The 204835-nt window shown below is 47.7% G+C and overlaps 3 protein-coding genes and 1 pseudogene across 3 annotated transcripts; 2 read left to right on the top strand and 2 right to left on the bottom strand.

Annotated features, from left to right (window-relative positions):
• Positions 1–1416: 1416 nt before the first annotated feature.
• On the bottom strand, positions 1417–45700 carry CENPJ (centromere protein J). The gene is made up of 17 exons (XM_058670997.1): positions 45534–45700; positions 34259–34761; positions 33626–33749; positions 31392–31670; positions 30363–30462; positions 29515–29617; positions 27731–29384; positions 25804–25936; positions 20161–20326; positions 16247–16486; positions 9340–9424; positions 6342–6406; positions 6025–6147; positions 5212–5349; positions 5062–5146; positions 4843–4963; positions 1417–1767 (listed from the first exon to the last, which is right to left on the bottom strand). The coding sequence occupies exons 2-17, from the start codon at positions 34697–34699 to the stop codon at positions 1575–1577; spliced, it is 4050 nt and encodes a 1349-aa protein (XP_058526980.1). The 5' UTR covers positions 34700–34761; positions 45534–45700; the 3' UTR covers positions 1417–1574.
• LOC101519168 (P2X purinoceptor 5-like) lies at positions 39828–40613 on the bottom strand (annotated as a pseudogene).
• Positions 45701–55124: 9424 nt separating the features above from the next.
• PARP4 (poly(ADP-ribose) polymerase family member 4) lies at positions 55125–125033 on the top strand. The gene is made up of 35 exons (XM_058670550.1): positions 55125–55499; positions 61023–61155; positions 63163–63364; positions 65839–65905; positions 66604–66679; positions 67794–67907; positions 72217–72366; positions 73319–73456; positions 76528–76701; positions 80884–81044; positions 82086–82223; positions 83506–83601; positions 85032–85215; positions 85427–85586; positions 87102–87226; positions 90438–90569; positions 92278–92364; positions 93656–93820; positions 94417–94463; positions 94607–94685; positions 99382–99519; positions 99906–100101; positions 102085–102152; positions 102968–103155; positions 104314–104413; positions 107816–107986; positions 108234–108314; positions 110443–110523; positions 111470–111565; positions 112106–112228; positions 117988–118151; positions 118827–119145; positions 120667–120766; positions 123193–123325; positions 124682–125033. Exons 2-35 carry the CDS (start codon positions 61024–61026, stop codon positions 124878–124880), a joined length of 4584 nt encoding a protein of 1527 aa, XP_058526533.1. The 5' UTR covers positions 55125–55499; position 61023; the 3' UTR covers positions 124881–125033.
• Positions 125034–148321: 23288 nt separating this feature from the next.
• MPHOSPH8 (M-phase phosphoprotein 8) lies at positions 148322–176507 on the top strand. The gene is made up of 14 exons (XM_058670996.1): positions 148322–148625; positions 155934–156089; positions 158501–159301; positions 161396–161495; positions 163569–163823; positions 166196–166315; positions 166398–166486; positions 167926–168066; positions 168496–168582; positions 169851–170005; positions 171362–171516; positions 175215–175342; positions 175825–175908; positions 176240–176507. The coding sequence occupies exons 1-14, from the start codon at positions 148407–148409 to the stop codon at positions 176279–176281; spliced, it is 2532 nt and encodes an 843-aa protein (XP_058526979.1). The 5' UTR covers positions 148322–148406; the 3' UTR covers positions 176282–176507.
• Positions 176508–204835: the final 28328 nt, after the last annotated feature.

The following is a 204835-nucleotide window of genomic DNA, read 5'->3' as shown; positions in this document are numbered from 1 at the left end:
GTTCCAACCACTGATTGACTCCCCAAATGGCCACCAACAGACAGAGGTAGCCAATCCAAAGCCAGCAGCCAGGAGCTTCTTCCAGGCCTCTCACATGGGCACAGGGTCCCAAGGCTTTGGGCCGTCCTCTGCTGCATCCCCAGGTCTCAAGCAGGGAGCAGCCAGGACATGAACTGGCAGCCATATCTGGTACTGACACCACAAGGCAGGGGATTAATGTGCTGTGCCGCTGTAGCAGCCCCCAAATATATTTTTTGATATAACGCTGGTATAAAAAGGTACCTCATTGCCATTAGTATGCATTTGCCAGCCTACTCCTTGTTGATTGTTTGGGTCCTTGTTTCTGTTGAGTTGTTTGCAGTTACCTACTGACTCGGGAATCCTTGAATGTAGAGGCAGTAAGACTCCAGTGCGAATGCTCTCCTAGTCTGTGGCTTGTCTTTCACCCTTTTTTAGTATCTTCTGACAAGCTTGGACTCATCAACCTTTTCCTTGTAAGTCTGTGCTTTCCTTTCTTACTTAAAGCACGTCTGTAACTATTCCGTCTGGAATGGTTATGTGGTCGTCTTTAACTCACCGTCAACACTTGGTGTCCTGCTGCTCCACATGACAGGAAGAGGTCTGCAGGCACAGAGGTGACTCAGATTCCTTCCAGAACACCTCGCAGGGACAGCCACGAGGCAGTCGTGGCCCTGACTGGCCAGTTACAGTTCATGACATCAAGCATCCCATTTTTGACAAGTCCCACAGCCAGCCAAGTTCACCTGCTCCTGGGGTGACACTGCAGACCCCCTGGGGTGCTCGTCGCAACCTGCCACCCTGTTAGAGTGAGCCGCTGTCTACACTTACCGAGCATGGTGATATTTTGCCTGCAGGGATGACAGACTGTGTACACGCCAAGGCCCTATGGCTGCTGGGCATGTGGGCATGTGGGCATGCAGGCGAGCTACGTGTGGGCCTTTACATCCATGTCCAACCCATAGAATAACCCACCTAAAGCCTTTACAGGGCCCGGCGGCGTGGCCTAGCGGCTAAAGTCCTCGCCTTGAAAGCCCCGGGATCCCATATGGGCGCCGGTTCTAATCCCGGCGGCTCCACTTCCCATCCAGCTCCCTGCTTGTGGCCTGGGAAAGCAGTCAAGGACGGCCCAAAGCTTTGGGACCCTGCACCCGCGTGGGAGACCTAGAAGAGGTTCCAGGTTCCCGGCATCGGATCGGCCCGTTGCGGCTCACTTGGGGAGTGAATCATCAGATTGAAGATCTTCCTCTCTGTCTCTCCTCCTCTGTGTATATCTGACTTTGTAATAAAATGAATAAATCTTTAAAAAAAAAAAAGCCTTTATAAATCGTAATGATGCCTCCTCTCACAGAAAGGTGCATCAGAAAACTCCCCTTATAAATTTCAAAGAGCATGAAAATGAAGAAGTTAAACTTTTATTTTAGAATTCAGTCTTCTATTTATACACACACACACACACACACCCCACACACACAAGCATGTTCTATATAAATTAATCCACACAGTACATTTTTAAATAAAATCAGCGTTACTTCATGATCTGTCACAAAAGGCCATCACAGTTCTGTGTCCAAGAGAATGTTGCCATCCTTGTCCTTAACGCGGATTCGACCGGATGTGTACTTGGTCTCCTGCCGCCCGTTCGTATACACGGTTTTAACGGTGCCGTCCGGATACTCCCGTCTCTTGAACTGGGCAGTGTGTAGTTCTCTCTGGCCATTACTGAACTGGATGATTTTGTTGCCATCACTGTGAAATTTAAAGGATTGTTTCCTTAAAAATACGAGACATATAACAAGAAAACTCCAAGTAGCCTTTGATCGTGCAGTCATTTCTTGGCCTGAGTCCTTTCACCACACAGCTGCAGCTTCCCCGCTCTGCTTTCCCACCTGCTCACAGGCCCAGTTAGACTAGAACCCTTTGTGCCAAGAAAAACTTGAATCAGTGCATACATACTCGCTACCAAATGTTGAGGTTTTCATTTTTTATGTATGTGTTCAGCCTCCAGAAATAACTGATCATTTAATATCTGGCTCTTAGAACTCTGACCCTTTTCATCAATCTGAGGACTCTAGTGGCTAAAGTCCTTAGCCGTGCACGTGCCGGGATCCCATATGGGAGCTGGTTCTAATCCCGGCAGCCCCGCTTCCCATCCAGCTCCCTGCTTGTGGCCTGGGAAAGCAGTCGAGGGCTTTGGGACCCTGCACCCACATGGGAGACCTGAAAGAAGCTCCAGGCTCCTGGCTTCAGATCGGCTCAGCTCCAGCTGTTGTGGCTTCTTTGTGAGTGAATCAATGAACAGAAGATCTTCCTCACTGTCTCCTCCCCTATGTATATCTGACTTTCCAATAAAATAAAATAAATCTTAAAAAAAAAAAATCTGAGTGTTTGCTGTGTGTCTGGAAAGGGCAGGTCAGACTTAAGGTCTGATCCGATACAATGAGATGAAAAAATGAAGAAAAGCTAAGTGCACTGGCTCATCATGACTACAGGACAGTCAGATGTTCCTGCAAACTGCTCTCAACAGTCTGGAAACAGGGCTGGAGCTAACTGGGAATCACCCTTCCAGAAACACACGTGCTGTTGTCATGTGGCTTTTTCTGTCCAAGTAACAACTGTACTTCGTGCAAGTTGAGACTCCGGTGCCAGTGGGGCAGGCAGCCTGCAAGCTGCAGCTAAACACAAGTTCACGCACACTGAACGGCCAGAACCACTGTATGCCATCAGCGCACCCACGAAGGCAAACATACAGTAACTGTAGTGTGCCTGGGCACACAGACCATGCCCTCAGCTAGCACTGGCTGAAGCCAAATGCATGGGTAAATGGAACTTTCCTTACTATTACCTCTTGTTTTAGAAGAAAAATTCAAATGTAAAAGTAAAATTACTTGGAAATATCTGAAATCTCTCAAACTGCAGCTCACAGTCTGTCCTCCAACTAGAACTCAAACCGGCTGAGCACAGGGCAGACTCAGGCCGCTCGCATGACCACAGTTGTCCTAACTTGGCTCATTCTTTCAAGATTTTTACTGGAAAGGCAGATAACACTGACAGAGAAAAGGACAGACAAAAAGATCTTCCTTCTTTTGGTTCACTCCCCAAATGGCTGCAGTGGTCACAGCTAAGTCAATCTGAAGCCAGGAACCAGGAGCTTCTTTCTGGGCTCCCACATGGGTGCAGGGTCCCAAGGCTTTTGACCATCTTTGCTTTCCCAGGCCACAAGCAGGGAGATGGATTGCCAAGTGGAACAGCTGGGACATGAACCAGTGCCCAAATGGGAGCCCAGAGCTTGCAAGGTGAGGATTTAGCCAATCAAGCCATCACACTGGGCCCACTTAATTTTTTCTTTTGCCAGATTGACATCATAGATTTCAGGTTCACTAAGTTCATGTAGACCATGTGAGCCACACTGAAGTTAACGAGTACTCAACTGCCACTAGGTGAGCAAGGTGAAAACAGGCCAGATGATGAGCAAAGTTCACCAAAGGTTCCTAAAACATGACTGAAGATTTACTTTTTATTGGAAAGTCACATTTACAGAGAGGAGATAAAGATCTTCCGTCCGCTGATTCACTCCCCAAGTGGCTACAATGGCCGGAGCTGAGCCGAGCCAAAGGCAGGAGCCAGGAGACTCTTGTGGGTCTCCCACACAGGTGCAGGGTCCCACACAGGTGCTTTGGACCATCCTCGACTGCTTTTCCAGGACACAAGCAGGGAGCTGGATGGGAAGCAGGGCTTCCGGGATTAGAACCGGCGCCCATATGGGATCCCAGTGTGTGCAAGGTGAGGACTTGAGCCACTAGGCTGCTGTGCTGAGCCCTAAAAAATGGCTTGAAAAGCTCCTTATCGTGGACTGAAGAACTCTTAACACTCAAGAAAATGAAAAGGGTGGTTGATTTTTAAGAAACTGGATCAGGAGCAGAGTAAAGCACTTGCTGGCTGGGGACAGAGGTCCAAACATTCAAAATAAGGAAGAGATGTGGTCTAATTTAACCCCTGCCACCTCTGTTGCTCATCGTTAAGAACCAGCAGGGTGGTTCTCTCTCTCCTTCTGTAACCCTCCCTTTCAAATAAATAAGTACATCTTTTGGGGCCAGCACTGTGGCTTAGCAAACTAATCCTCTGCTTGAGTAGCACCTCACATAGGCGCTGGTTCAAGTCCTAGCTGTTCCACTTCCAATCCAGCTCCCTATTTACAGCCTAGCAAAGCAGCAGGACGGATGGCTCAAATCCTTGGTCCCCTGAACCCAAATGGAAGACCTGAAAGAAGCTCCTGGCTTCAGACTGACTTAGCTGTGACCACTGCAGCCATTTGGGGAGTGAACCAGCAGGCGCAAAATCCCTGTGTCTCCTCCTCTCTCTGTAAATCTGCCTCTCAAAAAGAAATCGATTATAAATAAATTGATGCCGCTTTTACAAAACAAGAAGCCTCAAGTGGCGGTCTGCCTTCTTTCTGTCTTAACTGTTTCCAAATTTCAAACATCTCTAAAGGAACACTGGCTCGTGTCCGTCCCGGCTGCTGCGTGCGCGCCTCGGGAGCTTCCCGGTGCGGAGATCCGAGGGGCGTCAGTCTGCGGGAAACAGAACTGAGAGAACTAAGTTCCATGAACTTTTGGAAGTCCTTCGAAATCTGCAAATCTGATTCTAAACTCCAAAATGCCAACAGTTTCACTTCAAAGGTGTTTGTTCACTTCAAAACTCACTGAAATTTTGAACGAGAATAATAGGAATGCTTTCATTTTTTTGAAAACAATCCAATTGGTCATAAAGCTTGCCCCATGAAAACTGGAAAAATTCTAGAAACGAACTGAATCGGGGTTGTACCATTGAATTCTGACGATTGTACCATCAGGGAAAATGCTTTCTTCTTGTCCATCAGCAAATAAGTTTTTCACCGTCTGGTCAGGAAATGTGATTTCTTTTCTTCCATCTGGAAAATGTTTTTCTGTTTAAAAAAAAAAAAAAAAGGTGACTCTAATTATTTTTTTAGGGAAGGAAAAAAAAACGTGGTAAGGGGGGAGCGGGCGCCGAGCAGGTGCACACCTATCTGTCCACTGGAGAAGTGCAGGACCTGCAGGCCTTCCGGGTAGGTGGTGTGAGTGGTCTGGGCAGCGGCGTAGTAGTACACCTGCAAGGCACAGAGTCAGCCCCTTCCCCGCCGCGGCCCCCCGCCCGGGCCCCGGGGCCACTCACCACTCTCTCATCCGGCATGACCTGCTTCACGTCACCGTTGAAGAAAGTGACGGTGACGGTCCTGTCGGCACTGACTTCCTTCCGAGTTCCGTTGGGAAACAGGGTAACGCGGCACCCGTTCTTATAAACCTTTTCCACCTAAAGACACAAGATGCCGGATAGGTTCCGTGTCCTGAAGCCATCCAAGCAGGACATGTTCCCGTTTTACTTTCAGTCTCTGAAAGCTCACGAGGGGGCTGCAAATCCCATTTTGTAACTTTCTCATTCCTTTTCCATTTGTTAGGTAGAATTTACCTAAAAAAAAAAAGAAACTTTGCTCCGCGACCCCTGTGTGAGCCCAGGCTGCTCCCCAGGCCAGCCCTGCACGGGCGGGGGAAGTCCACCGGCTCCCTCCGGGCTGCTGCTGTCTCAGTGCTCCAAGTTAGCAGGGATCTTTGCCCCAGAATTTCAATAAAAATGCATCCATTTAGGATATTTGAAGCAAAAGAAATTTTTTTTTCCAGAAACCTAAGGAAAAGTCCTTCAGCACCTCCCAACAACATCCTGTCTCTTTTTAGTCCCTCTAGCAACAAAAGCCAACCAAATTTTCTCCTTCGCCACCTGCCCTAAGGAAGGGGAATAAAATCGCAGGCCAGGAAGAAATATAGCGACTGGCCAGGAGGGACACAGGACAGGCCACCGTGGTGAGGATGACAGGGGCTTCTTGCAAGAACTCAGCGGAAGCACACTGTGCTGCTGTGAGAGCTCAGGGCCTCCACTCCCAAGCCACCGTCAGCAGTCCTGCACATCCGCTACTCTACTGAGCTTCCTAACCTTCCCATCAGGATGACTGATGGCTGTTTCGATTTCTTCTTCATCCTCATTGTCGTCCTTGTTTTCCTTATTGTGAGACTCTGGGAAGTCCGCTGGCTCGACTTGCTCTCTGGGAGAGGCCCTCTATAAGAAAACACACAAGGGGCCGTCAAGCCATGGTCCAACGGGACAGAGTTCGACACGCAGTACAGGTGCTGGTGTCACACATGAAATGTTTACAGTGTAAGTAAGAAGCCTCCTTTACACAGGTTTAGTGGCCTGAGCTCTTCAGTCTGAGCCATCCATGTTTGCATATAGAAAAACAGAAACAGATTTACTTGTCTCTTATCTGAACTGCTTAATTCGCGAGGAAGTACAACCTTGGACTCTCGAGATGGATTTCCTGTAAGATTAAAATTGTCAGAGTTAGTTTCAATATTTAATTGGGAACGTTACGGTTACTGGTATAGCCAAACATGCCCTTAGTTCGTACCCGCCTTGCATGGCCTGCTGTCTATGAAGAAGTCTTGACCATTGCTCTGTGCTAATCTGCACACATTCAGATCTGCACAGACTGGGGGGCCTGTGACAGACACTGTCTAACCTCAGAGGGCTGGAAGTGTGCGGGAGGAGGCAAGCCTAGCAACTGCAAGGGTGTCCTACGGACGCTCACAGCACTGCAAAGGGTGTGGCACAGGGCAGCTGAAAACATGGTGCCCTCACCAAACTCCTGGCTGAATGCCCCACCTGTAGGCCGGGAGCAGCACACCAGCTCCGTGCAGCCTCAGTGAGATATTACACAGCGGGCACACACTAACTACAATGAGCTCAATCTCTGGAAGTGTACCGGATGCTGAGTTCACAGCCTGGCCTGGGGAACAGCAGAGACAAGCCGGGCCTGCAGGCTGTGACACCTGCTAGGTGGCCCAGGGGCACCAGGGACACCGAGACAGACACAGTGCTGTCCACACCACTCAGCATCCCCGGGGGACGGTCCCAAGTGCCAAGTATCGGCAGTTCCCCAGGGCACGGCACAAGCTATGAGGAATTTGGAAAATATAGCCTTCGGAAGGACCAGCACAGGGACTGCGGGGACTGCAGGCGAAAAAAGAAAGCAGCCAACAGGAACCTGGGTTTGAGTCTGAGCCCGTGGGCGGAGCACGAAAGGATTCAGTGGCCAAGGCGCTCCGTGGACAGCACGGGAGCCCACCTGCCTCCACCTCAGTGCTACGCGCAGCAGAGGAGAGAGTAACATTGCCACGCTGCAGGGAGACAACCAAGGCAGTCACGGACAGAGGCAGAACCAGAACCCAAACTCTACTGGGTTTCACATTCAGGCTGGGGATGAGCGGACAGCTGACTATCCGCCCCCTGGGCACCATCAGGGCCAGGAGTGTGGGCTGACTCCTGGGGTCGCTCACTCCCTGCAGTGCAGCAGACACACAACTAGAACAACAAACCAGCTGGGTATTTAGAGCCAGTGTTGTGGTACAGTGGGGAAAGCCGCTATCTGCAAGTTGGGGAGCCCACATGGTCATTGGTTCAAGTCCCAACTGCTCCACTTCCAATCCAGCTTCCTGCTAACACGCCTAAGAAAGCAGCGGAGGATGGCCCAAGGACTTGGCCCTTACAAGCGCATGGGAGACACTAGGCCTCTTTATTTAAGATGTATTTATTTATTGACTTGAAAGACAGAGTTACAGAGGGAGAGTTAGAGATCTTCCACCTGCTATTTCACTTCTCCAGATGGTCACAATGACCAGAGATGGGCCAGTCAGAGGTCAGGAGCCTGGGTCTCACTGGGTCTCCCACTCGGTGCAGGAGGTCAGGCACTTGGGCCATCTTCCACTGTTTGTCCAGGTGCATTAGCAAGAAGCTAGGTCAGAAGTGGAGCAGCCATGGGCCTCGTGCAGTAGCCTACTGGCTGAAGTCCTCGCCTTGCATGTTCCGGGATCCCATATGGACGCTAGTTCGTGTCCTGACTGCTCCACTTACCATCCAGCTCCCTTCCTGAGGCCTGGGAAAGCAGTCAAAGACAGCCCAAAGCCTTGGAACCCTGCAACTGCATGGGAGGCTCTCAAGAAGCTCCTGGCTCCGGGCTTTAGATTGGCTTAGCTCTGGCCATTGCGCTCACTTGGGGAGTGAAACAGCAGATGGCAGATCCTTCTCTCTGTACATGATTTTCCAATAAAAATAAAGTAAATCTTAAAAAAAAAAAAAATGGAGGAGCCAGGACTCAATACATGATGGTACCACAGTAGCAGCTTTACCCACTATGCCACAGCACCAGCCCCCAACCATCTAGTTTTTCACCTCAGTGGCGGTCACCCGACTGTTGGGCTTTGTAATCGTCAGATGGCATATGTTCACATGTTACACACATTTTTAAAAATTCATGAAACAATCTTAAAAATTTCTAAGTAGATTAAAAACATTGGCGAAAACAAAATTTCATAGAAGAAAACAATGAGATTAGGAGGAATTTCTCCACGTCATAAAAAAACCCCACATTTTCAAAAAAATCAATACATTCCATGTCAGAAAAGAAAAACCAGGAATGGGCACTAGACAAAGCAGTGAACCCACTGTGGGGGATCCCCGCAGCCCGTCCCAGGGTCCCGGGGAGCAGCAGCGGATCCCGGGGCCCAAGGGCTCTGGCCCTGGGAGGGGCAGGGGTCAGCAGCCATCCACCTGGGACGGCAGACAGAGCTTCAGGCCTGGGGGTTCAAGCCAGCCCAGCCTGCTGCCGGCATTTCAGGAGTGAGCCAGCAGATGGGGGGCTGGCTAAGTCTCGTTGCCTCTCAAATGAAACAGAAATTTAATTAGGGGGAAAAAAAAAAAACTATACTGAACCGCTATTGCACATTTAATTCACAACATATTCATATAACCAGAAGGTGCAAGAAGTGTTCTGCAGACGGTGAAAAACTATCGCCCGCACCCGGCGGAGGCAAGGGGTGGCCCCTGTATGTATAGAGAGAAGAGGGACAGACAATCCATCCAGTGGTTCACTCCCCAAGTGGTCACAGTGTCTGGAGCTGAGCCAATGTGAAGCCAGGAACCCAGAGTCTCTTCCAGGTCTCCCACTTGGGTACAGGGTCCTAAGGCTTTGGGCCATCTTCAACTGCTTTCCCAGGCCACAGGCAGGCAGTTGGATGGGAAGCTGGGCCACCAGAACATGAATCTGTACCCATATGGGATCCCGGTGCATGTAAGGTGAGGACTTCAGCCACTAGGCTACCGCACCAGGCCCACAAGGTTTCTTAAATTAAGTATAAATTTGCCATTCTTCATAATCTGAAAGGATTTACAACAAAAGATCATACAGCCTCTTACCTTGTGTTGGCAAGTAGGTTTTCTTGGGTTTCTCTACGTGGGTTCCAGGAGGAATATGACTCTTCTGAAATCGAACAGATGGGTTCTAAAGTAGAAGAGAGAATTTTAGGAGAATCAAGATGGCGGAATAGGGTAAGGACATGTTTAAACAGACTGAGAAACATTTAATCAGGATGAAGCAGAGAGGACACATTCCAGGAAACAGGAAGGGACAGAACAACAGCAGAGGGGTACCTGGAGACTGACAGACACAGGAAAGCAGCGGACACAATGGTGTGGTGTTGCAGTGACTGATACTCCAGCGGCATTCAGCAAACAGCGATCTGAACTCCACCAGCAACCAGGTGGGAAGGGACTTTCACAAGGAGCTTGGGAGGTGAACCCAGACAAAGAACTGTCTGTCCGGCAGGTCCGTTTGATTTGACCAGGAGCGGAGACAGAGCAGCAGATCCCAGATGGGCAGTGTGAGAACAGGGTGGATTTCACAGCCCAGTCAGCCCCCTAGAGCTGAATTGGGCGCCATTTTGCTTAAGGAGGCAAAGGCAAGGGAAAGGACTGAGCATGCGCTGAGCTGGGAGTGAGCTCATTTCTGACTCAGTGAACTGCATCAACGTGGCATTCTACAGGTACCACCCAAGACAGGTCTGGGTAGCCTTCAGACCTGATGGCCAGCAGATCAAGAACTCTAATAGTGATATAGCAGGCACCATTGTGTACACTGTAGCAAAAGCTTTAGGACTGCAGGGAACAACAGTGAACTGCACATGTGCTGAGCTCGCAAGAACTCACTGAGTTCCTTGGATTGCACTGGTCCCAAAGGAAAATAATACCGACTGTGGCATTGTACGGGTCCGTGTGGCACCCAGACCTAACATCCAACAGGTTCCGACAAGATCAGCACCACCAACAGCCTAGCTATATAGGACACCTGGTCTCTCCCTAATCCTGGGAACTGCTCCAACCGGAAGTGGGAGAAAGGCTGTACAGACAATGGTGCAGCCTCAGCACCGTATCACAGGAGGTGGAGAGTGGTGAGCCAGGAGCTGGGGCTACAGAGTTCTTGGTAGAAATCTAACTTAAGAACCCAGACCTGGAACTCACTGGAGGGAGTGGCACAACTGACTGCAGACAAAGAACCATGTACCAACTGCAGTAAGTAAAATCTAACTGTAGACCTGTGGGTGACACAGCTTAGAAACCTGCCCCAAGGAGAAGACTCGGCTAACCACAAGTACAGTGACCAAGAGCAAAAGAAGAGACAGAGACACAATGAATATTACTGAAAACTCCCCTGAAAAGGAACAAAACCCTATGCCAACCTCAGAGTTAACTGAGGAAAACATCGAGAAAATGGGGGACGCAGAATTCAGAAAACTAATTTTAAAGCTTTGATCAACGATGAGAAACAAATACAAGAGTTCAAAGAATTTAAGGAATATTTTACACAAACAATAGCAGCAATAAAGCAAATCAAGGCTGATATATCAGAAATTAAGAACACAGTAGAGCAAATTAAAAGTACAGTGGAGAGTCTCCAAAACAGAATGAAGCAAGCAGAAGAAAGAATCTCAGAATTGGAAAATATTTCCTTTCATCAGAGGAAAGCGAACAACAAGCTGGAAGCAGAGCTGGATAAGGGCAAAAAAAGTTTTCAAGAATTGAAAGACACTATTAAAAGGTCTAATTAAAGAGTTATGGGAGTCCCAGAAGGTTCAGAAAGAGAAACTGGGTTGTCTTCTACAAATGTATTTGATGAAATAATAAGGGAAATTTTCCCTACTCTAGAGAAAGAATTGGGAAACAAGATCCAGGAAGGGCACAGAACTCCCAACAGGCTTGACCAAAAGCGATCTTCACCACGACACATGATCATTAAGCTCTCTTCAATTGAACATAAGGAAAAGATCCTTAAATGTGCACGTGAAAAGAATCAATTGACATATAAAGGAATGCCAATTAAACTCACAGGAGATCTCTCACAGGAAACTCTACAGGCAAGAAGAGTGACATATTCCAGATTCTAAAAGAAAAAAATTGTGGGCCCAGAATAACGTACCCAGCAAAGCTTTCTTTTGTCTTTGAAAAAGAAACAAAATTCTTCAACAGCAAAGAAAAATTAAAAGAATTTGCCTCTTCTAAACCAGTCCTACAAATGATACTTCAAGATGTTCTCTTGACAGAGAAGAGGAATAGCACCTACCAAACCCAAAGGCAAATGTGAAGAACATCCCAGTAAAATGACAAGAGAGGACTAAACCAGTGAACAACCCATTCCTAAAATGCCAGGACCAAAGTACCACCCATACATATTAACCCTGAATGTAAATGGCTTAAGCTCAATCAAACGTCATAGATTAGTAGACTGGATTAAAAAATAAAACCCATCTATTTGTTGTCTAGAAGAGACACATTTCACCAACAAAAATCAGCGGAAACTATATCGCATGGGTTTTGATGTTATCAGTTTGTTTCAGCTCTTCAAAATACTTTCTTCTGATTAAATTCTTCACTGACTCATAGATCATACAGTAGCATCACTTTCTGCAAGAAGGTTCTTGATTTTCATTTCTTCAGTCATTTAGTAGCATGTTATTTAACTTCATGGTATTGTTAATTTCTTTTTTCTCCCTGATGTTCACTTTGTTTTGTGGCTTTTCATTTAAGGGGATGTATAGTAGCTGTGTGATGGAGACTGTCATATCTAGTAACATGTTATTTAACTTCATGGCGTTGTAAATTTCTATTTTTCTTTCTATTGTTGATTTTGTATTATGACTTTTCATTTAAGGGGATGTACAGTAGCTGTGAAATGGAGACTATCATATCCAGATGTGAGGATACAATGCAGTATGCATCTCTACTTCAAGACAGAGATGGACTTACAATGAAACTGTTCACTATACCTGACAATAGGATGCTGGACTCTCTGCCACTGTCCATACCCGCCATGATGGACATATGGCTGTGTATGAAGACCTGTACTATAGTAATGATATAGAGGAACTGGGGGGGCGGGAATTGGGGCAGGAATAAGGGAAATACCAGGAGCCTGTGGAACTGTATCATAAAATGATAATAATAATAAAAAAAAATCTCAAAAAAAAAGTATAAGAATTTTGAATATAAAATAAGCAACAGTCTTCTTTATATCAGAACACTAAGCGCAACGAGCAGATGTCCATTCCTGCCGCTGTCACCACAGGGACACGGAGAGCAAGGCTGTCCATTCCTGCCGCTGTCACCACAGGGACACGGAGACGGCCTGGCAGAGAGCATATCTGTGGGCACGCATGCGCACACACACACACGCTGAGATGGCCTGGCAAGGCAGCATGTCTGTGGGCACGCATGCGCACACACACACACGCTGAGATGGCCTGCAGAGAGCACGTCTGTGGGCACGCATGCGCGCGCACACACACACACACACACACACACACACACACTCCTCTAGGGGTCTTCATAGCACTCAGGGAAGATAAACGTTACCACAAACGACACGGGAATTTGAAATTTTTGCACCAAAACAAATATCGTTTCACTCTAATGTCCCCAAAACTTCCTGAAGTCCCCCCTGCACGTTCAGTTCGGCATGCTAGGACAAAGTGCGTCACCACACACACACCGCAACCTGGCCAATCTCCTCTGATTGTTCAGGATCAGCCAGAGAGAAGAGAGGCGTGGGTTCTGAGGTTCCAGTGGCTGAGGGGTCCCCTGCGCAGCGCACAGCTCCCCGGAAGGAGGCTCAGGCGCTTTCAGCGCGTCCTGGACACCAGCTCATGCCCACGGACACCGCTGCCAGCCTCGTCACACAGCTGGCCTCGGCGCCACACACGAACTCCCCAGAACGGTCATGAACAGATCCAGCATAAAACTGATCGATAACTGTGAATCTTTTTTTTTTTTTTAATTTTGAAGTATTCTTCTCGAAAATTCCCAGAATGTGATGCGTCCTACAATTCGCTGGGTCTTTTCCAAAACATCAGTGCCATGAGAGAATACAAAAGGGGACACAGCCGTAGCATAGCTGGCTAAGCCACCCTTTTAGACACCAGCATTCCAGATCAACTCCTGCCTGCTCTCCTCTCCATCCAGCTCCAGGATCATGTGTCTGGGAGGGCAGCGAAGAGCAAAGCCTGAGGCCTCAGAACCTCCCCGACCCACAGGGAAGACAAGACGGCATTTCAGTCTCCTGCCTTCTGATCAGCCCATCCCCAAATGCTGCAGCCATTTGGGGAATGAACCAATCAGTCGGCCTCTCTCCTTTTCTGCCACTCCGCTTAAAAAAAAAAAAAGATTTATTTTTATTATAAAGGCAGATTTACAAAGAGAAGACAATAGAGAAACATCTTCCACCCACTGCTTCACTTCCCAAGTGGCCGCAATGACAGGGCTGAGCTGATGTGAAGCCAGGAGCCAGGAGCCTCTTCTGGGTCTCCCACACGGGTGCAGGATCCCAAGGCTTTGGGCCGTTCTTGACTGCTTTCCCAGGCCACAAGCAGGGAGCTGGATGGGAAGCAGGGCTGCCAGGATTAGAACCAGCGCCCATATGGGATCCTTGCACTTCCAAGGTGAGCAGTTGGCCATTCAGTCATCGTGTCACACCCTCAAAGAGCTACTTAAAAAAAAGGTATTCAGGGAGAAGTACCAAGATTTCCACCATGACCTCCAAATGCTTCAGAAAACCCTACAAAACAAGGCACACATTCACAGCGTTTAAGTCAGCTGGGGCTCAGGTGCTCACCGCAGGGTTCTGTCATCTGTTCTATTCTGAGAAATCTGAGGGTGGCGAGGTAACAAGTGGGAAGCAGCTGTTTAGCTTAGTGGTTAAGACACCAACATCCAAATCAGGGTACCTGAGTTCAAATCCCAGCTCTGCTCCCAAGCTGGTTTCCTGCATGCTGATGCTGACTCAGCAGTGAGGGCTTAGTCACGGACACCCACGCAGGAGCCCTACGAGTTCCTGGCTCCTGGTTTTGGCCCACCAAGCCGGCCCAGGGTGGGCCTACCGGGGAGTGAACCAGCAGCTGAGCCTCCCAAACACGAAGATGTGGGATAAAATAGGACAAGGAAGTGTCACGCTCTGCCATATCCAATCCTTCCAGCTCATTCTCTGCAAACCCATACACCCAGACAACGCTCGGGTCACCAGGTCCTGGGCTGAACCGCCCCACGCATGTCTGCTGTAGCTCCCAAACCTGGCAGCTTCTGCCCTCAGTTTAACATTGTGTTTCACTGCAGGCTCTACAAACCGCGCCCCTCTCACGTGGGTGACCACATCTCAGTTGAAATATGTCTCCCACCCTACACCCCAAAAGCCAACGGGAACAAACATGTATGTGTACAGTTCTGTGGGTGCAAGCTCTCTACCCCAGGGAACTCCGTGCAGCCCAGGCTCACCCTCTGCCCTCCATCGGCACACATTCTCTGCTTCTTCCGACTCTCACAGGCCTCCTCCTCCACGCTCACTAGCTGAGCAGTGTGCCCAGCTTTCGGAGGAGGACAAATCCCTGGGTCCAGGCTGGGGGCAGAGGGAGGGGTGCTGGCCGCTCGCCTCCCTTCCCAGGCCCACCTGCTCACTGCCCCAGGACTTTGCTCCAGCCATCACCCCACTTCTGCGTTCTCCCCTCCACTTAATTCTGCCTATACACACACACACACACACACACACACTCACTCACTCACCTGAAGTATTTCCGGGCTCAGTTGTCGGTCCCCACCTGACATCCCAGCAGCCCCCGCGCCTCTCCTGACACTTACATGGCCATCTCTTCCGCATTTCAAAGGAGGCCTGTCCACACTTGGGCTCCCGCACCCACATTCTCAGAGCACACCCATTCTACGTTCTCTTTTCGTGGTCTCTCTCTCTTGATCATTGAGGCCAAAATACAAAACCAACAAAAAACTGGGATTGGCGACGACTCCTTTCTTGCTGTCAAACCCTTCCCCAGTCGGAACCAGATCTGGACAGCTGCTCCATGTCCTTCTAACACCACTCAGACGGGGCAGCTGCCAGGGTCTGATTTCCTGCAACAGACTCTGTTGCCAACTCTTCCCAGGCCCCTCCACCGGTTCTCAAGTCAGCGGCAGACAGAGCAAGTTCGCTGAACTTAAAGGTCAGGCCGCCCCCAAAGCCTTCCAGGGGCTCCCAAGTCACAGGACTCATGCAGGCTGAAGAAACTGCTGGCCGCAATACCCTCTGACTCTCCCCGGTGGCTTCCGGCCTTCCTACTTGCCCGCAGGCCACAGGCTGCTCTGCCAGTCCTGCCAGCCAGCCCCGGCTGTGTCCTTGCTACCTGCCGCTGGCCACTTCCTCCCATCTTGCTTCTCCTCCTAACCTCATCAATCTCACACGCCACACAGGGTATCACTCTATCGTGCTATGGCCGTCCCCAGCTGCCCTTGCAGCTCGAATCGAAGTTCCCTGAGGGCAAGGGATGCCATCTGCTTGGTTCGCTGCTGCACCTCCGGGGCGCAGACCAGCGTCGCACAGGTGAAGACCGTCACTGGATCAGAACAAATCTATGCACGTGACTGGCACACTCACTCAAGCCGCCCACACCGGGACCAACTGCCTATTGGGGGAGAGCTCCTTTAGAAGACTTACAATAACGAGCCTGAAAGTCCCTGTACAGAACAGAGCAGGGCTTTTCAACTGTGGTAGAATGCCCATGGCATCAAAGGCGTCGTCTTCACCGCTGAGATGTCGGCGCAGGGCATGACACACGTTCACACCGCGGGCAGCCCTTCCCCCACCCGCCCTGGAGCTGCCCGGCCCACAGCACCCCGGCACCATGCCGCCCCGCTGCCCGGCCGCCAGCACTTCACTCTGTCTTGATGGATCGAAGTGTCACATGTTCATCACATGTCCGACAGCCCCCCCAGAACAGACGGGAGCACCTGCCACGGCCTCGGGCTGCTTTCCGGCAGTCGCACGCACCTGGGCCTTCGGGCTGCTCTCAATGGCTTCCGCCTTCTTCCAGGCATCCAGCCGGAATCGCTCCATCACCTTGATCTCCTCCCGCAGGTCCGTGTTCTCTCTGACTAACATTTCTATCTGGCTCCGGAGACGGCCATGTGCGCTTGACCATTTTGCTTCTTTCCTTTTCAAATCTTCCTGCAAATCTGCTACTTGCTGTTTCAAAGCCTCTCAAAAAAAACACACACACGAGACAGCGTTACAGGGTCAGACAGACATGTCGGTTGCAACAGAACAGCTCTGCTCAGCAGACACAGAACTCTAAGATATCAACTCAGGGGCAAGAAGGAAACCAACTGACACCTTGGGGCCATTCAGGGAGCACCTAGGGGCACACTGGCACTCACTCACGGCAGGGAGCCAGGCCACTCTGAGAAGAGTGAGCTCAGACTGCCAGGACGTGCGGGCCACAGGCCAGCGAGGGGAAGGAAGTTCCAGGAGCGCTGAGAGCTGACAGCCAGGGGCCTGAAGCTCCCCTCTGCGGAGGAGGCGGGAGGCTGGCCAGGGAGGCTCTCGGGCCAGAGGGGACGCAGACCATGTTCGCAGGGTGAGGCGCCAGCAGCCAAGCCCAAGGCCCTCAGCTCCAAAGTGGTGACTCGAGCGTGTAGCAGAAGAGAAAGCCGAGCCCCAAGAAGAGTCGCAGGCCTCTGGCCCAAGGCAGGCGCAGCCAGTGTCTGATGCCCTCAGCTACAGGTGTGCGGCATGGCAGCCACAGACAGATCACAGCGGTGGGCGCAGGGGGAGCCGGGCCAGTGCAGGACACCAGAGGCTGGGGCCGCCTGAGCCAGGAAGTTTGCAGGACACTGTGCGCAGGAAGTCGCAGGCTGCCTCCAGGCACCCCTCGCTGAACCTGAGCCCTGCCACCATCGCCACATCGGCAGCAAGGCCAGAGGCGAAGTGGGACATGTGAGGGGCAAACCGGAGCGTGTGGGCAGACAGCACCTCCAGGGAGTTCCGCGCCTACACCTCCGGCTGTAGGACCAAGCCTACAGCTTCAAGAAGTGATGGCATGTCTATAACTGATAACCCATACGGCAGAGGACAGTAAGGGATGGCGTGCGGTGGTGGCGTGACTGTTGAATCTGGTGTGGGAGCAGAAGCCACGGTCTCCATGGCAAAGGGAGAGACTGGATGGGAGGTTGCAGGCACAGCAGGCGGGAGGCTGGGAGGGAGGCGGGTTGGGGGCATGAGGCGAGAGGCTGGCAGGGAAGCGGGGTGGGGGCATGAGGCCAGAGGCTGGCAGGGAGGCAGGGTGGGGGATCGGGGCGAGAAGAGAGGGAGAGGAAGCAGTGCCAAGATGTCAGACAGAAGCAAAGTCAATGTGAACCAGGAATGCAGTACTGATGTCAACAGGGCTTGCACATCCAGATTTCCAAAAAGTGAGAAGTCAGGAGACAGACAAATGTGGTGGGGAAAGGAGGTAGGTTGGAGGCACCCAGGGCAAGCAGCTGCAGGCTGGCCATGTGGACAGGGAGATGTGGAGACAGCACCACGTGGCTCAGTGGGCTCCGGAAACGACAGCATAGCGTTCCAAGTCATCAGGTTGGGAAAAATGGGTTGCAATAATCAGAAGCCTGGAATACCTTTTTTTTAAGATTTAATTATTTTTATTACAAAGTCAGATATACAGAAAGATCTTCTGTCTGCTGGTTCACACCCCAAGTGACCGCAACAGTCAGAGCTGAGCCAATCTGAAGCCAGGAGCCAGGAGCCTCTTCCAGGTCTCCCACGCGGGTGCAGGGTCCCAAGGCTTTGGGCCATCTTCTGCTGCTTTCCCAGGCCACAAGCAGGGAGCTGGAAGGGAAGTGGGGCTGCAGGGACATGAACCAGCGCTCATATAGGATCCTGGCACATGCAAGGCAAGGAGTTAGCCCCTAGATTACCATGCTGGGCCCCATGCAGGGCTACTTTCAAACCTTTAAGGACAAGCTATAGGACAATGGAATCCATGAACTAAAGATCCCAGTGTCCAAGCTGGGAACACTGAGTATCTAAAGGGAATCCTAAAGTAAAATGGGTTTGGGAAGGTTGTGAGTGAATAACGAATGTCTGTGCCAGGACAGCGGGCACGCTCCATCGGCACCCCGCAGGGCTGCAGCGGATTCTGAGCAAGCTGGCTGCAGCGCTGCCAAGGTGGAGAAGGCGGAACTCACACACGGATGCCTTTTAAAACAGCTTGAAGGTTCCTCAAAACACTGCAAACAGAACTATCATACGACCCAACTATGCTCCCACCAAACAGACGTTCAGAGGAAATGAAATGAGCCTGGGGCAAAGAGTGCCTGCAGCCCGATTCCCAACAGGCAAGAAACACAACTGGCCGGAATGCCCATCACGGTGGGATGACGGCGCAAAGCGTGGCGTCTGTCTACCCTGGGATGATATTCAGCCACAAACAAGGAAGAAACCTGTCATCCTGCAAGAACGTGAATGGAATTAGAGGACATTATGTTAAATAAAATAAACCAGGTACAAAAATATAGATACCAGGCCCGGTGTAGTGGCCTAGCAGCTAAAGCCCTCGCCTAGCATGCGCCAGGATCCCATATAGGAACTGGTTCATGTTCTGGCTGCCCCAGTTCCCATCCACCTCCCCGTTTGAGGCCTGGGAAGGCAATAGAGTGTAGCCCAAAGCCTTGGGACCCTGCACCCACGTGGGCGACCAGGAAGAAGCTCCTGGTTCCTGGCTTCAAATTGACTTAGTTCCAGCCATTGCAACCACTTGGGGAGTGAACCAGAGGACAGAAGATCTTTCTGTCTATCCCCCTCTCTGTAGATCTCCCACTTCAATAAAAACAAGTAAATGCTTTTTAAAAATAGGCCTGGAGTGTTAGCCTAGTGGCTAAAGTCCTCGCCTTGCACACGCCAAGATCCTATATGGGCGCCAGTTTTAATTCTGACGGCCCCACTTCCCATCCAGCTCCCTGCTTGTGGCCTGGAAAAGCAGTCAAGGACGCCCCAAAGCCTTGGGACCCTGCACCCATGTGGGAGACCCACAAGAGTCTCCTGGCTCCTGCCTTTGGCTCAGCGCAGCTCCAGTCACTGTAGCCACTTGGGGAGTGAATCATCAGACGGAAGATCTTCCTCTCTGTCTCTCCTCCTCTCTGCACATCTGACTTTGTAATAAAATAAATAAATCTTAAAAAAAAAAAAAAAAAAAAAACTGGATGAGAGTGCTCCCTCTGCCTTTTGATCTCTGTCTCGGAAAGAGTAAGTGGAAAATAAATAGGCAATTTTTCTTTTGAAAATGTGTTGAAGAATTCCAATATACCCAACTTTTTTATTGTTAGTTGTGACTTTTTAAAAAAAAAAAATCTTTGCCCATAGCAACGCTACAAATATATTCATAATTTTTTTCTTCTAGAAGGCTTACAATTTTACAAGAAACGCACTAGTTCCTTTTAATTGCTACACTCTCCAGCTCACATCCTGTTTCTAGCTGTGAATACAGCAGAACAGTAACTTGGCCTATGGGTTTTTAAGTTTTACAGTTAAACTCAATCCAGTATATTAAGGCCGTCTACTGTTATAAATGAACAGAACTAACAGTATCTGTACGCAGTAGGTCACAAAGGTTAACACAGCACTGTTGCACTGACACGCCTGGCTCACTAACTCATCCGGATCATGTCAGGGTCAAGGAAGCTTCTAGCAAATCTTTACTAATGGAAAAAAGCTGGTAATTTGTAGTCTTTGATACAAAAAAAAAAAAAGTGCTTGATGCCATGTTGCTAACACAGTATTTGCTGAATGAATAATGAACACCTGTTTTTTTCCCTGACACATCAGATAACTCCAAGAGAAACATAATTTAAATGAGTAAATGCAAAGAAGTGGCATACCTGTATTTCTTCACGTTCTTTTTTATCTGGAAAAGTTCTGGCAACTGTAGTATACTTTTCAAATACTTTACGTTCCCTTTGTAGCTTCTTTATTTCTTCCTTCTTATATTCTTCTATTCGAGCCAATTCTTTCGCTTTCTGTTGTTCAAAGTCTGCAATTTCTTTCCTAAAACAACCAATATTATCAGCTCCAGGGACCAGCTCACTCTCCTGTGTGGCATCACAGCACCACCCAGTGGGTAGCTAAGGAACTGCAGCCCTGGCGAGTCCTCTCGGGCCCACAGGGCACTGACCCTGCAAACATCCACTGGGCAGCCCACGGTGAGGCTGGCTCTCCGCTAGGTGGTAGGGAAACCAGAGTGAAGAGAATAATGAACAAGTTAAACATACAGACGTAGAAGCATCAAGGAGAAATATAAAGCAAGGAAGAGGTTAGGAAATAGGAGGGTGAGAGGCTGTGGTTTCGGTGGCGTCTTCCGTCACGCCCAGGGTGAGGCAGCGCCAAGGGTCCGATGAGGCAAAGCCAGGGGGCAAGGCCCACGGAAGGAGATGCCCCACGGTCAGACAGCATCGGGAGGAGCAGATGCCAGCCTTGGGGAGGCTGAGGACGGCAGCTGTGAGGGCTCGGCGGGCTCTGGCTGCTGTGTGCAGAGCACGGGCAGGCAGCAGGAGCAGCACACGCCACTCAGGATGCCAGGTGGAGTGACAGGTGGGTTGAGAGCAGGAGCGTGCCCTGGCCCATCAGGAGAAGACTGTGAGATGACCATGTCTGCGGGCAACAGCAGGAACTAGCTCTTCCAGAAACTATCCATTTAAGACACTTAAGAGCTCTTTGAAAAGACATCAAGTAGCCAGTGGGATATGAAGCGCAGACCAGACTCTGAGCTTCAGTGGCAGTACGAGCAATAATTAAAGGCTTGAGGTTGGCTGGACACTCCATATACATGTGTGTGTACATGTATGAATATAATATTCACACTTGATATAACTTTCATACTATATACAAAATGTAAAAATTAAAAACAGAAAATGGGACAATTGTAGCACTTTTGAGTCCTTAATAGATCTACAAATCTGCAAACAGTAAGATGAAACTCCCACTGGATAAATGAGCAAAGGTCATAAAGAAATTTACAAAACAAACATAAATACCATTAAACGTAAAACTATGCTGAACTCAATCATCTGGAAACATCAAAGGGTCAGGGTTGTAATACGGGGAGTTGAGCTGTAACATCAGCAGCTTGCATCCGAGTGCTGGCTCCAGTCCCGCCTGCTCTGCTTCTAATCCAGTTCCCTCCTAACTCTGAGAGCAGTGGGTACCTGGGTAGACCCGGAGGAAGTTCCTACATTGAGCCTGGTCCAGCCCTGACAACACAACCATCAGGGAATGAACCAGCAGATGGAAGAATCATTCTCTCTCTCTCTCTTTCTCTCTCTCTCTCTGTTGTCCAAATAAATCTTTAAAAAAAAAAAAAAAAAGGTGATGAGGTTAGCAGCACTTCACAAACTGCTAACACTCACTGCCCACGATGGAGAAACAGCAGCAAGATGGACTCTCAGATGCTGACCAGAGTGGCAGAGGTTCGTGAAACTCTTCACAAGATCTTTTTTTTTTTCCCAAAGCTACCACGTGCAGGACAATCTGACAGGGACACAGATGCCCTGACACACTCACAGGCAGTACCGACAGGGTAAGAGGTCTAGTATGTCGTTGCATTCAAAGGCAGGTTAACGGACAACAGACAACACAGTCCAGAGTTGGAGGCGGCCGTCTGGGGTGGAGCTGGAGCTGTCACTAAAGACGTGAACTTGACAGTACCTCAGTTTCCCCATCTGTAAGATGGGAAGGAAAACACACTGCCTAAATTCAAATTTTGGTTTTTGCTTGGAACAGAGCTTACCACAGTGAAATTGCTCTACGAAAAGATAGCCATGGGCAGCAGTGTGGTGAAGTGGGCAAAGCCACCCCCTACAGCACCAGCATCCCACGCAGGCGCCAGGTTCAAGACCTGGCTGCCCCACTTCCAACCCAGCTCCCCGCCAACGCACTTGGAAAAGCAGTCAAAGATGGCCCGAACGCTTGGATTCTTGCACTTACGTGGGAGACCCAGAAGAAGCTCCTGACTCCTGGCTTCAGCCCAGCCCAGTTCCAGCCATTGTAACCATTTGGGGAGTGAATCAGCAGATGGAAGATCAATCAATCGCTATGTGTGTGTGTGTAACTCATTTAAATAAAGACATAAAAATAAACACTAAAAAAGATAATCATTATTTTAGGATGTAAATGTCCTTTGTGATATATAGATATAGATATAGAGAGAGAGATTGACTAAGAGGCAGTTACAGAGAGAGAATGGAGACAGAATCCTCCATTAACTGGCTCACTCTCCCAAGTGGCCTCAACGGCAAAAGCTGGGCTGGTCAGAAGCAGGGAGCCAGGAGCTTCTTCTGGGTCTCCCACATGGGTGCAGGGGTTCAGGGACTTAAGCCACCCTCTGCTTCTTTCCCAGGCTCATTCGCAGGGAGCTGAATAAAAAATGGAACAGTCAGGACTCGAACTAGCACCCACGTGGGATGTCACCACTCCACCAAAGTATCAGCCTCAGAAATTTATATTTTAAAATAATAAAGTATAGGTGTTTAAGCATTTATCTTGGATGATGAAAGGGCTTGGGATAAGTTCTCCCTTCTAATGACCATATTACTCATAACCATGTATCTACATTTATTGGCAGAAGGGCTGGCATTTAGATGCCCACAATGCACACCATGGTACCTAGGTTCGACTCCCAGCTCCATTCCTGATTCTGGGCCCAAGGGGCCAACACCTCAACACTGGCAGCCAGCAGCTGGGTCCCTGTCACTCATAGGGAAGACCCGGATTGAGTTCCTGGCTCCTGGCTTCTGTTATGTCCAGTCCAGGCTTTTGAGGGCATTTTAGGAACGAACCATCAGATAGGAGCACTCTCTGTGTTCCTCTGACTTGAAAATTAAAGAGAATTTTCTTAAGGGGAAAAACAGTTCATGTTGGTAAGACACAGAATATCAGAACCCTTGTCAATTACCAGAGGAGGCACCAACTAGCGTGGCTTCTCAAAGTTTACATCTAGAGCGGCCATATGCCCAGTCCTTCAGCCCCCGGGTATACACACCCCCAGAATTCAGGCTGCACCCCGTTCAGGAGTGCCTCGAATCAAGTCCCACCTCCACCCAAGCTTTTGCTAATGGAAGGCAGCAAATAATGGCCCAAATGCTTGGGTTCCTGCCATCCACGTGGGAGACGAGCTGGAATTCCTGTTTCCTGCCTTCAGCCTGGCTTAGTGCCAAATGCAAGGAAGGGGTCAGTGAACAGGAGAATCCACTCATTTCCACCCTGTTACTCTGCCCCTCAGAAAAAGAAAGAAAACGCAAAAACTAGAAGAGATGTGTACACAGTGTCCACAGCAATATCCTTCACAACAGCCAAAGGTACAGCCAGGCTGGAGCTGTGCTGCCAACGAGTTAAGCTCCCACCTGTGGCACAAGTGCCCCACTTAAGCACCAGTTTGAGTCCCGGCTGCTCCACTTCCTTCTGGGAAAGCAGCAGCGGATGGCCCAAGTGCTTGAGGCCCTAGGCATATGACACCTAGATGAAGCTCCTGGCTCCTGGCTCCTGGCTCCAGCCTGGCCGAGCCCTGGCCATTGTGACCCTTTGGGTAGTGAGTCAGCAGATGGAACATGGAGCTCTCTAATTTTGCCTTTCAAACAGATATAATATTTCAAAAAAACAAAAAAACAAAAAAACAAAACAAAAAAAAGTACCCCTTGGAGCAATGGTGTTAAAGTGCCCGGATGCAAGTCCAGGTCACTCTCCCGGACAGCCTCCCACTGGCGGGCACCCTGAGCAGCAGCTAAGGGCTCTGCAGCACGGGTCTCTGCCGCCCACGTGGGGCGTCTCGATGGATGTCGGTATCCCATGTTCACCTGTGCACACTCACCCACTACCGACTCCTCATACGCAAAGGTATGTACTATGGTTCAGGTTTTGCCACACAATAAAATCAGGCCAGATCATGAGCTATGTTGGAAAATCACACTTGCCATGCTTCTCACCGTTGCTAGTGGAGCTGGGTCTTTCAAAACATAACTTGATATTCATGCCTACGACTGCAACCTTTCTGCAAACAGGATCTTCTTAGATGCAATGAAGACATAAAAAGTCAAGGTGAGGTCATTCTAGAGTAGAGTGGACTTTACTCCAACAACACGGCTGTTACAGACACACACCAGGGAGAACCCCAGTGCAGACAGGGACCACAGTCAAGGGACCACGGATACAGAAACAAGCAAAGAGACAAGAAAAACAGTGTGACCTCACTTACACCCTGACTCGGGGCTTCTCGCCTCCAGACCATGAGAAAATACATGCATGTCTATGGCATTGGGTTTTTTTTTTTTGGGGGGGGGGGTGTTTTTGTAAAGATTTATTTACTTTTAATTGCAAGGCACATGTAGAGAGAGGAAGAAGAAAGACCTTCCATCCACTGGTTCACTGCCCAGTGGCCGCAACAGCCAGAACTGAGTCAATCCGAAACCAGGAGCCTGGAGTTTCTTTTGGGTCTCCCACACAGGTGCAGGGTCCCAAGGCTTTGGGCCGTCCTCTGCTCCTTTCCCATGCCACAAGCAGGGAAGTGGATGGGAAGTGGAGCTGCCAGGACACAAACCAGTTCCCATATGGGATCCTGGCACATGCAAGGCGAGGATTTAGCTACTAAGCCATCTTGCCAAGCCCCACGTATGCCTACTGTTTTAAGCTTCCCAGTTTGTGCTACAAATGAATAAAATAGCCAAGGTACCATTTGAATTTGTGACTTCAAACTGCTTTTCCAATTTCAATTCATAATCTCACTAGTAAGCAAATTCCCCCTTCAGTACAGTGTTGACTACACTGAGCCATTTAATTCTATGCGTAACATTTCATTTCTTTTTCGTTTATAATGAAATGTTTTGGAGTGGGTTAGACTGCTACCTGGGACACCTGCAACCCATATCAGGGTGCCCTGAGTTCAGCCCCACCTCCACTTCTACTTCAGCTTTCCCTCCTACACCCCCTGGAGGCGGCAGAGGCAGGTCCTGCTTCCTGCTTCCAGCTGGGTTCAACCCCAGCTGTCAAAGACATCTGGAAAAGGAACAGGTACACAGAAAGTCTTTTAAATAAAATTAAATAGTTTTGTAATGTTTCAAACATTTTTTAAAGATTTATCTTATTTATTCTATTTCTAGTTTTGAAAGGCAGAGTTAGAGAGAGAGGGAGAGAGCCAGAGAGAGCAATATTCCATCTACTGGTTCACTCCCCAGATGGCCACAACAGCTGGAGCTCAGCCAACCCTAGAGCACCCGAGGAGCTTCCTCCAGGTCTCCCACATGGGTGCAGCACCCCAAGAACCTGAGCCATCTCCCACTGCTCTCCCAGGCTATCAGCAGGAAGCAGGAGCAGAGGCAGGGCAGCCAGAACACAGACCGGAGCCCACATGGGATGCCAGTGTCTCAGCAGGAGGATTAGCCCACCACACCACAGCACGGCTCAGGTATTTCAGAAACAGTCTCAAAGCTGTAACTCGGGAACCGGCTTTCTTCCCCAGCTTGTACATATAAACTCACCTGAGTTTTTCCAAGGCACTTTCTCGTTCAATGCGAAGGTTAGCTAAGGATGTGTTCTCAGCCTTAAATTTTTCTATCTCTGTTTCCAATTCAATGACTTTCTCTCTCAGGATCTGGGATCGAGCACTGTCATCTATAAAACAGGTCATAGATATGGAACTTCACAGAGTTAACACCAGGAATAGGGCAAACACCCACGGCATCAAAATGCACTAGGAAAAGCTTCAAGAAAGGGATCAGACTGGCTCATCTTCCAGAGGAAACCAGTCTAAATGCAACAATCAATCACGCTGTCGCAAAAGAATTGAAGACTCAACACTGCATACACCAAAACAAATTAAACCACTACGTATGCAAAGAAATCACTGAAATCAATGTTTAAAATAGCAGTAAATAGCTTAAGAGCATGAATAACTAATCCACAAAGAGATCTGAGTAGATAATTTGATATTCAAATCAACAGTTACCTTCCACTGTTAATCAAAGAAATGTAAACGAAGATCCTTAAGTATATGTACTATTTTTTTAAAGAAAAAGAAACAAAACAGTCAAGCTTACTGCCATCAATTGAAAAAGGGCTTTTATTAACTGTACCTTTGGGGAAAACAAACCTGATCCGTATCACAAGGCTAAAAGGATATGACTCTGTTAGGAAAGTTAAATCGCTGGAAGGGACCATCCCAAAACAACACAGCAGTTTGAAAGTTCTTACACGTTTGTTTCTATTCCCTTTTTATCTCAACTTCCAAGCTTTCCACAAAAGTATTCCTTTAAAAGCAGAACAGTATTTTAAATTCCTGACACCACAACTTCCATCCATGCTCCGTCCAGTACTCAAGCTATGAGGTTAGGATGCAACAGGAGGCGTTTCGAGATAAGTTTGAGAACTCCGCCACAGCAATTGGGTCCAACAGTCACTGAATCCAGAGGAGGAGGTGCCTGAGCGTGACAACCACCTCCAGCACGGATCCTGAGAGTGTGTGGTACTGCCAGGAAAGGGAGCCAGGACCAGGTCCAGGAAGGGATGGACACTTTCCGGCAGTCCCTGCTGCTCTCAAAGGTTTCACGTTCCATGGTTTCTACTGCCCAGTCAACCAGAATCTGAAAACATTATGTGGACAATTCCCAAAATCATTCACAAATGTCAACTCGCACAGCACTCTGGGTAGAATGATGAAATCTCGCTGTCCCACCCAGGACATTATCATTCCATACGCTAAGTGACACCATCAGGTCACTTAGTACTCATCTCAGTTACCAGATCAGACGCCACAGTTCTGCACTATTTGTGTTCAAGTGACACCCATGCTACTTAAGAATGACCCCCAAAGTGCAGGACGAGCGCTACAGCAATTCGGATATGCCGAAGAGAAGCCATGACAAGAGTCCTCTAAGAGAAAGGCACATAGCCCAGAAACACACAGTCAACAGAAGGGGTCTGGCATTCTCCAAGATTCCATTTGTGCAGGTGGAGCTCCAAACCACACCTCCCACAGACCCAGGGACCACTGGACTGCTGCTCTAAACCATCAGGGGCTCATCTCACAAGCTCATGTAACAAGTGCACGAAGATCAATGTCTTAACAGTCGCTAAAAGACTCACCTTCGGGAATACACACCATTATGTGGGTCCTCCCTTGCTGTGAAAGCAACTTAAATATTATTTCATTTGATCATAAACTAGTTTCAAGTCTCGGGAAGGCTAAAGCACAAGCCTGAAGAACCTGAAGGCATGATGCAGCTGAACCTCATACTAGTGACTCTTACATGCTTTAGACCAACGAAACAAATCAAGGTCCTACAAATCAATCATTAACTCCATTCGCTGAGCAACACTGACAGGATTTTAACCACCTTAAGAGCACGGTGATAAAACAAAGGTAGACTTTTTTAACACTCCAATGTGTAGTTTATAATGCTGACTCACCAGGTAGCTGGTCTGGACTCGTGTTTAACTTGGGTCCATTGTCCAAAGGCGAATCTGCTTTTGGTCTTGGTCTTGGTCTTGGCTTCAAAGACGGGAAGAATTTCATCATGAGCTCCGACGCAGGAGGAGGGCTTCGGCTCCTGCCTGCCTTGCTCGAGTCTTCTCCCCTCTTGACCGGTGCTACCTTTCTTTTTAATGTTTTGTCCAGGACAAACACATCACTTCTATTCAGGGAGTGTTTCTGGGGGGTCCCATAAACAGCTTCATCCTCAAGAACAGCGTCGTGTTGACACAAATTCTCTTCGAGGTCAGTCCAGGTTCTTTCATCATCAAAGTCAATTGTACTCATATTTGGAGATGAGGGTCTTCGGGAAGTCTCAGAGCCCAGGTTTCTCATGCTCTCTGCCATGATGCAGCCATCAGTGCTACAATCTTTAGCAGACAAATCCAGTTCCACATCTCTCTTCTCCTGTTGAGTCTGAGCGTCCTTGGAAGGCCCCATGCCATCGCAGACTTGTGGGCTCTCCTCCATGCTGCTCAAACTCCTGCCCGCCTCCTCAGGCAACGGTCTCACGGTCACATCAAGCTGCTCCTCGGAGTCCGCGCCATCATCACTGTCGGTGACATCGACCTCATCGCTTGCTTCCCATGGGGCTCGGTTTTCAGAACTGCTCAAGTCGTTTTTCTGGCAAGCTTTCCTCCGGATGTTACACGACCATTCCCTCGGGCCCTCAGGTGCGGACGCTGGGCCCCGGGGGTGGGGTGCCACGTCACACTCACTTCTGGTTTCACGGGCAGCATGGCTGGGACCCTCCCTGTGGTCACCCTGACCATCAGCGCCCCGTGGATGTGCCCTCTCTGGCTGCACAGCCTTCATGGGAGTGGAAGACAGCCGGTGACCTTGGCACGCCTGTTGATCCCTTGCTAAGATCTTCAGCACGAATGAGGAATTACTAGAAAATGATATTTCGTCAGCAGCTTGCTCCAGAAACAAAAACTCATCTAGTTCCAAATTTTCCTTTTCCTTCTCTCGTTCCCAAGTCTCCATTTTCTTCTGAAGAGAAACGTCCAGAGAAGATTCCAACGCTTTCACAGTCTCGCTCATGGGTGCTCTGGCAGCCGCAGAGGCGAGCTGCCCTGGTGAGAGGGGCCGTCTGTCTTGTCCTGGTGCCTTAGCCCGCACTCTGCAGCCAGGATCCGCAGGGTCTGCACACTCACGTACATCTTCCTTGCTGTTAGGCAGCTCCACCTTTCTGTCCAATCTGCTGTGGTCTCTCGGCTGCCCGTCCCATTTCTTCCCTGCCTGTATTTTCAATCCCGACGGAGAGAGACTTTTTCTATTATTACTCTTGGGCACGTGTAGCTTCTGACTGAGTGTGACAGCCGCACTCCTGCTTCGAACTTTACTGAGCCTTTTGACAGCAGGGCTCTCGGCACCCAGGTCTTTATTCCTAACAGCGGTTTTCCGCTGGAACTGCGGTCTCTCCATTTGAAACACGGGCTGGTCTTCCGCAGCGCTCTGGCCAGACACTGGTCTGCTTTCTTTCCCTCTCTGAACCTTAGATTTAGCATTAGAAAATCTAGCTAGACCTTCTCCTCGTTTTAAGAATGGTTGTTTGGGCTTTGCTTTGATTAGCCCTGGTCCTTCCGCTTCCTAAAAGAAAAGGACAATCAATGAAATAATTGTAGTATAGGCAAGTCCTCTCCAAGCCATTTTTACAGCAAACCATAAACAAATCTCTAAAGTCTCAGAATAATTTATTCGAAATGGTACGGTTGCTAACCCTCATCTGCTTCTGCTCCCGTTCTTGCTCTTCTAGCCGAATTTGTTCTTCCACGTAGTCTTCAAATGTCTGTTTCCTTTCGCTTAGAACAGCTTTAATAGGCCTAGTCAAAAACAAAGTTATTTAGCACACACACCCCAGTCTGTGACTATTTTAGTTAACACGCCTGATGACACAACTTCAACAACGATAGAAGTTGAAGATCCCCCCCCTTTGAGAATCCAATAAAAGCAATAATCACCACCACCCCTAACAAACACAAAGGTATTCAACCTTCTGTACATGACTGGGCCCGTGTGGATTCCATCCAGGGACTACAGATTCACTTCTGAAGTAACACATTCACCGTATAACTTTAAAACTTCTTTCAAAAACAGCCCATTGATTCGGTCTCTTTCAAAGTAAGAAAGATCATTCATGTAAACAGAGCCGCAAGTCATTTTGCCCATACCGTAATATACATGAAAATATTTCAAATATATAATAATCTATCTAAAAGATAAAATCCCCTTCACCATTTTCAGCTCTTTGATTGTACAATTATAATCTGTAAGAGACACCACATGTGAGACCCCATTAAACAGAAGTTTGCTACTTGAGAGGTCACACTTACCCAGCTGTCTGTGAAGTGCAAAAACCTTGGCTCAGTTCCTCCAGAACAATGCCAAAGCTTCTTTAACTAGTACCTCCCAACCTCCTCCTGTTACCACATGTGACAGGGTTATCTTCAACCTACACTCAAAAGCACTTCAATTGGAAACAAGAGTATAACTCTTCCAAAGAGCTCAATAACAACATGAACCATGACATTGAATTGTTCCGTCTCTTACTCCTTTCAACACTTATACCTTTCTTCGATATTCAAGACTTCGGAGGAATCATCGATTTTCTTAAAAGTCATGTCACTCTGTCCCAGAATCTGTTCCGTCATTGATAAAACACCTTCTCCTAAGATACAAATTAAGAAACAACGCAGTCCAACAAAGGCAGATGAAAGGCTTGAAGCATAGGAACTTCACAACTTACTAAGCTACAACTATAAATGTAATTAATAATCATGTATGCCAACAATTTTAGAATGCTAAAGCATTTCTTTAATACATAAAAACCATAAAACTCAATAAAGACACTTGATATTCTTCAAAAGATAACGCCATGGGGGAGAAAAGTAAAGGCTTTTCTAGAGTAAGAAAGTTTTAAAGAGTCTTTTTGGGGTTTTTTTGGCTTATATGGGGTTTCATTTTTTTAAGATGTATTTATTTTATTTGGAAGGTAGGTTTAGAGAGAGAAGGAGAGGACGGAGGGAGAGCTTTGCAGCTTGCTGGTTCACTCTCCACATGGCCACAACGGCCGGAGCAGGGCTTCTTCCGGGTCTCCCACGTGGTGCCAGGAGGGGCACGTGTAGACTACTGCTTCCCTTAAAAAGAGAAATGTTATCTATTTATTTGAAAGGTAGTGACAGAGAAAGGGAAGAAGAAAACAGAAACAGAGATCTTTAATCTGCAAGTTCACTGCTCAGCGTTTTAATACCCAGGGTTGGACTGGGCCAGCGGGAAGCCAGGAGCGAGGAAGAGCTTTGTAGTGTCCAGCACAGAAGACGTGCCATCACGGGTGCTTTAGCAGGAAGCCGTACTGCAGACAGAGCAGCCAGCAAGCAAACTGGCAACCCGGTATGAGATACGGGCATCCCAAGGCGCCTGAGCCCACGGTGTTTCTAGCAAGACAAATCCTAGCATAGCTTTGAACTCAATTCCAACTCAGCAGCGATGAGGCACGTGACATATCACGATTACAAGATGGGGGAAAAATGTCACAAAGGGCTTCTCCTATCTGAGGCCACCTGGTAACCCTGTGAGTTCAGCACCGGGACTCACCACCTGCCGCACGGTTCTGCCCTTCCTCCCCTGCGTCGCTTTTCACGAGCGCGTCTGGACCCTGCGCCTCATAGAACCAACCCGGAGAAGCGCTTCGGGAGGCGGAGGCATCCTGCTGGGTACACGAGCTGATGTGGTCATCAGGTAAAATGCTGCAAGCGTGAGCGTTGTCCTGGGCTTGGTTCGAGAAGAGGTAAGATGGTAAAAAGGGCACGGTCTTCTCTCTGGCCACTGGATGTCCTGGCGAACCGCACTTCTGGTTCTGCTCATCAGGCAGTAAAGCTTACAATTAAAGAACACCAAAAAAGTTAACATTTTACTACAACATCTGCCTAGCATTCCACCCCCATGCCCACTCCCACCCTGCACAGACTTCTCCAAGTATATTTTTCATAGTAGGAAAAGAGGCTTCACCAAATCATGAAATTTTCAGGTTCCATGGTGAACTTCACATAATTTCAAGTGAGAGCACACTTACAGGATACTTCCCACGCAACCAGAACGTGGAGGACAGAGCTGCAGCTGCCACAGCAGGCTTCACAGCAGCTGGCAACCTACAGCCCTCCACGTGGCACCAGGCACAGTTATCTCAATAGCATGTGCCTGGAAAAGTACACTCCCCTTCCAACCGCTCTTTTTTTTTAAGATTTATTTTATTTTTATTACAAAGTCAGATATACTGAGCGGAGGAGAGACAGAGAGGAAGTGGAGCTGCCAGGATTAGAACCAGCGGCCATATGGGATCAAGGCAAGGACCTTAGCCACTAGGCCACACTGCCAAGCCCCCAACCGCTCTTAAAATCTAGTTCTCACATCGCACCGCAGGTGACTTGCTCTGGCCTCTAAACATCCCGGGTTTTTTTGTTTGTTTTGTTTTTTCGTCTGATTTGTTTCCTATGTCTCTGCTTTAGAAAGAACCCAACAGAGGTCCCCTGTTCGATGTTTCTAAACTCCTTAACAGAAAGATGGCACGCTAGCCACCCCGCCTGCTGTGGCAGCCACTGAAACCCAGTTGCCAGCCCCCTCTCTCTCCAGAAATCACTAAATCTGGATGTGAAGACATATTGGGAAGTACTGTCAAAACTGCCACTGTCCCCAGCACTAGACACCTAATCTCTGGCACACAAACAAAAGTAGAAGATGAGCTAGGGCCATTCTGAGTGTCAGCCATAACCTTCCCTGCACAACAGCAGCAAGCACGCAGCCCCATTTAAACATCCTCAATAGGGGATGAAGCCAGTGCTCAGGATGCCGGCGTCCAGGGCTGGAGTCCCGCCCCACTCATCACCCCACCCTCCCGCTAACGCCCCCACATGGAAGGCAGAAGATAATGGCTCAAGACCCACACTCAACTGCTGGCTTCTTCGCACCCCTGTATCTGTCCATCCCTTTTAAACAAATAAAATTTTAAAACACAAATAGGTGGAAAACATACATCTCGCTTCAGCTTGAAGAGGTCTTTGGCAAAAAAAAAAATGTCCGAAAGCAGCTGTGCTCAAAGGTCATTCTACAAACCTATGGAGGTCTCAATGACCTTTTCCGGGCACCTACCAGGTCAAAATTACCTTTATAAAAAACGTTGCAAAAGCAAAACAGCAAACTTCTCTTTCAGCATCTTTGTGTCAAATGTTTGGAGCATTTCATTCTGGATTTTCAGATTCACACATTCTCTATATTCTCTAAGCATATATTCACCATCTGCCCTGTATTCTCAAAGCATCCAAGTTTGCTAAAACCTCCCTTCCTTCAGTTTCTCTTCACTGCTCCCCTCTGGCTCCCATCCAGCCACACTGTGCACATGTATTGACTGGTGTCATGTCTCTGCTGTGTTCTCAATGCCAAGTGCACGCTCTGGACAGAATAGGTACTTTCTTGAGCCAGTGAGCTGTGTCTGTTAAAAAAAAGCAGCGTTGGGACAGGCCTTTAGCAGAGCCGTTAAGATGCAGCTCAGCGATGCCTCCAACCCACTTGGAAACAGCCCAGGTTATGTCCCAGTTCTGCTTCCAATTCCAGCTTCCTGCGAATGCGCATCCCGCGAGACAGCAGGTGATGAGCCGAGCAGCTGGCTCCCTGTCACACACAGGAGGCTCAGACTGAGTCCCTAGCCCCTTGCTGCATACCTGCCCGCTCCCTAAAGGTTGGAGGAATGGTAGAAACAACGTGTGAAGCAATAAAAGACCAGAAGCACCTGCCACTGCGTCTCGGGGTGCTGCGGAAGGCTGTGTGTGGACACGTACCAGGCAGCGTGCGGGGCCCCGGCACCATGCTGAGCAGCTTCTCCTGCTCCTCCACCAGTCGCTGCAGCTGCTCCAGCTGCTGCTTCTTCAGCTGCTCCTGCTTCTTCTGCTGCACCTCCTTGAGCTGCTCAGCACACAATTAACTTGTTACACCAGCCATGCGTCACCTCACAGACCCCCAGCCCACACACAGCCTCCCCGTTACAGAGATCCAGAAACCAATCCTTCAGGAACTAAATCTGTCTTCAGGACTCTAAAAATCCCACTTGCTTATCCCAGAAATCAGTACCAACTAAAAAATACGTTCAAAGCCATTTGAATCTTTTGATTCCTCAAATACAACAGGTATCAAGGTATCATCACTTTTTCTTTAATAACTGATCAATTGACTCTTTAGTTCTTCCCAAATGAGGTAGCAACTTAAAGCCATGAATTCATTTTCAGTTTAGGATGCATGCCTCTCTCACACATGAAACACATTTTAATGCTTCACGTTAGATCAAAGGCAAAGACTAGTACTTGGAGAACTGCAGAGTAAACCGGAAAGACCACCAAGAGGTTGCAGAGATGATCTCCGCCTCAAACGGAAACCCCCAGTGACACAAATCCACACAAAGCCAGGTTCTACTGCACCTGTTCCAGCTTTTTCAAAAGTGGGTCTTTATAAGCCACTTCTCTGAATTCACTCCCAAGGGCTGAAATAAAGTCACTTTTGCCATCCTCCTGGGATCTGCAGACATCCTGACAAACCACCCCTTGCGGTCCCTTCTTGATTGAGGGGAAGACGGTGCGGGCTTCGGGCGTGTCTGCCTGCGGTCTGCGAGTGCCGCTCGAGTCCAGCTGCTGCTCTCCGTAAAGGGGCTCTCCTTCGCCGACAAAGCTGAAGCTGTCTGAGAGTCGCGTGGCTTTAACAGGAAAACTGGCACAGATGTCTTCACTTGTTCGCTTCTCTTCATCAGCTTCCAACACAGGAAAGCCACGGTTTAATATGACCCCAGCCCGGGAAGGATTGGTCATCCACTGGCTTAGGAAGTTCTGCCCACTGCTTAACTCGGAGGCCGGTGTCAGGAACATTTCAGTGCGGTGATGCTATTACAATAAATAATGTAAAAGCTAGAGAGGTCGATTTCCAACACCTAGAAACAAAGACAGACACAAAAACTGTTACAACTACTACATATTCTACCCAAAACTAACACAAACTTCAATCTCGTGTGAAAATTTCATCAGTATTTCATATAGAAAAGCCTTGAATCAGCAAATCAACCAAGCACTAAGCATTAAGGGTTTATTTTGACGTTCAAGATGTCCAAAGACAGCAGATCAAAAATTTTAAATTCCTTCTATGGGCCTGGCGCGGTAGCCTAGCGGCTGAAGTCCTCACCTTGCAAGCACACCGGGATCCCATATGGACCCTGATTCTAATCCTGGAGGCCCCACTCCCCATCCAGCTCCCTGCTTGTGGCCTGGGAAAACAGTTGAGGACGGCCCAAAGTCTTGGGACCCTGCACCCGCGTGGGAGACCTGGAAGAGGCTCCTGAGTCCTGGCTTCGGATTGGCGCAGCACCAGCTGTTGCGGCCAATTTGAGGGTGAATCATCGGAGAGAAGATTTTCCTCTGTCTCTCCTCCTCTCTGAATATCTGACTTTCCAATAAAAATAAATCTTTTTCAAAAAGAGAATAAATCTTGAAAAAGAAAAAAAATTCCTCCTTCAAAAATGTTTAATTCCTCCACACCTAATCATCCAACTGTATAATGATATTATGCAAGTGCTAAATCAGTTGACCTAAAACACCTTAAAAGTTGCTGAATTTTCAAAAAGCCACCACTGGCCACGAGTCACAGCACGATGAGCCCCACATGCAAGTCCAGCTTCCCACGTCGGAGTACCAGCTTGAGTACCGGCTGATCTGCTTCCAGTCCAGGATGATGCGCCTGAAGAGTGCTTGGGGCCCCGCTATCCAAGTGGAAGAGTCACATGGCTTCCCCTGGCTTAGCCCGGGCTGCTGCAAGGATTTGGGGGAGTAAACCAGTGCACAGAAGATCTCTTTGCTATTGAAATGAATAAACATTTTTCTTAAAAAAGCCACTATCAAAAAAAAAAGCCACTGAAAGTACTCACTTTCTCCCTAATTTTTTTAATTAGGCTTTCTTTCTAAAGATCTTTTTTTATTGGAAAGGCAGATTTACAGAGAGAAGGACGGACAGATCTTTCGTCCGATGATTCACTCCCCAAGCGGCCATAACAACTGGAACTGAGTCGATCCAAAGCCAGGAGCCACAAGCTTCTTCTGGGTCTCCCAGGCAGGTGCAGGGTCCCAAGGTTCTGGGCCGTCCTCCACTGCTTTCCCAGGCCACGAGCAGGGAGCTGGATGGGAAGCAGGGCCACCGGGATATGAATCAGTGTTCATATGGGATCCGGGTGTGTTGAAGGCAAGGACTTTAGCCGCTAGGTTATCGCGCCAGGCCCTCTCCCCTAGCTTTCTGTAGCAGTGTTTCCTGTTCCTTCACGCCCCATTTTTCTCCTAACTCCTCATCATCAGACAGACTCATCTATATTGCCAGAGGGCTTTGGCATCACTATTGCAGCCCTTCCCTGACTGACACGGGGTATCCTGCTCTCAAGCTCATATTCTACCGAGCCACGGAGCGTCCTGAAGATACCTGCATGTCCACCACTGCCCGGACTCACACTTGGCTGAGAGTGGGAACATTTTCCAAAATCAACTGAAAAAATAAATCACAGGCCCAGCGGCGTGTCCTAGCGGCTAAAGTCCTTGCCTTGAACGCCCCGGGATCCCATATGGACACTGGTTCCAATCCCGGCAGCTCCACTTCCCATCCAGCTCCCTGCTTGTGGCCTGGGAAAGCAGTCGAGGACGGCCCAATGCCTTGGGACCCTGCACCCGCGTGGGAGACCTGGAAGAAGTTCCAGGTTCCCGGCTTCGGATCGACACAGCACCAGCCATTGCGGCTCACTTGGGGAGTGAATCATCGGACGGAAGTTCTTCCTCTCTGTCTCTCCTCCTCTCTCTATATCTGACTTTGTAATAAAAATAAATAAATCTTAAAAAAAAAAAAAAAAGATTGGCTTGAAAACTAAATATAGCACTGTAAGAAGCTGTCTGTGTTCAGTGTTCATTCAACACTCAACAATAAAATTACACCGGCTCCTGCCACAGGACAGCTACTGTGTCTGGGTTCTCAGACTTCAAAATCTTCCGAGGAACTCCATCAAGAGGAGTGAGTGCTCTTCAGTCAGACGTCAGGGGAAGATAAGCGCCTCCCTGTACCACGTCAGATATTACTCAACAACCATCGGTGGGGTTCTTACTCCGTGCCAGATATTGTTATAGGCGCTAAAATCTAGCAATGGGGAAAACACAAAAATGATACAGTACGTAGAACAGTAACTAGCGCTCGGGGGACAACAGCAGCGTCAGGGAGGAGGGCTGCAAGCAAGACCAGGTGGACAGAAGTCCTTGCCCGTGACACTAAAGGCTGGCTGCAGGAGACGGCCTGGGCTCTGCAGCTCCCAAGGGCGGAGCAGGACCAGCTCACCTGCAGGAGAATCCCATCAGTGCCACGGTCCTCTGGGACCCAGCGTCACGACGACTCCCTACCTAGACTTCTGCAGAATTAATCCAGGTAAGTAATCCTACACCAGAAACCACAGAAGTCCCCCGCTCTTAATACTCTTAGAGTATAAAAACTCCAACATCCAATTATTTCTGTGATAGTGTACGGTTCTGATATGGTATTCTTCCACGCTGTTCCTAAAAGCAATTTTGAATCTCTTATGATCAGCCTGTAACACCAAATGTCCCTCCTCTCTCACCTCCCACACTTCATTCTCCAACATTTCCCTGCTGACCCACTGGAAAAACAGAACTGTCATTTACTGACATGAGGAAGACTGAGGGGGAAACAGGTGCGGGACAATAACACACACCAAGATGAATTCAGGAGGGCAGGCAGGTGCCTGCTGGTGAAGACACCCAGTACTTGGGCCCGGCGGCGTGGCCTAGCGGCTAAAGTCCTCACCTTAAACGCACCGGGATCCCATATGAGCGCCGGTTCTAATCCCCGCAGCTCCACTTCCCATCCAGCTCCCTGCTTGTGGCCTGGGAAAGCAGTCGAGGATGACCCAAAGCTTTGGGACCCTGCACCCGCGTGGGAGACCGGGTAGAGGTTCCTGGTTCCCGGCATCGGATTGGCGCGCACCGGCCCGTTGCAGCTCACTTGGGGAGTGAAATATCGGATGGAAGATCTTCCTCTCTGTCTCTCCTCCTCTCTGTATATCTGGCTTTCCAATAATAATGAAAAAAATCTTTAAAAAAAAAAAAAAAAAAAGACACCCAGTACTCACACACAGCGTCTGGGCTGGATTTCCTGCCCCAGCTTCCCACTGCACACTCCCAGGAGGCAGCAGGGGCGACCCCAGTAACTGTCTTCTCACCACCTACGTGGGAAACATGAATCAAGGTAGACCCTAGCCAATAGACATGTGCAAAGCACCAGCCTATGGTAGCACTCATGCTCACTCCATCTCAGCTCCAATCTCTCCATAGCTCTGTCTGAAATATTTCCTTAATGTTTTCACAAGAGTTTAATTGCAGGCAATTTAAGATACTTATTGCACACCCGAGCACAGGTATTTTAATGGCTGCAGCAGAATAGAATCCACAGAAGACATCAAAGCTGCAGAGCATCAATCCGGGCATCCCTAGCACAGGAGCAACATTTACAGCCATGTGCCTGTGGGCTGCATCCTATGACTGCTGGCTCAAGGTGATGCTCCACTTCCGATCCAGCTCCCTGCTAATGCACCTGCGACAGAAACAAAGAAAGACTCCAGTACTTGGTCCCCTGCTACTCAACCAGCAGATCCCAATGGAGCTCCAGGCTCCTGGCTTCAGTCTGGGCCCATCCTGGCTGCTACAGTCATTTGGGGAATGAATCAGCAGATCAAAAAAATTCATTCATTCATTCATTTTTTTTTAAGAGGAACATCTTTAGTTTTTCTATTTTTTGATGAAGGTTAGCTGGCACTGGGGTCTCCCTCCCTCCCCTCCAGGCTTACAATGGGTGTCTTTTGTGAATTAGCACAAGCCCATCCTGCTGCCACTGGGGTGTCTCCCAACAGTGTAGGAGATTGTCAGTCATTTTGTTGTGAGTCCATTCTTGTGGTGCATGCAAGAGGACTTATTTTTATTTGCACCTATGAACATATTAATTTCTGTTACAGTTCCATGACGCACTCCCTTGAGTACAGTTCACCATGGGAGAAGAGGAAGAAGAAGATGTTGAACCTTCACCCACATGAGCTTAATGAACATAACAGAGGTATCAGTGTGGCTTTAGGGTGATGAAAAGGAGTGTCCAGCATCTTCGCACAGGAATAAATGTCAGCCTGTGTCCCAAAGCCCTAACGAAGGTACAGTGAGGACTAGATCCTCATTATTTATGGGCAGTAACGATAACAGTGATAAGAGGGACATTAACAATCTCAGGTGATTATAAAGTCTTAATCCTCAGACAATAAGACGTTCCTCTTAAGTAGCAAAGACAGTCCGTGTTGGGCAGGTCCCAGAAGGAGTTAGCCATCTTCCCCCCTGTGAGGGCTGCACTGGCTTCAGGGCAGGCAGGCAGAGAGGTAAGGTGACGTCCCCTGGAGCAGTTTCCACAAGGGGAAGGGTGTGGTTTGGAACGGAACGGACTCCTTTCCCAGACACATGGAGACACCATTCCCGTGAGATGGTGCAGGAATGCTGGGTGCCCCCTTGTCTTTGAAGGCCACGATCCCAATGAGAAAGGAGGAGTTGGGTGGGGCAGGGAGCAGCAGGGGCCAGTCCGTCCTGTGGGGCCCTGTGATGTCACAGTGACCGCACCCAGTGTAGTCTCCCACCGGCCACAGTGCGCCCAAAGGCATTTCTCGGTCGTCAGGAAGACCCAAGGTGGGCAGGCCGAGCCGGAGCATGACGCTCTGTGCAGGGAATCCTGGAAGCTCCTCTTTCCCACTGAGCTGGAAAAAGCAGAGGGCCCCCAGAACAGTCTTGTCGCCCCTCCATCAACTGGTCCCACTTGTTGAGTGAGTACCACCTTGATCCTTGACCTCATTAGCACTTAGGTTAAAGCTGTCCAGCAGGCAGGGAGCTGGGTCGCTGAGGCCACTGTGGGGCAGAGCTTCCCCTTCCCAGTTTACAACCTGAAGTTGTACCCTGAGGATATGGACTTTGTAAAGCTGTGGTCCAGACGGCTGAAAGAGTAGTGAGGGTTGCATTCAGAGCATGGTTCCAATCAATGTGAATGCTGATCACACCGCCCTCCAGGGCTATGTCCTCACAGGTGCTCCCCGCCCAGCGGGGCACAGAGCACACATGGAAGATGGGGCACTAGAGGTTGTTGGGGCCAAAGTGACAGGATTTCAGCAGCGCCTTGTCCGTGTCCACGCTCGTCTTGGAGAAGTTGAATCTGGGGAAGCGGGTGAAGTTCTTTATATAAACAGTGAAGTCTTCAGCATCCCCCAGCAGTGGCTTCCTGGGCACGGACTTGGTCTCCACTGGACACCAGGTGAAGATCTCACAGGTGCCCTGGGTTGAATTCCCTGCTCGCAGGCAGCGGCCAGTCTTCACTCCTCAGCACAGGTGCCCTGCCGCTGGTGGGGGGTCACAATCAGGTTGGTGATGATGAAGAAGACATTTTCTCCCTGGGGCGGTATGACATAGTCCGTGGCATCCCAGAGCCGCACCCCGAGCTCCGAGGTATTGGTGTAGACCACGCCCTTGACTTTGGTGACCACAGCAGTCTGCAGCAAGGTGTCCAATCCTGGTAGCCCTTCTTGACCAGGAACACCCATATGAGCAAGTACAGCAGGACGCAGAGCTGCAGCAGCCTGTACAGCAAGCCCACCTTCCTGTTCTTGGCCACCACGTACTTCTCGGTTTTGTAGTCCAGGAGGGACAGGCAGAGCGCCCTGCAGTCCATGGAGCCGCCCCAGCCAGGCCTGCGTACCGGGGCCCTAATGTGCGGCACGGGGAGTCGCGGCCCGCCTGCCCTCCCTAGGGGAACCGGGAGCCACGGCTCCCAACTCCATTCATTTTTTAAAAGCCTCGCCACTGGCACCTCCCTCTCAGGTTGCCACTCCGACTGGTGAGCACAAGAACCAGGGCTAGGGCAGACGGGGCTAGACAGAGTGGCACCTGCCAGCAGGTATAGTGGCTGAATAGTGGGGCTGGATATTGGGGCTAGTTGGGTTAAACTAGGTTTCAAGGTCTATTCACATGTATGAGAGCTGGATGGGATATAGCTCAGACTGGACCAGTCTGCGGTACATGTTGGCAAGCATAGGAACCAGGGCAGGGGTGTGCCTGGTGGGGGTTATTGCGGGTCACTCTGACTAGGCTACAGCTCCCACTGGTTTATGTGGCCGAGTGTGTGGTGGGTAGAACTGGGCTGGGCTGGGCTGGGCTGGGCTGGGCTGCAACACTGTTAGTTTGCATAGAGGATAGGGATGGAGATGAACTGACCCAGCAACTGTAATCACCAGTGTGCATGTAAGCTGATCGGGGCAACACGTTGTGCCAGTCCCTGTACTGGTAAACACACACAAGAATCAGGTCTGGGATCGCCTCATTGAGGTTTCTTTGGGGATCCCCCAATTGAACCAGTGGACTCAGAACTTTAAACCATGCAGAAAATTGCAGGGTCCATGGCCTGATTGTGGAATGCTTGTGTCCAGAGCTGGGCTTCTTCAGTGGTTTAAATGAAACAGTGGACAGCATAGCCAATTGTACATGGAGGGTATGATGGTATATTAGAACCTGCAAAGGACACCTGGTACCAGAACAGAGGCTGGAAGACAGAATAAATGGATCAACTATCCCAGCCAAGGGTTGGCAGTGAAAATCTGGGCAACGGAGACTCTAAGATGGACTATGTCAGCCAGGGAATTCTGGAGAGATTGCATCATGCTTAGACTGGTGAGATGGGCAGCAATTCAGAAGTGTTGAACTTGAGCAGGACCCTCGGAGGGGGACCCTGGGATGGTTGGGAGGCTGGGTGTGGCTTTTTCCCCTTATCTCTCCGCAGGATACAAAAAGGGAAAAAAAAAAAAGAATGTGATAACAATGGTCTTACCCACTTTCCTCTAGCCCTTGACCCTTTGCACCCTAATCAACTATGTAAAGATTATCAACAACAACGACAACAAAAAGCCTTGCCACCAGATGTCACCACTAAGGCACTGAGCATATGCCTTGGAGACAAGAGGGTGTTTGAGGAAGAAGGAGCCACTGTTGAATGCTGAAGGATGAGAACTGAGAACAGACCTCTGAATTTAGCAAAACAAAGATCATGGTAACACCCATGGGAACAGCTCCGGGCAGCTGGGGTGGGGATGGGGCGGGGGCGGAAATGAGAGGATGCCCAGAAAGAACAAGAAACTGGAGGAAGGAAAGAAATTGGAGGAAAAGGAAAAGGTAAGGGGAAGGGGAACTGTGCTGTGTGTAGACTGGCAAGGAGGCAGAGAGCGCAGAACAATTCGAGATTTTAACCTTATTAAAGTGACAACATAAAATATACATACAACCAAAAGAAAATAAAAAACAGTGACTTAGAGGCAAACAAACATGCATGTCACTTAACTAGGTCTAAACACACACACCAAAGATTTTTTAAAAAGACACACAAATATTAATAATATGCTCACCCTCCTGGCACTGAACAGAAATTTAAACAGTAAAGACATACCCCTTTTCACACACAGGGTCGTCAGAGATTAATATCAACACCAAGGGAAGGTGTTTGGAGTGTTCAGGTCACCCCTCGGGACGCCCACACCCCAGCTCCTCCACTTCCATCCGAGATGCTGCTGCTGCGTGCCCTGCAAGGAGCCCACTGGTGGCTCAAGCCCCTGCCACGCACATGGCAGACAGGAAACCGACCTCCTGGCCAGCCCAGCCAGCTGCTGCACACATCAGAGAGTAAATCAGCAAGTGTCGGATTTCTCTTTCTCTTTCTCTCTCTCTCTCTCTCTCTCTCTCTCTCTCTCTCTCTCTCTCTCCCCCCTTCTCACCTCTGCCTTTGATACAAAAAAAAAAGTGAGAAATGAATAATAAGCACATAACATAAAAATTGATAACACCAGGCAAAACAAATAGGAATTCTTTCACCTTTGGAGGACAGTATCTGTCTGCATGTCAGTGCACAGAGGCTCGGGCCAAGTCATTTCACTTCCAGATAGTTCTGTCACAAGCAAAACATAAAATAAATCTAAATGGCTTACATGTTCACTAACAGAGAAACTGCCGGGGCCTAGCGGCTAAAGTCCTCTCCTTGAATGCGCCGGGATCCCATATTGGCGCTAGTTCTAATCCCGGCAGCTCCACTTCCCATCCAGCTCCCTGCTTGTGGCCTGGGAAAGCAGTCAAGGACGGCCCAAAGCTTTGGGACCCTGCACCCGCGTGGGAGACCTGGAAGAGGTTCCTGGTTCCCGGTTTCGGATTGGCGCGCACCGGCCCGTTGCGGCTCACTTGGGGAGCGAAAACATCGGACGGAAGATCTTCCTCTCTGTCTCTCCTCCTCTCTGTATATCCGGCTTTCCAATAACAATAAAATCCTTAAAAAAAAAAAAAAATAAGTATAACCGTCTCACTTTATACAAAAATCAATTCAAAATAAATATCTAAACCTAAGACCTGGAACTATGAAACTACTACAGCAAAACACAGGCAACACTTCAAGACATCAGTATCGGCGAAACTGCTTTGGCTAACCCCCCAAAAGCACAGCAACAAAGCAAAAACAAAACAAAACTTAGACAAACGGGTAGTGTCACAAAGATCTGCGAAACGGTAGAATCAACGGAGTGAAGAGACAACTCACAGGTACAGACAAAACAAGCACAAAGTCACCTCCAACAAAGGATTAATCTCCCCTACGTAAAAGGAATTCAAAACCTCCTGTAGGATTCCTCCTGGGAGTCGTCACCCACAGCAGAGGTCCTGGGTCCGAGTGCCCAGGCGCTCCTCCTGCTTCCAGCGCCCTGCCAATGAGCACACTGCAGGAAGTGCAGCACAAGCCGTGACCAGCTGACCCCTGGCCACCCGGGGCCAGGAGACCACGGCCGACTCCTGGGACCCCAGGCCTCCGCCTGGCCCAGCCCCACCTGTTGTGGGCATAAGGGGAGAGAAGTAGATGGAAGATCTCTCTGCCTTTCAAAATATACAAAAATGTTAAAAAAAAAGAAAAGAAAAGACAAGCCAGTTATAAAAGGGCAAAGAATCTAAACAGATGTTCAAAGAAGAGCCCTAGGGCCCAACGCTGTGGCTTAGTGGCTAAAGTCCTCGCCTTGAACGCACCGGGATCCCATATGCACGCTGGTTCTAATCCCGGCAGCTCCACTTCCCATCCAGCTCCCTGCTTGTGGCCTGGGAAAGCAGCTGAGGACAGCCCAAAGACTTGGGACCCTGCACCCGTGTGGGAGACCTGGAGGAAGCTCCTGAGTCCTGGCTTCAGATTGGCACAGCACCGGCCATTGTGCTCACTTGGGGAGTGAATCATCAGACGGAAGATCTTCCTTTCTGTCTCTCCTCCTCCCTGTATAGCTGACTTTCCAATAAAAATAAAATAAATCTTCAAAGAAGAATCCTAATTGCGGGCACTTAGCCCGGTGGTTAGGGCTGCATGGGTTCAGGGCTCTGTCTGGCTCCAGTCTTAACTCCAGCTCGTCCACCAAGACAGAACCAGGAGGCAGCAATGACCCTCAATTCATCGGTTCCCACCATCCACATGGGAGACTGGGGCTGAGTTCTTGGTGCCAAACTTGAGTCAAGTTCTAACCACTGCGGGCATGTGGGGGACAAAGCAGATGGTAGTCCTCACCCAATCTCTCTCTGAATTCTGCCTCTCAAAGAAATACTTACTGTCAACAAATACATGAAGAAATTAAGAACAGGAATCGGTGTTGTGGCTCAGAGGACTACCTGTCACTTGTAAAGCCGTGTCACAGTTCCAGGCGTGGCCACCCTGCTTCCCCTGGGAAGGCCATGGAAGATGGGCCACGCACCAGGGGCCCAGCCACCCACACAGGAGACCAACACAGAGTGCCTGAGACCTGCGCTGGGTTCCTAGCTCCTGGCTTTGATGGGTCCAGCTCCAACTATTAGACATTTAGGGAATAAACGAGAAGACGGCAGCTCTCTTGCCTCTATAATAGAGACACATAAGATACATGGCGAGACAGACTCATAAGGACGGATGCCTCTCAAAGAAACAACACTGGAATGGTTATTATGAAAATGATAAAGGGAGAAGCGCAAGTGTTGCGGTGTGGCAGGTTAAACGGCCATTTGGGACACATCACAAAGACCACTCGCATGTTCCAGACATCAAAATCTGACCGATCAAAGAATGTATGTACATGGCCAACTCACCAACCCACATGAACTAAACAGTTCCCATGTTTACAATGTTTATCAATAAAGCTGCTTATAAAACCCCGACGACAAAAAAAAATTTTTTGAGTAAAAAAATAAAAAGAAAAAAGAGGGGGAAAAAAAACCCACAGACAGCCTTTGAACCTCCCAACAGTGCTACGTAAACACTTTCTCAAGCGATGGGGGGGATCCCTTGCTGGGCCGTGCAAAGTGGACACAAACAGCACGTTCAAAGCCACCCTGGAACAGGAGCAGCACCTACTACAAAGTCAGGAAAACACGCAGAGCTTCCGACTGGAAACCCCTGCCGCAGCCCAAAGACCGAGAGCAAGCAGCGCTCCCCCCAGCTCTGCGGACCCCACCGGCCGCCTCGGAGCCCCGCGGCGCCGCCCCCGCGCCCGCCGAGCCCGCCCTTACCTGCAGGGCCCGGGAAGCCCTGCTCTGCCGGCCCCTTCGCCCACCACAGTACCGCTTCGCGAAGCCGCGGCCTCGAACCCCTCCGCGCCAGCCCTGCAGTCTCCGGCACTTACGAATGAGCCGCCACAATCGCCGCGGCAGTCGGAGCCCCGCCCCCGGGCAGGCACCGCCCTTGTCCCGAGGGCTCTTGGGAATTGTAGTTCCTCCTGCTCCCCCTTTGCGCTTTCGTCAGGGCACGCCGGGTCCACGCAAACTACAACTCCGAGCGACGCCACAAGGACGGGAGTTGCCTAGGGGATGGACTGCGCTCCGCCTTTCGCCCTAACGCGGGCGGGCCACTGTGGTAGGCGGGCGATGGGCGGGCAGCGCGGCGGGAGCGGAAACCGTCGGAAAGTCTACTTTCCCCGTGGATGGAGACCCTGGATGCCAACGTGCTCGAAAACTGAGGGGCGCCTACGACACAATAGATCCCGTGTATCCCTGAAAGCATGGAGCGCCGAATCAAAGCCAGCTTAACGACCGACGCCTTGGGAGGATTTTGTTGTGGTTTGCTATTTTGATTATTTTTAATTTTTTATTATTATTATCATTTTATGATACAGTTCGGCCCTGGGATTTCCCTTATCCCCTCCCCAAATTCCCTCCCACACCACGTTCCCCTATATTGTCACTATATTATAGTTCTTGATAAACAGCCATATATCTATCACTGCGGGCATGGACAATGGCAGAGTCCAGCATCCTATTGTCAAGATACAGTAAACAATTTCATTGAAAGTCCATCTTTGTAGGGAAGTAGAGATGCATACTGCGTTGTATCCTCACATCTGATATGATAGTCTCCATTTCAGTTACTGTACATCCCCTTAAGTGAAAAGCCACAATACAAAGTCAACAACAGGAAGAAAATGGAAATTTACAATGCCATGAAGTTCAAGAACATGCTATTGAATGACTAATGTGTCACTGAAGAAACGAAAAATGTTTTCTTTTTCTCTTTGCTTTACACCTTGGCTGGAGAAGGACAGTTTACCATACGGTGTCATAAGGTGAAATAGGGAAAGTAGAATACTTCACTCAGAATATAATTTATCTGTAGTATTTTTTTAACCTGAAAAAAAAAATATTTTATCTGTTTGCTTATTGAGAGAAGCTACAGGCATCCACAGACCCAGGTGGCGGCCTATAAACATCTGTCCTTAGGTAAAAAGAAATGTGCATCTATCTATGTTAATAAATAATAGCCGCAGGTGCACCCAGAATGCCCACCGCCAGAGACTGTAGGTGGGCACCAGGGGATTGGTGAAGCGCACAGTTTGAACCTGGAGGTCACTACGCTAAGGCGAGTGGACCTTAAAGGGGGCTAACACCTAGGGGAGTTACGATCAGGCATTCAGGGTGGCCGCTGGGTCCAGGATGGCAGGACCAGGGGTCAGTTTTGGGGGGCTCAGTTCTAGTCGCTCCTTACACATGGACAAGCAGGCATGTCAGATTGACACGAAAGAGGGTGGCGTTATAGCAGCTTGAGGCTTTGGTGAGGAGACTGCTGGAAGCCTCTTAGCTCGTTTAACTTCCTGCCCGGCCCACGTCACTACCAGCATAGGAGGCACAGAATCTGTATTGTCTTCCCGTGGTTCTAGCTTTGATTCATATCATAGACAAAAATTGTCAAGATCTCAAATTTTAAACTCTGTATAGCCAGGTGGGAGTATACTCAGAAAGTTACTGGCCATCATTCATTTTAGTTGAGCATTATGTTGGAAGTGTATGTTAGATATTACAATGACGTATGCTAAGTACTAAAAGTATAGCTTTTAAGTTTTTTTGTTGTTTGTTTTTTAATTGCCAGCATAGGATGCTGCAAAGATGCAGATACCCCAGGTATCTAGAAGGTTACAGACCTGCAGTTTAACACACTAACACATAAGCCATGTCATAGTTGAAACAAACGACACTGGTAATTTAAAATATTTAATAGCAATTTGTCCCCTCAAGATATTTTTTCGCTTTCTGCTTCAAAAACCATCTCCCCTTAGAGATGAGGAAACCAAAACCCAAGACTTCCAAGAATGACACAATTGTCTGAGAGGCTGAAAACCCAAGCTATCTTTTTCCTTCTTTATAATTCCTTGGCTTGAAAGAATACCTAAAAGTCTCATCATTTTTTTCAAAAACATGCTTTATTGGTTTGGGGTGAAGGGGGGGGAATCCCAGTACCTATGAAATTGTGTCATGTAATGCAATGTAATTAATGAATAAATGAATATTTAAAAAAAAAAAAAAACATGCTTTATTCTAGTGTGATACATAGTACTATGTTCTTTGTTGTTTTAAAAAATATAAGTCATTGACCACATGTAAGTCTTAACTGGCTGCTAAATTAAAGCTCATATGTAAGTTTTCAGCTGCAGCCCAGGTAGTTCTCGAAAAATGCCTGAAAGAGTCCTGCTCCATTAGAAGAAGGGTACAGAGAAAGCACTTCCGGCTTCTGCTCTGCCAGATAATGAAAGGTTGAACGTCACCAGCTGGCCCCGGTGGGCCTGGGAACACCCAGCAGGGCCTGGCAGAGCAGTGCAGGCCTGGGAACTCATTCATGTGCTTGGGTTCCAGGATGGCAGAGGAGGAGAAGGAAGAGCATTAGGGTCTGAGGCTGGCATGTTGGCGCGGTGTGCTGGTGGGTGGGGCTTGGGAATTCATTGACGTGCAGAAGGGTAGGGTCCCATGCCTGCACACGTTCCAGAGGAGTGTATCTGGCATCCCAGGTGGGTCCTGGGTGGGCAGGCAGGGCTTCAGGCAGCTTGCCATCCTGCTGGAAATCCAGTCTGGGAAGCACATGCGCTCACGGACATGAGGGGATGTGGATTGCTAGGGAAGTGGGTGTAGGATGTGTAGGAATCGGGAACCACTGAGGGAACACATTGCTGGTGAGGAAAGATTTCTAGGAGACTTCCATTGACAAGGGCACTGTATTTCCAGGTAAGCGAGGGGGCTGAGACAAAGAGGTTTAGGAGGAGGGAAACTGGAGGATCTTTCTGGGTTAGACCAATGCACCTGCCCAAGCGGAGACCTGAGCTGGACTAGTTAGCTTCTGACACTGTAGAAGGACATTCAGAATCTTTGGTATTGTGGGAGACAACAGCGAGTTGCATCTCCCCTGAAGGCACCAGGAGCAACTGAGAAGGGCATGAATGAGCAGGATACATCCTGGTTCACAGGTTTAGATTAAGAACCTGCTAGAGGAACAAGTTGTGTTTTGGGGAACTGTACCTTGCTGATGAGATGTAAATGGATCAAGCCCCTCCTCCCTGGATGCCTACTTGACAACCTGCCTTTAAAAGTCTAGTGCTGTTAATAAACTTCAGCTACTGACCACCAGTCAGTGGTCCACACGTGTTAGTATCAGCTCCGTGCACCAAGTCCATCGTTGCGGGACAGCAACATGACACCACTGCCCACTGCCTACCAAAACATGCTAAAGGTAAGGCTGAGTTCTACACAGCAGAGCTAGATCTCAATACCTGCAATGAGTGTCAGAAGAGGGAATGGGTCTCCTTAGGCCGGGCCATGACACTAACCAGCACGTCGGAGAACCGGGTCTGGGGACAAATTCTGTGGGAGAATATGTGAGCTCGCCCGTGTAGAACTGCGATGTTTGTTGCTTTGCTCAAGAGCTGGGGGTGGTGACAGGCCAAACTGGACAGGACCATGGAACTCACAGACACAGGTACTAGGATTGGGAGGAGGCTGGATTAGTCCAGATTACATGACTAACAAATATACCGAAGAACTGAGTGTGGAGCAGGCTGGGCCACAATACCCAACAGCATACATCAAAGCTGAGACTGGGGGATGAATTATGCAGGGAGGGAGGAGGGTAGAGCAAGAGCCCAGTAGTGGGGCTACAGGAGCTCCCCTATTGGGTCAGTGCTCACGCTGGTAAGTGTGAGAGCTGGGACTAGGGGCAGACCAGGCTGGGCAGGGATACAAAGCCTGTTGGCCTGCATGTGAGCTGGGTTAGGGAAAGAGCCAGGCTGAGCTAAGTGACCATATCCACTAATGCAGGAGCCAGAGTAAATGCAGACTGACCGGGCTTTGCCTCAGCATCAGCTGGCAAGTGCTGGGAATGGGAGCAAGTCCTGTCACTCTAGACCACAGAACCACCCGGAAAATGCAAGATCTGGGGCTGGGAGTGGGCCTAGTAAGCAAACTATGGGCACCCCTCTCAGGGGCTGTAGCTCCCACCAGTGAGCGTGAGAACCAGGACTGGGGGTAGGACTGGCTAGACAGGTGGTAGCATCCACCAGTGTGAGAGTGGGCTGAACAGTGGGGTAACTTGGGCTAAATTAGACTGCAGCAACACCCATTGGTGTCTAAAAGTCAAAAGGAAGGTGAGACAGACTGGACAAGTCTATTGCACATACTGCCATGCATAGGAACCATGGCTGGGAGCAGGCCTAGTGTGGGTTATTGGGAGTCACTCTGGGCTGTGGTTGCCACTAGTGTGTGTTAGGGCTGCGTGTATGGTGGGCAGGGTTGGGCTGGGCAGGAGCAGTCATTGGTTTGCTATGAGATAGGGCTGGAGACAGGACTGACCCATGTCAGCAACTACAACTACCAGTGTATGTGTGGGCTCATGCAGGTGACAGGCTGAGCCAAACTCCACACTGGCTGGCACACACAGGAGTCAGGTCTGATCACCTCTGGTGAGGTTTGTTTGGATACCTCCACAACTGGAACACTGGACTCAGAACTCCAACCATAGGATCTGTGCTCTGATCGTGGAGTGCATGTGTCATAACTGGGTCTCCTTGCTTGCTAAAGTCTGTGCAGCGGACGGCATGCCCAGATGCACATGAGGGTACATGACAGATCACTAAGGCCTGCAGAGCACAGCCAGTGCCATGGCAGGGGATAGAGGGCAGAACAAATTGGACAACTCTGCTGCCTCAGCTTGGATAGCAAGCATCTGGGTGAACTGAGACTCTGAGGTGTACTATGTCAGCCAGTGGAGCTTGGAAGGGTTTCCTCAACCTTGGAGCAATGAACTCAACCACACCTCAAAACTACTGGAACCACTTGATCAGACCCCTCGGAACATGCTCCACCTCGGTGACCCTGGGATGACACTGAGTGGCCATCCCACATCCCTGAATACCAATCCAGTTAGGCTGCTGGGAGCAGCCCTGTCCCCTCCTCTCCTCCCATCCTTCAGACACAGGAAGAAGGAAAAAAGAAAACGGAAACAATTGTCTCACCCACTTCTGCCTATTCTGCCGCCTTTCCCACCCTAAGCAGTAGTCCACATGAGCATGCATCCTTCTCCACTATGTAAATATAATAACAAAGAAAAAAGCTTCTCCTATCCTTGCTGCATCTTCACATTTTGCTGTAGTGAAAAATTAGACTGACAGCTTGCACACAAGAGGGTGTGAGCACAAGGCGAGCCATTCTTACACAGTCTTCTAAGCCATCATAAGAGGCAGGGGACAATCCCAGGACCTGGAGTTTGGCAAGCCAGGATCCAATCCTAACTCCACAAAAAGGTTTGTAATCTTTAGCACTCAACCTTTCTAAATCTAGTTTTACCTGCAAAATACGGGTGCTTGTAATGATGCCTACTAAATAGAATGATAAAGATTACATTAAAGTTGGAGTGTAAGCCAGTGTAGCCACTACGGATGTCAGTATGAAAGGTATGCAGACAACGGGCCTTGTGCCGTGGCCTAGTGGTTAAAGTCTTCACCTTGAATGCACTGGGATCCCACATAGGCGCCGGTTCTAATCCCGGCAGCCCTGCTTCCCATCCAGCTCCCTGCTTATGACCTGGGAAAGCAGTCAAGGACGGCCCAAAGCCTGAGGACCCTGCACCCCCATGGGAGACCAGGGAAAAGCTCCTGGCTCCTGGCTTAGGATCGGATCAGCACCTGCCATTGCAGTCACTTGGGGAGTGAATCATCAACAGAAGATATTTCTCTGTGTCTCTCCTCCTCTCTATATGTATCTAACTTTGCAATAAAAATAAATCTTTAAGAAGAAAAGTATGCAGACAACTGAAAATGGATCTCTACCACCCAGCTACTCCAATGAATATAACCAAAGAAAGTGAAATGTGCATATGACAATATGAGAAAGTGACGTGAAACCCTATATTTATAACAGTGCAATCCACAATAGTGAAGACATGGAACTAACCCAGATGTCCAACTACACAGGAATGGGCAAAGAAACTGTGGTGCAACATCTACTCCATGGAATGCCTCTCAGCCATCAAAAAGAATTAAATCCTAGGGCCCTGCATAATAGCCAAGTGGCTAAACCCTTCCCTTGCATGTGCCAGGATCCCACATGGGCCCAAATGCTTTACTTCCCCTTCAGCTCCCTGCTTGTGGCCTGGGAAAGTAGTAAAGGATGGCCCAGAGCCTTCGGATCCTGCACCTGCATGGGAGACCGAGAAGAGGTTCCTGGCTCCTGGCTTTGGATTAACTCAGCTTCAGCCATTGTGGCCACTTGGAAAGTGAACCAGCAGATGGGAGATCTTTCTCTCTGTCTCTCCTTCTCTCTGTAAATATGACTTTCAAATAAAAAATAAGTAAATCTTTTTAAAAAAAAACAATGAAATTCTATTATTTGCAGCAAAACAGACCCAACTGGAGACTGTTACACTCAGTGGAATAAGCCAATCTCAAAAAGGACAAAGATCTATGATATAAGGCACATTCCTGAAGATGGCCCTAGTGTTTGGACCCCTGCCATCCATGCAGAAGACCTGGGTGGACTTCCTGACATGTGACTCAGTCTGGGCCAGCCTTGGCCATCAGAGCCATTTCGGGAATGAACCAGTGAAAGGAAGAGCTTTCTCTCTCTCCTCTTTCTTTCTCCCTCTTCTTTTCCCTGTCTCCTTTTTTTCTCTCCCTATTAAATAAATATTTAAGCATTTTTTTTTCTTGAAAGCAAATAAAATTCTTGCTGTTTAATAGGAGATAAAGCTCCAACCACTGGTTTACTTCAGATGCCTGCAATGGTTGTAGCAGAGGCCAGAGCTGAGAACCAGGAATGCAATACAGGTCTCTACATGGGAGGTTGGGGTCCAGTAACTTCAGCTGTCACTGCACTGCTAAGAAGCTGTAGTCAGGGGCTCAGTGCAGTGGCTCAACTGCAAGCACTGGGATCCCATACGAGCACCAGTTTGTGTCCTGGCTGTTTCACCTCCCATCCAGCTCCATGCTTATTGCCTGGATAGCAGCATAGGGTGGCCCAAAGCCTTGGGACCCTGCACCCATGTGGGAGAGCTGGCAGAAGATCCTGATTCCTGACTTTGGATCAGTTCAACTCCAGCCACTGACCGCAGCCATTTGGAGAATGAACCAGCAGATGGAAGATTTTTAGTGTCTCTCGTACTGTAAATCTGACTTTCCAATCAAAATAGATAGATCTTAGGTAAGAGAAGCAGAGCAGTAGATGGAGCAGGACTACACACTTGGAAACCGAACCCAGGCATCCTGGTGTGAGACAAACACCTCGGCTGTTAGAAGTGGCTATCGCAGCCGCCTGGGAAACGAACCAGTGGGTGGGAGATTGACCTCATTCTCTCTCTACATCTGTGTGTGCATTGTTCTGCCTCTCAAATCTTAAAAAAAAAACACATGGATGCCAGTATTGTAGCCTATCGGGCTAAGCCTCTTCCTGCAAAACCAGCATCCCATATGGGTGCCAAGCACTCACGCCATCCTTCGCAGCCTCTGAGGTTGCATATCAATGCATCAATTGGAAGATGACTTGGAAGTTGAGTAGTTGGGATATGAACAAGGTACTTTGTTCTGGGGGTATGGACATTCCCAATAGGTTAATCACCTGTCCCTAAACTTGTATTTCAATTCCATTTCCATGAACTTAAAACTTTTGTTGATTTTTAGTGGAAAGGCAGATTTACAGGTAGAAGGAGAGATAGAGAGATCTTCTATCAGCTGTTTCACTCCCCAAATGACCGCACAGGCCGGAGCTGAGCTGATCCAAAGCCAGGAGCCAGGAGCTTTTCCCTGGTCTCCCATGGGGGTGCAGGGTCCCAAGGCTTTGGGCCTTCCTCAACTGCCTTCCCAGGCCACAAGCAGGGAGCTGGTTGAAAAGTGGAGCAGCTGGAACATGATCCGGCGCCCAAATCGGATCCTGGCATGTGCAAGGTGAGGGCTCCAACTGCTCGCTAGGCCACCGCACGGGGCCCCCATGAACTTTTCAAAACGCCTTCGTACAACTGGTGCTTTCGTTCTCACTTCCTGCTTTAATTGCTCTAAGCATTAAACCAGACACAAGTAAAATCAATGTCTCCACCAATGAGCATTTTGCCCTTAGCCTTGCGCGTAGCTTTCTAGATCCCTCATTTATGTATTTTTTTTTAAGGTTTTAAAATTTTTATTGGAAATGCAGGTTTACAGAAAGAAGGAGAGACAGAGAAAGCTCTTCCATTCACTGGTTCACTCACTAAATGGTTGCAATGGCCAGAGCTGAGCCGATCTGAAGCCAGGTGTTTGAAGCCTCTTCTGGATCTCCCACGCAGGTGGCAGGGTCAGGCTTTGGGCTGTCCTCTCCTGCTTTTCCAGGCTACAAGCAGGGGGTTGAATGGGAAGTGGAGCAGCTGTTGCAGGAACCGGCACCCATTTTAGGTCTCCATGCTTGCCTGGGGAGGATTAGCCGATTGAGCCATCTTGTCAGGCCCCCTAGATGCCTCTGTTTAAAGGGAACATTTAAAAAAGTTGTTTTTTCACGTGTATCTAAAAGGCAAAAAGACAAAGACAAGCAAGGATCTGCCATCCATTGATTCACTGCGCTAGTGTCTGAAATAGCCAGGACTGTGTCAGACTTAAGTCCAAGGTTGGTAACTCGATCCAGGTCTCCTGTATGGGTAACAGAATACCAAGTAGTTGGGAGCCTTGGTGGGACTTGAACTCAGGCATGCTGGTAAAATGAGCATTTCAAAACTCGTATCTCCAAAAACCTCTCTCTTGGATTTTCTCCCAAGATGTTGGCAGGGCTGAGCTTTGCTCCTGGTAGCAGAAGCACTTGTTCGTTTCCCTTTTAGTGTTTTCAAGGAACTCTCCCTGCTTTGAGAAAGTTGTGAAGTAGCAAACCCCTTGCACCAGCTCCCCCTGGTTACCCTCAGAGAGATAACTATAACAAACACCCTTGGGCAAAGTCTACTGCCTGTAGAGTGAGGTGTGCACGCCAGGAATGATTTCTGACAGGGCGAATGGAGCTAGGGTGAGTTAAAACTCCATAAAAGATCTAACTACTTGGTTTCAGTTGCCTTTCTCCTAGTTAAGCACTTCCTTGTTCGCTGTATTTTTTTTTTTTTTTTGACCTATGGGTTGTCGTAAAATTGTGCCAGGTGTTTATTGTTTCCAGAGAAGAATAGAAGAATAGATCCAAAATCCCCTACTGTTATCACTAATATCACCTAAAGGGTTCTCATGTAACCTCATAATGTAGGTCGTAAAGACGGAACCCCCAAGAAATGTCCCTGTAAAATAGGACGGAGGCAGTATTCTCTGTTCTATCCCTTCTCATTTTCTCCTGCTCCCCTGGAATCCGATTCACTCCCTGCGGTTGAATCCACACATATACGTGAATACGTACAAGGACTGTCATAAACTTCAACTCAGAAAGTCTCTGATCCCAAACCCTCGCAAATTTTGCTGCTTTTCTGCCTCTGGAAATTCTCCCTGACTTCTCAGTTAAATGGCGCTCCCCGTCTCAGCTGAATGAAAAGAAGTCCTTGGACAGCCCGGCGATGGTGAGGTCCTGGACCGGGTCCCGAGTTCTTCCGGGAACTGACCAGCGGCGGTTCCCGCTAGCAGCGCTGGTGCAGCGCGGAGCGAGGCGGGCTGCAGGGGCGCACGCTTCGCCCCGCCCGTCCCGCCGGCCGCGCCCCGGGACAGCGTCTGCAGCCCCGACGGCCCAGAATCCGGAAACGTCGGCTCGAGCAGCCAGCGCCTGACTTGGGGGACGCCGGGAGCGAATCTGGCAGGTGCGTGGGAGCCGCGGGGTGTCCCGGCCCTGGATTCCATGTAGCTTTGACCGACACTGGGCCGGTGTGGTTGCGCAGCAGTTGCTTTGGGCCCGGACTCAGCGCTGAGTGGCAGCTGCCGGATGCAGGGCGAATCTAGGGTCCCCATCGCACCTGGAGGCTGACTCGATTCCCCAGATCCCTCATGTTTCCGCGAACTGAGCGAGTCGCAGTAGGACGCGGTGTTTCTCCTTTCCTGGTGCCCAGTGTCCAGCCTGCTTTGCAAGTTAGGCTTTAGGGGGGACCTGTTGAATGCGCAGTCCCTTGATGAACTATCGGGAAATGTCGTCACCAGAAGAGCGGTGGAGAATCCGCCCAGCAGTGAAATGACGCCCCTCCCCTCAGGAGTGGGGGGTCCAGACGGCGAGCTCAGCTCAGGGAAACCAGGGGCGCTACTGTGTGCTATGGGAGTAGCTGTGGCAACAACAGCCTTAGCTTTTTTAGGGGCTTAGTGATCCTAATGGGGAGGTCTTGTGGGTAGAGTTTGAGTTGGAATGTGCAGGTGGCGTCAGAAGGCTTTTCTGTGATCCTGCGCTTTTCGCTGGTGCGCGCAGGTTTCATTAAGAAGGCCAGGCATCTTAAGTGGGCTGGATTCTAGGCCTGGACGATGAACCACTCAGCATCCCCTCGGCCCTGGTGGGAACAGCCACGACAACAAGGAGAAGTGTGGGGCGAGTCGGGGGATCTTCCTGGGCGGGGACGGCCAGGGGCTTCCCCAGAGTCCGGAAACCTGCAGACGCGGCTGCGCCCAGAGTCCGCGGGCGGGAGGAGAAGCTCGCGGGGTAGGGAGGGCCGTGCGCCGTCGCTCTGGGGTGGCGCCGGGGCAGCCCGAGCTTCTGCTCGCCGACATAACCCGCCCGGTGCCCGCGGATCCCGAGTTGGCTCTGGCCGCGTCTAGAGGAGGCATGGACCGCACGAGGAGGCTGCGCGGCCGGCTGTGGAAGGGCTGTGACTAGGGCCGGAGGCCGGGCTTGCCATGTGGAACTAAAAAGATGAAAGTCCCGACTTGAGATATTGCAAATCAAAGGGTTACCTTTCGGCCGCCTGGCAACATCAGGTGCCAGGAACTTGGCAGGGATCTGCAGGTAAGCTGGGCACCCTATGGTTTCCCGGCGGCCTGGAGGTGCTCCGTGCCTCTGAGCCACGCAGTGCTGGAGTGTGGTGGAGAGGTAGACTCTAGCGTAATGAAAGTAAAGACTGAAAAATGCAAGCTCTTTTTGGTTCAGTGATTCCATCACTTCTGGTCATTTAGAGCCATGTCTAGAAAACAATGACAGATTTGGTCAGAAATGTAGGCAAACAAACGTTATCCTCATCGAGTATCTGTAATAGTGAATGGTTTTTGTTTGCTTGAGCTTTTTTTTTTTTTTAATTGTTATTGGAAAGGCAGATTTACAGAGAGAAGGAGGGACAGAGAAAAAGATTTTCCATCTGCTGGTTCACTCCATAAGTGGCCGCACCAGCTTAGGCTGAGCCAATCCAAACCCAGGAGCAAGGAACTTACCCTGGGTCTCCCACACAGCTGCCGGGTCCCAAGACTTTGAGACATCCTCTACTGCTTTCCCAGGCCATAAGCAGGGAGCTGGATGGGAAGTGGAGCAGCTGGGACATGAACCCATACCTATATTGAACACTGGCGCTTGGAGGTGGAGAATTAACCAGTTGAGCCATTGTACCAGGCTCTGTTTGTCTGTTTGTTTGGTTTTTTTAAAATATTTATTTTTATTGGAAAGGCAGATGTACAGAGAGGAGAAGAGACAGAGGAAAATCTTCTGTCCGATGATTCACTCCTCAAGTGGCCGCATCAGCTGGAGCTGAGCCAATCCAAAACCAGGATCCAGGAGCGTCTTCCCGTCTCCCACACGGGTGCAGGATCCCAAGGCTTTGGGCCGTCCTCCACTGCTTTCCCAGGCCACAAGCAGGGAGCTGGATGGGAAGTGGAGCTGCCGGGATTAGAACCGGCGCCCATATGGGATCCCGGGTCATTCAAGGCAAGGAATTTACCCGGTACACTATCATGCCAGTACCTGCTTATCTGTTTTAAGATTTATTTATTTATGTGTTTGGAAGGCATAATGACAGAGTCAGAGAGGCAAAAAGAGAATTTCCCATTCACTGATTTACTGGTTATTGCTCACAATAACCAGGCCTAGGGCAGCCTGAGGCCAGGAAGGAAGGACACCATCTGGGCATCTCACCTGGGTGGCGGCAACCCAGGTGTTTAGCATTAGGTTTAGCAGGGCAGAAGTCATTCCACCATCTTGCCAATTCAAGCGGACACTCCCATCCAGGAATGTTTGGAATGCCAAGTCACCCTGACCTTCTCCCATGCTGCCCCCTTGGCATCTCGCATGTGTAAAAGCCCAGTGCTGTAAGGCCTGGGCAGCCATGTCTTTTTCTGGCTCTCCCACCAGGGGACAGTCCGTCGCACTTCTCCCGTTTAGCCTGAGCTACAAACCTTGCTTTCTGCCAACTGCCGCGGAACCCAAACACTTAGGTCTTCATCTGCTGCCTTCGCAAGCGCTTTAGCCGTGAGCCAGTTCAAAGTGGAGGAGCTAGGACTCGATCCCAGAACTTTTGTGTAGAATGCCGCTGTGTCTGGCTGTGGGTTAATGTGTGTACCAAGGGAACCAGGTCACTAAATACCTGGTGATGCAGTGCAGAATGAAATAAGCATAGCTTCTACAGCCCAGAGCGTTGGATGACACGGGCAAGTTCTCACTGGCAGGAAGTTGGGGCAGTGGGCTCCTGCCAGTTCCCTGGTGGGCTGCACGGTATGGGTGCTGCAGAGATCTGTGTGCAGGCCTGAGGGCTAGCCTTGAAGTCTTACCTGAAGACAAAGCTAGGATGGCCAGGACAGAGCTGGGACCCAGTGTAGGGCAGATGGATGCTGGAGACAACCTCAAACAAGAATTTAAACTCTCTTTGATGTTGTTTCAGAGAACAAGATTTTTTTGAGCTTCAGAAGCCCAGGCCAGTCAGAACTCAGTGATAGGAAAATGGGCCAATGGACACACCAACTGGAGCTGCACCTGGGGGGACATTAAGGATCGCTGAAGCAGCTTAAGAAGCCAGCAGGACAGCGCTAAGCCATGGGAATGTGGGCCTCTGGGTGACAGGGCATGGAGCTAGCCAGGGGTGGAGGTGCTGCTTACCTTGGTGGCTGGGAGGCTGGGAGCATGGAAGGGGTGCCACAGCTCTTCATGACCAAAGTAGAAAGACTAGGTGGCCTCAAAAGCAGGAGGATGCCAGTGGGCTCAGAGACAAGGGATGGAGGCAGGGAGGGGAGGAGTGGAGGTGTATCCCGGAGCCCTGTGGCTGGAGAGCTGTGTTCCCAGCCCCACGGGATCTGGCTTTGAAGCCTAGCTCTTTTGATTCTAAATTCCTGCTAGAGTCACGAGGCTCAACGTACTGGGCCTCTTGCCACCGACTTACTTACAAGTCAAATCCTGCATGTTGATGGCTTCTGGGAAGTGAACCCGTAGCAGATGGGAGATTTCTCTCTGTCTCTCAGATAAGCAAACTTCTTCTCCTCTCCTCCTCCTCTTCTTCTTCTCCTTCTCCAGCCCAGGCAGGGCTACAACACCTGTGGGCCTCATGTGCACTAGATCAGGGAAGGGCCAGGTTGGGCTGACTGTTCTGACTGGTGCAAGCAAAAATTTGAGTGGGTGAGGGTTGGTTGGGCTTTGCCACAGCATCAGCTGGCAGAGGCTGGCACTGGGGGCTTTATCTGTCAACTCAAACTCCAGAACCACCTGGAGAGTGCATAATCTAGTAGTGGGAGTGGCCTAGTAGGGAGATAGTGGGCACCTCCCTCAGGTTACCACTCCCACTGGAGAGCAGGAAAACCAGGACTAGGGCAAGGGTGGCAAAACAGAAAGGCACCCGCCAGCATGTGTGTGGGCTGGATAGTAGGGTTGGTTGGGTTGAACAAGGCTTCAATGACCATTGGCATGTAGGAGAAGTGAATGGGATGTGGGATAGACTGAACAAGTCTGCTGTATATACTGGCATGCATGGGAACCAGGGTAGGGAGCAGGCCTGGTGGGGGTTATGGGGAGTCGCTTCAACTAGGCTGCAACTCCCACTGGTTTGCATGAGGGCTGAGTATGAAGTGGGCAGGATCGAGCTGGACTACAACACCCATTGGTTAGTTGGAAGACAGGGCTGGAAACAAAACTGACCCAGCAATTGCAACGACCAGCATGTGCATAAGCTGATTGGGGTGATGGACTGTGTTCGACCCGGTACTGGCAAGCACACACAAGAATCAGGTCTGAGGGCCCAGCGGCGTGGCCTAGTGGCTAAAGTCCTCGCCTTCAACACACCGGGATCCCATATGAGCGCCGGTTCTAATCCCGGCAGCTCCACTTCCCATCCAGCTCCCTGCTTGTGGCCTGGGAAAGCAGTTGAGGACGGCCCAATGCATTGGGACCCTGCACCCGTGTGGGAGAACCGGAAGAGGTTCCAGGTTCCCGGCATCGGATCAGCGCGCACCGGCCCGTTGCGGCTCACTTGGGGAGTGAAACATCGGATGGAAGATCTTCCTCTCTGTCTCTCCTCCTCTGTGTATATCTGGCTGTAATAAAATGAATAAATCTTTAAAAAAAAAAAAAAAAAGAATCAGATCTGAGATCACCTCAGACGAAGTTTCTTTGGGGATCCCTCCAACTGAACTGCTGATCTCAGAACCCCAACCATGAAGAGACTATGACAGCCAGTGCATTCTGAAGAGATTTCATTGCACTTGGAACGGCGAGACTTGCAGCAATTCAGAACTGTCGAACTATCAAAACTGCTTGAGCAGGACCCTCGGAACATGCCTCACATTGGGGACCTGGGATGGGAGGGAGGCTGGGTAGGGCTTCTCCCTTTATTTCTCCCCTGACCCCAGATAGAGGGGGAAATGATGATATTAGTGTGGAAACAATGGTATTACCCACTTTCCTGTAGCACTTGACCCTTTGTACCCTAATCAAGTAAGATTAGTTAAAAAAAAAAAAATTAAGACTGGCTATCATCAAGATGACTGAAAGGGGCAAGAGGACATTTTGGCACAGCAGGTGATGCTGGCTTCGTGGGACACCTACTCCCTACATCAGAGTGCTTGGTGCCAAGTGCCCTAACTGCTTCCAGTCTACTTTCCTGCCAGTGTGCCTGGGAGGCACCAGATGATGGCAGTTATTTAAATTCCTGCCACCCTCGTAAAAAGATCTGGGGAGAGTTCTTGGCTCCTGGATTTATCTGGCTCCAGCCATAACTATTGTAGCCATTTGGGACGTGAATCGGCAGGTAGAAGATTCTCTCTCTGCCTCTCATCTCCTCCATCTCTTCTAGATCCCTCCTCTCTTCTCTTTGCCTTTCAGAATTAGTAAATATAATAATTTTCCCCACAGTTTGCATGTATAATAATTCTGGACTCATTGTTGCTATATTTATCTAAAAGAAATCCTTAAAAACTGAAACTTTTTTTCTTCCCTGCAGGATGACTTTGGGAATCTTTGCAAATTGCACCTTCTGTTTGAAAGTCAAGTACTTACCTCGTCAACAGAAGAGAAAGCTACAGTTTGACATCAAGGAAAACGGTGGAAAGTTTTCTCTCCTTCTAAATCCCCAGGTATTTCCAAGTCAATTAAACTACTGTATGATAAGCATGGTGCCTTGAGGCAATGAGTGTCATGGTTCAATGAATAAGCAGAGAAGAATGACAGCAGGAGAAACTGTGGCATTGCCCACTGGCTGGTTGGGCCAAGAGTGCATTAGAGATAGGAAGGCCCATCCCGGCCTCCCCTAGGCTGCAGGAGGATGTCCTTGAAGACAAATTACTAGAGCACAGCCAAAGACATAAATAGAATTTCAGACAGATTATTCTCAGAGGAGGAAAGCAACAGTGCACAACATTTGCAAAAATCCTGCTGTCATCACCTACCAATGTGTCCACCCTCGAGTGACACATGTGATGTTAACTCCGGGGAGTCAGAAAGATGAACAGACCCTGTGAACTGATCTTTGGAGTGGAGCTTGAACTCAATGTAATGTTTTGTTTTTTTTTTTAAGATTTATTTATTTTTATTACAAAGTCAGATATACAGAGAGGAGGAGAGACAGAGAGGAAGATCTCCCGTCCATTGATTCACTCCCCAAGTGAGCCGCAACGGCCAGTGCTGCACCGATCCAAAGCCAGGAACCAGGAACCTCTTCCAGGTCTCCCACGCAGGTGCAGCGTCCCAAAGCTTTGGGCCATCCTCAACTGCTTTCCCAGGCCACAAGCAGGGAGCGGGCTGGGAAGTGGAGCTGCCGGGTTTAGAACCGGCGCCCATATGGGATCCCGGGGCTTTCAAGGCGAGGACTCTAGCCGCTAGGCCACGCTGCCGGGCCCAGCAATGTAATGTTTATTTAAACACTGAAGGACGCTCCCTTCCCTCTCTTGAACTGTAAATCTGAGAATCTGGATGAAGCCTTGGAAATACTTATGGCTAATCTTAAAAAAAAAAAAGAAAAGAAAAGAAAAACACCTCATTGAAAGAAGTAGAACTTGAGATCCAAAGGTGTCAGGCCCCAGGTCTGCCTGTGCCAGACCTTTGCCCCGCTGCCTGGAAATGGGCTGACCCAGCCTGTCCCGAGACCGTTGCCCTAGGGCTTGCCTACAGTGAGCCTCACCTGTTCAGCGAATCGTGGGTCAAGCTGAGTGTCGGAAATGGAATGGCCATGTTTCTCTGCAGTAGAATTGTGTAGGCTTCCCGCACTCACTAGGTTCACCATTTCTGCGGCTGGATGAATAATGCGTATTTGCTGTGCTTGCCCAGTCTGCCTTCTGGGCAGAGACCTGCCATCGCCATCTCTTGGCTTTGCAAACTGTCACATCTTGTGCGTGCAGTCTTTTGACAGGGGTGTGTGTGTGCGCGCGCGTGTGTTTCGCAGTAGGACATAAACATTTTAAACATGCATGTTGGTTGTCATAAAGAAGAAAACAGCTTTCTGTGTGACCACGAGGCGTGAATTGCAGATAAGTTAAGTGGACAAGCCAGTTCAGGCCTGTATAGCTCACACGCTACCACGTGTGTACTTAGCTGTGAATATTGTCTGTGCATAGAAGAGTTCTGGAAGGATCCAGGAAGGACAAGTTGCAACAGGTGCCTCTGAGGAATGACACAGCAGTGGAGAATTTAAGATGCCATTATTATTGTTTCACTTTGTAGATAGTCTGCAATGGTCCTGTGCTATTTATTCAAAACTAAATTTATAGTACAAAATGAGTAAGTAATGAATAATCTTTGAACTTCCCTTTCCACACTGCGGGGAATAACTGAACAGGTTGACGGGGTGTGAGTGAGGCCATTCATCACAGAGCACTGCTTACAATAGTGACACTTTAGAAATAACTCGTAGGGATGTTCAAGCACTTAGTATTTGTGTCCAAACACTTTAAAAACCAGGGATTAAGAAAAATTTTATATAATAAGAAATTGCACTATTTCTAAAGGTTTTAGAAATCTGAAGAAAATTATTACATGAAACTATCATATCATAAGACTTGTTACTGGTGAAAAGTAGGCATAAATAATTTATTTAGATTTCCCTTTTTTTTTAATCACTGCATAAAGGATTGACTTTTTGTTTTCAGTGCACGCATATTGTCTTAGACAATGCTGATCTTCTAAGCCAGTACCAACTGGACTCTATCCGCAAGAAGCATGTCCACATTGCAAGTCCCGATTTCATCTGGGAATGCATCAAAGAAAGGAGACTCTTGGATGTCAAGAACTATGAGCCTACCCAAGCCCTGGCCGTCACGCTGCCTCCTGATCAAAACACGAGCAGTTCCGGTAGGCATCAGAAGCAGAATGTGCTCTGGCATGCTGTAGGAAACGTGGACTACCCATGTGGGAATCTGAGATGCAGTTCCTGGCCCCCAGCTTCAGCCTGGCCCACATCCTTCTCTTACAGTCATTTGGGGAGGGAAACAGCAGATGGAAAGTGTGTGTGTGTTTGTCACACTTATTTTCTCTATCCCTTTCAAATACATAAAAATAAACTTTTAGCCTTGGTGCAGTAGTCTAGTGGTTAAATCCTAGCCTTGCATCCCCTGAGATCCCATGTGGGCGCTGGTTCGTGTCCTAGCTGCTCCACCTCCTGCCCAGCTCCCTTCCTGTGGCCTGGAAAGGCAGTCGAGGATGGCCTAAAGCCTTGGGACCCTGCACCCACATGGGAGACCCAGTAGATGCTCCTGGCTCTTGATTTCAGATCGGCTTAGCTCCAGCCATTGCAGCCATTTGGGAAGTGAACCAGTGGATAGAAGATCTTTCTGTCTCTCCTCCTCTCTGTAAACCTGTCTTTCCAATAATAAAGAACTAAATAAATAATTTTTTTTAATTAAGAAGTAAATTTTTAGAAGTTATACCTAAATAATAAAGGACAAAAGGCTAATATTTTGCCAAAGAAGTTCTTTCCAAAAGGTGGTCCCCCTGAAAGAAACTTTCTTCCCTCATAATCTCAGATTCCAGCTTGGAATCTGTCAAGAAGAAAGCCTTTGGACATAGAAAAAATGTACACCTTGTGAATCAGGTACCAAAATGAGCAGATGAAGGGGGGGGGGTGGTTGGCTTAGCTGTTAAGGTTAAGACACCTGTGTTCCACGTTAGACTACCTGGGGTCCACGCCTGGCTCCCAGTCCTGACTCCAGCATAACTGGAGACGTAACTGGGACGGAACAGAACAGGGAAGGCTCAGATAGTGTGGCCAGTGCTCCCGTGGGAGCCTGGACTAAGTTCTGGCCTCTGCTTTCGTTGGGTGCTGGGGTGTGTTTTTAGGGAGTAAGCCAGTAGGCAGGAGCTCTGTTTGTCTTTATCTGTCTTTGTGTGTGTCCCTCTCTTTGTGTCACAAATCTTAAAAAAATTAAGCATTTCTGACAAATACTGACTTACAGAAACGCATGATATATGTAAGGTATCATAATACGTGTTTGATAAGGCGAAGTCTCTTTAGACAAACATTTGTCCAGAAATGCTGCTACAGACATTGAACTAGCTTGCTGTCCCAGGAAACGATAGCTAAGACAGGAAGAGGCAGGCGAGTGGGCTTCATTCACACTGAGATATGTGGTTCAGCCTTCAGAATAATCTACTCCAAGTCAGAACCACCACTAATACGCTGCTAATCTTCGAAGTCTTGATGTTATCTGTATACATTATACAGATGCTATCTGTAATACATTATAACACTATAGATCATGTTATGGTTCTTCTATAAGAAAACCATCAAACAGACACTTGCATAGGGAGCAGAATGTTAGCCCAGTGGTTAGAATCCAGGTGTTGTACTTCGTGCTTCAGAGAGCTTGGGTTTAATTGCTGGGTCCAGTTCCTGGCTCCTGTCAGTGCAGACCCTTGGAGGTCATGGGTAATGGGATCCCCTTCAGCTCATGTAGACTTAGCCTGGTCTCAGCTCTGTTGTGACTGTTGTGGGCACTTGGAGAATGAACCAGCAGGTGGGAATTTGCTGTCTTTCTTTCTCTCTGCCTCTCACATAAGTAAATTAATAAAAAAAAAATTTAAAAATCTAAAACTTCACATTACAGTTCTTCCATTTCTTTCATCCCTTCACTTGTGATGTGTGGATACCCACGGATGCATTCTGATCCTGTAGTATTAGAAATGCATTTCCTACCTATGTTTTCCATAGTCTCCAGAAGAGAAAATACAAATCAAAAATTATAGAGATGTGAATTTTAGGAATACAGATTTATGTTAGAATTCTTCTCGAATACCCATTAAAATAGAATTATTGTATGTTCTGTCTTACATTTCTTCCCTTCATTTTTGCATTTTTTAAAATGTTTATTTATTTATTTATTTATTTATTTATTTATTTTCATTTGCCTTGGAAGGCAGTGAGATGGAAAGAGGCAGATTCCAATGCCAGGAACAGCCAAGACTGGGCTGAGCAGAACCAAGGAACTGGAACCAGTCTGAGTCTCCCGTATGAGAGGCTGAGACCCAGGGACTGGAGCATCACCTGCCACGCCCAGGGTGGCCAGGAGTAGGAAGCTGCATTTGGACACAAGAATCAACACTCCTGGATGGGATGCGAGTGTCCAAATGGCATCTTCATTGCTGTGGCAAATGCCCATCCCCACTTGTGCTGTCTTTAGACTATCAATAGCTATAGCTAATTTAAGAATTGCTCTTAAATATTGCAACAAATATGATCTTTATTCAATGGCTTAATTCCATCTGTTGTGTCAACTCATTCAAATAAGCTTTTGAGCGGTAAACAAGTGTTTCATTTGTTTTCATCCTAGAAGTGAAAACGGATGACCTGTCCCTGGATGATGTCATGAGCCAAGAAGACCTTGTGGAACCCACCGAGTAATCCAGCTTCAAACCTCGGGACTCTGCAGGGTTTATGTTTCACAAATTCAAGCAGTATTATTAGTGTTACTACTAGGCTGTTGTTATGTCAGCCTATTCTGCCAATCTAAGTTTTTGCTTAATATTTTTTCCTTCAACCAGAATACTGCTGATTGCTTCTGTCATCTCAGTTTCCTGAGATGTGGCGTAATTATTAGAGAAATTGATTTTTCAAAGGAGAGAGTCACAGGTGATAAGGCGTGGGCGCTTGCTTACCTGTTACCTTAGCGGCCCAGTCTAAGAACTACGTGATGCTGCTAGGGTGTTTGTTATTGATAATGTGAAAAAGAGAACTACTCCAAAATCAAAGGTGCAGATTTAGGAGAAGGCCGAGTGTTATTTTACAGAGGCGTTCACTGTGATCCAGGCAGGGGCCGGGTCGGGCCTGCGTGTCAGAAGCCCCAGGAGCCCAGTGGACAGCACGAACGGGGCAGCTGGCGGCAGGTGCCTCTGCCCTGGAGCAGTGCTGGGCTCAGTGCTGGGACCAGGCAAGGAACCCAGCTCATCAAGAACCACCTGGAAAACACTTAGAATTCCTAAGAAGGCGTGGGAGGCTTAAAGAATTAGGAGAGGAGATCTACAAGAAAAAAAAAATTGTGAAGCTGTGTCTAACCTAAATTCTACTTCAATGTTAATATGTAACTGTCCTGTTTTAGGTTTCATGTAGAGAATGTTGAAATTCCTCATTTTCCTCAAGATTTTGAAGTTGCAAAATATAACACCTTGGAAAAAGTAAGTCTGATATTTTTTTTTTTTTTAGAAAAAGAAAACAGAATTTTTCTAAATGTTTTTCTTGTTCATTTTCTGATTGTTTTGAAAAATTGTGAATATCATATATTCTGCAATATATATATATATATATATATATATATATATATACTGATTTTGGTGGTAAAGAAAATGCTTACATTTAAGATTCAGTGCTTTTTATTCTGAATGTTCTTACTTTCATAGTACTGCATGCCGTACAAGACATTTTAAACACTACAAAATATTCATGTAGGATTAAGAAATAAAAGTGCTCCTTATTATTAGCAGCTTCTCAGACAGTTTTTAAAGACGTATATGATTTGTTTGAAAGATAATGTGACATAGATATGTAGAGAGAGAGAGAGAGAGAGATTGCCCAATTCACTCTCTGAGGGCCACAGTGGTAGAGGCTGGGCCAGGCCAGGAGCCAAGGGCATTATGCTGGCTTCCCTGAGGGGAGGAAGAGACCCACCTCCTGCCCATTCCCCACTACTTTCCCGGGCACTTTAGCAGGAAGTTGGATCCGAAGCAGAATGTTGCTGACATTGCACCATGTTATCATAATGTTAGCTGTTCAATTCCTTGGATTTATAAGTATATGTTTGATGCTAATTATTTATGCCATTTTGAATCCCCATTCTTTTGCATTAAAAATAAAATTAGCTTCTCTTTGATAAAATCACATAAATATCCACACTGATCTTCAAAATTCTGCTCCATTTGTATTTTTTAGATAGGCGATAAAATTCGAAAATAGCACCAAAAATTCGAAAATAGTATTTAATTTGAAAATAACAATTCCTTCTGTGATAAAGAAAACAGGAAAAGCACACTATAAACACAGACATAGACACATGCGAGGATTTCAAAACTTGATTTCATTGCAATAAGTGTCTTTAATTCTATTCCCCACGATCTTTTATAAGTACTCATGTATCTATAGTAAAAATACAAGAGGAAACGTATCTCTGTATGTTTTATTTTCTGCTTGTACCTCTGCATAATCGTGTCTCGCGCTGTGGTTCCAATCAGCACCTCTGGGTGCTCTGCGCGATGCGTGTTCGCTGCTTCCCCGCGTGCACACCTTGTTTTCCAGGTGGGGATCAGTGGCGACCCGGAGGTGGTGGTGGTGGAGCTGTGCTGCTCTCAGGCCCCCGAGGACCCTCCCTTCCTGATATGCGCACACTTCCTGCTGGCTGACGGCGCGCAGGTGATGTTCCTTCCTGTTCACAGCTGCTGCAGTCCATCAACTTGCTCACCGTTGTTTTGTATCTGCGGTTAGCTCAAGATGCTGCAACAGACAGACAGGCTGAGAGCACTCAGACAACAGACGTGTATTTGTCTCGCTGCTATAGGTTGCTAGTCCTAGATGACGTTGATGAGGGTTGATTTCCTGGAGGGTTCCTCACGTGGTCCTCTGTCAAAGTAAGAACATCAGTCATGTTGGATCAGTTCCTGCCTCTTGATCTTGTTTAACTTAATTACTACTTTGAAAATTTTATTAATTTGAAAAGCAGGGTTACAGAGTGAAGGATCTTGCGTCTACTGCTTCACTCCCCAAATGGTGGTAATTGCTAGGACTGGGCCAGACCACGCCAGGAACTTGAAACTCCATCCGGGGGCCCAAGAAATTGGCCTGTCTTCCACTGCTTTCCCAGGGCCATTAGCAGGAAGCTGCATCAGAAGTGGAGCAGCTAGGACTAGAAACAGCTCTCTTATGGCATAGTGGCTTCACGGGGGAGCACTCAGCAGTCAGTGGCTTAGTCTCCTGTATGCTAATGCCAGACCCACTTAATTACTTCTTTTAAAAAAAATTTTTTTAAAGATTTATTTATTTTTATTGCAAAGACAAATATACAGAGAGGAGGAGAGACAAAAAGGAAGATCTTCCACCCAGTGATTCACTCCCCAGGCAGTTGCAATGGCTGGAGCTGAGCCAATCCGCAGCCAGGAGCCAGGAGCCTCTTCTGGGTCTCCCACATGGGTGCAGGGTCCCAAAGCCTTGGGCCGTCCTTGACTGCTTTCCCAGGCCACAAGCAGGGAGCTGGATGGGAAGTAGGGCTGCTGGGATTAGAACCGGTACCCCCATGGGATCCTGACACATTCAAGGCGAAGACTTTAGCAGCTAGGCCATTACACTGGGCCCCACTTAATTACTTCTTTTTTTTAAAAAAAATATTTATTTATTTTATTACAAAGTCAGATATACAGAGAGGAGGAGAAACAGAGAGGAAGATCTTCCGTCTGATGATTCACTCCCCAAGTGAGCCGCAACGGCCGATGCTACGCCGATCCGATCCGAAGCCAGGAACCTGGAACCTCTTCCGGGTCTCCCACGTGGGTGCAGGGTCCCAATGCATTGGGCCATCCTTGACTGCTCTCCGAGGCCATAAGCAGGGAGCTGGATGGGAAGTGCAGCTGCCGGGATTAGAACCGGCGCCCATATGGGATCCCGGGGCTTTCAAGGCGAGGACTTCAGCCGCTAGCCCACGCCGCCAGGCCCACACTTAATTACTTCTTAAAGACTGTGTATATGTACAGTCCTATTCTGAAGCACTGGGGTAGGTTGGCATCATTCAGCTCCTAACACCTGATAAATAGTTCAACAGAGTAGAAATAGGTTCCCTTTGGAGTGAGGGAGGGAGGAAGGGGTAGTTGCCCAGACCAAACCAACATAGACCAGGGAGGATATTCACTGAGTGGAAGACATGGGGTTCCTGCTGTTCCTCACCACTGATGGGACATTTTCCTAATGTGTCAAACTCCGAAACAATCCCTTGACACACTTCATCAAGCACCTGCTGTGTAGTCAGAATCTGTTAGAGCTGAGACCCAAAGCTAAAACGTTGACTCCAAAAACTCACCACTTGGATGGAAGCAGCACATGTGTCCTTGCAACCTAGTGTGACAGCTCTGACATTTAAACGTGCCTAAAACTTCAGGGATTGGGGTCACAGGGTCCTGGAAATGGCATTGGAGGCTGTACAAGGGTCATGACCCTTGCCCTAGGTCAACGTTAACTCAAGAGGACGGTTTCAATGAAAAACAAGTATGAGACCAAAGGAAGTCAGTGAACGCCTACAGTTCAAATTAAACATTATGAGATCCACCAGTGGGCTTTGTAAGCAGAACACTCAGTCGCTTGTCAGTGGCATTGGAAGTGTATTGCTAGGCCGGCTCCCCAGATGTCAGCTCAGTTCAAGGCCAGGATTCCCAGGTGGAGACAGGCCCTCGTGGCTGACAGACCCCAGCTGACGGATCCCATTTCTCCCAACAGCAGCCTTGCTTGCAGATGCCTCCAAGGGAAGTGCCTGTTCCATGAGTGATCCCCAGGAGGGAGCCCGAAGCGTGGGGCTCCCCTATTCCTCCACCACCTCCCAGTGCCTGCGCAGTATAGCTGTGAGAGGCCACTGTTAGCTAAGCAATGTTGTCACATCACAGCTGACATTCTGTTGCCATCATGTGTCCCTGCAAACAGTGAGAAAGTTAACCTAATGTCAGATGCATCCGGGAAACAGGGTTTGCTAAGTTTGAACCGAAAATGTAGACCAGATTTAGTTAGGTTAAAAAAAAAAAAAAACAAACAGTAAAAATCAAGCTGAACGTCGTGATGGGGTGTGTTATGATTTTTTTTTCTCCTATCCCTCCAGGTGCCTTCTTCCCTTAGCAAGCCAGTCTAGAACTCTCTTTAGGTGAGCGTGTCCACCTCATAAGAGGGACCTTCTCATTTTTTTCTTTCTTTTTCATTTCCAGCGGCACATTGATCATTCAGTAACATGCTATTTAACTTCGTGTTACTGTAAATTTCCTATTTTTCCTTCTGTTAATTTTGTTTTATGGCTTTCCATCTAACGGGAGGTATTGTAACTGTGTAATAGGGGCCATCATATCCAGATGTGAAGATACAACGCAGTATGCATCTCTACTTCCAAATCACAGATGGACTCCCAACGAAACTGCTGAATATATCTTGACAAGAGGGTGCTAGATTCTCTGCCATTGCGCATACCTACAATCTCAGGATACACTTAAATAACACAATGACAGATTTAGGACTGTAAAGGACTATACTAGTATAATAATATGGGGGAAATCAGTGGTGGGGGAGGAGGGAGCTTGAGGAAGAGGGAAGAAGAATCCCAGACCCTATGGAACTGAACCATAAAATAATAAAAAGAAGGCCCAGCATGGTAGCCTAGTAGCTAAAGTCCTCGCCTTGTGAGCCCCGGGATCCCATATGGCCGCCCACTTTAATCCCAGCATCCCCACTTTCCATCCAGCTCCCTGCTTGTGGCCTGGGAAAGCGGTCAAGGACGACCTAAAAAACCTTGGGACCTTGCACCCACTTGGGAGACCCAGAAGAAGCTCCTGGCTCCTGCCTTTGGGTCGGCTTCGCCTCAGCCATTGCGGTCACTTGGGAAGTGAATCACTGGGTGGAAGATCTTCCTCTCCGTCTCTCCTCCTCTCTGTATATCTGCTTTCCAATTAAAATAAAATAAATCTTTTTAAAAATAATAATAAGAAAAAAAGAAGTGATCTTCTCTTAAGGTCTTCTGCAGATGCAAGTTTTCAAGCTTGCCCTTCTGAACAGAATTGTGTCGGGGCAGGCATCTGGTGTTGTGAGTGACATAGTCTTGAGGAACCCACATTCCACTTCCAAATGCCTTGGTTCAGGTCTTGCTTTCTCTTCCCAGCCCAGTGGCCCACTAAGAGCACCCTGGGTAACCCGAGCAGTTCCATTCCCCTGCGCACGCGGGAGATCCCGGCTCTTGGCTTCTTTGGCTGTTGAAGGCATTTGCAAAGTGAGCCAACACGTGGACATCTGTCAGTTTCTATCTCTCCCTTTCTCTCTGCCCGTCAAATGCATAAAAAAAAAAAAACGTTTTGATGGAAATATTTCAAAATTATGATACACTCTACCTACTTCAAAAAAATATTTTTTTGTGTTGATTTTCAGTGTATGTAAAAAGCCCAGAGGCAGGGAGAGAGAGACAAAGTGAGAGATAGAGATCTTCCATCCACTGCTTCACTCCCCAAGTGTCAAAATATCTGGGGCTGGGCTAGCCTGAAGTCAGGAGCCAGGAGCTCTATCCAGGTCTCCCATGTGGAAAGATGAGACCCAAGAACCTTGAACTATCGCCTGCTGCCTCCTGCGATGCGCATTGGCAGGTCTTTGCATTGAACACAAAGGATCTGAGACTTGAACTCTGATGCTGCAGTGTGACAGGCGATACCCTGAGCAGTGGCAATGACTGGTTCAGACTTCAGAGCCAGAATAGTAGGTAAAATGAGGGTTCGAGGGTTCTAAATGATCATCAGAGTGACTCCAAGGACTCAAAGTGTCTTTTCTGTCTGCTGGTCTTCACTGCTTCCAGGCTGTTAGGCTGTTACCCAAGACCTGAATATTGAAGTAACTCCTTCACAGCACAGATCAATGTGTCTTTCGCCACGTAGCACGTGTCCATGAAAATGGATGTGTTAATAATTTGTTGTGCTTTGCTGTGTACTGTAATTCACAGACTAGAAGACAGTTCGCTGTCAAGAAAACCTCTGCAGATGCAAGTGAATACTACGAAAATTACATTGAAGAACTGAAGAAGCAAGGATTTCTACTAAGGGAACATTTCACACCCCAAGCCACCCAATTAGCATCTGAAAAACTGCAAGCCGTAAGATTGATTTGTGCACGTTATTTTGTGCTGTTGACTTAACGTTTTGATAGGAATGTTTTCTTTCTTACACCTAAAAGACTGGGAGGACAGAAAAGCAGGATTTAGGAAAAGGAAAAGTGACCCCATAGAAAGGTATGGAAGCAGAGTGGGGAGTCAGTTCGGGAACCTGTCGGCAACGCCCGCGTCGCTGCGTACCCCGAGCCGAGCGGAGGGACTAAGGTTACAAACAGACAACACACAAGACAACACGCAGTGGGTCACTCTTGTAAACAGAATGCCAAGTTTATTTGGGGTCAGCCTGCATCTTTTATAGTCTGCCTAGTCCCTCCCAGTATTATCCCAATGCTCAAGCAACTCCTAAGCTCCCCTGGGGGCATCTTAACAAAGAGGAAGCAGGGAAGAGTAACTTGCAGTCAAGCCAGGGGCTAAAATGCATTAGGCCAAGATCGCCCATTCTGTTACCCCTTAGAAACAAGCTAAGCTGTGGAGTTAACCCTTGGGGGACCGGGGCCTGCAGGAATCAGCCATGAGATAGGCTGCATATGTGAACAAAACCCACGTTACAGTTTTAGCCATGAGCAAGAATCATCAGCCCTGATGGCCTATGCTTAATGGCAGTAACAGGCCTGCAGCTCATGAGGGGAAAGGGAAAGGCAGGCAGAAAAATTGCAGGAGAATAGAGATGATGGGGCGAGTATCAGAGATTTAGAAAAGGGGTATGGAGGAAGTGGCGGGAGGGAAGATACAGTGACCTGGCATCTTCCAAAATGTCTGAGGGCCCCAACACTACCAAGCTGGGAACCCTGGAGGGCCACAGTCCAGCTGTGTCCACACAGTCACACCAGGCCAAGGTGAACCATTCACCTCTGCTCATTGGCCCAGATCTGTTTTCATCCGCTCACACACGATGCCTGGTTGATTGTGAGTCATTCTCGTATCACCATTGCAGCTGCTTTTGGAGGAGGTCATCGGTGCCGGCCCTCTGAGCCCGGAGGTGAGCGACTTGGTGGAGTTGTTGTGGACGGAAGCTCTGGGCCACCTAGAGCACACGCTGCTCAAGCCTGTGAACAGCATCAGCCTCAATGATGTAAGTCCAGTGGGTCTTGGAAACACAACAGCATAAGCTACTTCTTGGATTCTAGCGCTTATGTGTGCATGCTGGGCAAGGAGCTCCAAGCTCCCCCAGGAAACCAGACAGCCCTGTCTGGCATTATCACCAGCAGACTGATCAAAAATCAGCCTTCAGGGCGGGCTAATTAGGAGGCCAAGAAGCTTGAACTAGGCCTGGTGGCCATGGATGATCTTGGTCCAGGTTGGAGGCCTAGGCATTAATCTGCATCATAGTCTCTTATCTTCTAAGTGGTTTTTTTTTTTATAATGTTTACATAGTTGACAAGGATGCATGCCCATGGGGACCACTGAATAAGGTGGGAAGGGTCTCAGAATAGGGAAAAATGGGTGAGACAATTGTTTCCACTTTCTTTTTCTTCTTCCTATATCTAGGGGGAGGGGTTAGAGGGCCACACCCAGCCTCCTAACCACATCCTAGCCAGCAATCTAACCTGGCAATGTGGGATGGCCACTCAGTGTCATCCCAGGGTCACCGAGGTGGAGCATGTTCCGAGGGGTCTGATCAAGTGGTTCCAGTAGTTTTGAGGTGTGGTTGAGTTCATTGCTCCAAGGTTGAGGAAACCCTTCCAAGCTCCACTGGCTGACATAGTACACCTCAGAGTCTCAGTTCACCCAGATGCTTGCTATCCAAGCTGAGGCAGCAGAGTTGTCCAATTTGTTCTGCCCTCTAACCCCTGCCATGGCACTGGCTGTGCTCTGCAGGCCTTAGTGATCTGTCATGTACCCTCATGTGCATCTGGGCATGCCGTCCGCTGCACAGACTTGAGCAAGCAAGGAGACCCAGTTATGACACATGCACTCCACGATCAGAGCACAGATCCTATGTTTGGAGTTCTGAGTCCAGTGGTCCAGCTGTGGAGGTATCCAAAGAAACCTCACCAGAGGTGACCAGACCTGACTCCTGTGTGTGCCAGCCAGTGTGGAGTTTGGCTCAGCCTGTCACCTGCATGAGCCCACACATACACTGGTGTCTGTAGTTGCTGACATGGGTCAGTCCTGTCTCCAGCCCTATCTCATAGCAAACCAATGACTGCTCCTGCCCAGCCCAACCCTGCGCACCATACATGCAGCCCTAATACACACTAGTGGCAACCACAGCCCAGAGTGACTCCCAATAACCCACACTAGGCCTGCTCCCAGCCATGGTTCCTAGCATGGCAGTATGTGCAATAGACTGGTCCAGTCTGTCTCACATTCCTTTTGACTTTTAGACACCAATGGGTGTTGCTGCAGTCTAATTTAGCCCAAGTTACCCCACTGTTCAGCCCACTCTCACACTGGTGGATGCTACCACCTGTCTAGCCAGTCCTGCCCCCAGTCCTGGTTCTCACGCTCACTGGTGGGAGCTACAGCCCCTGAGAGGGGTGCCCATAGTTTGCCTACTAAGCCCACTCCCAGCCCCAGATCTTGCATTTTCCGGGTGGTTCTGTGGTCTAGAGTGACAGGACTTACCCCCTTTCCCTGCACTTGCCAGCTGATGCTGAGGCAAAGCCCGGTCAGTCTGCATTTACTCTGGCTCCTACATTAGTAGATATGGTCACTTAGCTCAGCCTGGCTCTTTCCCTAACCCAGCTCACATGCAGGCCAACGGGCTTTGTATCCCTGCCCAGCCTAGTCTGTCCTGGGTTCTAGCTCTCACACTTACCAGCGTGAGCACTGACCCAACAGGGGAGTTCCTGTAGCCCCACTGCTGGGCTCTTCCCCTCCCCCTCCCTGCTTCAGTGTTTTACATATGCCAGTGTGTTCTGCAGTCCAGTCTGGCATGGCCCATCTCACCTCAGCATTCACCAGCAGGTGTTGCAGCCTGGCTCAGCCTGACCTGCACCTCTCATGCTGATACGTGCTTTATCTTAGGCCAGCCCAGCCAGTCCCCAGTCTCAGCACTAATGTGAATTGGCTGGTGTTGCAGCCCAACCGGCATGTCTCATATCCCATCCTGGTTCTCACATCTGCCAGTGGGTGCTGTGAACTGGCATAGCCTGGCCCACCCGCAGACCTGAGCCACATGTATGGTGGTGGGTACTGTAACCTGGCCTGATCTGGGCTGCTCCCAGCTGAGGTTCTTGCACTTACCAGCAGAGACTATATCCTGACAGAGAAGTTCCCATAGCTCCTCTGTCAGGTCGCCTCCCAGTTGAAGATCTTGCAGGTGCTGGTGGGTTCTTTTTCTAGCCTGCCTTGTCCCACCTCCTGTCCTGGCAGGTATGACAGCATTGCCCGACTGGCCCATACCCATTCTGGCTCTTACCATTGGATATTACAGCCCAGTACTGCCTGGTCCACCACCCGACTCAGCTCTTACATGGTTCAGCAGATTCCGAGACCTAGCCAAGCCTATCCTACACCCACCCTGGCTCCTTCTGAGTGTTTTGGATAAGGCTAGTGTACTTGCAGTCCTCCAAAAAGCGTGCTTCTCTCTTTAGTGTGTTCAATTGCTAGAGAAAGAGCATCTCCCGTGTGAGGCAACTGGTGCACCTGCAATGTTATATGAAGGTAGTACAATTTTCCTCTGTAGGTTTGAACTTGTTTATTTGGGAAACAAATGTTTTCTTAGGTAACAAGCATGAAGCTCTTGTGTAATAAGAAACTTGATCTGTGGATTTTGTTCTTGATTTGATATGATAGCTTTCCACAATTCCGATGGAAAAAGCCAATCTCCTACAGCTGTACCGGTTTTCCCTTCTCTGTGTGTAAATCAGTGTTCTTCAGAAGCTTCATGGGAAAACTGGGCACAGATTTTCAGTGTGTTTACTCAAACCAATTTTATTGAGTATGTTGAAGTACTCTCGTGTATGTATGTATACAGATTCACCACATACAGAAGCAGGCTGTGTATGAGCCAGTTTTGGAGGAATCATGACAAGTGAGTTGTGTCTCCGGTCCAGATGTTCTCAGCTTACCAACGGCTGATGGTGTATCGCAGAGCGGTGATGCGCCCATCAGCTGTGTTTGAGATGGTTATATACGTGCCTTCACTTACGAGGATCAAGATTGAATTTTAATAAGCACATTTAACTTCTCTTAAAGGTGAGCAAGGCAGAGGGAATTCTCCTTCTAGCAAAGTCTGCACTGAAGAATGGAGAAACAGCAGAGCAGTTGCGAAAGGTGGTTGCTGAATTCTACAGATTAATACCTCACAAAGCCCCAGGCCCCAAAGAAGTCAACCTGAAGCTCTTGGCTAAGGAGGAGGACCTATGCCAGGTAAAATTCTGAAAGAGGAATTTCAACTTAAGCTATGTTTGGGAGTAGACCAATCTTTAAAAATATTGATTTACTTATTTATTTATTTGGAAAGGCAGATATACGCAGAGAGAAGGAGAGACAGAGAGGAAGATCTTCTGTCCACTGGTTCACTCCCCAAATGGTCGCACCGGCCATAGCTGAGCCAATCCAAAGCCAGGAGCCAGTAGCTTTTTTTGTCTTCCACTTAGGTGCAGGGTGCCAAGGCTTTAGGCCATCCTCTACTGCTTTCTCGGGCCATAAGCAGGAAGCTGGATGGAAGTGGAATAACTGGGATATGAACCAGTATCCATATGGGATGCCAGCACTTGGAGGTGGATGGTTAGCCAATTGAGCCATCACTCACAGGGTCCAATGTGCTCTCAGGTATTTATTTTCTTTCTTTCTTTCTTTCTTTCTTTCTTTCTTTCTTTCTTTCTTTCTTTCTTTCTTTCTTTCTTTCTTCCTTCCTTCCTTCCTTCCTTCCTTCTTTCCTTCCTTCCTTCCTTCCTTCCTTCCTTCCTTCCTTCCTTCCTTTCTCTCTTTTAATACGACTTTACTTTTCCAAATGTACAATTCACAGGACCTGTTCATGCATCTTTACCCTTAATGTTTCTGGTGTTTCTTGAGCTCTGTGCTTTGGAACCAGTTTAATAAGTTCTTTACTCAGGAGCTCCTGCCGGGCTTCCCTGGCCAGGGACTCTCGGATCTTGAGTCTCTCCAAGATCACAGCAGGCATGATGACCTTGTAGTTGGGGGACTTCCTTGTGGAGTTTGTCCCATGTGACTTTGTCAAACAGAAACAGGTTGTTGAACTTGCCCAAAACTTTCCCTTTGGACCACTTCTTCTTGGCATTGCCCAGCCCTCCCCCCATCTGTTCACAGGGCCCTTATCCTTCTTGGCTGGCTTCCTGGCATCTTTTTTTTCTTCTTGGTGTCCTTGAATGGCATGACGAGGTGCAAGGAGCGTCGGCGACCACCTAGGTCTTGCAAGATGTTGGACCTTTGGGTTCTTGGGGTAGTTTTCTAATGTAGATTCCACACACATACAAATGCAGGAATCTATTTAGTATCTCTGCATTGTAAAAATAATTTTCCAGATCAAGAGATGAAGTAAAATTCTTTCTACAGAAGCAAACTGCAGTGGGCTTCAACCCCGAGGACTTTAGTGACAATGAGACGTGGAGTGGTTGATGGCCCAGTTCCCTGAAGCTGACTCCTCGGTTGGCTCACTGCCTTTCCCCTCCCAGCCTGCTTCCCTCACTCTCGGTGTGGAGTTAAAGATGTTTCCAGCATCCCATCTGGATTCTTTCCTTTTCTGTTTCAGAAAATCTCCTGCAACTGTGTGCTTCTCTGGTAGGAACTGAGTCACATGGGCTGCCCTGGGGACGGGAGTGGATTACCGTGCCCCTTCAGAAATAGGCCACCTGCCCTGAGCTCTTTCGGCAGAGAGGAGGCCGCTGCAGGCTGGCCTTGCGTCTCCCGAGAAGGCTGAAGTCACACTCAGGCCCCTTCTGTGTGGGAACGGCCTGGGGCAGGTTAGGAGATCCAGAACTGCAGTTCCAGAGCTTGTAGATGTGGTACGCTGCATGTTTGCAGCAAATGACGGTTTTGGATAGATGCTCGAAGGAGTCAGAAGTTCAAAACTAGCAAAAATAATCACCCAGCGAGAAGATAAGGACCCCTTCCAAAGAAAGAGAATCTCATGGTCGGGTTTGCTCAGAGGAAAACATGGTACTTAGCCAAATACGTTTTTTAAAGTTTTACGTACTTTTTATTTTGTTATTTGAAGGGTTGAGTTAAGGAGAGAAGGAGAAACAGATCTTCCACCTGCTACTTTACTCCCCAAATGGCCACAATAGCTGTAGCTGAGCTGGATTGGAAGTGGAGCCACTGAGATTTGAACCAGCACCCATGTGGTTTGCCAGCACTGCAGATAGAAGATTAGCCTACTACACCATGGTGCTGGTCTCCCAGATTACTTTTTTTTTTTTTTAAATATCTATTTACTTATTCGAAAAGCAGGGTGACACACAGAGATAAAGATGGAAAAAGATAGATCCACTGATCCCCAAATGGCTATAACAGCCAAACTGGGCCAGGCTGAAATGAGAAGCCTGTATCTCCATCCTGATCGCCACATGGGTGGCAAGGACCCAAGCCCCTGGGCCATCCTTAATTGCTTTCCGAGGCACATTAACAAGAAGCCAGGATCAAAACTGGCACGCTTATTATAGGGTATCGGCATTACATCTAACCTGCCGCACTACAATGCCAACCCTTCCAAGCACTTTTAGTTTGAAATTGTATTTTGAATAGATTAAAATATCTATATGATTCAGAAGTCAAAATGATGTTAAAAAAGATATGCTCAGAGAAATCTCTAATCCACTCTGTCCCCTGCAACCATTCTCCTTTCCATAACACGTAACCATTTTGTTATTGAGCTTTTTTTGGTTGCCTTTGCAGAGTTTATTTTTGCAAATAATTATATAAATATGTACAGGTTGAGAATCCCTTATCTATAATGCTTAGAACCAGATGTATATTTACATTTCAGATTTTTTTCAGGGTTTGCATATATGTAAATGCATACTTGTATTTGCATAAATGTAGTGAGATATGAGAATTGGATCCAAGTAAAGACAGAAAATTCATTTGTTTCCTATAAAACTTATGTGCATAGCCAGAAGATAATTTATTTCTTTGGTTTTTTTTTTTTTTTTCCTTTTGTTGGTTCTTTTTTTTTCTCTTTCCACTTCTTTTTTTCTTTATTGTTATGTACCTGCTTCTTGAGTGGGAATCATCATATGAGACCAGGTAGGGAATGTCAGTGCTTCGGTCCACTTTAGAGTTAGGATTTCCAGGTTCGAGGTGTTAGCCTGTATTCTTGTTCGCATGCTTGCACAGCCCTAGGTGACATAGGTCAGTCCCTCAGGACACACGGTTAACACAAGATGGATGAGGTCCTGCTGGCACAACGGGCAGACGTTCACAGGACACCTGAGCTTGCAGGAGTACACTCCAACATAATAACAAAAATATGGTATAATAAATAAATAAGCCAGTAACAGGCACTTACGATCATCATCCAGTGTGGTGTGCTGCTGACGTGACGTGTGCTGGCGGTGCTGAAGGCGTGTTTACACCAGCATCTCCAACACCTCGTCCTGTGACGTCACTGTAACCACAGCCTCTGGACCACAGGGAGGTCTCATGTCCTGTTGGGGTCTCATAGCTCCCCATCATGTGTGTGGTTGGCTGTGTGGCTCAGGCCCGCACACCCGGAGTGCACAACACAGCACTTTTTCCAATAAGCTGAAATAGACCAGTAGTCTGCTAATCCTGAATCCCACTTATTCACTGTCCCTCCTCACAGTCGGATCTGAAAGAACTGATTTCAATTCTCAAATTCTCACTTCTCTGTATGATAGTTCTTCGAAAAGCGGAAAATGGATTTAAAAGGTAAATTTTATTTTGGTACAAAATGGTTTCTGAAATCTGTGAATAGTTTCCCCTTCAGTGTATTTTCCATGGACTTTTTGACTGTTTTTTGAACAATGAGGATAATAAGCTACTCTGGTGTTGTGGTGAGGACAAATAGATGCCGTGGTGACTAATATCGTGGCCTACAGGAACCCCGATGGTTTTCCCAGCTTCTGCCCGGCCCGAGCAACTGAAGCAGCAGGTGGAGGACATTTCCCTATCTCTCCTTCTCTATCACTCTGCCTTTCAAACATTTAAAACTAAAATGAGGGCTCGGCGGTGTGGCCTGGTGGCTAAGGTCCTCGCCTTGATCCCATATGGCCGCTGGTTCTAATCCTGGCAGCTCCACTTCCTCTCTATCTCTCCTCCTCTCAGTATATCTGACTTTGTAATAAAAATAAAATAAATCTTTTTAAAAAAAAACTAAAATGAATAATGTACCTATATCTTGTTAACAATAATATGTTATGTTCGTGTTTATATTATTAGCATTGTACACTGTGCAATCAGATAGCGAACTTTGTTAACTTTTAATACACTACAAACAGCAAATACTGATGTAAAGCTTTGGGGAAAAAATGACTTTCCCATTCTTTTTGAGAAAATATCAATGGAATATAAATATTAATCTTTTGGTATGTATTGAGTCTGATGTCTCTGTACCATTTCCACCCACAGCTAATAAGAGACATGGTTAATGTCTGTGAAACTAATTTTTCCAAACCCGACCCACCATCTCTTGCCAAATACCGAGCTTTGAGGTGCAAAATTGAGCACGTTGAACAGCATACTGAAGAGTTTCTTAGCGTTAAAAAGGAGATACTAAAGAACAATCACGGGTAAGCCAAAAGGAAACGTCTCAGAACCTTCTTTATTTTTTTTTAAAGATTGGTTTATTTTTATCAGCCAGGCAGATTTATCAGGAAAGATGTTCCATCCGCTGGTTCACACCCCAGGTGACTGCAAGGACCAGAGCTGAGAGACAGAGAGAAGGAGGGATGGAGTTGGAGGGAGGGGGAAAGAGCCAGATCTTTCTGGTCTGCTCCCCAGGTGGCCACAGGACTGGGTGGGGCTGAAGGCAGAGCCAGGGCTTCATCCAGGCCCAAGCACTGTGCTGTCTTCGCATCTTCTACTGCTTTTCCCACACCTTTGTCAGGGAGATGGATCTGAAGTGCAAGCAGACAGGACACAAACGGGCACTTCATGGGATGCCTGCATTGCAAGTGGCACAGCTTCGCCAACCGTGCCACAATGCCAGTCTCCCATTTGGGTGTTTTTCTTTTTTTTAAGTATATATGCTGCCAAAACAAGGACTCCCCCACTTCATTCTTATATGTGAGTGGAACTGTAACACTGTATGTTATGTATTTGATAAGATTTGGGATTAATATATAAAATGTTGTACTTAATTTAAGTGTTTTCTTTTCCTGTAAGGCTCAGTAAGTTGGTGTTTTTCAAAACAGACATTTGGCCTAGCAGTTAAGATGCCTGGATGCCTGCTTCCCACACTGGGGTACCTGGGGTTCCTTCCAGCTCCGGCGCCTGATTCCAGATTCTCCATAGTGTGTAGCCCAGGGGAGAGAAGATGAACCAAGTGTCTGGGTTCTTGCCAACCCATGGAGAGACCCAGATGGAGTTCCTGGTTCCTGGTTGTAGTCCATCCTCGAGCATCCGGGCATTTAGGGCCTGGACCAGTGTTTGGGAGTTCTCTCCTTCTGTCCCTCAAATCAACACATGCAATGTTTTCAATAGGAAACCCTTTCCAGGCTATGTTGTAAGTTCAGTTTTCTGACAGCAGGCATTTATCTTGATAATCATGATTTTGTGTGTGTCTTGCTTCTAAATATGTAATCTCAAGGTTTTCCTTCTGCTTCTTACAGTAAACATCGTGTGAACATCTTGCAGATGTTTCGAGTCGGCAGAGTGAATGAAACCACAGAATTTCTAAGCCAACTGGGCAACGTGAGGCTCCTGTTACACGGATCTCCTGTCTGCAACCTCATAGGAATCCTGTCCCGGTACGAGCAGCCTCCTGGGGGTGAAACATTTCACTGTTTTCCCTAGTTTTTCTATATGGAATGGGTCTTCTCAGCCAGCCGACCTCTAGAGAAAATTAAACACCTCATCAATAAATATGTCCTTTAAATTATGTACTTGTTGCTTTTCAAAGTTGTGTTGTCTGGGTATGAATTACCCCTGGAAGACTGTATCATATGACGACAAGTGATTGTATATTGCAAGGCTCTTCATGTGTAACTAATCTGAGAACAGTCCAGTATTGAAAGAGATAGTTCTAGAAATTAGAGTACCTATATGTGAGTTTCCAAATCAAAACATAACTCTAGTTTTCTGTTGACTTAACATAATGCTAAAACTAAGCTTATGAGTGAAGGAGGGAATAAGATTAAATTTGATCCTGTAAGTACTTTAAAAGAAACATACAGGCCCGGCGTGGTGGTCTAGTGGTTAAAGTCCTCACCTTGAAAGCCTTGGGATCCCATACGGGCACTGGTTCTAATCCCGGCAGCCCCACTTCCCATCCAGCTCCCTGCTTATGGCCTGGGAAAGCAGTCAAGGACGGCCCAAAGCCTTGGGACCCTGCACCTGCATGGGAGAACCGGAAGAAGTTCCTGGCTCCTGGCTTCAGATCAGCTCGGCACCAGCCATTGCGGTCGCTTGGGGAGTGAATCATCGGATGGAAGATCTTCCTCTCTGTCTCTCCTCCTCTCTGTATATCTGACTTTCAGTAAAATAAAATGAAAAAACATACAAGATCCACCTGGAAAAAAACTTAAACTGCTGTCACTCAAGTAAGATGCTTAAACCCGTACCGGGGTGCGTGTTTGAGCCCAGCTAGCCAGCTGCCTGCTGATGGAGGCAGCGGATGACGGTTCTAGCACCTGCATTCCTACTCCCCATGGAGGAGCTGGCTTCAGCTCAGCCCAGCCTGGCCCCTGGAGGCGTCTGAGGAGCGAATCAGCAGATGAAAGATCTCTGTCTACCTCTCTCTGTGTCACTCTGTCTTTCAAATAAATAAACTTTCAAAAAAGAACAAGCAAACAAAAAATGCTGTTGATGGACTCAAAAGATGAGAAGCAGAGCCACTGGGATTAGAACTGGCACCCATATGGGGTCCGGACGCGTGCAAGGAAAGGACTTTAACCACTACGCCATCACTCCGGGCCCTGAATTGGTTTTTAAATAGCAACTGTTTCTAGTATTACAAGGCTGTAGTAAGAGGTTCCCCCCCACCACCCCGTCTTTTTCTGCTCAGGCATTGTAATACCCTTTTCTTTCTAGGGGTTTGCTTTTACCCAAAGTGGTTGAAGATCGTGGTGTGCACAGAACGGACATTGGGAATCTTGGAAGTGGAATATACTTCAGTGATTCGCTCAGGTGAGTCGGCTCCTTCCTTCGTCCCCGAGGAACCGATGCTGCGACTTGCTCTTCTTGCCTGTCTTTTCCCAATGAGGGAGTTTCTCATCCAAGCAACAAACCACTAAACGCCGCCAGTTTTCCCAGTGTCTTAAATGTTAAGGGAAATTACATTTGAAGTCCTGTTAGTGATGCATGCTCCTAAGAGCTTTCATGTGAGTTTTGTCTGAAGTTCTCTACAATAATGCTTAAGGAAAACCCTAACTTTGCTCTATTACCGGTGGGAACTCAGAGAGCCTTGCCCCAGGTTATGCAGCTCACCCAGGACTGGGGTGGGCTCAGTCTCTGCAGCCAGGGTCTTTGAGAGCCTGGGCTCTGGCACAGCCCTGGCCACGAATGCCTCTGGAGAATGTTCCAGCAGATGAAAACTCAACCCCTCTATCCCTCTTTGTAAGTCTGCCTTTCAAAAAAATAAAAATGAATCTTGAAAAAAAAAACCCAGAAATCTAAACAGAATTGGCAGGAACACTATAGTTGTTTCTCTGAGAACAAGTGTTTTGAACACAGCCTGACACAACCAAGGACCATATATATGTTTACTATCTGAACTTTAAAGTAAACAAGCTCAGAATAAAGTTCAAAGCTGAATCTTTCCAACTATCTCAATAACCATGAACTTTGGGATAACTTTCTGGGAAGGTATCTGGGAAGGTTATTTTTCAGTAATACAACCCTAAATTCATGGGGCCAGAAGTGTTTTAATTTTTAAGTTTTCACAATTTTTGAAATATTGACATATATGCAATGGGATATCTTGGGGATTAGACCAAAACCTAAACACAAAATGTTTTATGCTTCATCTACACCTTATGCACACAGCCTATAGGTCATTGTATACAATGATTAGCACACCTGTGGCTTTTTTTGTTTTGTGTTTGTTTTTAAAAGTTTATCTTACTGATTTGAAACTCAGAGTTATGGACAAAGAGAGGAAGTGAGATCTTCCATCTGCTGGCCAACTCTCCAAATGGCAGGAAAGGCCCAGGTGGGCTCAGGCCAAAACCAGGAGCTTCACCACAATCTCCCACGTGGAGGCAGGTGTCCGAGAAATTTCCCTTCTTCCAAGATTTCCCAAGCACATTAGCAGGGAGCTGGATCATAGTAGAGCTGCCAGATCTCCAACTAGCACTGACACGGAATGCTGGCATCGCAGCTAGAAACTTAACCCACTGTGTTGCAACAATGACCCCTGCACCTGTGTTGTAACTGTGACCCATCACAGGAGGCCTGGGTACCATGTTCTATCTTGGTGCCACGCAGTGCTTAATCTGTTTTGGACTTCATAACACTTCAGATTTGGGGCTTCAAGAAAAGGGTGATCAATCTGTGATAAAATGCTACTTACCTGTAGCTGTAAGTTGAAATATGTGCTTATTTCCTTCCACGTGCAGTGCAACTATTAAATACGCACATCCAGGTGAGACCGAGGGTACCAGGTTCCTGCTTGTTTGTGACGTGGCCCTCGGAGAGTGTATAGAATTTAACCAGAAGGACTTCTCTTTAACCGAAGCCCCAGAAGGCTACCACAGTGTGCACGGAGTAGCACGAACAGCCTCGCTCAACACAGATTTCGAGGTATTTTTATATGAAGCAACAGATAAAGTCCCAAATGCCCAAAGAACAGCATCAGGTTTTGCTCCTGTTATATTCAGTATAATTACATTTATGTAATTAATTGTATGTGTGTCATCTGAATTAGCAAACTTGACCTCCTGCTCTTTTGAGAACATCTGCTGACGAAGGGTTGTGATTGTAATCTTTAACTCTTACTTTCTCTTCCTGCTAGGATGACGAATTTGTGGTATATAAAACTAATCAGGTTAAAATGAAATATATTATTAAATTTTGCCTGCCTGAGGATCAAATAAAGAGCTTTAGGCCTCCTAACAATATTGAACTAGAGCAATACAGACCTCCTGTGTTCTCAGACAGCTCAAAAATTGAAGGTAAGACAGTTCTGCTACATTTTTTCATGAAACAATTTTTCAAGAAAATATATGACCTCATACACGAATATTTCATTTTATTTTTAGTTTTGGACATGGGACAGCCAGAATGTGAGAAAGGTTAAGTGATCTTAAAATTCCTTGTTACTTTGTTAGCTCACTTAAGTTGAACTTGTTCTCAGAGACAGTCAATCTTAAAGCCAATGGAGCCACTGTAAGCTGTCCAAGTGCAAAAAGTATAATAGGAGGGTGTACATTAGGCCACTTTTGGTTACTATAATGAAATTCCTGAGGTAGGCTAACTTTATAAAAAAAGGAAGCTTATCTGACTCACAGATGTAGAGCCTGAAATTTGGGTAGCTACATTGTTTTTTCTTGTTGATAGGCTAAGAGCTTCATGGTAGAAGCTTGAGCAAGAGACCACACCTCAAAACAGGAAGTCAAAGTGAGTCAGGGCTGGGTTCACTCCTTTAACACTCTGCTCTGGCGTGAGCACAGGACTGCCACAAGGGCCTCCTTGGTGCTTTCCAAGGGCAGTGCCCCAGAGATCACTCACCAGGTACCACCTTAACAGCCTGCATGACCTCCCAGCATCAGCACACCAGCAAACAAGCTCCCACACTTGACCTTCGGGGGAACACAATCAAATCACATCCAAACCAAGCAGGGAAGACAGAACAGACAGCAGACACAGCTTTAGAACCAAGAAGTTGAGGCTTGCAGATATACCCTACCACTTGGTGCCACCATGAACAAGTCACAGAAACTTTCTGAGCTTTGCTTCCCGCAGGCGAGGATTTATGTTTTGTGTAGTGAGGGGGCTGGCATTTGGCCTAGCAGTTAAGATGCCGTTGGGGACACCTGCATCTGTATCAGAGTGCTTGGGTTCAGTACCCAGCTCTGCTTCAGCCTCCAGTTAATGCAGACCCAGGAAAGCAATGGCAATAGCTCAAGTAAGCAGGTTTCTGGTACCCACTGAGTTCTTCTGGCTCCTGGATCCCACCTGACCCAGAATCAGCCATTGCAGCCATTTGGGGAATGAGCAAGTAGAATGGAGATTCTGTTTCTGGGTTTTTTTTTTAAAGATTTATTTATTTTTATTGGATAGGCAGATATACAGAAAAGAGGAGAGACAGAGAGGAAGATCTTCCGTCCAATGGTTCACTCCCCAAGTGGCCGCAACGGCTAGAGCTGAGCCAATCCGAAGCCAGGAGACAGGAACTTCTTCCTGGTCTCCCGCGCGGGTGCAGGGTCCCAAAGCTTTGGGCCATCCTCCACTGCTTTCCCAGGTCACAAGAGGGAGCTGGATGGGAGGTGGGGCTGTCAGGATTAGAACTCTCGCACCCATATGAGATCCTGGTGCATTCAAGGCGAGGACTTTAAGGGCTATGCTATTGTGCTGGGCCTGGAAGATTCTTGTCTGTCTCTTTGTCTTGCAAATAGAATGAAAATAACTAAATAAATGAACAAGCTACAGTAAAAATGCAAGCTAACACTAATGTTTCCAACCTGCAGATTACCAGTTGCCAGACGCCAAAGCCTCCAGCAGTACCCAAGCTGGGCTTCAGGACATCTCTGGGAATTTGATTCCCCTTGAGAATGTTCATGTCAAGGGGAGAATAATAGACTTTGTAGCCCAGGTAAGCCTTTTGTGGTCTTTTGATGTTTAAACTGAATAGGTATAAATCATAAGAATCCAATTGCAATTCCAGGAGTTAAACCGTATGCATTTCTAAAATCCATTTAATCAACTGTGATTCACTGGGCGGTACACAGGAGGGACTGTTTTATGAACAACACAAAAGCTGACCTCTTGAGCATAGCTTGTATAGGGGAACAGGAGACAGACATGACAAATGAGCCGAGTGTCTATCGGGTTACAAAGTCAAAAAGAAAATCAGGAAGGGAAGGGTTTGGACGGCCAAGGAAGGCCTCACGAAGAAGGTAGCCTCTGAGTGCAGACCTGGAGGAGTGGGGAACTAAACTGTGTGGCTATCCAGTGGACACTCATTCAGACAGAGGGAGTGGCATGGGCAAAGCCCCAGAGCGGTCAGCTGGCATCACGAAGGCCACTCTGGCAGGGCAGTGGCGGGAGCCAAACAAAGAGGAAATGGGTCGAAGAGGTAAGGGGCAGGCCGACGTTAGGATGTGAGACTTGCTGCCTGACTCTGAGTGGAGGCCTCTGGGAGGTGTTGGGGCTCTGGAGCCATTCCTGACTTTTCAGGGGATCCCTCTGACTGTCCTGTTGAGAACAGTCAGAAGAGAAGTAGTTAGGAGACATCTTAGGTCACGTTTCCTGGAAAAGATTCTTGGGAATGTGTTGATGGAAGCCCGTAGGGAGCAGCACCTGTAAAGGAGTGAAGGGGGTGGGGCCTGGCAGGCAGTGTCCTTGGTAATCTCTGGCAGTTCTGGCTGGGTGACCCTTCAGACAGATGCAAACTGAAGCAAGGGGTCAGCTTACATCCTCCACAGTCCCGAACACGTAGCTGTTCCTGCTGGAGCGGCAAAGCGAGATGGGTCACGCCTGGGTAGGAGAGGAACAACTTGTTTAAACAGCAGAGTTTCTGGGCAGGAGCTTGACAGGCCACAACCCTAGAAGAAGCCTTGATCCGAAGGGGACGTTTGGGGCCCAGCACTGTGATGTAGATGGTGAAGCCGTCAGCTGCAGTGCCAGCCTCCCTTCTGGTGCTGATTTGAGACCATCTGCTCCATTTCCGATTGAGCTCCCTGGAAATACTTTGGGAAGATGGCACAGTATGTCCCAAGTGCCTGGGCCTCTGCACCCATTTGGGAGACATGGGAAAAGCTCCTGGCTTCAGCCTGGATCAGTCCAGCTCCAGCCATTGCAACCACTTGCGGAGAACCAGTGGATGGAAGAGTCTCTTTTTTCTATCTTTTCCTTCTCTCTGTAACTCTAACTTTCAAACAAATAAATAAATCTTTTGTGAAAAACAAGGAGGCAGGGAACATCTGGAGCCATATTGCAGCATAGGGACTACCAAGGGGTTTGAGTGAGGGCTGATGGTGATCGGCCCGACACCTGCACAGTGGGATGCAGGATGAGGGAAGGGCTACAGGTGACCCCGGGAAGCTTGAGGATAGGAACAGAGCCTGAGAGAGCAGCTGCAGTCAGGAATGGCTCCGGGGTCTTGTTCTGAGCAACTGGAAGGGTGACATTTGTAGCCCTGAAACGAGGAAGGCCACGCAGTGACCACCAAGGGTTGTCTATGCCTGGCTCACTCAAGTTGACCCTTCTCGGGGTGAAGTCATCGTTTTAGCTGACTTATACAATGGTGTTATCTCACAGAAGAGCGTGAAGGTGTCGGGTTGTCTTCACAGTGTGTTAGTTTCTGATGAAAATGCTTTCATTATCCTTCTCTGTAACTCCCGGCATGGTCAGTGCTCAGTCACACAGTAGGATAGACCTAGGGGATGAGGCCGACTTGAGCTCAGGTTCTGAGAGCTCAGCATGCAGAGGCAGGCGTGCTGACTGGACATGGGCCAGTCACCTGCAGAACAGGATGAAGCGTTGACCTAGACTGAGTCCCGATTTGTCATGGGACAGTTCAGTAAATCCAGGTCAAGCACAGGTGTCCTTCAGGGGTTTTGTCAAAGAAAAGGCATCCGGGAGAGCTCCACCTTCCATCTCTTGTCCCAGTGGACCTGGCCTGGCAAAGAGCATCTGGGCCCCCTGCCTCACCTCCCCAATCTCTACTTAGAATGCCAACGCTTAGGATTTGTCAACCTCATGAGAGTTTGACCAGTCGAAACCATGCCTGGAATGTAACATTGAGACCTTTTTACTAGCTAGTTCTTTGCAGTTCAGTGCTGTCTTGGACACCAGAAAGTGGCAGCAGCTGCAGCTCGCACTCCCAAAGCTCGAAACTGATGCACTACTGTGCGCTGGCGGCTGAGCTCTCTACCCAGGATTCATGGGCTGCAGGGCTGGCAATCTTTTTTCTGCCAGGGGCCATTTGGAAATTCACAACATCGTTTGTGAACCATACGATAGTATCAACTTAGCAATTCACTGATTTGGGGCCAGAGCTGTAACACAGAAGGCAAAGCTACCACTTCTGATACCAGCATCCCATATGGGCACCAGTTTGTATCCTGGCTGCTCCACTTCCTATCCAACTCTCTATTAATGTCCCTGGGAAAGCAGCAGGAGATGGCCTGAGTGTTCAGGCCCCTGCACCCACGTGAGAGACCTAGATGAAACTCCTGGCTCCTCGTTCAGCCTTGCCCAGCCCTGGGGAGTGAAACAGCGGACAAAAGATTCTTATCTATCTATCTGTCTATCTGTCTGTCTATCTATCTATCTCTCTCTCTAACTCTATAACTGATTTTCAAATAAACCTCTGAGAAAAAAAAAAAAACCAAACAAGAGTTCACTTGCTCTAGATTTATTTCGCATCAAGTCCCATCTGTGGTTGATTTGGCAGAGCCAGATCAAATGATTCTGTGAGCCTTCTTCAGCCCACAGGTGGGACAGTCCCCACCCCTGGTGGTGAGACATGACCCCAGGGTAAATGGGGGACATCTTAACAGCTGCCAGGCCACCTGACACTTAGGGGAACGAGGCTCACCGCACACATGGGGCTGTGTGCAGTGTTGGTGGGAGTTCCCATGGTCTCCATCAGGTGTGCACGGAGCTCTGAATATGCAGCCAGCGCACTGGGTCACAGGGCATGGAGGCAGCCCTGCCACTGTGTCATGTGTGGCTGTTGAAGCCAGGCCCAGGAAGTTAAGGGACGTAATAAAAACTGAAGGCATTTAAAACAAATATGTATAATCATGTTTGTGTCATGCGTGTAGACTCATCCAGCATGTGGGTTTTCTCTTCGGCAGGTGGTTCTTTTCCAGACATACACAAATCAAAGTCATGTGCCCATTGAGGCAAAATACATCTTTCCTTTGGATGACAAGGCAGCTGTGTGTGGCTTTGAAGCATTCATCAATGGGAAGCACATAGTAGGAGAGGTAAGGGGGAACAAGCTCTTCAGGGCTGACCCTTGCTTCCAGTCTCCCATCCATCCAGATCTTCATTCAAGTCCTCTGGCTGTGAGGCTGGGTTGGCATGAGACAGAGCCAGGACACGGTCAGCGTGTACTGCAGCATGCCTCCCTGCTCCGCTGCTTCCCGTCCAGCCTTAGCTGTCAGGGTCATGCAAATTCTGTGCCTAGGCACTTCCGAATAAGATGATTTCCATCAGAAGTTTGAAACAGGCACATTGCAAAATTGGTAAACCCCTTATACATTTCTAGGGGAAAAAAAAATTTGTTATCGCCACTCCTTGCTATGAAAGTCAAGCTGGGTGTAGAGGGCAACATTCTGACATAGCACATTAAGCTGCCTCCTTCAGTGCCAGCACCACAGGTGACCGCCAGTTCGAGTCATGGGTGCTCCACTTGTGGTCCAGTTCCTTGCTGATGCACCTGGGAAAGCAACAGAGGATGGCCAAATACTGGGACTCCTGCCAGTCATGGGAGACAACAAAATGGAATCCTGTCTCCTGGCTTAGCCTGACAGCCCTGGCCATTGCTGCCATTTGGGGAATGACCCAGTGGATGTAATGTCTCTTTTCTCTCTGTAACTCTGCCTTTAAAAGAAACAATAAATCAATCTTAAAATTAAAAAGGTGAAACCAGGGCAGACATGTGGTACAGCTATTAAAATGTCACCTTGGGGGCCTGGCACAATAGACTAGTGGCTAAAATCCTCACCTTGCATATGCCAGGATCCCATATGGGCACCTGTTTTTATCCCAGCTGTTCCACTTCCCATCCAGCTCCCTGCTTGTGGCCTGGGAAAGCAGTTGAGGATGGCCCAATGCCTTGGGACCCTGTATCTCCATGGGAGACCTGGAAGATGCTCCTGGCTCATGGCTTCAAATCAGCTCAGCTCCGGCTGTTACGGTCACTTGGAGAGTGAACCAGTGGACAGAAGATCTTTCTCTCTGTCTCTCCTTCTCTGTGTAAATCTGTATTTCCAATAAAAATAAACAATTCCTTTAAAAAGGCCATGTAGGACTCCTCCATTCCATTTGGAGTGTGCCTTGTTCTCACTGCCCTTCCAGCTTGCTGCTGCTGTGCCCCTGGGAGGCAGCAGGTGGTGATTGATGGGTCAGACACAGCAGGTGGTGGTGGGTCCTGCCACACAGGAGAGACCGAGTGGAGTCCTCAGCTCCCAGCTTACACCTGATCTACCGTCAACCGGTCACAGGCAACTGAGGAATGAACCAGCAGACGCTAGTTCTCTCTTTCAAATAAGCAAAATTAATATAAAAAATATTAAAGAGAAACAGTCAAACTGAAATGAGAGCTCTTTTGGAAAATTTCTAACAAAAAAGCATACCAAAGGAGTTAACAGTCGATTTGTTCTTTAAGGATTAGCACACAGTCAGAAGCAATAAAAATGATGAAATTTAAAATAACCTTTAGAGACAGCCAATTGGCAGCAATTAACATAACACCTAATATGGAACACTTGTATCCCATATCAGTGCCTGATTCCGGTCCAGCTCCACTCCTGCCTGAGACAGCAATGATGGCTCAGGTAGTTGGGTCCTTCTGCCCTGAGTTCCTGGTTCCTGTATTCACCTTGGCCCACGTCCAGCAGATGGGGTACTGTTTGTCTCTGTCTCTCTGCATTTCAAATAAATAAGCAAATAATAATAAATGTCTTCCAGATAAAAGAGAAGGAAGAAGCCCAGCGTGAATACCGAGAGGCCATCAGCCAAGGCCATGGCGCTTACCTGATGGACCAGGATGCTCCGGTATGACTTCACACCCTTCCAGTAGCTAGCCTGGTCGTGAGAAAGTGGGAGAAAAGTGGGAGAAGGTTTTGAAATGTGAAGCCCATGCTAGAGACCAGATCATTGGTGCTGTTTCAGACCCCCGAGTTCCGCTTGCTCACCAGCCTCACTCTTAAGCAGGACCTGTTCTCATTGGCCATACGTGGGGCCTCCCTCCTTGGCCCCTCCCTGGGAAGTACTGTGTCAGGGAGTTTCCTGCCTGCCCTGCAGTTATTTGTTCTGATGCCTGTGCTTTGTGTAGGGCCCTGAGCGCAGGAGGGTGGTACCCCCTTCCTCTGGGGAGGTAGTTTTGGCTTCATCCTTCTCTGAAGCAGGGGAGCTGTACCTGGTTGCTATGATCATAGGGAAGGTTTTGTTCCCTATTGTGTTTCTGTTCCTTTCCCAGCAGACCTGGAAGTGACAGCTAATAGGTTTTACTTCCTAAGAGGAGAAGGTGCAGACGAGTGGCCCAGGCCCAGCAGCAGCCAGCTGCTTTCCACACATCTGTCCACCTGGCCACCTTCCACACCCCACGCTGCCAGCTGTCTGCCTCCCATACACCTGCTCTGCAGAAAGGAGCTTTCTTCCGTCTGCAGCCCCATGCCAGTCTATCTGATGGACTCCACAGCAAACGGTGGCGGACAGCCTGCAGTTATTTGTTCTAGGTTCTCTTGGATCAGGCACTCATAGTCAGCCAAGCCCAGGATCTGTAGGAATCTGTACAGTTTCTGTTGTCCCCTATGTCCTCAGAGGGCAAGTCTTTGGAATTCCGCTGTCTTGGCTGATAAGTTCCAAGCATGTTATGAATTTACAGATTATCTGGTAATATTAGAATGAGCATCATCTTGCATCTGTGTGTGTCCTACTCAGAAAAGGCAATGTAACCCACACAGTTCAGTGGTGCTCTCTGAAATGAACCCCAGGCTTTTACACTGATGCTGCTTTTTTTTAAAGATAGATTTATTTTTATTGGCAAGGTAGATTTTACAGAGAGAAGTAGAGATTCATCTCAGTAGCTAACAGGAATCTTCTCTCCCCTCACCCGTTACTGTGTCCTGAAGATGTGACGTGGCCTTCACTGTCAGTGTTGTTCTGACACCCAGGTCTTCTTTTTGGGAGAAGTTTGCCGCAATAAACGAAAATACCAGACACAGCAGGGCACTTAGGAGGTCCTTTATTCTAGCAGGGTAGGGACAGGAGGGGAGGCAAGTTGAAACTGCTGGATCTGGACTCCTGTGTGAGTTGCAAACCACTGCATCTGATTCTATTTTAGGATGTTTTTACTGTGAGTGTTGGCAACCTGCCCCCTGCAGCTAAGGTTCTTATCAAAATCACCTACATCACAGAACTGACCCTGCAGGGCCCCGTGGCTGTCTTCTTCATGCCAGCCACTGTGGCTCCCTGGCAACAGGACAAGGCCTTGAATGAAAACCTTCAGGTTGGTACGCCTAAAATTAGATTTGAGGCAGCTATATTCATGGGGAAGGAAAAACGTCTGAAGCCATCTATTTTAGCATAAAGTCAATTTTCCTGACATTTAGGTGTTTAGACATGTGTCCTGTCTGTGAAATGAATCAACATGAAGACAGATCTGTTCAATGGGCATAGTTTGATTTTACTACTCCATCACTCATGTTCAGTGTGTGCGCTTTGTCACAAAGAGTGGATGAGCATGAAGAACTCAAGTAAGCTGAAAGAAGAGAATTAAGATCATCCTGATTCTGTTACCCAGAGAAAGCTGCTGATTAATGTTGTATGAACTTACATAAGTGTGTGCATGTATTTGTGTAAATGTGTATATGAATATAGGCATGCAGAGTGATGTGTGTATTTACACAATGCAAACACATATAGTGTGTGTGTGTACATAATGGTCATATGTGATTCCTGCTGTCAGGTGCGCCTTGGAAGGGACTGTCACTCCAAGAACAATGCTCCTTGTCTCAGGCCCACCTGTGTGGTGCTGCCGTCAGTTCAGGGTTCCACTGGGAACTCTGACAGGACACTCAGACACCTGTGTTTTTCTTTAAACAGGATACAGTAGAGAAGATTTGCGTGAAGGAAATAGGAACACAACAAAGGTAAGCACCTAAAATATTAAAAACCCGTCCATTGTCTGATTTACAATTAGTTTTGTGGCTTACATTTTCATTTAAAATGATGTGAAACAACTTGGCAGAACTAAAGGTATGAGAGACTAAAGCAACGTCTTCACTTTTGGTAGCTTCTCTTTGACTATGTCTATCGAGATGCCATATGTGATCAAGTTCATTTCCAGTGACACACATGAACTAAAGCAAAAGGTCAGTGAATGTTTTCTTTCTTTTTTTAAAAAAAAAATATTTATTGTCAGGCAGTGCTACACATGGGTGTAGACATAGATTTGGACATGGACACAGAGACAGAGAGCAAGCATCCACTTACTGGTTCACTCCCCAGATCCCAAATGTCCACCACAGCCTGGGAAGGACCATGCCAAAGCAAAGAGCCAGGAACTTACCTGTGTTGCTTATGTAGATGGCAGGGGCCCAAGCACTGAGACCTCAGTGCGTTAGCAGGAAACTGGGTTAGAAACAGAAAGGAGACTCAAACCCGGGCACTATGAGATGGGCAGGTGCAGCTGCCCAAGGCATCTTCACCGCTGAGCCAAAAGCGCGTCCCTTGGATTTCCATTCAGAGCAGTGAAGTTTTAAAATTCACCACTGGGCCCGGCGGCGTGGCCTAGCGGCCAAAGTCCTCGCCTTGAAAGCCCCGGAATCTCATATGGGCGCCGGTTCTAATCCCGGCAGCTCCACTTCCCATCCAGCTCCCTGCTTGTGGCCTGGGAAAGCAGTGGAGGACGGCCCAAAGCTTTGGGACACTGCACCCGTGTGGGAGACCCGGAAGAGGTTCCTGGTTCCTGGCTGCGGATCGGCGCGCATCGGCCCGTTGCGGCTCACTTGGGGAGTGAATCATCGGACGGAAGATCTTCCTCTCTGTCTCTCCTCCTCTGTGTATATCTGGCTGTAATAAAATGAATAAATCTTTAAAAAAAATAAATAAATAAATAAAAATAAAGTTCACCACTAATTTATTTATTTGAGAGACAGAGAAAGAGCTTTTAACTTCTGGTTGGAGAGCTCAAAGCTCTGTCTCTTTGCCTCTCAAATAAAAATTTTCCAAAAGATACAAGTTTATTTGGCACATTAAAAGGAGGCAGCAAATGATGGTCCAAATATGGGGGTTCCTCCCACCCGCATGGAAGACCTGGATGGAGTTCCTGGCTCCTGGGTTTAGCTTGGCTCAGCCCTGGCTGTTGTGAGCAGGTGTGGAGTAAACCAGGAAGTGAAACATACCTCTCTTTGTGTCTTTCAAATGAGGTGAAAACAAATGACTAAAATTTTAAGTTATTGTTAATGACAATGCTTACCATTGAACCAAGAAATGTATTATGATGACATTCTTTTGTAAAAGTTGCTGTTTCCATTAGCTTGTTTCCAAGGACTATATCTGGCACGTTGAAGCTAACCTCTCTACACGCTGTTTTTCACACTGTTGGTGCCTGATGGCCCATTTCCCTGCCTTCCCCTCTTCCTCTGGCTCCTGCTATGGTCTGGTTGGATTATCACTGGGCCAACCAATCTAGGCTTCCCTGAACTAGCCTTCCTTTTGCTGTTTTGTTTGTTTGTTGGTTGGTTGGTTGGTTGGTTGGTTGGTTGATTGGTTGGTTGATTGGTTGGTTGATTGGTTGGTTGGTTGGTTGATTGGTTGGTTGGTTGGTTGGTTAGTTGGTTTTGTTTTTTTCTTCCATGCTTCTTATTTTCTTCCTCCAGGCTGGCAGGGCACAACCTCCACATACTTCCTGAGAATGCCTATGGGGAGGGTGTAGAAACACCCTCCCTTGTCCAGGCAGGTGTGGCTCCCAGGGTTACTTCTGAGAAGTGCAATTATTTGTGTTCCCTGTCCTTTGTGGTCTGTTTAGCTCTGTTTTTGAGGATTCTACAAGAATTATCCCTAGGATCCTGAAGTTTCCTAAACATGACATTAGTTCATTGTATGTAATTCATGATGCCTAGTCCTGGGAAATTCTTAGTTTTAAAAATGAGTCGCTGCTTCCTCTCCTTCCTTGCTGTAGCACCTTCCAATCAGGTGTCCCAGCTGTCTGGAGTTCCTCTCCTCCTGTCCAATCAATTGCCTTTTTGTTCTATTTCCTAGGAAAGTTTCCTGTCCAATTTTAAATTGTCCTCGCTCTACAAAATGTGTGGTTTTTTTAAAGATTTGGGTTTTTTTGTTTTTTTTTTTTGCAAAGTCAGATATACAGAAAGGAGGAGAGACAGAGAGGAAGATCTTCCATCCGATGATTGACTCCCCAAGTGACTGCAATGGCTGGAGCTGAGCCAATCCGCAGCCAGGAGCCAGGAACTTCCCACACGGGTGCAGGGTCCCAAGGCTTTGGGCCGTCCTCAACTGCTTTCCCAGGCCACAAGCAGGGAGCTGGATGGGAAGTGGAGCTGCTGGGATTAGAACCGGCGCCCATATGGAATCCCGGCGCATTCAAGGCAAGGACTTGCTCACTAAGCCATCTCGCTGGGCCCAATGTGTGGTTTTGATTCTCATGTATTTTAGTTCTCAGAGCTCTTTTCTGTCCTTTGAATATTCCTTTTTAATAGCACCTTTGTATGTTTCATGGGAGAACTGTTTTCTTTTGTTTCTTGGAAAACATTCATAATACATATTTTTTTTTCCTGTTTTCTCATTTTCAGTTCTACTTTTCTCTTCTGGACTTTTTTGTGTCTATATTCTTCATGGTAGAGGCTTTCCTTGTGTGTCTCGGTGACCCTTCCTGTTTTTGTTGTCAGAACTGAGACACAAGAACATTGATTTGAACCTTCTGGATGGTCAGAAAGTGTGACTGGGGAAGGGCACCTGTGTGGCTCACATGTTAGGATGCCAGCTCGCTTTCCTTCCCCGTGGGGAATAGCCCTATACTGTTCTGTGCCATTGTGCCAGCGTTTCCTAGTCTGGGTGCTATTGGATTGAAAATTTTTTTGAAAGATTTATTTATTTGAAAGGCAGAGTAATAAGAAAGAGAGAGAGGAAGCGAAGGAGGGACAGATGATCTTGCATATTTTGGTCCACTTCCCAAATGGCCACAGCAGCCAGGGCTAGACTGGGCTGAAGCTAAGAGCCAGGAACTCCATTGGGGTCTCATATGGGTGGCAAGGAGCCAAGCACTTGGATCATGTTCAGCTGCTTTACCAGGCAGAGAGCTGCATTGGAAGCATAGCAACCGGGAATTGAACCAGCACTCTGATATGAGACCCCAGGAGGTAGCTTAATATGCTATGCCACAGCACCCACCCCGGTTGAAATTCTCTAATTGTTGAGCCTCTATCTCCTTTAGTGAGAAAACAGGTGATACATGGCACTAGTGCTTAACAACTCCGAGTGGGGAAGAGCCTGGAACCTGAGAGCTTGGCTCGTGAGCTCTTGGCTAGGACCGTGTTTCTACAGGAACTGTGCCTCTGTCTCTGAGCCTTCCCCTTCCTCCCCCCTCTATGGGCGCTGGGGCAGTAGCTGCCTGTACTTCAGCCCTGTCTGCTTCAGCTTTCTAGCTTCTTAAACGTTGTAGATGTCTCCCATTGGCTTTGATTTTTATCCCTGTTCTGAATCTCTTGTATAAGCTAAAACTTTTTAAGGTTTCCTTTCCACTGTTTGGAAACTTAGCACTTTGCTCTACAGTACAGATAAGCGCATGTGTTTGATCCACCCTGGGTGCCAAGGCCACCACCCCAGTTAACTTTGGGCAACAAAAGTTGCCAAGGCCTGGGACTTAAAGCAGCAAGTGCCAGTTATTCTCACAATTCTGTGGATTGGCCTGGCAGCCCTGGGGCTTGGAGGAACCGGATGGTCTAACAGGGCGTCATGATACCCAGCTGCTGGCCTGGTGTCAGCGGGGGCAGCAGCTGTGTCTTCCGCCATCCAGCAGGTTGAACGAAGGCCATTCATTCAACAGAGGGGCATCAAGGGAAAACTGGTGGCATTCCACAAGTCCCTGCTTATAACACATCTGCCAGTATGCCACTGGGCAAAGCAACTCATATTGCCGCCTCCAATGGCCAATTCAAGAGCGGTGAAATAGGCACCACGTCTTTTTTTTTTTTTTTTAAAGATTTTTTCATTTTATTACAGCCAGATATACACAGAGGAGGAGAGACAGAGAGGAAGATCTTCCGTCTCATGATTCACTCCCCAAGTGAGCCGCAATGGGCTGGTGCACGCCGATCCGAAGCCGGGAACCTGGAACCTCTTCCGGGTCTCCCACGCGGGTGCAGTGTCCCAATGCATTGGGCCGTCCTCAACTGCTTTCCCAGGCCACAAGCAGGGAGCTGGATGGGAAGTGGAGCTGCCGGGATTAGAACCGGCGCCCATATGGGATCCCGGGGCTTTCAAGGCGAGGACTTTAGCCGCTAGGCCACGCCGCTGGGCCCGGGCACCACGTCTTGATGGGAGGAGCTCCAAGGTCACATTGCAAAGGGACAGGATTATAGGAGCAGAGAGACCTTGGGAGCCACCCCATGGTCATTGCTGTTTGGACACTTAAATGCATTTCAAAAGCTTCCTGACATTTATGAAGATATAATCTAGAAATAAGGCATAACTTTAAGATATCTGTGGACTGTTCTCTACTTCTGGTTTAGGTCCTGATCTATCTAGTGTGTTCTCTGCCATATGCGTTGCTGAGTACACACGTCTCTGCATGGAACCCAGGGTTGAGACCATCCTGAGACTTACCTAAACTTGACTGTGTAAATCAACCTTAGTGTTTCAAGGGGGGGGGAGGGGAATGGATGAAACTGTTCAGACACCTAAAACCTACATTTCATGCAATTGGGGTTTATTCCTACATGACTGGCTCCTCACAGTTATGTGAACCAAGCAACGGAGTTTACTTCTTGCACACTGGTGGCATGCCTGTGGCTTGTGGGTCACTGTGCTGTGGGGCTGCTTGCTTTGCAGAGCACGGACTGCAAGGCGGTCATCAGCACCATGGAAGGCAGCTCCTTGCAGAGCGACGGCTTCTCCCTTCACGTCGGTCTGTGTGATCCATACCTCCCAAGGATGTGGGTGGAGAAACATCCAGAAAAAGAAAGTGAGGTACAGTCTTCCTTACTTAGAATTAAGACCTATGATCGGAAAAGCATGTGGGAAGAAACAGGTTATTTCCATAGGAAATCACTGACCGAAAATGAATGCGTCCTAAAGAGTCTGCAAAGAACCTGCCTGAGACTTCCAGACAAGGAGCCAGAGCCCAGCTTGACCACCCACAGCTGTGTGTTGAGGGGGGCAAGGCCTTGAACTTTGGCTGTGTGCGTGCAGTAGAGACAGAGGCATCTATGCGTTTTCCAATGTTGATACCGCGTAACTTCACTGGCATTGGTTCTGGAGCTCTCAGATTTATGCCCTATACACTGTAAATGCCAGCTCTAACATCCTGCTGTTTGAAGTCCCAGTAGGCCATGCTGCCATGTCTTGTCTTTTAGGCGTGCATGCTTGTCTTTCAACCCTGCCTCACTGCCACCCTCCCAGACGTGGCCGACGGGAACGAGGTGATCATTTGTCTTGACTGTTCCAATTCCATGGAGGGGGTGACATTCACAAACGCCCGAAAGATTGCCTTGCACGCGTTGTCGCTGCTGGGCAAGAAGCAGAAAGTGAACATTGTCCAGTTCGGCACAGGTGAGCATGCCTGAGCCCCATCCCGTAAGTCTTCCTCCTTGCTGGGACCGCACCCTGTCGGAGAAGCAAGGGCCTGGCACAGAGGAAGTTGGGCCCGAGCCCAGCTCTGTCACGCTCAAGCTCCGTGTGTTGCCTTGAGCAAGTGCTTCGAGTTTGGGTGCCTGAGTGTCCTCATCTGTCGTCTGCGGCTGTCTCTACTTCCTGGTACTACCATGTGCAGTAAGCTGATTTAAACCCTGTAAAGGGTTTAAAATCGGGGCTGTTCTAGTCTAGAAGTGGTATAGCAATGGTTAGTGTTATTGCTAGCTGAGCCAAACACAAGACCCTCGGTCTGATTCACAGGGTGTCCCCAAAATAAGAATGGGTCATTTGCGATCAGCACAGTCGTAGAACACTGTGAAGCATTGTCTCGTCTCAGCATCAGGTCACTGTTGGAAGAAGGCAGTGCTGTCCTGCAGGCCAATGTCCAGACACATCTCTGCCAGCAGCAGGGGTCACTTCAGTGGAGAGGAGTCCACGGCATCTTATCCTCGTTATTTTCATCTTCCGGGCCATCCAGTAGGCGGCCTGAAGCCACTATGATGGAGCGGGACATGAGTCCAACAGACAGGGACTGCAAAGGGCATGCGTGAAGGCTGGCCCTAGGGCCCAGCGCCATGGCTCCATTGGCTAGTCTTTGACCCTGCAAGCACCAGGATCCCAAAGGAGCACCAGTTTATGATCCAGCTGCTCCACTTCCCATCCAGCTCCCTGCTTGTGGCCTGGGAAAGCAGTGGAGGATGGCCCACATTCTTGGGACCCTGCACCCACGTGGGAGACCCAGAGGAAATTCCTGGCTTCAGATCAGCTTAGCTCCGTCCCCTTTGTGTCCACTTGGTGAGTGAATCAGTCAATGGAAGATGTTTCTGTCCTCTCCATACAATCTACCTTTCCAACAAAATTAATAAAACTTGGAAGAAAATTTTAAATGCCAGCCCTTGTAGGTCCAAGCTGCTCCTGCCATTGCTACCCGCCTAGGCTCCCTTTTCTTTTTAAAGATTTATTTATTTTTAATTACAAAGGCAGATATACAGAGAGGATGAGAGACAGAGAGGAAGATCTTCCGTCGACTGATTCACTCCCCTAGTGAGCGCAAAGCTGTGCCAATCCAAAGCCAGGAGCCAGGAACCTCCTCCAGGTCTCCCACGCAGGTGCAGGGTTCCAAGAATGTGGGCCGTCCTCCACTGCTCTCCCAGGCCACAAGTAGGGAGCTGGATGGGAGGTGGAGCTGCTGGGATTAGAACCGGCGCCCATATGGGATCCTGGCATGTTCAAGGTGAGGACTTGAGCCGCTAGGCCACCACACTAGGCCCCATGGCTCACTTTGCACAAATGATCTACAGAGCAGCTGAACTGACTCAAACCGTGTAACTACATAGATCTGACCCAGAACATCATGCATAGTAAAGTACAGGATTGGAATGCTATAGAATGTATAGATATATAATGAATATTTTTAAACATTAAAATGATCAAGCATGGTTTTCTAAAAAGGAAGGTATGCCCATTAATAAAAATTTCCTTTTTTTAAAAAAATGATTTTCATTGGAAAGGCAGATTTATAGAGAGAAGGAGAAAAGACACAAAGAAATATCTTCCATCCACTGGTTCAGCCCACAATAACAGCCAGAGCTGAGCCAATCCAGGGCCAGGAGACAGGAGCTTCTTCTTTGTCTCCCACACAGGTGCAGAGTCCCAAGGTTTTGGGCCGTCCTCGACTGCTTTCTCAGGCCACAGGCAGGGAGCTGGATGGGAAGTAGGAGAGCTTAGCACAGGAAGCAGCGCCCCTATGGGATCCTGCTGCTTGGAGGTCAGGGGTTAGCCAGCTGAGCCATTGCACCAGCCCTTACATCTTCTGTATGATAGCGGCAAAGTTATCATTCTTGCGTCTTGGTGATCAATTGAATGTTTCATGGGAACATCTCATGTAATGTTATTGCTTAGGTTACAAGGAGTTATTTTCATATCCTAAGAGCATCACAAGTCAAAAAGTGCTGACGGAGTTCATTTTGGTGAGTGTCAAAGTTTTCTCCATTCTCTGAGTCTTCCCCTATCAAGAGTTAGTGGTCTGGGGGTTGGGGGAAAGGTGGGGTTTAAGTAAAAAAAAAAAAAGTTAGTGGTCCAATGGGTTAAATTAGGACCCATTCCCTCTAAGGGCAGGTTCTTTATCTCACTAATAATGGTATATGAATCTGTTACAGAAAAATTGAACATGAAAGAGTAGAAACAAATCACCAGTCTGTATGTAACTGATATGAATGATTTTAGACAGTCATTTTGCTAAAAATAATAACAGTAATAATTTGAAAGGAAGAGATGGAAATAGTTCACCTGTTAGAATTCCATCCAGGTCTCCTAGTTGGGTGCAGGGGCGCAGGCACTTGAGGCATCCTCTACTGCTCTCCCAAGTACATGAACAGGAAGCTAATCACACGTATTTGGGACTCTGATTGGCACCACCATGGAATGCCGGGGCCACAAGCAGGAGCGTCACGTGCCATGCCCCAGCTCCAGCCCCTGGAACAATTTACTTGGCTCTGTGTTTACTTTCTCTCCCAATGGAGCAGGCTAAGAACGGCCAGGCACCCACCAAGTCCAGGCTGTTGAGCCCAGGGGTGGTTTGAGGGCTGTTTCTCCCATGTATGTAACAACCGTAAGCAAGCAAGTGGCAAGTGATGAAGATACGTAATAAACAGAAAGGATATAGGTACTGCAATGATGGCACATCTCTAAGCCCTCATTAAAAGACGCACTTCAGGAAATGGTTACAGTTGATGGTGGATTCACCCAAACAGGAGTGAGTACGCTTTTGTTTTGTCTCTTCCAGTCAGCCACACCTACCATGGGGAACACAGACTTCTGGAAAACCCTACGGTACTTAAGTTTACTGTACCCTGCTCAAGGGTTACGGAACATTCTCCTGATATCTGACGGGCACCTCCAGAATGAGAGCCTGACCCTGCAGCTCGTGCAAAGGAGTGTCCGCCATACCAGGCTGTTCACCTGTGGGATTGGGTAAGTCCTGACCACCCGGAAGGATCTTCCATCTGCTTATTCACTCCCCAGATGGCCCCAACAGCTGGAGCTGAGCTGACCTGAAGCCAGGATCTCTCCTATGGGGGCAGGGGCCCAAACATCTGGGCCAGCCTCCACTGCTTTCCCAGGCTTGTTTTCAGGGAGCTGGATCGGAAGTGGAGCAGCTGGGACTCAAATTCCGTGTTCACTGTCTCAGACAGTGCCTTAACCTGCTCTGCTACTACATGAGAACCAGAAATTAGTTCTTAGTATTGTAAAATGTTATCAAAAGAAACCTAATAGGACAGATGCCTTTTACATAGCAAAAATTCTCTTTGCTTGAGTGAACATCATTTCTTTATACTTCTTGCATTTAGGTGTGTATCCAGTTTGAAGACATAAATATTATTGGGCCCAGTGAGATAGCCTACTGATTAAATCCTTGCCATGCATGTGTCAGGATCCCATATGGGCACCAGTTTGTGTCCTGTCTGCTCCACTTCCCGTCCAGCTCCCTGCTTGTGGCCTGAGAAAGCACTCAAGGACGGCCCAAAGCCTTGGGCCCTACACCCATATGGGAGAACTGGAGGAAGCTCCTGGCTCCTGGCTTCAGCTTGGATTAGCTCAGGCCCTTGCAGCCACTTGGGGAGTGAACCAGTAGACGGAAGATTTTTCTCTCTGTCTTTGCTTCCCTCTGTATATCTGCCTTCCCAATAAAAAAATAAAATCTTCAGGAAGAAAAAAAAAAAGAAATTTTATTAACTTTTTTTTTGCCAGTTTTTGGCTTTTAGTATCAGATCCAGGCAACACTGCCATTTGTTGAAACTTGGTTGGTTGACGTCTTAACCACATTCTGATGATTTTGGGGGGTTTTAGAATCATCTACACCTCCCTTCTATAACTGAAAGTCAAAAAATTTTTCTGTTTTGAGGTTGGGAAAGATCAATAGAAGTTCCCTGAAACAAGGAAGTTTTTGATATCAAAACTTGCAGGAACTAGCCAGATGTTTTCCCCTGGTCTCGGTTTCTTTCTTCCACGTCAGCTGTCTCCTGTCAGATTGTCGCCTTCCATGAGGTTTGAGCTCTGTCAATGTTGTTCACATATTCTTCAAAAATGTGTCTAGAATGTTTTGAACCTTAAAATGTGATATTTTTTCAGTGCTACTGCGAATCGTCACATCTTGAGAACTTTGTCCCAGTATGGTGCTGGAGTGTTTGAATATTTTAACTCAAACTCCAAACATAGTTGGAAGAAACAGGTACGTGGTTAACTCACAATCATTTTGTGCTTTTATGCGGAAGATGAGCGTCACACGTCTAAATGATGAGAACCAGCGTGTTTGCTGGGCTGGAAACGGGTGCTGTGGACAGACCAGACCTGCAGACACGTGGGCTCCTGCCCTTGTGCTGCTCCGCTGGCAAGAGCACCATCCCTGTGGAATCTGGCCACTTGCCCAGCTAACAGTTCAATTTCTGTTTTACGAAGTGTCGTGTGTTGATTTTTGGAGGTGAGATACGATGTGTGTTTTGCTGGGATTTTTATTGTGGTGAATGAGACACAGAATGTTCCGATGTGTAATGGCTGTGCAGTGCACAGCTCTATAGCATGGGTACGGCGTACACAGTAGCGTGCTTGTGGCCCTGGCACGCCACGGGGCTGGAGCTGGCGCATGGCAGCTGACATCCAATGATGTTGTAGTCGTGTCCTGTGCAGAACCTTTTCATCTTCCCGAACAGAAACCGCATGCCCTTTACACAGTAGCTCCCAGTCCCTCTTCTCCCTTGTGCCTTGGCACCTGTCATGTGCTTCAGGGCTCTCGCAGCCTTCCTGTTCCAGGTGCACCCTGTAAACATAAGTCCCTTGGGTGACTGATTTATTTCACTTACCATAATGTATTCAAGGCTCAGCTTGTGCGCCAGAATTTCCTTGACTTTCAGGCTGAATAATGGTCCATGCCCACGTGTTGAGCACCTGGTCATCGGAGGATGGACCCTTGGGTTGCTTCTACCCTTTGGTGGTTGTGAATGATGCTGGTGTGAAGGTTGGCATGCAGGGATCTGTCTGAACTCAGCATTCGTTTCTGGGCAGCTAAGAAGTGACACTGGTGAATCCTGAGGTAACCCCGTGGGTGGCTGAGGGCTGCCATGCTGTCTTCCTCAGCGGCTGCACCATTGCGTATTTCCACTAGCCACACATCGGCACTGTTCCTTTTTTTTTTCATTTTTGTCTCTTTAATAGCAGCCATCCTAAATGGATGTAAAGTTACATATCATCATGACTTCTGTTCACATTTCTCTATTGACTCTTGGTGCTGGCTGGCTGTTTTTGAAAGGTGCTTATTTATTTGAAAGCCAGAGTTAAATGAAGAGCAAGGAGAGCCAGGGAGATCTTCCATCTGCTAGGTCACGCCATAGATGCCTACATTGTGGCCAGGCAGGAGCCAGGAGCCAAGGGCTTTTTCAAGTTCTCCCATATGGGCTCAGATGCCCAAGTACTTGAGCCATCATTTACTTCTTCCAGCAGGAAGCTGAATCAGAAGGGGAGTCGCATGGACCTGAACTGGTTCTCCGGTGTGGGATGTGGGCATCTCAAGTACAGCACATTCTTTTTTTTTTTTTTTTTTTTAAGATGTATTTGTTGAGGGCCCGGAGTGGTAGCCTAGTGGCTGAAGTCCTCACCTTGCACATACCGGAATCCCATATGGGCACCCGTACTAATCCCAGTGGCCCACTTCCCATCCAGCTCCCTGCTTGTGGCCTGGGAAAGAAATCGAGGATGGCCCAAAGCCTTGGGACCCTGCACCCATATGGGAGATGCAGAAGAGGCTCGGGGCTCCTGGCTTCAGATTGGCACAGCACCGGCCATTACAGCCACTTGGGGAGTGAATCATCGAACAGAAGATCTTCCTCTCTGTCTCTCCTCCTCTCTGTATATCTGCAATTGCAATAAAAATAAAATACATTAAAAAACACACACATTTGGTCTATACCTTTTTTAAAAAAAAGATATGTATTTTTATTAGAAAGTCAGATATGCAGAGAGAAGGAGAGACAGAGAAAAGCCTTTCATCTTATTCATTCTCCGAGTGGCCACAACAGCCAGGGCTGAACAGATCCAAAGCTAGGAGCCTCTTCCAGGTCTCCCACGGGGATGCAGGGTCCCAAAGCTTTGGGCCGTCTTCAACTAATTTCCCAGGCTACAAGCAGGGAGCTGGATGAGAAGCAGGGCAGCCGGGACATGAATCAGCACCCATATGGAATCTGGGCACGTGCAAGGCAAGGACTTTAACCACTAGGCTACGCCACCAGGCCCAGACAACTGTTTCTTTTTTAAAAGATTTATTTTTTATTTTATTACAAAGTCAGATATACAGAGAGGAGGAGAGACAGAGAGGAAGATCTTCCATCCGATGATTCACTCCCCAAGTGAGCCGCAACAGCCGGTGCACACCAATCCGAAGCCAGGAGCCAGGAACGTCCTCCAGGTCTCCCACGCGGGTGCAGGATCCCAATGCATTGGGCCGTCCTCGACTGCTTTCCCAGGCCACAAGCAGGGAGCTGGATGGGAAGTGGAGCTGCCAGGATTAGAACCGGCGCTCATATGGGATCCCAGGGCGTTCAAGGCGAGGACTTTAGCCACTAGGCCACGACGCCGGGCCCTATAACTGTTTCTAATCTTCCTTTCTATTCTTCCTGTTTCTGGGGGACGAAGAGAGAGGAAGAGAAGGCCACAGCCAGCAGCCTAACCACAGCTGTAGCTGAGGCTGTGGGATGGCCTGGCAGTGTCGTCCTGAGGTCCCTGAGGTGGAGCGTGTTGCGAGGGTACTGCTTTGGTGGTTTCAGTAGTTCTGAGATGCTGTTGATTGCATTGTTCCACAGTTGAGGTGATCCCTCCAGACTTGCCCAGACACCTGCTGTCGAAGCTCAGCTAGGAGTGTTGTCCAACTTGTTCTGCCCTCTATGGGCAGGCTTCCACGATCTGTCATGTCTGCCGTGTGCATCTTGGCATATGATCCACTGCACAGGCTTCAGCAATCAAAGGCCTAGTTAAAAAAAATAAAATAAAAGAATTAAAAAAAAAAAGAATCTATTGGCTAATGGCATAGACCCAGGATGCTTTGTAAGTTTAAGTCATGTGATAGTGACGTTGTTTAACATTTTATCTAGCTCTTTTTGGAAAAGAGCCATTATCAGGAAGGAGGGAAAAAAAAGGAATCTGTAAAAATCCTAAAACGAATAATGTGAACATGCGTATCATGGGCCCAGCATGATGGCTCCGTGGCTAAATCTTTCCCTTTGAAAGGACCATCATCCCAGATGGCACTGGCTTGTGTCTAGCTGCTGCATTTCTCATCCAGCTCCCTGCTTGTGGCCTGGGAAAGCAGTCAAGAACGGCCCAAAGCTTTGGGACCCTGCACCCATGCTGGAGTCCCGGAAGAAGCTCCTGGTTCCTGGCTTCAGGTCGGCTCAGCTTCGGCAACTGGGGCCACTTGGGGAGTGAACCAGCAGACAGAATATCTTTCTCTCTGTCTCTCCTCTCTGTAAATCTGCCTTGCCAATAGAAATAAATAAATCCTAAAGCAATCAAATAAACAAAAGCAAAATAAAACAAAAACGTGTGTATCACCTTGAACAAGAAATAATTGCTGTTTTATTAACAGATAGAAGAGCAAATGGCCAGGCTGCATTCTCCGAGTTGCCACTCTGTCTCTGTCAAATGGCAGCAGCTCAACTTGGACGCCCCTGAGCCCCTGCAGGCCCCTGCCCAGGTGCCCTCCTTGTTTCACAACGACCGGCTGCTCGTCTATGGATTCATTCCCCATTGTACACAGGTAGGCAGGTGCACAAGTCATGCTATGGGAAGAGCAATCCATTTTGCTAAGTTTTTTTTTTTTTTCTTCCTTCCCTTCCTGGGTAGCAGATTTTCCCCCTTGTAGGGACACAGCTGGGTGTTAGCCTGGGCTCACGAGGCTTCTGGCTGCCAGTGAGAAGGAGGAGACATCGTTGAAAGAACCACTGTGGACTCAGCAGAAGTTGGAATGGAAACCTAAGGAGGAGTTCGTGTCTTTCCCATTGCAGGCAACTCTGTGTGCGCTGATTGAGGAGAAGGAATTCCAGGCCCTGGTGTCGACTACTGAGCTTCAGAAGACCACGGGAACTGTGAGATTCCATACTTAAACTTTGGGCCAAAAGTCTTGATTGTGTGTGTCCGTGTGTGGGCACAGTGTTTCGCATTCTTCCTTTGATGTACGTGATGCAGTTTGGTCATGTGTACATACAAAGATGGTACCAAGTACACAGCTGACTCACAGCCCGGGAGCCTCATGTCTGAATGACCCCATGGGCACCGGTACAAATAATCACCCTTCGAGTCAGCGTTTTGTGTGTGAAGGATCACAAAGATGCTCATGACTCAATGAAGGCTCATTGGCATGGCAATAGCCACACTATTTATAAATGTTCATCACAGCATTACTGCGTCAGGGTCAACTACATGCTATGTTGAAGATGTATTTTTCCATTTTTAAATGAAAAGTAAATTAATTATGAAATGAAAATCTCCAGGCTCCTGTGGTCTCCATATACGTGGACTTTGCCCACACTGACCAGTGCTTTGACCCCACTCTGTATACTACGTCTGAGTCTTCACTTTCCGGAGTGTGCGTGTGTCCCAGGAGGGGAGGGCTCAGCCCCCCAGGACACTTGCAGGACCTGGGTGGTGTACTGGGGCATCCCACAGCCTGTCCGGGCCCGGTCATTTGCTTTCAGGAGGGGAGGACGCAGCCCCCTAGGACACTCGTAGGCCTCATGTCATGCACTGGGGCATCCCCCAGTCTGACCAGGCCCAGTCATTTGCTCTTACAGCTCATAGAACCCAGGAATCCTCTTCCTCCCCATCTTTATGTCACCAAGCATGATATAAACACACAGAGAGACAGCCAGAGCAGGGATGGCCCAGGGCTCACTGGGTCCATTGGTCAGGTTTCCCGCAGTTGTCATCAAGCAGGAGGCTCCTGGGCTCACTGACCACTGGTGACTGACTGTGCCAGGAGGCCGAGGCTGAAAGCCCCTCCAACCACAGGCAGACCTGACCTCATCCAAGCTAACATGCACATGGGCACAATCGGAAGGGAGTAACAAACGTGGCCTTGGGAGTCCCTGAAGGAGCTTTGGGACCTACTGCACACGCTCCGGTTTGACCTTGAAAACACTGAGCTGTGTATTCCATGTATCTAATTTGCTAGTCATGGGACTACTTGCATAACCAAGCAAATCATATCCCAGTTATTACTGTGTTTCTAAGGTGAGATATACAGCTTACTTTTTGACAGTGGATCAGTATAATTGACAATATTTGCCAATGGCTTAATGCATGGAATTTAGCGAAATATCGATATTGCTTCAAAAATTGAAGCTAAGGGGTAAAGAATTGAAAGGATTTAAATTTTTTTTATCTATTTGAAAGGCAGAGTTGCAGAGAGAGGAGAGACAGAGAGAGAGAGGTTCACTCTGCTGATTTGCTCCCCAGCTGGCCACAATGGCTGGAATTGAGCTGGTCCAAAGCCAGGAGCCAGGAGCTTCTTCCAGGTCCCTGACATGGGTGCAGGGGCCCAAGGCCTTGAGCCATCCTCTGCTGCCTCCCTGGGCTGTTAGCAGGGACCTGGATCTGAAGTGGAGCAGCCAGTACTCCACACAGCAGTCATGGGATGGTGGCCGCAGGCAGAAGCTCAACTTGCTAAGCTAAAGTGCTGGACTCAGATAAAAAAATTTTTTACCTGGAAACAGATTGTTCTCCGTAAAATCACAGTCTTGAAAGTCAACCTTCCCCTGTGGAGGGATGGGATTATTGAAAACTGCTGTTGCCGTTGGAGATCAGTTCCTCACCCTAGTCTTCACCTACAGGGGCTGCAGTCCCCGTTCCTGGCTGCACACCCCAGTCCCAGCCTGGCTTCTCCTATTGTGGAACAGCGGTTTTGAATTGCCAAAGTGAATTAGAGTGGCAAATGGCCTTTGATAGAAAAAGCAAACCTCAGGCAACAGAAAACATGCAGCTGAGAAAACAGGGTTGTGTCTATAGGCTGACTGCAAGGCGCTCGAGGGAAGCTTTGAGGGTGAAGGGAGATTCTATATCTTCATTTCGGTAGTGGCCATATGGCTGAAAACTTGCATGAAAACGCATCATATTGCGTGCCGCCACATGTCAACTCCCGCTGTTTTTAAAAGAGGATTGTAAGTCTTGGATAAGAAGCCATCTGAATCTCTTTTCTCCTTTGCTGCTGAAACACAGATGATTCACAAGCTGACAGCACGGGCTCTGATCAGAGACTATGAAGACGGCATTCTCCATGAAAACGAGACACATCATGAGGTTCGGTGTTTTCCTTGTAGAAACCAGTATGCCTTGTTCTTGCTCAGTCTTAATTTGTTTACCCAAGGAAGTGGAAGGTAAGGACAGTTGCATGGAGAACAGAACCAGGGGCCAGGGAGCTTGTAGCACTGCATCTGAGACATCCGGGCAGGGAGTGTGGGTGCCCAGGGACCCCTGGTGTTTTCCCGGGAACTCTGAGATGGTTTACCCTGCAGAGAGGGGTGACATGGGGCTCAGAGACTACGCAGCAAGTGCCTGCTTGGGAGGTCATCTTGGCTCCTGTGTTGTGTTGTTGGTATTCCCAGCCTAGTAGTGTGAAGGCGAGAACAGGGCTGTGGAAGACCTGCCCGAGGCACTCAGCACTCTCTCCTCGCTATGAAGGGCCCTGGCCGAAGGTCTAGCCCAGCCATCTAGCCCAGCCTGACTGTCCAGCTGGTCACCCAGAGACTGTTCGTGTGAATGAAGTGAGCGTGTTGGTATTCCATGCAATCCCGAGATGGTGCCAGATACCAGGGATGGCCAGGGGCCCTAACAGGCATGGTAGATGCTCTCTCTAATCCCCTGAGCATCCTTGGATCACATCCTTGTGTTCTCTGATCACAGTCCTTTGATCTCTGAAGGCAACTGACCAGGTCCAGCCTAGGACCATCCTCAACAGCCAGCCAGCCCCCTCGAGTTCCTCCGTGGACCGAGGACTCTGGCCACTGGTGGACACTCTTTGTAAAGTCCAGGAACTCCTCTTCCTGTGGCAGAGCCAAGTCAGCTGACCCTGTGTTGCAGGCACCTACCTGAGATGCCTGGACAGGACCCTGGACCTGGAATTCAGATTGAAATGCTTATTATAAGTCAGGAAAACACCTGTTTATGTCATTTAATGATCCTCTGAGCGTACACAACTAATAGATACCAATAAAACAGGTCATACTTTCTTTTTTTCCTTCTGTAGATGAAGAAGCAAACTTTGAAATCTGTCATCATTAAGCTCAGCAAAGAAAACTCTCTTATAACACAGTTTACCAGCTTTGTGGCAGTTGAGAAAAGGGTATGTGTGCTTATTCATGTTTCTATGTTATGAAAGCTACTCTCGCTCTGTCTTTTAAAGGGCTGCACTGGGGGAAGGCCAGATGGCCTCAGAAGGGTCTCCCATCCATGGTGGTCTGCACCAAGATTTCTGATAACCTCCCTAAAAGTGTATATTGTTTTTAATGTTATGAATAGCTGCAGATGTAAATTTAAAATATTCTATCCTTTGGTTACATTTTTGGCACTTCCCACCTTTCGTTAATCCAACACCCTCAAAAAATAGATCAAGCCTGGTTCCCCTTCCCTTCCCAGAGGCCCTCTTCCCTTCCTTACTTCACAGAAAAATCCGTGGAAAGCACTTAGCACAGCTCTCGGCAGCACCCCTCAACCAAGGAGGCTTGTCTGTGCACCTTTGCTTGAACTCATGGCCCGGGACCCAAGACCCAAGCTTACAGAGAGACGCAATGCCAATCCAACACCCACAAGGCTGTAGAACGTGTGATAATTGCTAATTTGCGAATGTCTTTTTTGATTGTAACCTAATTTTGACGCAATGTAGGATGGTGATGAGGCAGCTTTTCCCAATATACCAAACATCTCAACACTCATTGCCGAAGAAGATGTCGACTTCCTGCCTTACATGAGCTGGCAGGAGAAGCAGCCAAGTCCCAGGGCAACACAGGTAAGCCCTTGTCACCCCATCAGGAGACATGAGCTTGCATATTCCCATCCCACGGTTACAACAGTGTGCTGTCTCCTGCACCTGCCGGTTGCTCCCCTTATAGTGGAGAATGCAGCTTTGTAAAAACGTTGCTGCATTCCTGGGCAGCCACTGCACATCAGTGTAGCTACAAAGCATGGCAATAGAGCAAATGCAGTGATGCTTTGATCGTGGAATGATATGCTGCCATACAGGTAACTAGTTAATCAGATAACAGGAGAGTATTTCCAGAAGTTTAGGGCTTGGGGTTTGGTGCAGCGGCTAAGACACCAGTCCGGATGCCCACAGCCCATTGTCAGAGGGTCTGTGTTGCAGCCTAGCTCCACTCCCAATCTCCCAGACTTCTTCCTGATGAACATCCGGACAGGTAGCAGGTGATGGCTGAGGTTCTTGGGAGAACCAGACTGAGTTCTGCATTTTGGGTTCCGACTTTGCCCAAGCTGTTGTTGCAGGCATTTGGAGAATAAGCCAGTGGGCTGGAAAAATATTTCTCTGTCTCTGCTTGTCTGTCTCCCTCCCTCTGTGTTCTCAGTCTTCCAAATGAATTAATGTATGAGTAAATAACAATTCTTTAAAGTTTATGGAAAGTGAAATTTAACGGCCTGGCACAATAGCCTAGTGGCTAAAGTCCTTGCCTTGCACCCAACCATTGTAGCCAATGGGGAGTGAACCAGCAGTAGAAGATCTTTCTCTATATATCTCCTTCTCTCTATATCTCTGCTTTTTCAATAAAAATAAACACTTTTAAATGGAATTGAAGCTTATTTCTATGCAAACCATTTTGCAATCCACACAGTGTTTCATAATGTACATTCTATAGGAACTTTTTGCAAACCTCTTCTGTACATGGATTTCAAAATCATTTGCACCAAAATAATCTTTTGATTCTGTTTTCCATAAACTTTTTTTTTTTAAAGATGACTTTTTTTTTTTAAAGATTTATTTTATTTTTATTACAAAGTCAGATATACTTAGAGGAGGAGAGATAGAGAAGAAGTGGAGCTGCCGGGATTAGAACCAGCGGCCATATGGGATCAAGGCAAGGACCTTAGCCACTAGGCCACACTGCCAAGCCCTCCATAAACTTTTTAAAGTGCCCTTGCACATTTCATGTGATTGATTGGATGCTAATTACACTTAAATTTGTCTTGACAATTTTAATGAGCTCTGGCCGTACTGCCTTGTATCAGATCATAGTGACAGACAGCAGCAACATAACAAGAGAGGCTGTCGGGGCAGGTGTCAGTGCAGTGCCCATCCCTCCGGCTGCCCATGCCTCCTACTGCAGCCTTGGCTCAACTCCTGGCCCTTCCTGCTCAAGTGCACTGTGTGAGGCAGTAGCTGATGGCACTGGGCTCAGGTCCCTGCCACCCATATAATAGATCTGGATTGGATTCTGGGTCCCTGACTTCGGCCTGTCCCAGCCCTGGCTATTGCATGCAATTGGTACATGAACCAGCATTTGAAAGATTTCTTAAATTTCTCTCTCTCTCTCTCCCCATTTAAATAAAGTGAAAATGAGTAAATAAATATTTTTAAAAGAGAGGCTGCTGCTCTGTCCTCTGTTTACCCCATTGTATAATTTGGATTTTTTTTTTTCTTGGAGGGGTTGGGGACGGGCATGTGACGTGTCAGTTATTTCACTACTAGGGATGCCTACAGGCCAGATCAGAGGCCAGAGGTTGACTCAGCTTTGCTTCCTGTCTAGCTTCCTGCTAATATGCACCTGAGAGACAACAGGCAATGACGCAAGTGCTTGGATCCTTGTGCCCCACGTGAGAGACTCACACTGAGTTCTGGGACCCCTGACTTCGGCGTGGCTCAGCCCGAGATGGGGCAGGTAGTTGGGGAGTGAACCAAGTCATGAAAGGTCTCGCTGCTTTTCAAATTAAATAAAAGATAAACGCTGAAAAGAACCTTTGTAAATTTGAGAGATAGAAGTAGAGAGTTCTCCTCTCAGCTGCCTACTAAGGTACTCATCCAGAGCCAAGAGCCAGGAGCCTGGAGCCAGGAGCCTGGAGCCAGGAGCCTGGAGCCAGGAACCTGGAGTCTGGAGTCTGGACACTGGAGCCTGGAGCCTGGAGCCTGGTCTCCCATGTGAGTGGCATAAAACACAGAATGTAATTTACATATCAACAACTAGGGGGAATTGACTTGAGACTATGAGAGTTCCCACCCCTCCACCTGAAGCATCTATGCTTGAGGTTTAGGGAATTTCAGGCCTGTGAATTCCCATATCAGCTGATCCCAGAGGTTCTCCACTAGATTGCACCTACAGCTCTACATCGGCAAAGCTTCCCGATGTCCTCTCTTGTCTTCCTACATTCCATATTGGGTTTTTTTTTAAAGATTTATTTTATTTTTATTATAAAGTCGGATATACAAAGAGGAGAGACAGAGAGGAAGATCTTCCGTCCGATGATTGACTCCCCACGTGAGCCGCAATGGTCAGTACTGCACCAATCCAAAGCTGGGAACCAGGAACCTCTTCCGGGTCTCCCACGTGGGTGCAGGGTCCCAAAGCTTTGGGCCGTCCTCAACTGCTTTCCCAGGCCACAAGCAGGGAGCTGGATGGGAAGTGGAGCTGCCGGGATTAGAACCAGCACCCATATGGGATCCTGGGGCATTCAAGGCGAGGACTTTAGCCGCTAGGCTATGCCGCCGGGCCCCATTCCATATTTGTTTTAGAAAAGTTTGACATGGAAAAATGAGTCCCTTATGAGTTATGAAAATAGTTCCCAATTTCCATGTGTATTTTAATGTTGTCTCCTCTTCTCACACAGATCTTCCTACTATTTATTTTATTTGAGGGACAGAACAACAGAGAGGAAAAAGAATCCTCCATCCACTGGTTCGCTTTCTAAAAGGTCTGGACCAGAGTAAAGTCAGGAGCCAAGGGGTCTCCCACGCAGGTGGCAGAGGCCTTTGCTTTAGGGCCATCTTTTGATGCTTTCCAAAGAACTTTAGCAGAGAGCCAGATCAGAAATAGAATGTCCAGAAGTCTACCACACACTCCTGATATGGCGTGCTGTCACAAGCTGCATTTAATCCCCCTAGCCACAGTGCTGTGCCAGTCATTGGATATGTTATGTAACTAAGACTTTATTTTGTTTTGCATTATTTTTTTTACCCTGCACCCACTGGAGGACCCAGAAAACTCTTGGCTCCTGGCTTTGCCTAGCCCAGCCCTGGTCATTACAGCCATTTGAGGAATGAATCATCAGATGAAAATTTCTCGGTTTCTCTGTAATTCTTTCAAATAAATACATTTTTTTTAAGATTTTTATTTTTGTTAGAAAGTCAAATTTCCAGGGAGAGGAGGACAGACAGAGAGAAAGATCTTCCATCTGCTGGTTCACTCCCCAAGTAGCCTCAACGGCTGGGATAAAAACTGGCATCCATATGGAATCCTGCTACATGCAAAGTGAGGACTTTAGCCACTAGGCTACCGCGCTGGGCCTACAGTGTTACATCTTTAAATGGTTAATTTTACCATGGACCAGAGAGGCCTTAATTGCCTATTATCGCACCTGACTCCTCTCTGGTAAACACTTGATCCATCTTCTGCTGCTTTCCCAGGCCATTAGCAGGGAGCAGGATTGGAAGTGCAGCAGCCAGGACCCAAACTGGTGCCCACATTGAATGCCAGTGATCCAAGGCAGAAGCTTAATCTGATATACCAGTTCACCGGCCCTGAAACTACTCCTTTGAAAAATTCATTTTTTAAATTGAGTTTGAAGAGCAGAAAGACCATCTCCCAACCTGTGGATTACAACCCAAATGAATGCAAAAGTTGGGCTGGACCAGACTAACGCCTGGTGCTCCGTTCACTAAGGACTCCCTTGGGGTGACAGGGACCCGAGTGCTGCAGGACCCATCTGTGGTTTCCCAGTGTTGTGGGGAATTCGACATGAAACACAGAGCAACCTCATTTCTTGCCTTACATGAAAGAATTTTCATGCATACAACTCTAGTATGCAGGGCAAGATTTATTTAGCGAAGGATGAAAGAGGGTGCCTGTTACCAGAAAAGCTCGGGGGGTTCTTTCCTCGGCTTAATATAGAAATAAGAAGCCAGAACTGGCTGCAGACAGAGAAGTTGGATTTGTGAAGGGACCAGGTACATGGAAAGAAGAGGGAAGAGGGAAGCACCTCCTGAGAGAGAGCCAGGAGCTAGGGTGCCATGGGCGAGGAGAGAAGGAGAGACAGACACCAGGGGCTGAGGAAGGGTCTTGGGATTTAAAGGGTTCCCTGACCCCTCCCTATTGGCCATGAATCTAGAGGTAAAAGGTTCCCCCATTGGTGGTCTCTTAACCAGTGAGGAAATGGGTGGGCAATGCTTGTGCCACCCACTTGAAGGTGTGGCCAAGATTTCAGCAGACCTGGATGGTCTCAGCTCCAAGGGAGAAAAAGACCCGAGGAAATGGTAGAAGGTAATGTCTTGTACCGTCTCGGAGAGTCACTCAAAGGAAAAAAAAAAAAAAAAAGAGCAAAGCTCATTAATACTGGGCAGCAATGTGGCACCTTGTGCTGAACCAGAGGCCATGGGAAGGGTAGGACTGGTGGCTTCCTCCTCCCACGCTGATAAAGCTTAGAAAGGGGCATTGATGTGTCCGTTCTGGCCCTTCGTTCTCTCTTCGAGGGCAGAAGGTGCCCTTGGAAGGGGAAGAAACAGGGAGCCTCACGGTTTTATTTTATTTATTTGTTAACTTTTTATTTAGAACAATTTTATTTTAAAAGCTAACTTCGCCAAGGGCCAGAGACCCTAACTGCCTCCCACCCTCCGACCCCTCACACGGCAGGAAGCTGGATTGGAAGCGGAGCAAGGGCCAAACGCAGGCTTCTCAGGGAGCATTTTAACCACTGTGCCCAGTGCTTGTCCCTACTCCTCTTCTGAAAACAGCTCTTGTAGCTAAAATTTGAGGCTAATTATTTCCACACTATCTCAGAGACCTGCTGTCAGTATCAAACTGGATTTAGCTTGGATGCTCTTTTCCCAGGAACATTGTTTTGTTTTTTTTTTAAGATTTTTTTTTTTTTTCTTGGAAAGGCAGACATATAGAGAGGAGGAGAGACAGAGAGGAAGATCTTCCGTCCGATGATTCACTCCCCAAGTGAGTGTAATGGCCAGTGCTGTCCTCGACTGCTTTCCCAGGCCACAAGCAGGGAGCTGGATGGGAAGTGGAGCTGCCGGGATTAGAACCGGCGCCCATATGGGATCCTGGGGCATTCAAGGCGAGGACTTTAGCCGCTAGGCCACGCCGTCGGGCCCCACAGAACATTCAGGCAATACGTGATTCTCATTCTCTGGTGCAAAAATCTTCATTTGCTTTCAATCTTTGGAAGTTTCCTTTGCTTTCCTTTTTTAATATTTCCAGAAAACAGTAGAAAAGACTGGCAGCATTTCTTTTGAATGACCAGCTCATTTTCAGGCTCATTTACACACCGTGATTCTATTCAGCGTCACCTCTGGGACGGGTCACCTCTGTGTCCTCACTTTCTCCCTGTGAAGTGGGGGTGCACGTGGCTCTGAGGGGAGACCATAGCCCGGTCTCTAGAGGTGATGGTTGCTGGCACTTCCTTCCAGGGCTGAGCAACCTTCCCTGCCTCGTGTTGGGTGCTTTTCTCAGTGCCCCCGTCCTCGCATGCAGGTGAGGACTCTGGGACTGAGCCCTCTCTTGGGAGCAATGTTGATCTTCATTATGTTGTTTTTATCTGCAGCATCTTCCTTCGGCATCCCCTGCAGGGGACGCAGTGCAGGTGGAACATTCTGCTCTGTTTGGTCTTGGTGCCTATGAGCTAGAGGAAGAGCTTCTCACATGTGATGAATGTGAAGACGCGGAAATGCCATTGGATTTAAGAGACAGGAGTTTCTCTCCTGAAGGGTACTGGATGAGAAACTGCTTAGGAGAAGCCACGCCACCACCAGAAGAGACTGCCAACAGCTTTCCTCTGCCTGCCGGTGCCGGAGCCGCCATCTCCCTCACCTTCCCTGCTCCACCCCCTAGTGCAGCACCCATCCCTCCTCCCGCACCACTACCTGGGGGCATTCATTCCTCTGCTTCTCCCACCTTCCCTGCTCCACTCCTTAGCGCAGCGTCCCTCCCTCCTCCCGCACCACTACCTGGGGGCATTCATTCCTCTGCTTTTCCTGCCTTCCCTGCTCCACTCCCTTGCCCAGCTTTCATGTCTCTTTCCCCATCACTACCTGAGGTCCTTAGTTCTCATGCTTCTCGCCCAACAAAATTAAGCCTTGCTAGCAACGACCAAGAGAGGGGTTCTCATCCCAGCCAGCTGCCCCAGGTCGTCACAGCAGGGCCCTCTTGGGACGGGCTTGGGGCTGTAGTCTCAGCTCTACCTGCACCCCAGCCAAGGTTGAGCTTTAGCTCTGCTGGTGTCGCTTTTCAAAAGGGTCTCTCCCTGTCTCCCCCCAGATTCTCTAACACTGGTCGCAGCATAGCCTCCCAATCCCATGATTCCATGGCTAATGAGAGCTTGAGTTCAAGCGGCTTTTTTGAAAGGCAATCTCTCAGGCATACCCTTGACAATGCTCCTGCCAGAAATGTCAGATTTGGTTCTGCCTTGCCAGTCAAACGTCATGCTGCCTTGCAAGTCAAACGTCGTCCTGCCTTGAATTTTGAGGGTGCCGTCGAAGTAGACAGTTTCCATCCAAGTGATCAGCTTCCAAACGTAATGTTAATGCAGCTGGATACAGCTGTCAAAGACAGTAAGATGTCAGTGGCTCCATACAGTGCAACCAAAGGAAGCAAAAAGAAAATTCAAGTCTTGGAGGCAGTAGGAGGAGGACAGGCCGTGGCCAGTCATCAAAGCTGGATGAGTGCTGTGACCTGCAGGAAGCTCTTCAGCCTACAAACCCAGGTACCTGTCTTCTCTGTAAATGCATGGTCTCTTTGCCCCTTGGCTGAAATGTGCCCACCGCTCACCTTAGCTGGTCATCGGAACTATCAGTACCAGTCAGTACTAACGTAAGGGACGTGTACCAGGTGCTGAGGCACAAGGCAGTCTTCCTCAAGAAAATCTTCCTCGCCACAAATACCAAAACCCAAAGCAGCTAGCTGATGGAAGCGATGTGTTTGACATGCAACCAGCACCTTGTTTTGGTGCATTTTAATATTCCTCAGTCCACAGTGGTCCTGAACAGGTCACAGGGTATAACCTTCACATCGTAGTTGCTAAAATTGATGGAACTGCAATTCGTATGCATTTTCTGGTGGGAAGTAAAACCTGCACGCTGAAAGGGTTCTCTGGGCATGTTGTCCCAAGCTGTTGGGAATAGAGCTGCTATTTCCCCGGTAATATCAGCATAGAGCTTATCATTCCATTGTCCGATTAAGAAACATCATGGGAGCCCATCTTGCCCCTGTAACTGCTCTGGTGGAACTTGGTTTAATGAAGTAGAAAGGACTGCACTGAGCCTAAGAGCGTAAGGGTGAGCCCTGGGTTCCCAGCCCCGGCACTCCATGGTGACCTGAGTCTGTTTCCTCTTCCACGTGATGGGGAGAACGGTGGCGTCTGTCTCGCAGAAGGGTTTGCAGATTGAAGCAGGAGGGTCTTAACCGCCCAGCTGTCCTGTGCGAGCCTGGGGAGGAAAGCCACAGAGTAGCTGTGCCCCTGGCAGAGAGGGCAGACCCTGCCACTAAGCTGCGGGGACCTAAGGCCTGCTTCGACCACCTGTGCTCTGTGACCAAGTCGCTCCTCCTCTCCCTGTCTGTCTGTCCTCGTCGGCAGATGTCACTCCTCCCTGTGTTCCAGCAGAGCCTAGGGTCTGTCTCCTTCAAGGTTAGGATCTGGGCCATGCCCAGACTCTGCATTCTCAGATGCCCAGCACAAAGTAGGCAAGGTGGGCACAGGGAAGTTGGAAGAGCAGCTTTAGGGTAACTCCTTAACAGTACTGCTTCATGCACTTAAAAATTCAGGCAGCGGGCTTTGTGTCCAGTGCTAAGAAACCAGGAGGAAATTTCTAGAAGTGACAGATAAGTGCACGGTATTGGTTGCAGTCATGGTGTGGTTCACAGCTATAAACATGTCGAAACACAACAGGTTTCTGTGTCAGTCATACCTCAGAAAAGAAGCCTTTAAAGGAAGAAATCATGCCATTTAGAAGTTTGAAAAACATTGTGAGAGATTTAGAATGTTTTTCCTGAATCTATGCCTGAGGCTGTCTCTAGACTTGTACATGCTGCCACTTAGTGTCTGTGACACTGAGATTCCAGATAAGACTTTAGTGCTGCTGTATGGGGTCTTTGCTACCTAGGTACTAAAACATTTACAAAGCTCGTAATGATTGAAATTAAGATAAATGGAAGCTTGCGTACCACTTCACCTCTTCTACCACAACCTTTCCGTGATGGGACTTCAATTTGTTTCTTAATTTCTTAGGATGGCTTCTGGACACTTACACCTGAGCTAGGATTTATGTTAAACGTTAATGTGAATGCTTTATGCAGCTTCCTTGAGCAAAAAGGCATTGGTTCATTAGGTAAGTCTCATTTTTTTCCATTCAGTGATTTTTTTTTAAGATTTCTTTATTTTTTTTATTATAAAGTCAGATATACAGAGAGGAGGAGAGGCAGAGAGGAAGATCTTCCGTCCATTGATTCACTCCCCAAGTGACCACAACGGCCGGTGCTGTGCCGATCCGAAGCCAGGAACCAGGAACTTCTTTCCAGGTCTCCCACGCGTGTTCAGTGTCCCAAAGCTTTGGGCCGTCCTCTCCTGCTTTCCCAGGCCACAAGCAGGGAGCTGGATGGGAAGTGGAGCTGCCGGGATTAGAACCGGCACCCGTATGGGATCCCGGTGTGTTGAAGGCGAGGACTTTAGCCACTAGACCACGCCGCTGGGCCCTCCATTCACTGATGTTAAAATAGTCGTTCTATCTTCCATTCACTCATGGGTATGTTCCTAAAAACTAGTGAATTAACAGAGCAATTAAAAATGTTGTATACGAGTGGGATTATATTAGTTAAATATCAATGGAGACAGGAGACTAGTTGCCAGTCCTATCTTCCCCACTAATTCTGGTGTCATACATGTTAGATTACTGACACTAGCAGTACTAACTGCTGTAAAAACAACACACGAGGCTTAGTAACTCCATGCCATCCAACATGACCTGCCGGATCAAATACTGGTCAGCAGGGAGGTTCCTCTCCCTGTCCTCGTGTAGAAACCCAGGCGCCTTCCACACTGTGGCTCTGCCACACACATCATGTGGCTTGCAATTTAGCCTGGCGAAAGCAAGCAAGCAAGAAGATTCCACTGACATCATCCACAGACTAGACAACAGGAAGAAAACGTGGCAGGAACCAGTCACGGAGCCCTACCAAAAAAGGAAGAAGATAAGAAATTAATTCACTTTCTCCAGTTTTGTGCCCAGGAAGAGAGAAGAGCTTTGATGAGCAAAGATCCAGCCTCTGCTGGAACAGTTCTGTGTGTCAGGACCACAGAGGGGTGGAATGCAGAAATCCCAGGCATCTTAAACCAGCCCGTGGTAGAGCTGACCTGGTGGTGTAAGAGGTTAACCCTCCACCTGCAACACTGGACTTCCATATTGGGGCCAGTTAAGTCTTGGCTGTTCCTCTTGCAATCCAGCTCCGTGCTGAGGTCAATGGAGAACCAGCCAGTGCTAGAGCCCCTGCGTCCTCCTGGCTCACTGCCTAAATACCTGCCACAGCCTGGGCCTGGCCAGCAGCCCAGCACTCAGTCTGTCTCCCAGGTGGGTGGAACCCAAGTACTTGAGTTACCACCTGCAGCCTGCAGGGTGAGCAACAGCAGGAAGCTGGAAGCAGAGGCAAAGACTCAAAGTCGGGCACTCTGATGTGGGGTGGGAGCATTCCACGCAGCAGCCTAACCGCTGTGTCAAATACCCAAATCAAGACTGAGTTTTTCAGATGGAGTGCCCAGCTCCTGGTTTCAGCCTGGCCCAGCCCTGGCTTTCATGGGCATTTGGGAAGAGTAAGCCAGCAGATGGAAGAGCTCCCCTCTGTTTCTGTCATGCTGCCTTTAGATAAATAAATCTGGAGGAAGAAAAAGCCTTAAAAGGAGAAGGCGATAGTGCAGGGAGCTGTGAAATGTACCTGAATCTACCCCCACGCTCCCTCAGCTCCTGGACTGTCTCTGTCCTTAATCCACACATTCGCAGGCTGTGATGGAAGGAAGCCGGAGAGAAAGAACAGCTGGGAAGCCCAGAGCTGGGCCTTCAAGTTACAGCAACCTAGACACGCTGTCTTGGACTTGTTTCTGCACTCTTGAAAAGATCACGAAGACCGTTTCTCTCCTTTTTAGAAGATCTATTTTTATGCATTTGAAAGACAGAAAGCTTCTAGCTGCTAGTTTACTCCCCAGGTGACTATAACAAGCCAGGGCTAGGTTAGGCTGAAAACTGGATCTGGGACTCAGTGCAGGTGTCCTGTATGGACGGCAGAGACCCAAGGGCCTGCTGTCTATGGCAGTACTCCTTGAGCAAGAACTACACCACACAAAAGAAATAAATGAACAGGAACTACTCCACAGGACAAAAGGAGATGCCAAAATAGGCCTACCCTGACAAAGCAAAAAGCTTCTCGCAGGACAAAAGTGGAGGCTCCTCAGACTAGGATGGCAAATCCAGGGTGTCTGGTTGCTATATGATGCAATATACAATACAGAGTGGAAGGGATTTTGGCAGAGAAGGGATACTCAGACATGAGACTATGATAGGCACAGCTCCATCATCCTCATTTTTAACTTTAACTAGTAACTTCAATGAGGTAATTTAAATTGAATAGGAAGCTAATTAGGAACCTTGAAGTGTGTTACAGATGTTAGGATCTGGCCAATAGCATGTTCTTTGACGGCCATTGTGCACATGGGCACCATTTGAGATGTGGAGTTTCCAGAAGCCTTGATGAATTTGTTGCCTTTCAGGTGTCAGTGGAAGAGAAAGCCTCCTGAACCTGATTGCCACATTGTTGGTCCTGCAGTTTCTTCGCACCAAGTTGGAACAAGAGGGAATCGTTGTCAAGTCATGGATGACATTGGACGCATCTTCCGTCTCCAGGTAGCTTTTGTTATACCAAGAAGCACCTCACCTGTCAGCATTTTGTCGATAAGCCTTGTAAAGGGAATTTGGCTGACGGGGAGCAGCTTACCCAGTCTCCTGCTGCAGGCAGGACTGACCCAGTTTTCTTGCCATAGGCCACGAAGGAAACGGGTTCCGAGAGTTTCCCCGTGTCTGGCACTGTAGCCCCAGTCTCCCGGCTCCTGGTTAGCACCTCTGCATAACAGTGTGTTAATCCTACACGCCTTGGAGAGATCCTCAATATGAACGGGGCCGGGGGCAACCCACATTCCGTAGGTCTGAGTATTTGGCAGTTATCAAGCAGACTAGCAAACTACGAAGTAAAATGGGTCCGCTCTCTTGCGACAACTGCAACCTCATAGTCGCCTGCGGGCGCCAGGATCAAACTGAACCCTTGTTTGACCACTGGCGATCTTGGAGTGCCCACGTACATACGCCACACATTGGGTTACCCTGCAGACCCAGGGATGTGTTAGCCCAGTTCAAACTCAGGAGGACAAGCCAGGGAGCCCAAGGTCACCAGGGAGGCTATGGACTATTTGAGAGCCTTTTTTAAGGGCTCTATGGGGGCGCATTCTCTTTTCCCTGCAGACTCTGACCCCATGGCAAGATGAATTTCCCCTTCAGCCACACCCACACACCCACACACGATTCTTCAAAACACTTATACCCACTTGTTTGTATGTAATTTGCTAATGTTCTTTTAAAGACCTGGTAAGGAGAAAACTAACAGAAAAACATTACCTGTTGATAGAGGGAGAGATTATGACGGAAGGGGCAAGGCTAGTAGATAGGTTCCTTGTAATGGATGATGTTTTGCCGGTTTTTCTTCAAAGATGTATGTTTATGCATTGAATTTATTTGAAAGTCAGAAATCAAAATTACAGAGAGAGGCACTCTCCCATTTGCTGATTTACTCCGCAAATGGCCACAATGGCCATAGCTGGGCTAGGCCAACGTCAGGAGCCGGGAGCTTCATCTGGGCCTCCTATGTGGGGGGCCATGAGCCCAAACACCCGGTTTATCTTCTGCTGATTTCCCAAACGTCTGAGCAGGGAGTTGGCCTCCGAGTGGAGCAGCCAGGTCCTACCTTTTTTCAAGGAGGAAGAGATCTTGCACCCACTGGTTTACTACTCAAATGGTAGAGAGGCTGAAGCTAAGCCACGGTCAAACCCAGCAGTCAGGAGCCTACAATGGGTCACCCGTGTGTGTGTGTGTGTGTCAATTTTTGACAAAATTATGTTGCCTAATAAAATGTAGTAGATTTGGTAGCACATAACATTTCACATAGAGTCATCCTATGAAATTGATGGACATTTTTTTTTTTTCAACTAGGAAAATTCCTTTGCAATACACTGAGAAAATAAAGAAAGCAAATGAATGGGTGAAAAGAATGGAAGGGCAATATTCGTCCATCTGCCAGCGGCTTGAACTGGGCAAAGACTGGGACTCGGCCACCAAGCAGCTCCTGGGAATTGAGCCAGGTGACCCAGCCTCTCCTCTCCATAGAGCTCTTAGCCAAAGTCAAGGCTGAAGCCAGTGAAGCTGTATTTTCATTCTTTTTCCATGCTTCTGTATACAAAATAACCATATACAATTGAGAACTTATAATTAGTCTTACATGATTTTATTCAGTATAGCAACCAGAATGGATCATTTGAATAAATTAGCAAGAAAGAATAAAATGAAAAAAAAATGCTATATCAGCTTCTTTTTCCCTCTGTGTCTGGTATTTTGTTTTTTGGTTTTTTTGTTTGTTTTGTTTTTGAGATTAACTTATTTTTATTGGAAAGTCAGATACTCATAGGAGGAGAGACAAAACGGAAGACCTTCTGTCTGTTGATTCATTCCTCAAGCAGCTGCTATAGCTGCAGCTGAGCCAGTCTGAGGCCGGGAACCAGGAGCCTCTTCTGAGTCTCCCACATGGATGCAGGGTCCCAAGGCTTTGGGCCGCCCTCCACTGCTTTCCCAGGCCACAAGCAGGGAGCTGGATGGGAAGCTGGGTCGCCGGGACACAAACTGGTGCCCATGGCAAGGAAATAACCACTAGGCCACCACGCCTGACTGCCCTTTATTAGGAAATAAATGTGGGTAATGCTGGGCTCGATTCCTGCCCGGGTCCTGGAGGCTCATGGAGACAGACCTAGCCAGACTGATGGATCAGGCGGGAAGGAAGTGACTAATACTCTATGGATCTAACCCTAACCTAACCCTTCACATCCCTTCATATACTTCCTGCTACTTAAAGAAGCTGGGGGTCCCAGGCAACCGTCTCAGTCTGGCTTTTGCTAATACATCTTGTCACCAGATCCAGGGCTACCTATAGGTTCTGCGATCATCTTCCAGAAGTTTTCTCATTTCGCACTTGAAGTCTGTGAACTGCTTGGGGGTTCATTATGTGGAAGGTGTGAGATCACTGTGTCTTCCCCCAATCCGACTCCTTACAGACCCTTAGCCCACCTCTGCGGAAAACCCTGGCTTCCTCTTGTACTCCCTGCAGCTTTAGCGCCCCCCACCATCCTGTCCGTGCCTGTCCCAGCTTCCAGCTGTCATCAGTCGCCTTTTTCAAGTTCTGTTTGTAGTGTTCAAAGTATGCCCAACGAACCTGAAACAAGGGCAGAGCTTTGACCTGTAGTTGGAAATTTTCCTTTGAATAAATAGACACAGGAAAAAATAGCCTAAGAGACTTCTGCTTGGGTCTTACAGAAAAAATAAATGCAATAACGGGACTTGTCGGCAACACCCATGTCACCGTGTACCGTGTACCACAAGCGGAGCAGAGGGACTAGGGTTACAAAAAAGACAACACGTACTGGGTCACTCTTGTTTTTTTTTTTTTATAAGATTTATTTATTTTATTACAGCCAGATATACAGAGAGGAGGAGAGACACAGAGGAAGATCTTCCGTCCGATGATTCACTCCCCAAGTGAGCCGCAATGGGCCGATTCACACAGATCCAAAGCCAGGAACCTGGAACCTCTTCCGGGTCTCCCACATGGGTGCAGTGTCCCAATGCATTGGACTGTCCTCAACTGCTTTCCCAGGCCACAAGCAGGGAGCTGGATGGGAAGTGGAGCTGCCAGGATTAGAACCGGCGCCCATATGGGATCCCGGGGCTTTCAAGGCGAAGACTTTAGCCGCTAGGCCACGCCGCCGGGCCCACTGGGTCACTCTTGTAAAGAGAATGCCATTTACTCGAAGTTGGCCTGCCTCTTTTATAGTCTGCCTAGTTCTTCCCAGTATTTTCCCAATGCTCAAGCAACTCCTAAGCTCCCCCGAGGGCATCTTAAAAAAGGGGAAACAGGGAAGAGGGAACTTGTGGTCAAGCCAGGAGCTAAATGTATCAGGCCAACACTGCCCATCCTGTTACCCCTTAAAAACAAGCCAAGCTGTGGAGTTAACCCTTGGGAGACCGAGGCCCTGCAGGGGCTCCTTTTTGATTTTATATTATTATTAATTTTATGTAGTTGGAAGGGAAAAACAGAGAGAGCCACAGGTGCTAGTTCAGTCTTGAAATGCCTGCAACAGCCTGACAAAGCCAGAAGCTTGTATCTCAATCCAGAGCTCCACTGCCGTGTCCCAGCGTGCGCGCTAGCAGGAAGCAGGAGCGCAGACATCTCGGAGAGTACCCTGTGTCCCTGCTCGCCCCCTGATTGTATTCTCATAACCTTGAAGAACAAGAAACCAAGAAAGAGGAAACTGCTTCTGCCTTGCCGGGCAGTAGGGAAGGTGTGTGCCCTCAGCATGTCTAATTCCACCTGCAGCGCCTGCGTGTTAAAACAGGGGGTCGGCCCCTTGAAAAGGATCACCAGCTCCCACCCAGGTGCCATCTGTCGGCCCAAGAGGAAGGGCTTGATGATGCAAAAATGGTGCTGTGCTTGGTGTCTGAGGCAGATTTGCTCCAATTGTCATCCTGATTGTGGCTGGCCACCCAACTAGACTATTCAAAAGTTATGGGAGGGCTCGGCAGCGTGGCCTAGTGGCTAAGGTCCTTGCCTTGATCCCATATGGCTGCTGGTTCTGGTCCCGGCAGCTCCACTTCCTCTCTGTCTCTCCTCCTCTCACTATATCTGACTTTGTAATAAAAATAAAATAAATCTTTAAAAAAAAAAAAAAAAAAAAAAAAAAAGTTATGGGAATAGGGCCCGGCAAGGTGGCCTAGCAGCTAAAGTCCTCGCCTTCAACGCCCCGGGATCCCATATGGGTGCCGGTTCTAATCCCAGCAGCTCCACTTCCCATCCAGCTCCCTGCTTGTGGCCTGGGAAAGCAGTCGAGGACGGCCCAATGTATTGGGACTCTGCACCCGCGTGGGAGACCCGGAAGAGGTTCCTGGCTTCCGATCGGCGCGCATCGGCCCGTTGCGGCTCACTTGGGGAGTGAATCATCGGACGGAAGATCTTCCTCTCTGTCTCTCCTCCTCTCTGTATATCTGGCTGTAATAAAAATGAATAAATCTTTAAAAAAAAAAAAAAAGAAGTTATGGGAGTAGAGACAGTTCCAAATTCAGACGTGTACTCTCGTGCAAGGTGCAAGATTGACCACAGCAAACCCCAGCCAGGCCTCCTCTACGTGGTACTGTTCCTGTTAGTTATTTAAAAAGATTAGAGTTCTAGTTCATAGGATATTACAATATTGTTATGCGCAGCTAATTCCTGCAACCTGGTTCTTTACCGTGAGCCAAAATCACCAGACGCAAGGAGGTATCTTAGGAGGTTTATTCCAACAGAGCAGAAACAGGGTAGGGGTGGTGAAGATCAGGAAAGAAGGGCAAGAGAGAGAAGAGGGGGAGAGAAGAGAGAGGGGAGAGCCGCACCTGGGGGGGGGGGGGGAGGCTTTTGTCTGCCAGGTATAAGGGGTGGGGATTGGGAGGGATTGAAGCCAGACCCCCAGGGGATTGGTGCCTGCAGGTGAATGCCTATGGATGATTGGTGAGTGGGCAGAGTTGGGGAAGGGGCTGGAAGATTGGGGTGGGATTCTCAGGTGGAATGCCAGGTTACATCTGATTGGTGGATAGCTAGGCCGGCGGGAATTTCATGAGCTGTGAGGAAGAAGGAATGGCGCGCTGGGTCCAGGGAAGGATATTGGAATAACTCCTTACAGTTCCACCAGGAACCAGTGTCAGACCCTGAGGTGGAGGGCTCAGGCTCCAGGATCAGCCTGCCCTGACCCCTTTGGATGCCAGCTGCGGGCCCCAGCCCGCTTCACCCACAGTAACTCAGGGGCCCGCACTCCCTTAGGTTCAATCATTCTGGTAGAGCAACTCACAAAGCCCTACGTGCACAAGGCATCTTCAAAGATTCATGAAAAATGAACGTTATGAAATGAACTGTGTGGGAATGTTCACAATTTTCTAACAAAATGTATTTCTTACTGCTTGCTTATTTGACTTCTTAGAGCTTATAAACTCTTGAAAGGCTGAGCAACAGAGATAGAGACAGATTTTCCATATTCTGGTTCACTCCCCCGCCAAGTGACAGCAAGAATCAGCAACCAGGAGCTCCAAACTCCATCTGTCTCCCCCACAGCTGCTCCGGCTAGCAGAGCCAGTAACATGGACGCGGAGAGGGTGTGGGAATGACCAGTGATGGTGGAAGTCTCCCGAAGTCTCCCTTTATTACTCCTTTTACACTCTTTCCCCCAAACCCTTTAACCAAACAACAGGATGCCAATGAGTCCCATTAGACCAGGTGCTTTTAGCGGCAAGCCCATTTCCTGTTACTGCTCAGCTTAACGAGCGCTAATTAACTCCTTAGCCCACAAAACACAGTGCCAGCGACCTGAACCATCTTCAGCTCCTCCCAGGATGCATTGGCAGTGAGCTGGACTGGAATCCTCACTTCAGTGTGGGGTGTCAGCCTCACAACCGAGCTTTGCTCCGAATTTCTGTTTTTAGTCTCAGCTTTTCACAAATGTTTACAAGTACCTTCCTACAACTCCTAGTTGGTAAAGTTGTGTTTTACAAAAGCTCCTTACTGTGGGGATACCTCTTCTCTGGGCCACTTCATATATATATATGTATACATACATATACACATATACATATATATGTATACATATATGTATATATGCATATATATGTGTATATATAAACTATATTATATATATTATATATTTATATTCACATTTCTTTTTTTTTAAGATTTATTTATTTTATTACAAAGTCAGATATACAGAGAGGAGGAGAGACAGAGAGGAAGATCTTCCATCCGATGATTCACTCCCCAAGTGAGCCGCAACGGCCGGTGCTGTGCCAATCCAAAGCCGGGACCAGGAACCTCTTCCAGGTCTCCCACACAGGTGCAGGGTCCCAATGCATTGGGCCGTCCTCGACTGCTTTCCCAGGCCACAAGCAGGGAACTGGATGGGAAGTGGAGCAGCCGGGATTAGAACTGGCACCCATATGGGATCCTGGCACATTCAAGGCAAGGATTTAGCCACTAGACTATCATGCTGGGCCCTTAAGTACTTTGGAATGGAGAAATTTTTGCCTTGAGTATATGTGATGCTTTTTATTTCAAAAATACATAAAAGCAAAAATTCGTATAATTAACCAGTAAAACTTCAAATGCAAATATTTGCATCTTCATTCTTCCTTGCCTTCCCCTGGGAGACAGCCTAGAGATCCTGAGCCATGTTCTCAGGCTAGAGCCACACAGGCTGAGGTGGTTGTCCTGCCAGGCAGCGAGGGCACCTGGGGTTGGAGACACCCCAAGTGGGAATAGGTACATATAAATGATAAGCCTGCCTTTTCCAGCAAACCAGAAATACCTCAAAATGCCAATAAATGGGCCCGGCGGCGTGGCCTAGCGGCTAAAGTCCTCGGTTTAAACACACCGGGATCCCCTATGGGCGCCGGTTCTAATCCCGGCAGCTCCACTTCCCATCCAGCTCCCTGCCTGTGGCCTGGGAAAGCAGTGGAGGACGGCCCAAAGCTTTAGGACCCTGCACCCGCGTGGGAGACCCGGTAGAGGTTCCTGGTTCCCGGCTTTGGATTGGCGCGCACCAGCCGGTTGCGGCTCACTTGGGGTGTGAAACATCGGACGGAAGATCTTCCTCTCTGTCTCTCCTCCTCTCTGTATATCCGGCATTCCAATAATCATAAAATCTTTTTAAAAAATGCCAATAAATAAGTAGAGCCTTTGCTTTCTCCATATTAAGGCTGTGGCACTTTGAAGCAAACAGGTTTACCAACGTCTTCTTTGCCAAATCAGCTCCTCCCTGGAGCTGCTGTCGGATGTCGGGATGCCACGTGAAGCCAATCTTAGAACCTGGACTGTGGCTTTGGGTGATTGGCCTACAATTAAGTCCCACTTATTCAGCAAGTGCCCAAGTCTGTTGCCATGCTAACTAAAGGAGTCATGAACAACGGACAGTCCTCAGAATAGATATCCATCAAGAAGAGGCAAGCCAGGAGTACTGGGCTGGCTGCGCCTGCAGCTTACTACCATGCCACCTTGTGAGTGGCTGAAAGAGGGCCTGAAGCTGGGAGCCTAGGCAAGCCAGATCAGTGGAGAGCCAAAGCGATGATGTAGGAACAGGCAGATCAGAGGCCTCATGGGTGATAGGCAGGTGACTCCCACGGGGCCAATCTGGGAGTGGGCAGGCTGGGGGCCTAACACTGAACAGGCCACACTCACTGTGCACTACTGAGCTTGGCCAGAAGCTTGACGCTGGAGTCCTGCGGGAGGTCAGGAACCACTGATAGCCTCTGGCAGACCAGACACTTGATGAAGTCTGGGCAGCCCTTGTTTGCTGTGTAACACTGTACTGGTGTAGGATAAACAGGGAGCTATTGGGTTCTTGGTAGTCACAGCTGTGCCAGGCCAGGGTCCTCGGGAGGACTCCCCAGTGATGGCCTTTGGGGTCACCAAGAACCACAGGCTTTCATGTCTTGTCAGTCCCAGATGCAAAAGGATCTTTAGCCTCGGAGGTAGAGACCGTGGTGTGTGTCCTGCCCGCGTGCTGACTCCTGTGCAGGGGAGAGGGTCCTGCCCAGATGCCCAGGGCACATGAAGGACGAGTGAACAAACTCAAACTCAAACTCAAAAAGGCAGGAAGAAGCCAGACACTTCCTGGGATGCTGCGGATGAGATGGGGGAGCAGTCATGGCACCAGCTATACCTTCTCTGGCTAATGAGATAGAATGAGATTTCCGAATCTGGGACATGCAAGACCCATACCTCTAGTCATCAAGAAACAGTTACAGAAGATGACTTGAAACTACATTCTTAAGCAACCCTTCAGAACTGGGGTTGGAAATCTCAAGAGGGGATGAAATGAGACAGGGAGGTAGCAATGTTAAATTCACACATTGATTGGAAGCCATACCTCCCCTGCCCTATGTCTGCCTACTTGTCAATCAAAAGAGCCCTTCCATGTGCCATTTCTGTCCAGGCTGCTCCACTTCCCATCCAGCTCCCTGCTTGTGGCCTGGGAAAGCAGTGGAGGACGGCCCAAAGCCTTGGGACGCTGCACCCATGCTGGAGTTCCAGAAGAGGCTCTTGGCTCCTGGCTCCTGGCTTTGAGTCGGCTCAGCTCCGATCTTTGCTGCCACTTGGAGAGTGAACCAAGCAGATGGAAGATCTGTCTCTCCTTCTCTCTGTAAATCTGACTTTTCCAATAAAATAAATAAATGAATAAATCTTAAAAAAAAAATAAACAAGGATTCTTCCCCAGGTGGGACTGGAGGGTGGTATCACGTCACCACTCCTCTCCCAGGCTCACAGGAAGCCAGGAAACAGGCAGCAGTGTCCTCACAAGATGAAAACAGAAACACCTCCCTCTCACTCTTATGCTCTCTGCCCACTCTATACCTGAATGTGTGTCTGTGATTTCTTCTTTTAAATAAACTTTACAAAATAACTAAATAGGAGCCATTGTGGTGGCACAGCAAGCTAATCATCTACCTGAGGTGCTGGTATCCTGTAGACTGCTGTTTTCTGTCCCAACTGCTCCACTTTCCATTCAGTTCTCTGCTGATGTCCTGGGAAAGCACAGGGGGATGACCCAAGGCCTTAAGTTCCTGCACTAAAGTGGAAAACCTAGAGGAAGTTTCTGGCTCCTGGCCCAACCCGGGCTGTTGTGGCCATTTGAGAAGTGAGCCAGAGGGTAAAAGATCTTTCTGTCTCTTCTCCCTCTGTAATTCTTTCAAGTACAGATAAATACACAAATAAATAAAATGCAAATGTTTGAAACACATTATCATACTCTGAGTTCTTACGAATTTAGAGACATCTTCTTTTCCCTCTTTGGACTTGAAACATATTCAATGGTTCTGTTTTTTTAAATTATTATTTTTAAAAATCTGGCTTACATAGCAGACAGGGATGCATGCCCATGTGGGTGTGGGTGGGAGGAAGGTGGGTGGGGCAAATGTTCTCATTTTTTTTTCCCTCCTGTGGAAACCGGAGGGGCTCCATGCTGTCAGACTTCATCAGCACCCAGGGGTGGGGATGGTTTTTCGATGATGCCTTTGAGAGCCCCAATGTGGGGAGCAGTGTTCTGAGGGTGCCACTTCAGTGGTTATGATAGTTCTGGGAAGTTGCTGGCTTTATTGCTACAGGGTTGAGAAAAATCTTTGCAAGGCCTATTGGGTGACAAAGTCCACCTTAGTGCATCCACAGACAGAGATGTGCCACAAAGCTTGGCTAGAATGGTCCAACCTGTTCTGCTGTCCATTCTCTGACAAGGGAGTTGACATGCCCTGCCGGCCTAGCTGAGCTGGCTGACATTTCTGCCGTGTGCATCTGGACACGGCGTCCACTGCACAGGCATCAGCAACTGAGGAGGCCCAGTCCTGACACATGCACTCCAAGGTTGGACCACACGTTCTATGATTTTCCCAGTGGCCGGGGTCCTAGTCCAGCAGTCCAGTTGGGAAGGTCCTCCAGGAAACCTCACTGCCCACAGCTGTGGTTGTTGCTTTTGCCAGTGGGAACTGGAACCCAGCAGGGGAATCTCCAGAGTTCCCCTACCAGCCCCATTCCCAGCTCTGGGTTTTGCGCCCTGGGCTTGGTTAATGCCACATTTGTGTTAACTATAGCAGTATGCCAGCTTGATTGCTTATTCTACGTGTTTTAAAAGGTAAGTAGGGAAGGCAGGGAACTCCCAACTGGAACACACCATCCCAACCCTGGAGTAGGCGGGTGGGTTACAGATCCCCTGAGGAGCATATGGGATTAGGGGCTCTGGGCACATGCTGGAATAGGAGGGTCTGAGAGCATGTTTAAAAGGGGAGGAATGACTTCTGGGGGTCTTCCACAGGTAGGTGAGGGAGCCGAGGCAGAATGGTTTAAAGGGGGAAAACCCAGAGGTCAGCCCAAGACACCCACCCACACGAGAGACCTAGGCTGGGCTAAACAGCCTTCACCACCTGCTGGCACATCTGAAAACTGGACTTGGGGACATGTCTGTCTGAGCTAGGCTGCAGTACCTGTCGGTAAGTGTCAGGTTGGGCTGCAGCACGCACCAGAACATGACAGAACTGGATCTGGGGGGCAGATCCTGTATGAGAATTGTGGGCTTGCCTCTGTGGGACTGCAGCACCCACCTGTTTATGCGGAGAATGGGGGTGGGGATAGGCAAGTCAGGCTGGAGCACAGAACTGACAGGAACCAATATGACACTTGTGGGAACTGGGGCTTGGAGAAGGCTGGACATCTGTTGGCACATGGAAAGGCTGGGACGAAGGGCAGACCATGCCAAGTAGGGTTGGCATGGTGTGTTCCAGCTGGGAGTTCCCTGCCTTCCCAACTTACCTTTTGAAAAACGTAGAATAAGCAACTAAGCTGGCATACTGCTATAGTTAACACAAATTTGGCATCAACCAGGCCCAGAATGCCTGCCAGCTGCTGGCTGGTTTTCTCCCAGTAGCGTAACATTTGCCTAGATACACGGCAAGTTGCCTACAGCAGCGGTAGGCTCAACTGTTGTGCAGAATTTCCTACATTCTAGATCTGTTTCCCTTTTCTCTGTTCTCTGTGTCTTTACAAAGGGACATTAGATCGGAAGGGCATAGATTCAGCACCAACATTTTTGTCAACAGGAGGCCCACAGTCGGGTTGCGTTACTTTTGGTAGGACAGCAGTGATGGGTGGGCTTTGATTGTGAAGACGGTACTCCCCCAACAGCCTGTACTCTGTGGTGACATTGTGACCACTCAACATTCAGTTCCTCAGCCATCTTTCCCTTAATTGAAATGACCCCCAAGATCTTTCTCTTTTCTCTTAAATGTTTATTGTTGTCTATCTGAAAGGCAAATTTGTGTAGAGATGTTGCGAGTTGACCAAATCTATTCCAGAAATGAGTCAGAGGCAGATTCTTAGAAGCTTGGGAGTCTTTATTCACTCACCAGCACCAACCAGTGAACTGTCCATCCCACCACATGTGGAAAAGGGGAGAAGCTCTGGTCAGCTGTGTTTAGAGGTGCTTAAGCTGCTAATATCCTACCAACTAAGAAGGCACTGCACATGATGTGAATTGTTCAATCAACCAAGCTTACATCAGTGCACAACACAAATGATCCAATCAACTGTAGTGGAACACAGATACCCAGTTTAAGCATCATGCACTTTATTCAATCAGTAAGAGTCACTTCCCGCCTAGTAGCGAATGGCAGAACTAGGCAAATAGGAGCTTCCAATTCTATTTGCAAAATAATTTAGGTCGGGCCCTGCGGCGTGGCCTAGTGGCTAAAGTCCTCTCGCCTTGAATGCCCCGGGACCCCATATGGGCGCCAGTTCTAATCCCGGCAGCTCCACTTCCCATCCAGCTCTCTGCATGTGGCCTGGGAAAGCAGTCGAGGACGGCCCAAGGCTTTGGGACCATGCACCCACATGAGATACCGGGAAGAGGTTCCTGGTTTTCGGCTTCAGATCAGCGCAGCACCAGCCGTTGTGGCTCACTTGGGGAGTGAATCATCGGACGGAAGATCTTCCTCTCTGTCTCTCCTCCTCTGTTGGGGTCCGTGCAGTGGATGGGGGGGGGGACACGAGGGTGTGAAGACATTGTTCCATTGTAGGCAGGGACACAAGGAGCTTCCCACTGAGGCAGGGCCCTGGGGATATCTACAGCCACCTGGATGCAGCTCCACCTTCCTTTGCATGGACACCGGACCACCCTGTGGAAGAATTCTAATCCGTCCAGGCATTTTTGCTACTGTGAGACTGGCTTTTTACACAATGTAAGCTTGGAGGTTAATGTCAATAATAATGTCTTACAAAAGGGCCTTCTATTGTTCCTACTGTCTTGGCTGTCCCCATTGACCTTATGCTAATCAAGGGACCTGTATTTAGGGTTTCATTCTTTCCTTAATCTTCAGGTTCTCCTTTTCTTTGTGATACAAGATTAGGTTGTAGAATAAGAATTGTAGCAGGAACTTCTATTGTTTTTGGGTAAAGCAGGTGGCAGGGTTGTCCTTAGAAACACCCACTTGACCATGACTTGGAAAGTCTGAGCCAGAGTTTGAGTGATTCTGCTTAAATAAAGCGGACAGCAATATTGCATGGTCCACTATCATCAAAGAATTCTGGTGGTCCGTCTCTTTCTTTATTCTTTCTGCGCCTCTACCACGCACCCTTCGCGAGTTCCGAACCCAGGCTGGAGCTGGACTCCGGCACTCCTCTCTGTATATCTGACTTTGTAATAAAATAAATAAATCTTTAAAAAAAAATTAGGTCAATCAGTTTTCTGCCTGAGCTGTAAATGAAAGGCAAGATCTCAACCTGGAATGAGATACACACTCTCAGTACTCTTTCAGGACTTTCCAAGAACTCAAGGTTATGGCAAAGGTCAAGCAATGGACATGTCCCAGAAGCGTTCCAGTCTTATGTCCACCATTTTCTATTGCCTGGGCTGTCACAGACACAATCTGTTAGTTCTTCTCAGCTTAGCTCTTTTTGGCTTGCTGCCATGAGCCCAAACACCAGATGCAGCGGATCACGCAGGAGGTTTTATTCCAATAGGGATGAGGGCCACAGAACAGGAATAGAGGCAGAGAGAGGGAGAGAGGAAGAGAGATGTCTCCTGCCATAGTGGACTGAGGGGGCTCCAAGGGAAATGGGGAGCAAGTCGAAGGAGGGTGGGTAAGGACAGCACACATGCAGGAGTACGCCTTTCTGTGGCCGGGGGTGGGCGTTAGGGGTCGTGAGGGATTGGTGGATGTGGCAGTCAGATATGGTGCCATGAGATTACAGTGGATTGGTGGGAACAAGGTTATGAAGTTACAGCAGATTGGCTGCCAACTAAATTTGAAACTAAAGAGCACACAAATATACATACATACATATATATATGTATATATATACACACATATATACATATATACATATATATACATATATACATATATACATATATATATATATGTATCTAACAATGATTACATGGTTGATCAGGGTGGGAAGGATCAAGGTTTAGGGAAAATTCATTGCTTCCAAACTTGCCATTGCTTCTTGTTGTTCCTGGAGAAAGGGGAGAAACAAAGGAGAAAACCTCTCACGACTTCCCACACGTCCCAGGACTCAACGATGAGGAACTGCCACCTCATATCAACCCAGAGTCTTAATGTGTGCATATGCTGGGGGTTCTGTCCAAGTGGCTTGGATAGCTCTGGAATGCTGCCAATTTCACCAATCCAAGGATATCTCCCAATGTCCATTGGTTCCATTCACCAAGATTTTTTGCTGCCATCATTTGTTTGAGGTAGTTGTCCAGTTAGTTCTGTTCTTCTGCTACAGCACCAAATGTGCTGCCATATTCTCTTTTTACAACAGGGCCTGTGTCCACTGCTCCACCGTTTTATTTATTAGGGCATATTCTTGCAGGCAAGTCCAAGTGGCTGGGCCAGGTGTCCCAAGTATTACTGAATCCCTGTCCCCTGGGGCTCACAGACTCAACATCTACCTAGTAGGTGGGCCCAGGGCATGGGACAGGAGACCCAAGCCCTGCCAGATCCCCTACCCTTGGGGCTCATAAACCTGCCCTCACCTTGCAGTTAGGCCCTAGGACCCAGGCCAGGTGACCTGAGCCCTGCCAGATCCCCACCCCTGGGGCTCATGAACCCAACACCCACCTAGAAGGTGAGTCCCAGGATCTGGGTCAAGCTACCCACACCCCACCAGTTTCCCTATCCCTGGGACTCAGGAACCCATCCCCACCACACATGTGGGCCCCATGCATGACCTGAGCCAAGCTACCCAAGCTCTGTCAGATCCCCTGTCCCTGGGATTCATGTACCCGTCTGGGCCCAGGCTGACATGATTTGCCTCACCCTCAGCGTCCACAGTCTTATTGTGCAGCTTGGCCTGGTCTAGTCTGACCCCTGTTCCAGCTCCTGTTGGTTGTCACTGCAGCCTATTCCAGCCCAGCCTCCTTGCTGTCCTAATCCTTATGTGAGCTGGCTGAGGTTGCTGCCCAACCTGGCTCCTCCCGCACTCTGCCCTGCTTCTCAGGTCTGCCAGTGGATGTTATGTGCTGGTCTAGACGGGTCTGTCCCCAGACCTACCCACATGTATTTGTTAGTAGGTAATGTAAGCTGGCATGGTCCGGACTGCTCCTTGCCTTGCTTCTTGCGCTCTCCTGCACGGGCTGCATCCCAGTTAAGGAGTTTCCCAAGCTCCTCCATTGAGTCTCCTCCCAGTGGCAGTTCTGGCTCACACCAATGGGCCGTTGGCCCAGGTTGACTTTGTCCATTTCCTATCCTGGTGAGAACAGTGACCTTACTCAACTGACCACACCCATTCTGGTTCTTGTTGTTGGTTGTTGAAGCCCAATGCTGCCTGGTCTGCGCCCAGACACAGCTTTCACATAGTTCAGCAGGAGTCCAGACCTAGTCTGGCCTGTTCTACACCCAAATTGGCTCTCACAAGTACCAGTGGGGGCTGAAATCAAGACCAATCTGTTGCTCCACCATCCCAGTGCACACACACATCAGAGCGGTCTGTAGCCATATACATTCAAACTGTAGCCTGCTGCACTCAACCCTACTCTCATTCTCAGCAATGGAAACCCCAACTCAGCTGGGGTGACCCTTAAGCTCCCCCGCAAGGCCTGACCCCATCCAAGTTCTTGGGCTAGCAAGCAGAGATTGCAGTTCCACAAGGATAAGCCCACATTGCTCCCTCCTCCCGATTCTGCTATCAGACCCACTTTTCTCACTCTTGTTCTCCCCTCCAAACTTACCGATGGAAGTCCCTCAGCTGGAATCTCTAACCTGGCCATAAAAACCACAGCTCACCACTGCCACTTGTGCGATCCCATCATTCCCTTGTAAATCAAGACCCATTAATCGGGAGGGTGCATCCCCAGGCAGCCCGAGGGACTTAGCCCAGCACCTTTGGCACAGGGGCTGCCTGGCTATAGGCACCCAGTGGGTCAAAAAGTGTAACCTCTAGGATAGGGAGGTCCTGGAAGCCCACTGAGCCTCCCTTCCCCAAGGAAGAGAGTGGAGCATGCAAATCTTTTTTTTTTTTTTTTTTTAAGATTTATTCATTTTATTACAGCCAGATATACAGAGAGAAGGAGAGACAGAGAGGAAGATCTTCCGTCCGATGATTCACTCCCCAAGTGAGCCACAACGGGCCGGTGCGTGCCGATCCGAAGCCGGGAACCAGGAACCTCCTCCGGGTCTCCCACGCGGGTGCAGGGTCCCAATGCATTGGGCCGTCCTCGACTGCTTTCCCAGGCCACAGGCAGGGAGCTGGATGGGAAGTGGAGCTGGCGGGATTAGAACCGGCACCCATATGGGATCCCGGGGCTTCCAAGGCGAGGACTCTAGCCGCTAGGCCATGCCGCTAGGCCCAGAGCATGCAAATCTTAAGGAAGCAGATACTTGAAGGGGTACTGAGTCCAAAATCACAGGGGCCTTCAGGGCCAAAGCTTCAGTCACTCCTCAGAATCTTTCTCTCCTCTCATAAATTTGCCTTTGCAATGAAAAGAAATACATCTTTTAAAAAGGAAATGTTGAGTGTTGTTGGAATCGGTGTGTGTAAGCAGAATGCCCAGCAGGTAGAGTGCCCTGTGGCTCGTGGCATCCTGGTCACTAGGCACTGTACAGACGCACTGTGGGATCACGATTCCTCAGCGGAACCACAGCGTTTGGAATGAGGCTGTAAGGAATATGACATTTTATATATATGTATATAAAGATTTATTCATTTTATTACAGCCAGATATACAGAGAGGAGGAGAGACAGAGAGGAAGATCTTCCGTCCGATGATTCACTCCCCAAGTGAGCCGCAACGGGCCGATACGTGCCAATCCCATGCCGGGACCAGGAACCTCTTCCGGGTCTCCCACGTGGATGCAGTGTCCCAATGCATTTGGTCGTCCTCCACTGCTTTCCCAGGCCACAAGCAGGGAGCTGGATGGGAAGTGGAGCTGGCGGGATTAGAACCGGCGCCCATATGGGATCCCGGGGCTTTCAAGGCGAGGACTTTAGGCGCTACGCCACGCCGCCGGGCCCTAAAGGGCTCTTTTTTTTAAGATTTATTTTATTTTTATTAGAAAGTTAGATGTACAGAGAGAAGAGATAAGAAGATCTTCAGTCAAGGTTCATTCCCCAGGTGGCTCCAACAGCTGGAGCTGAGCTGATCTGAAGCCAAGAGTCAGAAAATTCTTCCGGGTCCCCATGCAGGTGCAGGGTCCCAAGGCTTTGGGCCGTCCTCCACTGCTTTCCCAGGCCACAAGCAGGGAGCTGGGTGGGAAGTGGAGCTGCCGGGATTAGAACTGGAGCCCATATGGGGTCCTGGGGCGTTCAAGGCAAGAGGACTTTAGCCACTAGGCCATGCCGCCGGGCCCCCCAGCAGTTTTTTTTTTTTTTAAATTCTTTTCTTTTTTAAAGATCTATTTATTTTTATTGCAAAGTCAGATATACAGAGAGTAGGAGAACATCTTCAGTCCAGTGATTCACTCCGCAAGTGACTGCAACAGCCGGTACTGCACCAGGAGCTCTTCTGAGCTCCCACGCGGGTGCAGGAACCCAAGGCTTTGTGCCGTCCTCCACTGCTTTCCCAAGCCACAGGCAGGGAGCTGGATGGAAAGTGGAGCCGCTGGGATTAGAACCAGTGCCCATGTGGGATCCCGGCACGTTCAAGGCGAGGACTTTAGCCCCTAGGCCACCACACCGGGCCCAAATTATTTCATTTTGATAATCTTTACATAGTTGATTACGGCACAAAGGGTCAAGGGATACAGGAAAGTGGGTAAGACCATTGTTTTCACATTAATATTATTATTATTTTCCGGATCTGGGGGCAGGGGATAGACAGAGAGAGAAGCCCCAACTAGCCTCCCACCCATCCCAGGTCCTCAACGTGGGGCACGCTCCGAGGGTCCTGCTCAAGCAGTTTTGATAGTTCAACAGTTCTGAGTTGCTGCCAATCTTGCCATTCCAAGCGCAATGAAATCTCTTCAGAATCCACTGGCTGACATAGTCTCTTCCTGGTTGGGGTTCTGAGATCAGCAGTTCAGTTGGAGGGATCCCCAAAGAAACTTTGTCTAAGTGATCCCAGACCTGATTCTTGTGTGAGTTTGCCAATACAGTCCATCGCCCCAATCAGCTTATGCATATGCTGGTCATTGCAATTGCTGGGTCAGTTCTGTTTCTAGCCCTGTCTTCCAACAAACCGATGGATGTTGCAGTCAAGCCTGATACTGCCCAGCACACACTTGGCCTTCTCGCAAACCAGTGGGAGCTGCAGCCTAGTCAGGGTGACTCCCAATAACCCGCAGCTGACCTGCCCCCTGGTTCCCATGCTTGCCAGTATGTACAGCAGACTTGTTCAGTCTGTTCCACATCCCATTCACTTGTTATACATGTCAGTGGGCATTGAAGCCTAGTTCAACCCAACCAGCCCTACTATCCAGCCCACACACATGCTGGTGAGTGCTGTTCTGTCTATACACGCCTGCCCCTATCCTGGTTTTCATGCTCTTCAGTGGGAGTGATAACCCAAGAGGGAGGTGCCCATTTTTTCCCTACTGGGCCACTCCCACTTCCAGATCATGCTCTCCGCAGGTGATTCTGTGGTAATAACATGAGAGAATTAGCCCTCAGTGCTAGCATCTGCCAGCTGATGTTGCGGCAAAGCCCAACCAACCTGCCCTCTCTCTAACTTATGCATATACCAGTCGGAGCAGTAAGCCTAGCCTGGCTTTTCCCTGATCTAGCTCACATGAGGCCCACAGGTGTTGTAGCCCTGACTGGTCTGGTCTGCCCCCATCCCAACTCACACTCTCTAGTGGGAGTGGCTGTCCAGCAGGGGAGCCCTCCACATTCCCCCTACCGGCTTAGCCCCCTCCTCCACTGGTTCTCACATGTGCTGGTTGGGCACTGCAGTCTAGTCTGACTTGGCCCCCCTCACCTCAGCATTTGCCAGTGGGAGCTGTAGCTTGGCCCAGCCCACTATCAATTCCAGCTCTTGCTGGTTGGAGCTACAACCCAGCCCAGCCCAGCCAGCACCCCGTCCTAGCCCTAATGTGTACTGGTTTGTGCTGCATTCGAACATGGCCCGGCCCACACTCTGTTCTGGTGTTTGGATTCACCAGCAGGTGATGTGAACTAGTTCAGCCTCATCTGTCCCCGACCTGTGCCAAATGTATGCTGGTGGGTACCTTTCCCTGGCCTCGTCTGGGCTGCTCCCTATTGTGGTTTTTGCTCTCACCTGCAGGGACTGTGTCCTGCCACAGGAGTTGCCCAGGCTCCTCCATCAGAACCTCTCCCAATGCCAGATCTTGCACATGCCGGTGGGTTCATGGGCCAGCCCTAGTTAGTCCACCTCCTGTCCTGATTGGCCTTCAACCCATTCCGGTCCTTACTATTGGATGTTTCAGCCCAGCCAAGGCTCGTCCAAACCACACACTGCTCACACATGGCTCAGTAGAGGCAGAGACCTAGCCTAGTCTGTTCTACATCTACCCTGGTCCTCCAGAGCACCAGATGGTGCTGGGGTCTAGCCCAACTTGGAGCCCCCAGCCCCTGTCCACAATTGTGCCTAGGGTCACTGCAGCCATATCCAGACCCAATTGCAGCCCCCACTCCGGCCCCCGCACTCACCAGTGGGAATCCCAACCCAGCCAGGGTATTCTCTTAGCTCCCAAACCGGGCCTCCTCCCAGCCACTGATCGTGTGCGTGCTAGTGGTTGCTCTGACCCATTTTGGCACAGCCCCTCACCTGTCTTGGCTTTTGCCTTAGATACTGTGTCCTGGCCTCCCTGGCTCATGCAAACCAGCCAATGTAAGAGCCTAGCTCGGCATGACCTGCGCTCCATCCTGATTTCTGTTCTTGCTTGTGAGTTAAGGTTTGCTCAGCCCTGCCTGGTACACCCCTTTCCATAACCAGTCCACCTTTAGTCAGCCTTTGGCAACTCCAGCAGTTTATGCATCAGAAGGGAATAGCTTGTGACAGAACTGAGAGGCCCATTAAATCCACATGCAAAAACACAGAAATGACAAGTTCACTGCCTTAAAGATTTCCAGGCACGTAAGATCTTAGTTGCAAGTCTGAAATTGAAAACGAAGAAAAATTCTCTCCTGAGTGGGTTTTCCTAGCAGCACTCCGCTAACATTGAACAAAACCGTTTATCACGTCCTTGGGACAGAAACATTTTATCAGTCCAATGGGTGTCCTAATCTTATAAAGATCTCATTGGAGAATCAAGATGGCAGAATAGGGTGAGGACACTTTTAAACAGACGGAGAAATATTAGACAATGTAAAGCAGACAGGGCACATTCCAGGAAATAGGAGAGGACAGAACAACAGCAGAGGGGTACCTGAAGGCTGACAGACACAGGAAAGCAGCGGACACAATGGTGTGGTGTTGCAGTGACTGATACCCCAGCAGCATTCAGCAAACAGTGATCTGAATTCCACTAGTAGCCAGAATGCCACCAGCAACCAGGTGGGAAGGGACATTTACCAGGAGCTCCGGAGGTGAACCCAGGCAAAGAACTGCCCATCCTGCTGGTCTGTTTGATTTGACCAGGAGCAGAGTGTTAGATGATGACCGCTGACCGCCCGCCCGCTGGTGGAATAATATCAGCAAGTTATTCATAGTTGTAACAGAAGATTTATTGCAAAATCCACTCCTGGGCCTTCGGGCAGAGTGAAAGGAAGATGGGGGCGAAAAGCGCAGCTGAGATATGTGTCCGGGAGTTTTATACTCCTCTAGACACGTGGGCTGGCAAAGGAGCTGTCTATGCCCAAATTATGTAAGGAATGTCCGTTCAGGTGTGCCATTGGTCAGCTGGAATCCCACCAGGCTGGTGACTTAACTGTTTCCTGCAGCCCCTCCCGTTCCAGACTAAAGCCTGGGAGTCATACTGGGTCTGGAGCAGATCCAGCCCCTCACCTCCAGTGCCCTCACCTCCACAGAGAAAGAGTGGCAGATCCAGATGGACATTGCAGGAACGGGAACAGGGTGGATTTCACAGTCCAGTCCACCCACTAGAACCTATTGGGCACCATTTTGCTTAAGGAGGCAAAGGCAAGGGAAAGGACTGAGCACAAGCTGAGATGGGAATGAAGTCATTTCTGGCTCAGTAAACTGCAATAATGTGGCACCCTACAGGTTCCACCCAAGACAGGTCTGGGTAGCCCTCAGATCTGATGGCCAGCAGATCAAGAACAGTAGTAGTGGCACATCAGGCACAATTTCTGGCAGTGTGGCAAAGAATTTAAGACTGCAGGACACAATAGTGAGCTGTGCATGTTCTGAGCTCAGCGAGAACTCACCCAGCTCATTGTATTGCACTGGTTCCACAGGAAAATAATACCGACTATGGCATTGTTTGGGTAAAAACAGATCCGTGTAGCCCTCAAACCTAACGGTCAACAAGTTCCGGCAAGATCAGCACCACCAACAAAATCTAGCTATACAGGACACCTGGTGTCTCCCTACTCCAACCAGAAGTGGGAGAAAGGTTGTACAGACAACGGTGCAGCCTCAGCATGGTATCACAGGAGGGGGAGACTGGTGAGCCAGGAGCTGAGGCTAGAGAAACCATGGTGGAAATCTAACATAAGAACCCAGACCTGGGGCCTGTTACAGTGCCCTAGTGGCTGAAGTCCTTGCCTTGAAAACGTGCCAGGATCCCTTATGGGTACTGGTTCTAATCCCGGTAGCTCCACTTTCCATCCACCTCCCTGCTTGTGGCCTGGGAAAGCACCCACTTGGGACCCTGCACCCTGGTGGGTGACCTGGAGAAGTTCCTGGCTCTTGGCTTTGGATTGGTGCAGCACTGGCTGTTGTGGTCACTTGGGGAGTGAATCAGCAGATGGAAGATCTTCCTCTCTGTCTCTCCTCCTCTCTGGATATCTGACTTTGCAATACAAATAAAATAAATCTTAAAAAAAAAAAAAACCCAGACCTGGAGTTCACTGGAGGGAGTGGCACAACTAACTGCAAACAAAAAGCTGTGTACCAACTGCATTAAGTAAAATCAAACTGTAAACCTGTGGGTGACACAGCTTAGAAACCTGCCCCAAGGAGAAGACTCTGCTAACCAGAAGTACAATGACCAAGAGCAAAAGAAGAGGCAGAGGCACAGTGAATATTACTGAAGACTCCCCTGCGAAGGAGCAAAAGCCTTTACCAGTCTCAGAGTTAACTGAGGAAAACATTGAGGAAATGGGGGATACAGAATTCAAAACAAATGTTATAAAACTACTTATCGGGCCCGGCGGCGTGGCCTAGCGGCTAAATTCCTCACCTTGAACGGCCTGGGATCCCATATGGGCGCCGGTTCTAATCCCAGCAGCTCCACTTCCCATCCAGCTCCCTGCTTGTGGCCTGGGAAAGCAGTTGAGGATGGCCCAATGCATTGGGACCCTGCACCCGCGTGGGAGACCTGGAAGAGGCTCCTGGTTCCTGGCATCGGATTGGCGTGTACCGGCCCGTTGTGGCTCACTTGGGGAGTGAATCATCGGACGGAAGATCTTCCTCTCTGTCTCTCCTCCTCTCTCTGTATATCTGACTTTGTAATAAAAATAAATCTTAAAAAAAAAAAAAACTACTTATCAACAATGAGAAGCACGTAAAGCAGGAATTCAAGGAATTGAAGGAATATGTCACACTGGAAATGAATCAAATGAAAGCAGTTCTATCAGAAATGAAGACTGCAGTGGAGCAAATTAAAAGTACAGTGGAGAGTCTCCAAAACAGAATGAAGCAAGCAGAAGAAAAAAATCTCAGAATTAGAAGATATTTCCTGTCACCAGCGGGAAAGAAAAAGCTGGAAGCAGAGCTGGTTCAGGCCAAAAAAAAGTATTCAAGAACTGAAAGACACCATTAAAAGGCCAAATACAAGAGTTATGGGACTCCCAGAAGGTGCAGTAAGAGAAGCTGGGATTAAAGGTGTATTTAATGAAATAATAAGGGAAAATTTCCCTACTCTAGAGAAAGAATTGGGAAACAATATCCAGTAGGGGCACAGAACTCCCAACAGGCTTGACCAAAAGCAATCTTCACCACGACACATGATCGTTAGGCTCTCTTCAATCGAACATAAGGAAAAGATCCTTAAATGTGCACGTGAAAAAAATCAACTGACATATAAAGGAACGCCAATTAAACTCACAGGAGACCTCACACAGGAAACTCTACAGGCCAGAATAGAATAGAGTGACATATTCCAGATTCTAAAAGCAAAAAATTGTCAGTCCAGGATAACATATCCAGCAAAGCTTTCCTTTGTCTTTGAAAATGAAATAAAATTTTCCACAGTAAAGAAAAGTTAAATCAAAGGCAAATGTGAAGAACATCTCAGTAAAACAGAAGACTAAACCAATGAACAACCCGTTGCTAAAATGACAGGACCAAATTACCACCTATTTGTATTAACCCTGAATGTAAACAGCTTAAACTCATCAATCAAATATCATGATTAGTAGACTGGATTAAAAAACAAAACCAGGGCCTCTGGAACTGTATCATCTATTTGTTGCCTATAGTAGACACAGCTCCCCATCCACGGAAAGTGTATCAAATGGATTTTGATCTTTTTTGTTCGTTTCACCTCTTCAAAACACTTTCTTCTTATTACATTCTTCAATGATTCACAGATCATATAACAGCATCACTTTCTTTTTTTTTTTTTTGGAAGATTTTATTTTTATTACAAAGTCAGATATACAGAGAGGAGGAGGAGAGACAGAGAGGAAGATCTTCCATCCGATGATTCACTCCCCAAGTGAGCCGCAACGGGCCGATAGGCGCCGATCCGATGCCGGGAACCAGGAGCCTCTTCCAGGTCTCCCACACGGGTGCAGGGTCCCAAAGCTTTGGGCCGTCCTCAACTGCTTTCCCAGGCCACAAGCAGGGAGCTGGATGGGAAGCTGGATGGGAAGCTGGATGGAAGTGGAGCTGCTGGGATTAGAACCGGCGCCCAGGGCCCGGCGGCGTGGCCTAGCAGCTAAAGTCCTCGCCTTGAACGCACCGGGATCCCATATGGGCGCCAGTTCTAATCCCGGCAGCTCCACTTCCCATCCACCTCCCTGCTTGTGGCCTGGGAAAGCAGTTGAGGACGGCCCAATGCATTGGGACCCTGCACCCGCGTGGGAGACCCGGAGGAGGTTCCAGGTTCCCGGCTTCGGATCGGCGCGCATCGGCCCTTTGTGGCTCACTTGGGGAGTGAACCATCGGACGGAAGATCTTCCTCTCTGTCTCTCCTCCTCTGTGTATATCTGGCTGTAATAAAATGAATAAATCTTTAAAAAAAAAAAAAAAAAAAAAAAAAAAAGAACTGGCGCCCATATGGGATCCCAGGGCGTTCAAGGTGAGGACTTTAGCCACTAGGCCACGGCGCAGGGCCCAACAGCATCACTTTCTTCAAGAAGGTTCTTGATGTCTTTTTCATTTCTTCAGCAACATGTTAGTCATTCAGTAGTATGTTATTTAACTTCATGGTGGTGTTAATTTCTTATTTTTCTTCCTGTTGTTGATTATGTTTTGTGGGTTTTGATTTAAGGAGATGTATAGTAACTGTGTAATGGAGACTATCATATCCAGATGTGAGGATACAATGCAGTATGCACCTCTACTTCCAAAGATGGACTCCAAATGAAGTTGTTTACTTATTTATTTATTTTTTATTGATTACATTGCATGATGTGTGACAGTTTTATAGGCACTGGGATTCCCCTCCCCTTCCCCCCATGGTGGACTCCTCCACCTTGTTGCATTACCACAGTTCAAATTCAGTTGAGATTCTATGAAGCTGTTTATTACATCTTGACAATAGGATGTTGGGCTCTCCCATTGTCCATGCACACAATGATGGACATATGACTGTGTATGGGGAAACCCTAGCTTGGTAATGATATAGGGGAACTCGGTGAGGGAGGAGGGAATTGGCGAGGAGATAAGGGAAATCCCAGGGCCTCCGGAACTGTAGCATAAAATAATAAAAATAAGTAAATTAATTTTTAAAAAATCTCATTAAAATGGAGCTGCCAGATGACTTCTACATGATCGGATCATCCACACCAGTGAACCAAGCAACAGTCAAGGATTCCTGGGCACCCATTTCACCAGCTGACGGGGTCCCTTTCCGGGGCCACTCCCCCAGCTCCCCAGGCTCGTTCCTCTCCTTCCGGTCCCCCACGCTCCGGGCACCGGAACGCCAGCTTCCAGGCTCGTTCCTCTCTTTCCGGTCCTCCACGCTCCGGGCACCGGAACCCCAGCTCCCACCATCGTTCCTCTCCCTCAGCTCCCCAGGTCCGGTCCCCGACGCTCCGGCCACCGGTCCGGCCCGCCGAGTCAGAAAGCGGGGAACGAGCCGGGAGCGCTCCAGGAGCCAGCCCTCACTCCCTCCCCCACACCGCGTCCTTCCGCTCCGGGCGTCCCGTTTCCCGAAGGCGCTGCGCGACTCCGCTGCACCCGCCTTTATGTGATTGGCTCGCGTGCGTGTCACTCCAAGTTCTCGAGCTCGCCATTGGTTACTTGCCTCACGGCCCTGTGACGGCGCCCAAGTGGCTTGTGGCCCAGCGCGGAGTTCGCGCCGGCCCCGCGGTGTGTGTCGCAGTCGGTTTTCCTCGGCGGTTTGCGGGGCTCCGGCCATGGCGGCCGCGGCGCCGGCTGCAGAAGGCGCAGACCTGAGCGCAGCTGCCGCGGCAGATGCCTCCAGCAACGTGGAGTTTCGGGGAGGGGAAGGAGTTGGCTTGGCGGGCGCGGAGAGGGACGGACTCCCGGGAGGAGCGGAGACATTGGTAGACAGCGAGGAGGACGGAGAGGATGTTTTCGAAGTGGAGAAGATCCTGGACATGAAGACCGAGGGGGTACGTGCGGGCGGGTCCCGGGGCGCGCTGCAGCTCCGCGGCTGTGCAGCCAGGGCCGTGCAGCGGGCACCGCGAGGCTGCAGGCGGCTGCAGAAGGGCTCGTGCTGGGCGCAGGCACACGGCGCTGCTCCGCCTGGTCCCTTGCTGGCCCGGCGTTCGTGCTCCTAAGCCGTGATGGAACTCCCACTCAGCCCGCTCTCAGCCCCGAGGGCATTGCAGGACTCGCCCAGTGTCCTGTGTGCCAGCCTGAGTTGCACCTCACAGCTGCCTTGGTCGTCCTTGCCCTTTGGTGAAGTCAGCGCCGAGGGAGGCGCTTGCTCTCCGCCACCCTTGTTATTGGTGTAGACCTCTGTGGAGGGCTTCAGCCTTGTTTATGTTCTGCTAGACTGTGGACGCCTTTAGTCTCTGCGGTGTGTCTGTCTGACTCTCTAAATCGATCCTCGCATCCCTGGTATTTCTTCCAGTGCTTGGCATGGTGATTGCTTAGTGTGGATCAGCTTATTGAACGGGTGAGCTGCAGCGGAGGGAGGAGGGAAGGGGCAGCGTGAACCGCGGCAAAGGCTTCTGTACTTAAGGGGGGAGGTGGCCCAGGTGGGCAGTCTGTATGTCATTTTTTAAAAAAGGTTTATTAATGAATGTTTTGAAAAGTCAGAGCGACTCAGAGCGTCTTCCACCCACTGGTTCACAGTACCGGGACCATCCTCCGCTGCTTTTCCCAGGCAGGGAGCTGGATCCGCCGCAAAGTAGCTGGGGCTCCAAAATGGGATGCCAGCATTACAGGCATTGTCCTAAACCATTGGGCCCAGGAACCAATCTTTGCTTGTTTTCTGTTGCCTCTGTTTAACTAAACTAAGCGCTAACGTGTAAGTTATTTAGAAAACAGGGAGTATTTAATTAGGAGAATGATATCTTGTTTAAAAGATTGATTGGTTGATTTGAACGAGATTTCTCTCTGAGAAAGATACGGAAGAATTCAGTGCTAGCATACACATGCAAAGAGGTGGGGAGAGGTTTTCAGTTGTGTGGGTGTCCCCTGTGAGCTTGGCCAGAGGGAGGGTCAGGAGTGAGGGAAGCCGCTGTACGGACTGGCCTTCGCAAGAATCAGCTACGCTGACCAGCAATCCAAAACGGGCATTTCATTGAGCTGCAAATGTGTTGTGTTCGGCGCATGCCATTGTTTTGTTAAAGCTCAAAATTGTTTGCTAACATGTAAGTTCTGTGGATGAAGCCGCTGCTTGTGACACCAGTTGAGTCGTGGCTATTTTGTTTACGGAAGAGCTCCCTGCTAGTGTGCCCGAGAAGACAGCAGAAAATAGTCCAGTGCTTGGACCCCTGCTACCCTTGGAAGAAATAGACTGGTTCCATACTCACAGTGCAATAGTGGGATTATATTGTGATATGTTTTCTCTTTAACATGTGGAAATTGTTTCTGAAAGTGAGTGTACTGATTTTTTTTTTAAAGATTTATTTTTGCCGGAAAGTCAGATATACAGAGAGGAGGAGAGACAAATTAAAGAAAGACAAAGAAAGTGAGCAAGCTCTGGCTTGGTAGTTCACTCCTTAAATGCCAGCAATGGCTGGAGCTGGGCCAGGCCTTCATTCTGCACCTGCGGTGTGGAAGGCAGAACTGCTTGCAGGGTCGGCATCACCAGAGACAGGAACCGTGCCTGGCTCAGACACGGGCACCTATGGGGAAGGGTTATTGTAACCACTATTTCAACTGCTAGGTCTGCCCTCCCTGGTTTGTATTTTTCATGAATGCATACAAATAAATAAATATGTATTTTCATTGGATAACAGACTTAACACTGTATTTATTTATTTATTTATTTATTTAAAGGTTTTATTATTATTATTGGAAAGCCGGATATACAGAGAGGAGGAGAGACAGAGGAAGATCTTCCATCCGATGGTTCACTCCCCAAGTGAGCTGCAACGGGCTGGTACGTGCCAATCCGATGCCGGGACCAGGAACCTCTTCCGAGTCTTCCACGCGGGTGCAGGGTCCCAAAGCTTTGGGCCGTCCTCGACTGCTTTCCCAGGCCACAAGCAGGGATCTGGATGGGAAGTGGAGCTGCTGGGATCAGAACCGGCGCCCATATGGGATCCTGGTGCGTTCAAGGCGAGGACTTTAGCCGCTAGGCCACGCCGCTGGGCCCTGTATTTATTTATTTTGAAGAATTTGTTTTTTAAAGGTTTGTGTATTTGAAGGGGGGAGAGATGTTTTTCATTTGCTGTTTCATTCCCTAAACGGCTGCACCAGCCAGGGCTGCAACTCCATCTTTGTCTCCCATGGGAGCTTTTCCAGGCACGTGCATTAGCAAGGAGCTGGGAATTAAACTACCATCATAAACGACAGCCTAATAAACTGCGCCACAGCACTGGCCCTAATTATGAAGATATTTAAAAAAAAAAAGATTTGTTGTGCCCAGCACAGTAGCCATGTGCCAGGATATCCCATATGACGTTGGTTTGTGTCCCAGCTGCTCCACTTCCCTTCCAGCTCTCTGCTTGTGACTTAGGAAAGCAGTATAAGATGGCCTTGGGACCCTGCACCCCTGGGGGAGACTCCTGGCTCCTAGCTTTGGATTGGTTCAGCTCTGGGCATTGCGGCCACGTGGGGAGTGAAGCAGCAGATGGCAAATCTGTCTTTCCTTCTCTGTGGGTCTGATTTTACAATGAAAATGAATGGATCTTTAAAAAAAGAATAAGACATTTAAGACTTGTTGATTTATTGGAAGGTGTGGGAGGGGAAGAAGACAGAGAGAAAATCATAGACCTGTTGTTTCACAAATGGCCAAGTCATGAGCAGGTCTGGGGCATGCTGAAGCCAGGAGCCAAAGCCGCCTTCCTCGTTGCCCACGTGGGTGGCTGGGGCCTGACTGCCTGGCCATCTTGCGCTGCCTTCCCAGGCACATTGGCGGGGAGCTGCATCGGAAGCACAGCAGCTGCGACTTGAAGCAACAGTGTGATAAGATGTGCCACAGTGCTGGCTCCTCCCCGTTTTTATGGCCACACTCAAAGGTCATCTGTTTCCTAACCTGTAATTGATATAGTTAACACATTCTCTGTGATAACTCATCAGATGTACCACTAAGGTTACCACTAAGGTTACTTTCCCCAGTCACGTAGGCTTCTTAAACAGCATTGCTCACTCACATTTGTTTATTTGATTTTAACACACTGTTGTAGAAACTTTAAAAATTGTAGTTTTCTTTCTATACTGTTTTTTGTAAAATATACATGTTTTCAGTTTATATAATCACTTCTCGCTAGCCGGTTATGTAGCCAGATCGTAAAATTATACTGAGTACACTTTTTTGTATTTTTTGATTTGCTGGGAAAGAAAATTACCTACTCCTGAGTTTTATGATTTTAGCTTATTTTTATATTTATTTAAGAGAAAGGCATACATTGGGGCCCGGCGGCGTGGCCTAGCGGCTAAAGTCCTCGCCTTGAAAGCCCCGCGATCCCATATGGGCGCCGGTTCTAATCCCAGCAGCTCCACTTCCCATCCAGCTCCCTGCTTGTGGCCTGGGAAAGCAGTCGAGGACGGCCCAAAGCTTTGGGACCCTGCACCCGCGTGGGAGACCTGGAAGAGGTTCCTGGTTCCCGGCTTCGGATCGGCGTGTACCGACCCGTTGCGGCTCACTTGGGGAGTGAACCATCGGATGGAAGATCTTCCTCTCTGTCTCTCCTCCTCTCTGTATATCCAACTTTCCAATAATAATAATGAAAATCTTTAAAAAAAAAAGAAAGAGAAAGGCATACAGAGATGGAGAGCTCCCACCTGTCGGCTCACGCCCTCTCCCCCATACCTGCAACAGCTGGGCCTAGGCTGGGCTGGGCTGGGCAGAAGCTGGGACCCAGAAACTCAATCCAAGCCTCCCATGTCAGTGGTAGGGCGTCTCACCGTGTCGTCACTGTCTCCCTGGTCTGCGTTAGCCGGAAGCTGAACTCAGGTCCTCTGATGAGGACAGGCACCTCAACTGCCAAGAAAAATGCCTGCCACCAGGGAGTTAATTTTTGAAAAAATGATGTGAGGTTAGGGTCCAACCTCATTGTTTCTGGTGTGGGAATCTGTTTGAGTCATTGGGTGCTCTCCCTTATTGGTTGAACTTGGTTGCTCGTCATATCAGTTGGTCCTGCGTAGTATGGGTTTATCTCTATCACCTCTAGGTCTGCCACCACTTTGTTGAGTTGCAGCCTTGTAGCACACTTTTAAAGGGGAAGTATGACTTCTTCCAACTTCTAATTATTTAAGATTTTGTTTGTTTGTTTGTTTGAAAGGTAGACGTACAGAAAAAGTGATCAGCCAAGCACTGGTTCACTTCCCAAGTGGCTGCCGTGGCCAGGCGGGGCTGGGCCACAGCCAGGAGCCTCCCCGCCTCCTGTGTGAGTGACAGGGACCCATGTACCTTGGGCCATGGAATTAGATCAGCAGTGGACCAGCTGGGGCCAATCCCATGCTTGTTTGCTGGCATCTCCTGTGGGTACCAGTTGGAGCCCCAGCTGCTCCAATTCCAGTCGAGTGCCACGTGGCTCAAGTGCACCCAAAGGGGGAACCAGACTGAAGCTCCCGACTCCTCCCTTTGGGCTGGCCCTCCGGCTGCTGTGGCTGTGTGAGGAGTGAACCAATGGATGAAAGGTGCGTTTCTCCTTTTCTATCTCTGTAGCTCTGCCTTTCAGATAAAAATTTTGTCTTTAAGCGGAACAGCTGAGACTTGAACCCCTGCTCACATGTGCTGCTGCCATTGTTTTAAGGCAGCGGCTTAACCCATTGCTGCACACTGCTGACACCTGCTGATTTTGTTCTGTTCAAGGTGGTTTTTCACTGCCCAGGGCCTCTTGTAATTCCACGTGAACTTGAATAACAGTGCTGACAGCAGGAACAGAGTGTCTCTGTGAGTAGATGGGGACCGCGCAGGCGCTGGCAGGCTTCTGGTAAATGACTGAGTGGTGCATCTATTAGGCCTTGCAGACTAAGAGGCAGAAGTAGGGCGGAGAGATGGTGTTTTTAAGAAAAGCTTCTTGGCTTCTCTTGGCAGCCTTTCCTCTTGGGAATTCTCCACCATGTGCTGCCTTTGCGTTTATGTAGGAGCAGGTGAAGAGTCCAGGCCCTGCGCAAGGCTCTGGCCTTGAATTTCACGTGAACTGCGCAGCTGTGTGGTCTCAGATTAAGGATTTAATCCAGGAGCTTCAAGGTCCTGGTCTTCAAGATGGGCCATGGTATTGGCTTCACAGGGTGGTTGTGAAGATTAAATGAGCTAATATATACAGAGTTTGTTTCAAGATTTACATGTTTGATGAAAGGTAGAGTTACAGAGAGGGAGAGCCCAATGTTTCACCCCATGCTTCAGTTCCCAGAGGGGCTGGGGCTGGGGCTGGGCTGGGGCTGGGGCTAGGGCTGGGGCTGGGGCTAGGGCTGGGCTGGGGCTGGGGCTAGGGCTGGGGCTAGGGCTGGGCTGGGGCTAGGGCTGGGCTGGGCTGGGCAGAACCAGGAGTCTAGATTCTCCATGTCCCAGACATAAGAGCAGGGACCGGAAGTAAGAGGAGCAGCTGGGGTTTCAGCGGGCACCTGTGCAACACTGACCACACAGGTGAAACAACCCCGTGCCACAGTGCCAGGCCAAGGCAGATACTCAGAATTGCAAAGTATGTTGTAGATGGAATGTTTTCAACCATTTAAAAATGTAAAACGATTCTCAGCTCACGAGGTGATCAACCAGGTAGCGGGCCTCCTTGTAGGCCCCCTGGCCCTAGTCTCCGGCAGTGTATTCTGTATCGGGGAGAGCAAGTCAGCCCATCTGAGCTGCCAAGCCCTGGCAGAGCAGCATTGTTCTGCAGTTCAGATGGATCTGTTTAAAACACCACTGACTGCTGCTTTGGGAGTTGAATCTAGGCTAGTCAGATGCTTTGCTACGCCTCCATTGTGACGAGAGGATGGGGGCGGAGGGCGATAGATCTTGCATCCGCTGGTTCACTCCCCAAATGTCTGCAGTGGCCAGAACTGGGCAGGTCCAAGGCTGGGGAGCCAGGAACTATTCCGAGGCATGGGTGCAGGGGCTCACACACTTGGGCCATCATCTGTTGCCTTCCTAGGTGCACTAGCAGGTTGCTGGGTGGGAATGGAGAAGCTGCAACTCAAAGCGGCCCTCGTGGCATGCCAGCACCACAGGCGGCAGCTTGACGTGCTGTGTCACGTTGCCAACCGCAGTGCCTTCATTTATCTTTACAATTTATTAAAAATTACAAGAGGATGGGGTTAGGCACTGTGGTAGAGCGGGGCAAGACACTGTATCCCGGAGCCGAGTGGCTGGGATCCAGTCCTGATTCTGCCTCTGGCTTATGGCTCCCTGCCAGCGCCCCTGGGAGGGAACTCATGATGGCTGCAGCGCCTGGAGGAGACCACGTTGACATTCCAGGCGCCTGGCATTGGCCAGGCACAGCACAGCTGCTGTGTGAACATCAGGGGGCGGAAGGTCTTTGAATAAACAAACTTTTTTTTTTAATTGGAAAGTCAGATACACAGACGAGAGACAGAAGAAGATCTCCCGTCCATTAAATCACTCCCCAAGCGACTGCAGCGGCTGGAGCTGCTACGATCCAAAGCCAGGAGCCCAGAGCCTCTTCTGGGTCTCCCACACAGGTGCAGGGTCCCAAGGTCCTCCACTGCTTTCCCAGGCCATCAGCTGGGAGCTAGATGGGAAGTAGGGCTGCCAGGATTAGAACCGGTGCTCACATGAGAGCCCAGTGCATTCGAGGCGAGGACTTTTTCTGCTAGGCTACCACACTGGGCCCTAAACAAACATTTTTTAAAAGTTGGAAATGAAACTACCTTTGGTTAACAGGTTTTTTGTATTTCTGTGATTCAGTGAATAATCTTCAGTCACTGAAAATCATGTTTTGAAAGATATTAAACCAAGTGTTTGATAGGAGAAAATTAGTTAAAAATTATAATATCTAGTATTTAAAAACATGAAGTATGTGTTGAGTATAGTGGGTAAGGAAAAAGCGTGTACCTTCGGTTGACGTACTTGGCTTTTCCGTTTTTCATTGCTTTTCCAGTAGTACGTTTGCATTATATGGGAGAGCCCCAAATGGATCAGGGACAACGTGCATTCTGGAAAACATGAATTTCGAATTTATTCGCAACAGAACATCTTTTAATTCGATTTCCATGAGCTTTTTTGCTGTGCCTTTGTGAATCAGAGATTGCTTTTCACGTGCCAGTTATCAGGTTCCTTACGCACCTCTGTGATTTTCATCCTCTGTTAACGTGTGGCCTGTTTCTGCTTGGTGCCATAGGGCAGGGTCCTGTACAAAGTCCGCTGGAAGGGATACGCGTCGGAGGATGACACCTGGGAGCCCGAGGTCCACCTGGTGGACTGCAAGGAAGTCCTGCTCGAGTTCAGGAGGAAGAACACAGAGAACAAGGCCAGAGCCGTCCGGAAGGACATTCAGGTATCACGAACGGTTTCTTAAGTCCAGGAGCTTGTTGTAAGATTCACGTCATAAACTTCATGAATAATTTACAGATAATGCATTAATGTTATTAGTGTAAATTCCATATAAGCAGCTGGATTTCTGGGGATGCGCGGGCAGGCAGTTAGAATGAGGGCCCAGGTCCAGGACTGGCCCCAGACACCGTGCTGGGGGACGCTGCCGTCTTAACTGTTGGCCAGGTACCTTTACATTAGCGAGGTGCCTGCCTCTTCACTTCCAGATGTCTGCTCAGCTGTCCTCGGCATTGGATGGGCTATTTATACTTTCAGCATTGACAATATGGAGTCTCAATGTACATGACCTAAAATCATATTTTTTTGTAGAGATCTATTTATTTAAAAGGTGGACTTAGAGAAAGAGCAGGTGAGAAAGAACCGTCCATCAGTTCCCTCCCTCAGTGACCCCAGCAGCCAGGGCTGGGCTGACCAGGAGCCTGGAGGCCCTGCGTGTGTGCAGCCTGGGGTCTCCTGGGTGGGGTCGTCCTCTGCTGCTGCCCAGGTGCTGAGCCGGGACCTGGGACTCCAGCCAGTGCCCAGGGGGATGCTGGCATTGCAACGGCCAGCGCAGCTACTGTGGCGGGCCTCAGTGCCAGCCCCTCTGTTCTGTTGTAGACGAGCTCTCATGGATTCTGCCCCTATTCATTCTTTTTTTTTTTTTTTTAATATTTTGGTTTTTTTTAAGTTTTATTTATTTTATTGGAAAGTCAGATGTACAGAGTGGAGGAGAGACGGGAAGATCCTCCATCCGATGATTCACTCCCCAAGTGACCGCAGTGGCCGGTGCTGCGCCGGTCCAAAGCCAGGAGCCAGGAACTTCTTTCCGGGCCTCCCACGCGGGTGCAGGGTCCCAAGGCCTTGGGCCATCCTCGACTGCTTTCCCAGGCCACAAACAGGAAGCTGGATGGGAAGTGGAGCTGCTGGGATTAGAACCGTCGCCCATATGGGATCCCGGTGCGTTCAAGACAAGGACCTTAACCATTACACTATCGCGCTGGGCCCAGATTCTGGCCTTTTTCAAGTATGGCAGTATTGACAACACTGTGGACTTTGAGCCTAAGCACTGAAGTGGACAGGAGTGTAGCACAGATAAAGCTGACCACTGGCTCTTCCCCGTCAGAAGAGCTGTGCTCTGTTTGAGCAATTCATTGTAAGCAGAGAAAATTAAGAGACAGAAAAATAAAATTGCATTGTTCCTTCCTTTTGCCTTGTTGAGGTACACAGTTAATGTGAGCATGTTTGAAGAAATTCATAGAAAATGAGCATAATGGGAGAAAACCATGCAAGGGCTTCCAGATGTTTTGCACTAAAATAAACCTACCTCTTTTGAAGTAAGATGCAGAAAAAATACACAGGTTTCCCTCTGTGTACTTCCCACCCCTGAGACGACTTGGGGAAATACGTCATTGTTTTGTTTTGTTTTGTGTTTGCATTTCCACTTGGGATTTATTCCAAGCTTTTTTTTTTTAATGGAATGTGTTATGTTTATGGTCACACAGATATTTTATTCTTGAAGTTCCATTTTAAAGTCTACAATAGAAATATATTTTTCATAGCAAATATTAGAGCTGATTTAACACAAATCAATTAGGAATATTCAAATCAGTTGGAGATTTGCATGCAGTCTTGTCCTGTGCATGTTTGTGAAATGTAACAGCAAAGTTTAAGAACCAGTGTCTTAAAACAAGACAAAACAAAAAAAAAAATGTGTTTTTGATTTGTTAGCTACTTCGTTAGTACTCAAGTAAAATTATTCTCGATATTTTTGGAAATGATGAAATTCAAAATCACGTAAGACCAGCCATGCAGGAAGGCCCCCCTGCTCATCCTGCTTCGGTCAGGCACCAGGGTCCTGTTCATTTTCTTTTTTTTTTTTTAAAGATTTATTTATTTTTATCCCAAAGTAAGACATACAGAGAGGAGGCTCCTCAAGTGAGCCACAGTGGCCGGTGCTGCGCTGATCTGAAGCCGGGACCAGGAACCTCTTCCGGGTCCCCCACGTGGGTGCAGTGTCCCAATGCATTGGGCCGTCCTCGACTGCTTTCCCAGGCCACAAGCAGGGAGCTGGATGGGAAGTGGAGCTGCCGGGATTAGAACCGGCGCCCATATGGGATCCCGGGGCTTTCAAGGCGAGGACTTTAGCCGCTAGGCCACGCCGCCGGGCCTGTGTTCACTTTCTAAACTGGTACTCGTCTCTCCCACCAAGTACGCACGCAGCCAGAGCCCCGCGTGCGACACCGCTTCAACTCAGGGAAGTCCTTCTAGGCAGGTGAGCGCCTGCTCGAAGGGAAAACCTGCAGTTCGCACTGTTACCGCTTCCTAAAGCCTTCAGCGTGACTGGCAATGAACTTCGTACCTTTTTGTGTCTTGTAGAGGCTGTCATTAAATAAGGACATATTCGAGGCAAACTCTGACAGTGATCAGCAAAGCGAGACGCAAGAAGAGACTTACCCAAGCAAGAAGAAAAAGCCGAGGCCGAGAGAAGAAAAAAACCTGGAGGATGTGAAAAAGAAAAAAGCCAAGACCGGGAAGGGAAAGGAGCAGCCCGGCGCGGACCCGGAGAGCTCCCCCGAAAGGTTAGTTATCGATTTAAGGGCAAAGAAAAGAATCTTGGAAGGCAAAGAAGAATTAAAGGACTCCAAAAAGCCAAAAAAAGATGAACTGAAGGAATTGAAAAAAGCTAAAAAAGGTGAATTGAAAGATTTAAAGACGAAAGTAAGGGAAGATCCGAAAGAAAACAGAAAAGCAAGAAAAGAGAAATCTGCTGACTCTCCGTTTGAGTCTGAGCTCAGTGTGCTGCGTGAGCCCCCTTCTCACGAGGAGAGTCAGGAAGAATTACATCCGGACAACAGGGATGAGAAAGAACCCAGAGGAGCCCAGGATCCGGAGGAGCAGGGTGCGGAGCAGGAGGGCGCCTCGGAGAAAGAGGGGGACGGCGCGCTCAGTGCGGGCGAGGATGCTGAGCGCAAAGGCAAGAGGGAGAGCGGAAAGCCAGAAAACAAGGGTGTTGGCTCAGAGAAGAAGGCTGTTCCTAAAAAGCAAAAACAAGGCAGTCAAGACAAGGGCAGAGGCACCGCAGAGTTAGACAGACTGACACCCATGGGTGCCCAGATGCAGCCCTCGTGGCCCACCGTGGCGGAGAGCGGCCTCAGGGCCTCGGAGTCAGTGGAGCAGGTAAGGGGGGGAGGGAGGTGTGAGGGGCAGAGGGGCGCAGACACAAAGTGGTCCCCAAAGTGTTTCCGTCTTCAGGGAAGGAGTGGGACTAGCGGTTAGAGTGCAAAAGGTCATTTAGCCCTTTTTTTTTTTTAAGATTTTATTATTATTGGAAAGCCAGATATACAGAGAGGAGGAGAGAAAGAGAGGAAGATCTTCCATCCGATGGTTCACTCCCCAAGTGAGCCACAACGGGCCTGTGCGTGCCGATCTGATGCCGGGAACCAGGAACCTCTTCCAGGTCTCCCACGCGGGTGCAGGGTCCCAAAGCTTTGGGCCATCCTCGATTGCTTTCCTAGGCCACAAGCAGGGAGCTGGATGGGAAGTGGAGCTGCCGGGATTAGAACCGGCGCCCATATGGGATCCCGGGGCTTTCAAGGCAAGGACTTTAGCCATTAGGCCATGCCGCCGGGCCCCATTTAGCCCTTTGGCTAAATTTCTGAGTCTTATTTCTGAGTCTTCAGCTAATTTTGGTAACTTATGAGAAAATGGATGGCTAATTTACGAACAAAAGTGAGGATTTTATTTTTAGGTGCTCGGATAATGTGTAACAGCGTACAGGTGTATCAGCTCATTTCGCCAGCTTTTCTCACCTGCTTGTATTCTTCACATAAATAATAGCGTATACACAACATGCTATAGCGTTAACTTTTTAAAATGTGTATTCAGTTCATCTACTTGAACAGCAGAAGAGAGATCTTCCATCTGCTGGTTCCCTTCCCAAATGCCCACCACGATGGGGCCATTTTGGTCTTAGCCAGGGATGGCAGGAGCTCGAGCCCTGGAACCAGCATTAGCTCCCACCCAGGATACATCAGCAGGAAGCTGAACAGGAAGTGGAATACTGTAGACTTGAAGCCCTCAAGGCTGCTGGCATCCCAGGCAGCGATTTAATACTCCGTACTACAATGCCTAAAACGACACATTTAACATACAGCTACTAAATATTATTATACAGTGTCCTATTATGCCATTATTTTACATGAGTTTTTCTAAATGAAAATATATTCCAAATTGTGAAAGTGTGTGTTTATGCAGTATTTTTCATCTATTATTCATACAATCTTTGCTTTCTTTTTGAAGACTGACTGATATATTCGAAGTGCATTGCTGTAACAGTTGCAGTTAGGCAGGCTGAGGCCCCGGACCTGGACTCTGTCCTGTTGTCCCGTGTGACCGCAGCACCGCAGGCACACGGGACGCTGCACTGCAGGCGTGACGGGCAGGGCTAGTGTTGTTTAACATGCTGCACCGCAGCCTCAACTCCTGTTTCAACAGCCGTGTGTGCAGAGATGGTTATGGGAGTGCCGTCTTCGCTGGCGAACCACTGGCAGCGGTCTGTCTAGCCCTGGGAAAAAAACGGTGAAGAAATGCTAGTTCATCCACTTGAGGATGGTCAGAGCCATTGAGATCGTGAGAACAGTGTAGCAAAGCTTAGAAAACACTGGAAGACGCTAGGACTGTCATGCGGTGTAAATAAAGAATGAATAATCTAATCTATGCTTGATTTGTAAGCAAAAGGGAAATATTTTTTTAAAGTTTTTTTTCCAGTTTTTATAACATTTTTGATAAACATTTTTGAAAGGTTTTATTTTTATTGGAAAGGTAGATTTCCAGAGAGATAAAGACCTTCCATCTGCTAGTTCATTTCCCAAACGGCTGCGTTGGGTGGAGCTGTGCTGGTCTGGAGCCAGGAGCCAGGAGCTTCCTTGGGGTCTCCCCCAGGGGTGGGAGCAAGACCATTAGCAGGAAGCTGGATCAGAAGTAGAAGAGTGGGAATTGAACCAGCACCCATATGGAATGTCAGTGCTGCACATGGAGGCATAACCTGCTTTGCCATGGTGCTGGCCCCAAACTTTAAATTGGTAAAGAGAACAGATTTTATATATTTCATGTAAGCCGTTTTAAGCCCATAATGATACTGTCCTACCCTCCCCCTGCCATATTCTACCATTACATTTTACAGTAACTTTTACAATGTGTTGCACTAAGTAAAGAATTCAACAAGTATTCTTCATCCATTCTTGTTTTAGATCTTACGTACATGTTTTTCAGGAGAAAGAGTCCAAAAAAAAAGAACCCAAAGAAAAATATCAAAAAAGGTATGATTCAGATAAGGAAGAAAAAACGCGAAGAGAGCTGAAGGGCCTGAAGAGTAAGTGTGACCACTCGCGTTCGCCATTTCCTTCCAGAAGCCCTACCTCTTGGTACCGAGCCGGGGAGTTTTGTTCATTGCAGAGCTTCCGCTGTTTCGATTTAGCCAGGCTAATGTGAAGTCCTTGTATGTAACAACTGACATTGTGCATTTCATAGTTCTTCCTCCTGTTCTTGTTCTTCCTCCTTTTCAGTATGATAGAGTGGATTAAAATTAGGAGAAGTGACCGTGACTGTTAGTGGGTGCCAAACGAAACAGACCTTTGTACTGCTGTGCGCAAGTGCGTGTTCTGTTGGAAGCAGCGATTATCTGGGAGGGATCCTTTTCCTCGAGTCTGTTCCTGGTGCTTATACGTAATGGTAGTAATATTAAGAATCAACTTTTTTAAGCCTAACAGGATCTTGCTGTAATAGCAGATAACAGAAGTTAGGAAGGAGTGATCGCTGTGGTTGGTTTGTTGCTTTGTTTTAAGATTTATTTTATTGGTAAGTGAGATACACAGACAGGAGGAGGGACAGAGAGGAAGGTCCTCCACCTGCTGGGTCACTCCCCAAGTGGCTGCAAAGGCTGGAGTGGGACTGGACCGATCAGGAGCCAGGAGCCTGGAGTTTCTTCCGGGTGTCCCACGCGGGTGCAGGGTCCCAAGGCTTTGGGCCGTCCCCAACTGCTTTCCCAGGCCACAAGCAGGGAACTGGATGGGAAGTGGAGCGGCCGGGATTAGAACCAGAGGCCACATGGGATCCTGGCACGTGCAAGGCGAGGACTTTAGTTGCTTCGCTGTTGTACCAGGCCAGATGGCATATTTTAAAGGCTCTTATCTGTTCCAAGTAATACAAAATTAGGACTGGTTTATCAACCTTTTTCTTGTATGTTAATTTCAAATACATTATAATGTGAATACAGTATCCCTGTAGAGAACTGCCTGTCCCAGCCATGGTGGTAGTAGCAAGGAGTATAGAAGACTTGTTCCTTCATTTTGTTCTGTTTCTTGAAGATTTATTTATTTGTTCATTCGTTCATACACTTGAAGAGTTAGCGAGAGCTTCCATCTGCAGGTTCACTGCTCACACGCCTAGAACAGGAGCTTCTTCCAGGCCTCCCCTGCGGCTGCAGAGGCTCAAGCGCTTGGGTCATCTTTCATTGCTCTGCCAGGCACCTTAGCAAGGAGCTGCATTGGAAGCGAAGCAGCCACAGCATAGGCTGCTACAAACCTTTTTTAAAAATGGTGCTTGTACTCTTTGTTTATTGTTTTGTTACTTGAAGGAATTAGCTTGCCTGAGTAAGGGATAAGTAGTTAATTTTGTTTGCCATATTCATTGCATAAAATAGAGTAACTAAAATTGGGATCCAAATGCTGGTGCTGAAAGAGAAGGCTCAACGTGCTACCCCACAGTGCCAGACCCAATGTTTTTTCTTATGTTTCTTTTTAAATCTTTATTCATTTTTATTAGAAAGGCAGATAGCCAGAGAGAAGGAGAGACAGAAAGATCTTCCATTTGCTGGCTCCCCAAGTGACTGCAATGGCCAGTGCTGAGCCGATCGGAAGCCAGGAGCCTGGAGCCTCTTCTGGGTCTCCCACGCAAGTGGCAGGGTCCTAAGGCTTTGGGCCGTCCTCAGGACACAGGCAGGGAGCTGGATGGGAAGCGGGGCTGCCGGGACAGGAACAGGGTCTTGTGAGAATCCCATGCTTGCAAGGTGAAGATTCAGCCATCGAGCCACTGTGCAGAGCCCCCAGTTTTTGTTTTCCTTTTTGAGTTACTATGCTAGGCCTGGTGCTTTATCATATTTCCCCTACTTTGATCTTTAGTTCAGAATTAGTCTCAGAAGACTCTGAGCAGGTGCAGCCACTGCGTGGTTGGCAGTGTCCAGCAGGCACTTGGAGAGGGTTTCTGCTACGACTCCTGTCACCCTAGCTCCTACAGCTGCAAGGGGCTTGTCACAGCTGCGGCTTTCGGAACAGCTGACCTGTAGTCGTTTCTGTAACTATCCGTAAAAGCTAAGGAAATATCTGTTTCACACCCATGTTTTTTCTTTTATGTCTCCTACTTGCCATCAATCTAATCTCTTCACTAGCACTGAAGGAAATAAAAAATGCAATTGATTTGCTTAAAAAAACTTCAGAGGAAAAAAACGATGTGCCCGAAGATAATCGAAAAAAAGAAATAGCAGCAGATTGTAAAACCACAGCAGAGCAGCCAAGCGAGGAGAGCAGACAGACAGTTAAAGACAGGAGGGCCGCGCGGGAGGAGTCCGACACGTGGGCACACATCGCCGCCGAGGGGGATCAGGAGCTGCTGGACAGTGGGCTCCACCCGGACGAGAACCCAGGTGAGTGCCCGCCTCGCACGGCTTCCTCAGGGTTCCAGCCACTCGCCGTTCTGACCTCAAGATGAGAGAATAATCAAGTGGAAGAACTTCCCTTAGAATCTTCTGAACAACTCACCTTTTTAGTTTGACGACTTCAGGCATTCTGTGGTATATATCTAGATCAAACATTTTCTGATTTCCTGTCATTTCATCCGCAGCCATGAGGATTCCTGATTTTGTACCTGTTTCTCCGGCATAGATTTCAGACGGTTACATGCAAAAACCAGATCACGTACAGCTTTATTTATATAGTCAGCCTTTTTTTTTTCTTAAGATTTATTTATTTTGATTGTAAAGTCAGATTTACAGAGAGGAGGAGAGACAGAGAAAAATATCTTGTGTCCACTGGTCCATTTCCCGAGGGCCACAATGGCTGGAGCTGAGCCAACCCAAAGCCAGGAGCCAGGAGCTTCTTCCAGGTCTCCCACATAGGTATATGGTGAAAAGGCTTTGGGCCGTCCTCGACTGCCTTCCCAGGCCACAGGCAGGGAGCTGGATGGGAAGTGGAGCATCCCAGACACAAATTGGCATCTTTGGGCCCGGCGCTGTGGCCTAGTGGCTAAAGTCCTCGCCTTGAACATACCGGGATCCCATACGGGCGCTGGTTCTAATCCCGGCAGCTCCACTTCCCATCCAGCTCTCTGCTTGTGGTCTGGGAAAGCAGTTGAGGACGGCCCAATGCTTTGGGACCCTGCACCCACGTGGGAGACCTGGATGAGGTTCCTGGTTCCTGGCTTCGGATCGGCGCAGCACTGGTCGTTGCGCTCACTTGGGGAGTGAATCATCGTGATGGAAGATCTCTCTGTCTCTCCTCTCTGTATATCTTTGTAATAAAAATAAATAAATCTTTAAGAAAAAAAAAAAAACAAATTGGCATCCATATGGGATCCCAGCGCAGGCAAGGAGAGGACTTTAGACACTAGGTTACCACGCTAGGCCCTATTCTACCCTTTTAACTCTGCAGCAAATAACATTTGGAATGCAGACTTTACAGGGAGAGCAGGAGAAACAGGTGCCTTCCACTGGTTTCCTTCCCAGATGGCCACGCTAGACGGAGCTGAGCTAGTCCAAAGGCAGGAAACGGGGGCTTCTTTCACTTTTCCCACAGCACAGAGGGGGCCCAAGCCCGTGAGCCATCATCCTCTGCTTTTTCAGACCATCGGCACGGAACTCGGTTGGAAGTTGGGACATAAGGCAGACCCCTTCTTTATTAATATAAAAACAATTCTTGTAATCTGCCATTTTCTTCAAACTGATTAATACCATCACTGTAGTTACAATCAATTTTTTTTGAGGATTTATTTATTTTTATTTGAAAGGCAGACTTAGAGCAGGGACAAAGATTTTGAATCCACCGGTTCACTCCCAAAGTGGCTGCAATGGCCGTAGCTGCACCAATCAGGAGCCAGGAGCCTCTTCTGGGTCTCCCATATGGGTGCAGGGTCCCAAGACTTTGGGCCGTCCTCCACTGCTTTCCCAGGCCACAAGCAGGGAGCTGGATGGGAAGTGGAGCTGCCGGGATTAGAACCGGCGCCCATATGGGATCCTGGTGCGTGCAAGGTGAGGGCTTTAACCACTACGCTATTGCGCTGGGCCTTACAATTAGAATTGTAATACTGAAATATGTGTGGAAAACTCAAGCCACTGTTAGTTAATTCAGTAATAGTCAGAATTTGGTATATCAAACGTACTATAGCAATTGAGTTTCGCTGTTGCTGTTACCTTGAAGATTCTTCATGGACCCAGTGCGATGGCCTAGCGGTTAAAGTCCTCTCCTTGAATGTGCCAGGAATCCATATGGATGCTGGTTCTAATCCCGGCAGTCCCACTTCCCATCCAGCTCTCTACTTGTGGCCTGGGGAAGCAGTCAAGGACGGCCCAAAGCCTGGAAGAGGCTGGAGACCTGGAAGAGGCCCCGGGCTCCTGGCTTCAGATCGGTTGGGCTCCTGGCTGTTGTGGTCACTTGTGGAGTGAGTCATTGGATGGAAGATCTTCTTCTGTGTCTTTTCTCCTCTCTGTATATCTGACTTTGTAAAAAAAAAAAAAAAAAAAAAAAAAAAGATTCTTGTTGGGACGCATGCATCCCAGATCGATGTGCGTGGGGTGAAGTCCCAGCTTCACCTCCTTGGACTCCATCTTCCTGCCGTCGAGCCGTCTGGGAAGCAGAGGCTCTCCTACCTGCCTGTGAGAACTGCACTGTGTTCCTGACTGCTGGCTTCCCCCTGGCCCAACCTCAGCCGCTTCAGAGACTGGGGAGGGAAGACCCATTCACACAAAGCCTGTTTCCTGAACAGCTGTGCGCAGTCTGTGAGTGCGGCTCCTGTGTCTTGCAGACGGCAGGCATCAGAGCTTGGGCATGGACCTGCAGTTGGAGTGGATGAAGCTGGATGATTTCCAGAAGCATCTGGATGGGGAAGACGAGAGCTTCACCTTAGCAGATGCAATTTCAAGCAGTGAGTAGCTCTCAGAGCTTAGGAACCCCGGGCTCAGATCCCGCTATATCCAAAACGTAATTGGTTTTTCCTTTTGTTTTAGATTTGCTGAGAGACGCTGTCAAAAATGGGGATTACATTACTGTAAAGGTTGCACTTAATTCAAGTGAAGAATATGACCTGGACCAAGAGGTAGTATGCCTTGGTAAAAACCTCATGAAAGGGAGAAGGTGTCATTCAGTTAGTTTTTCATTTTTTTTTCAATTATGAAATTGATGTTTACTTTGTGGAATACAAAATTCATTGGAGAAGAGGAAGTATGTGTACTTACACCCCAGGATGACTCAGGGTAGAGCCCGCAATCTGCAGCGTTACCAGGGGTACTCGTTTCCATGTACCTATTTGTGTCTCTTACTCCATAACACGCTTACAGCAATTGCCTGTATTTTTCAAGAGATTTTTTTTCATGGTGGTACTATTTTTAAAATATAAAAGCATCGTAAACCTTCCTAATTTTAAAATTTTGTGTTTTCAGTCTTACACGTCTCAGAGGATTTTGAGTTTTAGGTGTTTACATCTATTGATGATTTTCCCATGACTTCAGTGCGTCTTGTGTAGAAAGCATTATACTCTGGACTTGGTTTTTTATTTTTATTGCAAAGGCAGATAAGTACAGAGAAAAATCTGTCCGCTGGTTTACTCCCCAGTGGCTGCAGTGGCAGGAGCTGAGCCAATCTGAAACCAGGAGCCAGAACTTCTTCCTGCAGGTCTCCCACCTGGGTACAGGGTCCCAGGCTTTGCGCCATTCTCAACTGCTTTCCTAGTCCATAAGCAGGGAGCTGGATGGGAAGATGGGCTGCCAGGACACAAAACAGCAGCCATATGGGATCCAGGACATGCAAGGCAAGGATTTAACAACTAGGCTATCACGCCGAGCCTCTTTGATCTTTTTTTTTTTTAACGCTTTATTTATTATTTTTATTGCAAAATCAGATATGCAGAGAGGAGGAGAGACAGGAAGATCTTCTGATGATTCACCCCCCAAGTGACCTCAATGGTCAGAGCTGAGCCAATCCGAAGCCAGGAGCCCCGAGGCTATTCCTGGTCTCTCAGGCAGGTGCAGCGTTTCAGGGCATTGGGGCATTCTCAACCACTCTCCCAGGCCACAAGCCGGGAGCTGGATGGGAAGCTGGATAGGAAGCGGGGCTGCCAGGACCAGAACCTGAATCTACATGGGATCTGGGCACGGTCAAGGTGAGGCCCTAACCACGAGCCCACGGTGCCAGGCCCCTTCCTTTGGTCTTCATGGCCTTCTCCCCACTCCTGGCGACTTCCTGGCCTGGACACGGACACCTCTTGTTTCTGCGCGTTGTCTGCACCTGATGAAAGCCACGTGATTCTGACCATTGTGAAGTTACTGCCTTTAGATTTCTTGTTTGAGAATTTCATCCTTTGCCTCGTCAACTTTTACTCTTTGTATTGTGAAAGCAGGTGATATGTGTTTAGACCGCAATACAGGAATATTACACTTCAGTGATTTTAGATTGAGGCATCTTTCTTAGGTGAAAAGACTTGACTTTAAAAATTGTTCTGAAGATGAACAAGTTCTGTTTTTGATGACACCTACCCAGGATCCCAGTGGGATGACACTGGTCATGCTTGCTGCGGCAGGGGGACAGGATGACCTCCTGAGGCTCCTCATCACCAAAGGGGCCAAAGTGAACAGGCAGCAGAAGAACGGGACCACCGCGCTCATCCACGCCGCGGAGAAGGTCAGAGAGGCCCGGGGGTCCCAGGCTCCCACAGGCGCTTCGGTCTCTCGTGATGTGTGATTGCCCATGCCTGCCCTAGTCCACCCGTGACAGTGTCCTAAGTGTGTACTGCATAAGTGCGTACTACTTGGTAATAGGATTTGCAAAATGCGAATCATCTCCTTGGAAGTAATTATCTGGAAAAGGCCCTCTTGTGGTCCACAGCTTAAATAATTTCAATATTTGTTCTAACTGCGGTGAGACCAAGAGTTAAACCTTGGTGGACCTCCTGCACTGTTTCTATGCAGGGCAGTGTGAGGGCACGAAAACACTGGCTAGCTACTCCTTGGAAAAGAAATCCACTGATTATTTTTCCTGGTGGACAACAATCTCAAATACATTTTTCAAAATCGGGCTAATAGTTGTTTCTTGTTCCTCTTCTTTAAATAGAACTTTCTGACGACAGTGGCGATTCTTCTAGAAGCTGGTGCTTTTGTCAATGTCCAGCAGAGCAACGGTGAGACCGCACTCATGAAGGTAAGCTCTGCCTGTGGCCATCCGTCCCGGCGTGAAGTGGGCACCTGGCCCGCCAGGCCCGTGGAGGACGGGGCAGCCTCTGGGCTGCAGCAGCGGGCAGCGCCCTCAGGAGCTCGATGTGGGCAGTGTTGCCTTGAGTGCTGACCCGGCGGTACCCCTGAGCTAAGCCCGATGAGCCCAAAGGACATACTGGGCAGGGTGCAGTGGGTACGTCAGCAAAGCGTGGCCCTGACCAGTCGGAGGCTGCAAGCCGGAGAAGAGCCCCCGTGCCACCTGTGCCCTAAAGGCCTGTGGTTGATGTGGGAGACAGAGGGAGCGCCTATACGCTGCTTTGTTCTCAGTGCCTCAAATGACAGGAGGTGACAGGAACCTCAGCAGCTGCCATCGCCGACTCCCTCTTGCAGCCTGGAGCCAGGAATGCACCTGTTGCTCTCCTGCACGCCCTAGCCGGCATCCCGTCTACAAAGTCAAAGACACACCTTTCTGATGCTTGCAGCCTCCCCGGGGACTGGCTTGGTCCTGCTTACACTTGCCTGGCAGCTCTCAGAAGCCTGAGGAGAGAGGGTCTGTCTCCCTCCCATCTCCTGCCACACGGGTAGCTGCCCGTTAGCCTTGCCCTGAGCGTGGCTCCCAGGTCCCTGTTCCTGCTGCTTCTGGGTCAGCAGGTGAGCAGCCAGTCTGGCCCTAGTCTGCTCTTCCGTCCTGTTCTGCAGGTCCAGCCACGTGCCCCTTAGCCTCTGGCCACACTTGGAATCTGAGCCTCACTCACTGCTTTGTGTTTGTCTTACCTTTGGTTCACGAAAATGTTGGTTTTACCTAGTAGGAGACCAAGCTTACTTCTAAAACTGTGATTTTGCTATGGGTTTCTCCATGGGGCCAAGGTCTACCTGAATAGCAAAAGGGCCTAAACACCTGTGCAGTGGAGCTGGCCTAGGACAGGGCCCCCAGCCAACAGGGCAGAAGCAGCCACTGGGCAACAGAGGGGCTTCCGGAAGGCCTGGGGCTCATCTTGGGGCTGAAGGATCCTGGTTGAAACTGCCCACTTCTTCAGGGTTAGTCACTGACCTTGACTGAATGTAGCACTCACAGGACCTGCCATTCGCCTGAGCTGTGGCAGTCTGCAGGTTCCGACACTCGCAGAAGCCGGACCCCAGCATTCTGTGCCCCTCTACCCCCTCACAGAGAACCGCCTGGAGTATGCAGTTCCACTTGGTATGTATCATAGTTTCCGGTTAAATAACCGTTCTTTTTCCTTTCCACAATCCTAGGCCTGTAAAAGAGGAAATTCAGATATTGTACGACTTGTAATTGAATGTGGAGCAGACTGCAATATTTTATCAAAGCATCAAAACAGTGCTATGCACTTTGCTAAGCAAAGCAACAACGTGCTTGTGTATGATTTGCTCAAGAGTCACTTAGAGACGTAAGTGTGAAATGACTGCCACGGTTGAGTCACAAGTGATGATGTATCTGTTTATTTGAACACACACTTCGTTAGAATGGTCCATGTACCCGCTTGGGTCAAGATGAAGGCCCGAGGCCTGATGGGTTTCTGTTCCAAGATCATGAACTTTTAGTAAGTGACAGTTTACTGATTTTTTTTTTTTTTTGAAATTATTAAAATCTCAGAAAATTGCGAAGCTTACCACTAGCATATCTGGGAATATGTCCTTCAGACACGTGGTCTGCTGTTCCTTTGGTGTCTTTTCGTCTTGAAATAGACTTGATTTTTCAGCAGTTTATGTTCATAGCAAAATTGAAAGGAAGGTACAGATTTCCCAAGTGCCCCTCAGTACACACACAGCTGGTCCCTGTTCCGGTGTCCCTCAGCAGAGTGGCAGACTTCAGGGCATACGGTCATTCTTGGCGTTGTGTTCTGTGGTTTTAGACAAGTGTGCACTCGTGTGTGTTCACTTCTGCAGTGTAAGGAACCCACTGTACTCCGTCAGTTCACGCCCCCCCCCCCCCCCCCCATCCTAGCAACCCCTGTCCTGGTTTGAAATCTTCAGAAGCCAAAGCCTCTTCCAGAGTGACTGGTGTGAGACATTATTCCACGGTTGCAAATTGCTTCTTTGTGTTAGTGACGGGCACAGGTTCGTCCCACGTCTTCTGGCTTCATACAGAGCTCATTTCTTTGTGACACTGATGTTTTATTGTGTGGATGTACTGTAGTTTATCCAAGTTCATTCTCTAAGTTACGTTCATACTCCGTGACACCAGTAACTTGGTATCTTTAAGTCACTGACAAATTGTTTTTTTTTTTTGGCATCATCTCTCAGACCCAGTCGGTCACGGTGCGTCCTGTGTGCAGGATGAGTTCTGGGCAGGCGTGACTGCCCTTCTCTGGGGTCGCTTTACTGAGGAAATGACCTGGATCTTCATGCCTGCAAGACAGTGAATAATTACTCCAGTGTTAGACAAGAGACATAGAAGGCAGACAGTTTCCGAGAAGAGCTGGTCATCTGTTGGTGCCCTTCCACAATGGCCACAGCAGCCAGACGGACTGCACCAGGCCAAAGCCACAAGCCCCCAACTCCCCCGGAGTCCCCCACAGCCCAGCCTTGCCTTCCCAGACACGTGACCAAGAACGGGACGCAGGCTCGCTGGCACTCCCGCCTGACCCTCCAGTATGGGGTGCTGGTGTCAAGTGGCGGCTTAGCCAGCACTTGCCCCATGGTTCCTCTGGTTGACATGGAAGGCTTCGCTTGTATTTGGCAGTCTAAATGACAGCTGTGGTCTTCTAGTGTTATTAACAACTTCTTCTGTCGTGTTCTCTCAGACTTTCAAGAGTAGCTGAAGAGACCATCAGGGATTATTTTGAGGCTCGGCTTGCTCTGCTAGAACCTGTTTTCCCAATAGCATGTCACCGGCTCTGTGAAGGGCCAGATTTTTCCACGGATTTTCATTATAAACCTCCACAGAACATACCAGAAGGTAAGCCTCTGCACAGAATCCATTTAAAATATTTATTTATTTATTTATTTCGGGAAGGCAGGTTTACGGAGAGGAAGATCTTCTGTCCGCTGACTCAATCCCCAAGTGGCCACAACAGACAGAGCTGAGCTGATCTAAAGCCAGGAACCAGGAGCTTTCTCCAGGTCTCCCACACGGGTGCAGGGTCCCAAAGCTTTGGGCCATTCTCTACTACTTTCTCAGGCCACAAGACACTCTCTGGCCCCAGCTGGAACTTTACCGTGAGATTGTGATGCTGTATTTTACATACCATTTCAAGCTGGCTTTGCTTTGTGCCCCCAGATAGTCACTTCCCTGGATGGGAAGTGGAGGTACTGGGACTTGAACGGGAGCTCTTATGGGATCCTGATGCATGCAAGGCCAAGATTAGCTGTTTGGGGTCTCCGGTATGGTAGCCTAGCAGCTGAAGTCCTTGCCTTGCACACACCGGGATCCCATATGGACATTGGTTCTAATCCTGGCAGCCCCGCTTCCCATCCAGCTCCCTGCTTGTGGCCTGGGAAAGCAGTCAAGGATGTCCCAAAGCCTTGGGACCCTGCACCTGCATGGGAGACCCAGAAGAGGCTCCTGGCTTCAGATTGGCTCAGCTCTGGACATTGTGGCTACATAGGGAGTGAATCGGTGAAGATCTTCCTTTCTGTCTCTCCTCCTCTTTGTATATCTGGCTTTCTATTAAGAAAGATAAATAAATCTTTAAAAAAAAAGATAAAAGATAGAGCCATTTGGCAATCTCGCTGGGACCCAGAATCCATTCTGAATACAAAAATCCAAGGAAATAACTGTAACAATTATATCAGAAGTTAACACTGTCAGGCCCAGCACAATGGCTCAGTGGCTCTTGCAGCCACTTGGGGAGTGACTCAGCGGACATAAAAATCTCTCTGTATCTCCTCTCTATAAATCTTCCTTTCCAGTAGTAATAAATAAATCTAAAGAAATCAACAGGGTCAGGTGTCATGGTAGGATTAAGCTATAGCCTGGAACGCCCACGTCCTGTGTGGCACTGCCTACCTGTGGGCACCCCAGGAGGCAGCAGTGCTGGCCCAGGTACTCGGCTCCCTGCCGCCCATACAAGAGACCCCAGATAGACTTACAGACCCGGGCTGTTCCAGCCCTGGCTCTTGCAAGCATCTGGAGAGAGAGGTTGCAGGTTGAGGAGATCTCTGTCTCTCCATCCTTCTGTTTTCCAAATCATTAAGAAAATAACAAATAGCAGAACTGGTAGGAAAAGAAATACGTATTGGATGCGAGTGTTAACACCTATTAAGAAGTACGTGTTACCAGGATAAAGTTTGTGGTTTTTGCCTGGCATAGCACTGGCTGTCTAGGGAGTGACCAGAAAAGGCATTTTATGCAAATTTGGCTTCAAGATTCTAAGATCTTTGTTCCCCCCTGAATTTTATTGCTATTAGAAAAATTTTAGTGGCAAGATACAAAGTTTAGCTGTGCTTCCAAAGTCGGCTTGGCAGCTCCTGTTCGGGTCAGACCTCTTTAGCACAGGCCTGCATGTCCGTGGAACGCAGGCTGCAGGCAGGAAGCCAGCTCCGACTGCAGAAGCCTCAATCCCCATTTTTAAAACATTCATTGAAAACTGTATCAGAGAAAATACAGCCGAATTAGCATCTCAGCATGTGGACTGTTTGCATACAAAATCCTCAGTACTTCCACCTGGGAGCGCCAGCGGCAGCTGCTCTGCCCTGCACAGCTGGGCTACGCAGTTTTTACTTGCACATGCGCCATGGCTACATGTACTGGCAGCTGTATCCATATGTAACCTTGCAGGCATCCTTATCCGGTGGGTTTTCCTGACTTTGCTGTTGAGAGTGGGCCAGGATCAGGACCATCGGTCTGCTCCTTGGTGTCCTCTGTGAGCATCTGAGGAGGCCCAGTCCTGACACGTGCTCTCCAAGCTTGGACCATACACTCTCAGTGCCCGGGGTCTGAGTCAAGCAGTCTAGCTGGGAGTCTCCCAGGATAGCCTTCCAGGGGTCACCTCACTCCTGAGTCTAGTGTGCAGGGTCAGATTTGGTCTTTCCCCTACAGCAGCCAACACAATGGATACAAGTTTCCTTGTTAGCCTAGCCGGACAGCCACAGACCTGGTCCTCATACTTACCATCAAGTACTGTGGCCTATTCCATGTGATCCAGAATAATCCTGATCAGGGCTGCTGCCAGCCTTTACTGTGGCCAGCCCAGCTCAGCCCGTATCCCATCTGGCTCTCATGCACACCCAGGGGTGCGGCAGCTTAGCCCAGCCTGACCTGCCCACAGACCCAGCCCTCAGGTACGCTGACAGGTGCTAAGGCCCTCACCCCTGACTCTTGTGCTCAACTGCCATAGGTACAGCCTAGCTTGGGAGGTAGCAGCCAGGGGGTACTGCACTCCAGCCTGACAAAATTCACACCTAGTCTCAGCACTTTGCCACCTGGTGCTGTGCCCTAGCTTAGCTGGCCCGCACCCAATCTGGGTCTTGTGCGTGCCAGCAGGTACAGCAACTTAGCCTGTTTGTAGACCTGGCTCACACAAATGCTGACTATAGATTCTCCTGGTCTGGCTTGTCCGCAACTCCTGGCTCTTGTGCTGCCCAGCAGGAGAGTTCCCCATGTTCCCCGCTAGGCCTGCTCCCAGCCCAGTATCACACACGCCAGCAGGTGCTGGAGCCTCGCTTAGATGATCTGCCTTCAAGCTCAGTCTTTGCGTGGGCCAGTGGGTATGGGAACCTGGCACTGCCTGAGCACCTCCCAGCCCTAGCTCCCACAAGCATCCAGTAGGTTCCCGTCAGGTGGGTTCTGGGCTCCAGTCTGCCCAGCCCATCAGTGACCCCGTCTGTCCATGTAAGCCAGTGAGTACTGGAGCACACAGGCAAGCCACAGGTAAGCTACAGAACCTGCTCCCAGATCTGGTCCTCTCCACTGGTTCTGGTGGGTGCTTGGCCCAGCCTGACCTGCCCCTGCTGTGACACTCAGCCTAGCCCAGCTTTTGCATGCATGCATCAGTGGGGCATGGGCCATGCTGTTTAGCCCAGCTCAGGTCTCCCAGCGTAGGTGGGGGCCTTGACCTGATCCTGCCCTCTGGTTTCCCCCTCTACACCACTCGCTTATTTGTGAGTGCAGTGGCTTGTGTAGGACCCCACAAGTTGTTCTCTCACTGTCAGACATGCACGCCAGTACATCCCAAAGCCCGTCATGCCCCCTTTGCAGGCAGTCTGTAGCCCCCTGGCTATGCTCCGGTGTGGTATATCCAAGGAAAAAGTAACAAGAAACAGTGCTGGCATACTGGTACTGTTGCACAAAGTTGGCATTAACGAAGCCCGGATGCCTCCCTACTAGCTACTCTGTTCTCACTAGTGTAACACTTGCCTTAGCACAAGGGGATCGATTTTATTTAAGATGTATTTACTTATTTGCAAGGCAGAGGGACAGAAGAATCTTCCACCCAATAGTTTGCTTTTACTGTTTAAATGCCATCTGGGCCTAACCAAAAGCGAGCACTCGGGCCATCAAGTGCTGCCTCTTAGGACCGTCAGCAGAGGCCCTGCCCCTCAGAGGAAGGAGGGTTGGCACCCCACGCAGTGCCCGCTTTCCAGTGGGCAGGTGGCTCAGCCTGTCCCCTCGGCTCCGAGGAGGCGATTGTAATCCTCTCCCACTTCCTCCCACAGGCTCTGGTGTTCTGCTCTTTATCTTTCATGCCAACTTTCTGGGGAAGGAAGTTATCGCTCGGCTCTGCGGGCCATGCTGCGTACAAGCTGTAGTGTTAAATGATAAATTTCAACTTCCTGTTTTTCTGGTAAGATCTTCCATAGTTGAGTTTTATAAAGTGAGTCTTCTATTGAAGAACACAGGTGATTTAATTCTCACTAACATTTGGTAAACAGCCCCGGAAGCCAGTTGTTGGCAATAAAAGAGTATTTACATAGATTTTCCTGAAAAATTCGAAGTGTTCATAAATGTATCATAAATGTAATTCACTTCTTATTGTTAAACTATGCTCATGCACCGCCAGGTAGCTGGATAAGTACATTTTTAAATATTTCTCAAATATCTTGACACATTTCTCTTTTAAAGTTCCTTCCTTGGTCTGAATGAAGTACTGTAACTGCATGTGTTCCTATCCAAAGATTAGCTAGATTTAACAAATCAAGAAAAAAAAAATTGCTAACATACTGACTTCTATAAATCCTGACAGATGTTGTTACCGCCCGGCTCTGTTGTTTGTAGATGCAGAATTTCATCTAAAGACACTGCCTGGTTTTCTCTTTCCCACTGCAGGACAGTCACTTTGTCTACTCCTTCAGCCCCGTCGCAGGCCCCAACAAGCTCTTCCTGCGACTGACCGAGGCTCCCTCAGCCAAGGTGACCAGCCTTTCCCTCCTACTTACTGTCTTCCTCTTCCTCAAATGCCTGTGCCAGTTTCCGGTTTCTGTAGAAGCAACATGTGTGCCAGCTGCAGAGTGCATGCCCTGAGGGCAGAGCTGCCAGGCTCTGTCTGGCAAGCAGAGCTCTCCCGTTGGGAGTGGCCGATATGTACACTGGGCACCGACTTCCCTATGTGACAGGAAACTAGACTGAAATACTATTTGATAAGGTTACTTCATAGAGTAACCCGGTCTGCATTAGAGCCTTAGTCATGTAGTGAGCACTGTCTGGAACATTCCGAGCTGACGCCATGCTGCTTCCCCCCCAGGTCAAGCTGCTGATAGGCGCGTACCGAGTGCAGCTACAGTGAGCACCAGGAAGGACTGCATGAAGGCGCCTGCACACGTGGCCTGAACTCTGTCCCGGAAGCAGTCTGGGATTCCTCTGGCTGCCTTACCAATGTCCAGTTTTGTCCGTGGACCTCTTCCATTTTAAACCTGTCATCTAGATTGCACTTTCCAAGAGGGGGCATGGTGACTCGAACACATGATAAAATACAGATGTTAAGTGTTGGTGCCAGTATTGTGAATTTACAACAGTGTGTCCAGACTGCATATTAATTTTTTTCCACAAAGTGAAATGGTATATATTAAGATTATTTAAGAAAGTTAAAACAATTTTTTTAACTTGAGATTTTCTACTAGCCCCGGTGGACTTTCTGTTTATAAAGAAAAAAATATCAGGGCCTGGCACAATAACCTACTGGCTAAATCCTCACCTTGCATGTGCTGGGATCCCATATGAGCACTGATTTGTGTCCTGGCGGTCCCACTTCCCATCCAGCTCCCTGCTTATGGCCTGGGAAAGCAGTCAAGGACGGCCCAAGGCCCTGGGACCCTACATCTGTGTGGGAGACCCAGAAGAAGCTCCTGGCTCCTGGTTTCAGATTGGCTTGGCTCTGGCCACTGGTTATGGCCACTCGGGGAATGAACCAGCAGACAGAAAAGCTAACTCTCTGCCTTTCCAATCTTCCTTTCTAATAAAAAGAAAAATAAATCTTTTAAAAAAGAAATGTCCAAGTGTAAAGCATTGGATTAAAGCAAGAGGCATGCTTAGTCAACGCCACTGAGTACAGCAGAGGTTGCAGCCCCTGAGATGACTAGCCCGTCGAACATGGTGGTGGCGGGGACTCGGATGTGTTGCTCACGGGAACATTTGCACACATGGCCCTGGTGGGAGTGACTGTAGACCCTGATGGGAGTAACTGTAATGCCTTCTCAAAAAGTGGCAGGGTCCTAAGAAGCACGTGAGTCAGCCTGCTAGAGCTTCCTTGCACGCTGCCAGGCTAAGCAGCTTGGAAAAGGCAGATCCCGTGTCACAGAGTTAGTGCTTCCGTAGCTGACACCCACAGCCAGGCGCCCACCCCTCCACTGAGCTAGCGCTAACATACATGATCCCTGCACACACTAAGGAAGTTATGGAGTGCACTAAGGAGGCTTGTCAGACAATCCCTCCTACTGCACGTCATAAAACTGCTTTTCCTGCAGGTTCTCAATAACACACACTTCTCTCAAACTTCAGAACTCCAATGTGACCTGAACCATATAACAGTACTATATATAATCATAACAGTACTGTATATGATATAATCATATAATAGTACTGCATTTCATTGCTTACAGGGGGTTAAGCTGGAAATTAGAGGAGACTGGAGTCAGTAACATTGAGATAAGAACACTGAGAATCAACCAAGAAAACAGAGCTGAGATATAAATAAGAAAATCTGCAGGGCCTTTAATTGTTTAGAAGCCATGGAAGGTCAACAAAGATAACGTGTTACCACTCTCTGACTGCTCTTAGTCTACTACTGCCACACAAGCACAATTCTCTGTGCCTTCATCCAAAGTAAAAGGTTGATGAAAACTCAGAATGTGCCTACCTGAGAGAAATACAACTTCAACTTATTTTGCTCTGACACACAGCTTCTCAACACCCAGAGAAATGTGTCAAGTGCACTACTAAGGAAATGCGGAAAGTTCTGGTTTCTTTGGGATAATGAGGAGTTGAGAACCAGCGAGGGCTTTTCCTACAGAGCTGTTTCTAGCCGCTATGAAGACTGTCTGCTGAATGGTGACTCCGCTGTTGTTTTAGCATTTGAGTAAGATAAAAAAGCCTTGAGCCTGACTCCTGGGGACAGCAAAGAGCAGTTCTAAAGCACATCCCCAGAGTTTTACAGATTAACTTGGACAAGCAGTGCCTAAGACAGGGTGTTTCATGGCCAAGCAAGGCTTGGTCAAAGGAGCTGTTCAGAGTTGGTGTTCCAGTCCTATGCCACACCTGGGATGCCCACTTTCTGGAAGTGGAAAGAACTCCATTCTGATCCACCAGCCTGGAAGTCTGCGGTTCAGTGTCCGAATCTAAGTGTAATATGTTCATTTTTTAATAAAATGGCACGGGAATTTTTGAAATAAAACCCCAATCAGCAGGCGTCTCTCCATTCTGTGGGTCACTCTGAGCGCCGTGGAGACTGAACCCTGGCACAGATGCATCTAAGCCTAGTACCTGCACCACAACTTCGCTCTGCCTATATCTGCCTTAAGCCAAACTGTGCACTTTCCCCCCCTTAGGCAAGTCCTGTATTTAAATGGCTGGAGTTCAGCTCTTTTAGTTCCAACTCCCTGCTAACGTATACCCGTGAAAGCTAGGACACAAGTACTCTGGGAAATGCTCTCCAGGTCCCAGCATAGCACACACATACCGCTTTATCCCAACCTACAATCACTGCAGGTCCCTCAATACACAGCTTACAGCCTGACGACCACCACTCAGAGTTTCAATTGGACACTGGACCCTAATTTCACTGCCCAAAGTTTTCTGAAATAATCTTTGTCAATAATCCTTGTCCAGTTTTGTACATGAAGCCCACAGAGCATCTCTCATGGCCTGGACTCTCCGGCTTGGAGCACAAAGGGCAGCCCAGCTGCGTTCTGAACCTGAAAAGGTGGGACCACTGCCCCGGGGCCAGCGGAGCACACCCGGCTCCCTCACTTCAGCAGAGACCCAGAACTGACTCCACCAGCAGATCACTAAGGCTCGGGCTGTTTACTTCCATATCAATGTGATCTTCCCAACAATGACAACTTTCCTACTAATAATTCCCCATATCTTCAGGACTAACTCCAAGTTACCAGGACAGAAAAGGATTTAAAAACAAATCCTCTAATACGAGAAAGCATCAGAAAACAAGAGGTCAGGACCCTACCATCATTGTGGGAGACCAGCAGCTGCTCCTGGCTCCTAGATTTCACGGGCCGTTGGCACTTTATGAATGAATTAACAGAAAAACTTACCTGCTCTCTTTCTGTAATTTTTTAAAAATATTTTTATTTATTTTTACTGCAAAGTCAGATATATCGGAAAGGAGAGACAGAGAGGAAGACCTGTCCAATCATTCACCAAGCAGCCTCAACGGCCAGAGCTGGGCTGATCTGAAGCCAGGAGCCAGGAACTTCCTCCAGGTCTCCCATGCAAGTGCAGGGTCCCAAGGCTTTTGGCCGTACTCAACTGCTTTCTCAGGACAGGGAATTGGATGGGAAGTGGAGCCGCCAGGATTAGAACCAGCGCCCATATGGGATCCCAGCGTGTTCAAGGTGAGGACTTAAGCCACTAGGCCACTGTGCTGGGCCCTCTGTAATTCTTTTAAGTAACTAATCATTAAAACAAAAATCCTACCCTAGAGCTTTTATTACCACCGGGCCACAGGCAGGGTTGGAGGGAGTGTTTTCCCAGCAAGTTCCCAGATGACAATGCTAGGTTAGGGATCACAGCTTAAGAAGCACTGCATTGTGTGAAGCCAAATATTCTTAAAACATGAAATTTCTCAAAGCTACAGAAACATCAGAGCTTCTGAAACAAAAGTATTTACAAATACCAGGTCAGGGAGAAGGTCTGACATGGTGGGACTCTTGTGCCAAAGTCAGATCCACATTTCCTGAAAGTCCTATGCAGCAATGTGGAAACACTTCTCTTCATCCAATAAAATGTTAGAAAAGCAACACAATGGGCCGTGGAGGAAGAGGCTGATCCTTCACCAGGCTCCAGGACCCATGTGTGCACTCACTCCTGTTCAGGCTGCTCTACTTCCCACCCAGCTTCACTACTTACACACTGGAGAAGTAGCTGAGAATGGCCCACGGCCTTGGGACCCTGCACCCACAGGGGAGACCCAGAAGAACCTCCTGGCTCCTGGCTTCGGATCGGCTCTGCTCCAGCCGTTACAACCACTCGGGGAGTGAACTGCAGGATGGAAGGAATCTCTTTCTCTAGGGGGTCTCTCTTTTGTATAAATCTGCCTAACAAAAAGTAAAATAAAAATAAATCTTTTTATACATACATATATATTCTGAAAATAATATTTCCTGAGTCTTCTAAGATGGCAATATTTCCACTGGAATCCCACAAACAAATCAGTCTGAATGTTCCCAGAAAAGAAATTGTGAATCCTGTCCATAGCAGCAAACAGCAGAGAGAAATACGGCTAATGTTGTTATACTTTTCAAAGACATGATGCTAAAATTTGAAAATCTGAGAATCATTTAAAGATTATAGATCATTTTTTTCATTGTAAAAAAATAATTTTCATAGGCCATTTCTCTGCTTAATCCACTTTCCACTAAAGACAACAGTGAGGAAAGAGGGCTCCAAGTTGGAGTGGACTAAACCCCAGCTAGCCTTGCGTGGCAGTGACCTGGCAGGGCAGGCCCTGGTGACTGGCAGTGTCATCCGCAGGAGTCTAGGAAAACCCTGGGCCTAGTCTGTTCACACGATCCAGAGATTTGGAATCAGCAAGAACGGCAAACGGAAATCAGTACTTGAGCTTTGACAAAATAAGGAACACATGCCAACTGACCTGAATACACATGTTCAGCTTTCTTGCTTTTCAGGCGCTTCGAAATTTCTCTGGAAGCCGGTGACCAAGTGTTGCTTCAGCCCTGTTTTCTTGCATTACCCTAGAAATACAATGAAATCAAATTTAGCTTTGTAAAGCCTGATTTCAAACATGGGTGTTCATAATAGTCAAGACTCCACGTGCAGTGTCTCTATCCCATATTTCAATGCCTGGAGTTCAGCTCTCTCCCAGTTCTAACTCCCTAATATACACCCTGGGAGGCACCCAATGATGGTTCCAACATGGGAGAACAAGACAAAGTTGAGATCTGACTTTGCCCTGTCCCAGCCCTGGCATTTGGGGAATGGTCAGGAAAGTTCTTTTTCTACCTTTCAGACATAACGAAAATCGGTTGAAAAAAATGTGTAAGTGGGGTTGGCATGGTGATACCGTGTGTTAATCTTCCACCCTGTAGCTTCGGCAACCCATATGGGCACAGATTCGTTTCCTCGCTGCTCCACATCTGATCCAGATGTCTGTTTACAGCTGTGAAGCCAACAGAGGATGGCCCAAGACCTGGGGACCCAGAAAATACTCCTGGCTCATTTTCAAATTAAAAAAAAATCTAAAATGTTTCAAGCTTATTTTGGTGCCGAATACCTTGCAATGTAACTTCTTTTCATAATCTACATATACCATAAATTTCTTGAATAGCACTCCTACATATATAAAATTGTGCTAGTACTTTAAGAATATCAATAATAACCAAATACTCCCCAGTGAGTGGACACCTGCATGAGAGCCTTAAACACAAGCGATATCCAAAGTTCATGGACAATGCAGATAACGAAAAGAGTATGCCAGGATTTTCTTTTTTTGCGGGGGGAGCAGCAAATTGAGTATCTTACAATTCTATTTTCCATGAACTTTTAAAAAGTATTCTGAACTTTTGAATCATGGTATGCCATAAAGCAACACGCTTACCTTATGTATTTCTACCTGCAACTGACATTGTACTAGTTCAGGAGTCCACTTCTAAACCCAACTCGAAACCAACTACATTCATAAATCAGTTTTTTTCTTCATTCAGTAAAGTTAAGGTGCACCAAAAAAAAAAAAAAAAAAGCAGAACCCTAAAACTAGGTAACAGTATTACTTAAGTCTTTTCTGTGACATGGAATAAAACTGTAAGCCTGCAACCAGCACTGTGGTGAACCTGCAGCCCCGGCCTCCCTACTGGGCAAAGGTTTGAATCTCAGATGCTCCACTTTTGATCCAGCTCCCTGCTGATGCTCCCAGGAAAGCAGAAGATGCCGACCCAAATCCCTGGGCCACAGCTTCCATGTAAAAGACTTGGACAAAGCTCCTGGTTCCTGGTAGGTGGAAAAACTCGAATTTACACCCTATCTGTCACTCTGTTATCCAATAACATTTTTAAGGTAAAGACGTCTATTAGCCATTTCCTAAGAGTGAAAAATATCTGCTTGGTGCCACATACTTTGGTGATAAAGTACATTACAGCCTCACTAGTAAAGGAATACTCAACTATGTAACCATGTATAACATTGGACCAGCTTTAAAGATACCTTGTTCAACTGAGAAGTATCTATGAGCATTCGTACAACAGAAAAATAAAAGCAGAAGTAGGTTCTAAGGGAGGCATGCACAAAATACTTAATCCAATGTACAATGAAGCTGAGTTGAAAGTGCAACAGAAATTGCAAAAACTGAAACAGGATATTAATAATAGCATGGAAAAGAAGCTTGAAATGCATAGTACATCAAAGAGTTGAAGGAAAAATGGAATAGATCAGTTTCATTTTGGCCAAAATAATGTTGAAACCTGTACTTTCAAAAAGCTCACAAAAACGTTAACTATATTTAAAAGATCTATAGATTTCAAAAACTTTTGTGCCAAAAATTTACCTTATAATTCTGTCTTCCCTGAAATTTGTGATGTATTCCTAGTGACATTCAAGGAGGGAAATAGTGTCTGACTGAGTGACAAATACAGGGAAAAAAATTAGGTCAGTAATTAAGTCAAATTTTTCCAAGGGAATTTGACGAAAATAGCCAGGAAAACACCAGTTTTGCAGTTATTTTTCAAGAAACAAAAACACATATTGTGAATGTTCACATCTGGATTTTGCCTCAATTGGCTTTTCAGAATTCTAGTAAAACCATTACTGCTCACATTCAATCTCCATCAGTCAGTCACAGATCCAAGACACACCAGTGAAACTGTGATGAAACCAGAACATCAATGAATGCAGGGTGATCAGAGAAACAAAACAGAGTAGCAAAGTTTATGAAAAGGTATTCAATGTCAAATGAAAACAGGAAAATCCCAATTAAACCAAAACAAGAGCTCCACATACTCCGTACAATGGATACAATTAGCATGACTGACAGGTTAACAAGGACACAGCAATGGAAATCCACCAGAGACTGAAATAACTGCACAACAGGCAGTTCCTAAAGCGCCACTTACCCTATACTTCTGACACCACACACTTTCAAGAGGAGAAACATGACATATACAATGTGTGCAAGCATCTTTAATCACAATATTCCCAAATCTGGAAACAATCCCAAATTGTCAACACTGACAAGGGCCAGGAGCAATAGCCTAGGAATTCAAGTCCTCCTCTGGCAAGTGCTGGGATTCCCATGTGGGGACCAGTTCGTGTCCAGCAGCCCATCCTCCCATCCAGCTCCCTGCCTGTGGCCTGGGAAAGCAGTCGAAGAAGGCCCAGCTTTGGGACACTGTTCCCCTGTGGGAAACCCAGGAGAGCTCCTAGCTCTTGGCTTCAGATCAGCTCAGCTCCGGCAGTTGTGGCCAGTTGGGGATCTTTCTATCTGTCTCTCCTCTCTGTATATCTAACTTTCCAATTAAAAAAATACGAAGGGGCCTGGCAGCGTGGCCTAGCAGCTAAAGTCCTCGCCTTGAACGCACCAGGATCCCAGATGGGCACCAGTTCTAACCCCGGCGGCCCTTCTTCCCATCCAGCTCCCTGATTGTGGCCTGGGAAAGCAGACGAGGATGGCCCAAGGCCTAGGGACCCTGCACGGGCATGGGAGACCCAGAAGAGCTCCTGGCTCCTGGCTCCTGGCTTTGGATCGGCACAGCACCGGCCATTGCGGTCACTTGGGGAGTTAATCATAGGACGGAAGATCTTCCTCTCTGTCTCTCTGTATATCTGACTTTGTAATAAAAATAAATAAATCTTCAAAAATATATATAAATAAAAAATATGAAATAAATCTTTAAAAAAAACACATTCATTTAATTGAGAAAAAAAATTCTGGCCTAAAAAATAAAATGTGTACATTTTTTCGATTTATTATTTTCTTTAGAAAGGCAGGTATATAGTGAAGGAGAGATGGTTCACTATTCAAATGACCGCAATGGAGGGAGCTGAGACAGTTAAGCCTGGAGCTTCTTCCTGGTCTCCCACATTGGCGTGACAAGGGTTCAGGCCTAAAGCAGGGAGCTGGATGGGAAGTGATCCGCCAGGACACAACCCAGCACCCAAATGTGATTATAGCACTTGCATGGTGGAGGATTAGCTTACGGAGCCATCACAAAACAGGATAGCAAGGTGCCAACATTGTGGTCTAACAAGGTAAGCAAGCACATATAACAGCAGCATCCCATATGGGAATCAATGCGAATCCCAGCTGTTCCCATTTTGAATCAGGCTTCTAATGGCCTGGGGAAAGCAGAGCAGAATATGGCTCAAGTGCTTGCGTCCCCATCACCCTGTGGAAATCCTAGATGAACCTCCGAGCTACTGTTTTCAAACTGGTCCAGCACTACTCACTGCAACAGTTTCGGGGGGGTGAATCAGCAGAGAGAAGATCTCTCCCTTTCATTAACTCTGCCTTTGAAACAAATAAATCTCTTAAAAATTACTAAACAAAAGAAAAATTTATTTTTATCTTGAGGGTTTTTTTGTTTAATTTTTATTTGAAAGTCAGATATATAGAAAGGAGGAGAGACAGAGAGGAAGAATTTCCATTCGCTGATTCACTCCCCAAGCAGGCGCAACAGCTGAACTGTGCCAATTCAAAGCCAGAAGCTTGGAGACTCTTCCGGGCCTCCCATGTGGGTGCAGGGTCCAAAGGCTTTGGGCCGTCCTCCACTGCTTTCCCAGGCCACAAGCAGGGAGCTGGATGGGAAGTGGGTTGCCGGGATTAGAACTGGTGCCCATATGGGATCCTGGTGCATGCGAGGCGAGGATTTTAACTTCTAGGCTACTGCACCGAGCCGCAAAAAAAATTGGAATGCATATATTGTAATATCCCATTTGTATAAAGTTCAAAGCAAGGCAAACATACCTTCATGAATAAGACACAGTTAAAGTACCCAAACCAGGGACAAGCACAATGGCTCATTAGTTAAATCCTCACCTTGCATCCACCGGGATCCCATACGGGTCCAAGTTCATGTCCTCACTGCTCCTCTTCCCATCCAACTACCTACTTACGGCTCAAAGCAAAATAAATAGAGAAAGCAGTAGAGGATGGCCCCAAACCTCAGGATCCTGAACCTGCATAGGAATTCCAGAAAAACTCTTGGCTTTGGACTGGCTCAGCTCCAGCCGTTTGGGTCATTTGGGGAGTGAACAAGTGGGAGGAAGATCTTTCTGTCGCTCCTATCTGTAAACCTGCCTTTCAAATGAAAACAAGTCCTTGGGTTCCAGGAGCCATGTAGAAGACCCAGAAATTTGTGACTCCTGGCTTCAGACCGGCCTAGCTCTGGCCAACGTGGCCAAGTGGGGAGTGAACCAGTGGAGAAAGATCTCTCTCCTCTGAGAATCTTTCAGATAAAAATAAATAAATCTTTAAATTTTAAAAAAATATATACATACCACACACACAAAGTACATTATTTTCATACCAACTCTGGCTTTGACCTCCAGCGTCCTGGTAAGACGCTGGGAGGCAGAGGCGATGTTCCAGCCACTGGGCTCGATTGCCACCTGGGCGCCTTGGATTGCACTCCTAGCTCTAGCCCTGGCCACTGAAGAAACGTGAAGCAGAGGGTGACAATACGCACTTTATCCACACACTTTATTGTGCCACCTTCATCATAGGCATCCCTCCCAGATCAGATACCAGCTATCCCGCTTCTGACTCAACTCGGCCAACAGCTGGGAAAAGCAGAAGCAGCTGTACGTCTGCCACCTGCCTGGGAACCCCAGCACCAGCTCATTCATGGAGCTTGACACTGCCCTAGCGTGTGCAGCCATCTGCAGAGTGAACCAGCACATGAAGGTATTTCTGTCCCTCATTCTCTCACTCTTTCAAATAACTTTTTTTAAAATTTCATGTACATAGAAAAAAAAAGTTAGCTATTAACACTAGCATTGCACGACATCTTGGAATCTCTGTTCCGAGGAGGAGAAAAAAAGTTGAGAGGTAGCAAAGGACAAAATTCTGACTCTCTGAAGTACAGGTAGGGATACACTTTCTGGAGTACAGGACGAGCTCTCTGAGTTGTCAACACCCCTCCGCTGAATTTCACTTTCCGTCTAGCTCTAAACATGTTTCCTCTTTCAGGAACTCGGTCACCTGCAACATGGCCACCTTTCTCCTTTTAATCCCATAAGGGCGCCGGTTCTAATCCCAGCAGCTCCACTTCCCATCCAGCTCCCTGCTTGTGGCCTGGGAAAGCAGTCGAGGACGGCCCAAAGCTTTGGGACACTGCACCCGCGTGGGAGACCCGGAAGAGGTTCCTGGTTCCCAGCATCGGATTGGCGCATCGGCCCGTTGCGGCTCACTTGGGGAGTGAATCATCGGACGGAAGATCTTCCTCTCTGTCTCTCCTCCTCTCTGTATATCCGGCTTTCCAATAACAATAAAATCTTTAAAAAAAAAACAAATGAAATGGAGGCATCCGTTTCCCCAAATGAAAATGAATATTCCAGATTCTCTGGAAGAGGCTCCATATCCTGCCAGAGTAGCTACTCAATAAATGTATATACATGGGGAAAAACAAAAATTTATTCTTCATTATGTTTGAGGGAAATAATGAGCCCAAACTATGCCAAATATTGAAACATAAGGGCCCAGCGGCGTGGCCTAGCGGCTAAAGTCCTCGCCTTGAACGCCCCGGGATCCCATATGGGCACCAGTTCGTGTCCCAGCAGCCCATTCTCCCATCCAGCTCCCTGCTTGTGGCCTGGGAGAGCAGTTGAGGACGGCCCAAAGCTTTGGGACACTGCACCCGTGTGGGAGACCCAGAAAGAAGTTCCTGGCTCCCGGCCTCGGATCGGAGCAGCACCGGTCATTGCGGCCACTTGAAGAGTGAATCATCGGACAGAAGATCTTCCTCTCTGTCTCTCCTCCTCTCTGTATATCTGACTTTGTAATAAAAATAAATAAATCTTAAACAACAACAAAAGAAATGTACATATGGTGAAATAACTCTACAATGAAGGAGCTATTTTTAAGAGTATACTGTACCCATTCCATGTACTTAGATACACCAAGTCTTCAAAAGTTAACAGAAAACATGCATTCTGAAAAACTACAGGGGGCTGGTGCAATGGCTCAACTGGCTAATCCTTCACCTCTAAGCAGCAGTATTCCATATGGGCGCCAGTTCTAATCCCGGCAGCTCCACTCCCCATCCAGCTTCCTGCTTGTGGTCTGGGAAAGCAGTCGAGGACGTCCCAAAGCCTTGGGACCCTGCACCCACGGGAGAGACCCAAAGAAGTTCCTGGCTCCTGGCTTGGGATGGGCTCAGCTGCAGCCATTGTACCCGTCCGGGGAGTGAACAAGGGTATGGAAGATCTTTCTCTCTCTAAATCTGCCTTTTCAGTAAAAAATAAATATATCTTTAAATTAAAAAAAAAAAAAAACTGTGCGGATTTCAAACTTTTGAAATCTTTTAATCCTATTTTGACATAAATTTAAGTACAATATACATATTTAATTACTACCTTAAGTGACACAACTTTGAATTTTGAAAAATTATTACCTTTTACCATGAAGTCTTCATAAAATTATTACCTAATTCACTGAGTAACAATTCTTCGACAGCATGCTAAATTCTTTTGAAATGTTTAAAGTTACAGCATCCATCCTTTTTGGATTGTAAATTTTAAAAATCTCATACTCAGCATCAAATACAATTTAATATTCAAAGGCAAATTACAATACAAGTAACAGTAGAAATTACTCAAGGGACCAGTGTTTTGGCAATGTAGGTAAGGGCAACGCTTGTAACACCAACATTGCATATAGGCACAGATTCGACCACTGGACCACTTCCACTCAAGGTGCCTGTAACAAGCCCAGGAAGCGACTCCAGTGCTTAGGTCCCACACCCATGTGGGGGTCCTGGAGGCAGCCCCTGGCTCCTGGCTTTGGCCGAAGCACAGCCCTGGCCACTGCAGCCATTTGGGGACTGAACCAATGGATGGAAGATCTCAATCACTCTTTCAAGTACATAAAATTAAAAAAAAAAATTTTTTTTTTAAATTTTGTAGTTTTTTTTTCTGTACCTGATATTTAACAAATCCATTAAAGTTACCTGCTTGCACAGGTCTAATACCCATTCCTATCCTCAAAAAACGGACACAATGTTTTAAATGGAAAAATATTTGAAACTGAGCCTATTATCTTCTATCACTAAGGAACGCTCTATATTTGAGCTCGTTTTCTCAGTTCTCATAATGTCCATCACATGTCCAAAATGTCATCTTCTACACATACTGGGACAGGTTAAAATATACTACTACATGTCACCTAATAGCACCTGGGTAGGGTTCTCCACCTGGCTCCCGGTCTGGTTTCTTGCCAGAGTACCCAAGAGGCTCCATGGCAGCACCATGAGCTACTGAAGCAGAGGCGAGACCGTGACCCCCAAGCCCGACAGCAATCTGTAACTCTAGCTGACGGCTTGGCCTGGCTTAGCCCAACTGTATTTTGAATCCCAGCTCTTTGATTTACAGGCTCCTGCTAATACACCCGGGAAGACAGGAGCACACGGCCCAACTGCCCCGGGCCCAATAATCACAACAGCTGTGGCTGAGTTGATCAGAAGCCAGCAGCGGGAGTTTCTTCCGGGTCTCCCACATGGGTACAGAGTCCCAAAGCCTTCGGCCGTCCTCCACTGCTTTCCCAAGCCACAAGCAGGGAGCTGGAAGGGAAGCAGGACTCCCGGGATTGGAACCAGTGCCCATATGGGACCCCTGCACGATCAAGCAAGGACTTTTAGACACCAGGCTACCATGCCAGGCCCGGGACTACCTTTTTTTGTGACTACTGTCACATGTGTTTTATTGTTAACTGGACTGTCAGTAGGTGATATTCATTTGACAGGAATAGGCCTATTCAGCCTCACTTTATATACATAATATTAATATAATATATAAATATTAATACAACTTTAGCCAGTAGGCTAACCCACTGGACTCTCTGCAAACTTCCTGCCCTCCGCCAAATTTTTCAAACATTGACTGAATATGGGCAAAAAGTAGGTAAAAAAAGAAAAATGAAGCATTTCTCTTCTGTATGCACTTAGAATCATTCACAACATGACTGTTGGAATGTGTACAACACATGCCTCCTCAGAGGGTGTGAGAACACAAATAAATAAACCCGTGACTCCATAGAAACTTCTCAAAGGATTCATACAAGAATAGTAACAGCTGTACTGGGTGCCCGGGAAAGAGGAGAGCGCAACTGCTTTCAATATGTAACATCCTTGATTGTAACCGCTGTGTCTCACGGGTATTATCAGAGACAGGGAAATCTCTCTGTTGGTTCAACCTGCATGTGCCTACCTTGGCACGGCTGTGTCCGCTCCCAGGGCTCCCACACGAAAGGCAGAAAACATTAGTGGAGACACCCCACTCCCTGCCAGGATCCGCACTGGCAGGTGCTGGGACCTGAACCCAGGCATTGCTAAGTGGGACACGGCCGCCTTGAGCATTAGCCAAACACCTACTGATGCATTACTAAACAACTCAAAAGCATGTTGTCGATTCTGCACATATTTTGAAAGGTAGCTGATATCTATTAGATGTTAATATAAAAAAAAAAATGGACTGATACTATACCTCAAAAGCTGGAATGACACTGAATGAGGTTTAGATCCAGCTAAATGATGCATACAGAGGGTGTGTAAACCTTTGCACTGGTTTCTTTATTGATGACAATCGAAACTCATAGCTAAAACTTTGTTCCTATCCAGTAGCACTTTCTATGCAAAACACCCTAAGCATCAAGATTCTTAAGTCATGTATCTCCCTTATGTAACAGCACTAAAATTTTTTTATTAGATAAAGCCATTTTTGCCTTTTTTTTCTTCCAAACACGCCCTCACCTTCAACCAAATAGTAACTAGTTAATTACATTTGGATTTATCCATTTCCAAATCACCATTCCGCGTCAGCTGCTCTCCTGCCTGCAAGTGTATATTGTTTCAAATGCATCTCCCGAATCACTAGTGGTCTATTTGGAACGCATAGCCGTCTTCACTGTGTTGGCAAAAATCTACTGGTTTCTTCAGCAGAAATTGGATTTGTGATTAGTCTTCCAGCCTCTTTGGGTTTCCACCGCCTTCCTTTCCATGTTCAGCTCCAGCTTTCGTTCCCAGAGGCTACTCAATGATTGGACCCATACCAGAAACATACCACATTGCAACTGGTCTTAAGAGAGCAGCTAAGTACTTCTAACATCCCGCACATCGGCATGTAAGAGGTTTCAGGGCTTATTTCGCATACGGTGTGTTGATTTTTCCTTTGCGTCTCCCACATATGTAACGCAGAGTTTCAAGTGATTCCAGTCTCACTGATGCCATCATTTTTCACTGTTCTTCTGGGGAGCCATTCTGCCTCCTTCCCTATAGCAGTGTGGAGATGCCAGGCCAGGAGTGCCTCTTGCCACCACACATTGACTGCCTCAAATGTCCACTGAATAGAGCTTATATTCTGTCTTAGCCACATCCACTACATAATTAAGATATTAGTATGTCCAATGGAGCAGTCTAGCTACTCTACAGTATTAATATCTCATACTCATGCAGCCTATACAATATTTCAAGCACAGTCTTACTGACCATGTTGCTTAAGCAACTTTATATGGAGTTCCATGGTACAGCGGCTAAGCATTCACACTGGCCATTTCATCCCTTCCCTACAACGTTTGGCACCAAAAGTTTGAAACTTCCAACTTAAGGTATCCAAAAACTGTCAAATTTAAAAGCCTGTCAGAGTTTAGATTTTATAAATAGTGATACTCAACTGAATCTGCTTAATAATGTAATGATGTTGTTTTTTCAAAAAATTACTAACTTACTCCGACATCAGCATCCAGGGTATTTTGTGCTTGTGTGCTACACAAAAGAAAATAACTTTGAGACAAATAGGAAACTACAGCTAACTATCACAATGAAATGTCAAGTGTTCATTGAGAGCTCATGGGAGCTGAGTGAATCCAGAGAACTGAGTCCTACAGATGTGGTACTGCTCCAGCTGTTATGGACAGCAACCAGTCCATAACAAAAATCAATCAATCAATCAATAAGTAAGTAAAAGACACAGGAACTTAAAAACCAGGTTGATGAAAACATAAAACATTAAGGTGTCCTGAGAAAAAAGTAGAAAATGCACCAAGTGCTCGAGTCCCCAAGAGAGACATGAAAATAGTTTCTGGTCCATGGCTTTGATCTGCTGTTCCCCTCATCGACAACTCAAGTCAATAAATCTCATCAAAACTTCGAAGCAGATGGCTGACACCAGACTAAATTCAAACACTATTCCTGGGCCCGGTGCTGTGGCATAGTAAGTTAAGCCTTTACCTGCAACACCAGCATCCCACATGCTTGGCAATCCAGTTCCCTGCTAGTGGAAAACACCACAAAGCTCAAGTCCTTAGGGATGGCTCTAGTCCCTGTGGGAGCTCTGAAAGTCACCCTTGGCTCCTGGTTTCAGATTCGTTCAGCTCTAGCCATTGCAGCCATGTGGGGAGTAAACCAGCAGGACCTTTGTCTTTCCTCTCTGTAGCTTCGCCTTTCACACAGCAATACAGTAAATCTTTAAAGAAAACAGGCACCATAGCCTAGTGGTAAAGTTCTTGCCTTTCATGCGCCAGGATCCCATTGAAGTGCCAATTCACATCCCAGCAGCCGCACTTCCCATCCAGTTTCCTGCTTATAGTCTAGGAAGGAAGTAGAGGATGGCCCAAAGCCTTGGGCCCCTGCACCCGTGTGGGAGACCCAAAGGCAGCTCTGGGCTCCTGGCTTCAGATCAGCTCAGCTATAGTTGTTGCGGCCACTTGGATGGAAGATCTTCCTCTCTATCTCTTCTTCTCTGTATCTAACAAAAATAAATAAATAATTTCAAAAAGATGCAACTGAGGTGGAATGCAGATATCAAAGGGGGGGGGGTCACTTTCTGTAACAGTAAGCCTACGTAATGGTGGCTTACAGTCCGGAAGTTCTAGCTCCCTGTTAATGTGCCTTGTAAGAAACGGATAGTCCAAGTCACTGGGTTTGTGCCATTCACAAGGATGACTTGGACTGAGTTCCTGACTCCGGGGGTCAACACTGGCCCAATGGGGCAGGAGCCAGAAAACAGGGATTCTTCCTCTTTCAGTCTCTGCTTTACTGAATACATTACAATTATTTACACTGTGTGTGTCATGAGGGTTCCTTAAAAGTTTGAGAAAATCTGACTTAAAACCAGTAAGTTTATTCTGATAGAAAAAATTTTGAAATTGATACAGAATACTTTCCTACTGTAGGGCTTCCATATACTTTTTTGAGACTCCCTTATGAACAAATTCAAAAATATATTTCTTGGGCCCAGCGGCGTGGCCTAGCGGCTAAAGTCCTCGCCTTGAATGCCCCGGGATCCCATATGGGCGCTGGTTCTAATCCCGCCAGCTCCACTTCCCATCCAGCTCCCTGCTTGTGGCCTGGGAAAGCAGGCAAGGATGGCCCAATGCATTGGGACACTGCACCCGCGTGGGAGACCCGGAAGAGGTTCCGGGTTCCTGGCTTTGGATCGGGGCGCATCGGCCCGTTGCGGCTCACTTGGGGAGTGAATCATCGGATGGAAGATTTTCCTCTCTGTCTCTCCTCCTCTGTGTATATCTGTCTGTAATAAAATGAATAAATCTTTAAAAAAGTATATATATATATATATCTTTCCAGGAGACTACATTCATTCTGTGATAACCAATTCGGGTGAGTTGGCATTTCCATCTCCTGAAACACTGTTTATAAATTGAGGTATAGGTGAGGTGGTCACAGAAGGTGGCTGGGAACTCGCATTTACTTTTAACATATTGGTTACTCATTACTATGTCAATTAATTCCATAATGATGTAAATTTTTGCTGATGGTATGTTGGAGCTTTCAATTGACTGGGATGATACTCTGCTGGCTCTGTCTTCAGACCAGAGAGGGTATACCTAAGAAGCCGTTGAACTTGACTGGACAATAAGATGCTGGACTCTATGTTTGGTATACGCTTGCAATGGGGGAATCTCAACTGAACTTGAGCTGTGGTTATGCAACAAGGTGGAGGAATCCACCATGGTTGGAGGGTTTGGGGAGGGGTGGGAGAACCCAAGTATCTATGTAACTGTGTCACATAATACAATGTAATTAATGAAGTTAAATAATAAATAATTAAAAAAAAAAAAAACACTGTTTATAAGCATTTAAAAGGAAAAAAAACCAAGGTCAGGTATGACAGCGTAGCAGCTAAGCTGGCAACAGCAATCCCTGCAACACTTAGAGGACTGTCATCCACGCCCTAGCTATTCGGCTTCCAATACAGCTCCTTGCTAACAAACCTAAAATGCAATGGAGAACTGACCAAGACTTTGAGTTCCTCTGACTCTGGCAGCAAATCAAGATGAAGTTGCAGGCTTTTGGTATGCGACTGAGAACCCAAATTTCTGTGGACATTTGGGGAGTGAACCAATGGTGAGCTCACTCTTTCAAATAAACATTTCTGTTAAATGAGCAATATTCAAGAAATACTTACTGCCATTGTGTGACATGTTAATACATGCATATAATATACACTAAACAAGTGAGTGACACACATTCTCCTTTCCCTAAGCACTCCATGCCTGGAGCTCTGGGTCCTCTCCTCCATGTGTTTATAAAACCTACAAGGTACTGTGAGCTCTTGTCATCCCCACTGTGCTGTTCATGTCATCCTGGACCCAGCACCGGGCGGGCTTCACGTTGCTCTCTACAATGCTAGCATCCCATATGGGTACCAGTTTGAGTCTCGGCAGCTCCACTTCTGATCCAGCTCTCTGCTATTGGCCAGGACAGTGGAAGATGCCCCACGTGTTGGGCCAATGAAACCCTATGGGAGACTCAGATGAAAGTTCTGACTTCAGGCTTCAGCCAGCCCTGGCGGCCATCTAGGGCGTGGGCCAGTTGGTGGACAATCTCAACCTCTTTCTCTAAATCTTGCATAAATAAATAAATAAGTAAATTTTTAAACAGTCTACCATTGCTTCCAGCTTAATTCTGGCAGCTTTAATTCCATCCCAAATTAACCATTCTTCTACATTCACAAGCACTTTTTTTTTAAAGTTCACATTACAATAGAGTATGTGGTTTCTATCTAATTAGATTTATCAAGATGTTCTCCAATTACAATGATTTTACGGCAAATGACAAGCCTTTTTTTAAATTCCACTCTCCAGGTATATTTTGAATACACAATAGGAAAAACATATATCCTAGTGGTGTCTACTTGTGCCTTAGCAATACTTTTGAAACATAGTATAGCATGGTATCAACAAAAACTCTATCATGATGTAAACATAACTGGATATTCAAACTTCTTTCCAAATACTGCAACATAAATTGCACTTTTCATCATTTCTGAGGGCAAGGAGAGAAAATAGCAAAAATAGAAAACTTTCTTGCAGGACTCGGTGAAATTCCCTCTTTTTCAACTCATATTTACTTTAAAAATACAGAGACCAAAACTTAAATTTAATATATGTGGTGTATTTAACAAAGACAAAACAAAAATTCAGTATTTTCCTAAGTAACTTAAAAAAGTATTAATTTCAGATTTGAAATATTTCAAATCACTTTAACATCAATCCAGATGTTAATGTGATGTCTATTCCACAAATCACCACTGTGTATCCAAATGAAAAATGATACTCATGCAAAGAACTTGTCAGAAAAAATGACCTCAGGCAGCATGGGTCAGAAGGGACCTGGTGAGTCCTATGAACTTCTCAAAATATCTGAGCTTGGCAAAAACTAACAGAAATGCTGAAAAATGCTAAGAACATTTATTTAAACTGTAAATTACATGTCCTTTTCCTTTTAATACATATTACCATAACACATCACACAGAAACGTCTAAGAGTTATGTGTTCCTTTCATAATAAAGTATTTTTAATGAACTATTTCCCCGGAAATCTCAATTACATGGATGCCAGAATGAACAACTGGACTACCAAGGTCTGTACAAGCACATATGATCGCAAAATGTTTAGATAATTAAACCAATGATGACTATAAGTTGTTGTGTTAAAGGGACCTTCCAAGTTATTTCCTGACCAGGTACTCCTAACACCCAACATTCTCTCACTTGGTGCTTCTAAAAGTCTCTTTGATGAATACCGAAGTAAAGATAAAACAGGGAAAAAGTAGGTATAGTTTAACACCATTAGCCTTCATTTAACACTCATGTAGAAAACAGTGCTACTGTTCTAGAATGGGTGTTTAAACTTTGCTTTTGTTGTTGGATTCACCAACACCAGAGTATACTTGGTGAAACCAAAATATATGCAAAATTATGTTTTGTGCATTATCCCAGTTGCTAAAACTTTATCATCTCACCCTAATGCCAACCACATCCACTTTCCAGCCTCATCTGTTCTGCCAATCTCTACACACAGCATGTTGTTCTCATACTCTTGGCTGGCTCTTCTATCACCCTGTAATATAATGGCAGGGTGCTAAATAATCTCTTTCCATTTCTCGTCACCTATGAGGGCTGAAAACTCAAAAACCATAGAAAGCCAGCCTACTTTTTCCTTCATTATTACATGCACAGGCCGGACAAATATACAATTTCTATATAAATATATTTTTTAAAAACCAGGCATTCTTGGGCCCGGCGGCATGGCCTAGCGGCTAAAGTCCTCGCCTTGAATGCCCCGGGATCCCATATGGGCGCCGGTTCTAATTCCGGCAGCTCCACTTCCCAGCCAGCTCTCTGCTTGTGGCCTAGGAAAGCAGTTGAGGACGGCCCAAAGCCTTGGGACCCTGCAACCGCGTGGGAGACCTGGAAGAGGTTCCAGGTTCCCGGCTTCGGATCAGGGCGCTTCGGCCCATTGCGGCACACTTGGGGAGTGAATCATCAGCCAGAAGATCTTCCTCTCTGTCTCTCCTCCTCTGTGTATATCTGGCTGTAATGAAATGAATAAATCTTTAACAACAACAACAAAAAAAACAGGCATTCTTATTCACACACGTCTTAGTGGTGCTAGAAACGCCACTCTATGAACTGGGTCAATCTTTTTTTTTTCCCCCGCCCAAAATTCTCTTGAGAATCCTTGGTGACACTGAATCCAGGACATCACCCCAAAAATATTGGAGTCAGATGAACCACTCCAGAGTTGGGTGAGCAAGGTGAGACAGGGAGGCATGGAGGGTGACCAGGTAAACAAAGACCCAACTAAATGAAAGTCTTCAGTTGATACCATGGTTGCGAGTGAATTCAGATGAAAGTCACTGCACTGGGAAGAGACAGACCTGAATCTGACACCTGTTTTATTTTGTTAAGAATAAAGTACAAGAGCAGGGGCAGAACCGGATGCATTAGGGAGGCTTTCACAGCTATTCTCATTAATGTAGTTGCGAAAGAATGCATTTAGCAAAGAGCTTTGCCAAGTTCTAAAATCCTAACAAACCATCCATTTGCACTGAAAATCGAAACATTTGAAAACCCAGTGACTTATACCTGCCTCTCCTACGCACTGTGCCAGCAACACCCCGGACATACTTACCGTTGAAGTCTCAGTATTCACCACCTATCATCCGACCTAGGACCTCTCAGTGTTAGTCCCTATCTCCGGAACTCACTAGTCACCAGTAAATTCATTCTCTCTCTGAATTACTCTTACCTGGAATGTGAACAACTCTCAGTTCCACTAAATACACTCGCAGTATCAGGGGAGACATGTTACTGACCCAGTCATTCTTACAGTGACTGACTTAACTACTAGTTGCCTAAACAGTAAAGATCTAAAACTTAAATCAGTTACAAGCTTACCTGAATTTTGCTTCTCTGCTCTGTATTAATTCAACCTTAGTCAGCTTCAGCTCATCTACAAAGACCAGCTCATTCTCAATAGCTCTGTGATCAGACCATCCTACTGGCCTCGAATCCTTTTCCTGGTCTCCTAAAAACCTGACAGATGGCACATACCCACTGCCCGGTGAACTCTTCCAGGTCTCCCAAAACAGGTGAGTGATTAGCTTTTTGGTAGTCAAAGCACGTTCAGACATTTATAGCAATACATGCATCCAGTAAGAGTCAAATGCTCAGAGAGCAGACACCTTATTTTATACAATGGTGTCTGCTCATTAGCTGTCTCATGAGTGAGGTCATCCATTCACTCAGCATTTAATAAGAACTTGTAAGGAAATCAGAACAGATACTATCATTAAGACCTACACTGTTCTGATAAGAATGTACTTTGGCAGTTAAGATACGAGCGAAATCCCTGTACCTCACATTGGAATACCTGGGTTCCACTCCCAGCTCTTGGTCCAAACTCCAATGGAGCACCCGAACCCCAGAGAGGCCCAGCCTAGCAGTGAACTAGTAGATGGGAGCTCTTTCTCCCTCAAAACTTTATTTAAAAAAAAAAAGATTTATACATTCTTCTTGTAAAGTCAGATTTACAGAGGAGCCAGAGAGAAAGATCTTCCATCCTCTGGCTCACTTTACAAGGGGCCCAAGAGTAGGAGCCAAGCATCCAGGAGACTTTTCTGGGTCTTCCATTTGAGTGAAGGGTAACAAGGCTTTGGGCCATCCTCCACCTTCCCAGGCCACAAGCAGAGTAAGATGGGAAGTAGGGCAGCCATAACATGAACTAGCGCCTACATAGGATGATATAAGGTGAGATTTAGCCACTAGGCTACCACACTGGCCCCTCAAAACTTTTCTACATCAAAAAGGTTCCTACTCTTGTACAATGAACAACTGTCTAAGCAACAGAGCAGAACAATTCCTTCAAAACTTACTACATCCAATTAAAACCTTTATTAAATAGATAATTACTACAGCAAAGTAACAGAAGTGAAAGAATTACATCAAGAACAATCCAGAGAACAAGGTGCTCAACTTTCTTCCCTGCTGTCAGGCAAGTATCAGGAAACTGCCTCGCACTAACACTTAAAAACAAACAATACTGGACAAGTAGTGAAGTTAAGCCGTCTGTTATTCATCTTAAACAATAAAAATAACTTCCATCATTACTTGCTATATAATGGGGTTCTGATTATCATGAAGGGAAAAGTTAATTTTGACAAAGTTATTCTACGCTGCCCTCAAGAAAAATGTGAGCCATATGTAAAATTTCAAATGTCCTGAGTGACATTAAACGGAGGGGAAGGGCTTGGCGGCGTGGCCCAGTGGCTAAGGTCCTCGCCTTGATCCCATATGGCCGCTGGTTCTAATCCCGGCAGCTCCACTTCCTCTCTGTCTCTCCTCCTCTCAGTATATCTGACTTTGTAATGAAAATAAAATAAATCCTTAAAAAAAAAAAAAAAAAAAAAAAGGAGGGGAAAACAAACGAAACAGCACAGGTAACCAGCGTCACCGGCCCTTTTATTAGACCTACTGTACTTAATATGGTGTAGCTTCAAATATAAACACATAACATTGAGACACTTTACTTTTTGTTGGCTTCATATCAAACCTTGGCACATCAAATGGAGACGCTGTATTTTCTAAGTTAGGTCACACAAACCCAAGATGTTTCCCATATGCTTAACACTGAGGTGGCAAATGAATTACAATAACATTTAAAAAATCAAGTCTCAGAAGTCTCACCTCAAAAATTCAAAGTCACATGGCGTCGGCACAGCTTCAGAAGAATTATGGCAGAGCAATCCATTTATTCAGCATACACTAAATCAGTAATTTTTTCCTATATTAACTTAGATGGGTTTCTTCTATTTCTTTTCTGAAACCACAGCTTTAGTGTTCTCTACAACGATCATCACAGTAGTCAGACAATTCAACTATATTTGCATTTTACTTAGTTTCTCTAGATCAAGAACGCAACTCTCATGACAGCAAAGGATTTGCCCACTAAGCTCGAATCAGTCCCACAGTGCCCAAACTGCAAAAAACTTACTATCAACATAGCAACCACAGCAAACACTGAATACATCTATGATTGAAGGAATTCAGATTATTAAATATATATTAACCTATGAAACATTTTTACCACTGACAGGTAAAAAAATTTAATGTAAACTTGTACACCCTAACGTAACTTACCTCTCTTAAATGTCAAATAACAAGATACATTAGCATAAGATGAAAATCTGAAGTAGTTTGAATATGTATTTTCTTTATTAGTATTACATCTTCCCAAACTTAAAACCATGTCATTTTCAAAGAATTTCCAACATTCAACTTATTTTTTACCTCCAGAAATGCGCGTATGAGGTAGTTTAAATAACTAGCAGATGGAAGATCTCTATCCTTTTCTCATGCTACTTCATTCAAACAAACATATATTTCTCAAGATATATTTTATTGGAAAGGCAGGTATACAGAGAGGAGAGACAGAAAAATGCTCCATTCACTCACTCCCCAAGTGGTCAAAGAGGCTGGAGCTGACCTGATCCGAAGCCAGGAGCCCGGAACATCTTCCAGGTCTCGTACACAGGTGCAGGGTCCCAAGACTTTGGGCCGTCCTCGACTGCTTTCCCAGGCCACAAGCAGGGTGAGGATTTAGGAGCTAGCCAGTGAGTGGTGCTGAAGGTTAAGTTGCTGCCTGCAATCCCAACCTCCCAAAAGGGTGTCCATTTGGGTCTCAGCTGCTCTACCTCTAGTCCAGCTCCCTACTAGTTTGCCTGGAAAATCAGCAGAAAATGACCCAAGCACCTGGGCCTCTGCTGTGCACATCGGAGACCCAAAAGAAGCTACGTTCTAGCTTCAGCCTGGCCTTACCCTAGCTGATGTGGCCACTAGGGGAGTGAACCAGAGGACAGAAAGCAACCTCCCCTGGTCTCTCCTTCCTTCCTTCCCTATAATTCTGCCTTTCAAATACATTAATAGCAAAAAAAAAAAGTCTCATTTTCCCTCAAAGGATCATCAAGTATTAATCTAAATACTAGCCACAGAAAAACGAATAAATTTTTGTGGCTTCCTAACAACATAATAGTGGGACTGTTAAACAGGGAAGTAAGTTTGATGGGTGGGTAACCTCTGAATCCTTTTCAGAAATCTACAGGATGGTAAACAGTAAATGTCAAGCAATTTCCTTTTTAAAAGTTACAGTTGCTGTGCTTGCAGTCCAACTCTTGGCAATGTGCCTAGGATGATGGTTAATGAGACCATCCCACTGTGGCACCCACAGCTGGCTACGCTGCTGTCTGCAATGGCGACATCCCAGACTGCAACGTCAGTTTGAGTTTCTATTGCTATTATTGTGCTCCAGGCTCCAGCCTTGTTCAGTCCTCGGTGTTGTAGCCATCTGAGAAGTTAGTCAGCAAACAGAAGATCTCTCTGTTGCTGGGGCTGCCATAAATAAGTTAATGAATAAATTATGAAAAAAAAAAACAACACAGGATAAATGAGTCTAAAAGAAATTCAAAATTTATTTCCACTGTTAAATCCTGAGCATTTAAAAAGTGCCCAGGAACAGTACACCCCACGACAAACCTTGCTACAATGAACTGTAGTGAAATCTTGAATGACATGGCTTCACATAAGTCTACATAACTAAGACAAAGTCACTCTGCAGTTACTCCAATGATCACTTTCAGTTTGCTAAGTATTCACACCTAACTTACCTTAATGTATACATGAACTTGTAATCAACTAGAATACGGAGCAAAGTGATATCCTTGCCTCCAACACCGATGAGTTCAAACTAACAAGATAGCTGTGAGATTGTTTATTTCTAATTAGAAACAAATGCCTGGTAACTTACATCGACATAAAGAATGTCCCAACTTTCATACTGTTAGACATCATAGAATTATGACAAAATAAACTGAGGAGAAAAACAATACTTCTGGTCAAATGTAAACTGGAACACTGTTCATTTCACGCATGAAAATAAAACATTTATAGAAATTAAACATGTAAATAAAAAACACATAGTACTTGTACAAAAAACATAAATAGTAACAGCCATAGAAGTCTAGTTACACAGACCTTCTGAAACCCAGAAACAGACCCAAAACCTTATTCACTCCCCAAAGCCCAGTAGGGCTGACAAACACACAATAATTTTCTGCATGTGAGAAGATAAAACAAGGAAGATCCAGGCAGAGAAAAAAATATGACTACGGCAATTCAAGGTCCCGGACAGTGCCACCAAGAAATTACTATTTATAAAAAGAGATTGAGAATAAAAGTTTGACTTCTATTACAATGAATGCAAAGCAGGATCATCTAACAGATAACTTTTAAAAATTCTTGCTGACTTATTTTTGAATACAAGAAAATTTCAAAAGGAGAAAATTGTGTATTATACCTCAATGTAATTTAACTTAATTCTACTAATGTTAAGTCTCCAGTTTTGTGACTCAGATAATATACGACACGACTGAAATGTTATTTACATGAACAAGCAGAAAACTACCTCTTTTTCTAGAAAAAGAACAATTCTCAGCTAATATTCTTTCTAAAATAAAGCACATCCAACAAAATATAGTATCTGCTGCAGCCAAGCAGACTTGGTAGGGAACCTTGTGGGCCAGGTCACCAAGCCAGACACTTGAACACGAAGTTTGCAATATATGTATGTACAAACACTGGCTATGTTAATTTAAAAACTGTAGTGTTATCAAACCGGAAAGAGCTTCTGTTACTCAGAAGGAATAAAAACACCATTTAACACAAAAACAGTTCTGCTTGTTCATCATATATAAAAAAAATGTAATAAAAGATAATCAAGTAAGCTTCAGCAAGAGAAAACTATGGAGATATTTATAACTTAGACGTGGCTTTCCAGAAAAAGGGACTATAAAAACCCAAAAGATCAAGATAACAGAGCTGTCTGATAGGGCTATAAATATTCTTACACATTTCAAACCTAAGTCATTAAATTTGTAACATAGTTAACAAAAAACAAAGAGATCAATGTGATTTTAATAACAGCTTTTAAAATACAATCACACATTTCCAAAGTTTAAATGAAGAATCTCTAAGCAATTTTTCATTATTTCCCCCAGAGGATTATTAGAGTATATAGTATCACTTACAAGAATATTTACTTGAGAAACAGTACGTACACATAACTCATTTAACACAAGTGAACAAAGCTTGGCAATCTGAACACAGAGTAATTCTACTGTCTTTCAAACTTCAGGAATGAAGACAGCTGACACATAAAACCACGTGCTCACAAAGCGTTAAGATCACTTCTCATTTATTTGCTTAGGGTGAAATGAACTTACACAGGCCTATGTAATTTGAGATGAACTTTTTAATTAGCAGTGATTGCATCAATATTCTTCAGTAGAAAACTGACCTAAAAATGTTTTTAGATGTCTGGAACCTGCTACTTATGTGAGAGTCTCCCACCTCTACCCCCAGAGTCCATTCATACCGATGGCTCACTATCAACACAGAACACTAACAAGTGATCAGGACAGAATGGACATCACTGCCCCACTGCCTCGCCTGCCAGGCTCTCCTATCACACTAGGTGCCTCAATCAGGCACACAGGATACATTTGGATACCCACGGGAAAACTGCCTCTGCCTTGGCTCACTGTCATCCCTTTCCACTATTCACCACTGTCACCTGTCCCCGAATGTCAACTTGCTTAAAGCTTGTCACCATGCGTTTGATCCTTCTTTCATCAACTTTCTTCTCATTATCGCCATATGCATTCTCATTCCAAACCTGCATTGTGTATCCCACTGAAGCTGTGATTTGGGAACACTGGTATTAATTACAGAATTTACAAATCAGCCGTTACTGAAATATACCGCATGCTTGTTTCAGACTCAACAATGAAGGCCTAGTGCTAAAGACTGTGTCACAGAAGTCAGTTTTAGTTCCTGAGAATTCCTCTTCCAGCACATGGGAACTCCAATAACAGGTTTCCTCTAGCAGTACTAATATGTTAGGAGTAAGAACAAACAGGGAATCTTTTCCACTAAATTCTCAGCACTAATTTTTGATAGAAAAATCCAAAACACCCAAAGCACCAACAAACTGAAATTTATGAAAGTCAAAGAGGAAAATTCTCTAACAACTGCATATATCTAAAAAACAAAACACCAAAGTCTTCACTTATAAAGAGAACGAAAATCCTAACAAAATACACTAGTATAATAAAGCAGTGAAGAAAAAAATACGTGTTCCTTTATTAGATGCACATGAATTGCAAATAGCACATGAAACCTAAAACTTATACACTTTAAGCCTGGTACTTGAAATCATGACACAAAAGAAAATATAATATTATAGTACTAAAAATGTTTCATAATACCTTTTTACAAAAAAGCATACATTGACAATTTCGTGCTGCGAACACTATTTAAATTTATTTTTGTATCTTTCTCTTTTAAGCAAATGACATTTGAGAATCTTTCTCTGCAAACTGATTTACAAAAAAAAAAAATACTGATTAAAACCATCCACAATGTTGTTTAACCATACAAAAATACTCAAAAGCAATTGACTGGGAGTTCAGAAGTGTTCCCTTGACTGCCACTCAGAAGGTGACTGGTCCCAGGACAAACTTGTTCAACGGGAGTAAGGCTGTTCTGGCCGCAGGGAAAAGCTGTAGAGGGCTCTGCTGTTGGAGCCAGAGCCAACACTACTCATGTTCAGGAGATTAGGTCATCTCTGTGTGTGCTGGCATTCAAATGCTCTTGAACGAATCATACTGCATTTCAAAGCCCTGACTAAACTTCACTTGGCAGGAACATCAAAAAATCAAGTCTCTCCCAATCCTAATAGAGCGTTAAAGTGAAATACAATGTGAAAAATTAAGGATTAGATGAATGAAATATAGATGATGGGCAACGTAGATTTAAATACAATTGATTTTGCAGAGTTACAGTTAACGTTAAAACTCCCACCATCCAATTAATGTCATAAATTTTTAAAAATCTGATTCTCCATCGCTGTAATGAGAAACACGAGAATATCTGACTACTGCTTTGCATCTCCAATCATGTTTTCATAGAACTGTCAAAAACAAAAGCCTGTCAATGCAGTAACTTTTAGAAAATAATTCCATTTACATCACAGTGTCTGAGCAATAATGAATAAGACAATGTATGAAAAAACTTCACTGGTATAAGAGAATACATTTCAATTATGCCTGACAACCATCCATTTTCAAATCCGCAAGAATTTTAATGAAACTTCCAATCAAAAAAATTAATTTAATTAAAGGTAAGCTATTTCCTCTCCAAGATAGTCTGCCAGCAAAAACTGACACATGGAAAAATAAAAGGAATTGTTTACTTGAATAACTTCCCAGAAAAGTATGATACCACCACACTGAAATATAATTATGAGAAATAATTTATCATCAGGGACTGGCAAACTCAAAAGATACATAGTATAATATTAAATACGATTGCTTAAACTTTAAATAAACATGCTCATGACATAAAATTTTTAATACTGCCACAGATGATTTTGTTATGGAACAATACAATGTGATAATCAATTTCCCCTTAATATTGAAAACCAAAACTCACAAAAAATATCCTATAGTAAGAGAATGTAATCAGAGTCCCATGACCCAAGTTATTGTAAATTAATCCTCTGCTTTGAAAATCACCACTTTGGGACGCAAT

This window comes from Ochotona princeps, chromosome 12 (assembly GCF_030435755.1).
Source record: "Ochotona princeps isolate mOchPri1 chromosome 12, mOchPri1.hap1, whole genome shotgun sequence".
Lineage (NCBI taxonomy): Eukaryota > Metazoa > Chordata > Mammalia > Lagomorpha > Ochotonidae > Ochotona > Ochotona princeps.
This window is presented reverse-complemented; position numbering and strand designations above follow the sequence as displayed.

Bases quoted from the DNA above. Each gene is read 5' to 3' on its own strand.
- CENPJ (XM_058670997.1), bottom strand. From the start codon at position 34,699: ATGTTCCTGACACCGGCCTCCGAGTTAAGCAGTGGGCAGAACTTCCTA. The intron at 31,671-33,625 runs GTACGTGTCCAC...TTTAATTGTAAG, and splicing joins GGGGCCCCGCACGCTGCCTG to CTTTACTGCCTGATGAGCAG. The intron at 9,425-16,246 runs GTGGCAGGTGCT...CTTCTACTTTAG, and splicing joins CCGGAAAGCAGCCCGAGGCC to AACCCATCTGTTCGATTTCA.
- PARP4 (XM_058670550.1), top strand. From the start codon at position 61,024: ATGACTTTGGGAATCTTTGCAAATTGCACCTTCTGTTTGAAAGTCAAG. The intron at 66,680-67,793 runs GTAAGTCTGATA...CTTGTTTTCCAG, and splicing joins AATATAACACCTTGGAAAAA to GTGGGGATCAGTGGCGACCC. The intron at 87,227-90,437 runs GTAAGCCTTTTG...TCTCTTCGGCAG, and splicing joins TAATAGACTTTGTAGCCCAG to GTGGTTCTTTTCCAGACATA.
- MPHOSPH8 (XM_058670996.1), top strand. From the start codon at position 148,407: ATGGCGGCCGCGGCGCCGGCTGCAGAAGGCGCAGACCTGAGCGCAGCT. The intron at 168,583-169,850 runs GTAAGCTCTGCC...CCACAATCCTAG, and splicing joins GTGAGACCGCACTCATGAAG to GCCTGTAAAAGAGGAAATTC. The intron at 175,909-176,239 runs GTGACCAGCCTT...CTTCCCCCCCAG, and splicing joins CCGAGGCTCCCTCAGCCAAG to GTCAAGCTGCTGATAGGCGC.